Raw genomic sequence first — 288,358 nt, forward strand, 5'->3', positions numbered from 1 at the left:
CTATGTCTTTTGTTGGAGAGTTTAACCAATTTATATTTAAAGTAATTACTGAAAAAGTGCACTTACTTTTGACATTTTTTCATTTCTTTTTCATATGTCTTAAAGAGGTTTTTGTCTCTTGTTTCCTGTATTACTATTTTTTTGCTTATTTAATTTTTATGGTGACATATTCTAATTACCTTCTTATTTCATTTGTGTATACTCTACAGATATTTTCTTTTTGGTTACCATGGGGATTACATTGGCCTCCTGAAGTTCTAATAATCTATCTTAAATGAATAGCAACTTAATTTCAATTGCATACAAAAACGCTACTCCTTTGTAGCTCTGCCCCCTTTATGTTATTTATATCATAAATTACATCTTTATATATGTGTGACTGTTAACAGAGTTACAATCAATTTTATGCATTTGTTTTTTAAACCTTATCTAAAACAAAAGATTGCATTACAAGCCAAAATTACAATAACAGTTTAAAAAATGTCTTTGCACTTACTTTTATGAGAGAACTCTATAGTTTTGTATGGCTTTGCGTTACTATCCAGCATCCCTTTATTTCAACTTGAAGGACTACATTTGGAAATTTTGTAGAGCAGATTCAGTGGTTATGAACTTTCACAGATTTTGTTCATCTGAGAAAGTCTCCATTTCTCCCTGTTTTTTGAAGGACGGTTTTACCAGATATGAAATTCTGTTTGATGGTTTTGTTTTATTTATTTTTTTCAGTTTGTATATATATTATCCCACTGACTTCTGGCCTTCAATATTTCTTCTGAGAAATTCACTGATAATATGGGGACGAACTGATAATATTAGGGAGTCCTGTGATTTCACCATGACATAAATAGTCATTCTGCTGTTGTTCTTTTCAAGATTCTTTCTTTGTCTTTGACTTAGCAATTTGATTATAAGGTGTCTCATTGTAAGTCTCTTCAAGTTTGTAGATCATTGAGCTTCTTACACGTGTAGATTTGTGCCTATCCTCAAATTTTGAATGTTTACAGAAATTATTTTTCTCAAATAATCTCTCTACCCTTTTCTGTCTTTCTGCTCCTTCTGAACTCATGTAATGTATGTGTTTGTTTAATGGTGCCTCATAAATTCCTAAGGTTCTGTCCACTTTTCTTAATTCTTTTTGCTCCTCAGACTAGATAATTTCAAATGTCCTGTTTTCAAATTTTCTGATTCTTTCTTTGGTCTATTTGACTCTCTTGTTATTTTCCTGTAATAAGAGTTTTTATTCAAAGATTATGTATTTCAGCTTAGGCACTTCCGTTCGGTTCTTTTTATTAAATAACTTCTAGCTTTTTGTTACTATTCTCATAGTGTTCACTTACTACTTTCCTAATGTCTTTAGTTATCTGTCACATTTTTATTTAGCTCTGGAAAGAGTTAAGACAGTTATTTTAAAGTATTTTTTCTAGTAAACATGATGCCTGTGTTTCTTTAGGGATAATTTCTGGATATTTATTTTCTTCCTTTGAATGCGCCGTGATTATTTATATGACAAATATGAGAAAATGTTCCAATTGTTTCATTTAGGTAGAGAATCTATGGGTAGTAATTATACTTTTCTACCTGTTTTGAAAGATATTTGAAACTATTAAAAATAAAATGCTCAAAATTTAAGAGGTCTAAATAGAGTAGAACAGGATTAAACCACTTACAAGAGCAGAAATTTGTGGTGGAAACAAACAGGGGCTGAAAGTAGCTAAACACAGTTCACAGTGGTTGGGATACTCCTCGGTCCCATTAATTCTTCCCTCACTCATATTGCTCTAGTATGTATGTGTCAGGCAATAATAAGCTGTGCATGCTTGTACCTGTAGATCTCATATGAAGTTGATGCTTTCTTTCTCCATAGATTACAGGCAACATAAATATAGAAACAGTATTTTTTGTTCCTTTTGTCACACCTTATAGCATCTACCTTTACAGACACTGCAATGGTTATAAATGACTAAGAGACTTATGAAAATTTTAAGAGGGGAGTGGCAGATTATAAAAATTGTCATAATTTTCCATTTCAACCTTTGTCCTTTGTCCATATTTCTGTGCAATGTGACTTTACAGCACTTCCAATCAAAAAGTGGAATCTATCCCTTAATTCTTTGCTTCTGGGCTGTGACTTGCTTTGACCAATAGAATGAAGCAGAAATGATATTTGTACCAGTTGCAAACCTACTCTTCAGGAGGCCTTACATGCCTTCACTCTCTCTCTCAGAGCCCTCCTAGCCACCATGTGAACCAACAGGCTAGCCTGTTGTGTATTAAAATATACTTGCTCTGTTCTCCCCAATACCCCAGCTAACAGACAGCCAACCTGGCTGACCATAAGCTGACCACAGATGCATAACTGACAATAGAACAGAATTAACTGGACAGCTGAGCCTAGCCCAACTTGCTGACTCACAGAACTGTAAGCCAAAAAGAAAAGAATTGTTATCTTTTAAGAGATAGAGGCTTGCTATGTTGCCCAGGCTGGCTACAAACTTCTGTTCTCAAGCAATCCTCCCATCTCAGCCTCCCAGGAAAGATACATGCTGACATGCTGGAGCAAATGTCTCAAGTGGTTGTTGTTTTAAGACATTCAATTCGAGGTGGTGCTTTGCATAGAGAAAGATAGATGTGCTAAAGATGAAGGGGAATGATTTTAAAAGGAAAGAGAGAAGAAAGGAAAATAAGTAAGAGAGCTCCTGGACATATATATGACTTCTTTTCATGGATCTCGTAAAAACTGTGATTTTATTTAATCATAGTTTCTGTTGCATTGCTAGCATTCAGCAAAAACACGAAAGTTATGTTGCATTACTTCTTTTTCTCATGCATGGGATTTGCAATATTTTTACAGATAAAAGAATTTATTATAATTCAGGAGAGTTTATCTCATTTGTCATTAGTTCATATCTACAGAAACAGCATCCATCTTCCAGCAATGGGTGGCTACTGAGTCTCACCTAGCAGTTTCTCCTTTGATTAATCTCACATACCAGAATATTGTTGTTTTCCTGTGTCTGATACGTCTTTACTTTTTTAGCTGCTTTACTTTTTTAAAGCTGTTAATAGAGTGCTGAGTGAGGTGACAGCACAAACATTGACTAGATTCCAGAAGCCACAAGAATTCTGGTCCCCAATTTGAAGCTCCTAATTTCTTCCTCTATCTCCACTATATACCACCTCTGAGTATAAGACAATATACCAAGAAAGACATGATGATTCTTATCCAGTAAAAAATACTGACAAGGACCTTAAAAATGATCAGTAGCAAAGTCTACACTAAAGGTATTTATTTGAAATATTTATTCACAATCACAATATCAGTGTGCTGTCTTGATACTGTGTAAGGACCTCAAATAATATCTGTGGACAGAGGAGGTTAAAGAAAAGGTAGAAGAAGTAAATTTAGAGAAATATCAAACTAAGGCATCTCTCAAGAGCCTGACCTTCTCCCTCCTCCTCACCTTTTCCCCTGCCCCACCAAAGGTTTTGAAAAATTGTAAGAAGTCTGGGAAATTCAGAGGCTGAGCAGGGGCAGAGAGGCTTATGTCCATCAGAGAATAAGTTGGAATAAAAAAGGAGAAGCAGAAGAGACATCTGATCTGATTCTGCTTCTGTAATATTGGCTTCAGCTACCTTTCTCTTGGGTCCTGATCTTCTCATTCAGTGAGATGCTCTGACAGATTGAAACAGAATGATTAATGCCAATAAATTTAATTAATGGACCTGTCAAGCAGTTCACCTACAGTAGCTAATGTACTTCTGTGGCCCTCTCATCCCTCCCTAGGGTGAGAAGGACATGGAACCAGTGGCTCCTAACAGGCAATGCAAGAGAATTGCCCAGATATTTTAACTGAGAAGGTAGACAAGGCTCCATCCCTGACCCACACTGAAATCACCATATTTAAGGATGGGAATCTAGTAATTCAAATTCAGAAAACTATCTCAATTAATTTTCCTGCAGCCATTCTGACACTAGTTCACAGATAAAATTTTGGAAATCACTGGAGAAGATGAAGTTAAGATCAAGATTTTATGATGTAATATTTGTAGATGTTTGCATAGAGTTTTTTGAATTCTATATAATTAGTTTGGTCACTTCCATAAATATACTATTTGAGTGAGACTCTAAATCAGACGACACAAATATAAATACCTACAGAATAAACAGGCAAGTAGGAAGTGCCAAAAACTGGAGACAAAAGGCCGCTCTTAAAGTCACAGCCCATGACTGCCATTTAGATATGAGGGCACAGTGTGATTGTTCAAATACATACAAACATTTAGCTATTTTAAAGTAAAATTTCTTTATTTTAAAATTGTAACAACTTCGTTTCAAAAACTTAAAATCCTGTCCTAATTCCTAACTAGATGTTTCTATGGCTCTGAATGTGATTGCTCTGGGAGCTCCTTTTAGGTATCTGCAAATAAATTGTTACCTTTGTAAAATTTCAATCTAAAATAAACATTCTGAAGTATTCCAAGTATCAAAAAAATTTTAAGCACAACAAAAAAAATTAACCTAGATTGAGTAATAACTAATCTTTACCAAATATAAGTTTTTCACTTGATATGCATTAGGGTAGTATAGACCCCATTCTAAACACAAACTCACATGGGGCTCAGCAACACCCCCTCCCCAAACACAAATTTGAACACATATAGATATTATCTTTCAGGGTCTATCTGTATGATGTTACATATACTAGCTATTTGTTTTAGGCTGGAGGAGAGCACCTTATTCGGGGATACTTGGGATCATGAGATAATGAAACAACTACCACTGCTGTCAGCAGTTCCTGAGCTGTGATTTTTGACTCCTTGTGGAGAAAGGTATTAAAACCAGAGGATAAAAGAGCTGTTTCCTTGAGTCCTTATGGGACTCTAAGTACAAGTACTTCTTAGGGGCCTGGGGCGAGAGAGTCAACACAAGCCAGGAAATTGGTATTCTCTATTTCTTTCTGGTTACTCTAAAGCTCCAGCACTTAGAGTGCTGAAAGAGAATATAGCTTCGTTTGGTTTCACTGGGATGCTGGAGCTTTTATGGGGCTTCAGCATCATATGAAGAGGCAGCCCTGACAGTGCCAAATTATCAACTTTGAGTCACTTGTGAGCAGGAACCACCTACAAAGAGATCATAGTTGATATAAGCCCATTTCTTCCTATATCTCAATGAAATTCTGCAGAAGACTCCCAGAGCATTGATGCCTCCCCACCACATATCTACCACTGTTATCATCCATGCCCTACTGAATGCCTTGTTCACCCTAAAGCTTTCTGTTAAGAATAGACCTAAGACAATTTAGCCATTCAGAGTCATCAGGTTCTCCTTGGTAAATATTGGTTGCCTCCAGTGACTAGTGATGACTGGAGCAAGTTTTCTCTACAATGTTACTGACAGACGCTATGTTAAAAAACAATATTAATTCTGAAACAAGTACCAATATTTATTAATGAGCAGGCATTAAAACATGCAAACATAATGAGGTCTTGCAAACTTGAGGAACTGCTAGCTCTCCACCCTTCCCACTCTTCTCTTTTGCACTCCTCAAGGGCACTAAATAGCTCACACTGAGACAACCCTACAAATATTCTGATGGCAGAAAAGCGATGTTTCTGGTCTCATAAAGCAAATAATTCTCTGTCAGGGGAGGAAGTTAGGAATAAGTGCAGTTTTGGAGTCGAGGTGCTAGTCAAAAAATATTAGCCTTCTGGGATCATAGAGGATTGATTGTGCAAGAGTAAATTTTTCTAAACAAATCTTTCCAGCCAACATCTATGGAATTCTATTTATTTCTCCAACAACATATTTTTAATATTCCTTATGTCAGTTATAAACCCTCCACTACTGAATCAGACTGTGATATGTGAAATGCATTCTGTGTAGCTACTTCTGTGAAGTGTAAACTGTGGGATAAAGTTTTCTAAATTCCAAACATCCACCTCTGAAGCATCCTGAAGTGGAAATTACTGGGTAGCATTCTTAATTGATGTGATCATCCCTGCAGTATAGGTTCATATTAACTTGCACACACACTTACACACCTCACACTCTACAGATACATTTTAGATAATAGAATAATACCGCACAGAACACTATTTTTGCACCAGGAGCTTACTTTACAGTGAATTAACATTACAGTGAAGATCAAGCTCGTGGGTTTCACTGATCTTATCTCTATTCAATTATCTAGAAGCAGCTGGCTCTGTAAAATACAATGGTATGTGAAGACTCTGGCACAATGTTCGTTAGGAGAAAATACCAAATGAGACAAAGGTATTTCTCATAGGTTTGGTATCCACGCTAAACAGCAACCAGCAAGGGGTTCTTTCCCCCTGAATGTACATGCACAGAATTCAACAGGTTGAAGTAAAAAGGAGTTCCTCTTATTTTTGTATATATAATGGTCTTCTCACAAAATCCTACCTTGTGCAGCGGCAAATATATCTCTCCTTGATAATTAAGATCAATTTTATTGACCAATATTATGAACCTCCTTTCCCTCTGTTATAATCAGTGGTGGGAGAAGCCCAAATTTATCAAGTGGATGTCTCAGCTTCATATTCAATGGAACCATTGCTCATTCTCCTGCTGGAAGCACCAATATTCTCCTGAAATATTAAAACCTTGAAATCATGGGAGCCTGAGGTTTATCTTGTATTGGGCAACAAAAAGAGTGGTATATGGCAGTAATAACACTTGTTGCCTGACCATTTGGTATGATTTGGCTGTGTCCCCAACCAAATCTCATATGGAATTGTAGCTCCCATAATTTCCATGGGTTGTGGGTGGGGCCTGGTTGGAGATAATTGAATCATGGAGGTGGTTTTTCCCATACTGTTCTTGAGGTAGTGAATAAGTCTCAACGAGATCTGATGATTTTATAAAGGGTTTCCCTTTCACTTTTCTCTCTCATTCTGTCTTGTCTGCTGCCATGTAAGATGTGCCTCTCCTCCACTATGATTGTGAGGTCTCCCCAGCCACATGGAACTGTGAGTCCATTAAACCTTTTTCTTTATAAATAACTCAGTCTCAGGTATGTCTTTATCAACAGTGTGAAAATACCATTATTTGAATCTTCTTTCACTACTTGGGGAATTGTTAATGAAAAGCACAGCATACCCCTGACTATAGAAGCTCATTATTCCAGCTGACCACATTCCAAGCTGCTTTTGTAGTTAGTGCATGGCACATGGTCTAACTATGACATAGCTAATAACAAGCACTCATTCTATAAGTTGAGTAAGAAACTGATGAAACAAAGAATCAAGATAGGAGGAAATTTCTCTGCAAGCAGATGAGACGTACGTCTAGCTTCCAAGGGCACCAACCTATGAAATGCCAGCAACTGCATCCAGTGACAAGTGTCACGATGAGCCTCATACCCACTGTGGTGCTCAGGGATCATATTAATTTTCTGTTGCTGTATAACAAATTATCACCATCTTAGCCCTAAAAACAATGCACATTTATTTTCTCACCATTCTGTATGGCAGAAGTCCAGGTAGGTAAGACTGATTTCTCCATTGCAGGTTTCAGAAGGAAGAAATCAAGGTAGTGGCCAGCCTGAGCTCCTATCTAGAGGTTTGGGAGAGAATCTGTGCAGAAGAGTTGGTCTTCCATGGTTTCCTGGTGACTTTGCATGTATTTACTTAGGCCATTCATGCAAAGGCTTCAACCACAGCTTACCTGAGCCTTAGAAGAATGCTTTGTAATCATTTCAGAATTAGAGAGGCTAGGAGGAAGATGGGGAGCTTCTGTGAGGCCATTTCCCACTGGAACTCTCTCTCCCAAGAGGCTTTCACAGATGATATGGTTTCTCGTGGCTTCCCAGGTTGTGGTGAGGGGTGGGAATGTCTTCTCTGCTCCCCAGAAAATGGAGCTGTAGGATACAAAGCTGCTTAGCTGTAGGCTAGAATTAGCTCCTCAGCAACATCATAGCCCATAATCCATATTACAGCCCCCTTTTGTTGCTGTGTCATTCTTTCTGGTGTGAGGGATGAGGACCAGTGGGAGCTGCAGCCCTTGGCTAATCTCCTGCTTGCTGTCTATGTAAGTAAATCAACTGTTTGAATCTGAAAGTGGCTTATTGTATTTTTACTAGTTTAAACAGTAAATCATCCTTGCCTTATCTTGGGTGTGCTTGGCGACTTGCTTCCAAGCTCATCCAAGTTGTTGGCAGAATTTAGTTTTTTGTTGATGCGGGCTGAATCTCCCATTTTTGCTGACTGTCTACTGGGAATGTCTCTCATCTCTTTTAGACTACAGAAAACCCTCACAACGTTGCCACCTCCATCTTCACACCAGCAATGGTGCAGTTTTCCTCATGCTTCAAATCTCTTCGACTTCTCCACCTGATCTCTTCTTTCTCCTTTCAGAAAAAGTTCTATGTTTTAAGGCTCATATTAAAACATGGGCCCACCTGGGTAATATGGGATAGTCTCCCAATTTTTAGGCTCATAAACTTAATTACATTTGCAAAGTCCCTCCTGTCATGTAAAGTAACATAGTCACAGGCTCTGGAATTACAGTGTGGGTATCTTCTGGGATACATTCAGCCAAGTGAAATTAAAAAATATGTTGGCATCGCATCAGACCAGATTTGTGGCACAATTTTGACTTTTTCTGTGCCTAGATGGTTTTCAGGCTTGGTTCTACAGCACTTGTAGCTACTCAAGCTACTGTGAGCTCTGAGTTACTCAGTGTTCCTCTACAAATTCCTCTCCTGCTTGTCAGAGTCACCTTTTATTCCTTGCAAGTAAAACTCTAACTGATACAGATCCACATCATTTTTTAGCACTGTTGACAAACATTAGATGACATTTCTTGGGGCCTAAAAATTTTGCCAGATGACCATAGCCCATAGACTGGCATACAAATATATTCTTCACAGCTTTCTAGTAACAATGACATCTTGGCGTAAAAAGCTTCCTTTTCTTTGTTGAGACAGTTCCCTCTGGGACTTGTGATATCAATGTCTGTGACTGTCTTATGAAATAATTCCTTATTCTCAAATGACCATTATAACAGAAAACAATTGAGAAAGTAATCACCCGAAGACCAACACCTTACCTCTCACTTCCAGTGAGAATCTTCCATCCTACTCTCCCCTCCCTCAGTCTTATTCTCAGTCAAGGCTGTTATACAAACATCATCTGGAATTGCAGACGAACCAATCATTCTATATCATTTAACTTCTTGCAACTGTACTTTGAACTAATTGTTCCCCTTCCTCCAGGAGCCATCAGAGGTAACAATGGCTTGCATCCCTGCTGACCGTAGGTACCACCTGCACTCTTGTCCCCTTCCTGCTTGGGACCCTTCATAGTCTGGTCTGTTGTTGCCTTCCCCTTCCTGCCCCTGCAAAGCCTATAGTGTGTATGTTAGGTGCCCTCACCTGGAAACAGCAAGTCCTTCTTCAACACTTGCTGACTTTGCCTTAAAAATGAAAGCTGGCTTTCTCCATTTCTCCAAAACTCCCTGAGTTGGAGGCCTTTTATCTCCCTCTCATTTCCCCACACTGCAGGGCCATGACGCAGTATGAGTGTTCTGCATGCTCCTTCTTGCCTCTTCAAGCTCTTGCTCCTTTCTCCTACAATATCCCAGCTCCTCCAATACTCAAGCCAGCAGAAAATACCAGAGATGCTGCTCCTTCCATGCTATCATCTGCAGACATCTCATTCTTTCCTCTCTCTTAACTGAAGAGGTTATCAAGCAAAATGGCTTGCTCCTAGATGCACAGGAAGCCAATATTATAACCCTGGGTTTTTGGGGAAAGGAAAAGCATTTTTTGTTGCAAGTTAGCCAACAAGGAGACTGGAGCTCCCTGTACCGGCTCCAAGGCAGTCATTTTATTAGAAAATGTTTAGGGGGTAGATTCTGAGATTAGTTGGTGATTGGTGGGAGGAAAAAGAACTAAGTGTTCTCAAGCATGTGCAGGTATCTCTCTATTGCTTTCTCACGAGTCAGTCACATGGTCACATGTGAACCTTTGACGGGAGTTAGTATGAAACATGCGCTGGAAATTTGGGCTGTGACATCAGCAAGCCCATTCTGCACAGACTCCAGTTGGCCATGTTGGTTCCAATCGATTTTAATCAATTTTTGGAAGTCTTTTACATCTCATAAATTGGGGGAGCTTCAGCATTTCAGCAAGCCTTTTGTCTTGTTGTGGTTTAACCTGCCATTCTAAAAACTCATGAATATCTTTTAGTCATTAGTTTCTTTAACTATTTTGGGCATAGTTTTAATTTGATATGGTTTGGCTGTGTCCCTTCTAACTCTCATCTTGAATTGTAGCTCCCATAACCCCCACAGGTTGTGGGAGGAATCCAGTAGGAAATAATTGAATCATGAGGGCAGTTCCCCCCACTGCTGTGGTAGTGAATAAGTCTTGTGGCAGAGAATAAGTCTCACAAGATCTGATGGTTTTATAAGAAGTTTCCCTTTTCACTTGCCTCGCATTCTCCTATCTGCTGCCATGTAAGGAATGACTTTGCTCCTCCTTTGCCTTATGCCATGATTCTGAGGCCTCCCCAGCCATGTGGAACTGTGAGTCCACTAAAGCTCTTTTTCTTCTAAATTACCCAATGTCAGGTACATCTTCATCAGCAGCATAAGAACAGACTAATATACAATGCTTGTGGTCTCTGCTCAGATTCCACTTCTTAAAGGAGCCTTCCATGCCACCCCATCAGAAGGCACTTGACCTCCACCCCATTTCTTCTCTAGCCCAACATCCTGTTCATTTCCTTCATAGCATGTGTGTTCTGAAGCTTTTAAAAATTACTTTATTCATTGTTTTGTGTATGTTTATCCTCACTAGAATAAGCAAGGTCCTCATCTTTCTATTTCACAGATATAACCTCAGCACCTAGAATAGTGTCCAACATTTTAAGAAAAATTCTGATTTGAAATTAAGTTAAAATAACTGTATACCTAATTCACGGTTTCATAAAGTTCTGCCTTAATGTTTCGCCCAAATAGTCAATTTTCCTACTGCTATTGATAGAATAGTAAGCTTCCTTCCTGCTAACATGCAATGTTTTATGATATATGACATTGTGATATCAGTGTTATGATTTTCCACTCTGTCACTTGGATGCATTTGATTGTTCTGGCACGGCCAATCTGTTTTTATTACTGTGACTTGATAAACTTGGTAATAACTAGCAGGACAAGTTTCTTTTCCCTTTTTAAGCTTTTTAGAGGATGTCTCTTTTATATGGACCTTAGAGTTCCACCTATTAGGGCACTTTCAATGTACAATGACAATGGAGTAAATCATGAGTGAAAAAAACTATATTTCATTATATAAAAACATGAACACTTTGGGAGGCTGAGGTGAGTGTATCACCTGAAGTTGAGGGTTTGAGACCAGCCTGGCCAACACATCTCTACTAAAAATACAAAAATCAGCTGAGTGTCGTGGCGCACATCCATAGTCCCAGCTACTCAGAAGGCTGAAATAGGAGAATCACTTAAATCTGGGAGGTGGAGGTTGCGGTGAGCCAAGATTGCACCACTGCACTCCAGCCTGGGTGAGACAGTAAGACTCCGTCTCAAAAAAAAAAAAGAACTTTCGTATTTTGCAAAGCACCAGAACCAAACTTGGGAACAGTTGAACAATATGTAGCAGTATTTGTGTTGGGATCTGACAGAGGTTCTTAAGGAATCAGGTCAAACCGTCCTTGGGACCAGCCTGTACCTGCCATCAAGCTCCCAAAGGCCCCACTACCACAGAATGCCCAGGAACAGGGCAGGGATGCTGCACACAGCCTGTCACTTGGAAATATCTGGGGGCCAGTGTGAAAGAGAGGACAGCAACCCGGAGCACAATCAGGATTTGAATGCATCCACAGATCTGACGGATGGACTGGACAGAAAGCAGGAAATGGAGGAATGTGTCTGGAAGACGGGCTTGCTGCTTGATGCACTAGAAGCCTTGGGTTTTTGAGCCAAGAAATGCTTTTTATTGCAGAGCAACCAACAAAGAGAGTGGCGTCAAGCTCAAATCTCTCTCCCAGTGCTGGCCTGTTATTTTTATGAGAAAAGACTTAGGGGTAGATTTTGGGATTAGTGGGTGACTGGTGATATGAAAGGGGAGGGCTGGAAAGTCCTCGGACATGTGTAGTTGCCTCTTCATGCCTCCTCCTGGGTTGTATGTGTAAATTCACAGGGAGTTAGTATGAAGCATGCAGCAAACATTTGAACAAGCTTGTCCTGTGCAAACTTCAGTTGGCTGTATTGGTTCTAACCAATTTCAGCCGATCTTGTTATTTTATAAGCAGAGGAAGTTTTAGTGTTTCCGCAAGCTGGTTTTATTTTTTATAATGTCATCATGTAAACTCAAGAATTGATCACTGGTTTCTTGAACTGTTTGGGGCACAGTTTCAAAAGGGTCAGAGCCTAAAGATCAGCGGAAAGGCTTCTCAAGAACTGTGTGAAGCTGGCCTGGCCATGCCTGTCGCAGCCCCTGTATTCTTGGAGCCCTCTGCTGTCTGAGGAGAGACCTAAGGCAGGAAGGAGCAGAAGGAATTCTGCTTCCAAGAACCCAGTGGACTGGAGTGGAAAGCGCCTTCCGAAGAGCTGGTCCTGCCAATAAGTCACAGAGAAGATCTCCTTGTTGGTTCAGGAGTGTGGAGAACAGCATCAGGCTGATGACCAAACACGATGAGACAGAAGGAGCAGCCGTCAGAGAAAGGTATAGATGCCTGGTTTTCTTGCCAGTTCCTCCCTGCTTCTAACCAAGTTCCTAGAGAAGAGTGGGGTGAGGGGAACCCCAACAGAGTTTGATCAGGAGATGGAGACTCTAATTTGGGGAATCTGGAATTGCTAAATATTTGTAATCACTGGTAGGTGAGTTCAAGACACCTGTGAGCTAGAAATAAGAGAATCAAAGAGTTAATAGTATCCTCAATGGAAAAGAGGTTCTTAAATAAGGGACTGGCTTTCCAATGGTAAAACAAGTCAAAGGATATCAACAGATAATTTACTAGGGAATAATTTACTAGTGTGACTAGTATTTATTAGTGTGACTAGTAATTACTAGAATCTACTAGTGTGACATACATGCGCAAGTACAAATATGCAATTTGAAAATAAAAATTAAATTGATAAAAGACATGAAATGATCAACCGAGCTAATACATTTTTAAGTGTTAAATATAGTAGCGTGGGTGAAATGGAGAAGACCTAGGAGTTCCAATAGGCATAAAAATATTTCAAGCTTTCTAAGAATAGCTTTGGCAACAAATATCAAACACTTTAAAAGAGCTCATCGTCGTTGACATAGTAATTTTATTTTTAGGACTCAGTCCAAGGAGCTCACTGAAGATGGAGACAAATATTTACAACGATGCTTATGCAGCATTTTTATAATAAAAACATTGAAAACACTCTAAATATGTAGGAGATGGCTAAATAATTAAGATAATGTAATAAGCATTATGCAGTCATTTAAACAATGTCTTCAAGTAATGTTAGTGACATGGAAAATATTCAATATGTAATGTTCAATAGAAGGAAAAAAAGATGCAAATAATATAGCGTGATTACCTACAAGCCATAAAATCACTGAACTGTACCTCAAGCATTACCCAGGCCCCTGCAATCATTTTATGGATGAAGAAATTAAGGTTCATAAAAAAAAATTAAAGATGAGAGAGGATAAATGACTTCCTCAAAGTCACAGAGTTAGTTTGGATCAGAACTGGGACTAGAATTCTGAAGTCCATCAACTCTCCACTGAATGTTTCTGAAACTGTCTCACAATAATTTTCCTTAACCATAATATGCATTGATGCGTTTTTAGGGGCTTCCATCCTCCTACCTATATCACGACATTTATCTCTTTCTTTCTCTCTGTCTTCCCCCTCCTCCTTTTTTTTCCAATTATTATCACCCTTATCAACCTATTATGACTCTGGCTAAAACTGCCTTATCTCCAAATCCTTATTCTGACCAGGTAAAGGGAATTCTACTAAGCTCAGAAAACTGGGACTCATAAAATAATTCTTTTATGTTCTTTTCATCTGTATCAGATCATTAACACTTTAAGAAATATACATTCATGTCTATGGCCATACCAGACAGAACACGCCTGATCTCAACTGATTTCAGAAGAGAAGCAGGGTCAGGCCTGGATATTACATGGATGGGAGAAATACACATTCATGAGAGGACTGTCCCGAGGCCTTCTCAAGTTCGCAAATCTGAAAATACCCCTATTGCATATCATTTATTCCATAAAATGCTATAAAAAGTATAACTTAAAATTTTAAGTGACCCCCTTAGACAATTAATGACTCTATAAATCCAGTGCTAACGGCTTTTACACAGCTATTAAAATTAACTCCGGCAGAAATAGTTGCTGAAATAGTTTCACAGATGGTTCACTCTTGTTTCTCTGTAACGTGCATGATAATTCTGAGTTAAGTCATGATTTGACTCTAATTTTTTTTCTTTTCTGTCAGAGAAGTATAACCTTTGGAACCACTTAACTTTTTATCCCAAACTTAGTTACTGACTTTCTTTTCATGGTCATTTTTCCAAAAGAAATAAACGTGCATTTTGGTGTTTTGTTGTTGTTTTGTTTAACTCAGTCACTACCCATAGCAAAGAGACAGTGCTGAGCAGAGAACAGAGTTGTGCCTAGATTTAGAGACGGGAAAGCCAATTGCATACTCACCTATGAAGATCACTAAAATACTCAGTTCGAATTCATGATGCTGCTGCGGCGGTGGGCACCTGTAATCCCAGCTACTATGGAGGCTGAGGCAGGGAGAATTTCTTGAACCCGGGAGGTGAAGGTTGCAATAAGCTGAGATGAAGCCACTCTGTCTCAAAAAAAAAAAAAGAAAAGAAATTCATGATGCCCGCAAAATTGTTAATCACTGTGTTCCAAAATAATTGAAATTGTAAATGTTATCCCCAAATGCCAAGTTTTGTTTTCTTATAGGTGTTTCTTTCCTAGTAAGACACTTTACTATCCAGAGTCTATTTTTTTAAATATTTTCCTGCGCCTGCCTATCCCACTTCCAATTAGCTGAGATGGCTATTGTGTGTTCCTAACCTCGTCTCTAGCCCAATGACAAACACGTTACCAGTTGCTCAGTCCTTACCTGTTTGTCTGACAAAAGATCTGCAAACATTTCAGGCCCAGATTGTTAGAGGGATGGAAGGAGGAAAAGTCTAAAATGTATGCTCTTGAGATACCCCTGTGGTCTTATATAACCCAGTCTTTGATTTTCTACATTATCCCAAAGCAAATGCGTTGCTCTATTATAAGAGAGTGAAATGTACCGGGATCTATCAGGTCTTTTTTTAAATACCTATATTCTCACACTAAAAGATAGCAAATGACCCTGTATGACAATTCCTTCTGTTTTTTTTCTAATCATACATATTTCAACATTATAGGGATAATAATGTACATTTAATGTTGCTACTTTAAAAAGTTAATATTCTTTCATAATTTTCCATTACTATAAAAGGCAATATAATCCACCAATCAACATCTATTCATTTAATTATTAAGTACTTTCCATTATTTTTCCACTAAAAACATAAGTTCTTCTTTTGAAGTGTTTTCTGAAGTTCTAATTGCTTCCTAAGGACAGATACCTTAAAATGAGTTACTGAGTCAGGCACCACGGCTCTCGCCTGTAATCCCAATACTTTGGGAGGCAAGGTGGGTGGATCATTTAAGGTCAGGAATTCGAGACCAGACTGCAGAACATGGTAAAACCCTATGTCTACTAAAAATACAAAAAATTAGCCAGCCATGGTGGTGCACACCTGTAATCCCAGCTTCTCAGAAGGCTGAGACAGGAGAATCACTTGAACCTAGGAGGCAGAGGTTGCTGTGAGCAGAGATCATGCCACTGCACTCCGGCCGGGACAACAGAGTGAGACTCTGCCTCAAAAATTAAAATAAAATTAAAATTAAAAAATAACATGAATGACTGAGTTAACAAAATAAATATTTTGATACTTCTGCAATATTTACATTTTTAACAGCTGAATATGAGGCAACATTTTTGCACTCATGACAAAGAAAACTTTCTTTGAGTTTTCAGACTGTTTTCAAATGTTAGCTGTTGTCTTTTTCACTGAATGTTCATATTTCTTTCCATTTTTCGGATAGTGCTCAGCATTGCTTAAAATTGTATGACTTACTTGTAAGAGGTACCAAATTTTGTACCAATTATTTGTTGTAAAAACATATTGCTTGGTTTTAATTTTATGATGTTTATGAACTATAAAGAATTCGTCATATAAGCAAAGAAATCTATTTTTTGGATTTTTTTTTCATTCTTTTTATGCTTAGAAAGTTTTTTCCCCTATCATATCATATAAATAGTAACTAAATTTTTTTTCTGGTTTTAATTTTTTCTGCTTGAAATACATTTATTAGTAAATCACACTCTAAAATTAAGAGGAGACATGGTATGCTTTGGGATCAAAAGATTGGGCCTTCTATTCCTAATTAAGTCTGTGATCTTAGACACATCAATTCACATCCTAGAGTTAATTGGGCATCATAGCACTCATTATCGAGGGCTGTTATTGTAAAGGAACTCGAAAATGGCTAGATCTCAAAAATGTTATCTCTCCTCCTTCTTTCTTCCCTTTTCACATATGTTTATTCTTAATTTTATGACACTTTCTCATTTGGAATGACTCTGTCTTCTTTATTCTCTGAACTTTACCTGGTCATTGTTACTCTCTCTTCCTTAAAAACAGTACCTGACCTCACATCCCCACTTTGGGTTACACTCTTGAGGTTATAATTAAGTATTAGATTTTTTTCATCGTTTTTCATTTTGTGTGTGTGTTTGCTCTCCTCACATAGCTATCTCTTCCAGTAAACTCGTTGTTTAAAATATGAACAGATTTTGCAAGATGTTGTGGAGGATGCAAAAGAAGATCTGAAATTCTCAGCTTCCTACCCTACCCAAACCAAGGAGATAGTACTTTAAAAAGATCAAGGGAAGGAACTACCTAATCTCAGACATGTGCACCAAGCAAGGAATGTCAAACGACGTCTTATAGGTTATAGCCTCTTCCTGATGCATTTCAGAACTCTGGCGCTGTTCCCAGGTTCTCAGCACAGTCTCCAGAGTTCAGACCTCAAACCTGAAATACTTCCAGATGACCTTGGCTCCACCTGCTAGAGCCCACTTCTTCCTTCTTCCAGGGGACAACAGTTCCTGCAAAGAACTACCCCCTCCTAATCTGGCTGCTCCTCAGGAGAGCTTGTCTGTGTAGGCTGCAAAATGCAGCTAATTAGGTGTGGTGACTGGCTTCAGCCTTTCCAGTACTCTTCCCTTTTCTCCCACTGCCACCCCCTTTTCTTTCTCGTTAGACTGAAGAGGTCCCCTTAGATACAGCATGATTTCCAAATCAGAGTGGTGGAGGCAATCAGGAGCGTCACATCAAGCCATTAAAGATCCTTCATTAACATGGAGTGCCCCTTTGTAATGAACCATGTGGTCAGAAAGAGGAAGGAGGTTTAACCTCTCTGCAGAGAAGCAACCTCAGATGCTGAAGGTTTCGACGTCCAAGATAAAGGCAGCAGCTTGCAACAGATCCGTCTGTAAAGCTTAATAGTGAGAGCAATGATTCTGGAGCCTGCAAGACTGAGCTGTGAGTCAAAATCACAAAATCATTTATTGGCTCAAAGACGATGGGCAAACCACTGAATGTCTCTGCCTCTGAAATTTTTAATCTCTAAAGTGGATCAATTTATATCTACGGTGAACCCCAAATATCTAAGTCAGGTCTCAGTCAATTTAGGAAGTTTATTTTGCCAAAATTACAGGCACACATCTGTGACACAGCCTCAGGAGGTCCTGAAGGCATGTGCCCAAGGTGGCCGGGGTGCATCTTGCTTTTAAACATTTTAGGGAGATATGAGACGCCAATCAATATATAAAGACGTACATTGGTTTGGTCCAGAAACGCGGGATAACTCGATGCAGAGAAGGGGATGCAGGGAACAGGTAAATATAAGAGACAAAAGGTTGCGTTCTTCTGGTTTCTGATTAGCCTTTCCAAAGGAGGCAATGAGATATGCATTTATCTCCTTCGAATAAAACGGGAGGCCAGTTTGCCCCAAGCAGTTCCCAGCTTGATATTTTCCTTTAACTTAGTGATTTTGGGGTCCCAAGATTTGTTTTTCCTTTCATGCTACTATGCGTTCACTGTTGAGATGATTTAGTGAGGCAGTCTGCAGAGTGTTTAATATAGAACTCTATGCTCAATAAATGACAGCTATTATTACAGTGGTTCCCCCTTATCCACAGGGCATATGTTCCAAGACTCTGAGTGGATGTCTGAAACCTCGTCCATGCATACAGTACTCTGATTTCTCCTACACATGCATAGCTACAATAAAATGTAATTTATCAGTTAAGCACACTAAGATATTAATGACAATAACTCATATCAATATAGAACAATTGCAACAATATGTTGTTCACAGTATCACAGATAGATTTGCTCTTACTGTATCTCAGCAACCTCAGCATACAATTTCTTTTCTTTCTTTATGAAGAACTTTCACCTTTTCACTTAAAAAAGCATTTGATGGCTTCTCTTTGGCAGATCTGAATTGCCAGCATCACTAAGGTTGCATTTGGGGGCCATTATAAGTGAAGCCGCGTCATTCATCTCGGGTAATACCCGAGGTTTGTTGTCCCACGGCCATGGAAAACTAGGATTTAGATACACCAGGGTGAGGCTCAGAGCAGTTTAATTAGCAAAAGAAGGAAAAGCTCTCTTTCTGCAGAGAGGGGACTCCGAGGAAACGAGTTGCCAGTTTCTTGGTGAAATGCGCAGGGTTTTAGACTAGCTTGAGGAGGTGGTGCCTGATTTACATAGGAGACGAATAATTGGTTGGACCAGATGTACCATTCACATAGTGTGCAAAGAGGCTGGCCACCCCACTCTAATGTTATCATGCAGACAGGTTATCTATCTGGCTGGGGCCATGTTGCCTGCTTCTTTACTGTACACGTGACAACAAAGAAAAGGGAAGTTGGAGCCTCCGTGTTAAGCATGCCTGGCTTCCAAGCAGCCCCTGTCTATGGCACAGCTGCTGGCACTCACCTGTGCAATCTTCCAGCTTGCTTATCTGTATCTGCAGCTCCATTTTTTTTTAGGCTGCTCTTTTTTAGGAAAGAAATAATTTGGGAACTGCTTTTTATTAAAAGAAAAATTCTACCGAGGATTCTCTTACCTTCACTATCTGCCTAAATAGTTTCTTTTTAGCGCCTGTATCATTAAGGGGACTTGAACCCAAGCGCTACGATACCACAACAGTCGGTCTAATAACCAAGAGGGCTACTAAGTGACTAGTGGGCGGGGAGTAGAGATAGCGTGGGTCCCCTGTATAAAAGGATTCATGTCCTTGGTAGGGGTGGAGAAGGATGATGCAAAATTTTGTCGCACTACTCAGAATGGTGTGCAATTTAAAACGCAGGCATTTTTTATTTCTGAAATTTCCTACTTAATATTTTCAGATTACAGTGCTGAAAGCACGGAAAGTGAAGCTGTGGATGACGGGACTTGCTGTATTGAGTGTCTGAGTGCTGTCGAACTTGAGGGCTTGATACTTCAAATTTTGAAAGTGCTTTACTCATAGTACCTAACTTGATCCTATACTATGAGGCTTCACTGTAGGTATTTTATCTCCATGGATTCTGCAGGGTTTTTTTGTCTTTTTTTGTTTGTTTTTTTTTCCGAATCTGGTAAGTTGCAAAGCCAGGACTCAAAGCCCTCGCTGGAGGATCCAGGGCACTTTTCCCCTGACCACAGGCCCTCTTGCCTTTCCAGTGGAGGAGCTCCAATTCATGGAGGCTGTGATTTCCCTGTGAATAATGAGCTTCTCAACAATGGACAGTGGTTTGTTTGGGTTGTTTTCATTCTATCCACTGGAATCCGCCAGGTAGTATTGAAGCCCAGAAGCCTCGCTACTGTGTGCTATCAATTTGTTCAATGATTTTTCAAGGAGCAGGTGATTTCCATTAGATTGCCCATTAAATGGGAATGTTTGTTTTTCAAACTAGAAACTCTCAGCAAACAGAGAAGAGGAGCTGGCTGGTCTGCCACCCCTCCTCACCCAGGAGCCGCTGCCCCCAGGCCCGCCTTGGGTGGGAAGGGTAACAATGCAGTTATCTGAGTGTTGTGTGGTTAAGCCAGGGCACTAGACTCTGAACATGGCCACTGCCAACTGTTACCTTACTCCAGCGGTGAGAAGGATATGAGATGGGTCCTGTCGGGGGGGGGGAGATGACAACCAATGTGTGACAGAGAGGTTTAGAGGAAGACTCCAGAAACCAAAATTGCTCCCAGACGCTTATTTTCTAGCTGGAGAAGGGGTTAGAGAGAACTCACAAAGCCAAGAAAGAACGTCCTGGATGATCCTTCTAACATCACCATAGTCTTTCTGGGGAAAATGAGTTAATTTCCTTCTGCCTTTCTGTGTTTTGTTTTGTATGGGCACATTAAATGGGGAAAAGGTTAAGACTCTCCCACCTATGTCCTGATTTCTGTTACATCTTAATGATCTATGATTGAGATCATCTAGCAACATGGTCTTTGCTGCAAGAAAAAAAAGCCCATGCTCATGAAGACATTTTGAGGGGAGATGCAATAAACGAGTTTATTTTTTAGTTCTTTCACTAAGTTTACTAATCCAAGGATGGTGATCCAGGACAAGGATGAACTTTGCAAATCTAAATCCTCTCTGGATTTTCACACATTACCTGTGTTGCACGTAACAACCCTACCTAGTCATACTAATGAGATTCACATGCACAGACCCAAGCCTGTGTCCTTCCAGCTTCATTCAGGTGAGCACCAAGGTAATTGCCAGGAAAGTCATCAAGGGCTCTCCTGTATCTCATTGTTAATCAGGACTGCATTTCTTTCCCCCGACTCTGATGAGTGACTGCAAAGATGTGATTTCTGAAGGGTTTATTGGGTATACCCCAGGGCAGAGAAAAAAACAAAAACCTTTTCCTTAAAAAGGGAGTGGAACGTGAAGAGGGGGTTGGCGGGGGTAGTCCCTAAGAGCAAAAGTTAGACAATGTTGCCCCCTAGTGGCAGAATTTCCCAAGAACAACCTTTGCTTTGGAGAAACTGCGATGACACTGGCTTATCAAGGACTGGACACAAGGTGCTCCGCACACACACACACCCGGAGAGGAAGGAGTCATTTGCTCAGAGATGGCCATTCCATAGAATTTTGCTATCTTGACAAACAAATACAATCTTGTCACCAAATTGCCGTGCTTTCTTCTTTCACTCTCTTTCCACACCACAAAGGATTTGATCTTTATCTTATCTATTGTAGTACTCTCTTTTCTCCCATTAGTTCAATGCTTGTTAGAAATAAGATTAGAAGATATTTTACAACACACAGGATTTGGCAAATTAAAGGTTTTGCCAAATAAGCTTGCCTTAGTCCTTATGGCTGCTTGTCATCATAGGATTTTCTTTTTTTCTCCAAAATACTATGCGTTTGGATGAATTGGCATAGCTCTGCTTTTGCAGTTTGAAGAACAAATTCTGCCTGGGTCTCAGTTTTCTCCTTTTAAAAAAATAATAAACAGGACTAAGTGCTAAACAGATTTACTGCCCAGTGATTCTTGAACCCCAATACTTATCTATATGATTTTTGCATTTTAGATTCCAAAGACCCATACTTCAAGGACATGCCGAAAAAGAAAATAAGTGTATTGATGCAAACAGCTCCACATCAAGGGCATTGCATAAAAAGGCAGTTTTTAGACAAATGCAATTAAAATCAAAATACTGATGAAGAAAGTCTGAAATACCAATAAGGAGGGCAACATTACCCTTTGATGGGAGAAGAAAAAAGCTAAGTGAATAAGTAAAGCTCTGCATGAGAATATGTTAATCAGTTTCAGGGTAGTTCATTCGCCTTGTGCATGCACCTTATAGCATTTGTTTGAATTTTCTTGTAAATATATGAATTAAAATAAATTATATTATGAGGAGTTATTTTATCTATGGCTTTTTAGTTTCTCTCTTAATTGAAGAACTACAGGGCTTTCCTCAAACCAAAGATGGACCTAACGGCCAGTCCTTTTAACTCCTGCCAGAGCTCACAAGGAGACGGGGGTTTGTGGTGAGGAGAGTTTGCATGAACATGCGAATTCAACGGGCACTGATACAGAAGAGATGGCTTTCATCTCCTATGCTGGTGGTGACAACCGTTTTTTAACCCAAGCCTCATGTTGGGACTCAAACAAATGCACAGTTCAGTGTAATTAGGATTTTGGAAACACGTTCACACAGCACCCACAGAAACAATGCAACCAGCCATGGGCCAATGCTTGGTGATTTGCTTTAGTCTTTTAATGATAGACCACTAATTCCAAACAGGAGCAGTAGAGAGGATGGGGAAAGGGCTGGCGTTGGAAGCTTGGTCAGAACTGCCAACAGTGAGCCTCCACTGTTGTCTCCTTCACTCTGCTTTGTGGTGGACATTAAGCATTCCAATAAAATCACCAGCTTGATGCTCAGCTGGTCTGATTGCAGAAGAGACTGATTGCATTATTCATTCTCATGAAAAGATTTTTAGGACTCTCAAGGATCTATAGAGATTATATTTTTTAAAAAGCTCCAGAGTTATCAACAGTTTAATTTATCCTTCTATTCTCTCAAAAGGAACAAAATCACAGAAGACAATAGACAGAGCCTAAACGGAAAACAGGATTTTGCTGGGGTTGAACGAGTTTGGAAGCCCTGCATGTTATGGGATTGGTGTGCCCCTCTTAGTCTCTTGTTTTCTCTTATTCATTCCCCTCTCCACTTTTTTTTTCCAGACAGCCTCCTCCATCTTCTTTAAAAAATAAATAAATGAAAAATAAACAACACCCTCCCCACCAAAAAAAGAGCACCGAAACAGCAAACACTTGCTGCTTCTGATTCCCTATAAAATACTTCCATCTACTGGCTGAATGGAGAAGACTCATTGCTTAACATTTGTTGTTGAATTTGTACCACAATCTATGAACACCACTCTTCAAGCGTTTAATACAAAAAAAAAAAAAATTGGAATCACAAGTCAGAAAATTAAAGAAATTGAGAAATGTTTTAGTTTATATTTAGCAATTAACTCAAGTAATGCCCCCATATATTTGATATAGACATGAACATACAAATGCACTTTGCAAACACCCAGAATGAGGCACAGGTCTGTAGGACTGCAGAAAGCAAATTAGTGAGAAAAAAGGAATTGAGAGACTAGGGGGAGCAATGATAAGAGATGATTTTTCTGTCAAGGCCGTCAGGATATTTTAAATCAGACCACATAGGGAACAAGGCTGTGGCGTTAGAGATGAAATCAGAGACAGTGACCAAGGTAACCACATTCTCTCTATGAAGAAAAGTAATTCCATGAGATCTAAAAAGGAACCAAATTGGATTTCAAGTTATGTTATTAAAGGGGATGCCTTCAATAAAAAGCCATTCAGAAATGGTGCTTCTTTCTTTGTGTTCATTTTTTAAAAGAGTCCATTTGGAGAATAAAGTTAGATTCTAGAAATACGGTTAGGTGTTTACAATCTATTACAGAAATGATCTAAGATTACAGAATAAAAGATTGGTAGTATGTCAGTGCCAGAAGGGATCTCAGAGATCAGTCTAGACTCTTCTTTACACTGATGAGAAAACTATGCTTCAGGGAGAAGAAGAAACTTCTTCTGAATCTTATATTTTAGAAGTATATTAACAAATTCAACAAAAAACACAAATAAAACTCAAGGTTTCCATATGGAGTTTAAATGCAATTACATTGTTCATAATATTCTTTCCAGAGTTGTTAGTTTCTAAAAGCAGATCCATATGCACACCAGAGCGTCACAGGCATCCTGCTATTGGGTTAATCTTCATATCACAGTGGAATGTCTTGCAGTGTGTCCAGTAAGAATAAACAGGGAGCAACAGACTGCAGAGAAAGCACAGTGCCTTTTTCAAAGGTTGAGTCTCAGTAGGTCATAGGGATAAATAAAATATGGATTGAATTATGTTCCCTCACTAGCTGGTCATGGTGGTGCGTACCTGTAGTCCCAGCTACTTAAGAGGCTGAGACAGGAGAATCACTTGACCCTGGGAGGCGGAGGTTGCAGTGAACAGAGATCACACCACTGCACTCCAACCTGGGTGACAGAGTGAGATCTGCAGGAAAAAAAAAAATTGCCCTCAAAAGTAGGCTTCTCTAAAAGTAACTAATATGTACCCTATTGGTGACACTTAAAAAGAAGAGTTAAACCAGAAATGAATCCTTAAGGAGGTCTAGGGTAAAGACTTGGTGACTTAAATAACTCCATGTACATACCTTGAGAAACTGAAGCTCTAATCTTTAAGTCATTTTCTGTAGCGATAGATACAAGAATGCAGCAAAAAGAGATTTACCTGGAAGCAGCTGGCTGGGATGGGCTTTCACCATGACTCTAGGGCTCTGTGGCGTTACAGCCATTTCCAGCCCCAATTTCAGACCTGCTTCTGCCATTGACTGGCTGCATGAATTGAGGATTCAGGCTTAGCATTTCTCAACAGTGCAATTGCCCAATGGTATGAATGGGCTCTAAGGATATAAAATAAACCTCTGCTTATAGAAATAGAGAAACATGGGGTTACGTGCAATGGATGGATTTAGGCATTTAAAAGGCAACATTACAATATAATTTATTGCTTCCAGAAGCATTGCAAACACACACACACACACATTCATGAGTGCTGCTATCTACACTTAAAAATGTAATTCTTACTTTCCTTTCCCGGATATGGCATGTTTCTTGAAGAGAGTAAATTTTAAAAATTAAACATTTATTCAATCCCATTATAAAGTATAATTTTCCAGAATATTTGAGTGCCCAGAGGTAAATTACAGAAATGTGTACAAAGTGAAGCAATTTTTCTAATCAAATCAGATGTGTTGAAAAATTCATCTGAACTGAAAAAAAAAGGAAAGAAAAAGAAATATTCTGTAGTACAGCCTTCATTTCTTAGATTTACTACTAAAGACACAGCAGTGAAAATTTCCGGGAACCACCAGGAGATATCACTCAGAGACCCAGGGTCAGCTTTGATGCTTCTGGCCCCCTCGTCCCAAATGCTGGCTTTTCTCCCAGACATCATTCACACCTGCCCACTTGTATCTCTTCCCACTCGCCCCGTCCCATCAGGACTAGTGTCCTGTCATTGTAGAGACCAGCTGTCTCTGCATGGAAACCAGTGTGATCCTTTTACAATGGAAATGCAATCACTTACCTCTCTTCTTTAGAACCGATCAAATATTTCCTCTTGACCATAGAATAAAGTTGTTCTTGGTTTTTAGCCTAAGCTGGAACAGAAAACCTTGCATAATCTGGTTCCCTTTGAGACAGCCAGGTGGAACGGGTCCCTGGAAAAACTCCAACCAGCCTATGCACTAGGAGGAATGTGCACTGAAGTGGAGACACAGAAGTTCATGCCATTTGCCACAGGAAGGAGCACGGCCCCTCCTCTTTCAGTGTGGCACCTGGGATTCAAGCTGCAGGTGGGAAGCTCCTTAGCAGGGACTCTGATCGCAGAGTCCCTGTTCCCCACCTTTTCTTCCTCTTCACCCAATAAAACTCCTATTCTGTCACCATTCAAACCATCTGCAGGCCTAAATTTTCATGGACATGGGACAAAGATCCCATCTTTAGCCGAACTAAGGAAAAGACCTGCAACACCTTTATCCAGGCCCAGCCTTCTCTTGGGTCATTGCTTTCCATCTGGCCAATGAAATGCCCTTCAAAAGTTCATTCTCCTTCCCACATATTTTCTCTGCCTGATCATGCTTACCCCGGCCTCCTTTATCCCTTAGTGGTCCTGCCCTGGGAAGCTTCCCATCCTTCAGACCTCAGCTTCAAACATGACGTACTTGAGGTAGCTTTCTTGACCTCTCTCCTCACTAGATTAGTTTATATTCTAAACACTTTTTGCAGTTTGTCATTGTAAACATCTTCCTCAGTTAACTCTATCCTCTATGACGGAATGAACTAGATTTGTTCTGGTGACCCTGTGCTCCCAGTGCTTGGTGTAAGGTAGTTGTTCAACACACACACACACACACACACACACACACGACAAAGATTCTAGCTTGCAGTTGGTAGTCAAAAAAAATAGTTATTATTTTTTATTTTTCTCAAATCTCAAGGGCAAGGAGAATACTACCTTTATTGCTGTCAAGGGTATTATTGCTTCCCAGTTCTGAATACTGAACTACCACCAAGCTACAAAGATCTGTGCCTAGTCACATGTCACCCATCACCAAATAACTCACTAACCGAAAATAATTACCAAATTTTTTTTGAGATGGAGTCTTGCTCTGTAGCCCAGGCTAGAGTGCAGTGGCGTGATCTCAGCTCACTGCAACCTCCACCTCCCGAGTTGAAGCAATTCTCCTGTCTCAGCCTCCTGAGTAGCTGGGATTACAGGCACCCACCACCACATCTGGCTAATTTTTTTGTATTTTTAGTAGAGAGGAGGTTTCACCATGTTGGCCATGCTGGTCTCAAACTCCTGACCTCAGGTGATCCACTCGCCTTGGCCTCCTGAAGTGCTGGGATTACAGGTATGTGCCACTGCACCTGGCCATAAATTTGCAAAGATGGGGACACTTTTTCCAAATCAGGTGCCCTTTTCAAGACACACACACACACTTATGCACACATATGCACATGCACACACACTATGAACCATGCATTATACACTATGGATGGTGCTTTTGTCACAAGAACAGTTTGCTATCAGAGATAAGAAATATGCAGCAGAGAAGTCTGGATAACTTGAGTTAAGGTTCATGCAGATTTAGTATTTCATTCACCTTAACAAATATTTTTGAAGATCAACAATGTATTCATTCAATCACCAAATATTTATAAAGTCTATGCACATTCCCAGGCATGTACCAGGTACAATACTAGACACAGAGTAGTCGGTGACGAGTAAAGCAGCGATGATATCCTGTGCTTGTGGAGCTTCCAGTCTTGTGAAAGGAGACAGAAAACAAACCAGGCAACAAGTAAATCACATAACAACAAATCTTGAGTACTATGAAGTGCTATAAAAGAAAGGGTCAGAATGCCATACGAGAGACCAAGAGAGAACTGAAGGACAGCAAAATAGCAACCACTACTGAAGTAAGTGCTCTGGGCAGAGGGAACAGAGGCACTGTGTTGCAAGGGCCTGGGGAAGGAAAAGGTTTGCATGTCCTCATGGCTAAGAGGAGGCAGTATAATTAGAGCACAGCATAGATGATGTGTCGTGGAATGCAGGTGACCAGTCGCTGCAGTTTGCCAGGACTGGGCAGTTTCTCAAGGCACTGGACGTTCAGTTTTGAACTTGGAATAGTTCTGAACAGAGACTGTTGGTCATGCTAGGTTCAAGATGGGTTTGAAGAGACTGACTTTGAAACCACCTACACAGTTTTCAACTCACTTGCAGACACTGGTATTATTATTACGATAACAGAATATTAGAGAGACAAACTACCTGCCTGTTTGAATTGAATGGAATCCCTTTTATGGATTCATAGAGCGATATCTGCAAAAAGGGAAGAGATGCCCAGGATGCATCATAATACAGCAGAATCAAAATACATTGAAAATGGTGTTAGCCCAACCAGCACCATCCTGTAAACCCCTGCCATTTTGCACACCATGATTAGGGTGGAAATTCCACAGGAGGGGCTTGGGCCATGAGAAACATTCTGGCAGGTCACAAGCCTAACCATCTGACTGCAAGAAATTCCTCCCTTATTATATCCTGCAGTTCAGCTACCCATACTGCCCACCTCCCCTGTCCAGACCTACAACTGCTCCAGTCTGTAAGCAGGGCTTGGACTCCAGCGCTGGCTGGTGTTCTCCCTCTGCAAGTCTTTGTTCAATGAGCCTGTGTTGCTGTTGAGCTGACCCACCACCACCTGATCTCTGTATCTTTTCTCCATCCCAAGAAATAGTAAATAGCAAAAGTGAAGAAAATGAGAAAATTAAAGTGAATAATGACAGCTTAATCATCACTTAAGAGGGAAAATACTAAGCAAAGGATGTGGATGAATTTTGGCTTGGAAACTCTGATCTTGTCCAAATAGCTATAAGAGTGTGTGTGTGTGTGTGTGTGTGTGTGTGTGTGTGTGCGCGCGCGCGCGCGCGCACACACACACACGTGAGAGAGATTAACAAGTGATTTCTCCCCTTCCCTTACTTCCTCCCTCCCTCCTTCCCTTTCTTCCTTTCTTCATTCCTCTTTCCCTTCCTCCCTCCCTCCCTTTACTTTCTTCCTTCTCCTTTTTTTTTTAAATAATTAATGTCATTCAAAAAAGGAGCAGAAATGGCTAATGGCATCTTATATTGAGTTTTATGCTTTTCAAAATATGTTCACACTACTTTTTTGAATCCCCATGATAACTATCAAGTAGGTATTATCTTCCACATAAAATCAAAAGACTACAAAAATGTAAATGACTTGTTAGACATCACACAGTAACTTAACAGAAGGACTGGGCTGGAATGCAGGGCTCCTAACTCCTAGACCAGTGTCCTTTTAAATGCCACTCAATGACAGGATTTTGTAGAAATGATAGGTAAGCTTAAAGGAAGGAAAGGTAACTTTGGCAGCCGTCCTAGGAAATGCTACAGTTATCTTCTGAAACAGCCTGCCCAACAGCGCAGAATCCTGGTGGGCTCCCGAGGACAGCTTGGCAATTTCTCTTGGGTCTCTTCACCTGGTGTCAGGTCATCTTCGTAATAACTGGGGTGAACGAGGCCCTCCACTGGGTTCTGACATTTCGCCTGCCACTCGTGAACACTGAAAGGTGTGACATTTCTTATACCTTTGAAAACATCAGGGAAAATCAAAGAAATTTCTCTCATTCTGTACTTTACCTCTGTTGGGCCAAAAGTTTTGCTGCCAGGGCAGTAACAAAAGCAAGAAAAGGGAGGTTTCCATAAAGAAGAGATAAGTGGAACAGATTTATGGGCTGAAATAACAATCAACCAATGACCACACTAGTTAAACTGCCTTTTCAATACCAGCATCTCTACATTATGCCTTTCTTATGTAAAGAATAAACAAAACCCTTTTTTTCTGTTTCAAGGTAATCTAGATTTTTATTGTGTGTAATTAGGGAGTACAACATGATATTTTTTGGATTAATGCATCATCGATACACATATTTTCAAGGCACATGTGATAATGTAATACATTCACCTAATTTGTACAGAGCAAGTCAGTATACTTGGGATATCAATCAACTTAAATATTTGTATATTCTTTATGCTAGAAATATTAAAATTATTCTCTCCTAGCTATTTTGAAATGTACAATAGATTATTATAAACTATAGTCACCTCACTGATCTATAGAACAGTAGATGTTATTTCTTCTATCAAATCAAATATTTATACCCATTAATCAACTTCTCTTTATCCCAATTCTTTCTTCTGCCATCTTTCCCAGCCTCTGATACCCATGAATCTACTGTCTGTCTTTATGAGATCCACTGTTTTAGCTCCCATATATGAGTACAAATGAAAAATACTCCTTCAATATGCTTACACATAGTGAAACAGCGACGACAGTCCAGCAAAATCGCATATCTATCGTCTCACATGGTTCATCTTTTGTGTGCATATGTGTCAAGAGCCCTTAAAATCTACTTTCAGCAAAAATCATGAATACAAAATAATTTCATTAATTTTATTCTTTGTTCTGTGCACTAGATCTTCTAGACTTATTTATCCTGCATATCTGCGCCTGTATTTGTTGTTGTTGTTGTTTGTTTGTGTGTTTGTTTGTTTGTTTGTTTTTGAGATGGAGTTTCGCTCTTGTTACCCAGGCTGGAGTGCAATGGCGCGATCTCGGCTCACAGCAACCTCCGCCTCCCAGGTTCAGGCAATTCTCCTGCCTCAGCCTTCTGAGTAGCTGGGATTATAGGCACGCGCCACCATGCCCAGCTAATTTTTTGTATGTTTAGTAGAGACGGGGTTTCACCATATTGACCAGGATGGTCTCGATCTGTTGACCTCGCAATCCACCCGCCTCGGCCTCCCAAAGTGCTGGGATTACAGGCGTGAGCCGCCGCGCCCAGCTTCTGCTCCTTTGTTTAAAGGATAAACAGAAACCTTGAAGTACTTCTCTCTTCTGTCCTTCCAAGCTTACTAAGAACATGGCATCCTCCCAGATGGAGAAGCAACTCATTCACACACATAGTTGGCTGTCGTTTCACTCAGAAGAAGTTTATTTGAAATTATTTCTCTGCATTGACAGATAACCAGCTGATCATTGCTACAGAGAATCGGATTTCCTCAAGGCATGGAGAAGGTAACACTCAGATCTAGAATTCTGATTTTTTTACCACTCATATTGTAGGCCCCAGCCATCTCCAGTTGTGTATTCATTCACAACCCACAAGCTGGCACCCAGGGGTTGGCAGACCCTTATTTCTGGAACCTCTCACTGGTTATCAGACCTCGCGTTGGAACACTGTGCCACAGTGAACTCTGACTCCCGGAATTGTTACCCGGTGACCACTGTGACATCAAACGGCCCAGCAATTCTGTCTACTGATGTCTTGAACATGTTTCAGACATGTTCAGACTAAGTTCAGATTTAGTTCGGACTAAGCTAAAAGAAGAAAATGGGAAAGATGTGGCAAAAGTTTCCTGTGAAACTGAGATCCAATTGGCATTCCTTCTCTCCTCCTTTTTAATCTTCCTCAGTGGACTCATCATCCTGTTGATCTTCAGGCTGATCCGAGGAGCTGTTAAAAAATGGCAAATCATCAGAGGAACAGGAATTATCTTGGTCAGTTTTCTTATTCTGGATCCCTGTGTGTGAAGTCAGAGACGGGTTTGGGGTAGGTTTGTGTTTAGCAAAAGATCTAGGCTTCATTCAGTGTTTCAGGCTAACAGACTCAGCATCTGTGGCCTGCTGCCTCAGAAAGGGTAGTAAGCCAGACCCCAGGCCACGTTCTGAAGCCTGCAGAGACAGGGCCAGGTCTCTTCTTTTTCCCATCACTGAAAAAAGCAGTGTCTTATGTGGATGATGATTAGTGTTAGCCCTGGAAACAGAGGTCATTGTTCTGAAAAAAAGGTTCATAAACATTATGTCCATGCGTCTATCTTGAATCTTAACAAGACAACTGTGCTAGGTCGTAGAGAGGAGGTGAAAAGGAACAAGACATCAACGTCAACCCCGCTTTCATAAATCGTTTGTGCATAATGCATATGTACTGACATGCATACATTGCCTTTTGTATACCATGTAAAGACAACACATTGAGTTGCATATACACACAGAAGCCCATGCACACACCCATGCACCATCCAGCCATAAATGCAAGGACACTTCTTATACCCAAACAATCTTAGCAGGAGTTGATGTTGTTGAATAACAGCTGGCAAACAATGATGATGAGAATAAATAATGTATTACACAGATAAGGCATTGCTTAAGAGCTTGAAATAAAGCTCTCAAATGCTGTGTAATGGATGTTCTATTACCAGAGGCCAAAGGCGAAGAGTTTTATCCACTCTGTGTAGTTTGTTTCCATGTTTGCTTCCCAAACTTTCTTTCTCTAATAGATTATACCAATTTCCATAACAGAACACATTTCACCTGTGCATGATAATATTGAAAATTTACTTAAAACATTTATTTTAGTGCTAAAAATCTACATAAAATATAATGTATAAATTGATACATTTTTAAGGTTATTGGTAATACGGAATTTTGATTTCTGTATTTGAAAGTTAGCCAGTATTGAAGCTTATAGATTTTGCTCCCAAACAAGTTTGCTCGATTGATTATTTCTACATTAAGGACGTTGAGTAGTGGTATAACAACCGTAGAAAGAACTGTAGGATACTGACTCATGGGTAAATAGCTATCATGAACCTGCCTCCTGGTTTCTACCTTGTTTTGTTGTTTTTAATGCACAATTCAATTTGTAGTATTTTTAAATCTTCTTAGTCTTATGCTCCAGGCAATGTTCTTCTCTATCATGTTCTTTTTTGTGTGATTACAAAAATATGAGAGTACATTTTTCAATTTCCTGTATTTTTTATCGCTTACTTTGGGTGTAACTTATGTCTATACTTCAATCCAGGTGTACCCTTTACTTACAGATCTTTAGCAAATGTTACAAAATGTTAAGAAGTGAGCCTGAGTAACCAGAATGCTGTACTATTCTGCTTGTGAATCATGAGGAAAGAGTTTGATCAAAGTTGAGTTACTTTTCAATGAGTTGTTTTGTTTCATTAAATTGAGAGGGCCCTGTTTTTCTCTAAGCCTTTGGAGAAGTTGGACAAATGTAAAATCAAAACCAAAAAAAGTCAGAAATCTAGGTGTACCGTGAAGAGCTATTCAAAAAAGTATTTGGAGAGTTATAATTTCTCTCCTTAAATGTGCATTTTAAAACATTTATTACATGTATGAGTATGATTTTATTATATCTTAGGACCAATTTGTTTTTCCACAGAAGGTAGCTCCAATTTGATGATGGAATTCAAATGAGTGTTCTGTACTAATGTCATACCTAGTGTTTTTTAAGATTAGTTCTCAGACAGCATTTAGGAACACACATTAGTCACTGAGTATTGGAGGACAAATCATTGATCAGGATGTGAACTTCATCAAAGTGTTTTTTTAATGAGACTTCCCTTCCATCATTCAGAAAATATGAGTAGAAAAATTAAGTGATTTTGAAATCCTGGCTTTATATAAAATGAGCTTTTTTGAAAGTTGGAGAGACTCAGTCAGCTTGGTATGGCTAGTCTTAGTTGGTTCAGATATTTCTTTGTGGTGAGTACAGACTATTATCAACAAACAAAGGATGCTAGCTCAGGCTCCAGCCTTTCCTCCTTGCCCAATATTAGGAAAGTCATTCAATTTCTCCATATCCTGGTTTTCATAGCAATATAAAATTGATTAAATCATGCCTAACTTTATCATATGGGATTACTATAACATTTAAATATAATCAGTAAAGACATTCTATAAATGTGAGGAAGGATTACAATTTCGGAATATAACACCAGGCAAAAAACTAAAAGCAACACAAAAATGCTGAAAACCTCCCCCTTCTCTCACAAAATGTGGACACTTAAGTAATCACCTAAAAATCCATTTGTAATCTTTTTTCTCTTTGTCCACATATCTCAATGGAAACTGTTACACTTATACCCAGAGCATAGAGAAGCATGCTGCTCCTAATTCTGATCCTTGCAGTGATGTCAGTTTGAAGGGTGTGGGACTGAGTATATGTGGGAAAGACATGGAGGAAGACTACAGAATTCAGTATAAAAAAGCTGTGCAGAAAACCAGGAAAATGCAAATCCAGTAAAATCTGTATTATGAAATATTGAATAAGCAACTTCAGGGTTCCCTGGTTTAGACAAGGGAGAATGATTTCCAAGTGATACCATCACAAGAGGCTCTATCAACATAAGCCAAACAGATTTCTTTCTCTGAGATGCAACTCACATCTTCAATTTCTTTCTCTCCATTGTAGGAACTGCTCACATCAGGTAGCATTGGTAAGGACCCTGTAAGAAGCCTCCGCTTCCAGGGACAATTTCGTGATTGTATACAAATGTTGCTTTCGGCCCAGACCTTTGTAGGGCAAGTGTTGGTAAGTACACTTTCAATGTTAGCTTGCTAACAAACTGTAGCCATAGGTGTGCTTATAGTCAGTATAAATCGATTCTCCAGGTAAACCTCTGATGTTCTCTTGGTCGTCTTGTCTAAAATATCACCACCACACCCTCTACCGTTTTTTACTCATTATCTTGCTTTGTTTATCTCTGGAGTGAATATAATTGCTAATAGTTATATTGTATTGTTATAATAATTTTATAATAATACAAAATCGTATTATATATTATTATATAACTAATAATATATAATACTTTATATAATAATATGTAATTATATAATATATGTAATAATTATATTATTAGTAACTATATTCTTACTAATTATAGTTAATTACTAATTAGATAAGTATACATTTATAATTATAGTGATTATATAATGTTTACTAATTATTTTATATTTATAATTATGTAATTACTAACTGTGCATTATAATTATATTTTATATTTATTATCAGTCTCTCTCCACTAGGAAGAAAGTTTTGTTAGGGCAATGGTTGTGAGCATTTGGTTCTCCTTATATATGCAGATGGATATGAGCATAGATATTTTCAAAAAATGTTTAGTAAACTAATCAGCCCTGAAATGTATAGCTACTTTCCTCTCCTTTGATTCCAATAGATCTCTTTATTTCACTAGCAAACTAGTCTTTAGTGCCCCTCTATGATATTTATTACTCTACTTCCTATTTTAATCTCAGTAATTTGAGCATATTAAATCCCACTTCAGCGTTATCTCCTAGGGACATCCTAACCTTACCTCTTTATTGGGCTAAGAGCTCCTCCTCTAGCTTCTTGAATTTCACTTAGCATTGCTATTAAAATTATCTGTGCTCATGCCTGTATCTCTCAGAATACAGTGAGCTCCTGAGGATAACACACTATGTCACTAAAATGTTTATTTCCCATTGTCTGGAAATAGCAGATGCCCTATAAATGAAGATTGCAGTGATCATTATTTCAGGAGTGTAGTTTGATCTAAAACATGAAAAGATGAATTTCGTTATTAGGGGTATGCTGCCATCAGATGATTTTATGGTGGAAGTAGGTTCATGTGAGCTAGAGATTATCATCTGCTGTTTATAATTAGCAAAAGCATGGCTCTTTTCCAGTTACTGCTTAATTTCTATGTAAGTCATTGCTAAAACTTGCTTGGAAGTATATAAGTAAAACTGCTTTCATAAAAGCTCCAGGGAATGTTGAAATCATCTGGAAATGTGCCTCCCCATTTTCTGTCTTCTAAAGTTTTTGATCTCTTTTCCTGAAATCTCTGTGGGTATGACCCATTGCAGAAAGATTTTGTAATTCTCTCTGATGATATGAGGAATTTCTTGGTTAGGATCTCTTCAAATGTTGAAGTCATGTTTGTGTGAGAATAACTTTGGGAATTATGTCTTAAAGGTCACTGGGATGAGGGAGAAGAGAACTTATAACATCCATTATATGGGAAGTGGGTGGAAAAGGAATGATTACAGATTACATACCAACAAAAATTACTTATTTAATCAAGGGAAACTGTATTATTTTAACCTATAATAGCTGGTGATTATGTGGAACAGCAGGAGGTATGGAGTAAAATTAGACTAGAATGAATACCCTAGGCCACATGCGGTGGTCATGCCATTAGCACTTTGAGAGGCAGAGGCAAGAGGGTCGCTTGAGCCCAGAAGATCAAGACCAGCCTGAGCAACATAGCAAGACCTCATCTTTACAGAGAATTATAAATTAACTCAGCATGTTGGCCTGCACCTGTGGTCACAGCTACTCAGGAGGCTGAGATGGGAGGATCGTTTGATCCTGGGTGGTCAAGGCTGCAGTGCTACAGTGAGCTGTGATCACGCCACTGCATTCCAGCCTGTGCAACAGAGAGTGAACTTATCTAAAAAATTACTTGAGCTTTGAAAGGCATAACTGAGCCCCAGAGAGATCTCAAGTACGGTTTTAAGAAAATAAAATGGCTGATAGTTCCTTCTTTCTATCCTTTCCTTCCTTTGGAATTATTTTACTTCTTTCAACAAATATTTATTGTTTGCCAAGTATATGCTAGGCAGACACTCTAGATATAGTGGAAAATGCAGGCAAGAGTCTTGCATTTAAGAAATTTAAATTCTAGTGGAGATAGATATGAAAAATGCATACATATACATAAGATAAATTCAGATGACGAGAAATATGAGTGAAGTGTTTGTGAGGTTTGGTGGTTTGGAGTTGGATCACAGTGATCAGAGGAAAAAAACAAACTTCTAAAAAGGTAATATTTGAGCTAAAGCATGATGACAAAGAATAAAGGAATCGAAGAATTAAGAAAATGAGGTTCCAGATTGAGAGAATAGAATTGTGGAGGCAAAGAGCATCAACAGAGTTTACTGCAAGCACCAGAAGGAGACTCCTATGCTAGGGACATGTAGGTCAGGGGATGGCGTGGTCTGAGAAGAGACTGGAAAATGGCTGTGTCTTAAGATTCATAGATAGGGGCTAAAGGACTCAAAGGGAATCACTCAATTCTAAGGCAAAGGGAAGTCTGAGATCTTAAAGCATGAGTTGACATGGTCCAATTATACTTAAGGTTCAAGAGGCACTAAAGGCTGAAAATAAAGGAATTGTCAAAGGTATGCCAGGAAAATGGTGGTAGAAATTAGAAGTACAAGTTTAATATCACGTAAGTTTGAATTCAACACAATTCAACCATAACCTTTGAAATGATAAATGTAACAAATCACAAAGAAGATATAACATCATTAATATCACTACACAAAAAATACAACCTCAAAATACATAAAACATTAAGAACAATTTTGATAAATGAAAAATAAAATAAGTGAACTAAGTATCAGCTCAAAAAGTTAGAGAATGAAAACATTAAATCTAAGCAGAATAAATTTAAAAGATAGTTAGAAATTAGTGAATTGTAAAATAGCTGATTACTTCAGACAATGAAATAGACAAATCAATAGCTAGTCTATAAACAAGGAAAAAGTACAAATATATGAAATAAGACATTTAAATGAGAAAATACACATTAAAAGGAAATTGAAAAACTATATATGCAATTAATTTTGAAAACTAAATGATTTCTTAGGATAATATGAATTACCAAAAGTGTCCATAACATGAGAAATTTAAACAGACCAAATATCTGGAAAAAATAAAGTTGTCAAAGACCCATAATCATCATCACCTCCCTCCCTTTCTGCCCCTTTGATGAGAGACTTGGATGATTTCAAGGACCTGTCTCTAAAATCGTCAAGGAATAGATATCCCTAATGCCAATTAAACAGTTCCAGGTCATGGAAAAGAAATCATTACGTGTTCTTTTCCAATGAAGACAAAGTATCTATATGAAAATCCTCCAGAACAGCAAATTTTTATATACCCTATAAACGAATGCCCTTAATACTTTGAGGGAGAATACATGGGCAACCACCCAAAAGAAGAATAAGGAAAGGAAAAAGGAGGGAGAGGAAAACAGGAAGATGGAATAAAAAGTAAAAGAAGAAAGAGGAAAAGAGAAAGAAGGAAAGTGAGAAGGGAATTCCAACAGTCAAATAAAAAGATTCCCTTCAAAAAAGGGTGCCTTCTAGAGGCCTTCCTATGTTATTAATATGAATAGAATAAGACAAGGTATTGATCAACTCTGTAGCACCTATGGGTTTGGTGTGTTAAATCAACTATAACTACGGAAAAATGTTCTTCTGAATTTAGTTCCAAATATGACCCTATTCTCAAACAATTATTCTACTCCTACTTGAGATTTTTATTAATTATGTAATTGATTGTGTTTCTCCATTGCTTTGTGGCTAGAAAATGTAAAACCAAAATTATGCCTTATTAGCAAGTGTATCTATTTTTAGCACCCTCCTAAGCACTATTGTATGTTTACATTCTGTTTCTCTGGCTTCTCTGGCTTCTTTTTTTTTTTTTTCAGGTAATCTAGCATTTTGTGTTTTTGTATTCTGCCTTAAATACTTTCTGTAAATGCATAATCTTTTCTCTGAAAGTGTAATCCTCTCTGTAGATAAATTAAGCCCCTGGCAACAACAGTTGTCAACCTTAGTATACAAAAACAACTAAATGCACAAATAAAGCCTCATAATTCATTTGGAAATGGGAAAGAATATTTCAAAAATGGTGCTTGGAGTGATTAAATAACTTCCTTTGCTGGTTTTTTTTTTTCTCATTTTTCGAATGTAATCCAAACTCTAGGGAAAATAAAAGAAAAACATAAAACATAGTGAAAAAGATTGGCCTCTTCATACCTTACATGCATTGTTTATGTGAAAATGAAATAAACCTTTTCCACCATCTTGAGATGAGTTGTATCTTTATCTTTGTTTTTTTTCTCATTTCCTTTCCTTATTCCATATTTTATATTGAATGCATATATGCATGAAGCATCAAGAATTTATTTTGGTATATAGCATGAGAATACAGTTTAGAGGTCTTTATCATATGAACAAAGAAGACACTGGCAGGAAACACTACATTACGTTCCTAAAATTATTTTTTTGCAGGTAATTACCTTATTTTTTTTCTGCACTAATCATTTATGGATATTACTATTTAGCTTTTCATGCATGCAATACAATACCTTAAAAGTACAAAGCAAAAACTAAATTTCTTTCTTACCCCATCCCCAGAAGGAAATTCTTCCTTCAAACCTCTGCAAATTCTCAGCAACATTTTCCGATTCTTCTTATTTAGGTGTTCAGGCCACTTAGGATACCCTTCTCCTCCCATAATTGTATCTATAAATATAAATTTTGAAATAATATGTTACTTCTTGTGGCACTTCTTTATGGAGAGTAGTAAAGTGAATGGCTAGTGAAGCCAGTGGAGGTAAAATTAGATCTGAATTCAGGTTAGTCCATAGATCCTGTCTTCAAATAGGGATACACCCCACGAGAAAGGGAGGGATGTCAACAGATTTCTGAAGAGTCAGCAGGTGCAAAAAGTTCTCCAACTTTCCTAGGTTCTACTTCCTAACATTGATGAAGCTGAGAGCCCCACATGCCTGTTTTCCTTTTCTCTACTACTATTTCACAATCCGTTTTTATTTCAAGAGAGGCACCATCATTACATCCTTCTTAAATTAGGAAACTGACACATATCTCATAGAAATATAATGTAAAAATTATAAAGTGGAGATGAAAATACTATCTATGGATTTTGATAAATGAGCTCTAAGAATGAGTTAACATTGTAATCATTATTGTAGTGTCGTCATTATTACATGAGTTAATAAGTATGAATATATAGAGCTTGTGCATATAATAAACGTGTTATTAATATTTTTAAGAACATTATCTCATGACATATCTACTAACATAAACAATGACTAATATTGATGTTGAACCCTGTCTCATTCTAACAATAAGTGATATCTATAAATACTATATTAATTTTAAAAATCCATCTCACGGATGAATTTTTTTTTAATTTTATGTTTTATAATGATTAGATTATAATATATTTATGTTGTTTAATAAAAATTATAAGGATAATTCAATCCAGAAAAAATACATAAAATTGTATTTTGAGACAGGTGTCAGGAAATTTAGATTCCCTTTTGGTTTCTTGCACCTATCTTGAGATTTCGAACCTGCTCCCCCATTTTTCCATTGTTTATTATTGGAAACAGTATGTGTTAGAGGCACTAACCAACGTGACATTTGATGTTGTAACTAGGATGATCATAAACGCAGCTTTCTGCTAGCTGTCTCAGAGTAATTGTTAATAGAGTCTCTTTTATTTTTTAAAGTCTGTATGTTTGGACAACAAATAATATAGTCACCTCTATTTTAAATGAATACAAGCCACAGGTCATTTTCCAAGGAGGAGGAGCCAACAGAGAGAGGACAACTTTGTCTCTCCTTGACTGCCCCACAGATTAAATTCTGGCTTTCGTTAGAGAGAACCTTTTTGGTTTCTGTTTTTGTTTGGTATGCCTCCCTTTCTCTAATTTGCACCCTTCTTCCCCTTTCCTCATGAGTCATGTTCCTTCCTTTTGGTCTCATTTAGCCTTTTTGGAGATACGTTTCATTAGCCTCATAAAAAAATAGCTTTATTTATTAATTCTACATACACAAATATATAGATACCTCAGTGTGTGGAGAATTTACACATGCACATATGTATAATTAATATCTTCTTTAGCCTTCTTAATTTTAGTATTTTTCTTAATTTTCCTTTTCTGCCTCGCTAGGCAATTGGCTTAATTTTCTTAATTTTTCTTAATTTTCCTTTTCTCCCCCTCTAGTCAGGTATAATGAATGTATCACATGCTACATCACAAGTTCAGGATGAGAATTTTCTCATAAACCTTTTCTGATACCCAAACTGTTTCCTCTTTCCATCCAAAAGTCCATCCTGGCAAGACGCAGTGGCTCATCCCAGTAATCCCAGGGCTTTGGGAGGCTGAGGCAGGAGAATCACTTAAGCCCAGGAGTTTGAGACCAGCCTAGAAACATAGTGATTTCTACAAAATAATAACAACACAAATACCCAGGTGTGGTGATGCACACCTGTGGTCCCAGCTTCTTGAGAGGCTGAGGTGGGAGGATCGTCTGAGCCCAGGAGACTGAGGCTGCAGTGAGCTGAGATCACACCAGCCACTCCAGTCTGGGCAACAAAGCAAAGCCCTGTCTCAACAAAATAATTAAAAAAATAATAAAACAATAAAAAATAATAAAAAAATAAAAGTCCATCCTAAGCTGAGGAAAGAGAAGTCTGGTTGGGTCCTAAGTCTCTTGGGAGGAAACCCTAAATCCGTATTTCCTCTTTGCAAGGAGGTGGGGCAGAGAGAGCTAATTCTAGCCTCCAGGGCAAAAAGGATTAATGGGTAATACACATATTGCTCAATGGTTCTTGTGAAGCTTGCCCTTTACAAAGAACATCCTTAGCACAGGTGTTTTCAGCAGCAGTGGCTCACACTGCTAGCTATGCCAAAGGGGTCTGGGCTTCTTCCCCCGGAGCCTCTACCTGCCTCTGTCACCAGCAGTGACTAGTCTTGGACGTCTCGTGCACTTGGCACTTTCTCCTAATCACTGGCCCTGATTGCAGAAACCCAGCAGCTCTATCAGTACCCCACCTCACATCTGGCATCCACATCCATGCCTTGTCCAGGCTCTGAGTAATCATCCACTTCTAGGCCAGATCAACAAGAGGCACAGGGACTTGGTAGAAATGGTCCCCTAGAGGATGGGTACCTGAACTATCCCAGGCTGGCACCCCAGGAAACTTGCTCAGTGGCTAGTGGAAGGTGGTGTGGGGTTGGGCTGGACACTTGCCCCTTCCTTTGCAGAAGCAGCTTGGTAATTTCCAAACTTCTCCTGTCCATAGTTCTCGGTGTCCTGAAGGATCTGGCAGTAATTGACTTCCTCCTTTCAACATTGTGTTGGTGAATTCACTAGACCACTGGATCTTTCAACACGGAGCTTGTGTTCTTGGCTGGGGCGGCTTCTATGAGTGTCTTTCTGAGATCCAGCTCATCCTTTGCCCTCTGGGTCAGCTTGGCCATTGGATCGGGTAATATTTGTTGTCAGGCTGGATAACCTTGTATTCAGGACCAGAGTTTCATCACCTCACTCGACTTAGCCCAGATACAGAAGACAACACCACAAGCCCAGGCTAGGTCTCACCATCTTGCACAGCCTTCACAGTGGAAATAGACATCTGGGTTGCCTGAATTTTCCAGTTTCTTGAATTGAATTGAATTTTATCAGAATTTTTCCTCAGAGTAGTTCTTTGGCTATATCTCAGAGACTATGGCAAGTAATGCTCTTAGTTTTAGTGATGCAGAATTCATCTTTTAAGTTGTTTAATTTTTTGTTTTAAGATGGAGTCTCACTCTTGTCACCCAGGCTGGAGTGCAGTGGCACCATCTTCGCTCACTGTAACCTCCACCTCCTGGTGTCAAGCGACTCTCCAGCCTCTGCCTCCCCAGTAGCTGAAATTACAGGCATGCACCATCATGCCCAGCTAATTTTTGTATTTTTAATGGAAACGGGGCTTCACTATGGTGGCCAGACTGGTCTTGAACTCCTGACCTCAGGTGATCCACCCACCTTGGCCTCCCAAATTGCTGGAACTACAGGCATGAGCCACCATGCCTGGCCCAAGTTGTTTAAATTTTAATTTTGATTTCTTGTTTGATTCATGATCCATTTAGAGAAATGCATGCTTTCACTTTCCTTGGACAGACGAGTTTTTGACTGTGGATAGAGTGGCTATCTTTTCTACTTTGGTAGAAATTTATGGTCTGAGAATGTCAAAGCTTTTATAATTTCATACTTCACGGAATTTATGGAGAAATTCTTTGTTGCCTAGTACATAATCAATTTTTACTACTATGTAATGGAATTTTTAAAGACTATGTATTATCTATTTGATGTATAAGCAATACTAATTATGTTATATGTGTTTTCCATATCCTTAATTATTTGCTGAATGATTGAAAGGAACATGTCAGAAAGCTTCATTCATAATTTTTTAGTTTTATTGACTGCCATGTATTTCCAGCAGACTTTGAATGATATATTCTTATATGATATCCATTGATAGACAAAGTCATTTTTATATCTTCTTGGCTGATATCAATATGAATCTTCTTGGCCTTTTATCAATATGAAATATTCATTTTTGCCAAACTTTGTATTGTTTTTGGTTTTGTTTTGCTTTTGCTGCAATATTTTAGAATGCAACATTAATATGTAACATTAATCTTTCTGTTTTCATTTTATTTCTACTTGACTGAGATATCTTTGCTTAGCTCTCTTTCAATCTTTCTTATTTCCTCTTAAGTGTGTCTTTTGTAAGTGTCATGTAGTTGGATTTTTGTTCTTGTGTTGATTTAAAAATGCATTTATTTTTTAATATGCCAGGGGAATGTAATCATTTTCCTTTATGGTGATATATTTTGTTGGTTTTTATATTATAATGTTTAGAGATTAAATTTACTGCAAAACAGAATATCTAAATATTGGCTTAAACAAAGAAATGGGAGATGTGTTAGTAAAGAAAGAGAGAACAGATATTGGACACACACTAGGAGCTCTGCCAGGGTCTGAATTTCATGTCTCAGCGGAGAGGCTGAACTACATGCTTGTGAATTTCAGGAGATTTGGGTTCCAACACTCACTCCTCCACTTCCTACTATGTAATCTTGAGTGAGTTAATTTTTCTAAATTGAAGTTAATTCACATAATATGAATATAAAGGAGGTTATAATAACACCCATTAGAGTGTTGCAGGGAGAATTCTATCATAATACATGTAAACCACTCAAGGCAGAGTAAGCACTGACCATTGGCTGATATTTACATTTCTACTTTATTTTTTTATTACTTTAATTTATTTTTTGGCATCCTCTAATGTGGATAATTTAATTTTAATAGACTGTTATAAGCATTATGTAAATCAAATGCAGAACAAACTATCTGCCCTATATTTCTTTGTGTGTTTTTTATATGTATATGCTCCTTTTGCATGAGAATAATTGCCGGGGATTGAGTAACACTTTCTGAATCTTTAATAGTCAAAAAATGTTTTTTCCTGCTCTTACGAGAAAACAACAACGTGGTTGACTTTGAATTCTTGGCTTGCAATCTGTTTTCCCTAAAACTCTGTAAAAGCTGCTCCAGCATTTTCTAGAACTTAGGGCCACATGCCAGGTACAAAGCTATTGTCTAGCAGCTCCCAATGTAGTCTCTCTCCTCTGTTTTATGAGGTGGGGCCAGAACTTAGTTAAGTATGTCTCTTCTGTAAGCTTGCTCCTAGACTCTGCCAATAGGGAGTACGAGATGAGGCAGGAAGCCTAGAGGTCAGAAAGAGAACTGTTTGTTGCTTCTGTGATTTTGTATCTGTTCCTTTCAGTCTCACCTAGTCAATAACAGATTTGTAGTCCAGTTGTACTTAGTTCTTGTTTCCTTTTTTTTTTTTCCAACACTGCCAGGAGCAGCTCACAGTGTCTCCGTGGAGGCACAATTAGCATCTGTGCCAGGATTCTTTCTCTTAAGTCCTGAGGAGTAAGCTCTGATATTTTTTATCTTGTCCAAATTCCTGTCTAAGGGATCTGGGGAATCATGCCCTACAAACCATAAATTCTCATCAGATTGGTTTTATTTAACCCTAAAGATTGTGACTTAACTTTCCAATCTGACTGGCATAATATTATGCCAGAAGAAGAAAGTCAAAAGATTTTACCCCAAAACATGTTTCTTTGCCATATATTGAAACAGCCTTGCCTTTGCTGTCCTTTATGGGGGAATATGTGCCTCTGTAAAGAATCTCTGATAACATAGCTAGATCTTTTTCTTCCAGGCCCTCCCAATCCAAAAGAGATTAATTAAGAGTCTAGCACCTTTTAAAGATCTGGATAGGAAACACTTGTCATGTATTGTCTCTAAGGGCAGCTACCATAAGACTTCAAAGAACCTTGGTCTCCACAATCTTTTACCTTAATCAGAACATTTCTATCAATCCCAGGTCTTTAGACAAAACTCAACCAATTGTCAACCAGAAAATGTTTAAATTTATCTATAGCTTGGAAGCCCACCCCACCACTGCTCTGAGTCCTGCCTTTCTAGACCAAACCAATGTATTTCTTAAATGTATTTGATTGATGTCCCATGCCTTCCTAAATGTTTGAAACCAAGCTGCACACTGACCACCTTGGGCACATGTTCTCAGGACCTCCTGACAGCTAGGTCATGGTCATTCATATTTGGTCCAGAATAAATCTCTACAAATATTTTACAGAGCTTGACTCTTTTTATCGAAAGTCTGAATCCCAACCCCAAAGAGCACCTCTTTAAAAATACTAAATTTTGAGAATTCCAACCTCTTTCTTGTTGTTCCCCCAGCCACTGGGGTGCAGAAGCTCCGAAGCTCACTGTTATTTATGCCCAAATTCCTCTTCTTGCCTTTCTGCTACTCCAGTTCTACTTAATAAGTTTTTAAAATTCAATTCTCTTAAAATGAATGGTATGATTTCTGCTTTCCCTGCTGGATCCCAACTGATACAGATTAGAAAGGAGAACTACAAAGTCAGTCTTATTTTCGCCATGATGTGGCTATATGTGTGTCTTCTTTCAATGTTTTCTCCCTGACAAGCCTTAGTGGGCCTTTTCAATCTAGACTCAGGTCAATTTTCAGTTCAGGGAATCACCTTTAGCTTTTTTCTTTAGCTTCCTTTTTTTTTTTTTTTTTTTGGTAAAAGTGTTTGTCTTATTCTTTTCGAATGCCCATTATAGTGGTTTGCTTTGCATATACCCTGCTCTTTTCATTATAATTTTTATCTTGGATTTTTTGCTTGGTGGTCTTAGAGAATTCCTTTATTCTAGTTCACTTTCATCAGTATCCATTCTGCTATTCAGTAGCTGTATTGAGATTTTTATTTTGTCAATCACATTCCCTCTAGCCCCAAGAAGTCTCTTACTCAATTATTGTTCCTTCTGATAGTAGGCTGCATTTATTTTCTCAGTGTAATATCCTCTCAAATCTCACTAGAAACTCTAATTGTAATTTTAGAATGTTGAATCTTAACAGATTCTGAGTTAATACTTCTATGAAAGTCATTCTGTGTACCTTCTTTGCCTGATCCTCCTGTTTTCCTATACTTCTGATAAAAAGGCACTTTTCCATGGTCAGCTAATATCCCCAAAGGTTTAGAGTACTCAGGGTAACGTTTTAGATGCATTGGATTTCATTTCTTATCTGAAGACCCCCACAACTATCCACTAGCTAAATGGATTTTTAGATCCTGTTGTGAAAATAAAAGTCACAGGTTTCTATGTGTTTTCTCATAAAGAAAAGGATGGGGAATAAGGCTGGGGCCAGCAACTCTACAGACAAGGCTCTGTCTGGTTGGGGTCTCCACTCTTTTAGTTACTTTTTCTTTCGCTTCTTTCTAATGTGCCTCCTAGAAAAATGACTGTTGCCACTAGCCAAGAGGTTCCTCCTCTGGGACTACGAAGCCTCGGAGTGTCTCCTCTTGGCCACTTTTGGCTGAATGGCCCCATCTCCAATCCATGGCTTCCATGGCTCAGGTACAGGGCTTCTATCCAACTCTGAATAGCCAGCTCTTCCAGATTTTGCTCCTCCAATCCAAGAAAAATATACAGCTCTTCTCAGAATTATTTCTCATTTCTACCCGGATTACTGAATGGTGTCTGTTGGGCGACGTGGCAGAGCCCTGGCATCAGAAAGTAATCATCTTGAGAGTTGATAAGAATGACTGACAACACCATAGGTTTGAGAAAGGGAAGTGTTATTGGAATGAAGGAAAACTGCAGTAGAGTTCAGCAAGTGCTTCAGCAAAACAGGACTGAGTGTGCTGAGATGGACTTTTCCTTAGGGGTATCTCCGGACCTTAAAGCAGGAGCTTAAGGGTAATTTGGACCATATTAGCCACATAGGTCAGAATAAATGATTACATTTGTAGATGTTGTGGGTCCTGATGTCAACAAGGGTTGCACAATGAGTTTCAACATGCATGCATTCTGGAGACGTATAGAAATTCTAGTTACTTATAAATTTGGGGGAAAGAAATCTGGAACCAGATGCCTGATTTAGATAATAGGAAAGTCCAATGACTTCTAAATTCCTCAGGTAAGGAGTTTTGTCTCAGGATGGTGTGCTTGCTGGGCACCAGGTGATCTTTTCTCTTTTTAGTGTCTGCAAAGCTGTCTTCTCCCAGTGCCTTCTTTTGGTTATAATATACATTTTTCTGTCTGTTCCCTATGATTTCTGGATAATATTCTTTGGTTTGTGGTATGCAGTTCTTAATTTTGATAATTTTTTTTCTTTTTAAATTTACTTATGTGTTTTTGTTCATTTCCATGGTTTAGGGGGGTTGTCAACATGGCATGTATGCCATCATCTTTCCAGAAATCTGTCAATATATGATTTTTGCATGAACCTTTTATGGGATTTCATGAGAGAAACAATGTACATAATCATATATAGAGAAAAGCAAAAGTATTTCACTAAAAGTAGTAATTACCAATATGCTGCTATTAAAAGATGTTTGAAGTGGAGGGGTGTGTGTGTGTGTGTGTGTGTATGTGTGTGTGTGTGTGTGTGTGTGTGTATCTCCACTCCCAACATCTTTTCTGAGCTTCAGATCACACTTGTAAATTAATATCTGCATGAGATCCTCAAACTTAGTACTATCTTCATCAATACTTAACCTAGATTTTTTAAATGTAACTTACAATAAGAGCTGAGACCCTGACCCTACCACTTACAAAGCAGTTGAAAGAAAACCAGTTGAAGCTCCCAGCCTCTTACCCAATCACATGTAAACTAGGGTGAATTAAAAATAGAAGAGCATTTTTTGGAAGGAGCTTTGCTGTTGCAGAAATATGGGGGTGCTTTCCTCTCATCTCAAACTTAGGACAGGAAGCTGAAGAGGGACCACTCAGAAATCTCAATTTGCCTCCTTTGGAACTTTGGGAGCACGGAGGACAGGTCTGTGGCTCCTTTGTGGCTTACTGTTGGGCTTGCTTTGTGTCAGATGAGATGCCACCCAGGGCATAATCTGTCCCTTCCAGTGTTTGTGGGAGCAAAGAAACTTTAAGAGTTTCCATGGGCCTGACGTGGATCACATGGGCGAGACTTCTATAACCATATGAATGGAGAATCTGGGAGGATAAGGTTCCAGCAGAAAACAAAAGAGAGAGAGAAAACAGTTGCAGTGAAAGAACTCGCTTCACTGAAATCAAGGGAACCAAAAACGGAATGCTCAGCCACTAAATATCAAAACGACTGTCTTCCTCTTCCCCTTCCCCTTCCTCTTGCATTTATCCCCTTTATTTTGCTTCACTTTATGTTCATAGCATTTAGCCTCTAACATTTCAGATAATTTGCATATTAATTATCTTCATTTGTCATCCTGGCTGTGGAGGGCAGGGATCTTTGCGTATACTGCTCACTGCTAAACAGAAGAGTACTTGGGTCATAAGAGGAGCTAGAGAAATATTTCTGGAATTTGAATATGAATTAAGTTGGAATCTCCAAAGAGCAATGAGACCACCCATGAAAGTAAACGTTAAAGATCTTTCATACCCAGAGAGCCCCAGGGTGTAAGCATCATTATCTAATACCAGTGCAGCAAGACAGTTTCTTGTCTTATCTCTCCTTTCTGTTCCATCCCCACACGGAGCTACAATTCTGGAGAGGTCAGAGGTAGCCTAGTCAGCAGAAACTAGGAATAAAAACCTAAAAAGAGTTAATAGAGGTGAAACTGAGTCCTTTCCTAATATACTTAGCCCACCCAAGGAACATCTGAGCTAAAATAAAGAGAAGATTTGGCTGGGCACAGTGGTTCACACCTGTAATCCCAGCACTTTGGGAGGCTGAGGTAGGCAGATCATGAGGTCAAGAGATCATCCCGGCCAACATGGTGAAACCCTGTCTCTACTAAAAATCCAAAAATTAGCTGGGCATGGGATGGTGCACATCTGTAGTCCCAGCTAATTGGGAGGATTAGGCAAGAGAATCACTTGGACCCAGGAGACAGAGGTTGCAGTGAGCTGAGATCATGCCACTGCACTCCAGCCTGGGGATAGAGCAAGACTCCATCTCAAAATAAATAAGTAAATATAAATAAACAAATAAATAAAAGATTTAATCATAAATAAAATTCAGAGTTTTATTGTTAGAATTACACTCAACTAAACATGCTCAAAAGCTGGATGGTTTGGAGACTATAAATAATTGGAGGAATGCTAAATTACCTAAAATTAACCTGAAATGTCACAAAGGCTGCAAAAGATTTTATCCAAACACATCCAGGGCTTTGAATGGACAGTTTCTAATTGCATTCCCCAAGTTCCCCCTGTTTTACAGACCAGAGGCATTGGCATGGTAAAATCTCACCTTCTTCTCATTGTAGCATTTTCCCTACTGTGAAAATTCTGGCTATCCTTTAGGGAGCACATGTCTGGACTTATTTCTTCTATCATAACACCAAAGATTCAGATCCAGGGTCTATTTCCAGTAGCTCCTTCTTTTCTAGCATGTTATAAATTGCATAATGCCTATTAAGCACGTAATAGATGTTTGATGGGTGAATACATGATAGTATATCTTGAGATCAAAGATTAAAAGTCTCTAGAAACAGCAAGAAGAACAAACTCTGTATTCTGAAATGTGTGTGCAAGTTAAAATTTGGTAAGTAAAATGGGTACATGTTCTTTTTTTTAATACTCAGAAAAGGTCTAATCAAGTTTTCTTGAATGGATAAATGGATGAATTAATGAATGCTAACATAAATTATATGTGAATAAATGGCTGCATGTACATAGGTATGATAAAAAGAGACACACACTTTTGTTAATTTTTTTAATGTCAATGAAATAGATTAAGACATGTGTCCCTGTTTTTTATTTTCAGATGATCCTTGTCTTTGTGCTGAGCATCGGGTCTCTTATAATCTATTTAATCAAATCTACTGAGTGAGTACAAGGTCCAGTCATGCTTGTCTGCTGTATCTGTATGTTGCTCAGCTAATTTATAATTTTCTCCTCAGGAATAATGCTTAATATACTTTCACACACACACATGCACACACACATACACACTTATAAAAAAGAATGATGTGTTTAGCTTCCCCCACTAAGCACTAAGCTCAGCTCTGTACAATATACAAGCGTTTCCTTGTATCCTGTCACCTTCCACTGCTAGGGGTCAGGGTGTTGTACAACCCCCACCCCTGATTTGCTCTGGAGTCTCTAGAATGCCAGCCTTCAGCTTTCTTTCCCTCACTTAGGCCACTCATGAAGGTTTCATATGCCTTTAGTTTCCTTGGGTGCTGGAGTAGAAACTCTGTTGTAGTTTCAGGGTTTCTCATAGGTTTCAAGCAACTTTGGATGGGACTGAGAAAGGAAAATGCCAGCCCTCACCTGTGACAAGGAAGCAAATTGTTGACTGCTGTCTTCTGAAAGCATTCCTTTCGTATTTCTCACAGTTAGGGCAGCTATTCTGGACAAAGCCCAATCTAATCTGAATTCCATGTCAATCACCTGGGAATTATATTGGATTTTTAGCTAAAATGGAATGGGGATTGCATGGCCACAAAAACCAGGCAACTATAGAGAACCTAGGGAAACTGGTTGTTTGCATTGTAAATTCCTAAGAGATATTTTAGGAGATTTTCTTTGAATTTGGTTCAAATCAATCCATTTGACCTAGAGTATCTCTATATCAGAAGAGAACAAATGTTGAAATATCCTGACTGGATAGATGTTCTTGCAAACCAAGAAGAGCCCCATAATCTCTCTGGCTCTGAATCCCCATTGTTAAAATGGAAATAAAATCAATACATCCTATGAAAGAAATTGTGGGTAATTTTCCTGTTATTTCTAGCTCCATGGGCAGTCCGCTGGTTTTGTTCATGCATTCCTCTACTCCCAAGAGAAAAGCAATTTCCTTGAGATCTGAACTTAAGTGTCTGAAATCATGGTGAATAATGAAAAAATTTCCTGTTCTTTTCCTTTAGTTAGTGTTATATAGACAGTACTTTTAAAATGTTCATCTTTGCAAACCGTCCTTATTTCTTTTCCAGCCCTGTTAGAAGCTGTTTGTCATATGAAGACAAAACCATCCCTATTGATTTGGCTTTCAATGCTTTCTTCAGTTTCTATTTTGGATTGAGAGTAAGTACCTATCAAAAGTGGGAGTGAAATCCAAACACCACAGGCACAACATGCAGAGAACTAACTGTGCCTCAGTTGGTCCTACATACTGCCCGAGTTTTCAAACTCTAAAGATAGGTGGTCTGTGCCCTAACTTGTTAAATATATACTGATACCTAATAACTCTCTCTCCTGCACTTGAAACAATAAACCAGGTTAAAGGTTTCAATAAAAAATGAAAATGCAGCTGAAAAACACAATGCGAGAACTTCATGAAGCATACACAAGTTTCTATAGCCAAATCGACCAAGCAGAAGAAAGGATATCAGAGATTGAAGATCAACTCAATGAAATAAAATGAGAAGGAAAGATTAGAGAAAAAAAGAGTAAAAATAAATTTTAAAAGTCTCCAAAAATATGGGATTATGTAAAAAGACCTAATTTATGTTTGATAGCTCTGTACATTCTCCTGAATGTGATGGACAGAATGAATCCAAGCTGGAAACCACTCTTCAGGACATTAACCAGGAGAACTTCCCCAACATAGCAAGGCAGGCCAATATTCAAATCCAGGAAATACAGAGAACACCACAAAAATATTCCTCAAGAAAAGCAGCCCTAAGGAACATAAATGGCAGATTCACCAGGGTTGAAATGAAGGAAAAAATGCTAAGCACAGCCAGAGAGAAAAGTGGGGATACCCAGAGAGGAAAGCCCATCAGACTCACAGCCTATCTCAGCAGAAATCTTACAAGCCAGAAGAAAGTGGGGGCCAATATTCAACATCCTTAAAGAAAAGAACTTTCAACCCAGAATTTCATATCTAGCCAAACTAAGCTTCACACACAAAGAAGAAATAAAATCTTTTATGAACAAGCAATTGCTCAGAGATTTCATCCCTACCAGTACTGCCCTAGAAGAGCTCCTAAAAGAAGCACAAAACCTAGAAAGGAAGAACCAGTACCAGCCTCTCCAAAATGTACCAAATGGTAAAGGGCATGGACACAATGAAGAAACTGTATCAACTAATGAGCAAAACAACCAGCTAGCATCAAAATGGCAGGATCAAATTCACACATAATAATATTAACCTTAAATGTAAATGGGCTAAATGCCCCAATCAAAAGACACAGATTGGCAAATTGGATAAAAAGTCAAAACCATTGGTGTGCTCTATCCAGGAAACCCATCTCACATGCCAATGTCTTAGTTTGGCTAGATATGAAATTCAAAATAAAGGGATGGAGGAAGATTTACCAAGCAAATTGAGAGCAAAAAAAAAGCAGAAGATTTAATCCTAGTCTCTGATAAAATAGACTTTAAACCAACAAAGATCAAAAGAGACAAAGAAGGAAATTACATAATGGGAAAAGGATCGATGCAACAAGAAGAACTAACGATCCTAAGTATATGCACACCCAATACAGGAGCACCCAGATACATTCAGCAAGTTCTTAACAACCTACAAAGATACTTAGACTCCCACACAATAATAGTAGGAGACTTTAACATTCCACTGTCAATATCAGATGGATCAACAAGACAGAAAATTAACAAGCATATCCAGGACTTAAACTTGGATCTGGACCAAGAAAACCTGTTAGACATTTACAGAACACTGCACCCCAAATCCACATAATGTACATTCTTCTCAGCACCACATCACACCTACTCTAAAATTGACCACATAATTGGAAGTAAATCACTAATCAGCAAATGCAAAAGAACGGAAATCATCACAAACAGTCTCAGACAACAGTGCAATCAAATTAGAACTCAGGATTAAGAAACTAACTCAGAACCACACAATGTCATGGAAACTGAACAACTGGCTCTTGAATGTTGACTGGATAAACAATAAAATGAAGGCAGAAATAAAGATGTTCTTCAAAACCAACGAGAATGAAGACACAATGTACCAGAATCTCCAGGACACAGTTAAAGCAGTGTCTAGAGGGAAATTTATAGCACTAAATATGTCCACATGAGAAGCAAGGAAAGGTCTAAAATTGACACCCTATCATCAAAATTGAAAGAGCTAGAGGAGCAAGATCAAAAGAACTCAAAAGCTAGCAGAAGACAAGAAATAACTAAGATCAGAGCAGAACTGAAGGAGATAGAGACACAAAAAACACTTCGAAAAATTAGTCAATCCAGGAGCTGGTTTTAGACACACCACTAGTCATATTAATAATAAAAAGAGAGAAGAATCAAATAGATACAATAAAAAATGATAAAGGGGATATTACCACAGATTCCATAGAAATACAAATTACAATCAGAGACTACTACAAACAACTCTCTGCACATAAACCAGTAAACCTGGAAGAAATGGATAAATTCCTGGACACTTGCACCCTCCTAAGCCTAAACCAGGAAGAAGTTGAAACCCTGAATAGACCAATAACAGGGGCTGAAGTGGAGGCAGCAATTAATAGCCTATCAACCAAAAAAAGCCCAGGTCCAGATGGGTTCACAGCCGAATTCTACCAGACATAAAAATAGGAGTTTGTACCACTCCTTCTGAAACTATTCCAAACAATCCAAAAAGAGGAAATTTTTCCCAGATCATTTGATAAGACCAACATCATCCTGATACCAAAACCCAGCAGAGACTCAACAAGAAAAGAAAACTTCAGGCCAATGTTCATGATGAACAGATATGCAAAAATCTTCAATAAAATACTGGCAGACCAATTACAACAGCACATCAACAAGCTTATCCATCATGATCAAGTAGGCTTCATCCTGAAGACACAAGTACAGTTTAACATACACAAGTCTATAAACGTAATCCACCACGTTTATAGACTTGTGTATGTTGAACTGTACTTGTGTCTTCCATAAACAGAACAAAAGACAAAAAGCACATGATTATCTAAATAGATGCAGAGAAGGCCTTTGAAAAATTCAACAGCCCTTTCTGCTAAAAACTCTCAATAAACTAGGTATCAGTGGAATGTATCTCAAAACAATAAAAGCTATTTAAAACAAACCCACTTCCAATATCATACTGAATGGGCAAAAACTGGAAGCATTCCCTTTGAAATCTAGCACTAGAGAAGGATGCCCTCTCTCACCACTCCTATTCAATGTAGTATTGGAAGCTCTAGCCAGAGCAATCAGGCAAGAAAAAGAAATAAAGAGTATTCAATTAGGAAAGGAGGAAGTCAAATTGTCTCTATTTCTCGTTGATATGATTGTATATTTAGAAGACCCCATCCTCTAAGCCCAAAATCTCCTGAAACTGATAAGCAACTTCAGCAAAGTCTCAGGATACAAAATCAATGTGCAGAAATCACAAGCATTCCTATACACCAATAATAGACTTTAAAGATTCAAATCAAGAATGAACTGCCATTCGCAACTGCTACAAAGAGAACAAAATAGCTAGGAATACAGCTAACAAGGGATATAAAGGACCTCTTCAAGGAGAACTACAAACCACTGCTCAAGGAAATAAGAGAGGACACAGATGGAGTAACATTACATGCTCATGCTTAGGAAGAATCAATAATATGAAAATGGCCGTACTGCCTAAAGTAATTTATAGATTCAACACTATCCCCATCAAACTTCCTATGACCTTCTTCACAGAACTGGAAAAAAACACCTTAAACTTCATATGGAACCAAAAGTTAGCCCTCATAGACAAGTCAATTCTAACCAAAAAGAACAAAGCTGGAGGCATCACACTACCTGACTTCAAACTGTACAGCAAGGCAACAGTAATAAAAAACAGCATGATACTGGTGCAAAACAGAGATATAGACCAATGGAACAGAACAGAGGCCTTGGAGGCAAAGCCACACATCTACAACCATCTGATCTTTGACAAACCTGACAAAAACAAGCATGGGGAAAGGATTCCCTGTTTAATAAATGGTGCTGGGAAAACTGGCTAGTCATGTGCAGAAGGCTGAAACTGTACCCCTTCCGTATACCTTATACAGAAATTAACTCCAGATGGATTTAAAGATTTAAACATAAAACCCAACAGCATAAAAACCCTAGAAGAAAACCTAGGCAAAACCATTAAGGACATAGGCATAGGCAAGGACTTCCTAACTAAAACACCAAAAGCATTGGCAGCAGAAGCCAAAATAGACAAACAGAATCTAATTAAACTCCAGAGCTTCTGCACAGCAAAAGAAACAATCATTAGAGTGAACCAGCAACCAACAGAATAGGAAAAAAATTTTGCAATCTATCCAACTGACAAAGGGCTAATATCCAGAATCTACAAAGAACTAAAACAGATTTACAAGAAAAAAAAACAAACAAATCCATTCAAAAGTGGGCAAAGGATATGAACAGACACTTCTCAAAGGAAGACATATATGAGACCAAAAAACATATGAAAAAAATGCTCATCATCATTGATCATTAGAGAAATACAGATCAAAACCAAATTGAGATACCATCTCACGCCAGTTAGAATAGCACTCATTAAAAAATCTGGAGACAACAGATGCTGAAGAGGATGTGGAGAAATAGGAACACTTTTACACTGTTGGTAGGAGTGTAAATTAGTTCGTCCATTGTGGAAGACAGTGCGGTGATTCCCCATAGACTTAGAAATAGAAATTCCATTTGACCCAGCAATCCCATTATTGGGTGTATATCCAAAGGATTATAAATTGTTCTGTTATAAAGACACATGCACATGTATGCTCATTGCGGCACTGTTTACAATAGCAAAGACCTGGAACCATTCCAAATGCCCATTGATGATAGACTAGACAAGGAAAATGTGGCACATATACACCATGGAGTGCTATGCAGCCATAAAAATGATGAGTTTGTGTCCTTTATAGGGACATGGATGAACCTGGAAACCATAATTCTCAGCAAACTGACACAAGAACAGAAAATCAAACACTGCATGTTCTCACTCATAGGTGGGTGTTGAACAATGAGAACACATGGACACAGGGAAGGGAGCATCACACACTGGGGTCTGTTGGGGGGAACTAGGAAAGGGACAGTGGGGCACAGGGAGTTGGGGAGGAATAACATGAAGAGAAATGCCAGATATAGGTGACGAGGATAGAGGCAGCAAGCCACATTGCCATGTATGTACCTATGCAACAATCCTGCATGTTCTGCACATGTACCCCAGAACCTAAAGTGCAATAACATATATGTGTATATACATACACACACACACACACACACACACACACACACACACATATATATACATATAAATGAAAATGATTCTTTTGTTAAATGCCATCATCATGTTGCCATGACCTCCTTACTGGATTCCCATGTTTACTAATAATGACAAGCTAGCAGAACTTAGTACTGAGTCTCTGGGGATGTCCTTGGTTCCACCTGTGGCATGCATGCAACACAAATATGGAAAACAATTTTGTATCTGTTTTATTTTGTTACACTAATTTATTAAATATCTAATTCTAGAAGCATTTGTTAAGACCTGTTCTAGATCTAGATTTAAATGTCATTATTCATTCCATGTTTGCAGGAGACTGTGTATATATAAAATATACACATACATGTATGTATATATAGGCATGCTCTATATAAAAACATATTTTTTTTTTTGAAGAAAGGGTCTTGCTTTGCCACCTAGGCTGGAGTACAGTGGGATGTTCTCAGCTCACTGCAACCTCTACCTCCCAGATTCAAGTGGTTCTCCTGCTTCAGCCTGCCAGGTAGCTAGGATGACAGGCACCTGTGATTACAGGCACCTCCAACTACGACCAGCTAATTTTTGTATTTTTGGTAGAGACAAAGTTTTGCCATGTTGTTTAGGCTGGTCTCAACTCCTGACCTCAAGCTATCAGCCTGCCTTGGCCTCCCGAAGCATCTACATATCATATAAATATTTGTGTCTGTAAATATGTAAAATAGGAGATCAGGGCTCCAGTTGATAAGTAAAATGTAGCTGGATAATGGTATATCTTGTGTTCTCTTTTAAATACTTAAGGGTAATAGAATTTGTGTTATTCTGTTTCCATTTCATAGTTTATGGCAGCTGATGACAAGATCAAGTTCTGGCTGGAGATGAATTCCATTGTAGACATCTTTACTATCCCACCAACCTTTATTTCTTATTATTTGAAGAGCAATTGGCTAGGTACGTGTGCTGTGGGTATTGGGAGCAATATCTATGAAAAAATAAAAACTCAGCATTCATTTATAAATATCTATTTTTCATTTTTCCTTAATGCCTGGCTGTCATTTTAAAAACCTCTCACCTTAATAGTATGGTATTGTAATACACTTGCAGAAACCATTTTTTTTTACTTCAACACTTAGCAGTGCAGCAGGCACACAGTAGGTGTTCAATAGTTGTTGATGGAATTGGCTGCATTTGTGAGGTGAGATGCAAACCTCCAACATCCCATTCCCCTCATAGCACCTTTATGCTGGGATCCCACAGGAACAGGGGGAGATGAAAATCCTCCCTTTGTCTTTAAAAGCTAGTCATCATCTCCATATGTGCTATGACATTTTAATTGTTTAATTAGGTGTTTTGTCTTTAAGGCAGATGTGTTGACAGTGCATGAATATTATGTAGCTTTTATCAGTTTCAGGTAATTTTATATTATAATTTATTATCTATAAACTACATATGAATTCTATTCCTTGCTAATATTATCATGCCACCTAAAGAAAAACATCATACAAACATTGTGAAGCATATCATAGAGATTGTATAGTCAGGAGTTTAAGTGGTTAAGGGTAAATTTGCTCTCCAGTCTAAAGAAGAGTTAAATAGAGTAAAATGAATAGTCTCCATAACATGTGAGGCATGCTTCTACATGCTTGATATGGATGCAACAACTCTGTGAGGTTGGTACTATTATAATAGCACTGTTCTACGTTTTACATTCCCATCTCACAGATAAGGAACTAGAGAAGTCGAGGGGATTGCCTTAGGTTGCAACAGTGTCAGGGCTAGTATTTGAACTGCAGGTTATGCTGTTAAACCTATAACATGAGAATAAATTTGGAACATGTCAGGGAGAAAAAGAATGCAAGCAATTCCAATGGCATTATAAGGTCAGCTCCCTCTAAGGTGACCCTCTGGTTTTGGCAGCTTTCTTCTTTCCATTGGTTTGTAGGTTTAAGGTTCCTAAGAGCATTGCGGCTGCTAGAACTCCCTCAAATCTTGCAAATTCTACAAGTCACCAAGACCAGGTAAGTAGTCCTGACCAAAGTACTGCTTACATACTAGTTTGGATTAGAAAATAAATGTATTAACTGGACCTTAAACTCAATACATGTCTTATCAGAATTTCAGTGCAAAGATCATGAAATGTCTCAGCTGCCAAGATAATATTTGTTCACATTCTCCCATTATATTATATCTTACATTAGCTGAAAACTTTGCAATCATTTTAAAGAGCTGGTTTAGTCTTTGTTTTGTAAAGCTATGGTATATAAGTTGATTTAGGTTTTAATTCTAGGTCCCTCCCCCCACCAAAAAAAAAAAAAAGTCAAAGCAATTCAGAGGCATTGGTTCTACATATTTGACTCATGTGTCTCCTGGCTAGGTTAAAACAAAAAAAGAAACAATTTTTCAAGCTTTGGAGTATAACACAATTCCTTAAAGCATAAGTTACCCAGTAGCAGCAGTGAACTATTGCTTACGGAAAAATAGCCACCTAAGTATTTCCAGACAACAACAAGAACATAATCCAAACTACCTTTGAGCATCAATACTTGTAAAATTTTCAGCAGTTTGGTCTGTTACCCACTCAAAATCTCCATACCTTAACAGTAAAATTAGAAGCATCACATATTGGAGGCCATAGTGGATTTCACTGCTATGTGTTTATGAATTCTGGAGAAGCTGGAGGAGGAAAGACTGTTCCTGTGTGACAGGTGGTCCTGCCTGAAAACCATGGAGATCTTAGCTAAACTCCAGGGCTCTACTTAGCTGACAAGCACTCCTCTAGTCCTTCTTCTCTTAAAGACCCGGTTATCAGTTCAGCAGTCTGAGTGACTAGATTTTTGGGTTCTGCTCAGAATTTTATTTTGCAAATCTGCTCCCTGGATTTCTAGTCCTTAGATTCCTGGCATAATGCATTGTATATTATTATGTTGGACAATGTAACAATCTCTATGATCCACATGTAGTATATTTTTAAAAGTGATGTGAGGCTAGTGGCTATCACAGAAAAATTCGAATTTTCCAAACAAGCATATGGGACTAGGCAAGTTTCAGAGCTGTGTTTCTCAACCTCTAACATGTATATGAATCAGGCAAAGAATCTTGTACGAATGCAGATTGGGAGATCAGGGTAGTGCCTTGGATGCCACATTTCAAATATATTCTCGGGTAACACCATTCCGTCTGATCCATAAGCCACACTTTGTGTAGAAACATCTTAGAGGATGAGGTGTTTATGTTGTTCTGGACTCTGTTAGAGAGACCCAACCACTCTTTGTCTCTCTTCCTCTAGTGACTCAGTGAAGTTTTCCAAACTGTTGTCAGTAACTCTCAGTACCTGGTTCACAGCAGCAGGAGTCATTCACCTGGTAAGTATTTCATCATAATCCCTAGTGGTGTCTATTGTTACCAGCATCCTTTTATTGAAAAATGGAAGGGAACCTGCTGAGCCCCTGTCTCCATCACTGTAAGCCAGTGAGAGGTGTGTCTTTTCACTTCCCTTTTTCAGGTTTTCTTTACCTAATATTCTCACAAATACTCATCTCCTACAATCAAGGTATCTCTCCTCCCCCTTCCAACTTTCAAAACCTACTCTTAGGAAAAGACCTAGTAAGCTCCAAAGGTATCAGCAATAGGTAAAATGTAGCACTATTTCTTCATAAGCTTAGAGTCCCGGGCCAACCAGGGGAGCAGCAGCTGTCAGTGTCCCTCTAGAGACATCCTGGTCACCAAAGGATGCCAAAGGAAAAGCCATTAGGACTTTTTTCTTTTTCCTTTAATAGCTGTTTCAATGAGAGGTGCTAAGGCTAAATGTGGCCTACAACTACAAGCATATTATTATAATTGACCTAATTATGTTTGTATTTTTTGTTTACTATTTTTTGTCACTTGCTGACTTTTATAAAGAGCTCACATAAAAATCAAATTTCTTAATTCTTTGGGAAAATATAATGTTCTAATTATCCCACTCTCCCAAGGCCACCCACAGCCATAGATGAAGAATAGTTTCTCCCTATATACAGCAGGTGCTTATGGGTATTACACAGGCTCTGCCAGGCCTACTTAAATCCTTATATTCTTGCTCCAGTCCTCCAAGAATGTGAGCATGTTTCCCTGCTGGACATCTGATCTCCCAGGAAAGGAGACCTCCAGCAAGGATGTAAGCACAGAAAAAAGGAGAAGCAATCAGATGGCTTGTGAATTAAATGGTGCCACTTTGAACCGTACCAGTTTCTAGAACATTAAAAAACTAAAAGAGCTATATCCCAGAGCAAATACAATAGCAGATTTTATTGAGAGGATATTTGAAATGGCAAGCCAAAATAAGAGCTATGGTTGTCCTAATCACCATCTTCCCATTCTCACACTATCCTTCAGCTAAAAGATGATATTATTCAAAGATGAGTTTTAACTAGAAAGGAATCAATATGGCACCTGCGCCTAAATCCTGCTAAAAGTAACTAGAAGGTGTTTTGGAGCAGAGCAACATTAGTAAAATAGAAGTTACAAAATAAAACAGTTATGAAAGCAACAATTAAGATAATTTGTCCAAGAGAACAAAGAAAAAGTTAAGAGAAAAAAAAATACAAATAAGCTTTATAGAAAAATACAAATAAGCTTTATATTTAAAAAATACAAATAAGCTTTTTAGAAAAACTAAAAATGATCCTTTATATAATATTTATAAGGTTTTAACTAAGGGATTATTAAACAATAGAAGGAATTGAAAGTGGGCCAAAATGCATCGGAGAAAAATAAGAAGAGTATTACAGAGCTAAAAACCACATTAGAGGGAAGTAAAATGTAGCAAATTTGACAAAAACACATTCAGAAACATGATGGACAGGACTGGAGCAAAAATTTTGACATGGAAAATAACAAATATACTCAAATGTAAGGAAGAAGAAACATCAAAGGGGGCAGTATTGATTCAACCTAATGGAAATATCATTAGTGTCTTATAGAAAATAACAGAGCAAATTGTACCAGAAAAGTGTTTTAAAATAAGGTGTCAAACTTGTAAAGGATAGACTGTATTCCAGGAGAGATGATTCTAAATTATCAATTCCAATCATATCTTGGAGCAGTTACTGATGTTCAGGGATAAAAAGATAATCCAAGCAGAGCAAAGCAAGGTCTATACAGGGGGAAATCAAGGAGACTAACTTCAGATTTCCTGGCAATGTTGTTCAATACAGAAGATGATACAGCAGTGTCTATAAAGTTTGCATAAAAGAAAGTGTAACCTGTCCTGTCATTTAAAGCATGCAAGCTGAAATGCACCAGCAAGCTTCTTTTGAATCTGTATTAAAACTTAATGATACAATTCAGTCACATAGAAAATCAGTGAAAAGAGAATTGAAGAATGGGGAAGCCATGATAAGAAGTAGTGGTAGTGGTCGGGTGCAGTGGCTCACATCTGTAATCCTAGCACTTTGGAAGGGAAAGGTGGGCACATCATTGGAGGTCAAGGGCTGGAGACCAGCCTGGCTAACATGGCAAAACCTCATCTCTACTAAATATACAAAAATTAGCCAGGTGTGGTGGCAGGTGCCTATAATCTCAGCTACTTGTGAAGCACATCACTGGAGGTCAGGAGTTTGAGACCAGCCTGGCTAACATGGTGAAACCTTGTCTTTACTAAAAATACAAAAAATTAGCCAGGCATGGTGGCACACACCCGTAATCCCAGCTACTCGAGAGACTGAGGCAGGAGAATTGCTTTAACTTGAGAGGTAGAGGTGGCAGTGAGATGAGATTGCACCACTGCCCTCCAGCCTTGGTAACAGGATAAGACTCCATCTAAAAAAAAAAAAAAAAACCCTGATATTTTGGCCAGAACTGGTGGCTTGTGCCTGTAATTCCAGTGCTTTGGGATGCCAAGGTAGGTGGATCACCTGAGGTTGGGAGTTTGAGACCAGTCTGGGAAATCCCGTCTATACTAAAAATACAAAAACTAGTCACACATGGTGGCAGGCACCTGTAATCCCAGCTACTCAGGAGGAGAATTACTTGAGCCCAGGAGGTGGAGGTTTCATTGAGCCAAGATCATGCCACTGCATTCCAGCTTGAGTGACAGACAGAGACTCCATCAAAAAAAAGAAGAAGAAGAAGTACAGTAGTAGTAGTGATTACTGAATGGATGTAAAATAGAGCTAAGACATAACCAAGGTAATTATCATTACAGACTAGAATGTAGATTCACAATGTGAAAGTAATATAGCTAATATAAATGTTGATGGGCAGGTAAAAGGAGTTGAAAGAGTGCCCTCATATTCTTCTTCTTCATAGTGTGTCTTATCTAAAATTGAAACAAAGTTTAAAATAATAAAAATTCAGTTTTTAAATGTGGAGTTAAAATAGATAATATTTCAGTCCCTTAACATTAGTCCATAATACTTTATCTTAACTGTATTTCCCACCTTGGACTGATGGGTCAATGCTGATATGGTTAAGAAGAACAGTATAAATAAGTAGACCCACAGAAGCCTGCCAGCTCCCTTCCTCCATAAACTAAAGAAATACTAAGGAAGTGGAAAAGGATTTGAAACACCAAATTAGTTAAATTTTAAAGCATTCTTTAAATTACTGTAAAGGGTACTGTATTTTCAGGTTAAAATAAATTTAGTTTTACTTTGTACCTGTTGTGTAGGGATAATATCGAATCCCTGTATTACGATGTTGTAAAAAACAATATGGGATTTTAGCTTAAAGGGAACCGTGCCAATAAGTACGAGTGATTTAAATCCGTGTGACTTAAATTTGTTTTTTTTTGTGTGATGTACTAGTCTTGGAAAATAGTGAAGACTCCAGAAGTCAGTGACTTTGCAACAATATCCACTATTGGCCATGAGAGTTAGAACAGAAATATAATCCCTTTCCTACTTCTGAGTGGAATATTATAGTAGTCCACACTCTTAACATACTCATTAAACTTAAGAAAGGGTCAGTGCTTGGCACGTCTCTTTTGAAAGGGAACAAATATCTGAGCAAACCACAGGGTTTCTAATTTCCATCCCGGTTCTTAACAACAAAACAAAAAACCTACTTCCCCTAGTCAGATATCTCCAAGATATTATCATCTTTTGTGCTAAATGGAAATGGAAAATATCTAGAAAATATGTGAGATGAAGAGGAAAAAAAGGTCTAAAAAGAGAAAACAAAAAAATAAATATTTTATTATAAACTATGTACATATATAAATGTATGTTATGTATAATTTATACTATATTATGTTATGTAATATTTTACATACATTTATAAGAAAATTACATATGATATAAATGTCTAAGTTACTTCATTTATCTAATATAAAGGGATAATCTGATAAATTTAGTTTTCTTGAAAGGTGAAGGCCCAAAGGAAAAATCAGAGGAAAATATTTTTAAATTTTTTTTAAATCACTGAAAGGACCATTATGCAAAGAAGGAAATTACCTGGAAAACCTGTTTATTTTTCCTTAGATACTAGCATTCTATGTGCTTAAGCTCACTGAAATGAAGTGCACATTTAAGTGCTTCTTTCCTTAATGGTAACCCTAATCTGGTTTAAAAGTGAGAATAGGTCATAATTGCTAAGTCTGAGATGACAGCCTTTGGAGTCCCCTGGCTCCTGGATACAATGCTTGTGCCCACTTGAAAAGAGAGCACAGGGGCATCTGTCCCCTGTGGAGCTTTTCAAATGCTGAGCTGGAGCCATAAGGCCCCTCAGATTTTGGCAGTGATCACAACTAAGGAAATCAAGACTTTACAGTTACTACCCATAATTTACAAACTCTTCCATTTATGGAAACTTTTCATAGCAACCTGAAAACCACCTTTCCTGATTCTCCTCTGTTTGGACAGGTGGAAAATTCTGGTGATCCCTGGCTCGAAGGTAGAAATTCACAGACTATATCATATTTTGAGTCAATTTACCTGGTCGTGATAACAGCATCAACTGTTGGCTTTGGAGATGTGGTACCCAAGACATACTTAGGACGGATCTGCATGATGATCTTTACCCTGGGGAGTTTGGTGAATAATATTTTTAATATATTTTGAATATAGCTTCATAAACCAGAAAACATTTGGTTAATGATAATCAATGAAGCAGTATAGGTTTAAGAGTGAAAGTTGCATTACTTTGGGAGAGTGTCAAGGGCAAATAAAAACATGCATAGATCCAAACTGCATCTCCTGGAACTCAGGATAAAATCGCTTGGTTGTCAAGGATGAAGGATGGTAGACAAAAGAAGCAGACTTTCCTTATTAGGCTCTACATTGATTTGAGCAAACCTATCTTCCTTCATAGTTTGCCCATAAAATTAGTCTTTCTTCAAAAAGGAAGGATACTTGAGATTTGATCTGAAGAAAATTCCATTTCTCTCGGCCCAAATGAGTAACCTTTCATCAAAACAGCATTTAACTTTAGAGATGTGAACATCTGTGCCTGACTTATGAATGTAGCAAAGGCAAAAGCCTCCTTTTCTTTTAGTGACTTTCATTTCAATTTCTTAAAAACTACAACAGAGGTCTCCACTTTTTTGATATCTACCCATCCACCGTCTCACATCTCTTCATTTTAGTCATTGTCTCTTAACCTTCCTCTGTCTCATATGCTCTAATTTTTCCAAGCCCCAGATAGAATAAAGTCAGAGGGAGAAGGGAAGTTAAAAGTGGTAAAAGGAGGGCCAAGTGTGATGGCTTGTGCCTGTAATCCCAGCATTTTGGGAGGCCAAGGCAGGTGGATCACCTGAGATCAGGAGTTCGAGACCAGCCTGGTCAACATGGATGAACCCTATCTCTACTAAAAATACAAAAATCAGCTGGGCATGGTGGTGGACACTTGTAGTCCTAGGCACTTGGGAGTCTGAGGCAGGAGAATCACTTGAACCTGGGAGGCTGAGTTTGCAGTGAGCCCAGATCTTGCTACTATGCTCCAGCCTGGGAGACAGACTGAGACACTGCTTCAAAAATGAAAACAAAAAAAAAGTGACAAAAGGATAAGACATGTGGGGAAGTCATCTTGCCACTTTTCTTTGCTTTCATCATTTTGAATGTAGAAAAGCCTTATATTAAATTTTAACAAAATCCAAAGGCTGATATAAGGAAGAAAAACAGGGTGAATGCTAACATGGTTAACATGCTATTATGTGCTCTTAGATGACAGAAAGTTTTATATACCCTCTTTGTCCTTTTTAATCTTGAAATTTTTGGAGTATCCATCAAAATAATGAGACCTAAGATTTTATTTATTGATCAATTTTAGATATTATTTGCAAACTTTATGCCTGAAATGGTGGAACTGTTTGCCAATAAGAGGAAATACACCAGTTCCTATAAAGCACTCAAAGGAAACAAGTAAGTCGTGTTTTAAGTGAAACTTCTACAGTTTGAGAAATTCTGTTAGCCACATATCTCGTTCTAGACATCTATTATCTGGCTTAGCTGTAGAACCCAAGTTAAATATACCAGTAACATCCTTCATTCACTAAAAAGAACTATGCTCAACTAAATACCATAAGAAAATGATGTTTGCTATTTGATACAAACCACTACATAGATGCTCATAAGAACACTAAGTCAACTAAAATTACAGATAATGCTGTAATTCGCTGTTAATAAATATTATTGACTATGGCACTATTTGTACATTCCTTATCACTAATGCTTCCCCTACAGCCATTACCAATTGTCTTACTTATTTTCCTCGTATGGGTAAGTTACAGGTAACTTTTTTTTTTCAGTTTTAACATTTTATTGGGTAAGTGATTTTAAAGGTAACAAAAATAGTGTCAAAACTACTACAGTACCTTTCCACAGCTATACCTTACAGACCCACATAAACCTTAACTTTACATCAGACTAAAGCCATGATTCCAATTTAAAATAATTAATTTAATTCCATTTTCTTAGCCAAAGCTCCACTGAACCATCTGGGGCTCATTTATAGATAAGAATGTGCCAGCATGATTAGAAGTTTCTACCCTCTCTCCTATAGCACCTCTTAGATGACTGATGTTTGTTTTCTTCTCCATGCCACAGCCATGTGTTCTCAGGAGGAAGATGGAATGGAGTTGTTTTTATAATATTTATTTTGTGGATTTATGTTACCTTAGTTTCCATTTGGCTTTGTTCCCATCTAAGACAAAAAGAATGAAATGGAGATCTTAAATTAGATGTGATCCTTTTTGAATTTTCGTTCCTGTCTGCTGTAATGAAAGAGGCATCATGGAGACAGACTCCTTTGAAGCAGCCTCTTATTACAGTTGGATGAAAACTATAACTGATCTAGGACTATAAAGGGAAAAAGAAAAATATGAGGAAATGAACAAAAATTAAATAATAAGAAGCAATGAATTTACCTAGATAAGCCAAAATCTGCCTTCATTTGCCTCAGGAAAGGCCTACGGGGCACATAGTAAACCAGGCAACAAGGTTTTGGAACTTTAACATTAAGTTAGGCTAAAGTCATGTTTTCAGTTTTCTTCAATGATTAATAGGAGAAAAATAGCTCCTTTAAATGCACTAAGCCTAAGAAAATTTTTCATGACAAAAACGATGTGCATAGAGTTCTGCACCTGACTTCAATATCTCTCCACTGGGCTCAAATTTTTGTAACTACTAGGTATTTGTACATGTGGAAAATAAGCTGAAACCACCCGGAATGTGTTGCTTTCTCAGCCATGGTACTTGGCTGTGGAAAAAATGATGAACTTTGCTGCTTCTCAAGAAAACAAACAACAGCAACAAAAACTCCATATCAGACAACCAAGAATCAAATGAAAAATGGAATGAAAAGTCTATTATAAGCTATAAATAAATGTGAAATATCTAGCAATAATGATAGTTACTCTTGCATTCTTAAAAAGCTAAGTGCAATTTAAATGTTTGGAGTCATATTCTACTTGAGATGAGATAAAAGACTATGGATATCTGATGTTTCTTTTGTATTGGAAATTCAGTCTTGGGCCAGGCGCGGTGGCTCACGCCTGTAATCCCAGCACTTTGGGAGGCCGAAGCGGGAGGATCACGAGGTCAAGAGAACGAGACCATCCTGGTCAACATGGTGAAACCCTGTCTCTACTAAAAATACAAAAAAAAAAAAAATAGCTGGGCATGGTGGCGCATGCCTGTAATCCCAGCTACTCAGGAGGCTGAGGCAGGAGAATTGCCTGAACCCAGGAGGTGGAGGTTGCGGTGAGCCAAGATCGTGCCATTGCACTCCAGCCTGGGTAACAAGAGCGAAACTCCATCTCAAAAAAAAAAAGAAAAAGAAAAAGAAAAGGAAATTCAGTCCTTAGTGTTTCTATGTTTAAAATATGGGTGATGCAGATACCACATTTACTGAAAACCAAGTTTCAGCTAATTGTCCAGCTCTAAGTGCTGACAGGAAAGTGTTTGTGTTTCTCAGATGATCCACCTCACCTGTTCTTGCTGTCTAGGTTCATTGTGGTCTGTGGAAACATCACTGTGGAAAGTGTGACCGCTTTCCTGAGGAATTTCCTCCAACTCAAGTCAGGAGAAATCAACACCGAAATTGTTTTCCTGGGAGAGTAAGTATATCTGTATGGCTCATGGTTCTAAATTAATACTTAAAATATATGTGAATATTTTTATTGCAAGAAAACTACCTTCACAATATTTATAGAACATTTAGGAATGAATCATAAACAAAAGGAAAAGGAATATCATGACCACAGCTAATCTCTGCAAATATTTTGCAATATATTTTGTCAGATGTTTTTCTGCATAGGTACTAGTATAATTTAAGTGATTATTATTTGGCATTTAGGTTACTCTACACATTATTATCAGACATGACTTCAATCTTCTGCAAAAGCCTGGTGCACTATAATTATTATTCTCTTAATTCTCAGAATTAGAAATGTGAAGCTCAAAGCAATGCAGAAATGATTGTTCTTGATGGCGTTTTTGTTCTAGTCAGTCTGTCTTTCCACTAGCAGAGTCTAAGTCAAATATTTTGTCAAGCACTGGGAAATACATGTTTAATAAAGAAAGATTGTAGGTACAGTTTAAGTATATAAAATGATTTCTTATGTTTTCATTTTATAATTTTCAATTTGGTGACATGGACTAATTTATGTTTTGACTGTTGGCTTTTCTTTTTGAAATTTCCCTTTTTTTCTTTCATCCCCTCCTTTTAGGTGAATTACCTGTTGCTTTATTGACTTTTCTACTCAATATATGTTGATGCTAGTCCTTTTGTGTTATATGTTACGCATGTTATTCTTTTTGCTTTTGCCTTTTATTTTTTATGCTTTTATTTTCTTACAGAAGTGTTTGGTTTGCAGCACTCCAGTCAGCTCATTCTTTTTGGCTCCTTGCTTTTAGGAAATTCTCTGTTTTAGAATTAAGTGCACATTCCTCTACCACTTTTGTGTTCCTAGTTGGTAATTTTTGGAATTTAAGATCCATGGAATTGCTTTTGCCTGAAGTGTAGAGAATTAACTTCTTTATTTTTCTCAAATTATTAATCATTTACCCAAATATCATTCACTAAGCCAGCCAGATTTGAAATGATATTTTAATCTTATGCAGGTTTGTATATGGATGGCCTCCATCTTCATGCAGTGTGTAGTTGGGCACTCTACTTTCACGTTATGACATGTTCAATTCACCATAAATTTGAGCCTTCATGTATGTAATAACCAATAGCAGTTTGAACCACTCTATGATGTTACTGCAAGCCAAGAATTCTGTTTAAGTAGCATCACTGTGCCCACCTTTCTAGCAATTTGTACATTATTTGAATTTTTTTGTTAGCAAACAGTAAAAACAAAAAGTGCTAAAACTAGGGATAAGAAACTAATTATTATAATCCAATTGAGATAGAGAGGAAATTATTAGATATGTGAGATGTTTTATCCACCTTTGCATTTTTATGGACTAACATGCATTATTGTATTTACTTAACCAAGATAATGAATAAAACATTTTAATGGTGAAAATGTAGAAAGTATCTATCTAGAATTTGTTAATTTCATCTATACTCTGATAACTCTGAAAATTTACATCCTTTATTAGGCATTCTTTGTGGCTTCTTGTATGTATACAACTAATTACCTTCTGGATATTTTAACTGTAGTATTATGAAGGCCCATCAAGCTCAACATTCTCAAAAGTGCACTCATAATCTTGTGTTCCCCTTTCCATCTCAAAGGCAAGTGAACAAAAATAAAAGAAGGAAGGCAAACAACATTTTCTATCCTAGTAAATTAGACTTGATTAATATATTTCCTTAAAACAGAAAACTGAGTGTCTCTGATACTCCTGTCTCCCTCAAACCTTATGTACAATTTCATCAATATCATTAATTTTGTTTCATATGTAAATCTTAATTCTATTTCTACCATTTTTTCTCCACTCTCACAACCCTATTCAGAGTGAAATCTTGTCCTCTCAAAATTTCTCTAAAGGTCACTTTATTGGTTTGTTCTTTGTGCTCTAAAGCTCTTCTTCTCCCTTGATGTGACCAGTTATTCCCATTCTTCGGCAGAGAGACATTCCCTATGCATTCTATCTAAAATGGTGTTCTCTAATTTCCTTCTAACTCATTACTCTGTTTTATTTCCTTTGAAGAAGTTATCACAATCTATAACTGTGGTAGAGTTTCCTTCAATGCAGCTGTTAACATGCCCTCCTTTTACTATATACTCATGCCCCTTCTCCCATTTAAATGTGAAGTCTCTTCTGCCTTTGAATCTGGGCTGACCTGTGGCTTGATTTGATAAACACAACACAGAAGATGAGATACTTTGCTACTTCAGGTCTAGCATTTAGGAGGATTAACAGTTCCAGCTTCCACTTAGAGCCCTGAGTCATCATGTAAAAAGCCATACTACTCTGCTGGAGAGAAGGCCCAGTCAACTGTCAGCTACTCTTCTCATATAGCTGAAGCAACAATTGTGTGTATAGCCACTTTGGACATTCCAGCTTCCTGTCAAGCTCCTGGATGAATGTTCCTATGTGGATGGCACTAGTCAACAATATATGGAACAGAAGAACAACCTGGCTGAGACCAGCCAACCTATAAAATCGTGAATATAGGATGTTATTGCTGCATAAGATCAATAATTTCTAGGATGATGTGTTTTGCAGAAATGGACAATTGATACAGCAAGTGGTACTAGAAGTGGGGTGCTACCACACCAAGAGCCAAAATGTGGACTTTTCCTTGAAACTGGTGGAGATAGAGACCAGAAGAATTGCATGGAGACTCAGTAAAGGCTGGAAAAGCAATGAGGAAATTACTGTTGGGTACTGGAGGAAGAGCAGCCCATGCATGGTATCATGGCAGAATGAAAAAAATGTCAAGAGGAAAAATGACCTCAGAGAGAAAAAAGTCAAATTTAGGGTGCAATTTATAACATTTGATTTCAAGGTCAAATTCAAGGATTCAAGCTGTAAGATCATTTGTTAAGACCTCAAAAAGATTTAAGGTGGTGACTTATAGAGGCTCTCAGTCAAGCAAAGGGGCAGCAAAGAAGCTTAAAGATGTTCTTCCCAGAAGCCTTACATCATCAAAGTGAAGAGAGATCTGTCTCCAAGGCATCATGGATCTGACTTTTAAAGCATGACATGAACCTGAATTAGGTTTATAGAATATTCTCAGTGCTTTAAACAAAAATTTTCTGATAGCAGTCCTACCAACTTGAAGTAAAGGGAAAGAAAGAGTTCAAAATGAAGAAAAAAAAGAGTTTCTGAGCCCAATTTAGCACACACAGGAATCAGGCAGAGAAAGCTACTCAAGCATAAACATAGGCCTTTGATTAAAAAAAGGAAAGGATGATGACTCAGGATCAGAGGACAGAGAAAAGGATTATGGACAATAGATTAACTCAGGAACACAGAACTGGGCCATAATTGCGAAACATTCTCTACCTCTAATAACATATGCTCAGATTTCAGAATTTCTGTGGACCCGTGATTTCTTGGTGCCCTCTATTACAACCCCCACTGCTTTTGATGGAGCTTGTCTATTACAATTTTCCTATCCTTGTTAGTGTCATCATGGTGTGTTGGCTGTTGTAGTGGGGGTAATCACTTATCCATTCAGTTCACAGGTCTTCACATCAGGACCAGGTGTGTTAAGGAGTTCCCATCCAGGTCTAGGTCTAATTTAGATGACAAGATCCTCTAGAGTTGATTCTCTAAAGACCTCAGAATACAGAGTAATCAAATTAGAACACAGGATTACTCACTTAAAACCACACAACTACATGGAAACTGAGCAAACTGCTCCTGAATGACTACTGGATAAATAGTGAAGTGAAGGCAGAAATAAAGGTGTTCTTTGAAACCAATGAAAATGAAGACACAATGTACCAGAATCTCTGGGACACATTTAAAGCAGTGTCAAGGGGGAAATTTATAGTACTAAATGCCCACATGAGAAGCAAGGAAAGATCTAAAATCGACACCTTAATATCACAATGAAAAGAACTAGAGGAGCAAGATCAAACAAACTCAAAAGCTAGCAGAAGACAAGATATAACTAAGATCAGAGCAGAACTGAAGAATGATAGAGACCCAAAAAGCCCTTCAAAAAATCAACAAATCCTGGAGATGGTTTTTTGAAAAGATCAACAAAATAGATAGACCACTAGAAGAGAAAGAAGAATCAAATAGATCAAATAAAAAATGATAAAGGGATATTACCACCAATTCCACAGAAATAAACTACCATCAGAAATTACTACAAACACCTCTATGCACATAAACCAGTAAATCTAGATGAATAAACTCCTGGACACTTACACCCTCCCAAGACTAAACCAGTAAGAAGCTGAATCCCTGAATAGATCAATAACAAGGTCTGAAGTTGAGGCAGCAATAAGTAGCCTACCAACCAAAAAAAAGTCCAGGACCAGATGGGTTCACAGCCGAATTCTACCAGAGGTACAAAGAGGAGCTGGTACCATTCCTTCTGAAACTATTTCAAACAATACAAAAAGAGGGAATCCTCACTAACTCATTTTATGAGAACATCATCATCTTGATATCAAAACCTGGCAGAGGTACAACTAAAAATGAAAATTTCAGGCCAATATCCATCATGAACATTGATGCAAAAATCTTCAATAAAATACTGGCAAACCGAATCCAACAGCATATCAAAAAGTTTATCCATCACGATCAACTTGGCTTCATCCCTGGGATGCAAGGCTGGTTCAACATGTGCAATTCTATAAACATAATTGATCACATAAACAGACAAAAACCACATGATTATCTCAATAGATGCAGAGAAGGCCTTTGACAAAAATCCAACAGCCCTTTATGCTAAAAACCCTCGATAAACTAGGTATCCATGTAACGTATCTCAAAATAATCATATGAAATGGTTATCCATTTATCATGATCATTTTTATGCTGAATCGTTAGTCCTTTTTTATCTGAATACAATATGATGTGATTCATGTGATTTGAACCTTTGTAAGGCATGTACAAGATTAAGTTTATTTCAGGTTAAAAAATCTACCAACTCAAAGTTAATGCCAAATTTTATTAAATTTACCTTAACAGTTAGCATTTTGTTCTATTTATCTCTTGCACCTCTGCTCTTCCTTCCTATTGCAAAGATTTTCTTCATGACAAAAAGCAAAAATGTTTTGGTATAAGTTTAAGGGGTACAAGTGCAGTTTTGTTACATGGAAACATGGTGCAGTGGTGAAGTCTTGGGTTTTAGTGTAAACATCACCTGAATAATGTACATTGTACCCATTGAGTAATTTCTTGTCTCCCACCCCCAAAATCTTAAAATTTCCCTTAAGTGCAGATCTACCAGTGACTAACTCTGTTGGGTGTTGCTTTTCCAAATGTAAAGATGCCTTTTGTTTTTTTTAATTCTTGAAGGACAATTTCACTGATACAGAGTTACAAGTTGGCAGTTTATTTACTTAAAAACCATGAAATATTATTCCATTTATTTCTGATTTCTGTTGTTGCTGTTAAGAAGTCTGTTGAATTACCTTGTTAAAAGAGCTATCTGTTTTAAAGATCATACATTTGACTTAAAATGGATATGTGTTATACTTTTCCTATATGTGTATAGGTTTGAATTTCTATTAATTTATCACAGTTAGGATGCATAAACCTCCCTGAGTCTCTGTATTGGTGTGTTTGATCATTTCTCGAGGATTCTCAATTATTTTAATTATTTCTTCAAATATTGCTTGTGTCACCTTTTTGTTTCTCCTTTTCTCCTGGGATTCCAATTCCAGGTTAATGCTGCTAGTCTTTTTCTTTTTTATTGTTCCAGTTATATATCCTGAATTTTTTTTTCTTTATTTTATTTTAAGACAAGGTCTCACTCTGTCACCCAGGCTGGAGTGCACTGGCATGATCTCGGCTCACTGCAATCTCCACCTCCCAGTTTCAAGTAACTTTCCTGCCTCAGCCTCCCTAGTAACTGGGATTAGAGACGCCTGCCACTAAGCCCTGCCAATTTTTGCATTTTTAGTAGACACAGGGTTTCACCTTGTTGGCCAGGCTGGTCTCAAACTTCTGACCTGAAGTGATCCACCCGCCTCGGCCTCCTGAAGTGCTGGGATTACAGGTGTGAGCCGCCGCACCCGGCCAAATGTCATGAATTTCTTACCCTCTCTTTTGAACTTATCTTCTCTCTTTTTATATCTCTGTGTTGCATTCTGGACAATTTATTTTGACCTGGATTCCAGAACCTTAGCTCTTTTTATGTATTTAATCTACATATAAACCCATCTATTACATTTTCAACTTCAGTTATTATATTATTTAATTCTAGAATTTACATTTGATTCTTTTTCAAAAAAATTAACTTTTATTTTGATCTCAGGGGTACAGGTGCAGGTTTGTTATGTAGGTAAACTTGTGTCATAGGGTTTGTTGTACAGATTATTTCATCACCCAGGTATTAACCTCAGTACCCAGTAGTTATTTTTAATTCTTTATCTAACTCGCTTGTTTTTATTTATTTATTTATTGCATTTCTATACTTACCATTTGTTTATTTCAACAAAATAAGCATAATTATACTGTAGCTAGTGTCCATAATTAAATGGCTCATGCTGGATGTTACACATACCATCTTGTTTTCTTTGTGTGCCTATTGTCTTACATTATGCACACTGATTCCTGTATTGCACAATTATACATGGAAACACTGTGAACTTAGAAAGATGATGTTACCTTCTTCCAGAGAGAGTATTTTTTTACTTTTGTGAAGTAAAACAGGGTAATTCTGCCTCAGGACCATCTTAATCAAGCACAATGCTTGAAACTCTCTTTACTTCCCGGGTGACAAACTTAGAATGACAGCCATTTAAGAGCTAGAGTATTCCATTTTACCATTCTTCTTTGCTTCTACGCTTTTGTTATGGCAGCTTATATTTTGGAAGAGATATCAAACCCTTCATTTTGTATGTCAGGGGAACTGCACTTTTTTGTCTTTTGACGTGTGTAACCAACAAACGTTATCTCAGTTTGGTAGCTGTGTCTTCTGAATTATGAAATGTCTTCATGCGAAGAAAATTGGTCTTCACTCGATTTCTCTCAGACTTTGGCCTGATAATTCTTCATTGTCTGCTTATATCATGGATGATTTCTTAGGAGACATTTTTAATATTTCATTCAGCTTTTTAATATATCCTCAGTTGGGAGTTGGCTTAAGTTACCTAATTTATTATTTTTGAAAGTATAAACTCTCGGTCTGTTAATATTTTGTGTATGCAAACATGCACAGAGCTCTCACTTGTCCACATATGCTGACGGTCCTACATCACATACTGAATGCAAAGTGTTCTAAGGAAAAAGAGGAAGTTTCACTCCAAAGGATTGATAACTTCAGAGTATTTGAAAATATTGCAGTTGGTAGTGGACCATATGATAAACGTGTCTTGAGTCCGTTGTAGAGACTTGACTTTAAGAAAGGTAATTTTCTCTGTGTCAGTTCTGATTGTTGGAGTACTGTGAGTAGAGGGATGACATGATTCTTCATCAGTAATGAGAATTGCAAATCTCTTCTTCCTGTTGATAATTTATTTGCCTTTTTACTGAATATTGCAGGTTTTTGTGATATTTAAAAGTTTCTGATATTATTACAATCAAATATTGAACATTTTCTATTATATTAAATCACTTCTTGTTTTTTGTTTAGAAAATATTTCCCTATCCCAGTGTAAAATATGTTGGACTACATTTCCTACTAAGATTTAGTTTTCTTCTTTAATTGGTTTACACATAAGCACATTTTGGTTATTTATGTTACTACTTATTTTTAATAATGTAAGCACCAATGCATAAACTCACCACCAAGATGAAATTTAGGACAATAACCCATATCTAACTGTATGATCCTCTCCATATTTCAACCTACTGTCAATTTTTTTAATATCACTACCATTCTTTCTTACTCCTATGTTTTATTAAATCTATATACACATCCAAAATGTGCGTATTACTTTAGACATGTTAAACTTTATAGAGGGAATACCATACCAGTGTAATATTTGGGGGTTAGGTTTTATTCACTTTATATTATATTAGTAAGATGCTTTCATATTTTTGAGTGTTGCTGTAGTTAATTAGTTTTTCTTGTTAGTAATATTCATTTTCCTCAGTTCCACACTTCTTTTGTGTGATTGGGTTTATCTCTAAATTTTGCAGTTAAAAATAATTTTGTTATCAACGTGCTTGTACGTGTGTGTGCTTAATAGTGTTAAGTATGTGAATGTTCGCTTTTAGGCATTTTTTCCAAGTCATTGCACCATTTGCAAGCCTTTCAGAAATGTGTAAGAGACTTCACATATCTATATATCTACATTCTTTCTAAAAATTGGTATGGTTTTTTTTTTTTAATCTTTGCAATAAAATCAATGTAAAATGGAACCTTCTTGTGGTTTTGATTTCTATGCCCTTTATCACTACAGATGTAGAGCTTCACCACATTTATTAGTCATACATCTTTTCTCTTTCCATGACATACTAATTCATGTGTTTTGCCTATTTATTTTTTTACTTAACTATTTAGTGTGGTTTTTGTTATTTAATTTCAGGAATGTGTAATATGTTATTTACACCAATTCTTAGTCAGTTGTGGGAATTGCAATTTCTTCTTCCAGTTTATAATTTGCCTTTTTACTGACTACGTCTTTTGATACTATTATTATAGCCAAATATTGAATATTTTCTATTATATTAAAGCACTTCTTGTCTTTGTTTAGAAACTCTTTCCCCATTCCATTGTTTAAAATATGTTGAACTACATTTCCTACCAATAATTTTAAATTATTGTTTTTGTCATTTAAATCTCTAATTCATTTAGAATTTTTTGTAGAGTAAGATACATTTCTAAAGTTTTTACATTATTCAATACAAATATAATTATTTTGTCAATGTCAGTTATTGAAAAACCTTTCTCTCTCCTCACTAATCTGGCATGCCACCACTATGAATAGTGTACTTTCTATTTTATATAGAAATTGTACATATTAATCTTGTAATTAATTTTGTATATTGATCTTTTTTCTAACCACATAAACTTTATCTTTTTGTAGTAATATTAAGGGTTTCCATGTAAATCATTATATTTATAATTAATTGTACGATTATTTATATTTGGGTTATTATAATTATTTACATTACATTAATTTAGGTTTTTTATTATCTTTATAATAAATATAAATCAAGATGTACAACTCTGTGTAAACCTTCATCAATTTCTCTATACCTGTATTAGTGCTATAGTCTTTTAATTACTTTATAGTTAGTCCTATATATCTACAGGGCAAGTCTTTTTAACTTTCATTTTGTTTTTTGATGGTTGATAAGCTCTCCTTGGCCCTTTATATTTTATATAAATTTTTAAATTATTTTATCATGCATATTATTTTATTATGGAAAACTGCAGAAATTTAATGAAAATCTAATCAAAACTTTAGATGCAGCATTGATTACTTTAGGCTACTAACTCTTTCCAACTTTTACTATACTGGAGTTATTCATTTCTTTAGTTCTAATTTAGTACCCCTTAAAAATCTGGTATAATTTCTCAAATAGAGAGCTTACTAAATTTTATTTCTAGGTACTTGATATTTTCTGATATTAGTGAAAGTAATATCTTCCAGTTGGGTTTACTAGTTTTTATACAGGAAAACTACAACTTTTATACAGGAAAAACACAACTAAATTTTGCATATTAGTTTTTATATCTAACCACATAAATTTTATTTTTTTCTGTAGTAATATTAGGGGTTTCCATGTAAATAATTATATTTATATTATTTTTATAATTATATTTGGATAATTATTCTTATAATTATGTACATTGAAAATTTATTTTTATTTTATCTTTAAAGTAAAATAAAATAAATCTTTATAAATCAAGATTTACAATCTTTATAAATCAATCTTTAAAATAAAATAAAGAACATTATACACATATGGATTGGAAAGAAGGAAATAAACTATCTTTATCTGAAATAATATGATTGCTGAGACATGAAATATAATGTTGAAATAAAACAGTGATGATATCTTTTCTTCTCATTTAAAAAACCTTTAATTCTTTTATTAAAGATAAGTTTTTATTTTAAAGATATTTGTTGGGTTCAAATTTTTTTTTTCTTTTTTCTTCTTTTCTTTATTTTTTTATTGCATTTTAGGTTTGGGGGTACATGTGAAGAACATGCAAGATAGTTGCATTGGTACACACACGGCAGTGTGATTTGCTGCCTTCCTCCCCTTCACCTATATCTGGCATTTCTCCCCATGCTATCTCTCCCCAACTCCCCACCCCCCGCTGTCCCTCCCCTATTGCCCCCCAACTGACCCCAGTGTGTAGTGCTCCTCTCCCTGTGTCCATGTGTTATCATTGTTCAACTCCTGCCTATAAGTGAGAACATGCAGTATTTCATTTTCTCTTCTTGTGTCAGTTTGCTGAGAGTGATGTTCTCCAGGTTCATCCATGTCCCTACAAAGGACATGAACTCATCATTTTTGATTGCTGCATAATATTCCATGGTATATATGTGCCACATTTTCCCAGTCCAGTCTATCATCGATGGGCATTTGGGTTGATTCCAGGTCTTTGCTATTGTAAACAGTGCTGCAATGAACATTTGTGTGCATGTGTCCTTATAGTAGAACGATTTATAGTCCTTTGGATATATACCCAGTAATGGGATTGCTGGGTCAAATGGAATTTCTATTTCTAGGTTCTTGAGGAATTGCCACACTGTTTCCCTCAGTGGTTGAACTAATATACACTCCCACCAGCAGTGTAAAAGTGTTCCTATTTCTCCACATCCTCTCCAGCATCTGCTGTCTCCACGTTTTAATGATTGCCATTCTAACTGGCGTGAGATGGTATCTCAATGTGGTTTTGATTTGCATTTCTTTAATGATCAGTGATGATGAGCATTTTTTCATATGTTTGTTGGCCTCATGTAGGTCTTCTTTTGTAAAGTGTCTGTTCATATCCTTTGCCCACTTTTGAATGGGCTTGTTTGTTTTTTTCCTGTAAATCTGCTTGAGTTCTTTGTAAATTCTGTATATCAGCCCTTTGTCAGATGGGTAAACTGCAAAAATTTTTTCCCATTCTATTGGTTGCCGATTCACTCTAATGACTGTTTCTTTTGCCATGCAGAAGCTGTGGAGTTTGATTAGGTCCCATTTGTCTATTTTGGCTTTTGTTGCCAATGCTTTTGGTGTTTTGGTCATGAAGTCCTTGCCTACTCCTATGTCCTGAATGGTTTTGCCTAGATTTTCTTCTAGAGTTTTCATGGTGTTAGGTCTTATGTGTAAGTCTTTAATCCATCTTGAGTTAATTTTAATGTAAGGTGTCAGGAAGGGGTCCAGTTTCTGCTTTCTGCACATAGCTAGCCAGTTTTCCCAACACCATTTACTAATCCTTTCCCCATTGCTTGTTTTTGACAGTTTTGCCAAAAATCAGATGGTTGCAGATATGTTGTGTTGCCTCCGAAGCCTCTGTTCTGTTCCATTGGTCTATATCTCTGTTTTGGTACCAGTACCATGCTGTTTTGATTATTGTAGTCTTGTAGTATAGTTTGAAGTCCGGTAGTGTGATGCCTCCCGCTGTGTTCTTTTTACTTAGAATTGACTTGGTTATGCAGGGTCTCTTTTAGTTCTGTATGAAGTTTAAGGTGTTTGTTTTTTTTTTTTTCCAGTTCTGTGAAGAAGGTCATTGGTAGCTTGATGGGGATAGCATTGAATCTGTAAATTACTTTGGGCAGTATGGCCATTTTCATGATATTGATTCTTCCTAATCACGAACATGGAATGTTTCTCCATCTGTTTGTGTTCTCTCTTACTTCGTTGAGCAGTGGTTTGTAGTTCTCCTTGAAGAGGTCCTTTACGTTCCTTGTTAATTGTATTCCTAGGTATTTTATTCTCTTTGTAGCAATTGTGAATGACAATTCGTTCTTGATTTGGCTCTCTTTAAGTCTGTTATTCATGTATAGGAATGCTTGTGATTTTTGCACATTGATTTTGTATCCTGAGACTTTGCTGAAGTTGATTATCAGTTTCAGGAGATTTTGGGCTGAGATGATAAGGTCTTCTAGATATACTATCATGTCATATGCAAATAGAGACAATTTGGCTTCCTCCTTTCCTATTCGAACACCCTTTATTTCTTTTTCTTGCCTGATTGCTCTGACTAGAACTTCCAGTACTATATTGAATAGGAGTGGTGATAAAGGGCATCCTTGTCTAGTGCCGGATTTCAAAGGAAATGCTTCCAGTTTTTGCCCATTCAGTATGATATTTGCTGTCAGTTTGTCATAAATAGCTTTTATTATTTTGATGTACGTTCCATCAATACTGAGTTTGTTGAGGGTTTTTAGCATAAAGGGCTGTTGAATTTTGTCAAATGCCTTCTCTGCATCAATTGAGATAATCATGTGTTTTTTGTTTTCGGTTCTGTTTATGTGGTGAATTACATTTATAGACTTGTGTATGTTGAACCAGCCTTGCATCCCTGGGATGAATCCTATTTGATCATGGTGGATAAGCTTTTGATGTGCTGTTGCAATCGACTTGCCAGTATTTTATTGAAGATTATTGCATCTATGTTCATCATGGATATTGGCCTGAAGTTTTCTTTTCTTGTTGAGTCTCTGCCAGGTTTTGGTATCAGGATGATGTTGGTTTCATAAAATGATTTGGAAAGGATTCCCTCTTTTTGGATTATTTGGAATAGTTTCAGAAGGAATGATAACAGTTCTTCTTTGTGTGTCTGATAGAATTCGGCTGTGAACCCATCTGGACCTGGGCTTTTTTTGTATGTTAGGCTCTTAATTGCTGCCTCAACCTCAGGTCTTGTTATTAGTCTATTCATGGTTTTAATTTCTTCCCAGTTTAGGCTTGGGAGGACACAAGTGTCCAGGAATGTATCCATTTCTTCCAGGTTTACTAGTTTATGTGCATAGAGTTGTTTGTGATATTCTCTGATGATGGTTTGAGTTTCTGTGGGATCTGTGTTGATTTCCCCTTTATTGTTTTTTATTGCATCTATTTGGTTATTCTCTCTTTTCTTTTTTATTAATCTGGCTAGTGGTCTGTCTATTTTGTTGATCTTTTTGAAAAACCAGCTCCTGCATTTATTGATTTTTGAAGGGTTTTTTATGTCTCTATCTCCTTCAGTTCTGCTCTGATCTTAGTTATTTCTTGTCTTCTGCTAGGTTTTGAGTTTTTTTGATCTTGCTCCTCTAGTCTTTCAATTTTGATGATAGGGTGTCAATTTTGGATCTCTCCTTGCTTCTCATATGGGCACTTATTGCTATATATTTTCCTCTAGAGACTGCTTTAAATGTGTCCCAGAGATTCTGGTATGTTGTGTCTTCGTTCTCATTGGTTTTGAAGAAATTCTTTATTTCTGCCTTCATTTCATTGTTTATCCAGTCAACATTCAAGAGCCAGTTGTTCAGTTTCCATGAAGCTGTGTGGTTCTGAGTTGGTTTCTCAATTCTGAGTTGTAACTTGATTGCACTATGGTCTGAGAGACTGTTTGTGATGATTTCCATTCTGTTGCATTTGCTGAGGAGTGATTTACTTCCAATTATGTGGTCAATTTTCAAGTAGGTGTGATGTGGTGCTGAGAAGAATGTATATTCTGTGGATTTGGGGTGGAGAGTTCTGTAAATGTCTATCAGGTTTGCTTGTTCCAGGTCTGAGTTCAAGTTCTGGATATGCTTGTTAATTTTCTGTCTGGTTGATCTGTCTAATATTGACAGTGGAGGGTTAAAGTCTCCCACTATTATTGTGTGGGAGTCTAAGTCTCTTCGTAAGTCATTAAGAACTTGCCTTATATGCCTGGGTGCCCCTGTATTAGGTCCATATATATTTAGGATCATTAGCTCTTGTTGTATCGATCCTTTACCATTATGTAATGTCTTTCTTTGTCTCTTCTCATCTTTGTTGCTTTAAAGTCTATTTTATCAGAGATGAGAATTGAAACTCCTGTGTTGTTTTTTTTTTTCTCTCTCTCCATTTGCTTGGTAAATCTTCCTCCATCCCTTTATTTTGAGCCTTTGTGTATCCTAGCATGTGAGATGGGTTTCCTGGATACAGCACACCAATGGGTTTTGGCTTTGTATCCAATTTGTCAGTCTATGTCTTTTGATTGGTGCATTTAGCCCACTACATTTAGGGTTAATATTGTTATGTGTGAATTTGATACTGCCATGTTGATGCTAGCTGGCTGTTTTGCCCATTAGTTGATGCAGATTCTTCCTTGTTGATGCTACTTACCATTTGGTTTGTTTTTGGAGTGGCTGGTACTGGTTGTTCCTTTCTATGTGTAGTGCCTCTTTCAGGAGCTCTTGTAAAGCAGGCCTGGTGGTGACAGAATCTCTGAATACTTGCTTGTTCGCAAAAGATTTTATTTTTCCTTCACTTATGAAGCTTAGTTTGGCTGGATATGAAATTCCGTGTTGAAAGTTCTTTTCTTTGAGGATGTGGAATATTGGCCCCCACTCTCTTCTGGCTAAGAGATCTGCTGTGAATCTGATGGGCTTCCCTTTGTGGGTGACCCGACCTTTCTCTCTGACTGTCCTTAGCATTTTCTCCTTCTTTCAACCCTGGTGAATCTGACGATTATATGCCTTGTGGTTGCTCTTCTTGAGAAATATCTTTGTGGTGTTCTCTGTATTTCCTGGACTTGAATATTGGCCTGCCTTGCTAGGTTGGGGAAGTTTTCCTGGATAATATCCTGAAGTGTATTTTCCAGCTTGGATTCATTCTCTTCGTCACATTCTGGTACACCTATCAAATGTAGATTAGGTCTCTTCACATAGTCCCACATTTCTTGGAGACTTTGTTCATTCCTTTTAGTGCTTTTTTTCTCTAATCTTTCATTCTCATTTTATTTCATTGAGTTGATCTTCGACCTCTCATATGCTTTCTTCTGCTTGGTCAATTCAGCAGTTGAAACTTGTGCACGCTTCGTGAAGTTCTCTTGTTGTGTTTTTCAGCTCCATCAATTCACTCATATTCCTAAGTTGTCCATTCTTGTTATCATTTTGTCAAATCTTTTTTCAAGGTTCTTAGTTTCTTTGCACTGAGTTAGAACATGTTCTTTTAGCTCACGGAAGTTTCTCATTACCAACCTTCCAAAGTCTGATTCTGTCATTTCATCACACTCATTCTCCGTCCAGCTTTGTTTCCTTGCTGGTGAGAAGTTGTGATCCCTCGTAGGAGGAGAGGTGTTCTGGTTTCAGGTGTCTTCCTCCTTTTGTGCTGGTTTGTTCCCATCTTTGTGGATTTATCCACCTGTCATCTTTGTAGTTGCTGATTTTCAGATTGGGTCTCTGAGTGGATGGCCAGATTGTTAATGATGAAGTTATTTCTGTTTCTTAGTTTTTCTTCTAACAGTCTGGCCCCTCTGTTGTAGGACTGCTGAGGTCCACTCCAGGCCCTGCTTGCCTGGGGATCACCTGCAGAAGCTGCAGAACAGTAAGGGTTGCTACCAGTTTCTTCTTCTGCTATCTTTGTCCCAGAATGATGCCCGCCAAATGTCAGTCTGATCAGTCCTTTGTGAGGTGACTCTTTGGATATATGGGGGTCAGGGAGCTACTTGAGGAGACAGTCTGTTCTTTATAGGAGCTCAAGTGCTGAGCTGTGAGCTCCATTTTTCATTCAGAGCTACTAGGCGGGTATGTTTAGGTCTGCTGCAGCAGAACACATAAACCCCCCTTTTTTTTCCCAGGTGCTCTCTCTCGGGGTGTTAGGGCTTTATTTATGAGTATCCATTGTGCTGCTGTCTTTTTTTTTTTTTTCAGGGATGCCCTGCCCAGCAAGGAGGCAGCTTAGTCACTGTCTGCCTGCAGAGGCTTTGCTGAGCTGCTGTGGGCTCCGCCCTGCTGCAGTGTGAACTTCCCTGCAGTCCTGTTTATATGGGTGTGGTTAGAACTGCCTCAGCAATAGTGGCGGACTCTCTCTGTTATGGCAGGTTCCCTCAGCAATGGCAGGGTGCCTCAGAAATGGTGGACTACCTCTGTAGGGGTGGATTGCCTCAGTAATAGTGGATGCCCCTCCCACACAGACCTGGGCTGTCCTGAGTTCAGCTGTGCTTGCCCTGAAACTCTCAACCCCAAGCGTTTCCAATTACCTTTTTTGTTTTTGTGGGGGTTGGACCCACTGAGCCTGATCACCTGGCTCCCTGCCTCAGAGCCTTTTTTTTTAAAGTTGAACAGTTGACTCTCTCCCAAGTGTTCCAGTCGCCTGCTGAAAGGGTGCCAGGATCTGTGTGATTTTCCATACAGTGACCACTGTGCCGGCTGAAACAATGGTACTGCCTGAGAATCTCCTGGCCTGGCTCCCTGTTTCAGACCCCTGTTTAATCAGATGAATGGGTGAATCTGCCTTCTCAGATTTCCAATTGCCAGCTTAAAAGGGCAACCAGACCAACATATTTTGTATGGAAAACCACCGTGCCAGGGTGCCGGCAAAACAGCCACATCGGCCAAAACAGCTGCACTGGCCAAAACAGCTGTGCTGGCGACCCGTGGGGCTCCTTCACTTGGGAATCTCCTGGTCTGTGGGCAATAAAGATCTGTCTGGAAATGCAGTGTCCACTCACCCTCTGGACTTTCACTGGGTGCTGCAATCCTAAGCTGCTCCTAAAGGGCCATCTTGGATCTTCCTCTCCTGGTTAAAAATATTATCTTCCATTTCTAATATACCATGAGTTGTATTTCTTAACTGTGAAGAAATATTTCTATCAGTTTATCTCTGTGTGTGAGATGATTATATAATTGTTGTTTATAAATTTGTTAATGTGATAAATCACATTGACATTTTTGATAACATGATTATTTTGTCATTTTTAGTATTGGTTAGGAACTATTTCATATTTTTAATGTCTTTGAAAGGCTTTGTATAAAAATGGCGTATGTGCTACTTTAAAGTATGGTAGAAGTTGAATCTGAAACCATGTAGAACTAGTAGTTTTCTATATTTTATTGATGGGGAGTGTGTTTGGTTGTGTAGGTTTGTGTATGTGTTTGTCTATGTTGTGTTTTGAGAGATTTTAAACTACAGCTTCAATTTATTTAACAGTTCTAGGGCTCTTTAGGCTTTTTGTTTCTTCTAGAGTTAGTTCTGGTAAGATATATTTTTAAGTAATTTGTTCATTTTGTCTAAGTTTTCAGAGCTATTGACATTTAGTTATTTGCTGTCTACTTTTATTATTTTTTATATCTACTTTGACTTTATATGTATTATATTTTCTTTATTCAATATTTACATCATTTTTGTTTTTTATTTTTTTGCCATTAACTTTACCAAACTGTTGCCTAGCTAGGTTATTTTTCAAAGAACTCACTTTTCATGTGTTTATCTTCTCTGTTTTATCTTTTTATCCCTTTTTCATTGTTTCTTATTCTTGTTTTTATTATTTATTTTCTTCTTATTTCCTTAATCTTATTCTAATATGTTTCTAAAGCTATAAATTACTCCTAAGGCACTTCTGTTATTGTATCTGAAAACTACATGTTTAATATTTTCAACATAATTTATTTCTGAGAATAATTATAAAGAATTGTTGTAATTTCTTCTTAGCCCATAGATTTCTAGCAATCTATTTTTTTTTAATTTCTAAATATGAAAATTATTTTTGTTTGTGTTTTGGTTAACTTCTAAGTTAATTATATATAGTGATCAGAGATCACTATATATAACTATGTTTTGTAATCAGAGATCACTATATATAATAACTATGTTTTGTAATGTGTTGAGGCTTTCATTATCTGTCAAGTAAGGTACCATTTTAATAAATATTTGTGTATTCTTTATAAAAATTAGTTTCTCTAAATGTTCTTTGCAGAATTTATAAATATCAAACACGTGTGTTCAAAATCCATGATGATTGTTTTCTGCTTGTTCTATCAATAGTTTAAAAAGATATGTCAAAATATCTCATGACAGTGTCAGATTCATCAATTTCTCGATCTAGGTTTTTTTTGTTTGTTTGTTTCTGCTTATTATATTTAAAAACCATTTTGTTAAATTTATAGCTATTTTAAAATATTATTCCTGTTTTAGTAACTCAGTTTTTTAAACTAAATAGTGAACCTGTTCATCATTAGTAATTACATTTAAAAAAAATTAACTTGATTATTTTTCATATTACTATGAGGGATTCTACTAAATGCACTGTGTAAGTTATAAAAACCTCTAAACCTAGAGTCAATCAACTTTTTTTCCTCATTGCTGCCACGTTCTTTTTTGTCCAGGACCCCTCCTTCTTTGGAACTTGAAACCATATTTAAATGCTACTTGGCCTACACAACATTCATTTCTGGATCTGCAGTAAAGCAGGAGGATCTGAGGCGTGTTACGGTAAGATCTAGTTGTTTTTGTTCCTTGTAGTTTTCCAAAGCTGCAACAATTAAAATGATAGGATATATCGTTTTTTGAAAAGGTATTATGTCAGCTTCTTTAACTGGTGGAAAATATGATTTCCTCAACTTTAAAAACAATCATAAAGGAAGTGTAGTAATTGACCTCCAAATCTGATTGGACAAATGTCAAGCAGACCTCACTGTTTGCCATCACTTATGTTTAAATAATTTATTTCACAAAATACTCAATCTAAATCAGTTTTATTTTATCAGCCTAAGAGATCTGAAAAAGGTGTGGATAGTAAGGTGTGTTTGGGCTTACCACACAAATAGAATTCTTACCAGAAGGCAGATCTCTGAGTCTGTCGGCTTTAATCAACTTCTCCTCCCAAATGCATGAATATGCTTTCCAATAGGAAAAACATAAAGGAAAATAGTAGAAATCCTATTAAATTTGGGACTAAAAATAATGAGCAACAGCCAACCCCCTAAACAGGTTTGGCTTAAGATCAAATGCAGCTTCCTGTCATGTTCTCAGACTTGGAGAATCAACAAACAGAAACATTTCTGTTTAAAACCTAGATGTATACAGTAAACATGAAGAACTGAAGCAGAAAATGACTGACCCAGAAAAATCTTTCTTATTCCTGCAATTTAGTACTGTAAGAGCCCCTTCAATAATTTTCTAGAACTTTGAAATTCACACTCCACCAATATTTAATAACTGCTTACTGTGAGCCAAGTAGACTCCCAGTTCCTCTGTTCTTTACTGCCCTGAAAGACAAGTAAATACATAGGCAATTGCTTATAAAGGTCTTGTGGCTTATCACTAGGCATCAAACAATGGTTATGGATGGTAGGAAAAATATAACTCTGTATTTTATCCATTTGAAAGCAATCTTTCACCTGTGTCACAGACCCTGTGCCCTGGCCCATCAGCTGCAGCCCTTGCCCTTTGCAGCATTTGCAGGACAACAATCGTAAAGACAGCCGAATTACAACTCATTTCGAAGTGTGTCCTCTTTTTTGTTAGCAATTTTATTACAAAATTCTAAGAAAACCCAAAAGGGGAAGACCAGAGCATGTCCCATGTAATTAACAAGATGGCTGTTGTCTGATCTTGAATGGTAGGTGGAATCTGCAGAGGCATGCCTGATCATAGCCAACCCTTTGTGCAGTGATTCCCATGCTGAAGATATTTCCAACATTATGAGGTAAGAAGCTAGTATTGTATTTTGTATACTATAATGATTATTTTTTTCTATCTCTTTTAAAATAATGCCCAGTATATAAGAATAAACAGGAGAAAATGCCATCTATTATATCACTAAGTTCATTATATTCCAAGGTTCTGCCTTTTTGCCCTCTCCCCAAGACTCTGCAAACAGATGCAAAAGGAAATAAAAATAGAGCACCTGAGAGTATATGTGCTTCTTTATATAATTCCATGAAGTTTCATATGTGTACTAGCTACCTGAATTTAAAAAGCAAGCATACAAATAAGTGATTATTATTCAGATTGCACCATTATAACTAATATCCTCTCCTCAAAAATAAAGATGCAATTGTATGAACTCTATTGGTACACTTTATTTATTGAGATTTTTCTCCAGTAGTTGTGGTGAAAGATTATGCATGGTGTGGAATGATGTGCTTTTGAGCATTTGAGCATCAGTAAGTATTTTCAAGATGGCTAGTGACTTTGTTATGACATTAAACTATGAATTCTTTGAGCAGGAATCTGACTTGTGGTGACAAAGATCCAACTGTGATTATGATGTCAATGGCATTTTGTCTAATCCAGATGAACTTCCAATCTCCAGAGTAAAATAAATACATGCAGCTGAAGGTGACATTACATATAGCAAGAAACAGCTGAAAATTTGTACCATACACTATACAGTAAATCTGAGATAGATCTTAGTTTCTTAATTTGTAAAATGAAGTAGTTGAATTAGACAGTCTATGAGCTATTTCAAGCTACAGACACCCCATCAAATTTCCATTTTTACCTGTAATTATTAGGTTTGGATTTGAAGGCTAAAACATGAATCTGTTGATTTCCTCCTCAAGAATTCATCTCAGAAGAGCACAGTCTTCTAATACCAAAAGATAATCATTCCATAGATTTGGTTTGCAAAGTCATGAAAACAATTATGCTCTTCTGTGTATGCTACTAAAAACGTTTTTAGAATATAACATAACAACAAAATTTATTATATGCCAAGTTTTTCTACAGTCACCTACATATTAATTTAACTCTGAACTGAATTACATTACAAAACCCTTTGGATATGACACATCATTAATGCGAGTGTTTGGGATTTATATAGGGTGCTCTCTATCAAGAACTATTTCCCTACCAGCAGAGTCATCATACAAATACTTCAATCCCATAACAAGGTATTGTAACGTTCTAGCATATTCAGTCTCCCCCTCTTTTTATTTGTATAGCTAGTTGAACGTTTTTGTTTCTAATGGATGTGTAAATAAAAAGTTTTTGCTAATCCTGGGTAAAATTTGGAGTCTCATTAAGATGGATAATCACTTAAGAATGTAAATTGGGGACAGAATTCGAGGCCATTTGACCTGATTTTGCAACTCTAGCTATTTTTGCTGCAGAACATGAGAGTCATTGACCACTAACCACTTTCAAATGCTGAATTTGTTCTTATCATTTTCATTGACCTGGGCACCACTTTTATGTGCAAGAATGAAAAATAAATGATTTCAAGTAAATTAAAGAATGCAAGACATTCATCCAAAAGAGCTTTCTTGAGGTGTCTTTATTCCTAATGCTTGACCTGCTTTGTACCATGGAACAGATCTATCTGCCACAGATTCCCAGCTGGAACTGGAACACTGGCGACAACATCATCTGCTTTGCTGAATTAAAGCTTGGATTCATCGCCCAAGGCTGTTTGGTGCCAGGCTTGTGTACCCTCCTTACATCTCTATTTGTGGAGCAAAACAAAAAGGTAACTTTGTAAATTAATGTCCATTCTTGGTTCTGTCCCATGTCCTACATATTAATATCAGAAGTAGAAAAAAATTTTTGAGAGAAGCATGAAGGGCCCAAGAAATGAGCTTTGACTTCTGCTTGAGCTGAAAGGAATGAGAAGATCTGTATTTAAAAGTCCTAGGTACCACACTGACCTTGAAGAAATCATTTATCTTATTCCTGCCTTAGAGTATTTATCTACAAAACAGAAAAATTATAACTCAGCTTTCTAACTACAGTCCAGGATGTTATAAATCAAAGTAAATTCATCAAGGTAGAAGCATTGAGTTATTGAAAGTGAAAATATAAATAAAGGTTATATTATTAATGAAGAATTCATATATTTCAAAACAAATTAAATACAAAATAATAATTGGTATAATAATATTACATTCATCAAATGGAAATAATGATACAAATAATAATTAAAATCTAATTTTTCCAGGTTGTTTTAGGGAGAATTCCATGCTGGAATAATAACAGTGACCACATAATGTGTGCCTACTGTCTTGTACTTCCCCTAAGTAATATTTTGTTTCCCAGCAGTGAATTGGTGAAACTAACTAGTTTGATCACAGCGTAAGCTGGTGAGCTGCAGAGCTAGAACTGCCTGGTCCACGTGTTGTTCCCACAGTGCCCTATGCCTCTGCTATTATCTCCACACACTGTCTCACATCAAGATTTTTGATACCTTTGTCTGAGACAAAGTAAGGGGCTAAACGTGACTCTTGGGATAAAATTGTGTAGCATAAAAGGTGGTCTTCCAAATACCATTTTCATGAAGTGCTTCAGGCAAGGTGTTCTAACCCTTGGCTGGTCCTGGTCTTCCTTTTCTAAAGCCCTTGTAGAGAATGACCTTACTTTCCATTTATTCTGAGTCCATGCTTGCCTTTTATACACTTGACTTCCTCTTGACCTCTCTTTGCTCACTCTTTCCTTGGTTCTCTCTTTCCTCTGTTCAGTACAAATGTTTGCATCTTTCTCTGTTTCTTCCCTTGTTGTATTTAAGAAAAAGCAAAAGAGATGAGAAGTACTCTGGCCAGTTATATGCTAACTGCAACAAATGAAATGCTTCTGTGATTCTTTCTGCAAATGTAAGGAGATACAACATACAGATTTTTTAAAATTACAGTCAGGGTGTGGGGAATGAGCCTTCATGCAGCAACAACACATGAGCTTTTACTTTCATTTAGTGGTTACTGCACAAAGCCTAGAAAATGGTCTATAAGGACATTGTCTTTGTGTTGTGTATTTGGAAAGTGGCAGAAAACATCAATATTTCTTGAGATTATTGTGATTTCAATCTCCACGGCTGGAGAAAATAAATGAAAATAAATGGAATGAGAACTCTATATGAAGACTTAGCCTCCTTCATGAAACTATAAAAGATAGAGATGTAAAACCATCTTATTGTGTTTCTTTAAAAAAAAAAAAGCTAGAGTTGTTTTCGGGAACAGTGGCTTATGCTCGTAAATCCCAATACTTTGTGAGGCTGAGGCTGGCGGATCACTTGAACTCAGCAGTTTGAGACCAGCCTGGCCAACATGGTGAAACTCTGTCTCTACTAAAAATACAAAAAAAATAGCCAGGCATGGTGGCATGCACCTGTAGTTCCAGTACCTGGGGAGGCTGAGGCAGGAGAATCACTGGAACCCAGGAGGTGGAGGTTGCAGTGAGCCGAGATCATGCCAGTGCACTCCAGCCTGGGCAACAAAGTGAGACTGTGTCTTAGTAAATACAATAAAAATAAGATCTAGAGTTTTAACCTCCTCACTAAGGATGATCACCTGTCATTATTTATACAAGATGGATTTTAGCTTACAGGAGTTGAGAGATATTTGTGGTCTCCATAATTTTATTTTTCTTGAGTGAAGTCTGAAACCTGCTTTCAGGAATCCTAAACTGAACAGAATCGGACAAGATGTGTGAAAACTGAATTCTTCTCTGGTGCTTTAGATTCTGTAACACACTATAGACTTTGCTTTAGTGGCCGGGACTCCAGAGTTTAATGCTCCATTTCTCTCAGAGGAGGCCCTTACTTTCCCTGACTGTCAATTTCTCTACCTATAAAATTAAAGTTATTAATCTCAGAACCAGCTTTTTCCAAGTATTGAGTTAATATTTGTAAAACTTCTGAGAACTCAGATTAAAAGGCCTTGAATCAATGCAATGTGTTTTAATTATATTGATCATATTGTGAGAAATTGTAGCTTGAAGAACATTTCCAGTTGGTTCTCGGTTCAGAGCATTGCCTTAAACTTAAATTTAGATTAGATCTGATCCAACAGGCTTACTTGAGCACCCAGACTCTACTATCCAAATTCCCCCTATTTTCTTTTCTGATCTTTTTAAAACTATCTCAGGAAGTCTTCTCCATCCCCAGGTTATTATTTTTTATCTTCTTTCAAAAATTGAAACATTTATAAATAAGCCAATTTCTTTAGTTATTAGAAATTAAATAGTGGTATGAACCACCCAGTGATCAGAGTCCTCCTCATGAGAGGACTTTAAGAAAGTGAGAAAAGGAAGAAGATTCATTGAGCTGAATCTTGGTGGTGGAAGCAGGCACTGGATTGCCCGAAATAGTCTGTCTTTTTTGGTAGGGCAGAATCCTTTGTCTGTGTGTTTGTTTTTGTCTTACTTTTCCCATGCAGCATCATGACCATCTGAAGAGAATTTCTGAACCAGCCTTATCTCTACACAGCACAGTGCTCCTAAAGGTTTAGAAATTCAAGATTTTCAGCTGAGAGTGGTGGCTCACACCTGTAATCGCAGCACTTTGGGAGGCCAAGGCGGGCAGGTCACAAGGTCAACAGATGGAGACCATCCTGGCCAACATGGTGAAACCCTGTCTCTACTAAAAATAAAAAATATTAACTGGGCATGGTAGCACACACTTGTAGTCCTAGCTACCAGGAAGGCTGAGGCAGGAGATTTGCTTGAACCCGGGAGGCAGAGGTTGCCATGAGCCAAGATCACACCACTGCACTCCAGCCTGGCAACAGAGCAAGAGTCCATCTCAAAAAAAGGAAAAAAAATGGAATTTCAGATTTTCATCTGAGATTCTGGGCTTTAAGAAGCCTGTCTTGCTATATCAGAGCAGTATGGTGGTGATTCTCATGACAGTAGGTGAAGAAGGGTGAGGAAAGGATCTTAGACAAAACGTCAGCCATGAGTTCCTAACAGCCTTTCTGTTAGGTTCAGTGCATTTAGCCTTTATGAGATATCTTTCTCCTTTCGCATCTCCCATTTCTCTAGAAATATACTGTTTGCCTTGATTTCTACATTCTCTCTCTTCCGTGTATCAGGATAGCCCTTCAAGTTCATTTGAACTTGTGAAGGGTTCTGATACTGGGCAGAAGTCTGAGTATTTGCTTCTTTGAGGTACATGGTTAGAAGAAAGCTAAAATGTTTTAAACCAATTTTGAATAGTCATATCCAGAAAGAGGTAATTTAGATTCCACGTTAGCCTTACCATCTGATTTTTACTAACTCAAAACCTGAAATCAGGAGTGGGCAATGGAGAATTCTCACTGCCAGCAAGGAAACTTGAATGCCATCTGGGAAGAAAATAAGTCATAATGTGTCTGCCTCATCCTGAACTCTGGTGAAAATAGTTGAGATGGAGGATGGAGTTAACTTTTTAATTATTCCTTTAACATGTCTCTAGTTAGGCACTAAGATAAATCTCCTTTTAATAAATCGTTTGCTGCTTAACAGAATATGCAGTGTGAATTCTAACATTCCACCTTCCTTGTCATTTTGCTTCATGTGGCATGACTGTGTATTCCAGGTTTCTCCCAAACAGACCTGGCGGAAAGATTTCTTGAATGGCATGAAGAACAAAATTCTGACCCAACGTCTTTCTGATGACTTTGCTGGAATGAGTTTTCCTGAAGTTGCCAGGTAAGTGAAGTGAAATACTTACCTCATTTTTCAGGCAACATTCTTTCAACAAGGTTCATTGAGGGCTTACTGTAGGCCAGGCTCCATTACACACTGAACATCTAAGAATGGATTGCCCAGGGTCCCTGCCACTTAGAAGTTTACGGCTGGGGTGGGGCAATTTCATCTCTTTCCTGGTTGGCACATTGACTCTTGGTTACTTCAGGTGTATTCCCTTACAAGGAATGATTCCATATTGGGAGATGTTGGTTTCCTCCTAGGCACAGGACACAGAGTGTTAGTTATTTTCTTGTTCACTGGTGCCCTTATGTTCTCCCTCTCCTTACGACTCCTCTTCTTTCTTCCCAGGCTCTGCTTTCTGAAGATGCACCTCCTGTTGATAGCCATTGAATACAAGTCCCTCTTCAAAGATGGTTTCTGGTACCAATAAGTCTGCTCATCTTTTCAGTTCTTTTTTTTTTTTCTGGAGAATCTTTGTGATTAAGCCTTTTTCCAAAGATGCAGCCATAACTAAGCTTTTTTTCCATTTGTGGGTTTGTTGAGAGGCAGCCTCTGGGGCTCCTTGGCTCCCTTGCTGTGGGTCATACAGTGCAGTCTGATGGCTGAGGCTAGGGTGGTAACCCTTGTAGGTAAACACTTCCCCTTTGTTCCTCAGACCCTGCCCCAGTTCTCTCTCAGGAGCAAAGAGAAGAAGAAATGGTCACCTATTCAGATCTGTTTTCCTCAATAATATTACCAGATCTTGACCATGAAATAATACTACAAAATTGAATTATTTGTGATAAAAATGTTCCCACAAACACTGGCCATGGAAAGTAAAGACAAGGCCAGGCATAGTGGCTCATGCCTGTAATTCCAGCACTTTGAGAGGCTGAGGCAGGCAGATCACTTCAGGCCAGGAGTTTGAGAGCAGCCTGGCCAACATGGTGAAACCCCATCTCTACTAAAAATACAAAAATCAGTGGGGCATGGTGGTGCACCTTGCCCTGTAATCTCAGCTTCTTGGGAAGCTGAGGCATGAGAATTGCTTGAACCTGGGAGGCAGAGGTTGCAGTGAGCTGAGATCACACCACTGCACTTTAGCCTAGGTCACAGACCAAGGCTCTCTCTACAAAAAATAATTTTTAAGAAAAGTAAATGATAAAATATGGCAAAATGGAAATCTGACTAGCCTACTGGACAAAGGCTATTATTGATAGAGTGGATAAAGGAGAGGTAACATCAGCAGACATCAGCATTTCCCGAGAACCCATAAGTAAATAAATATGAGAGTAAGAGAAGTCATCACATAATGCAAAATAAAATTCAGAACAAATGAAATGTACATTAACCTAAATGGGAGAAAAGGGGGGTAAAGAAAGACAAACAGATACCATAATATAGAGAAAAAAGATGCATAAAGAAAAGGGACTTAAATGGGATGAGGGCAAGAAATACTGTATGTTGGCTCATGTGTCCATTTTAGTGAAAAATTAACTTGTGCTAAATAGGAGTTAACAGACTAGATTTTGATCCTGACTATTTTGCTGGCTCTGTGATTGTGAAGGATTCATCTTTTGTAGAATGAGGAAATAGAGTTAATGACTTTCTCACACACCTTCCAGTAGAGTTCATGAGTTTCTCACACACCTTCCAGTTCTAAAATTGACACTACCAGAAATTCTAAAATTTTAGGAAAACATTCAAAATGCAATAATTTGAAATTATATCAGATGAACTATAAAGGAATTATTATATGTGGAAGGTTGAAAAGAAGAAAAGATCTGAGTTAAGAGGATGTAGAAGGCATCTGGGCAGAAGACATCAGTGGGATATTGTAAAAAGGAGGTCACAAAGAAGAGAATAACAAGCAATACGTCTGGCTGGCTAAGTTCTGTTTAAAAATCCCGCCATGCTCAAGAAAATCTCAAAATCAAAACCTCTGAATGTAAATTTCTGCATAAATGGGCCTCCTACTAGAAACAGGTCATAGTAAAAAGGGTAGACCTGGAATCATAAGCGAGGTAGTTTGGGTTTCAGACTGGCCTAAAATTTTTATCAAGTTTTAGTAACAACTTTGGCTTTCAACCACCTGGGCTATGTGTCAGAATTATTTACCAAATTTTAAAAGACTTACAGATTCCAAAACCCCACTTCTGACTGTGCAAAATCAAAATCTTCAGGGGTGAACCTGAGAATTCTTTCTCAAGTCTCCATGATATAATTTGTTCATTCACTGGAATTTGGAAACTACAACCACATGCCCTTAAGATCCTTTCCACCTCTTAACAATCTAGATTTCTGTAAACTTTATTAAGATGACTGTTAGGAAATCACAGACAAAAAACATGAATATTTATTTAGCAACTAATCCCACGTAGGTTTAAGAAGTCCTGTTTACCTCTCAGCCCACATGTGCCCCGATGAAAGGGGGAGCTGCTGAAACAGGGTTATAACTTTGGCTTCTCACTGGGAAGTCTGGTGAATAAGAGGAATTAACTTCTGATTTGGTAAATGTATTGATAATAACATTCTTTTACATGATCGATACTTTGTGACCAACACTACTATAGACACATTACATATGTTAACTCTTGAATAATCCTCACAACTGTGCTGTAAGATGTTATTATTAGTCTAGTTTTACAGAGGAGGAAGCTCAACCCCAGAAAGTTAAATCGTTTTCCCAACCTCACACAACTCCCAAGTGCCAGAGCCAGGAGCTGAACTCAGGTACTCTGGCTCCAGCGCTGCGCTTCTGTCACCATCCTGTAGTAAATTCACTGCTGCCATTATTGGTAGAAAGAAGACTGCACGTTTAAATATCTGGGCTTTAAGCAAATACATTGAAATTCTGGGGAAAACCTATCTTTTCTCACCTTTTAATTCCTCTTCTAATTGGAAAGCTTGAAGAGATCCTAAAACTCGCAAAAGGCTTGGACAATTTTATAAGAGTTTTTCTTAGGGATTTGACCCCAGTCACATAGTGTAATGATTTCATTCCAGGAATGAACATTCTCTGACACAGCAACCGGGCAAATCATAAAGAGGGAATCACGAATAATACCACTTTAGGAAAATCCTTAAGAGAGGCTCACCTCTTTTCTCAAATACAATTGAATATATATTTTATTGTGAGAGTATCTTCATAGCTAGATATTTAATATGAGTTCAGAGAAAATTCTCACCTTTAAAAAAAAAAAAAAAAGGAGGAGTGGCTGGGCCCGGTGGCTTACACCTGTAATCTCAGCACTTTGGGTGGCTGAGGCGGTGGATCACCTGAGGTCAGGAGTTTGAGACCAGCCTGGCCAACATGGTGAAACTCCATCTCTACTAAAAATACAAAAAGTTAGCTGGACGTGGTAGCACGTGCCTAGAATCCCAGCTTCTCAGGAGGTTGAGACAGGAGAATCGCTTGAACCTGGAAGGCAGAGTTGCAGTGAGCCGAGATGGCACCATTGCACTCCAGCCTGGGCAACAAGAGTGAAACTCTGTCTAAAAAAAAAAAAAAAAAGAGACACAACTGAGACACAGCTAAGCATGTATCTGCTAGTTAGTGAGCATCTGCCGATAATATTTAAGGGGTCACAGCTGTATTTTCTTTTCCTTCCAAAGTTAAAACCAGTTATTACACTCATTAATATAAGTCAGCAAATACTCAGAAAAGGCCATCCATTGTTTCAGGTAGTAATCTTCCTGAACACAGCTATACAGCCTGGGTCTATTCTTGGCATAGGGCTGTGCAAGCCCATTTATTTTTGTGAGGGTTCTCTAACACTTGCAAGATGTGAGTATCCCAACAACAGAATAAGCTTTGCCAGAATTAAAACTTCACCTCATTTCAATGTGAATACAAGATGAGGGATGATTTTTAAAAGAGGAAATAACTTCCATTCTGCAAAAAAGAAATAAGGAGAATTATAGGATTGTAAGACGTCACTATATTAGACATCTGAATTGAAGGAAATAAAGGCAGGAGATCATGATAAACAGGAAGAAATGTGGGTAATTCTAAAAACCATAGCAGAGTAATGCATCAAAGAGTATCATGGACAGAAAATAATAACACAGTATTCTCAAACACATAAACCACAAGGAAACAGAAAATCAAATGGTTCAAATAATATAATAATAGAAATAATTCACGTGGTTTCTGTTCTCAAAAATCTTGCAGTCAACATAAACAAAAGTGAAGTCAAAAGAAATGCACAACCTCAAAAACTGCATAGGTGAATACAAGGAACTTTTGAATCCAGCTGGTTAATTCAATATTAATTTTAAATGACAAGTGGTCTAAGGAAGAACACTACTAGGCTGATGCTAGGCCTGGCAACTTCATGGTCTTGGCGTATTTGTCATTTGGTAGCTTAAATCAGCTAGGTGTCATGCACATGAGTTGGTTGGACCATCTCAGATGCATGACACAATCCGGAAGGAGCATCACTGCACAGATCCGCTGCGTGTTCAGCTCACTGATCAGATTGTTCCCTGGCTCCCCTTTGCATAGTTAGCCACAATCAAACAAAGGATTACAAATGTCAAATTCACATTCACCAGCAGTAAGAGGAGATTGAATCTGATTAACTTAGCAACTTAGAATCCATTCATCATAACAGAAAGAAGCACCAACTGCCACTGAAATCAGAGGGAAACATTACCGTGTGTTTGTTTTCGTTTCCAGTGGTCTGATACTAAATCCACCTGAACAAGTTAAGATACATAGGAACACATTAGGGTTCTTTATTGCTGAAACTCCAAAGGAAGTCAAAAGGTAATTTTTTTATTACTTTATGGGGGTAAAGCACTAAAGTAAAAACAGCTTAATGGGAGTCCTACTGAGTCAGCACCACGCCTCCTTGTTGTTAAGACTCACATAAGTCATTCTTGCTTTTCTTTCCTTGTCCAGAGCCTTGTTTTACTGTGCGAACTGTCACAATAATGTGTCTATTCCTGAGCTAATTACAAACTGTGGCTGCAAAAGCAGAAACCGACAGCACTCAGGTAATTGCACTTTATATCTGGCTGTCCTTAGCTCAGCCTCTAGGGAACTACCTGGGGAAAAAGAAGAGGGTTCCATCTCTTAAAAGGCAATGTCCATTTGAACTTAGCCAGGAAATGGAGGCACTTCCTCACCGGCCACCTGAGACATGAGAATCAGTGTTTTGGAGCTGGAAGAAACCTGACTAATTATCTAATTCAATTCCTTTAAAGGGAGGCAAATGAATTTTAAGACATCCAGGTCATTGTCCAAAGTCACATAGCCAGTTAGTGGCATCACCATACTCAATCCCAGGCATGCTGACTTTCAGCCCATTGCTTTTTCATGATTTCACAGTTTTTCACAACTTTGGACTGAAAACTCAACCTATTACTCGACTGTTTTGTTGGCCATGAGGATGCTACCTCATGAATATACCTGAGTACTCTGTTTCCTTAATGGATGGCAAGAAGTTTGAAGTTTACTCATCCTGACTTGCTGCTGAGGGAATGTAATTTTCTCTAACTGAACTCAGCAGTTTACCAGCAACCCTTTCCACTTAATAACAGAAAAGGAAAAATTAACTAAAGCATCACTTAGTTCCTTCTGGTTTAAACCTTAGCCTCATCCAAGTACATTCAGACTCTTAGTGTAAAACCCCAGTGTTTCAGAGTTTAAGTTTAGTCAATTCAAAATATGAATTTTCTATCAGGACTATTTTCATTCCTAAGGTTCTTATTCTCTCCTTCTTTCCAGAATGTTATTTAAATGCAAGAGTAAGCCAACTTAGCATCATGAGTGTTCTTACAGTGAGCCGCAAGTCTTCACTGATTTCTCCTGAGGTGTCTAATTAACTTTGGTCTGTAGTTGTCTCCTTCCGTCACTTCTGCATCAACGACCAGTGAATCGGCTCCTCTTGGCTTTGGGTCAGGCTCTATCACTTGTTACTGAAATCCATTCTCCTAGGCTTGAAATCTGCAAAACCTTTTCAGTATTCCTTGTCCTTTCATTTCTTTTAAAAATTTTTTCCTATTACTTTTAGTTCATGTGTAATAATTACATAGATTTTTGAAATACAGAGTGATATTTTGATATGGATATACAGTATATAATGATCAAATCAGGGTAATTAGTATATCCATCTGTCACCTCAAACTTTTGTCACTTTGTGTTGTGAATTTTAAACCCTTCTAGTCTCTTGAAAATATGCCTTAAATTATAGTTAATTATGAAGAACACTAGAAATTATTCCTCCTGTCCTGCTGTAACATTGCATCCTCTAACCAATCTCCCCCCTTCTTTCCATCTCTCTCCCCTTCTCATTCTTTAATAACCATAATTTGACTCTCTACTTCCATTAACTCAGTTGTCTTTTAGCTCCCATGTATGGGTGAACATGTGGCGAACCTAATGTCCTCCAGCCTCATCCACCTTGCTGCGAATGACAGGATTTCATCCTTTTTAATGACTGCATAGTATTTCATTGTTTATATATATATATATATATATATAACATTTTCTTTATCTATTTATCTTTTGAGGAACATTTACGTTGCTTCCATAACTTAGTTATTGTGTATAGACCTACAATAAACATGGAAGTGCACATATCTTTTTGATACACTGCTTCTTCTTCTTTCCCTTCTTCTCGTCCTCCTCCTCCTCTTCCTCCTCCTCCTTCTCTTTCTGATAGATATCCAGTAGTAGAAATGCTGGATTATATGGTAGTTCTACTTTTAGTTTTTTGATGAATTCCTATATGTTTTCCATAGCAGCTATACTAATTCACACTTCTACCAAGAGAGTGTAAGAGTTTCCTGTTCTCCAAACCCTTGTCAGCAACTATTGTTGTGTTTTGTTTTGTTTTGTCATTTTGATAATAGTCATTGTAACTGGAGTAACATGACAGCTCATTGTAGTTTTGATTTGCATTTCTCTGATAATTAATGATGTTAAACATTTTTATATACCACTTGTATGTCTTCTTTTGCAAAATGTTTATTCAGGTCATTTTCCTCTTTTTAATCAGATTATTTGTTTTTGTTTTTGTTTTTTTGGCTATTGAGTTCCTCGTATACTCTGGATATTAGTCTCGTCACATAAATGGTTTGCAGATACTTTCTTCAGTTCTAAAGATGTCTCTTCAGCTTGTTGATTGCTTTCTTTGCTGTGTGGGTTTTGGGTTAATACAGCGCCAACTGTCTATTTTGGGTTTTGTTCCCTGTGATTTTGAAGTCTTAGTTTAACATCTTGAACCATTATTTTCTTCTAGTTGTTTTGTAGTTTTGGGTATTTCATTTAAGTCTCTAATCCATTTCAAGTTCGTTTTTGTATGGGGCAAAAGAAAAGGATCTAGTTTCATTCTTCTGTATATGGACATTCAGTTTTCCTGGCACCATCACTAAAGAGGATCCATTTCTCACTTAGTGTGTTTGTGGCACCTTCGTTGACCTAATGTCATTTTAGTGTCTCTGCTGTTTGGGATTTTGAACTCTCCTCCTGTATATGCATTTGTATGTCAGGATGTGGGAACCTTGGTGGGTTTCTCTCCTCATTTCTCCCTGTTTACAGACACTGTCATGTTTCTTCTGTGATCATCTTGCATTGTTGCTAGACGCACTTTAAATAGCACCCCACTGAGAATCCATATGAAGAGTGAAGCATCTCTCTAATTTTTCCTTGAATGTCATACAAATATCATATTTTCATTGGCTAGTCACCCCTTACTAACCTGAAGCACTGCATATATGCAGGGGGAGGTGGAGAACTGGGTTCTTTCTCAGAGATCCAGGTTCTGTCCTATCTTTAGAACATCTTTATTCAGATATAATTTAAATACCATGAAATAAGTATATATCCCATTTAAAGTGTACAATTCAATGAGTTTATTTATACAAACACAGTTGTGTAGTCATCACTACAATTTTAGAACATTTCCTCACCTCAAAAGAAAACCCCCATACCCAATAGAAGTCACTCCTCCAACTAAACCCACAGCGGGTGGAAACCACTAGTCTACTTTCTGTCACTGTAGATGTACCTATTCTGGTCATTTCATTAAAAAAAAAAAATCCTATAGTTTGTGGTTTATTGTATCTGGCTCCTTTTATTCAGCCATGCTGTAACACGTATCAATATCTTATTTCAACTGCCACAGCGGCTCACGCCTGTAATCCCAGCACTTTGGGAGGCCAAGGTGGGCGAATCACTTGAGGTCATGATTTCAAGACCAGCCTCACCAATGTGGTGAAACCCTGTCTCTACCAAAAATATAAAAATTAGCTGGGCATGGTGGCACGTGCCTGTAATCCCAGCTACTTGGTAGATTGAGGCAGGAGAGTAGCTTGAACCTGGAAGCAGAGGTTGCAGAGAGCCGTGATTGAGCCATTGCACTCTAGCCTGGGTAACAGAGCGAGATCTCGTCACAAAAAACAAACAATCTCATTTCTTTTTCTTGCTGAATATTTTTCTGTTGTATTTTTCTTGCTGAATAACATTCTGTTGTATAGATCTATACCTCATTTTCTTATACATGACCTGTTGATGGATATTTGGGTGGTTTCCACCCTTTACATACTGTGTATCATGCTGCTATGCACTTTGGGGCACAAATATCTGTTCAAGTTCCTGCTTTTGATGCTTTTATCTATACACCCAGAAATAGAATGGCTAAATCAAATGCAGATTCTGTTTCATTATTTGAGGAATCACCACACCATTTCCTTCAGCAGCTACACCATTTTATATTCCCATTGGAAATGCAGAAAAGTTCCAATTTTTCTACATTCTCGCCTATACTTATTCTTCATTTTTAAAAATAATGGTCATCCTAATGGTTGTAAAGTGGTATTTAAGAGGGTTTTGACCAACCTAAGGTGAGGAAGATTTACTGCAAAACTTTATTCTAAAAATTCTGCATTTTTGACTCTTACATTTAGATCTGTGATCTTTTTTCTTTTTTCTTCTTCTTTTCTTTCTTTTTTTTTTTTTTTTTAAGGTAGGGTCTCACTCCATCACCCAGGCTGGAGTGCTGTGGCACAGTCATGGCTCACTGCAGCCTTTATCTCCTGGGTTCAGGAGATCCTTCTGCCTAGCTTCCAATGTAGCTGGGACCACAGGAGCACACCACCACGCCCAGCTAATTCCTGTTTTTTTTTTTTGTAGAAATTGGATTTTATTATACTGTCCAGGCTGGTCTCAAGCTCCTAGGCTTAAGTGAGCCACCTGCCTCAGTCTCTGAAAGTGCTGGTATTGCAGGCATGAGCCAATGTGCCCAACCTCTATGATGTATTCTGAGTTGATTTTTGTGAATTGTGTAAGAAAAGGATTCAACTTTACTCTTTTTATTGTGGCTATCATTTATTCAAAGACTATTCTTGTCAAAAAAAAAACAATTGACTGTAAATGTCCGGTTTTATTTCTGGGTCTCAATTGTATTCAATTAGTCTACATGTCTAACCTTATGCTAGTACCACACTGTCTTGATTACTATAATTTTGTAGTAAGTTTGACACTGGGAACAATAAGTCCTCTGACTTTGTTATTCTTTTTCAAGATTATTTTGTTTAATCTGTGTGTCAGCATTTTCATGTGGATTAAGATCAGTGTGTTAATTTCTGAAAGAAAACTAGCTGGGATTTTAACTGTGAGTGTATTGAATCTATAGATGAATTTTGGAAATATTTTAATTGCATCAAATCTTCTGATCTGTTGATATGGTTTTGCTCTGTGTCCCCACCCAAATCTCATCTTAAATTGTAATCCCCATGAGTCAAGGGAGGAATCTGGTGGGAGGTGATTGAATATGGGGGCAGTTTTCCCCATGCTGTTCTTGTGATAGTGAGTTCTTACGAGATCTGATGGTTTACATAGATTCTCTTTAATTTGTTTCAACAATGTTTCATAATGTGTAGATCATAGGTTTTGTCCTACTTTTGTCAATTTGATTACTAAGTATTTTATTTTTATTGCTATTGTAAATGAAATTGTTTTCTTAGCTTTATTTTCAGATGGTTCATTTGTAGTACACAGAGACAATTAATTTTTGTATATTGATCTTATATTCTGCAACCTTACTGAATATGTTTATTAGTTCTAATAGTTTTTTGATTGTCTCTTATTTCATTTGTAGCCTAATTGCCCTGGAAGAACCATCAGTACATTGTTGAATAGAAGTGGTGAGAGCTTATATTTTGTTCCTGACCATAGAGGGAAGGCATTCAGTCTTTCACCATTAGTTATGATGTTGGCTGTGAACTTTTCATAGATGCTCTTTATCTGGTTATGGAAGTTCTCTTCTATTCCTAAATTGTTGAGGTTTTTCTCATGAAGGACTTTGCTATTTCTCTTTTTTTTTCTCATGAAGGACTTTGCTATTTCTCATTTTTTTCTTTTGCTTTATTCAGATAATTATGTGTTTTTTGTATTTCATTCTATTATGGCATGTTGCATTAATTGATATCCAAATGTTAAAGTCATCTTGTGTTTCTGAAAGAAATCTCACTTTGTCATAGTACAGAATCCATTTTGACACATTTTGAGTTTGTTTGCTAGCATTTTGTTGAGGAATTTTTAATCTGTATTCAATACAAATGTTGGTCTTTACTTTCCTTTACTTGTAGGTCTTTGTTTGTTTTTGCCATCATGTTAAAACTGACCCCATAGAATGAATTGGAAATTCCCTACTCTTTTAGTCTTGGGAGGGTTTGTGAAGGGTTAGCATTAATTCTTCTTTAAGCATCTAATATAATTTTACTTGTCAAGCAATTGGGGCCTAACTGCACATTTTTTATTATTAATCAACATCTTTACATGTGATAAGTTTTTCAGGTTTTCAATTTCTTCCTAAGACAGTTTTGGTAGTTCTATCTGTCTAGGCATTTGTTCATTTAATATACATTATCAAATTTATTGACCTGTATCTACTCTTATGAGTATCCATCTACTCATATAAGTATACATGTTGCATACTTACGTGTACATGTTATATACATAAATATTGCTTTAATTTCTTTTTTTTCAGACCAGTATTTATAATCTTTCTTTCATTTTTTTTATTTTGGTAACATGAATGTGCTTTTCAAAAATAACAGCTTTCTTAATGGATTATTTCTAATCTTTTTCTATTCTATAATTGACTTATTTTCATTCTACTTTTTATTGTTTCCTTCTTTCTTGTAGATTTGGGTTAACTTGTCTTCCTTTGTTCAGTATCACCTAAGAAGAAACATTAAGTAAAGTACTGATTTCAGATTTTGTCTTTTTTAAAAGAAGAAATAAACGAAGCAGCCAGATGCGGTGGTTCACACCTGTAGTGCCAGCATTATGGGTGGCCGAAGGTGGTGGATCACCTGAGGTCAGGAGTCTCTTACCAAACTGGCCAACATGGCAAACCCCGTCTCTACTAAATATACAAAAATTAGCTAGGTGTGCTACTCGGGAGGCTGAGGCAAGAGAGTCATTGAGCCCAGGAGGTGGAGGCTGCAGTAAGTCAAAATCATGCCACTGTACTCCAAGCTGGGTGACAGAGCAAGAATTCTCTCAAAAAAATACATAAATAAATAAGCATTTATATCTAAAAATATTCCTCTAAGTACCTTTAAGAGCATGGTGTATTTTTGATGTGTTATATTTTCATTTACATTAATTTAAAATACTTTATAATTTCCCTTGTGTTTTCCATTTTCTTTTTCTGCATGTTTTTGACCCATTATTTAGAAAACTGTTGTTTTTACTTTCACATATTTGTGAATTTTCCTAATTTTCTCTTTTATTGTATTCTTATTTAATTCCGTTGTAGTTGGAAAGCATACTTTGTATGACAAATTCTTACCATTTTTTTAAGACTTGCTCTATTGTCTAATACATGGTCTATCGTGGCGACTATTCAAAGTATACTTGGGAAGATCGTGTATTATTCTGTTGTTGGATGGAATGTTATATGGATGTCTGCTAAGTGTAGTTGGTTTATAGGGTCAGTTAAGTATAGGCTGGTATATGTATATATGATTTCTTATTTCTTCATGTGGATTTGAATTACTGCCTAATGTCCTTTTATTTCAACCTCAAGGAATCCCATTACTATTTATCGTAGGCTTTGTCATGTATCAACAAGACCTAAGTTCTTGTTAACCTTTAAAATGCCTTAATGTATCTTTTCTATTTGGAGGATAGTTTTGCTGTTAGATTCTTTGTTGGCAGTTGTTTCTCGTTCAGTACTTTAAACATTTCATCCTACCTCTTTCTGGCCTCTATTGTTTCTGATTAGAAATAGCTTTCAATTTGATTGGTCATCCTTTGTACATGATGAATCACTTTTGTCTTGCTGATTTGAAGATTATCGATCTTTGAGTTTCACATATTTGATTATGATGTGTCTCGATGTATGGATCTCTCTGAATTTATCCTACTTGGAGTTTATTGAGCTTTTTAGTTATATAGATGAATATTTTTCAACCAATTTGAGAAATTATTGGCCATTATTTTTTCAAATATTTACTCTACCCTTTCTTTACTCTCCTTCTGAAACTTTGATTAAATCTTTTGGTACACTTGATAATGACCCAGCAGTTCCTTAGGCTGTCTTCATTTTCCTTAATTCCTAAGACAATTTCAAGCATGGTAAAAAACTGTCCCTATGTAATATTCTGAAATACCTATCATCTATATGGTAATTCAACTGAATGCTTGAGTCTAAAGAATATTGTTTCTTAAAATGTCTTCAAGACTTTATTTTGGGACTGGAAATTTAAACATGAACCCTTTCCATTCAATAAAAATGTGAATGTAAGGGATGAGTCTGACTAAATAGAAAGAGAGTCCCATTAAAAGAAGGGCCTCTAAAAAAGAACAAGATAATACACCAAAAAGTATAATCTCACTGCACATATCATCCTATTATATGTAAATTTGGTATAGTTTCATGCAGTATACATATGCCTGTAGACACAGTGTACAAAACAAACTTTCTGTAAATAAATTACACTTACAAGGACACACATGCATATACTTCTGTCCTGCAAACTAAAATGCTTTATAAACATAAACAATCATCCCTATTTATCTGACTTTTGTGACTTTACTATAAATACTTTCTGTATAAAAAGGAAAATTCTGCCTTCATATTTGTAGACATGCCAAATTTTACCCACTTCTATGACATGTATCTTATGTTACCTAGGGGATACATTAATGAGACTTTCAATTTACAATCTAATTTCTTAGCTTCAATGTGGTCACGATACTCTTCAGAATCTTTCATAACTCTTATAATAGAATTATTTATTTTTCCTACCCTATACTGATCCTGAATCACGACTATTACCAAGTCTATTTCAGTCCAGCCAGAATTCTATTCATCTGGTGCTGAGATTCTAAAGTAACAAGCAACAAGCGAGCAATTGTTACTGACTTCAGTTTACCAGATGATGGCAGCAGAGTACCGTGAGATGCTCACAGATCCAGCCACTAGGGAATGGATTGGTGCGTGAAGTTGAATCCGGAGATCCTGGTTCTAACCAAAATGTACATTATTTTAGAAGGGTGCTGCTTAGCCACATAGGTTTAAATGTCATAATAATATTTGGATATTCTCCTAGAGAATTCACTTTCAAAAAGGACTTAGGAACTTATCCATAAATGACAACATAGAAAACTTACAATGATTGAATTAGTACAAATATCAGGTTGAATATTTTATGGTTTTAGGGCCAGTTAAGAGTATCCTCAGTCCACCTCCTTCAAATATTTATCTCTCTAATGAGTTCGTTAAATTTCCTTGGTCCCATCTCTTTCTCCCTTCTACTATATTCAGTGAGAACTCAGAAGACTTGAGTTGTGATCACAGTTATCCCACTAATTACTGTGGTTGGGGACAGGCATGTTAGCTTTTGGAGTCTCAGTGAAATCATCTCCAAAGAGGGGAATCCTCGTTGTCTCTGTGGCCCTTTTCCATTCTGATGCTCTACAATTCTGAATCGCTCTCTTTTTATTACTTCAGTTTTGGTAAACTAGAACCACAGTAGAGATTCTCCACTTAAATTCATAATAAAATACTTTACAGAGACAGCATAGAGTGGTGGTTAAGAACATGAATTCTGCATTTGTCACTTACTAACTGTGACTTCAGGCAAATTATTGAAATTTTCGAGGTGCTTCAGATTTTTTTTTTTTTTTTTTTTTTTTTTTTGAGACAAAATCTCTCTCTGTTGCCCAGGCTGGAGTGCAGTGACACAATCTCAATTCACTGTAACCTCCATCTCCTGGGTTCAAGCAATTCTCTTGCCTCAGCCTCCTGAGTAGCTGGGACTACAGGTGTGTGCCACCATACCCGGATAACTTTTTGTATTTTTAGTGGAGATGGTTTCACTGTGTTAGCCAGGATGGTCTCTATCTTCCGCCCTCATGATCCGCCTGCCTCAGCCTCCCAAAGTGCTGGGATTACAGGTGTGAACCACCATGCCTAGCCCATTCCCTGAAGATTTTTGTGTTCAGAGCATAAACACCACTAGGGCTAAGCCTTCCGAGTAGGAGGAATAATTGTCTTTCTGACCTTCTGCTTAACGGAATTAGGTAAGGTATTGGGCATAAAGTTTTCCAGCTTTAACTCTCCAGTTCACTACCTGCTATTTCTTTATTGCAGTTTCTAACACCTAGAATTTAAGAACAGTAGTATTTAACCAGGGCAAGGAGGGGTGCATAAGAATCTTTACATGTGATAGAGCAGAGGGAATGGGCAATTTGAAAGTAGCCCTTAGGAAAGTTGTGTCCAAATTTTCCAATCCCTGCCCCTTGAGAACTGTTTCAGAATCTGCATTAAAATGCTAATAGGGCCAGGCACGGTGGCTCACGCCTGTAATCCCAGCACTTTGGGAGGCCGAGGCGGGTGGATCACGAGGTCAAGAGATCGAGACCATCCTGGTCAACATGGTGAAACCCTGTCTCTACTAAAAATACAAAAAAAAAAATTAGCTGGGCATGGTGGCGCGTGCCTGTAATCACGGCTACTCAGGAGGCTGAGGCAGGAGAATTACCTGAACCCAAAGGCGGAGGTTGCGGTGAGCCGAGATCGTGCCATTGCACTCCAGCCTGGGTAACAAGAGCGAAACTCCGTCTCAAGAAAACAACAACAACAACAACAAAGCTAATATTCTGCACTAGAGTCAAATCTAATGGAAAGCAGAAATCCGAAAAGGAAATTGGAAAGAGGATGCAAAAGAAGTTAGGGACAGGAAAAGAATGATAAGAAATGGGTTGAGTAGGTTGTCCAAATATGGATTTATTCTACTTTACAGTTTTATGTAGATTTGGCCATGGGTTACTTTTTTCATAAACATTTCAGACTATTAATTGACCTTTTCAAGAAGGAATTACCTCAACCAACGTTTCTTAGGGAGGAGAACTCCAAATGCGTCAAGTAGAATGTAGCTACCCTCATAAATCTACCAGCTCATCTTTCCAGCTTGGCTTATTTAAGCAGCAATGAAGAACAGTCAGAAGTCCCAATGGCCTTAGGTCAGGTAGGAGAAAGAACAGAAGATGGTTCCTGCATGACTCTTTTTCTTCTCCAAGAGTTCAGGGATCACGTCACCAAATTTCAATAAAAAGAAAAGCAGCTTGGTAACAAGTCTACAAAGACCCTACACAGACATATTGCACTCCTATATATTTGAGTCAGTTGCAATTACTCTTCTAATGGTACAGTTGACTATGGCTTTTCATGATTTCCAGTTTAGAAATATCTCTGCCCCAGCTCAGGTCTTCTTCCTCATCCTAGTGATTATAATAGCTTTCTACCTGCCATCCCTGGCTCTGGTCTTCTTTCATGCTAATCCATGCCGTTTTTCATAGCCATAATAATCTTTATGATATTCTGATCATGAATGGATACATAAATAAATAAGGAATAGATGGGTGACTGCTACCCCATTTCTGCAAGACTAATGCATGGGCTTTCTCTGTTGCTCTGTTGCGTTTTCAGCTTCTAAAAGTAGTGGGTTTTATCTAGAATATGTAATGTCACTTTTTAGAATATGTAATGTCACAATGAGTGGTAAAGTACTACATTTTATAAATAATTGTAACAATTTAGCTATTTTGTAAATTGGAGAAGATTGGGGATAATTTGAATAATATAGGCATTATTTTCACTCATTTGAACTATGATAAAACTTCTTGAGAGAGATAGAAATAAGTAGAATTATTGCTATCTATATGGAAATCACATATGAGGCATTTCTTAAGAAGCAGTCCTATCATGTATTCCAGAAAAGGAAAGATTTGCTTGTTGCTCTCAAGGAAATCACTTCTTGAAAGAGAAAGATAGCCAAAAAGTTGGCCATGTATGTAGAAGAACTTTCTCTTTTTTTCTAGTCATTTACAGGTCTCAGATTCCATGTCTTTTTTGGTATTCAATGCTTTATCTATAAGGTATCCATAGGGAAGTTATGGTAAGTAATGACAAGACATTAACAGTCCAGCTAAAGTGTTAGGAAAAATTCATTTCAATTTTTCTTGCCTAAAATATATTTTAAAAATTATTTGCACACTGTCAGCTATAGGTAGGTAGGTAGATACATAGATAGATGATAGATTGATAGATACATAGAATATAAATAAATAAAATGATTAAACAAAATGAAATCAGAGAAATTTCACTGCTTATCTACTGCCTTCAAAAGGGAGTCTTCTTTTTTTTTTCTTAAGTTTTTTCCTCAAATACTTGAGGCAATATTGAAACTGGGGATAAACTGTTGCAACGTCTTTATCTGCCTTATCTTGCAACCTGGTAAATAAACAATTTTCAACTTTCTTTTGAAAGCCATTAGAATTACAAAACTTAGAGCTGGAAGGAATCAGAAGAAATCACTTGGGCCAGTTTGTCCTTGACCTGGTCAACACCAACCAGAAATGTCAGCAATCCCTATACAAGCTGTTCTGTCCACCCCCAACACATGCACGTTCTTCCATAATTATGAAAGCTTCAGAAGTTATAAAAATCATTAATGTGTTTTCAGGTGAGGTTTTAAGAGTGATTCAAGGGAAGATTCAAAGCTTTAGTAAAAATTTTGAGATTCACAGAAAGTGGGATAGACTCACCTATCCCACTGATAAGTGGGATACTTCCCCCAACCCTCATTTTTTTAAACAGCTGACAAATGTTGTTGGCTGGAGAGCTAGGCTTTGAGAAAAGGAGAGACCAATTTGGACATGTTGTCTTAGACATCTCCTAATTCAGTTTCCATCACAAGCAGCCAGCCTGTTGGTAACACAGCTAGGCCTTGCGCAGATTTCACTTTGGGTGTTCCCTTCCCAAGCCATTCCCCCTAGGGCAAAAGGTAACCTCGAAATAAGGAAGTATCAGTCAAGTGAAGGCTTCTGAGGATCACAGGTAGAGTAAACTTATTCCAAATCCATCTCTTCACACACCTGAGTGATGCCGTCACCGCCAATTTAAGCTGAGAAGTCACATATCCAAAGGATGTCCTTCTTCTTCCAGGGTATGTTATGACTCAGTTAAGGTTTATGGATTAGAATGCTTCAGAAAAAGTTACATCAAAAGAAGGAGGGATACCAAGACATTTTTGTGTCTTTTTCCGTCTGCCACTGATCAAAATGGGGTGATATGTGGGATTAGGGGCTTGTCTTACATGAACGTCCCACCGTGGCTAGTCTAAATACAGAAATAATGCTTATGTTGAGACAGTAGGAAAGGTCATGTCTCCTTTCTCCACTTGGGCGGGCAGGGGAAGAGGAGTATCAGTGATGACTGCCTCTTGATGTGGTCCATCTCCTTGGGAACCTCTGCTCAGACACTCTCATCTCTGATCAGCAAGCAATCAGGTTCTGGCAAGCATATTGCACAGGGTCTTTAAAAACCAAAGAGAAGCATTTAGCTTGCAAAGCATTATTTAAAATGTGGTTTTAAAAAATCACAACAGCAAGTGCAAATTCTTATTGTCTGACAATGCCTATCTAGCCCGGTGGGTTAAAAATGATTATGGGGCTGAATCTGGGTTCGAGAATAGGAACTGCATGATTACATATCAACATACAGGTTCAGGAAGACGTAATGGCTCACCTGTCACATTTCCATATTAAAGTGGCTTCATGGTACACATTGAATCTATTAATTTCAAACATTCTTGCATGTATCCTTATAATCACCCTTCAAAGTCATGGTATCCCCTTTGCAGCAGAGAAAATTATTTGCTATTATTTCCAGATTTGGAAATACACAAAGGCTTCAATATGCATCTACTGTAAGATCAAGATTCCTCAAAAGTCAAAATTAATAATAAACCCTCGAAGAAAACATAAAGCAAAAGGAGGTGATATGTGAGCAGAATGAATTGCAAGCTTGGGCAGTGTCTGCAGGAAGGAGATAGGATTTTTGTAGAGTGATGCTTTCTTAGAGTCTTAAGGCTCCTCTAGACATGCTGTAGCAAGAAGATTCCTCAAACACACTTGGGTGAAGTGGGAGGGGCCATGGATTAGAAAGGTACAGCAGCTACTCAGTAGGTACTTATTTTAAACACACCATATGAAATTGAAATCCTCTTGTACTCTCGAATTCTGTAGAAGGAAACCAAAGACTTTGCTACAATTCATCCTCTTAGAATAAGGCTGTAGCTGAGACTCCCCAGCCTTTCCCCAGTCAAAGGGTTATAAATGGCTCCAACAAGGGGAATAGTCCAAAAATCCCTTGTGAATAGATGTGCCAACTCACTGAGGTTTCTATGCTATTGCAGTGCCATCGATAAAGTTAGCGGAACATTGCATCATGGGATTCTCCTCTCGTATAGCAGCACAGGATTCTCCTCCAAGGGAAGATGCAAAAACTACGAACACACCAAGCATCACTGCCAGGTAAGAGCTGCAGAGAATTCTGGCCTCCTATCGTTTTTTGAGAATCTGTGGGCCATATATATTGTATTTAAACCAGAATATTTGCTTTATAAACTTCTATACTGACCAGTGGAATTGTTCCACCCCAAAATGAAATCATCTCCACCTCCCCCATATCACTAAGCTAAGCAAATATACCTCTTCCTTCCATTGCTCAAATTATCTGTACCCATAATAACCCAAAAGTTAGATATGCAACTTTCTTTCAGACCACCTTTCCGGCACTTTAGAAATGTAAGTTAGAGTCAAATGATAGCAACTCCAAATAGCTTTTCTACTGTTAATTCATCCCCTATTTCCAGTACCTTCAAGATGCTATTGCCTGAGTTTTTGCATCTGCAAAACATGGGCATCAAATCCCTCCTTCTTGCCCTTTTCCTTACAGCTTTTTAGTACACTAAAACCTCCATTAACCAGAAAGTAGAGTTGGAGGAGGGTGACGTGCTTAGTTGATTTTAATTAGAGGGGCAATCCAAAAGTTCTATCATTCCAAACTTTAATGAAAATAACTCTGTAATATGTTGACAACATTTCAGTTTAGTAGGTATAATATACCAGGAAGATATTTAATGATTAAAAATTGTGATTATCTAATTGTGATATTATCAAAGAGCCATTATAACCTAGCATTGCATAATGCTATAAATATTTTGTAGGGTTTTTATGGTGATTAAAAGAGATTAGGTATTTAAAGCACTTTGCTGCTCCAGCCAGTATGAAAAACAATATGTAATTTCTTCAAAAAATTAAGAAGGAAACTACTATATGATCCGGCAATCCTATTTCTGGGCATTCATTCAAAGAAAACAAAATCAGTATTTCAAAGACAATTCTGCGCTCCCATGTTCATTGTAGCACTAGTCACAATAGCCACGTCATGGAAGCAACCTAAGTACTAGTCAGAAAATGAGTGGAATAGGGCTAGGCATGGCAAATCATGGCTAAAATTCCAGTGCTTTAAGAGGCTGAGCTGGGAGGATTGCTTGAGCCCGGGAGTTCAAGACCAGCCTGGGGCAATATAGAAAGACCCCATCTCTGCAAAAATTAAAAAAAAAAATATGGGCCAGTCATGGTGGTACACAGTTGTAATCCTATCTACTTGGGCTACTGAGGTGAGAAGATTGTTTGAGCCCAGGAGTTTGAGGTTATAGTAGGCTGTGTTTATGCCACTGCAATCCAGCCTGTGTGACAGAGTGAGAGCATGTCAAAAAAAGAATGGATAAAAAGAAATGTCTCACACACACACACACACACACACACACACACAGAATATTATTCACTCTTAAAAAGAGAGGAAATTCTTCCATTTGCATTAACACGGAGGAACCTAAAGCACATTATGCTGAGTGAAGTAAGCCAGACACAGAAAAAGAAGTACTGCATGATCTCGCTTATATGTGGACTCTAAAATAGCCAGACTCATAGGCACAGAGTGGAATGGTGGTTTTCAGAAGTTGGGAGTGGGGGAAATAGGGAGTTTTTGGTCAAAGGGTACCATGGAATTACTTTGCTTGATTCCCAGTTGCTAGTATGTCCTCATGAAATGTTTCTTATCTATTGCAATGACCAATTCTTATAGCCAGGAAGGTGTTTACAGTTGGGCCAAATGTATAATAAATGCAGAGCCTTCCAATAATGTAGATTTTGCAATAAATATTTAACTTGTACTTGGTTTTGATGCAATTTACCTGTTTCTTTTAACACACAGAGTCCTGTTCTGTTTACCTGAGGATTCTGGATTGGTGGGTCTGGTTAATGGAAAATTTTCTGTACCCTCCCAAAGGTGTGCAGGAGTCAAATCTCTGAGCCACCAAAAGCGCCCTCCCTTCTATGCACTTTCTAATAGCAATATAAAAGTCCTGAAGATTACAGTTTGTGTTCTTCCTGCCTTCCAGTCCCAGATTTTATAAAGTGGGATGAGATAGCCTATGGGAAAGCACTGGGAACTAGTTGAGGGAAAGGTCTTGGGACATTTCAGGGACCAGATTTTACCTAGCTGTTTCCAACAACAAAACAGTCACAGATGAGCACTGGGATCTGACGACGTTTTTTCTCCAAAAATGGTTGGTAAATAGACATACATTGAATAGACTGTACGGGCTAAGTAGGCACCATGCTTGATGCTTTTGTAAATATAGAAATCATGTTTCAACTTCTGTGCTGTCTAAATGGGTAAACAAGGTAGATTCACATAAAATGAGTCAGAGGCCAAAGAAGGAATAAGTGCTAGCTTTTGACAGCACAGTAAAGTGACTATAGTCAACAACAATATTGCATATTTCAAAATTGCTGGGAGAGGAGACGTGAAATGCTCCCAATGCAAAGAAAGGGTGCACAGGTGAGTCGATGGGTATTCTAAATGCCCTGACTTGATCATTATACATCTACACATGTATCAAAATATCACGTGTACCCCATAATATGTACAAATATTATGCATCAGTACAAATATAGAGAAAAGAGAGGTTAATTTTCTTCTCTAGAAAGTACAGGTGAAAGAAGTTGGAAAACTTTCACAATAGAAAGTTTTTGCAGCTCAAAACAAACACATATGAAAGTCAATCAATCAATCAGCGACCAATAGACCTTCCGCCAGAACCATCTATGTAGCACTTGAAAGTGGTACTCTTTCAGGTGTCTCATGGATGGTTCTGGAAGAAGGTCAGAGGAGATAGGTCAATGAGGGCTCGAAAGATTGTTCTAGAAAGCTTCCTGTGGGAAGTGGGATTTGGAAAGGTGGGAGACAGTGGGAATCTCAACTCCTGTGAACAGTGTGACATGGATAAAGCCCGGGGGGAATGTGGCATTTTCCAGATAGCCGCTTGCCAGCCTGACGAAAGGAGAGAATGCATGGTAGAGTGGCATGGGAAAGTCTCAAATTTCTCAAGAACAGTCTTGGATTTTGCTATTGCGCATGTGTGCATGTGTGTGTACACTATATTTATGTTAATGCAAAGTTGTTATAAAAACATGATTCGAATTTGAAAATTGTTTGTGAAGACATAAAGACAACATATGTGATAACACAGAAAATGCTCCAATCGTGTTTATGCTTTTGTTTATTCTCTCCCGTGTCTTCTCTGTGATGGTAAAGGGTTGGCAAGCCATGGATAATCAAAAGCCACAGAAAATTCTCAAATGTAATTTTACCCATTCAGTTTCACACTTGCTTTTCTTTTCTTCTTTAGCCTAGCTGTAAAAACAAAGTAATTTAACATATTGGTATTTTTTCCTTTGGTTTTAATTCCCATTGTCTATAATAAACAACAAAATGGTTTAAAGCAGGCATCTAAAAGGAGAATTGATCCAGATAACCTGGTTCATCTGCAGACCTGGTCTATCAGCCCTATTTCTGGTTGGGGATCCCAAAATATGCTTTGGACCCTCAGTAGACCAGAGATTGTGATCACAACCCATGCAGATGATTGCTAAAGCTTTTGATTAATTCCCTTGCACTTCTTAATTCAAATTCAAGGTATATTTGCATGGACTAAAGAGCTTTACAGAAATAAACAAGGGCCACACTGCAGAATCTTTTAGATGGTGGTATATCCTTGAACATATATATTCCATTTGAGGATGAGTCTCTGTGACATTTCATCAATGGGTTGGTTACTCAGGTGACTTACATACATTGTTAATGGGTCAGTGGTAGAGTACCCCCACTTAGTACCATAGAAAATAGTTTGCGTTCATTTGTTTAGTGTTTGTGTTGTAGAACAAAGGGCGTTACAGCTCAAAAATTGGCAACATATGTTTAGAGGATCTATGTTTGCTATACAACAATGAGTGATAAAATAAACTGGATGGCTTCATAGAGACTAGTAGGCATTATTGGAAAAAATGTTAAGTGTGCAGTATGTGCTATTTGTGATCCATTTTAGATGCGTTAATAGTCTTAAATTCAAAAACCAAAAGCAACATATTATTATCTACAGTTTTTCTGACAATGAGCTTGCAGTTTTTAAAAATGTAATCTTCAGGCCACCAGTGGGTTTTCTAGTAAGTTTAGAAACTGCTATCTTCTATTCTTAGTACCTAAAGCACTACAGACAGCCCTAACTTATACAAAAGTTATAGTCTGATATTTCGTTGTATTCCTGGTGTCTTTCTTTTTCTATAAACTAAGCAATGTTATAAATAGCAGCTATGCTGTCAGACTAGCACACAAAAGACTCTTTAATAGATGGTAGTTAAATAAATATTTGTTGAATGAATAAGTAAACAAACATTAGCTCTCTTTGCTTGAATTTTGTGTCCTTAAATCAAAGGATCATGTGATATAAGAGAGAGGAAGTATTTCCTCTTACTGTTCAGGGAGATAAGTTAGCCCTGTGCAGTGCTTCATAGTAAGTGAACACGAATCTCATTCATTTCTGGAGCTCCCTGCTCCTAGCTTCCAATTTCTTTACTTTGCCCATTCCACTTTGGATGAGTTAGGACTATTTTGCCTATTGTACCTGTTACACAATTACTTACTATTCTCTACTTCTTCTCAATCAAAAGTCTCTTCTTTAGTAAAACTGATTTTAATTAGATATTAGAAAGGAAAGTTTTAGATACAACTGATTTGTATGATGTTGTGACTGACGAATAACAGCATAACCACACTAAATTATCCAACTTTTTAAAAAGTAGGTGTGAATAAACTCAAGTAAATACTGAAAGATGTTTAATCAGTGAAACAAGGCAGAAATTTCCAAGCATTATATAACAGACCTGGGTCAGGAGAGGAAACTGTCTTTAATGGAATTGCTTGTTTTATTTGGGCCTATCAGTCATTTCCTGGAAGTTCTCCTCTGGGTCTGCTTAAGTCAACCTATGGCCCATATTGAAATCTAAATATTTTTTCATTTAACATCCCTTCCCGCCATGTCTTAGTGGGGATCTCATCTATGAATGAGATCACATCTATAATACCAACTTCATCGCCATCCTTTCTTTCTTCTTTTACAGATACCAGGGACTCTAAATGTCATTTTTTTCTCTCTTTGCCAATGTCCAACCCAGACTTAATTCTTTCAAGAACAAGTGGTCCACTAATATTAGCTCTGAGCAATAGCACCTACGGCAGACCTGAGCTCCAGATCGCCATCCTCCTAGCCTGGAAGCTTCAGTTTTCTCATCCGTCAAATGAGATGATATTAGAATCTAAGTAATTGAAATGTTGTGAGGATTGGATGAGACAGGAGTGATTAAATTCTTAAGTAGTGCCTAATAGACATAGTGAAAATACAAGTGAAAATGGTTCATGCTATTGTCATTGTATTTCTTGTCACCCTCTGCCATCGTGTCTCTGGTTCTTAGACTTCTACGTTTTTGATACCACTTTCTTTCACATTTGAGAGGATAGGGTACACAGTTCAAGACGTCCCAGGATTTCATTCACTGTCTACAACCACCATCTATAGACCATCAGTCCGATGAGCCTATCAGCAGGGTTTTCAGTGAAGATCTATGATGCAGTAGTTCCCATTGGCAAGGTCACTTTGCCATGTCCAAGTCTGCCGGTAGCTTGCCATTCTCTCTCCAGAACATTCTTTTCCATGGCAATTCCAGCTCCTCCCTTGGCTATTTTCCAGTGCCTTCCAGTCATTGATCTTATGGCAGTCTTTCTTTTCTGAGCAAACTGTAGTCTGTCCAGAAGGACTGCTGGGATAGCCTTTGCCAAGCTGGAATTTGCTAGTAAGTAGTGCACTGGCCATAAGGATGTAGGAGGATCCCTCCAATGGGAAGAAGTTGTTTGTTTCTTTTCTGGCACATCTATTTCCAGCCCTACATAATTTATGCCCAGGCATGACTCCTGAGACACCTGTCCCTCTGACCCCTCACTTTCATGCCTCTTCTGCAATACATATCCTGTTTTCTCAGGAAAAGAAGCCGAGCTCTTCCTCCCTTTTTACTCTCAGATCTATACACTTTATTGAATTCTTGTCCCAAATTATTTAGGCAAGAGAATCCCCATCTTTTAGCCTCCATGATGTCTGAACTCCTACTGATAGCTCTCTGAGTCCACCTAGGGGGCAGAAGATCGTATACAAATCACCGTACATGGCTCTTTTCATGTCATATCTGAGCTTTCTACAGAAACTCATCAGATGAAATTATCTGAGCAATTCCTTTTATCCCTTCTTTTTTTCATTTTAAGCTTTTAAAACTACTTTCCCTCCAGACAAGCATAGACTTTCCTATTTGAGTGTAATGTAGCACATAACTAGTAAATCAAAAGCATTCTCTGGTTCTTTCATTCATATATGCTTATTGAGTGATGCCTTTACTGTCATATTTCAAATCATGTTCTGGAAATCTACATTCACTTAACACTGCATAGCAAGTATTTCATCTTGCAGAGTTACCTTTCCCCAAGAGTCCAGTCGGCACTTACGTTTCCTATTCTATGGTTTCCACCTGAGATTCTAGAACCTCTACAATATGCTTTCTCTTATTTTAATTGATGGTGTAATTTGGGACTACCAGAATCCCTAACAGGACTATGGGTCTGCAATGATTTTTAATAAATATCTTCATTAAGTCTCAATACCAAGACCAAAGAAGACAGCAGGACAAAATATATCCACATGTAATTATAAGGATAGTCTAGTGATAGGGTTGGAAATAAACATACACATATACATATAGAAACTATACTGTTAATCCCAATGAGCCTGAGTTCCAAAGACAGACGAAAGACTGGCAGGGAGTATAAGAATAAGAATTTTGAAAGGATGACTAAGCATTTTCCTTTAGACCCTCTAAATATCTCTTTTCTAGTTCTTATTTTGTATTCATAGGCAAAAATCCCATTTCTGAGAAGCAATGTGCCACAACCCTAACAAAGTACTATATAGAGAGCAATAATTCATCAAGTATGTATTGAATAAATTGATTCTTTGAATTAACAAACAATGTTTTATTGTTATTGCTTAAAAATGGCAGAAAAAACAGCTTCAGCCTTCATAAAAGCATCAGAATAGTACCTTAGAAAACTCAGCATATCTCTTCTATTACTCTCATCTTCCTCATCCTGTCTAGTTTAACAGACTACACTGAAGGAGGGACAAGGCATTTTGTGAATATTGTTGTGGATCTGTGGACAGGTCTTTTGAAAAAATGAAAACAAATTCTCCTAGGAATTGTGGGTATGGAAATTTCCATTGATTTGGCTTGGTACTAAGATGAGGAAGTGGCCTTCAGAACATTGGGATAAAAATTACAGTGATAATTTACTGAGTGCATATATCTATTTGCATTAATTAACTAGTATTTGCATGCTTTTATTCTTCATCTTATTTATAATCTTCTAAAAGGCAGGAATGAGACCTTGTCTGTTTAGGGTCATATATAAGAGACCAACTCTATAAGACAAGGTGAAGGTTATGCGAAGCTTAGTCACTGTTTCTAAGTAAAATTCTCTTCAAGGCCTTGAGACATGACTTGCATAGTTTCTAAGAAAAAAATGTGAAGTAGGCAAATGGTACTGATTTTCACTTTGTGTTATTTGCCCTCTGAGTAACACTTCACCATCATCTTTCTCAGGGGTTCACAGTCCCCAGCCACTTAAATGTTCTCATCTACATCTATTATCTAAAACTTCATTTGTGTAAACAGAAGAATAAAAATATTAACCCTTCTGGGGCAGCTTCCCTTTCATCATGGATCAGGGACTTCAGCTAAGGAACAAAGCACCATCTAACAAATTTCAGGTATCAGCATAAAGGGGAGGTATAATCTTAGGTGACATCCAATACAAGTCTTCTGTGTATATCCAATGCCACATTTTGAAGACTATTGCATGCTATGGTATGGTGGCTTTTCGGTTTCAGAAAGAGAGATAAAGGAAGATGTGACCCAGTACTGTAACTATGATAGAGGCTACAGCAGTAAACTCTCGAGTGTCAGATCTCAGCTCTGTGATCCTCAAGCTCTGTGACTAATGATCAAGTCACCTACTATCCTGTGGCTCAGATCCCTACCCAATAAAAGAACTAATACCAATTTCATTGAGATAATGAGAAGATTAAGTGTAAGACTTTGAGAGAAGTTCCCAGCATTGAGTAAGTGCTCAATAAATGCTAGCAATCATCACTACACATGAGGCAGGAGGGTCCCACAAAATAATCGAACCGAAGGTCTAGAGAGTCACCGTAAAGCATCTTTCTGCTTAAATTATATTAAAATTCTGCATTCATGCCAACACCAACAGTTTGAGTAAGTGAGAGAGGACTTAGAGATAAATGTCATTTCAATTTACATCTTGGGTTGGGCATGGTGGCTCAAGCCTGTAATCCCAGCACTTTGAGAGGCCAAGGCAGGTGGATAACCCGAGGTCAAGAGTTCGAGACCAGCCTGGTCAACATGGTGAAACCCGGTCTCTACTAAAAATACAAAAAATTAGCCAGGTGTGGTGGCAGGTATCTGTAATCCTAGCTACCTGGGAGGCTGAGGTGGAGAATCACTTGAACCGGGAAGGTGGAGGTTGCAGGGAGCCAAGACGGCACCATTGAACTCTAGCCTGGGTGACAAGAGTGAAACTCATCTCAAAACCAACAGCAACAACAAGAATTTAAATCTTTGTGGGTGGCAAAGTGGCAGCAGAACTCACCTTTTAAAATGAGATAGGTAGACCCTCTCTCATTATCCCCAAAAAGCAATGTAGTCCTTCCCCCCTGCCACCCCTTTCTTTAAAGACCTGAGAATGTGAGAAATCTCCACCTATATTAGACCCATGCCTGACTCCTAAAGACCACACCAGCTTTGATAGTGAAAGTCAAGGACACAACCATAATTGTCCTTCTCTACTTAGCATCAAATGTAAAGGCTGTTTACACAAAGCTATAGATTATTGGCTTACCCAACACAATATATGATTGACTTTTGTACAATCATTTATACCTTTTAAAATAAACACCATGAACAAGTGAGTGTGGAATCTGTAACAGTCCCAATTTAATCGGTAAAATCTTTCTGATGGAGAGAGGATTAAGGAAAGGCACCTTGAACAAATTCTGCTCCTTGAACGCCCCTTTCCCTCCCTGCCCTCTGTTCCACAGCTGGCTGATGATTGCCAGCACCACCAGCAGGCAGAACTTGAGGGTTGCTGGGCAGCTTTACAACTCAGCAGCTGTCCAGCACATGCGCAACGATCAGGACGATAAAATATTGTTCATTGCTTCTACCCCACAACCAATTAAGTCAGCTGTAAATATTGGAATTGCTTGGTAAACATGCTGGAAGATTGTGCTGACTTGTTAATATAAGTGAAAATGTAATTAGATTTATAACACTTTTTTTTCCAAGCCATAATTTACAGCAACAACAACAGGAGAAAAAAAAATTCTCTTGCAACCTGCTGAAATATCATTATTAAAATGCACATGAAAAGTTAATTATGCCAGAGGGAGGTATTTAAGAGAAGTGAGTTTCCATACCCTGGGATTACACCATGGGGATTACATATTTCTTATTTATTTTTTCCCTGGATCTTTTTTTGCTGCCAAATGAAAAGGAACAGATATTTTACTTATTTCACTCTGAAATATTGCTGCAGATAGTGCTAAGAAGTAAACCAAATAACCTGACTCCCTGGAAACCTACTAAATTCTCTTCAAAGCCCCAGGAAAAGCCGAGTAGTCGCCATTCTTTTTTATTTATAAGCCCATCTCGCTTTAAGCAATAGTCATGTCCCTTAAAACATGTGGAAATTTTTTTTTCTAAATGCTATTCTGTTTTACACTCTATATGATAGATTATTAAATAGAATTCTGTGGTGGCAGTCCTTACATAAAGATAAAAAATAAGCCCTCATTTTCATTTTAAAATTTGGAGTTTCCTCTACTCACAGGATCATAGTGGGAGCGCCACTCTACCCTCACACAAGGATGGTACAGAGTGGCAGGACATTCATGTGATATCTCAGGCACAGGTGCCACCTCATCCTCACCCAGGCAGGAGATCTTGGTAACATCATCCCTGAGCTGGGTTTCATCCCATGAAGGGGGTTGGGGGCTCTGTGTGCCAGGTGAGGACAATTGTCCTCCTCAACTTAGCATCAAATATAGAGGCTGTTTACACAACGCTATAGATTATTAGCTTACCCAGCACAATATATTACTGGCTTTCATGCAATTATTTATATCTTTTAAAATAAACACCAAGAAAAAGTGAGTGTGGCGTCTCTAACAGCCCCCATTTAATTGGAAAAATCTTTCTTGCTGAAAGAAGGTTAAGAAAAGGCACCTTGAACAAATTCTTCTCCTTGAACGTCCCTTTCCTTCCCTGCCCTCTGTTCCACCAGAGGGGTTCTGTTCCTTTCTCCCTGAGAACACCTCTGTTTCTCCCAGAGGGATTCTAAGCCCAGTTCCAATCATAACCCACAGGTTGCTGCCCCTTTGCTTCCTGGTTTCCTCCTAATGAATGTAGGAGGTATTATATCTCATCTGCATTTAAGGTACCAGTGGGGAAAAAGCTAGTTAAAAAAAAATCATAAAGCATGTGTAAGTGTGAAAGAAGCTGCCATTTTCTGTCTGCCTAAGAATTCTAAAATGTTCTGTTTAGATAATGGAAGAAATTTTCTAATGCCTTTTTTTTTTTAGAATTGCTAGTGCATATGTTGCAGATAAACTACTTTTTACGGCAAGATTTTGGTGTTGCCACATAAGAATCAACCAAAATAAATCACATATATAAGTCATACATGCATATGTATGACTTATTTATACATACCAGCATATACATTCATTACAGAAACATATATACATATATACACACATATATACATATATATACAGATACATATGAATGACTTATTTATACATACCAATATATACATACATTACAGAATGTGTCTGTATACACATACACACACAGATATATGTGTGTGTATGTATATATATATACATACACATGAAGATCAAGAAGAGTCAAAAATAAGCAGTGGCAAAGTTTACAGATTTTGATTCAAAGTAGCCTTTTAATCCAGTGATATGGCTTTGTAATTGACAACAATGCAAATGACCTTCCAAAAGAAAAATGTCCAGTTTTTATGTATTTATTGCATGTAATAATGATTAACACATTTATATTAGCATGTTATTACAAGTAAAGAGCACATTAAAATTTCTGGTTCATAAAGTAATATTTTATGAAAAATATTTTCATCCAGATTAGCTAGATTTGCTTCAACTGAAATACGGTTTGATTTTATACTCAGTCAAGCCTGATGCCTGGATTTTACACGGTTTAGGTGTAAATATAAGTATCCAGAGGCCTTCTTTCTAAAATTCCTAGTTTCAGCGGTTGCCCACAGCATAGGTATGCGCTGCCAGGACCATGGGCAACATGCTTTCTTTGTTCTCACTTGACTTTTGTTTTATTCCTTTGAGACATTCAGCCTTGGAAGCCAGTTATAAGATACTTAGAGATAGTTCAGAGGCAAAAGACAACTGGAAGAGATTTTCAGGGCCAGGTCAAGTATCCACTTGGCTTGTGCGTTTAGTCTTCCGGGAACGGTTCTCAGTATCTCCTGCCCACAGCCCCACAGGTCCCACTCAAATTTCCATGATGCATCCCCTAGACTCACCCAGGACAAGTTCTGAGCTGGGCAAAAATATATAAACATGTAAAGATAAAAAAATCTGTGAACCCAGTGGTAGAATGCTTTAACTTCTCTATATGGTTTCTATCTGGGTTCCTTTACAGCTAATCTATGAAGATTTGGGTGAATGTATTAAAATAGAAAATAGACAAGGAACTGTCCCGAGCAACTTCTACATTTTTTTTTCTCTGTTTTTCAAAGTCAAAGAGCTACGTCAGAGAACTCTGAATCTTTAGGGAACCAGGAACAAGATCATAGAAGAAACATGTTTGTATAACTACACAAGTGGATCATCTCTGTCAATCCTGACTCTTTCCCTCCTTCCAACAATCTTTCAGGGTCCTCCTTCCCACCTAGAACCATCTTCTTTTTGGAGGCAGGGAAGGGTAAAGGCATTCCTAATGAGGTACTCTGTCACCAGACATTCTTACACCTATCCCGGGATCTGCAGAGCTGCCTCAAGTTCTCTTCCTCCTTTCCCTTCTTCCTTCTTTCTTCTCCTTCAATTTACTGTTGCAGCCACTACATTTGATCCTAGTATTTTTTCAAGCCAATAAGAGTAGAGAAGAGATGAAGCAGTACTTTCCAAGGTGGGTGTGTATGTAGGTGTAGGTATGGGTATAAAAATTTCAGGGGATAGGAGGCTTCTTCAAACCCTTGTCTAATAACACACCCCCTGGCTGGCATGTTTCCACCCTGAGAATCACAGCACATACAAAAGGCCAGATGTTGGTGATGGGAGCGCTGAAGCAGAAAGGAGGTAAGGAGACAGAAGAAACAGAGAAGTAGGAAGAGCAACTGGATTCTGGAAAAATAATTTACTACACCAAATTAGGGAATAAAATTATAAAATCAAAACTTTTCCCAAGCACCTGATTTCTAACTGTCTATTACCTGCACACAGAAACACACTCTAAAGTAAGAAAAATGAAAGGTGTAGCAGACAACAGCAAACCTAGCAGGGGCTGCAGATTGCTAACACCTGGGCTAGCAGTCTGGGTAAGGGTTCATAGAATCAAGTGAGGAAGATGTGAGAGGGGTTTCTCCCCTCAGTTCAGTCAATCCTCTTGCTTCCTCTATTTTATTCCTAAGAATTTCTTAGAAGTGCAGACATGGACTTGGAAGAAACTCCAAAGGATTTACTCCAAATAAACACAAGAACAATAGTCATAGTACAAAAATACTTTTAAGCATCCTCCTATCAATTGGGGCATATGTGTATATTATATAACATGGAAATATACATACACATATGTGTATATTATATATATAGTATAATTATATATACTATTATATATATAATATACACATATATTATATATTATATATTATATAATACACACACATATATGCCTTAATTGATATGATAATGCTTTAAATTATTTACATATTTTATATAAAATATGTATTTATGTTTTATATGTAGATAAATATATAATACATTTTTATATAGTATATATGTTTTATATATTTTACATATAGTATATATTAAATATTTTATATATAGAAAAATGCAGACTGGGTTTCCTTTGGGTGAAATTTACCTAGGAACTCTCTAGTTTTTCCTTTTTCTTGAGACGAAGTTTCACTCTTGTTGCCCAGGCTGGAGAGCAATGGTGAGGTCTGGGCTCACTGCAACCTTCGCCTCCTGGGTTCAAGTGATCCTTGTGCCTCAGCCTCCTAAGTAGCTGGGATTACAGGCACCCACCACCACACTCAGTTAATTTTTGTGTTTTTAGTAGACACAGGGGTTTCACCATGTTGGCCAGGCTGGTCTCGAACTCCTGACCTCAGGTTATCCTCCAGCTTCGTCCTTTTAAAGTGCTGGGATTACAGGCATGAGCCACCACGTCTGGCCTAGTTTTTCCATTTTTAATTCTAATTTCAAACCAAGATACCGTCTTCTCTTCCTAGACAAACACTGAAATATCCTCAGATATGGTCTTCCCACATCTATACTTGTCCCTTCTCCATTTTTATATCACAGTTTGAGGGATGCATGAAAAATGAAAATGTGAAATACTGCTTCCCTGGAATGGTTTTTCCATGTCCTTAAGAATGAGATCAAAATCCTTAACGATGCCTTTATCAGATAGCTCCTGCCTCTCAAAAGCCCTCTAAACTCAACCTACATTCTAAACCCTCACTTGTCCAAATACGCATTGTACTTCTCAACTTGCCTTAGTCCTATGATTATGCATAGAATGTACTCTGTCTTCCCACCGGTGCCTAGTAAATTCTCACTGCATTCCAAGGATATTCAAAAACTCAACTCTAAATACCCTGTATTACAAAGATAAAAAGGAATTTGTATTTTATTAATATCCCAAAAATGTCTATCTTCTCATTATAAGGAATGATCTCTTTTCAAAAAAAAAATACATCTCTCTTGTAGTCTTTTAAAATGCTGATTTCACAATAAAATATAGTTTAAATAATGCTCAATTAGTTGCAAGTAAGAGAAACCAATTAAAAGTAAAGACAAGAAAATTTCTGATAAGGAATTTCAGATCAGAAAAACTCCAAGGGAGAAATGATGCTGGCTTTCAGGTGAGACTGGAACCAGAAATGGGAAATCTGTGTGCCCCACTCAGGGAGGCTGCTCTCTCAGCTGCACTCTGCCACGAGTCCATGTGACCTGTGGTGTAGACCTCACACTCTTCACAGAGGCTCTCTTTCTTCTGTAAAGCAACCGTTGGTTATCCCTGTCCTGAAGTCATGTCCCTGCTCACACACTAAGTGACTAGCTTCTCAGTTTCCCAGTTTCTCATTACAGAAAGAGAGTATCCAATTGACTCAGCTCAAGTCAGCTTTCTCTGTTATATCAAGAAGTGGAGACACTGGGAACAAACTTGACCATTGGGTGGGGGATGAAATAGTCCTCAAAGAAGTAAAGAAGTGCAGACATGGGCTTGGAAGAAACTCCAAAGGAGTTACTCCAAATAAACACAAGAACAATAGTCATAGTACACAAATACTTTTAAGCAGTCTCCTATCAATTAGGGCGTATGTATATATTATACACATATAAAATAGAAATATACATACATATATGTATATATGATACATGTATCATATATACATACATATGCCTTAATTGATAGGATAATGCTTAAAAGTATTTACATATTTTATATAAATATATATATTTATATATGTAGATAAATATATAATACATTTTTATATAGTATATGTTTTATATACTTTACATATACTATATATTAACAATTTTATATATAGAAAAATGCAGATTGGCTTTTCCTCAGGTGAAATTTACCTAGGAACTATAATAGTAAATCATTGAGACTTTGCTCAAGTCACTTTCTCAGATCTTCTAGAAGGCCTGCCTTGAATGGGCACCGTAAAAATCAGTTTATGGCTTGGGCTATTGGTTGGATTTTAATAAGGCTTGGAAGCTTCAATGTTATTCACTGCAGCTGTCAATCAAATACTTGTGCAGTTAGGGCATATGCATATATATATTTATATCTGATATATCAAATACATTTTTATGTTTTATATATATGCATATATGCCATAATTTTATACATATATACATATATGTGAAATTACATGTTTGCTACACCTACTAGGTACACAGTGGTATAGCAAACATTTGTGGTATAAATCTAACCTTAAGAAGTATGTGTCTGGTATGCAAAAAGAATTAGCCATCAATTAATTGCAGAATCGGTTGAATTAATTAATGCAGAGCATATTTCCATCTAATATTTGGTGAGTGCCTTTGATATGCATTGTGCTTTTATGAATTCATTGATGAGAAAGTTCTGTTGAGGGATGGGTCAGGTATTGCACTAGAGATCAGAAAATTAGTGAAATTAATAAGGAAGGCTTCCTGCAGGAGGCAGGTCTTGAGCTGCATTTGAAATGCCAAATGCTTTGACAGCTGGCATACTGTAATCTGCAGGAATAAGAAAAAATTAGCACAAAGCAAAGCAAACCTGATTGAAGGAAAATGCAGATTGGCTTTCCCTCAGGTGAAATGTACCTGGCAACTACAATAGTAAATCACTGGGACTTTGCTCAAGTCACTTTCTCAGATCTTCTGGAAGGCCTGCCTCGAGTGGGCACTGTAAAAGATTGGTTTATGGTTCAGGTATTTGTTACATTTTAATAAGGTTTGGAAACTTAGATGTTATTCACTGCAGTCGCCAATCAAGTACTTGTGTAAAAGCAAGACAAACATAACAATAAATGCTAAGCACTCCAGTGTGGAGCAACTCTGGCAGGATGTACTGCGAGCTTTATGAACGTATGAGAGTGAATACACAGAAGCTTGGGAAAAGGTCACTGGTATTTTTGGAGCAATAAATCAAGTATGGAAAGATTTGCATTTTGGCTGTATAACATGCAGGACTGGATTAGAGGGAGAGAATACTTTGAAGTAATATTTCTCTGCTGACTTGTTTTATTAGCTTCTTTTAAACACGTTACATTATTGCTTATAGAATTTCATTTACTCGGATTGGCAGCTTGATAAATACGTCTATTGGCGATGATTTGGATTGCTCTGGGCATTAATATTATTAAAACCTGTCACAAGGAAATGTCTGAAAGATGACTTACTGTAAAGATTGCAGCATGAAATAAATCATCCAGTGGTATTTGTTACCATTTATGGCCTCTTGGAGCTGAGTCAATCCCTTTTTATGTTGCATTATTTTTCAAGTTTTTATAGCCTTACATTATATATTGCTGTCAGAAATGAACAGATGGGGTGTCGAACACAGGCTTTCTGAATAATTCCCACCCTCCAGTTATTGGTATGAAGGACAAGTGCAAAACTGCGTGTTCTCAAGCAAAAGGGAGCGAGAAAGAGGTGGGGAAGCTGCAGTTGAGGAAAGGGATCCCTTTGTCAGATGGTTTAGGCCAATCCCACCAGCTAGTTGGAATCCCTGACAGCAGTCACCCTGTTGGGTTTCAAGCAAGAGATAAGGTGGCTGTATCTGACACCAGCAGCCAAAAATTGCAGTTTTCAAATGCATTTTTCCCTGAGTGCTGAGATATCCACTTCCACATTTGGAGGTAAATGTGTGTCATATCACTTTCTCCTAAAAAGCTGAGAAATATCAAAAACAAAACAAAACCCAGTAGAACAAAAAGAAAGATGCATAGAAAGAATCAAATACTCTTTGAGTGAGTCACTAATACTGCAAACATCCTGTTGTGGGGCAGGAAGGCAGGAAGGATTCTGAGCACTCCGGATCGCTTTGCAGGGCCCTGGGCATCAATATGAAAAATAAAATACAATTAAAGGAGCACCCTGGAAGTTCTCAACATCTCCTAGAGGAGGCAGGAACACAGCGCTCCCAGACTTCCTACACACTGAAGGGCAATGTGCCCTTAGGGGTCATTAGCTGCCCCCTCTGACAGGGCCAGGCCACTTGGTAGCCTCTTTCTCACACTTAGCAGGAGCCCTTCTGCAAAGCTCTGAGGCTTTGCAACCATTGGAGGAGGAGAGAAAGTTAACACTAAAAGGCCAGCCAACTGGCTTTTTGTTTGTTTGTTTTTGTTTTTGTTTTTGAGACAGGGTCCTGCTCTGTCATCTGGGCTGGGGTGCAGTGGCATTCTCATAGCAGGCTCAAGCAATCCTCACACCTCAGCCTCCGGAGTAACTGGTACGACAGTCATCAGCCACCATGCCCAGTAAAAATTTTGGTAGGAATAAGGTCTCACTGTGTTGCCCAGTCTGGTCTCAAACTCGTGGCTTCAAGTGATCCTCCCACCTTGACTTCTCAAAGCACAGGAGTTACAGACCTGAGCCACTGCATCTGGCCAAGCCAACCAACTTTTTAAGAGGAGGGGGGAAACATGAAATTTTCCTCACCTAGTCTCCACACCCACTACTACGTTCATTCTGAGTAGTTGTACAAAGTACCAGCATATTGCAGAGGAACAGATAATAGACACAAAGCCTGAGTGTCTGGAACTCAAATTCATTGCTCATCATCTTGGGACTTTGAGTGAGTCACTTAATTTCTCTTTATCATAAAAAGTGGATAATAATATTTTTTCCTGCCTACCTCATGGTGTTTTTGTGAAAAGTCAAATCTCTCTCTCTTTCTCCCTCTCTCACACACACACATTCAAGTTTACTGGTATTTGATAGGTATTTGAGTCACCATGTTACAGCCAGATTCGTACTTCCTCTCCTGTAAAGCTCTGCATCTTCAAGCGTTTATCAATCTCTGTTACTCATCTCCTCATCCCCAGAACCCTAAGTGTTCAGCCTTTTCTCCACCATCTCTTAAAAATGCTACCTTCCTAGGAGTGATTTGCAGTCAGTCAGCTATAGCCTCCCCCAAAAAAGAGACCCATTCTCTCTTACCACACCTCTTGATTCCCTTGTCTCAATCACTTCTTCTTTTATGTCTTTTCCAAAAGGGCCTTACATATGAGTTTCTATTTGTCTCATTCGTGTGAGGATATCATTTGTATAAGCCCATTTAAAAGTCCATATTTATCAGTCACACCTAAAACAGGCAGTGCTATAGAGGACTGTTTCCTTCCAGGTGAAGTTCACAGCATTGTTCCTTTTCATCTGAGATCTCATTCTTGAGTAGAATAGAAAGTTTTCTGTCCTTAACCCAGTGTGTAAAAGGGTGAATTTCAGATAAGTTCATAAAGGCAGCCAATTAGTTATGTATGCCTAGCTAGAATTTCTGTATTCCTGTGAGAGACATTTCTTGCCCCTTCTCTGCCTCTTTTTTCCCATTGCCTCTCCTAAGGGGCATTTGTATAAACCCCACTGTCCCCACCAAATTGGCAGCACTGGGCCCCCATAGGCTGATACATAAACGTGTAACTCTTAAATGTTGCATCAATCTATAAAATATGCATATATCTTTTTTCTTTCTTCGACTTCCCTTTTTTCTATCCATCTCTTTTCTCTCTTCCTTATCTTTTGCATTTTATTTACTTTTAAATGTATCTCTTTTATCCAGAGATACATTGAATGAGTCATCAAAGTTCTTAGCATCTTCTGAATAGCATCATGATGTCTGTGTTTCTGCTTAGTAATTCTCTTGTCTCATGAGAGGTTATAATTCACCAAGCTGAACAATCAGTAAATTACCTTTTCTTTTCCCTGGATACTTAGTGTGAACCAGCCATCAATGTTCTCTCACCATTCCCATGCTGAGAAAGTTGATGCTCACCAATTTCCTTATCAGTTGGTGGCTTATCATGCTTTAAGAAGAGACACGTGGCATTAGGCTTTATGTATGGCTCTCTTATTAATTGGCAGCCACATATTATCTCCAGGCTAACTTTCCTATCTGTGAAATTAGAGAGAAGATGAGACATAATCATCTAAAGCTTTGAGCTTTATCAGTTTCTCCTGTTCCAGCTGCCATATCCAAAACAACTTCAGCGTAACTAATTTCTTCTTGTGCTTTGCCTTTTCTGGAAGGAAAGACTTCCACTGGCCAAGCACCATGGCTCATACCTATAATCCCAGCACTTGAGAAGGCAGAAGTGGGAGGATCACTTGAGCCCAGGAGTTCAAGACCAGCCTGGGCAACATGGAGAAACCCTGCCTCTACAAAAAATATAAAAATTAACCAGGTGTGGTGGCACATGCCTGTAGTCCCAGCTACTTGGGAGGCAGAGGTGGGAGGATCATTTGAGCCCAGAAGGTCGAGGCAGCAGTGAGCTGAGATGATGTCACTGCACTCCAGCCTGAATGGCAGAGAGCCAAACCCTGTCAAAAAAATTTTTTAAAGACTTCTGCTGATCATAATTGCCAAATATCTGTGTCCAACCAGTTCCAAAATACTACCTCATACAGAGTTCATAAATCCTTTTCCTTCTCCTGGTTTAGCTCTCATTTTAAAAAGTTATCATAAATTCATTAAAACTATTAAACCACGTATTAAACTATCTTAAAGGTAGGGATGCATCTTCAGCGTGTCGGGTGTGGGGTTGGGAAGACATGCAACTTTGACCCAGAGTGACCTGACATAATGAAGTTTCATAGTAATGGCTGATTACTGCTACCTACCCCTTTATTATTAATTCCTCAATTCCAGCACATAAAATAACTTCATCATTTTCAGAATTTGCATGACTAATGGAGTGCGTTCTGATAGAATAAGGATAAGCTTCATAATTAGGTTTTGCTGGGAACTTGTGCAAACCAGTCTATTTATAATTTGGTCAGCTCCTGATTTTTAATGAGTACATTGAGAGGGACTGAAGCCTCTGGCAGCATTCACTTCATATTTTAATTACCCACAGTAATTCTGACAATTACACATGTGTCATAAATCACATCATAATGACCCGTGAAGAAAGTGTATTTAATTACTGAAAGGGGAGTTCTCAGGTTAAATGGGTGGCTGAGATCTGCCATGATGTGAACCACATTTGAAAACCAACAGTTGGGTGCAGTGGCTCACACCTCTAATCCCAGCACTTTGAGAGACTGAGGCCGGCATGTCACCTCAGGTGAGGCGTTCTAAACGAGTCTGGCTAACATGGTGAAATCATGTCTCTACTAACAGTACAAAATTAGCCAGGTGTGTGGTCCACACCTGTACTCCCAGCTACTCTGGAGGCTAAGGCAGGAGAATTGCTTGAACCCGGGAGGTGGAGGTTGCAGTGAGCCAAAATCATGCCACTGCACTCCAGCCAGGGCAACAGAGTGAGACTCCATCTCAAGAAAAGAAAAGAAAAAGAAAACCAAGCCTCCAGTTTCTGTGGCCTAGGACAACCAGTCTCTGAAATCTGTTTTAGTGAATAAGGAAAGCTGTGGTTGAATTTCCAGTTTCCACTCTGACTTGTAAAGATCGTTAAAGTCATCACTCCTGTCCTTAAAATAATAAAAAAAAAACTAAGCAAACTGAAAATTAGAGACTTTTCTTGGCCCAACAGTAAAACTGAGGTTATAGGGAAAACCATCATCCAGAAATGTGGAGAATCACAGCTGAGATCTGCTCACTGGGGGAAGCACTGAAGCTGTAAACTAGTAGGAACATTTACATGGTAACTGGGATACATTACTAGAGGCTGAGTTTAGATAAGTATGGAATGAGAAGCTCTGGGGGTGGGGGACACACTTTGGAGGATTTTGCCTTCTGGAATCATACCAGGTTCCAAGATTTTTCAAGTGAAAAACCTAGAAAAGTTCCTTCAGAGGCTCTGGCAGGGCGTGAGAAAGGGTAACCATTGTGAAATACAACCAGAGGCCGGGTGCAGTCATTCACGCCTGTAATCCTAGTAGTTTGGGAGGTCAAGAGGAGTGGATCACCTGAGGTCAGGAGTTGGAGAACAGCCTGGCCAATATGATGAAACCCATCTCTACTAAAAATGCAAAATTTAGCTGAGCGAGGTGGTGGGTGCTCGTGATCCCAGCTACTCAGGAGGATGAGGCAGGAGAATCACTTGAACCCAGGAGGCAGAGGTTGCAGTGTGCCGAGATCGCACCACTGTACTCCAGGCTGGGCGACAGAACGGAACTCCATCTCAAAAAAAACACATCCTGTAAGTTAGGAGTTCAAGACCAGCCTGGCCAACATGGCGAAATCCCAACTCTACTAAAAATACAAAATTAGCTGGGTGTGGTGGTGGACACCTGTAATCCCAGCTACTCAGGAGGCTGAGGCAGGAGGATTGCTTAAACCTGGGAGCCAGCGGAGGTTGCAGTGAGCCTAGATAATGCCATCTGCATTCCAACTCAGGTGACAGAGCATGATTCAGTCTCAAAAGAAATACAACTAGAGCATTCTCCATGACAAGGGCCTGCTCTCCAGGGAAAAAAAACTTCCCAGGGCTTTGTCTCAGCTGAAGGAATGGCATGCACCCCACTCTAGCCCTGTATCAAGAAAACGGAGGAATATGGGGAGTTAAGATCCATGTTGCTGTGGTCACAGCCTCAAAAAGAAGACCCACTAGTGTCATTGCTTTTGTCTACTTTATTGTCTTTGAGTTTCCGTAAGAAATGCTTCTTCAGTAATCTGTTCCTTGCACCTATTTCAACTGTAATTCACTTTTGTAATACTGAATCCCTATTGGTGTGTATTAATGTGTGGGATACAGGAAGATTATGTAATTGTGTGATGAAGTCTCGGATGGCCTTAAATTCTGCTTATAATTTCATATGTGCTGGGATTACAGGTATGAGCCACCACACCTGGCCCTCTGTAGACTTCTAATTCTTCAGCTTTTTCTTTTGAAGATTTTTATGAGTCTTTTTTTGCCACGTTGTTATCTATATCTCAAGTATTTGCAATTTTAAAATATTACTACTGATTTTTTTTTAATTGCCTCAAGAAAAATTCCACTGAGGAAGCTCTCAGGCCAAATACAGATAAGACCTTTGAGTGGGCATTTCCAGAGAGCTGCTAGAAAGCTCAAATATTAACGTATTAATATTTGAATGAGGGTTTTTAACAACTTCCTATCTATTATTTTCTCTCTAGCAGCTGCTAGACTGCTGGTTTTCACAAGTATGGTGACTGTAAGTCTTCTGATCTTGAAGACTGCTCTTGAGTTAAGGAAAGCAGAATGAAAATAGCACATCTCAGAATGCCATGAAGCTTATTGTTCTTACCAAGATCTCACCATTTTTCTTAAATAAATACTTCACATTACTTCAGGTCTCTGGTTTCTTTCTAGAACACTGAAGATTTTGATTTTGATCATTTTTGTCAATATTTTCCTTGCTTATTTAGAATAGTGAATATTCAGAGGCTCTTACTCTGCCATTCTGGAAGAACATCCCTTGTAGTTATTTTTATAGTTTAGTTTTCATCTTTCTATTACATTTGTAATGCGTCATTAAGCTGGTTTAAGACCGTCTCTTTGCAGCAATGCCTTTCATCTCGAACTTCATACTTTTAATCTGCAAGCCAAAAATCCAAAAATGTTAGAAATATAGATAATTCAGGCAAAAAATTTCCATTAACAAATGCCACTATGTTTTTGTGATATCTTTGGTCCATGTAAATGCTATTTTAAAATGTGGTCAGGCTGCTTTCTAGTTTAGAAGTGAAAATCCACGTCACTACATGTTTTTGTATGGTTGGCCATACAAGAGCATTGTGTTTAATTTGCAACGAAAGTATAGCTGAAGTAAATGAATACAATATACGTTGATATTTTCAAACTTGGCACTTATCAAGATATTCTCAATTCACAGGTAAGCCATGGTTAGAAAAATTATAACATTTTGAAAGAATATCTTAGCACAGCAGAATTTGCAACCAAAGTTTGTTTATGAGTGACTCATTTGTTAGCCAAACAAGAGAAGTCATTTACTGATGGTGAATCAATTAAGTTGTGACTGCAGCAGGCAAAAAAAATGTATCCAGACAAAATAAACCATTAATCTTTCAGCAAAAATCATTACTGGAAGAACTGAAGACATTAGAAGCAATATCTATCAGAAGTCACTTAAAAATAAGGAAAATAATTGTGCATGGTTTCCCTCAGCTTTTAATGTATTAACATACATTACTGATACAACTTAGTTATTGTTTATTCAAGGAGTCAATGCAGAGTTTGAAGTGCCTAAATGGCCTCTGGGAATAGTCTGCATGGCACAACTACATGTGAAGATATATTCAAGGAAGTTCAGAAAACACCAATTCAGTACAATCTGAAGAGGAATCTGCTAGGATGTATTACAACTGATACCAAAATGCATGTGGAGCAGAAACAGTCCTAGATAGACAAATTTACAAAGTTAGTAAAATGTAAAATGCATAAAGACTATACTTCCTTATTGTGTTATTCATCAGAAAGTATCCAGTGAAAAATGTATTATTTAACCAGAAGTGTCAAAGGTGAATTTCATTAGCTTTCCTGAACTTCATCATTGTTAGTCCCATAAAATTTTTAAAGAAATAAAAGCTGAATACCCTGACTTACCCTACCACATATCAGTTTAAGAACTTACAGTAGTGAAGTTTTCTCTTATTTTTATTTGTTTTTGGTTTTTTTGAGACAGAGTCTTGCTCTGTCACTCAGGCTGGAGTGCAGTGGCACAATCTCAGCTTACTGCAATCTCTGCCCTGTCAGTTGAAATGACTCTCCTCTCTTCTGCCTCAGCCTTCCAAGTAGCTGGGATTACAGGCATTGACCATCACACCCAGCTAATTTTTATATTTTTAGTAGAAATGTGGTTTCACCATGTTGGCCAGGTTGGTCTTGAACTCATGGCCTCAAGTAATCTGCCTGTCTCAGCCTTCCAAAGTGCTAGGATTACAGGCGTGACCCACTCCACTGTCCCTGGTCTTTTGTGTTATTTTTTAAATCTGGATAAAGATTAAAAGGTTTCTGAATAAGAAGAACTGTGCTTTCAACCACTGTTTTGGAACATTAAATGACTTCAAAACTAATCATTCAGTGCAGGTTTCATCATCTCTATTAACAAATTTAAAATGAAAGTCGCCTGTAATCTCAGCACTTTGGAAGGCCGAGACGGGTGGATCACAAGGTCAAGAGATCGAGACCATTCTGGTCAACATGGTGAAACCCCATCTCTATTAAAAATACAAAAAATTAGCTGGGCACGGTGGCGCGTGCCAGTAATCCCAGCTACTCAGGAGGCTGAGGCAGGAGAATTGCCTGAACCCAGGAGGCGGAGGTTGCGGTGAGCCGAGATCGCACCATTGCACTCCAGCCTGGGTAACAAGAGCGAAACTCCGTCTCAAATAAATAAATAAATAAATAAATAAAATTGAAAGTCAAAGTAGAGCTTAATATGTGAAACTTATTGGTGATAATTACAGTGACAATTATCAATCTTTGAATCACAAGTAATGTCATGCTTCTTTATATACTTCCTATGCTGTTAAAAGCTAAAATAAGAAAAGAGATCACTACTTCCACACAAATTTTCTGTAGTTACATCTCTGATCTCAGTTCCAGCATTGTCTTTTTAGACCTCTATGGAAGTACTAAGGAAATTTCTATATTTCAAAGTTTATTTAACAATGAAGTTGAGAAATTTCTACCTAAACTTTTATTGCAAGTTATTAATCTGTAATATAATGACATGCTAAAAGGCAAATATTAAAAGAGGAATCTAATAAAATTTTATAACTCTCTTCAAAGCAATAAATATGCTCAATTATTATAGAATCATATGCTCTTGGAGCACTATCAGTATTTGGTAGTACCTATCTGTGTGAAAAGATATTTAAAAATTTAAAATATGTTAAATTTTATTAGAGGTCAACATTAACATATAAACATTTGCAATTAATTTTGATTATAAAGAATATTAATTACGAATGTCAATTTTGAAAAATCTCTTAGAAATTATTTTCTTTCATTAGTAAACCTATAATTTAAGAAATTTAAACTACTAAACTATTATAGTTTAAATATCAAGTACCTACACAGTATCAATTTAGTCTCTTGGCCTGCAGAGCTTAAAATATTTATTATCTAGCTCTTTACAAAATAAAATGTATCAGTTCTGTTCTATAGTTAAGATGACCAGTATCACATCAGATGTCTGGAAGCAATAGTTGAAGATTAGATTTATGATAATTTGACAAGGGCAATGATTTTCATTCCAAACTGTTAATAAATATTTTGAATTTAGATTAATGGGTTGTTCGAAAATTGGGAAAAGTAGGGGTAAATAATACTTTTAAAGAGAAATTGACTCAATTACATAATTTCAATTTTCCACAGAAACAAAAAATAATAGTACAGTAGATAAAGTAATCAAAGAATAGAATGCAATGATCATCAAGACACCTAGAATTTGGTGTAGTTACTGCTTTTCTTTTACCCTGGAACCCTGAGAAAGAAGGTCAGCTCCTTTAAGGTCAAACAGAAGGGGATGGAAGAAGATTTCAGAGAACATGCATTTTATTTATTTTTTTTTTTTCACACAGTAAAAAGAGCTTAGACATGATTGGAAATCTATTTCAATGGAGCTTTTGATATGAAAAAGAAATATATTGGCCGGGCCCAGTGGCTCGCACCTATGATCCCAGCACTTTGGGAGGCCGAGGCGGGTGGATCACGAGGTCAATAAACCCCATCTCTACTAAAAATACAAAAATTAGCTGGGCGTGGTGGTGCACGCCTCTAGTCCCAGCTACTCGGGAGGCTGAGGCAGGAGAATTGCTTGAACCCAGAAGGCGGAGGTTGCGGTGAGCCAAGATCATGCCATTGCACACCAGTCTGGGTAACAACAGCGAAACTCCGTCTCAAAAAAAAATAAAAGAAAAAGGAATATATTACAGTAAAACATTTTTTCTTGAAAAATAATCAAGAAACTGATCACCAGGAAGGGAAATATTATTTATATTTGTATTAAGATAATTTCAAACAGATACCAATTGATCCTAGTCTATAAAAGCCAAGGCTGCTTACCTAAAAAAACCTTTGACAGTACACAATTTTGCTTCTTCATTTATTCCACCAGAGCAGTAAAGAGAGAGAGGCACATGCTGCCTGAGTTATAACTAGTGGCAAAGCACGGGGAGATTTTGTTCTTGCTGTGAGACAATAGCAAAACGAGTCTGAATAGAAACTCACCTATCGGCATGCGCAGTGGTTCCATTGTACAGACATTTGGTTAGATATAAACAAAATTTATTGCCAAATGCTTGTGTGTATGTATATGTTCGGTGGTGATTTTTAAATTGTAGAAAAATTTCCACAAAGTTTATAGAATTTTTTCTTTCTCTCTCTGTCTTTTTCTCTCCCCCCATAAATGGCTGCAACTAAGTAAAAAACATTAACAAGGAAATAAATGACTTCTAGTATTTCCCTCTGAAACCTTAGGAAAAGAAGTGGAATATCCGTATAGTTTCTTGGTGCAACAGGTCTTAGCTTCAAGGAATCCAGATATGAATGTCACCAAGAGTCACACACCAGGAAAACCTAGGACTTAATGACCTTTAAAAACTTCATTTCAAATTCTAGGTAAACAGAGCAGGGTGAATATCCTCCTTCTTACCCCCTTGCATTCTCATTCACTTTAATTTAAGAAACTAAAGCATAGAAAACATCAAATATGAGTGCCCCCACCTTACTGAGGCTATCTCACCCTGCACCTCTTCTACGGTCCACTAAAAACTCCTGGCACTTACCCTCCAACCCTAGTCACAACCCCACACTAATCACGTCTTCTTGTTAAAGAACAGTATCCACAACCTTTTCCCTCCCACAAGAGACTCCTAATGCTAACTTTTCATCTTTAATCAAGGCATGTCCCTTTTAAAAAATAGCCATTGTGTAACATACAGACTGGGAGGACTCCATGTCACGAGTGATCCCAAATGGCCTCCACCTCCATTATCTCCATTGCTTCTTGACAGGTTGCTGGTGCAAGTAAATAGTCATAACACTCAGGATGCCTGCATTCACAGGCTTTCCTCCAGTGATGGCTTCCAGATGTAAGGAAATTTTTAATGTCTGTGGCCCTCAACACATCATTGAATCCGTCCAATGTTTTCAAAAGTCTGTAATCACCAGCACACTATGTTGACTCCATTTCAACATTCAGCCACAGGGATTTCAGAGAAACAAAGCAATATGAATAAGAAGACTTCACAAATGCCTTCCGATTTCTAGAGAAAAGGCAGTCATAGTATCCACGTACCCTGTAATTATTTTAGTTTCCTCTGCAGAGTGTGATGCCTACCGCCTCTATCCCTCTCTGACACACACAAACACATTTGCACCTCACAGCAGTAACATTTTGAGGGGTGCTATTGTTTCTTGTCCCAGTTCCTTTGGGGAAATATTAATGTTGATGATTTTCCAAGCCAAGCCTCCTAATCCACTGCATAAGGAAAGCATTTATGTCATGTTAAACTATGACCTGAGCTCAACCCCTTAAAACCTTAAGAAGTGGATCAATACAATAAAAAGAGAGGTAGTTTTCAGATACCTCATGTTTCTACTCCTCATAGCCATACCTCATCAAAAGGAGAAAAAGTAAAAAACAGTCTTGTGTCTGAAATTTGCATTTGTTTCAGTAATGCGTTTTAAGATTGGAAGCGTCAGAGTAACTGACTTCAGTGTTCAGTTCCTTGTCCAATACACAAAGAAAACTATCCCACAGCTGTCTATGAGAGGGAAGTATCTTTTTTTAAGATCAATATCTATGCTTACTATGCCAGTTGATATTTAGAAAGTGTTGGAGAGTGTGGGAAAGAGCACCTAAAACTACAACTGTATGCTGAAAAAAATTGGCTGAGGACATTACTCCCATGAGGGTTGAGACTTGCCCTGAGCCCCAGGCTTTTCTGCACAGGGCACAGACTCTGACTTTTATTAAAGGTACCTGCTGCTCTGGGTCATGTCTCATTTGTCCTCACATTGTAGAAAATCCCAAATGCAATATCCATGAAATATAAAGGAATTTAAATGAGGGTTCATCTGCAGAATGGGTGAGAAAGAGGGAAACTGTCTTTTTATCTTTCTCTTTTCATCTGGTAATAATTTATACTCAAAGATACCTACACGAATGTTTTCACAGAAAAGACTCTGCAGAAAAGCTGTCAGTTTTAACTCATCAGAAATAAAGCAAAGCTTAACAGAGAGTTGCTAAAATATGTGCTCAGATGTGGGCTTATCTAATAGAAACTCTATCCTAGTCTTGCCTCACCTGGGCTGGGGCCAGTCTGACCTTGGATCTAACTTCTAAGCTAGGAGATAGAAAAAAATGCCTTTGTGGAGATTTTAGATTGTAAATATTGCAAACAGAGGCCATGAGTTTGATGGAGCCCATCTGTAAAGCAGCATTTAAAGGCAAACAGAACACTCTACTCACAGCTGATCGAGTTTACCTTATAACACAGTTTACATTCTCCTATATAGACTGAAATAAGATTATACTGAATACAATTATACCCTGAATTTTCATGTACTTCCTTTAAAAATACCATTTATAGATATTTTTAAAATCATACCTACTATCCCTACTATTAAAGTTTATAATTTTATAATGACTTCATGAAGAATCTGCATGTGCAAAGAATCAAGAGTGACCAGGAAGCAGAGAGAGGTTAAAGAATATGGAACCTGTTTATCTTAAGACATTTCAGGGATATTGGCCACCTAGATGTCTTCTCTTCCATTAAACATCAGTAGAACTCATCAATAAACACTGAAGTGTAGAAAGTTTTCTGCACAAACATGGAAGGCTTTCTAGGCATAGTATTTCAAGTGTTTTGTTCTTTCTTTCTTCCTCTTCCTCCCAGGGAGCTTTTCAAAAAAGTATCCCCATTTTGGCAACAGTGACCAGTTTTAGCCCTGAAAGTCTCCATGTCCTGGGACACCCAAGCAAAGCAGAATGGCTGGTAGACAGTAGGTTTATTTTCCTCTTCCCAATTGATTTCTTAACGTTTTTTCAGATGGCAACCAAAGAGGCTTGGTTGTCAATGTAACGAGGCTGTTGTCAATGTATGTCACATCCAGTGAGATTTCATGGCAGGTCTTTTTAAAATTTTACCTAGTAAAGGAGTAGCAGCAAGGATTAATTGGCCAAGCTAGATGCAAGACACAGAGCTTGGTGCCTGTTGCACTCCTCATGGAAAAGGAAGGGATCACAGAGGCCTTTCTAACAGGGCAGGTGAATTATGTCCCCAGTTGCTTGGTCCTGAAAGTGTCTTGGTGCTCACAGGATCTCTTTTCAGCTTGGCCATACACAGGTTCTTGGGGAAATGAACTATATAAAATTGTCAATGTTTTTAAACCTCAAATTTCCCTCCAAGGTAAAATAAAATGCCTCGTAATGAATAAACAGCAACTAAATGAAATCCAGAAAAATTAAATCATAATGTGACCATAAAGATTAGGCTCAGATTCTAATATTTGACTACAGTTTATGTATAAGTGTGGGAGGGGATATGTGAATAGAATCGCACTGATTATGTAACGGGCCCTTACATTTTCCAATTTTAGGTGATTTTTTTCCCCATAACATACAGAAGTCATCAGAATTAACATAAGTGAGTCTTTCCAAGTCAGGTATAAACTGAATATAAAGTCATTGAAGAGAGGGCAGATGTAGCCCTTCAATATACAGAAATCTCAGAACCATCAAAGACATCCTGGGACACAGGATTTTTTTCTCAGTTTTTGGTTAAAACTTGACTATTTTGTTCAAAACGCAGTTACAATGGAGTTTTCAAAAGATTGAACCAAGAAAGCTACTCAAACTGCTGGACACACAAATGCTCTTCCCTCCTTCTCTCTATGCTAGAACTTCAGGAAAGTTGTTATTTTTGTAAAACTCAAATCTCGCCCCAAAAATATATTGCTCTGCATCCAGGCCCGAAAACTCTCTCTTAAGAATCTACAAGCCAACTGTGGGGTTTTAAGGAAATTTCAAGTAGAATGGTCATCAGCAAGGATTTTCTAACACAGCCGAAAATGAGGCCTACGAGAGAAAAAGAAAAAGAATCATAGAGGCTTTTTGAACTTCCTAGGAAATATTGTGAACAGTGGAAGATCTCATTTTTTGGCAGATCACTTTTAAGAACCATCTGAGTCAAATCTGTAAGTTGGAGAAAATAATGATGACGAATTTACCTTCTTGGAAACTATGCCTCCTGACCTGGCAAAGTGAAACCTAGTCCACCATCTTAATACAAGTTTTCTTACATGCTTTGGTCTCTCTCTCATCAGGTGCTACCACTGGCAACCAGAGGCACAGGGTTTATTTATTTTTCCTTTAACTGATGGGATTTATACAGGATAAGTTGCTGGAAAAATGGGAGAATAGAAGTTCTATTCAGAATGGTCGCAGAAAACAGAGCTGCCTTTCCCTGCTGGAACACATTCAAGCATGCACTCATGAAACACAGTCTTCATGCATATCAAAGCAACCCAAAGAAAAGCAGTCATCAGAAAGGAACGCTGATCTGCATGCTGCTCTACACAGCCACACGTGGACAGGCTGCAAAAATTGTTCTTATCCAGCAGCTTCCAAAGGTGGAAGATGGACATAGGACTCTGAGAACATTTCAAGGTTCATTGCTTCCTGCCTGGTCCCAGGAAGCAATGACCCTTGGGCAGTTCACTGTTGGGCAGTAAGAAGCAAAACTTATGACCAGGGAACCAACTCCATCCTCATCCCAAACACATCCTGCTGAAGGGCACTCCATGTAACTCCCAGTGTGTTTCTTGCCAGACTCTCCTATACACAAAGCCCCTCCTTCCACCTTGGTCAGGCTTCAACAGCTGTTTTTTGAACTGAATGGTACCCCATGGCTACCTTTCCCTATTCCTTGCTTCCATGTTCTAAGACTGCTAGTGCTGAACATTCCCATAGATGATTTATTAGTCTCTTTAGGAGAGTGTGTTTCCATGAGGATCATGTCATTTGCAAAGCATATGGCAGAAGGGAGCTTTAGTTAAGTGATGGCGATGTAAATTGCATTCGGTTTTGCTTTGGCAAGGACACCAGATGGATGCCTTTATGATGAAGTGGGTTTCCTCCAACATTTTTTAAAATATCGGTCTCCAACAGGTGTTTCCTTTAAGGCATATCTGTTTTTCATAACATTAGAATGAAGAAAAATGTTGTCTGTGACAGCTTGTATTCATATATCACGCTTTTATTATGATAAAAATGTACAGTGATTGATTCACTATTCTGAGTCATGTTAAAATGTGCTTGGGAGAAGATCATCTTAAATTTGCCAAAAGGGCATTTAATTACCAGACCAAAGACTCTTCATTTATTATCAGGGTGGAGAGGGTGGAGAAGGAGGGGAAGTGGGAAAAGGCTGAACAAAGTGACCAGAAGGAAAGTAGTAGTAGCAGCCGCAGACTTGAGTGCTGAGGGCAGACAGCAGGGAACCACCTCCTAGAAAGTGACATAGCTATTTCCAAATTGTTCTTAAAGAGTTCCTGAAAGACAATCACTACCAACTTGATTATGGCATGGAAACATATGTTCTGAGAAATCCTAGGGAGAGTGTCTAGGAAGCAACTCATGGAGAGAAAGAGGTTCTATGAATGAATAATATCATTCATCAGTTCTCCAAATCCTGATGAAAATCAAGACCAGACTCAGGTATTAGGTGTGTTTGTTGGTGAGTCCCATTAACAAGCTTGGTATAAGGCTATCACCAGGGTCCTGTCTGGTACAATTAAGAGAGTCTGTAGGACTTTTGGAATTCAATGTTGGAGAAACACCATGAGTTAGAACTCATGACTTATAGATATGTAAATTGCCAAAAGACATGTTAATTTGAATGAACAGGGTAACCCATTTTGGTCAAGCTGACCTTGAAGTGTATATGTTACGTTGTCTAGCTAGGCAAATGATTAGAATTTACTAAACCCACTAAGTTTATAGGTAGTTCTTAAGTGCAAGCGGAGATTAATGATTGCATCAAGACAGCTTTTATTAAGAATTACTGTCTCCGCCTTTCCAAATCCATTTCTAATGTCCCATTTCTCCTACACTGGCTTCTCTGCCTAGGCTCTCCGTCCTATTACTTTAAGTTTGACATACCAATCTCAGTTGGAATAAATTCTTTTGTCTGAAAAAAAATAGGATTTAAGATAGCAATTTAGAAGCTAGCCTGTTTGAGGAAAGCAAAATTGCTCATCATTATGTTGAGGTCTGAGTTCGGGGGCCAGGTGTTGAATAATAAGCTATATTAATTCACAAGGAAACCCCTTAACCCTGAAGCATGAAGGGGAATAGGTTGTATTTCTCCAAAAATGTAGAGTAAAATCTCATGGGACAGCATTGTTATCAGTTACATCTGAAATGAGCAGGACTGAATCTGTAGTGTGACACAGAGGACAGTGTATTCCAAAAGGTTTTAGGGGATAATAACAGATACTTTAAATAGATAAATAAAATAAGTAAGTATGTAAGTAAACAGTAAAAGCTTCTGTGGTCAGATAAGTTGTGAAACACTCGATTATCCAAATTTTAAAGGATTTCTATATTGCAGAAATCCTTTTATATTCTACTGTCAGAACCTTTTACAGGCCAAAGAGCACTGTGACTATATTAGTCCATTACCACACTGCTAATAAAAAGATACTTGAGACTGGGTAATTTCTAAAGTAAAGAGGTTCAATTGACTCACAGTTCAGCATGGCTGGGGAGGCCTCAGTAAACTTACAGTCATGACAGAAGAAGCAGCAAACAAGTCCTTCTTCACATGGTGGCAGGAAGGGGAAGGGCAAAGAGAATGGGGGGAAAGCCCCTTATAAAACCATCAGCTCTCCTGAGAACTCACTATCACAGGAACAGCATAAGGGTAATCATCATGACTCAATTACATCCCACTGGATCCCTCCCATGACACATGAGGATTATGGGAACTACCATTTAAGATGATATTTGGGTGGGGACACAGCCAGACCATATCAGTGACTCTCAAAGAGGGGCCATTCCTCTCAAACTTTGGTTACTCTAGGACATCTCCAGTTACGATTATACCATGGAACATGTGTTTTGCAAAAGGAATTGGTTTTAGAATAGGATGGACTTATGCCCTGGTAACAGCTATGAAAGCTCAGTGGCTGAGCACATGAAAGGTTTATTTCTTGTTCACATTACATGTCCAGCACAGACTAAGTAGGCCATGGCACTCAGTTCAAGGTGCCCACTGGAGCAGCCAGGTTGCTCATCTCCATAGCAGGCTAGGAGAGAAAATTTACCTAAGAGCTTCTCACTGCCTGACCCATCTCTTCTCACATTTTATTAGACAGAGCCAATCACATGGCCCCACCTCCCTGTCCCTACACTCAGAAAAGAAAGCAGAACTGAATATGGCGAGGTTGGTAACATCAAGCTCAGTACTCTATTCAAATGCCAGCTTTGCACTTTGTTAGATCTTTGACTTTTATTCATAAAATAAGGGAAGGTAGTCTTTAAGCTCTCTGGCAGAGACAGAAATGCTCACCAAACATTTCAAGTTACTTCCCATGTTCCCCAGGCCTCTTAAAGTCAGCAGGAGCCACGGGACTACTGAGATGAGAGCAAAAATAAAGCAAGTCACCCTGGGCCAAGGCACTTAGAGACCTAGGCTTGGTTCTCCAGTTCCTTTCTTCTTTCCTGCCTGATGACTGAGAAGGATGCATCTTTCAGATGTTGAGGCCATAAGATGGTAGAGCCTCTATTCCTCAGGCTCTAAATGGCCGTGTGGAGCAGTGACACCTTTTTGCCTGAGTGAAATATATAGCATAGATGAGCTGTGTTGTGTTAGGCCCTGGGAACATTGAGGTTTTTTCTGCAGTGTAAGCCTAGATTTTCCTGAATTACATAAGTCTTTCTAACCCTTGATTTTCTGTAATTTGACAAGGGTTTTCTTATTCTCTGACAGCAAATATGCATTCCTTAGGATGAGAGTGGGATTTTTCAAAAGATCATCCAACCCTGTCAAAGATTGAATATATTATGAAACAAGCATGTGTCTAACTCCAGTGTGGGATGACCACGTGGACAGCATTGCCAAGACTTAGATCAAGATCAGAGCAAGGTCTAGGCAAAGGCAGACCAGTGATGAAAGCTTTAAATCATGCAAAAAGTATTTACTAAATAAGGATGTTTCAACAGGGACTCATTTGGGAAAATATATGGAAAGGAGAGGTGAGGAAAACAGGCTAACAAGAGAAATGTCAACCATGATTGAATCTCTCACAGCTATTTTAATTCTATATTAAGGTGCCAAAAACACTGCTCATTATATCTGTCAATGAATAACAGTATCAAAATTAAAAGCAGAAACAACTACCTTCAAGATATGTATAATCCAAGGCCAAAAAGAAAAAAAAAATCTTGATGTGGCTTTTGCCCAAAATGCTTAGTGTGTCTTCAGCTGTGATACAAGCTGGACTCTTTGTGTTCTTCAGATATGAGCCTTTATTATAGAGTCTTCCAGACCTGATATCATTCTACTTATGTTATTCTCCTCTTTGAGTTCAAGGTTCTAAAGAGTTTCACATCTCGGCTTTGTTGCAGTGAAGCTCTAAATAGTCCCAGACTAACTCTCCATTATTCCCATTTAGGACCCTTCTACAAGAAGCAGAACAAGATTCTGACCAGCTGGATAGCAGTGGCATGTTTCACTGGTGCAAAACAACCCCTTTGGACAGCGTGATTCTGGTAAGTGATCTTGCATCATCATATCTCAAACAAGATAAAGCATTTCTTAGGGTACATGATGTTCTTATAGTAGTCATAAGCACCTGTCACTTCACTTTGTAAGCTGTAAATTTGTCAAAAAGAAAAGAAACATACCCCAACAGCTAGATGAATAATACGCAAAGTCACGGGAGGCATTTGACAAAGCCTATGTGAGTAGTATGCTGGAATTTCAAACAATTACATGTCTTCTACTGTTTCCTCTCTCCTTCAACAGTTTAGCTGACTCAGTTATTCAGAATAATGTTCTCCTGAAGTTTTGCTATTTTCCTTGCAAATCTAATTAATTTAAATGCACCAGGGAAACCTACTGTTTACAAGTAATCTGCAGTCTTTTTTTCTTAAGTAAATAAGCATTTTTCCAATGTGTTTGTTTTGAAATTTGGATTTTCTGTAGTAGTTTTTTCTTAAAGTGACTCTACTTAGACTTAACCCATTAGCCATAAATATGCCTCCTAAATGCTCAACCAGGGTAAATCTTTGTAGGTATTACAGTCATGTCCTTCTCTCTCTTCTCAAGGAGACAAACTAACTCAGCTCACAAAATGCCTGCAACTAAGATGTAAAACGTATTGTATCCTAATCCACGGTCTGACACTTGCTTCCTAGATGACCACCTACTGTAATTTTCTGGAACTGGAAACTCAATTATAACCTTAGTGATTTATCTTAAAAGTAGTAGCTGATAAATTTAACTAATAAAAATGATTGCGTCCGGGCACAGTGTCTCAAGCCTGTAATCCCAGCACTTTGGGAGGCCGAGGTGGGCAGATCAAGAGGTCAGGAGTTCAAGACCAGCCTGGCCAATATGGTTAAACCCCACCTCTACTAAAAAATATAAAAATTAGCCAGGCATGATGGCACATGCCTGTAGTCCAGCTACTCAGGAGGCTGAGGCAGGAGAATCACTGGAACCCAGGAGGTGGAGGTTGCAGGGAGCCCAGATTGCGCCACTGCACTCCAGCCTGAGCGGCAGAATGAAACTCCATCTCAAAGAGAAAAAAAAATGATTGCTTGCATGCTGTATGAAACCTATATATTTTTTCATATATGACTAATTGATACATATATATACATATACACACACACATATATATGTATCTATCTATATAATTAGATATATTCTTCCTTTTCAAAAGTAGTTTGTTTAGTTCACTTTTTTTTGATAGAGGCACACATGCACGCACACACATCTTTGTGGCTCAGCGCCAGTGTCCTCACAGAATATATTCCAACTTTTGTAAAACCGTGATCAATCATTTGATCAGAAACGCAAAACTGTCAGAGATGTCATACCAACTGAAAGACTGTTAGGGTTGCTGAAATTCACCATTTTAGCAATTATGTCTTATTCTGAACTATACAAAATAAACATCCGTTGAGCAGGAAACCAAACATATTTTCAGTAGGAGGCAAATCTTTAGAAAGGTCAGGAAGTTGGTTGCAGATTGAGACATTTGAGACCAAAGGATGGAAATAGCAGAAGTTTTATTAGATCATATTTATTAGGAATGCAGACAGGTTGCCATGATTGATATTTCCCTTATGATGGTCTTTTGTTAAGTTTAGGATGCCTTCTAGTTTTAAAAATGCTAAAGAATTTGAAATATGTGCCTCTAGGAAAGAAGTATCTGGATTGCAAAATTCGGGAAGGCTTTAAACTTGGTTTTGTTTGCAAAGGGGTCAAGTAGAAGTGGTCAGTTTAAGTTACTTTGAACAAATAGGACATCCTCCCTTCCTCCAATAGCCACCATCTTTCTTAATCCAGAGACAGTGTTGTGCCACAGTTTCTTAGAGAAATTGCCTCTCTAGCTGTGCCCATTAATGCATTCTGCCATGTATCCTTGTTTCTAATTGTTTAGTTCTATTCAGAAGAGCAATTGTTGGACTTTAGACATGTTACATTAAATACCGTTAGAGCCTTCATTATTCAAGTTAAAACTAATCAGATTAGCTAGAGACAATTATTTAATAGATTTGGTTAAGATTTATATCACTCTAGAAAGGCTCTCCAGACAAGTAGCTTTATTTTCCCTTTCAGGGAAATCCCTCTTGGAAGGAGAGTACAGTATAGTATTTCCCAGTATATGCTAATTTGGTAAACTCTAATTGTTGAAATGTCAGATGTTACTTATTTATCCTGTTAGATTTCATCAATGCCTGTTTCATAGAAGCTTTCCATTTAACCCAGCAGAGGACTGGCAAAAGGAAGAATGATATATCTATTTGAAGTATGCTGAGTCTTTGTTTGTCTCGGAATGTAGGAAACGCTCATGCTGAAATTTGAGTACATTTAACTTATTCTATACCAGATTCTAGGTGTCCTCCTTTGAAAATGTAGAAATTTAATAACTTTTAGATTTCATCAGTAGTTATTGAACAACTTTTAGTGAGTAAGAAATATATTTTTTCAATATATTGCATCCTACAACAAAATTAACTTTTTTTTTTTTTTTTTTTTTGACACGGAGTTTCGCTGTTGTTACCCAGACTGGAGTGCAATGGCACAATCTCGGTCACCGCAACCTCCGCCTTCTGGGTTCAAGCAATTCTTCTGCCTCAGCCTCCCAAGTAGCTGGAACTACAGGTGCACGCCACCATGCCCAGCTAATTTTTTTGTATTTTTAGTAGAGACAGGGTTTCACCTTGTTGACCAGAATGGTCTCGATCTCTTGACCTCGTGATCCACCCACCTCAGCCTCCCAAAGTGCTGGGATTATAGGCATGAGCCACCGCGCCTGGCCAAAATTAACTTTTTTTTTCCATTTTAAACACAAAGAAATTAAAAACGAGAGAGGTTAAGTAATTTGCTCAGTCATATAGCTAACAATAGAACCAGAATGCAAAATCATGTCTTCTGACTCCAAGTCCAGGGTTCTTTCTGACACATCCCAGTCCCGTTAAGAGGAGACGTTAGCCATACTCTGAAAGAAACCACACATAGGATAAAGATAAGTTTTCTACAGAAATATCATTCTTTAAAGGTAACATTTATTGTTTTCATGAGTCTCTATGAATGTGGGAGAAACGTACATATGTGTCATGTATATTATTTTGTTTTCAACTTAGAGACACAGAGGTGAGTTAACAATTGGCAATGCTGATAGTAGTATGATACCTATTCAAATGTTTGAGATCAAATGAAGTCTTTATAGCATTTCCATTTCTTTTATGCACTTTGCATGATGAATTTCCTTGATGCAGGAAAGAGTCTACAGAATCAGTTCAGTGTATTCAATTGAACTATATAAAATTGCCATTGTTCAACCATTTTTGACCCATAATAAGGTAAATTCATATGGTTCAAACTGATGAATGAAATTCAATGAATGCTGCAATATGTTATACATCTTGCTGTAATTTTCAGGACTCACTAGAAGATATGATTTAGCAATGAATTTGGAATGTCTTAGGTTTTCACCAAATTTTACTATGGCGCATACAAGGCTAAAAATATGTAATAAAAATCAATAAATACTTTTCCCATTTGGTCCAATGATTTCACACCCTGAGGATGATGCTGATCTGAGTTTTAGTTGATGACTCCAGGCTAATAGTACACTAAAAAGAAAGTGAAATAAGAAGAAATTCCACAAAAAAGTAAAAAGTGGAATTGTGCCACCTGTGCATGAGTTCTGTGTTTTACAAACAATTTGCAAAATTCTATTCACCTTATGAAAGTAGGGCTGTGGATGTACCTAGATGAGTTGGGAGGAGGAGAGGGAGCCCAGTTGGAGGGATCCTCATCTTGTTTACAAAAATGACCAGACTCTGGCATGCTTGTCCTTAGAAACGAACTGACAAGTTGAAACACAAGTTTCAGAACCACATTGTAGCATGTGTATTTGGAGACGCTCATTCAGCCCTGGTGGGGCTTCGGAACTTTGTAATGCCCTTGAGAGCCAGCAACTACACCCAGCAGGAGCTGAAGGACATAGTGTTCATTGGGCCTCTGGACTATCTACAGAGAGAATGGCAATTTCTCCAGAATTTTCCCCGGATATATATTCTGCCTGTAAGTATCATATAAGGAATAGTGAATATTTATAAGTATTATAACATTAATCAGACTAGAATTAATAATGATAATAATCACTTGCAGTTCTACAGTGCTTACCAGATGCTAGAAACTGTTCTTAGATACTTTACTTATATTAACTCATTTAATTCTCAAAACTATCCTATGGGGTAGATATTAAATTTGTTGAACTTTAAGCATGGAAAGAGAAAATAACTTGACTAAGATTGCACAGCCTGTAAGTAACAAAGTTAGGATTTAAATCCAGATGTTGTGGCTCTTGAGTTAATGCTCGAATCACCATGTTTTATGATCTTTGTACAAATAAGAGTTTCTCTGCATTTCTGAGTCTGATTGTAATTCAATGGTTATACCTAAGCTAATACTGGTCAGCCTTTGGTGCTCTAATTTTCCATCTTTTCTGGAGACATTTTATATGGACCATATAATGCCACATGGCCCCTGAAAGCTGTATGAAGAGGAGGGATTTTGCTTGTGTGGTATTGTGGTTGCAATTATATTTTGCCTGAAGTTACATAGATCTATCTCCCACTCTATACCACCATTTCCCTGTTGACAAATCCATTATTTGCACTGGGAAATGCACCAAAGCATTTGAATTTTCATCAGATAATACTGCCAATATATCAGCTTAGTGCAAAAGGAACCACGATTTTTGCCATTTAAAGTAATGGCAAAAACCGTGGTTCCTTTGCACTAACCTAATATAATAAATTTTTCAAATTTCAAAAATAATTCTCTCAAGAAGCAAATTGCATTTGCTTTTTTGAAAAGCCACTGTAAGATTCCCTGTAGTACCTCTCTTGCTTAAATTCACTGAAAGAAATTTAAAAAAAAAAAAGATCAGATCTCCTGATCCAGCTAGTATTAGGAATTTTCACTATATTAGACTCCAACCTACCTGAAGACAGAACCAGATCGATCTCTGTTTTACCATCAAAGAAAGAAGCAACTTCCACTTTGCTAGTTAACTCAGAGTGCAAGTTGGGTTACCTGCTTGTATTAGCAACATTGTGAGGATGCACATTTTGCCTCTAGATCCATACCCTCTCTTTTCTTTGAATGTTTTTCCTCATCACTGTTACCCTGACCCTGCTCTCTTCTTCCACCTGAGTCAGTGGCAAGGATTTGTGTTCCTCCCTCCCCACTCTCCTCTGTCTCATCCAAACTTGCTTTCAGGAAAGAATCTAGGAAATTTATTCACACTAAAATATTAATGACTGATAAGTGAAATTTATGAGATATGAGGTAACTGTTTTAACATGAACTCAGTGAAGGCTGGAGCTCAAAGCTCAAAAATTGCATCACTCGCAAAGAGCCACCACCATGAGCCATGATATAACATCCCTCCATCAGACAAGTGCCTCCTCTGTCTATTTTCCTTTCATTAGGGATCCGTACTTTATCCTGGAGACTTCCACGCGGCCAACATAGAGCAATGTTCCATGTGCGTTGTCTTGTCCCCTCCATCCAAGTCATCAAGCAGCCAGACTCTGGTAGACACGGAAGCGATCATGGCAACCCTCATCATCAGATCCTTGCGAACTGACTCCTCCTCCGACCCGTCATTTGCAATGCCAGGTGAGAATAGCACCCCTGGCAGGAAGAAGCTAGGAAGTATGGAAAAAGAAAAGAGAGTTAACTCCTCTTTGAAGTATTTTAATTATGGGGAGCAGGAGGGTGGACCAGATGTCCTCTGAGGTCCCTTCCAACCCTGAGAATCCTATAGTAGAAATAGCCCACAATTCAGTGCTCTGGAATTCTAAGTCAAATGGAAAATGATATGCATCTTTTAAATGAAATGCACATAAGACTGTTTTTTTCATTTTGAAGGAAAAAAACACAATTTTGAAGTGCTATTATTTTTATCAGTGAACATAGCAAGTGGTACGTTATTTTAATTAATTAGGTACTATTATAGTTATGATTATTATTAAGAAATTCTCATTGGATCTTATAGATCTAATGCAATCAAGTTAAAATTCTTAGTTTTGTGGTTGAGAGAATGAACCATGATTCTCTTTTACTTTTTGAGATGATTTCAATACATGAAGTTTAGAAGACTAACATCTTTTCTAACATCTATAGATTAAAAATGTCATCTTTAACTTCAGACTAGAAAGAGATGGTGAGAGAGAGATGCAAGGGTCTTTCCAGGATGGGGATCATGTTTTTTTTCCCCTTTGTATTTCTTTCAGCTCCTATTGGAATTACTGTCATTTAGTTAATGTTTAACAAATACTTGTTTAATTGCAGCAAATGAGCTGTGAGCCAGACACCTGAGGAGCTTCCACACATTTCACTGTGCCCAAAATGAGGTCAATCCTCATGACAAAATTGTGATTTTTCTTCTTTCCTAAAATGAGAAAAAGTGTATACATTAGTCTGTTTCTAAAAATTGGCCACCATCCCCTCAACCTAATCTGAAAGTACTATTACTGAAGAATTTTCTGTTTCTAAAACAGACTTCCAATTCAAGAAATAAAAGTAAGTCATGATTGGAATCCCCTAGATCCAACCATGTTACTTGGGGATGATTGATTCTCTGTATCAAGATCAGATACTCAATCTTTGGCTCATGCAGCCTCTGACCACAGCTGTCCCACTTTGCGTGGCACCTGAGGAGGTTAGCATTGAAGGCATTGCAAGGCTTTCCATGATAATGGCTGTGGATAAAAATGTTCATGATTCAAACTGGGAAACTAGAAAACTCTCTCTGACTCCTAGACACTGTTGCTATGCAAGAAAATATAAGGTTATTGAAACAAAGGAAAAAACAGTAATCTAATCTTTGGTGGGCAAACTGAGTCAGCTGTTAGACCTTGACTAAGCAACCAGTGCTGACCCAGCAACCAGGATCTCAGGGTGTTTTGCAAAGCAGAATTAATAACAAGGCACTTCGTGAATATCAAAGTGCCAGGAGCAGCCACACTCAGGAGGGGTAAGCCATACCTCTGCTGAGCAAATCTGAAGATCCATAAAAGTGCTATTGTATTCTGCCATAGGAATCCTTAACTTAGCAATTAGGGTCACTCCGTGGATTCACTTGTCGTGTGTGTGTGTGTGTGTGTGTGTGTGTGTGTGTGTACATGCTTGTAACTGACCATAATTGGACAGAGAAGAAGTATTCACTTTAAAAGCAGTATAAATTCACATACAAATGAAAATGCATGCACAATATAAGCCCAAGATAAACTGACAACACCATAAGTCATTTAGTTGATGGTCTAGGCGAATAGTTCTTCCTATGACTACTATTATTAAAATTTCACCTTCAATATGGACTAGAAAAACAAAAAAACCTATGATTTGAATTTTAGTTTCCTTTATATCTAGTGATTTTAATAGTGTATTCATTCAATCAACAAAAAATATTGTATGATATACCAGGTACTCTGTTACCAAGAAGGTGGCCCTTAAAAGGGGAGCTGACTGGTTTTGGGGGAAGGAGATTGAGGAAAGAAGGAAAAAGAATTGGAAAGACGAAGAGAAAAGGAAGGAATGTTAAAGTATTGAATCATTATGAATGTGCTTATCTGAAAAGATGAAAAGCAAAGGTTAGAGAAGAATGTGCTAAGTTGGGCTCGTTTAGATGGGATCATACCCATTTGTGTGACAGGGAAACATATATCCAGATGGACTCTAAGGACCCACATAATGAAGGCATCAGGTCTGCTTATCTGGCACTGTCACATCAGTGAAGTCACATTTTAAGAACATTTCGAGGCCAGGCATGGTGGCTTACGCCTGTAATTCCAACACTTTGGGAGGCAGAGGCAGGTGGATCATGAAGTCAGGGTGACCAGCATGGTGAAACCCCATCTCTAATTTTAAAAAAGATTTGTAAATTAGCTGAGTGTGGTGGCATATGCCTGTAACCCCAGCTACTCAGGAGGCTGAAGCAGGAGAATCGCTTGAACTGAGAGGTGGAGGTTGCAGTGAGCCAAGATCTTGCCACGTCACTCCAATCTGGGTGACAGAGCGAAACTCTGTCTCTAAAATTAAAAAAAAAAAAAAAAATTTTAAAAAGCGCATTTGGAGACAACCTATGAATAGCAAAGGGCCATTACCCAGAATTCTCCCCAATGACTCTGGCATCGTAAGTCTCTGTCTGGAGTTCATATTAATAATATAGATGTTCCCAATTTTCACAGAAGCGTGTTTGGCCTTCTTAATCATTCTCCCCATTTCTTAATAATACTCCTCTTGCACCATACATGAGAGGTAGAACCAGGAATACCCAGCCCCAAGAGCTGAAATTAGGAAAGATTGTGAGATTCTACCAGGAGGCAGAAAGCATGGTCCACAACGAGCACTAAAATAAGATTTGTTGGTAGGCAGTTTCTATCCCTTTCACTAGGGGATAGAGTGGTTCTCAACCAGTGACAACTGGTCCCCTGAGGTCACCTTACAATGGCTGGAAACAGTTTTAGTTGTCACCACTGTGGGGATGCTATCCCCATCTAGTGGGTAGAAGTCAAAGATGCTGCTCAACATCTTTCAATACACAGGATGGCCTCACAAAGTTAGAAAATGTCAACAGCAGCAAGGTGGAGAAACTCTGCCCTAACCTATCTGGAGAGCCCTTTGAGGGATCAGTGGGTTTTTCCGCATGTTCATAGTCAAGATAAACGTAAACGTGAAGCCAAGCTAAGACCACCAAGGCTATTCCCAGCAGAAATTCACCAAGGGACATTGGATGGGGTGGGGGTAGGGGGAGCAGCAGAGTGAGTACTCTCTGAAGGATCAGTGGGAATGCCGGCCCTCCTGGACAGCTCCATGGGAAATTTTAGTTTTTTTCTGTAATACTCTAATTACTGCCCTGTCACATCACAAGGAGAACAGGTTGGCAAACCTAGGTACTGAACTAAATAATCTGTGGCATGATCTAAACATATAATGGTAATTAAGCCTGACAACTTAATATGCTACTGAAATTTAAATGTACAGAAGTAATCTGCAATTAAGCAATCTTCTGTAATAGCACCCTGCCAGGCTGGAAGATTTCAGGTATAATACTATGTACTATTAGGTAGCAAAAATATTGACATCAGTAAAATGTACCCAGGCTATGATCTGACACATTCAAATTAACCATTGCTCTAAAAGGGATGGAGTTAATGTGGAAATTCAGTTGCTCTCCTTCAGCCAGCATCGGAAGCAGATTTTCATGTAGTTGCTTCAGCTGATGTGAATGTGTCTATACCCAATTAGAACACCAGACTCTAAAAGTCAGTCTCAAGTCCTTTATTAGCAGATAACTAGAGTCAGAAGGTGGGGTTCAAAAAAGGATTTTCCCATAGAGAGGTTTCTCCTTTGTAGGAAATTGATTTCAATACTTTACTGAAAATTCCAGTCAAACTGTATATATTTTAATAGGGCTACAAAGTAGGTACCCTGAAAAGGGCATGGGTTTTGAAGTTGGTGCTGATCAGGCTGTGAAGCCTCATCCATTATTTACAAGCCATGTGATCTCGAGCATGGTATGTAAATTGTGGCTGCAGTTTTCTCATCGGCAAAGGTGATCTCACTATGATTAACTCACAGATAAGATAACATGTAAGAGTTATCTTATCTCTTTACAGCATCCACTGCTCTCAGCAGCCAGAGATCGTTTATACATATTCATCGGATAATCTCATTTCCTTACTTTAAACCCTATGATGTTGACCCATGGCAATTAAAGGAAAAACTCGGATCTTGCAAGCCAGCAGGAAGCTTGGATTCTCTGCTCCTTCATCCTGTTCACACTGGCTATTTCCTGCCACGGGTTCTTTATCACATCCCTCTGCCAGATGGCTTTTCTGTATTTCTCAGACTCTGTCCCAAGGTCAGAGATGTCCCTCTTGGGACCTTATCTAAAGTCACATCTTCAACTTCAATCACTAGCCTCTAAAGTTTGGGGTTTATTCATTCTCATCAATATCCAAAAATATTTTGTGTTTGCAACATGTGATATGTAACTGGGGCAAGAATGAACATAATTCTAGCATGGAGTAGATACTTTAAAAATATTTATGGAAAGAAGAAAGGGAAGGAAGAAAAGGAAAGAAGGAAAGAAAAGAGAAAGGAAGGAAGGAAAAAGAAAGGAAGGAAGAAAGGGAAGAAAGAAGAAAGGACAGGAGGAGAGGAAAGGAGGGAGGGAAGGAGGGAAAGAAGGAAGGAGGAAAAGAAGGGAATGAAGGAGGAGGGAGGGAAAGGAAGGAAGGAATGAAGGAAGGAAGGAAGAAAGGAAGGAAGGAAGGAAGGAAGGAAGGGTAGGAGGGAGGGAGGGAAAGAGGAAGGGGAGAAAGGAAGGAAGAAAAGAAGGAAAGAAAAGAAATTAGAAAGGAAAAGGGGGATGGAAAGGAGGGAAAGGAAGAAAAGGGAGAAGAAAATGAGGGAAAGAGGGCACGTGAAACAAATAAGGCATCTTAATCTGAGAATAAAATAGAACTTTAATTCCCTCAAGTCTTCCTGCATTATGCAAATCTCAGAGGTTTTTTTTTTAAGGAAAAATAATTTAAGGTATTTAGATTTCATCAAGAATAAGAACTATCAGTGAATCAGGATCTCTAGTCATCCTTGTGCCCTTCCCCTTTAATAGCTGTGCAAATCCAGTTAGCCCTCTGGCCTTCCATTTCCACCAAAAACTGAAGGATTTTGTGAAATTCCTAAGGTCACTGACAGTTCTAGACATAAACAAAATGTGTTGGACTCTTCAGCTTTTATCCTGCATTCATTACTCAGAAATTTAGTTGAAACCAGAAATATATTCAGCTGTACTCTGCATTAACAGGAAGTGGCTCTTTTCCATCTCGGTGGCAAGACGGAAGAGGTGTGAAATATCGTAGTACATAGCATTCCTTCTGGAAACCCATCTCTCTTTGGTTTTCCCCTTTTCCTGGTCTCCACCTCAGTGGCTCCATTCCCTGTCATCTTCTCATTGTCTGCTTCTCAGGGGGCCTTAGCACAGAGCTCACCTCCATTCATTCCCCTTCTCACCCCTACCAATTACCTCACTGAGGAAACAAAGGACCTTCCAAAGATTCCACTCTCTTCTAAGCAGCAGGGAATCTTAATTACAAGTACATCTTAACGGTTTACAATATTTTTTTCTCTTATATAGTATCCTCAGAAAACTTTAAGAAAGTAACCAACAATTGTAAGCACAACTTATAATGCCATTACGGCACTTAAAAAAAAATGGCACCATATTTTTCTGTTTCTCTCTCCCACCAACTTCTTTTTTTTGAGATAGGATCTCTGTCTGTCACCCAGGTTGGAGTGCAGTAGTGTGATGATGTCTCACTGTAAGCTCTGAACTCCTGGGCTCAAGCTCCCCTCTCACCTCAGCTTCCTGAGATTTCAGCTGTGCACTACTACACTCAGCTAATTTTTTTTTAATTTTTGTAGAGAACGGGTCTATTTGCCCAGGATTGTCCTGTACTCCTAGGCTCAAGTGATCCTCACATATGAGCCTCCCAAAGTGTTGTGATTATAGGTATCAGCCACTGCACCCAACCTTCTATTCTGTTTATTTCCCTTACGTTTTTAGTTTAAGTTGGAGACTAAACCTCTGAGGGCATGCTTCTTTTGAAATTCACCGTAGTTCAGTACATGATAAAGCTGTTTCAGGCCAGTGCCACCCAGCCCCTGTTTGCCTTTTCATAAGTCATTTAAAGTGCCATTTAGATAGAACAGACATAGCCAGGCATGATGGCTTAGGTCTGTAATCCTAGCACTCCAGGAAGCCAAGAAAGGAGGATTACTTGAGGCTGGGAATTTGAGACCAGCCTGGGCAACATCGTTAAGACCCTATCCCTGCAAAAATAAAAATAAATTAGCTGAGTATGGTGGCATGTGCTGGAAGTTCTAGCTAATCAGGAGGCAGAGGCAAGGGGATAGCTTGAGCTCAGGAATGAAGGCTGCAGTGAGCTCTGGTGGCACTACTGTACTCCAGTCTTGGAGATGAAGCAAGACCTTGTCTCAAAAAAAGAAAAAAAGAAAGAAACACACACACACACACACACACACACACACACACACACTCCCCTTCCCACATTTATCAAAAGGAGATGCTGAGGAGACCCAAATAATAATTCTTTTTTTTTTTTTTTTTTTTTGAGACGGATTTTTGCTCTTGTTACCCAGGCTGGAGTGCAATGGCACGATCTCGGCTCACCACAACCTCCGCCTCCTGGGTTCAGGCAATTCTCCTGGCTTAGCCTCCTGAGTAGCTGGGATTACAGGCACGCGCCACCATGCCCAGCTAATTTTTTGTATTTTAAGTAGAGATGGGGTTTTACCATGTTGACCAGGATGGTCTCAATCTCTTGACCTCGTGATCCACCCGCCTTGGCCTCTCAGTGCTGGGATTACAGGCTTAAGCTATGGCGCCTGGACTTTTTTTTATTGCATTTTAGGTTTTGGGGTACGTGTGAAGAACATGCAAGATAGTCACATAGGTACACACATAGCAGTGTGATTTGCTGCCTTCCTCCCCTTCGGCTATATCTGGCATTTCTCCCCATGCTATCTCTCCCCAGCTTCCCACCCCCCACTGTCCCTCCTCTATTCCCCCCAACAGACCCCAGTGTGTAGTGCTCCCCTCCCTGTATCCATGTGTTCTCATTGTTCAACACCTGCCTATGAGCGAGAACATGTGGTATTTCATCTTCTGTTCTTGTGTCAGTTTGCTGAGAATGATGTTCTCCAGGATCATCCATGTCCCTACAAAGGACACGAACTCATCATTTTTTATTGCTGCATAATATTCCATGGTGCATATGTGCCACATTTTCCCTGTCCAGTCTATCATCAATGGGCATTTGGGTTGATTCCAGGTCTTTGCTATTTTTTGTCTAAGCATAGTAAAGGATTTGAGATGTGCACATGAGAGTAACTTTGCTAAGATAAAGTACCAAGTTACATGATGTTCTTCTACGTTTTGACAAGTTTTGTAAGGCATTGTGTTTGCCTTTATCACCTCCTTTCTTCTTTGCAGAGAATACTCCAAGTTACACAAGTGGACCAAATGAGAAAGAAAACTGCCAAAGAGTCCCTATCCTCACTGAATTGAGTAAGTTGTGTTTCAAGGGCAAAATCGAATGGAGAAATTTCTGTGATATATAACTGATGTTCCAAGGTTCTTTTTGGAATGCACAAAGGACTCAGGAACCAGAATGAGGCTCAGAGCTTTAAGTGCTTGCCTGGATGTTACATTGGGCTTTGATCCAACTGGGAACGTCAGTATATCTGATATCAGGGTGCAGAAATGACATCTGCCTTCTCCACTCTTCCAGTTACCAGGAGAGGAAGGGGGACCAGCAACTGGCATAGTCTTATTCAGAGGGAGGGACCACAGATTGGAAAACCGTTAGAAAGAATCTCCCTGTACTGACTAGTCAACCCCATCATAGGACTTTTGGTCCTGACTATGAAGATGTGGAGAAGCCCACTGACCCCTCAAAGGGCTCACCAGATAGGTTAGGGCAGAGTTTCTCCACCTTGCTGCTGTTGACATTTTCTAACTTTGTGAGGCCATCCTGTGTATTGAAAGATCTTGAGCAGCATCTTTGACTTCTACCCACTAGATGGGGATAGCATCCCCACAGTGGTGACAACTAAAACTGTTTCCAGCCATTATAAGGTGACCTCAGGGGACAAATTGCCACTGGTGAGAACCACTCTATCCCCTGGTGAAAGAGATAGAAAACTGCTTACCAGCAAGTCTTATTTTAGTGCTCATTGTGAACAATGCTTTCTTCCTCCTGGTAGAATCTCACAATCTATAATGCCTTCCTTTCTAGCAGTGACACCAGGGCTGGGGCCAGGATAAGGCAGGAGAGGCATGAAGGGTACAGACTCAGACGAAGCACTCACCCTTGGTGTCCCCAAATTTTGTGTCCCATGTATTTTCCCAACATCACATTAATCCTAGCCCTTAGTGATACTTCCTTAAAACAGACCAAAAAAACTTTCAAAGAATCAAGAGAATATGCTGTTATCTCTCAGCAACACCAAACAAAGCAAGACACTTCCCTAGGCATGGGGAGCTCTGGGAGCAGAAGACAAGGGAGGGGAGAGTGCCCAAGTGCATTTGGCGGGGTGCATTACTGGGGCACCAGGGAACACACTGGGATTTACTACTGAGTATCATTGAAGAGAAAAGGAGAAAATCCCAGAGAAGAGGTGAATGGTGCCATTAGCACAGATTGAACCAATTCAGAGATGATCTCTAAAAACTGGTCCTGACTGTGATTTTACTAAACAGAAAAGTGCATTATGGGCATTTTGTGAGCTAGATTACCTAAACCACTGGGATTTATCCAAAATTAGATGAACATGTAGACCTCTTATCCTACAAACAAAGCAGGGAATCTTAGAGAGGAATCAGCAGATGTCACCACCACATGAGCTGGGAGTGACAGTGTAGCAGGTGAGAAGTGAGGCACTGTCTCGTTGTTGCCTAGCTTTTCTGGCCATTTTCTGGAGCAGAGGCTCTTGAAATTCAGCTTTGAACATCCCAGACCCCTGGATCCTAGTACCTGCCTGCCTACTTGCAACCACCTTGAAGCAGTTTTTAATTACATGTTTTTCCCTCCACTTTGAACTGTCTTTAACTCCTGAGCTGTATACAGTTGGCTGTCTGTATCTGTGAAGCACTGGTTCCATAACTCACTCACCCCCCACTCCTCCCCTGGCCCTACTTCCCAAAGACACCAAAATCCATGATGTTCAAGCCCTTTATGTAAAATGGTATAGTACCATCAACCCTCTGTATCCATGGGTTTCATCTGTGGTTAGTTGAATCCTTGAATGCAAAACCTGTGGAAATGGAGGGTCAACTGTGTATATCAAATGCATTAATTCAAAGAAGACTGTAAGATAGAGTGGTTGGGAAGAAATCATCCAGTTTCTCACTGACCCAGAGGTGCATCTGGTCACCCTCCAGAGGTTTTGTTTCTGGTGCCAGGTGGTGCTTGTCAAGTTAGCCTAACACACCACCTGCCAGCTCACACAGGTTCTTGTTGTCTGGCTGGCTGGAAAGGGTCACGGTGACATGGGAATTGCAGGTCTGATGTTCTGTACCACTTTGGTGCAGAATGCATGGGGGTCTGCAGAGAAATAGCCAGGAAAGCTGAGGCCATTAATTTAGGGAGATACAGTGGGATTTGGACAAAGGCTCATGGAATATTTGTGTGTGTGTGTGTGTGGTTCACAATGCAAGGAGAGGAATGTAGATGTGCACAAGAGATGTGGGTTGATATTAGTCATCCTTTCTCATCTTTTATAAAAATAATGCTGTTCTTGGAATAAAATGATTAATTAATATCACTTCCTTCATTAATGTCACTTCCCCCAAACGTACTGAGGAATAATTTAAGGCCCTAGGGGATAATCCAGTCATAGCAAGCAATGGATTCTGAGTTGCATGTCCAGCAGATTTGTTTGGATTGGTCATTTACATTAACTGTAGTACTACTTGCAAAGCAACAAGTTCACCTGCCCCAGTCTCATGGATGCTGGCAGAAGATATAAGACTCCTGGATCAGAGACCAAAACAAAACAAAACAAAGCCAATCAGTTTATTACTCAGAGTAACAGCAGCCAGAGTATTCTCACTTTTGTGTTAGTTGCCCAAGCCCTGCTTTCCACAGGTGGCATGAAGAGGCCCAAATGACACCTGTACCCATAGTAGATTGCTCTTTAGGATAGGAACCTAAGCTCAGGAGACCAGAGTCTTTTATAACACGCAGTAAGCATGCCTTCCCTTTGCTCCCATGGGAGACAGCATCTCTATCTTCCAATGCCGTTCTTGAGACAAACACACTTTGGGAGGCTGAGGCAGGTGGATCATTTGAAGTCAAGAGTTTGAAACCAGCCTGGCCAACATGGTGAAACCCTGTCTCTATTTACAATACAAAAATTAGCCAGACATGGTGGTACACACCTGTAATTCCAGCTAGTTGGGAGGCTGAGGCATGAGAATTGCTTGAATCTGGAAGGCAGAGGTTGCAGTGATTGCACCACTACATTCCAGCCTGGACGATGGAATGAGACTGTCTCAAAAAAAAAAAGAAAAGAAAAGTCTAGGAACAAAGGCAGCATTGTCTCCTAGAGGAGGGCAGTGCCTCTCCTCTCACGCTCCACAAAGACCAGCTATATTCACCTCAGAGGCTGCCTACAGGGGTCTGGGGCCAGTATAGACATGCTGATGGAGCCTGTGCCAGTAAAGACACGCTGATGGATAATATGGCTACTGCTATACTGGCCTCAGTTAGGATGATTCCCTAAGCCCTTGCCACACAGAGTGTGATTCAGGAATCGGCAACCTCAGCAGCATCTGGGAGCTGGCTAGGCATGTAGACTCTCAGCCCACACCCTAGACCCAGTGAATCAGAATCTGCTTTGCAACCAGATCCCCAAGTGATTCCTATGCACATTAAATTTTGAGAGGCAAAGGGCTTACATGACTTTAGGAAGCCAAGTGAATGCCAAGTCACCCATTGCATAGTATTCTGAGAAATAAAAGATTTTAACTGGGGTGACCACATGTTCCTATTTATTCCTATGATTCCAGGGCAATTTTTGAGCATGTTCTCTTTTGCTCCCCAAAATATCCTGGTTGGAAGGATAAATTTTACAAGGATGGCAATAAGAACACTTCTTGAGAAACTAAGCCTGTGCTCCAGGAATGTCCCCTTGAAGGTGAAGGTACCCAACAGATCTTTGTGTCTTTTGTGGGAAGGAAGACAATTAGAAAGAAAAAAAAATGTACTGGAACAGTGGTAGATCCCACAGAGACCCCAAAGTAGACATTAGATCTTTTGATCAAATGGTCACCCCTTGGCCTGCATGGATGGCACTTATGTTCTTAACCCGGTCTGCCTGTCTTTCCTTTTTGCCTCTTGCCTTGCAGAAAATCCTTCCAACATTCACTTTATTGAACAGCTTGGTGGACTGGAAGGGTCTCTCCGAAAAACAAACCTGCATCTCAGCACTGCCTTTTCTACAGGTGCTGTTTTTTCCGGCAGCTTCTTGGATTCTCTCCTGGCCACGGTAAGAACAGCTAAGCAACGGAACCCCCAAAACCAAGTCCCCTGCAGAGAAGTGAGCAGGTAGAGTAGGGCTGCATAGATGATAACACAGTTCTACATTCTCTTTGATTTTCAAAAAGAAACTTGTTTCCGCACATTAATTTATCTTTTCTCATAACTACTTGGTATGGGAAGCAACATTTTCACATTTTCAAGATTGAAAACTTGAGACCCTTGGAGCCAGAACCTCTGATGCCAGGAACAGTGAGTGCTTCAAAGGCATCTCTGCAGACCAGGCCCCTTGGTGTCAGAGCTCAGTAGATACTGCTTTCCCCTCTCTCTAAAATCCTCCCAACCAGTCACATGGAAATAGGCCATAAAGGGATCCAGGAAGAGTTTCAGGCCATAAAGGTTTCAAGGAAGCAGCTCTGCCCTCTGCTGGTGTGAGTTTTCTTCGGAGCTAAGTCAAATCTCCCTCCACGTTGCTCTTCTCATGGGGCGGATTGTTGACTACATGGTTGTTCTTTAGTTTTCAGCACCTCTTTAGCCACCTGGCAGATCTTCTCCATCCATTAGGATTCCCCTGAGTGGAATTAATTCACCCTACAAATGCCCACTGAACACCTACTCTGTGCAGGGCACTGTTCGGGTGCTGGGGAATCAGCAGTGTGAGAATGACAGAAGCCCCACCCACATGGAGCCTGCTGAGTGGAGGAGATTGGCATAAGTAACACAGAGGAATGCCAGTTACAAGGACTAAGGAGGTGTGAGGTAGGAAATGTGAAATTTAGGGAAGGAGTTGCAAGATTCAGTAATGTCGCCTTCTCAGGGAAGGCAGTGCTGAGAAGGTGGCAGGTGAGCCCACCACTGGAGGAGAGGAGAGAACACAGCATTCAGAGGCAGTGATGTGGGAGCATACCCCAAGGTGTTCAGAGGACTGAATTCAAGGAATTTCAAGTTGACAGAGACTCACAAGATCAGTGTGTAGCCATTTGTGAATGACTTGCAAGAATTCTTCCAAAGGAAAGCCACATAACCACTACCTCACACACTCCTCCTATCCAGGATTTTCAGGGGAAGAGCTGCAAAATGGCTGGATGTCAATATTCAGATGCTGAAATTCAGGAGAGTCTGAGCAGTTGATGAACTTGCAGCCTTCTGAAAGTGAACTCGGAGAGGCATCATTCCTGAATTTCAGGAATGCCTCAAGGCACAGTTTGCAAGTTTAAGGGATTGGGGCTGGGCATATGCATCCCCTTCCTGACATCAGTGCCATTCAGCATGGAAGGGATTGTGTTGCCCTGGGCTCTGCCTCTCTAAGCCATGGTAGGGGGTCTCATACACCCCATCAAGCTCTTAGAGAGATAATACCACTTCAGCAGTACTTTAACATTACACGAATTGGTAGAGGGCATGGCTTCTAAAGAGTTAAGCAGCTCAGCCTTTGCTGAGCCAGGGAGGCACTGGAGAAAGTCAAGTCAGGTTACTTGTCCAAGAAGGTGGTTGTGTCAGAGAAAATGTTATACCACTGTCTGTCACTGAGATGTCAATTAACTCGCCTGGAATTAATGACTGGAGTGTCAGGCAGGAGGTGACTTTCGATGAACTTGACCTGTCTGCAGATTCATTTCAGATGGGTTTCAGGTCCCAGTTTTCTTCAGAGATCCTTAGATGGCAGCTTTAAATTTAAAGCAGCTTCATGCTTTAAATTAAACTCGAGACTTAATTAAACACCACCAGCTCACACAGGCAAGAACAGAGCCACAGATTCTATTTAGAGTTGGTCAGAAGGGCAGGATGGACAGAGAAGGGCTGGAAGAGTAGGGACAGCAACAAATGAACACACAACAAAAGTCAGCATGAGGAACATAGACTTGGTCATAAGAATCCTGATGCCTCCCACCATTCAGCAACTGAGCGTGACATTGGCCTTGGGTGGTCTAAAGAGTGTGGCTTCTTCCCAGGCTGCCTTCAGATATTTGGTCAGTGGGCTTCACTCAGTGGAAGAGGAAGACTCTTGCTGGAAAACAAAATGTGCTACATAGAAAAAAAAGGCCACACAATGTGACCTGTTATTGGAGTTGTCACATGAGGTCACACCCACAGCAGATCATCAGCTTTGCCTTAAGAACTCTAGATAAGTACTTATTTTAGGACTGGCACTTGCTCAGCTGAATTTGGGTAGGGATGGCAATGGAGCACAGAGAAGAAGGCGTCTTCTCTGTCAAGGGTGCTGAGTGAATCTTGAACCTCTAACTCTCTACCTAGCAGTCTTCTGCTCCAGCTCTTGAATCTTTCTGGCACAGCAAAATGAACATACTGTAACACTATTTCATGATGAGCTGAACTAGGCCATTGAAAATAATTGTGAATGCTGCTTATTTTTGTTTTCCTTCTTGTTTCCCTTATCCCTACACCTGATTCTACTGCTTTTATGTGCTTCCTTATAAGTGTGAGGTGACTTCTTATCACCAAAGAAAGACCCAAGGGTCAAGCCTGAGCCTTCAATCCCATCGTCTTCTTTCTTCTGGGGACCATTGATCTTGGGTGGACTCTGGATCTTACCACCTGGTCACATGGAAATACCCTTGGAGAGGAAGAGAACATTTATCACCTTTCAATAAAAACATCTGGAGTCACTACAGAGGCTCCTGAATATGTTCTCAAACGCTTCAGATATTCTCCATATGTGCTGGAGCATCTCCTGGCTGAGGGTTGGTAGGAAGGCAAAGACCTTGATCTCCCCATTAAGTTAGAAAGGCAGGTATGGGTCCTGGAGGTCTGATCCCTCACAGAACCCCAAGGTAAACATTACTGAAGATCACAGTATTTGTCCCCCAGATCATACCTTTCCCTACATAGGTCCCTAAGCATCTCATTTTGATGAGTTTTCTTGTTGAGATAGTATCAAGAATAATAGCTATCGATCCTAAGAAGAGTAACCTTTCTCAAGCACTTACCCAGAGCCAAGGAGTTCACTAAGTGCATTACCTCCATTACCCGGTTTAATTCTCCTGTCAAATACGGAAGCTTAGCTGGGTAAATAATCTGCCAAAGGTTGCATCATTTACAAGTAACGAGTTAGTTTTCAGATCCAAGTGTATGTGATCCCAGAGTCATTCCTTGCTGCCACAATCAACTGACCCTCCAGAAATCTATTTCTGTGATGATCAATGTCCTTGCCACACAGGGATTTTCAAGTAGAGGTAAGAGGGCTTCTTCCCTGAGAATGCAGAAAGGAGGAGATGTGCCCACCTGCCTTGCTCACTCATACCTCTTCCCTCCATCAGAGCAACTCTACTTTCATCTGTGGCATATTAGAGGCGCCTGCATAAGATTCGATTGCATAAGAGACGTCTGTTGTTAAGAAGATTTTGGAACTCATTCCCTTGAAGTTAGGATACAGGACCAAGAGAGAGGCATAATATAAACAGAATCCTGTTCTCCTCTATTCTGAGACAGGGTTCCAATTTCCAGCCAGAAGTCCTGTGCAGGAGGCAGGAGTCACATTTTGCCCCATTTTTCATGTCCCTTTTGTCTCATAATATTCCTCCCCGAAAACTGTCTTCTGGGTTTGACACTTTCAACCTGCAGCCCAGCTTAATGCACCAAGAGATTGCAACACAGAGGTTACAGAGGTTACAATTAGACTCTACCCACACTACACAGAAGGTCAAGGCTAAGAGCAGATGCATTCAGGACAGGCTCCCTGAATGCATAAGCTAATGCTTCAGCAGTTTCTGAAGCAAGATGAAAACACTAGCCATTACTTCCGTCCTGGTGAACTACATTTTCAACATGATATTAAGGGCCCTCTTCCTTCCCATGTGTACTCAGACACCTTCATAGTGCTCTTCCACCTTTCTCTCTCCATCGCCCCTAATAAACACCAAGAATAAATGTGTAAGTCCCAAGAAGGCCACAAAGCCCACAGTAATGTGCTGTGAACTTGTCACTGCTTAGAAATACTAAGGGTTTGTTTAAATTTTCATGCAATTTTAAAAATTCTATCCCTTGATAGATAGGCCTGTGCTATTTTTTTCAATGTAAAATAATGGGTTTTCCCTACAAACTTTATGACACAGTTAACATTAGAATGGCTTCAACTACCCCTGGTATACCACCCTAAACTGACCCAGCTGAAGAAATATCCTACAGGATACAATTCAGATTTGGTTTTAATCTTCTATCAGTTCAGTGCTATCAAAATTAAAATATGGTGGGGCAGCCAGGCTCATATGCAGGATTCCTATCTGGTTCTACAACAAAAGACTTTCAAAACTAGATGTGAACTTGGCGAGCACCTTCCTTTACCCCTAAGGAAAGTCAAGCCAACAGAAGTTACGTGATTTTTCTTAAGGTCACTTGGCTTGTTAGTTGCAGTTTTCCTACCCTATTATCTCACTCTGAGATTAGAAGTATTTCTGGAAAAATGTTTCATCTTAAGGCTTTTGAGGATTCTCAGAGTGCAAAGCAGCATTTGGCTAGGATGTTGGCATCTATACTATTAGGTAATATTCTAGGTTATGACAGGGACCACAACATTCACAGTAGCTAAAAGTTAAAATATTATGAACAGCAACATTTTCTAACATTCAAAGTCCAAGTTCAGTAAATAAGATGATATTAGAAACATTGACCAAGTTTGAAAATCTGAAATATTCCAAGTGCTCTTCAACTTGCAGATTTTCTTGTGAAAGACAAAAGGGATGGAGAGAGAGAACAAGAAGGAGGGAGGAAGGGAGAGAGGGAAGAAGAGAGAAAGGGAAGAAGGGAGGGAGGAAGGAACAAAGGAAGGAAGGAAGGAAGGAAGGGAGGGAGGGAGGGAGGGAGGAAGGAAGGAAGGAAGGAAGGAAGGAAGGAAGGAAGGAAGGAAGGAAGGAAGGAAAGGGAAGGGAAGGGAAGGGAAGGGATATTGAGAAAGGTCAGTGTCAGAGAACCCCAAATAATAATAGGAGATGAGCTCACAGAATATAGGTGACATGTAAATCCCATTATTTTTCTCAATATAGAATTATAATCCTTTTGATGTCAGAACTGAAGAAATGATATATTCAAAGGCTAAGCCTCTTTCAGTTAAATATGTAAAGCACATTTTTCCCTAGAGCCATTGACACCAGGATAACCCTAGAATGTGCACCTTTTCTTTAATCAGTGGAGAATTATTCTAACAGCATTATGTTTAATCACTGTACACTATGGCCACATGTTCTTAAATGGATTGTAATTCAACCTGGATTTATGTCCTTCACTCCCCCACCGGATATTGGGGACTTTATTCCATAAGCACCTTTCCAGGTGGTAGTGGAATGCAACAAAGAAGAAACACAAGGAGGAAGACATCACTCAGGAGATTCTTTTAGTCTCAGGACTAAAGTGAAGTCATCTTTTAACCTAAAAAATGCCGGAAAAGTTATTTTTAGTATCTTCTTATTCATATAGATTATATCATTTCTTAAATCAGCTTGTCCCAATCACATTTACATTTTACCAGAATATTTGTTTATTTGTTAAAATTACCTATCCGTTGAAGTCAATATTCTTACAGCTTTCAAACACCTGCCTTGTTCAATGCACTATGGAGGATGTGATGTTAGGTAGACATAGTCTATGTTCTGAAGGAGCACATCATCTTCAGGAAGTATTGCTCAGTCTGATCTGAGGACTACCAGTGTCAGAACCCCTCAGGGTGCTCTTTAAATCCCAATTCCCACTCCCGTCCATATATTCTGATCAAGGAGATCTGGGATCCCAGAAATCTACACTCATTAATATCACTTCAGATGATCCAGATACATGAGAAACAATGATAAAGAAAACAGAATTTAGCAATGTGTGCAGTTTATTTTATTTAATCCTACAACCAATGCTGGAAGGTAAGTGTTACCATGTCAGCTTTAAAGATTATAAAACTGTTGCTGAAAAAAACAACCAGACACGGTGGCTCATGCCTGTAATCCCAGCATCTTGGAAGGCCAAGGCAGGCGGATCACTTGAGGTCAGGAGTTAGAGACCAGCCTGGCCAACATGGCAAACCATGTTTCTACTAAAAATACAAAACAATTAGCCAGGCGTGGTGGTGCACACCTGTAATCCTAGCTGTATGGGAGGCTGAGGCATGAGAATTGCTCAAACCCAGGAGGCAGAGGTTGCAGTAAGCTGAGATTGCATCACTGCACCCCAACCTGGGTAGCAGAGTGAGACCCTGTCTCAAAAAAAAAAAAAAAATTATGAATTGCCCAAAGCACTCAGCTAGGATATGACCATCCAAGATTCAAACTCAAGTGCGTTCCATACAAGAAACTAACTGTAAAATATGGAAGAATGAAATAAAGTAAAAGGAAGTGCCCATGAAATCCCAAAGAAAAAGAAATTTCCTTCTACTGAGAAGACCCAGGAAAGAGTCACCAAGCTGATGAACCAGAGGTTCGAAAGCAAATGCATGAAGTGGTAAAAGAACCATGTGAGCACCTGTAGATAGACTAGCATGCCCCAGAGGGAACAGGTCATGGAGGAGACAAGCCTGACAAGGGAGACTGCATCGGATCCCAGGGGTTTTGAGGCCATGGTGGAGAGAGAGGGCCTGGTTTTATGTCAGGACACTAAAAGGTTGAGGAGATGGAGATCATGATCTGATTTGTGTTTCTGGAAATTGCTGGGAAAGCACTATAAACAATGGGGTGCAGATGAACAGAAAATCAAGACAGAGCAAGAAGTAAAGAGGTTCCTATGATAATCCAGGTTTCAGAAGATGGATCCCGGAATTTGAAAGTAGAGAAAATAAATGGTAAATGTTTTAGAACAATAACAATTGAAGTTCTTCCTGCCATTTATTATAAAAACAAAATGATTGCTTTTAGGTAATATATAAAAATAGAAATTCTCATTTCTAATAAAGCCAAAGTCTAATTTAAATACAATGGAGGATAGAAAATTTAAAAATATTGTATATTCAATAAATTTGAGAAAATCTAGTGGGTAATACATTCCAATGGCCTTTCCACGTGTGTTAATGCCTGGCCCACACTGAATGTGGTAGCAGTCCTGGAGAGAGAGAGTTGATTAAAATGGCTGGGATTATTCAAACTCAAGCTCATTCAAAATAAGAAGTTTGCCACATCTTCCTCTAGTTTCATTTGGATGCCAAAGATTCAGAAACCCTATTTACTTAATTATTAAACACCTATAATTTCTAAAGTATAATGAGAGCTATGGGAAATCCAAATACTAATAAGACCTAAGTCAATATCTGTCCCTAAATAAGTCACAAACAAAAGGATTATAAGTAAATTCACATCCAAAAGGCTGAAGTATAGATGACAATAATATCAGCAGTTCCCTACTGGAAAATCTATAGAAAGTCTCAGAAAATATATATATTTTTAAATATACATTGATGATGGTTAGGGTATCTGTGGCCTGACATATATACCTCCTCTGGTCATTTTGGGAAGAGGGGAATCCCCGGTGTCAGTATCATTATCCAGTTTCTTCTTCATCGGCAGTGTAATCTCCAAGGAAGAAGAAGTGGGTTAGTGTTCCTTTCTCTGCACTTGGCCTGACCTAGCACAGTACCCAAACTGTAATTCTTCCGTTTCATTAGATAATTATAATGAGAAACACTGTTCTACACCACCAGGTCCATGTTAAACAGCAATGCCCTCTAAAACTCCAAAACTATATTTCTCCACTGTTCACATATTAGCTCTTCTGACTTTGCTTGTGGCTTGTCTTTATTTTCTAGGCCTTCTACAATTATCATGTCCTGGAATTGCTTCAGATGCTGGTGACGGGAGGAATCAGTTCTCAGCTGGAACAGCATTTAGATAAGGACAAGGTCTACGACCTGTCAGATAGCTGCACGTCGCTCTTGTCTGGCAGAAAGCGGTGTAAGCTGGGGCTTCTGTCTTTACATGAAACCATTTTGTCAGACGTCAAAGTGAGTCCACTCTTCTCTGAACTCAGTTTTTCACTTCCTCACCTCTCTGAGCTTCTGAAAATTGTCCAGGCTATTTGGGTTCATAGATATCCCATAGCACAGAAATGATAACAGTAAAAATAACAAAAAAAAAGAATAGAACTTTATATTCTTAGAGTATTACATTGTGTTCATATGTTATATTTATTTTTTATAATAATTATGGGATGTAGATAAAGCAGTTGTTATTATCCTCATCTTTCAGATAAATAACCCGAATCTACAGGGAGCATCAGAGAGGCCCTGCAACTTTGCACCTTGACAAGAGTATTCATAATAATTATAACAGCTAATGTTTATTGAGTATTTTGTCTGTGCTTGTCTACTTTAGTATTTTTTCCACTTAATCTGTTCATGGATTTATATGGTAGGCATTATTATTAATTCTATTTAACAGATCAAGAAACTGGAGCTCAGAGAGGCAAGGACTTGCCGGGGACCACATTGTCAATCAGTGTCAGAGCAGGGACCGAGCTACAGCAATTTGACCCCAGGCCTGCCCACTCTCCCTATACTTAAAATGCTAAAGAAATCTGATAAGGTCAGCTGAAATCAGCCAGAAGCCTTCTGTACTTGGGTCTACGAATCTGGCTGAACTAGCCAGTGAAAAATGCTTGAGTTTTCTTAGCCAAGGGAGCTGGTAAACAGTAGATTACAGCAAGGGAGAAGATAATGATTCTGGAAAATTCCAGTGGCTCATCCAGGCATTTGGAAACCAGAGTAGAGTCTAGCCAAGAAATGAAAAATCGACTTGTCAATGTGGTGCCTTCTGGTTTGGTTTTAATTGGCATTGCATTCAGGTGTCCAGTGTTATTGCTAGGGGTAGGCTTTTCCAATAAAACATCTTTTGTTGATTCAGAGGACATTAGCAAACCCCCTGGGTAGAACACTATACCCAGTGCATGTCGATGTGTGCTGCCAAAAGGGGCAAATCCCATATTCTGTGCATTAGCGTTCCAGGTGTAAACCATATTCCAGAAGCTCCCTCAGTGTAATTTGGCTCTTTGCATTTCTGTGGTACTGGGTTCCTCACCTACAGGTGGACTTGTGAGTGTATATAAGCCCAGGAAACTGCTGCAAGCAACTTCCTGTTGGCATCAGAGAGGACGGTAGACTTGTCCCCACTCCTCTCCCTCCTCTCTACATTTATGTCATGTCTTCCCTTTGTTCTTATCCTGAGGAATTACAGAACTGAATGGATGGATCTCTGTTGATCATGCTGAGCCTATTTGCTGCTGCAGGGGCTTGAAACTGTTGTCTATTCATGTGATCTTGTTGGCTATAGCCCAAGAACAAGGTCAAGATGAGTATTTGGGACTGTGATCTGTTTTACAGCAGGATAAGATGATTCTCAAAATGTTATTTAACATCCTAACTCAGTATATATCTCAAAAGCTGCATTTTCCAACCTGTTGCTCATTGGTAATTCATAGTGGTTGCCAGAATGGCAATGGTAATAAGGACAAACACAACAATATGTCACACCACACCCACCAGAAGCTCTTGAAAGAGCCAGAATGGTAAAAACAATCACTGGGATTAGAGTTTCAGAACTAAACGTACACTTAATTACCTATCCACCTGACACTGCCACCACAAAGATATTGCGAAGTGGCTTACCAAGCTTCTACTACCAGGAAAAACACTCCAGTGAGTGCTTATAATTGCTTAATCAAAGTGCCCAGCAGACATATGTTTGTCTCTTCTCTCCCCAGCCAAGAAACACCTTTGAACAACTGTTCTGTGGGTCGTTAGATCTTTTTGGAATCCTGTGTGTTGGCTTATACAGAGTAATAGATGAAGAGGACAACAACCTGGAAAACAAAAGGGGAGTGTGCTAGATTGGAAAGCACCATCCACCCATCCAAGCATGAGAACCAAGGCTACTTTATACAATGTGAAAGAGAATTCCAGAGCTCAGGGTCCACAGTGGCAAGGAAGGGTGCATGGAAAATAAAGAACTATGTAAGAATAAGGAGGGCTGGGTATAAACAAGAGGGACCTGAATAATTAGGGTGCAATTAATATTGGCCATGTAAAGAGAATGGAGTTTCGGTCCCCCAATGAAAATTGAAATGGGGAGCTAGATTTTAAATCAGCTCCCCATTTCAATTTTGTAACTTACTCCTCATCCATGTCTGTACAGCTTTCTAAAGCTGAATGCCACTATCCACATTAGAAAGATGTACTTGTTTTCTGCTGGACTCATTGGGTAAATATTGATTGAGATCTTCTTTTCTAGCCTGGTACTTTTTATATATAAATCATGGGGATGATATGTTCGGCTTTCAGTTTAAAGAAAGACCACTCTGACAGCCCCAAGGAAGACAGAAATGTGGGTGGAGGGCAAAGGGAAAGGAAGAGTTACGGTCTGGAGACAACACAATTGTGTATGTCCAGACTAAGATCCCCACCATGAGCGTGGACGGGATTCAGTAGGAAAGAAGAAATTGAAAGGAATAGAGTGGAAATAGATTGATGGGACCTGTTCCAGGAGAAAGGAGAAGGAAGCCAAATTACTCAAAGTGGAGCGGTCTTGAATAGAAAATAACAACAACGAGGAGAAAAGGAGGAAAAAAAAAGAGATGCCAAGGCAGATCTAGCTCTAGGCAAGGGCTAGGCTTCCAGGAATTTTTATCTCACACTAGGATTTCTCAGGGCACGTGCAGTCATTGCTGAGAGAACGATCGAAGAAACATTATCAGGAGTCGAGAAAGGAGTCAACGTTTAGATTAGCTATTGAGAGGAGTGGAAGAGGAGGCTTATCGTGAATTTGTGCAGAAATACTAGACCATATAGTGAAAGAACAAAGATTTGAAATCCCAGTGACATTGAATAGTAGATGTACTCCGAGTTAAGGGAGTGAGAGAGAAAGTATGATGAGAAGCTGTAGTCAGCAGTGATTTATTGAAACTTAAGATTTTAAAGGTGGAAGAACTTTAGGAATTAGAACATCTAGGACATGGCCGGAAAAGTGGTTTGGAGGTAAAGCTCATTGGGTACTGGAAGTCATAGCAATGTGTCTGAATGCTGGAGTTGTAAACCACATAGACACTGCAGGCATATAAAAGAATGGCTGCACTAGAGTTTGAAAGGAAGAGCATGTCAAGTGCCAAAGGCCAACATAGGAGTGGAGGTCTATAGATGATTCTGATGGATATGGAAAGAAGGCGCTTTATAGCACCCACCACCAAGACAATAGGGGAGGAGTGATGTTCTGGAAATGGCTCTCTCTCTCTCCCTCTCTGCCTGAACTCCACTCCTCCCCAAACACCTCTGTACAGCCCTTGCAACATGGTAACTGGGAGAATATATAGCTTATATTAACACTTGAGGGGACCAGGGTGCGGAGGTGTGGAATTGTTACTTTTGTTTTAAACAGACTATGTGATTTTGTTCCGGAGATTATTTTAAGAATAGAATTGAGGTTATAGAGGACTCCGTGGGAAAGGTAAAACTGGGTAGGTTACTTGGTGAAGGAAGTTCAATGGTGCCTTGAGATCGATGCTAAGAAAGAGGTGATCATTTGAGGCACTAGTAAGGCAATGCAGGATGAAAGTCATACAAGGTTACCCCGCCTCAATATTCCCACATAGGCACTGTTGCCCTCACACATTGGGCATTTGCTATGTACCTGATGCTGTGTTAAGGCTTCTGGGTATTCTTTCGAGTTCACTGACATTTGTTATTTGCTTGCCAGTCAGAGTTTCAAATAGAGCATTTTAAAAATGCGTTCCTCTATTGGCCAGGCTACATTCTGTGTGAAAGTTGGTGGCATAAGTATTAGGTTAGAGCAGGTCTAAGCCAGGATGAAAATACCTGAAATAATGTCATCTTCCTGTTGACAAAGCTTGGCTAAGTGGTCAATATTGTGGCAGTTGAATTCATGAGTATAGTGTCTATTAAAAGCAAACAGACCTGGAGTGGGGCCATTAGACATCAGCCAATCCAAACCACAGTCTTCCCCCGTCCCACTTGAACAAAAAATAAGGGCAGCAAGGCATTTCTACTTTAGAACCTCTCCTCTTGCACTGTGCTTCAAGAGTGAGTAGTACATAGATATTTACTATTAATCAGAAACCCAAGAAGCAAAGAAAAACAAAAACATTTTCTCTTTGGGCCCAGCAAGATGACTTCTTTATTTGGGCCAATGCCTGTCGCCACACTGGCCAGCTGCAGAGGCTCATCGTTTATCTTTGACTTGTCTTACAGGTTTGTGATCACCCGGCCAGCCAATGACTTCAACTTGCTGCCCTCAGATCTTGTGTTTTGTGCCATACCCTTCAGCACTGCTTGTTACAAAAGGAATGAAGAGACTTTACTGCAAAAGTCAATGAAATTGTAAATAATGCACCACAGACAACAGAGAAATATTCAGACACAAATTTTCCTCCTACCATTGTTCCAGGTGATGAGACATCGTATTCACCTGTCTATCCTTACAAGTCTAGAAGTAACTCTCCTTTTGCTAAGCAAACATCTTGGCATCAGAATAGAACACACAGTGTTACATCATCCTCAATACTTTCAGTTGAAAATGCAAAAGAAAATGGAAAGCAAACCTGAGACAAGGAGGTTTATGATGGGGACTCTTTTGCATATTCAAAGCCACACTAGATCTGCCCATATTCTTCATGTGCTCTTCACTTGCTCCTTACAAGTCATCTCCCGAGATGGTAACTTTGAACAAACAAAATAAAAATGGAAGCATGCCATTTTTGTGCCCATTGCTTAGTAGTTCGTGAAGGTCACACTGTTTCAAATGAGACAAAAGTCTAATCCTACTGGATCTTGTGTGATAAAGATATGCTAAATGCCTCTGTAGGGAAAGTTCATTCCTCCGTTGCCTTTGAGCAGAAATCATGTAAATTTGAGCTGTGTTTAAGAAGTCCTCCAGTACTTGCTGGATTTCCCAGGTCAGGAAATACAAGTAATCAAGATGAAAATGAGAATTACTCAGACATAGGAAAGAAGAAGTAAACAGCCACCCAACCCCAATCAACAATCTTACATTTTTTAATCCCAGAACAGGCAAATAGTAAATGTATATATTTCCCTCTTTCCCTCCCCATCATACTTTTTGTTACTTCATTGTATTTTTATTTAATTTCATTTTTACAGGAGGTGAGAAGCACCAGATTAGGAGATGTGATTGGAATTGGAAAACAATTTAACTGTAAGACTTCCCCTGGAAGTCTTATAGGCATATGCCTGAAACACAGTGGAGGTTTCATAAAAAATGAATGTTAGCGTATCCTGGGATGGGGTGCCTAAGTAAAATAAGATAGATTAAAGCATGTAACTTTCCAAATTCTCTAATTCAAGAATAGAGATATCATTGCATAAAAGGTCTGAAACATTTCCCCATTCCATGTTCCAAAGCAAACCAATCCACTGCTCTATAAACCTTATCTTACAATTAAGTCATTTCACCTAGAGGTTGCTCTGTTTACATTGTAAACAAAAGTTCAGCACATCTAGGATGTATCTGCTCTCAATCGGTTGTCTTATAATAATGAACTTTGTAAACATGCTCCTTGCATTATCGATACAACACAGATAGGAGGACAGTGGGGATGGGGGGAAAGAAAGAAAATAATTAACCATTTCTCATAAATTGTTTTATATAACATTTATTATATCCTTGACATTTTAAACAATAGCTTTGCCTATTTGGTATTATTGCTTCTGTTTTACAAAGCAAGAACCTATGACATAAATAGTGTTGCCAGATGAAATAAGCACACCAAGTCAAATATGAATTTCCAATCAAAGAACAAATAATTTTTTTACTCTAAGTATGTCCAAATTATTCCATTCAGCTAGTAAGTGATTGAATCAACATCCAAACCTGGTTTATTTCACTCCAGAACTTGTAGGCATTATACTTTGAAATATACTAATAAAGGAAATAAAACAATCTAAAGAAACACAAAATATCCATCCACAGAAAATGCAATTTTGCATCAGTTAAGCTTTGGTTGTAAAGAAATCTACTCCATCTATGTGGAAAATAGAGTAATTGTAAGGAAATTTGTCAGGAACCAAGGAAATTTAAAAAAGATTTAAAGACTACCAAAGTCATCTTCATCCTTCCCTTTTTTCAGATGGACTTTCTTTGCTTTTCCATTTATATGGCAAGACACATCTTCCTGCAATTCCAAATTTATAGGTAGAGTTATAGGCATATCAAAGCTTTAACTGACTGTCTCTAAATCTCAATCCTAATTTTTTAAAGTATGTGATGGGCTCAGCTTTGGCCACTCCATTCCAACTATTAAGGGCCGAGGATCAGGGTGACTTGGAATGAAGGACTGTGCTCAGGGAAAGTAGGAAGGTCCATGCCCTGGGATGAAGTGGCACCAAAGTCTATTTCAAAGACAGTATTGGTTCCTTTTCCCCATCCCCCCAGCCAGTCTGTACACATAGCAGGTTTAGTACAGACAGAATTTATGGATTGGCCCTATGGATATTCACAATCTAGTATTTTAGGGAAATAAGTACCTGAAAATCTGGCTAAAGAAATATCTTGTCATATATATCTACAGCCAGTGTGTGAACATTCATGTTGTCAGTTTTGATAAAGTTGGCGGAGAATCCCTAAATTTATATACCAGTTAATTCTATAGCTCCAGAACCCAACTCTTCACCTCTAAGTGACAATATTTTAATAATGCAAGTCATAAACACCAGGACCTTTGGCAATATGGTGAATATTTAGTTCATAATAACTGTTCTATTCTTGTTAATAGAAGACAAGGGAAGCATACAAGCAACTTAGTTCACAAACAATATGTGGGCCAGAAGTTCTGACGTTTTTTGATGTTTTAATACTTTCAAAATTGGATGAAAGCCACAGACTTCCTCCCCGGAAAATTTTGTATATGCATATACTTCACAAAATTCATCATGTAAGTGGGAAGGAGGACATGTGTTGCCCTATAGTCTATTTATTATCCTTCAAAATCCCTGATACAGACTTCTTATAACCAGCAGAGTGGTCACCAGATAGAATGTAGGAGAGGAGAGTCAAGAGACCTGAGTACATGTTTTGACTATCTCATTAAAGATTTTGTTTTGTTTTGTTTTTAATATTGGGCAAGGTCTTAAACTTTCCTCAGCTCATTTCACTGTCTGCAAAAAGATAAAGTTGAACTAGAAGATGTTGAGCGTCTCTTCCATCTTCGTTTATTTAACGCATTTTTTCACTTCCTAGTACGTATCAGGCACTGTGCTAGATGTCTAGGATAGAGCAAGTAACCACGATGGTAACCAGTAACCAAGTGACCAAGAAGAAGTTGCTTTCTCCATGAAACATACATTCTAGTTGAAGAAGGCAGGAAATGAGAAAGAAATCTAGCATCATTAAAGCATACTAAAAAAAAAAAAACAGAGGAAAAGTTATATGAGATGAGGTTGGAAAGATAGGCAGTACCTAATTAACAAAGACTCTATAGACAAAAAGATTACATTCGATTCTAAGTGTGATGAGAGGCTCTTTAACAATTTTAAATACTAGAGTGAGTGATGTGATTTACAGCTGGTCCATGACCAACACGAGTTCAAGCTGCATGGGTCCATTGTATACAGCTATTCATTCTCTCTTGTGACCGCAAGACCAACCCCTCCTTTTTTGACTCCTCCTCAACTGACTCAACGTGAAGATGACAAGGAACAGACCTTTATGATGATCTGCTCCCACTCAATAGTAAATGTATTTTCTCTTCTTCATGATTTTCTTAATAACATTTTCTTGGCCGGGTGTGGTAGCTCATGCCTGTAATCCCAGCGCACTTTGGGAGGCCGAGGTGCGCAGATCATGAGGTCAGGAGTTTGAGACCAGCCTGACCAATATGGCGAAATGCTGTCTCTACTAAAAATACAAAAATTAGCCAGGCATGGTAGCACACATCTGTAGTCACAGATACTTGGGAGGATGAGGCAGAAGAATTACTTGAACCCAGGAGGCAGAGGTTGTAGTGAGCCAAGATTGCACCACTGCACCTCAGCCTGAGTGACAGAGAGAGATTTCATCTCAAAAAATTGTTCTTTGCTCTAGCTTACTTTATTGTAAGAATACCATATAAAAAAGATATAACATACAAAAATGTGTGTTAATCAATTGTTTACATTATCTTCCAGTCCTGAGTAGGCTATCAGTAGTTAAATTTGAAGGGAGTCAGAATTTATATGTGAAGTTTTGACTGTGTGGTTGGTTAGAGCCCCCAACCCCTGTATTGTTCAAAGGTCAACTGTACAGTTTTCAAAGATCAGTCTGGCACTTAGGGTTTCAGAAGTATAACTAACTGAATTCAAATGGATTTTCTCTCTGCTATAAATACTCAGAAATGCTAGGTAAACTATACTAATTTTCAAATATATATAGCAGTTCCCTTTTTTTCTTTGAGATGGCATCTCGTTCTGTCACCCAGGTTGGAGTGCAGTGGTACAGTCTCGGCTCACTGCAAACTCTGCCTAAAAATTTTAAGCAATATTCCTGCCTCAGCCTCCTGAGTAGCTAAGACTACAGGCACATGCCACCACACCCAGTTAATTTTTGAATTTTTAATAGAGATGGTGTTTCACTATGTTGGCCAGGCTGGTCTCGAACTCTGGACCTTAAGTGATCTGCCCACCTCAGCCTCCCAAAGTGCTGAAATTACAGGTGTGAGCCACCATACGTGGCCTATAGCAGTTCTTTAAATAGAAAGAAAACTCCCAGGCAAAAGCGAGAGGGAAGTGATAGCCAGAGAGGGTGTCTGTGAGAGATACAGGACTAACATGTGGAACTGCTTAGCCAGTGGCTGAGATGATGTCATGGGGGAGCCATAAGATGAAATGGGAACTGAGAACCAATATAACTTTGATCTGGGAAGGAACAGCCCATCTGAGCATGAAGCAACAGACAGCCTCCATCCACTGGCCAAAAGAAGAGCAAAAACATTTATCTTTGTTTAGGAATCTGGGTGTGAAAAACGCTTACCACAAGAAGTTGAAGCCCCAAGCTCAAATAATGTGCAATGTAATGATCAAATTTATGCCATGTGTAGCAGAAATTTGAAACTGAAAATGTAGTAAAGAAAAACCTGGTTCCAAATGAGTACCACTCCTGAGATAATGTGAAAAAGCAAGGAAACATGACACTACCAAGGAAACAAAATAATTCTCCAGTAACAGATCACAAATGAAAGGAAATTCACAAAATGCTACAAAAGGAAATCAAAATAATAATCTTAAAGACATGCAGTGAAATACAAGAGCATAAAGACAGACAATTCGATGAATCAGGAAAAAGGTTCATGATCTAAATGAGAAACTCAACAGGGATAAATACCATAAGAAAGAACCAAACAGAAATCTTAGTGCAGAAGAACTTAATGAATAAATAAAAATGTCTGGATCTTGTATAAAATACTAGACTAAGGAAGAGAAAGAATTCCTGACCTGGAAGACAGAACTTTTGAAATAACCCAGGCAGATGAAAAAGAAAAAAGAACTGAAAAGAATGAAGAAAGTTATCGGCTGGGTGTGATGGCTCATGCCTATAATCCCAGCACTTTGGGAGGCCAAGGCGGGTGGATCACCTGAGATCAGTTGTTCAAGACCAGTCTAGGAACATAGTAAAACCCCATCTCTACTAAATACACAAAAATTAGGCAGGCATGGTGATGAGCACCTACAATCACAGATTTTCAGGAGGTAATGCAGGAGAATTGCTTTAACCCAGGAGGCAAAGGTTGCGGTGAGCCAAGATCATGCCACTGCACTCCAGCCTGGGTGACAGAGCAAGACTCCATTTCAGGAAAGAAAAAAAAAAAAACAGTAGAAGAAAGCATATAGGATTTATGGGGCTCAAATAAACAAACAAATATTCACATTATATGAGTCTCAGAAGGAGAATAGACAGGAAAAGATATAGAAAACATAAATAATGAAATAATAGCGGAAAAATTGCCAACTCTAGGAAAAGAGATGGACATCTGTTCGAGAAACAACAGAAATCCCCAGATACTTTCAACTCACACTGATCCTCTCTGAGGCATGTTATAGTCAAATTTTCAAAAGTCAAAGAATTCTAAAAATGTCAAGTAACATGTAAAAGAATCTCCATCAGACTAGTGCAGATTTCTCATCAGAAATCTTACAGGTCAAAAAAGAATGGGATAATACAGTCAAAGTGCTGGAAGAAAATAAATCTGCCAACCAAAAACACTGTACCCAGCAAATCTATTCTTCAGAAATGAAGAAGTTAAGTGTTTCCCAGAGAGGCAAAAACTAAGGGAATTTATCATACTGGACCAATCTTACAAGAATTATTTAAGATAATCCTACATTTGGAACTAAAAAAGCAATAACAATCATCATGAAAACACAAAAATATTCTAAAACTCACCTGTAAAGCAGATACAGAAAGAAAAAAAAATCAAAGCTTATTGTGACACAAAAACAACCAAACCATAATTATAAACAATAATAGAGGTGGAAATTTTAAAAGGATATACAAAACAACCAGAAAACAATAAAATGACTGGAGTAAGTTTTCCCCTATCAATAATTTTGATGTAAATTGATTTCCCAATTAAAATACATAGACTGGCCAAATGGATTTAAAAAAAATAAACACACATATCTATACACTGCCTATAAGAATTTAATTCACCTGAACAGACACAAATAGACTGAAAGTGGAGTGATGGAAAAAGATATTCCTTGGAATATCAAATGGTTACCAAAAGCAAGCAGGAGTAGTTACATATCTATCAAATAAAAGAGACTTTACATCAAAAGCTGTAAAAAGAGACAAAGAAGAACATTATTTAACAAAAAAGGGATTGATTCAGTGAGAGTATATAACAAATGAAAACATACAAGTATTAACACCAGAGCACCCAGATATGTAAAGCAAATATTATTAGATCTAAAGAGAGAGAGATTCCAGAATAATAATAGTTAGGGACTTCAACATCCCACTCTCAGTATTGTACAGACCATCCAAACAGAAAATGAACAAAGAAACACCAAACTTAAGGTGTACCATGGACAAAATTGACCTAACACATTTATAGAGCTTTTCGCCTAATAGCTGCAAAATACACATTCTATTTATCAGCAATGGAATAGTCTCCTAAATTAACCATTTGTTAGGACACAAAACAAGTCTCAAAAATTTTTTTTAATTTAAATCATACCATGTATTTTTTTTCTGACCACAAGAAGAATATTCAAAAATATACAAATACATAAAAAATCAACACCATATTTCTGAGTGACCAATGAGTCAAGGAGGAAATTTAGAAGAAAATTTAAAATTTCTAGAAACAAATTACCATAGAAAAACAACATACAAAAAGCTATGGGACACAAAAAAGGAGTATTAAGAGACAAGTTTATAGTGATAAATGCCTATATCAAAAAGTAGAAGTATTTCAAATAAACAACTTGAGAAGGCACTTCAAGGAACTACAAAACAGTAACAAACCAAACCCAAAATTAGAGAAGGAAAGAAACAATAAAGATCACAGGAGAAATAAACAAAACTGAGAATATCACATCACATAAAACTAAAAATAGAAGCCACATGACCATCTCAATAGATGCAGAAAAGACCTCCAATAAACTTTAACATCCATTCATGTTAAAAACATGAAGCTAAACATGGAGTACCCATGGACATAAAGACAGGAACAACAGACACCAGGGCCTGCTTGAGTGGAGAGAGTGGAAGGAAGATGAGGGTGGAAAAACTACCTATTGGGTACTGCGTTCACTACTGGATGACAAAATCATTGGTACACCCAACCCCAGTGACATGCAAGTCACTTGTATAGCAAACCTGCACATATACCCGCTGAACTTAAAATAAAAGTTTAAAACAATAATAATTTTTTGAAAAATTATTTTTTAATGAAAAATCTTTAGCTATACTAAGAAAAAAGAGAAAATTCAAATTGATAAAATCAGAAATAAAGAAAAATGTTACAACTGATACCAACAGAAATAAAATCACTAGAAGCTACTACCAACAACTATAGACCAACAAATTTGAAAATCTAGAGGAAATGGATAAATTCTCATATACATACAACCTACCAAGATTGAACCAAGAAGAAATAGAAAACTGAGCAGACCAATAATGAGTAACAAGGTTGAATCAGTAATAAAAATTCCCAAAACAAGAAAACCCCGGACCAATGGCTTCACTGCTGAGCTCTATCAAACTTTTCTTTAAAACCTAATACTAATTCTTCTGAAATTATTCAAAAAAATTGAAGGGAGGCTAATTCTTCCAAATGCATTCTGCAAGATGACTTTAACCCTGATACTAACACCAGATAATGACAGAACAAAACTACAGGCCAATATTTCTGAGGAATATAGATGCAAAAAATATCAAAAAAAAACCTAGCAGATTGAATTCCAGAGCATGTCAAAAAGATTGTACATGATAATCAAGTGCAATTTATCTCAGAGATGCAAGAATGGCTCAACATATGCAAATCAATGAATGTTATATAACCCATCAACAAAACGAAGAACAAAAACAATACAATCATTTCAATAGATGTGGAAAATAATTGACATAATTCAGCATCCTTTCATGATAAAAAAAAAACTCCCAATAAATTAGGTATAGGAAAAATGTCCCTCAACACAATGAGGGACATTTTTGCCATATATGGCAAACCCGCAGCTAACATTATGTTTAATGGGGAAAAGATAAAAGATTTTTCTCTAAAAACCAGGACAAGACAAGGATGTTCACTCTCACCATTCTAATTAAACATAGTACTAAAGGTTCTAGCCAGAGCGATTGGGCAAGAGAAATAAAGAGCATCCAAACTGAAAAAAGAGAAAACCAAATTGTTCTTGTTTGCAGATAACAAATAATATATATAGAAAAACCTAAAGACTCCACCAAAATACTCTTAGAACTGATATTCAGTAAATTTACAGGACACAGAACAACATTAACAGTCAGTAGTGTTTTTCTACACCAACAAACTAGCTGAAAAAAATATAAAAAGCAATCCCATTTACAATAGCTTAAAAAAAAAAAAAAAAAAAGAAACCTAGGAATAAGTTTAACCAAGAGGTGAAGGGTGTCTACCAGGAAAACTTTAAGACAGTGATAATAGAAACTGAAGATGAAATTTCCATCTTCCAGTTCATGAAAGGGAAATCTCACGTTCATGAACTGGAAGAATTTATTTTCTTAAAATGACCCTACTGCCCAAAACCATCTATGGATTTAATTCAGTCTCTATTAAAATACCAATGATATTTTTCAAAGAAATAGAAAAAATAATTTTAAAATTTGTATGAAACTGTGAGACTGGGCTCTGGGACCCAGGGAAGGCTTAGGTCGCTCCCTGGTGGGTGGTATTCTTCCGATTCTTGGTTCTTCGCTCACCCAAGAATGGGAGAGAGGACCAGTGCACCCGTAAGTAAATATCGGACCCCAAAGAGTTTTTTCAGAAAGTGATTTATTTAGGCAGAGAGAGAGGAAAAGGAGAAAGAGAAAGAGCTTCCATGAGGTCATGGAAGGGGATCCAGATATAGTCAGCCCAGATATGGGGGATAGGGACTTTTAACCTGGGAGAAATTCCCACCCCTTTTAAGTTTCCGAGCCTATGAAAGGAGTTCCCTTAAACTTCTGCTGGAGTGATTGATCTTTGATTATTTCCAGCATACAAGAAAGTTTAAACAACAACCTTTAAGCCCTGGGATGGAGGGGCGGGTATGGCACTGGAAGTTTTTGCCTTTGAAACTACGCCCCCTTGTGGACTTGGGAAGATAATACATTCCCTCAGAACCACCAAAGTTCCCAGTCAAAGCAATATACTACAAATCTTTGTATGATAAACAAAAGGGCATCATATTGGTATCAAGTGGATATACAGATCAGTGGAATAAAATAGAGAACCCAGAAATAAATACATATACTTACAGCTAACTTATTCTTGACAACAGCACTAAGAACATGCATTAGGGAAAGGACAGTCTCTTTAATAAGTAGTGCTGAGAAAACTGGATATCTATATGCATAAGAATGAAACCAGACTCCTATCTCTTACCTTATGCAAAAATCAACTCAAAGTGGAGTAAAGACTTAAATGTAAGACCCAAAATTGTAAAACAACTAATAAAATAATAAATAATAAACGCTTCAGGACATTGGTATGAAAAAAGGATTATATAAATAAGACCTCAAAGGCACAGGCAACAAAAGCAAAAATAAACAAATGAGATTATATCTAACTTAAAAGTGTCTGCACAGCAATGGAAACAATAGACACAGTGAAAAGATAGCCCACAGAACAGGAGAAAATATTTGCAAACTATTGATTTGACATGAGATTCATATCCAGAATATATAAGAAACTCAAGAGCAAAAAAAAAAAGAAAAAAATCATCAGGTTAAAAATATAGGAAATAGACAGTTCATAAAAGAAGACATGCAAATGGCCAACAAATATATGAAAAAATGTTCAGTATCACTAATTACCAGTAAATGCAAAATAAAACCACAATGATATATCATCTCAGCCCACGTAGAATGGCTATTATCAAAAAGACAAAACAAGTGCTGGAGAGTGTGGGGAGAAAGGAACCTCTTACACACTGTTTGTGGGAGTATAAACTGCTAGACCTATTATGTAGAACAGTAAGGGGATTCCAGTCCAGCTATAGTCCATAATAGGTATGCCAGTCCAGCAATCCCACTGCTGGTTACATATCCAAAGGAAAGGAAATCACCATGTTGAAGAGACGGCTCCACTCCCATGTTTATTGCAGCACTGTTCACAAAAGTCAAGATATGGAATCAACCTAAGTGTCCATCAACAGATGAACAGTTAAAGAAAATGTGATAAATATACACAATGAAGTACTATTCTGCCATTAAAAAAATAAAATCCTGTGATTTATGGCAACATGACTGAGCTTGGAGGACATTATTTTAAGTGAAATAAGCCAGGAGCAAAATAAATAAATACTGCATGTTCTCACTTATATGCAGAAGCTAAACAAGTTGATTTCATGAAAGTAGACGGTAGAAGAGAAGTTACCAGAGGGTGAGAAAAGGAGGGGGTGGGAGAAAAAAATGGTTAAAGAATGCAAAATAGCAGCTAGATAGGAAGAGTGAGTTACACTGTTCTATAACACTGTAGGATGACTACAGTTAACAGTATGTTATTATATACTTTCAAATAGCTGTAAGAGAGGATTTTAAATGTTCCCAACACCAAAAAAAAGATAAATGTTTGAGATAATGGATAGGCTAATTACCCTAATTTAATCATTGCAAGACCCTGTCTCTACAAAACAAGTAACAAAAATTAGTCAGGCATGGTGGTGTGCAACCGTGGTCTCAGCTACTTGGGAGGCTGAGGTGGGAGGATTGCTTGAGCCCAGATCAAGGCGGCAGTGAGCTATGATTGCACCACTGCATTCCAGCCTGGACAACAGAGTGAGACTCTGTCTTTAAAAAGTCAAGCAAATAACAACAAACAGAAAATAACAAGTGCTGGCAAGGACATGGAGGAATTGGAACCCTTGTGTACTGTTAGTGGCAACGTGAAATGTTGTAGCCACTGTGGAAAACAGTATGGAGGTTCTTCAAAAAGTTAAAAATTGAATTACCATATAATCCAGTAGACCACTTCTGATTATCCAAAAATAAAAACAGTATCTAGAAGGAATATTCCATGTGCCCATGTTTATTGTGGCATTATTCACAATAGCCAACAGGTAAAAGCAACTTAAATGTTCGTCAACAGATGAATGGATAAAGAAAATGTGGAATAGCCGTACAATGAAATATTTAACCTTAATAAGAAAGAAAATATTGTATCCATGCTACCACACAGATAAACCTTGAGGACAGTAAGTGGAATAAACCAGCTACAAAAAGACAAATGCTGCATGATGCCACTTACATATGGTATCAAAAGTCAAACTCTTAGAGTGTAGAATGGTGGTTGCGAGTGGCTGGGGGAAAGGGTAAAGGGGAATTATTTAATAGGTATGGAGTTTTCGTTATTTAATGGGTATAGAGTTTTCGTTTTGCAAGATGAAAAAGTTTCCGATATCTGTTGCACAACGTGCATATAGTTAATACTTTACTGTAAACTTAAAAATGGTTAAAGGGGTAAATTTTATGTAATGTGTTTTTAACCACTATAAAACAAATGGTTGTATACATATAAATTAGTACAAAGAAGCAAATTTGTAACTTTATATGCATATGTAGGAATAGATGATTTCTGAAACAGTTAATTGTTCAATTTGTTATAGTAAATTAGAGAAAGGATGATGAAGTAAACTGACGTGAGTCTAAAGGAATGTTGCATGTCTTCATATTTCCCAACATACTTGGCTGGAACAGGAAACCAGAACACAAATCAGGACTCCGCTTTACTCGATAGCTAACCATTTGTTATTTTGAGAAACAGAGAAAACATCCTCTATCAAATGAATTGTTTTATTTAAGTAGCCTGAAGAAATACTGGCGCAACATCTGAACAGAACTGAAGAGTAGGGCAACTAGGGTAAGATGAGGAAGGTTGAGGCAATACATGAAAATCTCTTTAAGACGTGCTGTTCAAAATACGGTCCCCAACCGGCAACATCTATATTACCTGAAAGCAGGCCCCAGGCCTACTGAATTAGAATCTGAATTTTAACAAGATTTATAAATGATTCATACATTAAAGTTTGGAAAGCAATATTTTCAAGGGATATATACATGTGAATGTAGATATGCAACATATATGTATCATATAGTACGCATGCACACATACATATACTAGTAAACATACATGAGTATGCATACACATATAAACACATACACAGTGGTTTCTGAAAAATTAAAAAGATATAGTTTCAATTAAAGCTACCTCATCGGAAAATATACATGTGCATATGTATATGCAATATATATGTGTCATATAGTACACATATACACATACATATACATATATATATACACACAAATATGCAAACATATATAAATACAGACACACACACACACACATACACACAGAGGTTTCTGAAAAAATTTTAAAGATCTGGAGGTTTGGTTTTAATGAAACTACCTCCACCAACATTCTGCTATTTGGCATGTTAACTTCTATTTAAGACATATCATATCTTCCAACACCTCTAATTAATTATAAAATTCTCAAGCTGCATACCTTCAAACCATAAAGGAGCTAAGGGAGGTTAAACTTCAATGAGGATGATGTATTTTTTCCTGGAGAACAAACAACTTCAAGCTCAAAACTTAAGAGTTGTTTCTTCCAGGCCACCTAAAAGTCATCTCAAGTCGGTGCCTTGATTTGCATGCACAGGGAGCTCTGAACAGTGAGAAGGAAGGGAGGCAGTGAGAAGAATGAAGCGCTGCTGGGGACGGGAGGGAGCCAGGGAGGAAAGGCCCTAACACTAATTAGGTTTGAAAGGCTACAGGATGAAGCCAGCCATGGCATGCTGAGAAGAAACGAACCTAAGCAGCTGATGCTAAGTTCAGACTAAACTAGCTGCAAGTCCCCTGGGGACGTCCCAAGGTAAACCTGATCGTCTCTGTCATTTACAATCATTATCAGGCAGGCTGCGTCTGTAATTTTACTGAGGAGCCAATTAACAGATCCCTGACGCTAGCGGGGGAAATGTCCCAGCCCTCCTCTTGTTTTTGTAAAGAAAAAATAAGGCAGCCCCTGTGCTGCTGTCTTCTGAGTGCTGCTTTTTCTAAAGGCAGGAAAGACAACTTCATACAATACAGATACAGTGACTCCTCAGGTCAGGCAGATGGTGGGAGTCAGTCTTTTTTCTGACTTAATTTACTCTTTCCTCTAGCAACCTAAATTAGCCTCCAGATAGCCCAGCAAGCCTTGCTTCCTCCTTTTCTGAGACATGGAAATGCTGACCAGCTCTTTTACTCTTCTTTGCCTTCAAGAAAATGTCTTTGCAGCATTTCATCTGGCATGAAAGTGGGAAAGGCCAGCTAATGTGCCAAGGAAGACCACTCTTCTTTTATCGCTCAACTGCACATATTTTTTCTTCTGCCCCCATCCTTTCTCTTTCCTTCTTGTCACAAACTTGGTAACTAGTTGTCTATATTCACTACTTTATTTCAGCATCTCTGATTCACTACACAAACCACGCAACCTGCCTATAAATCTTCTAAGAATGTTTTTCCTAAGATCATCAATGACATTTATGTCACTCAGGATACTAGAATATTTAGCGCTAGCCTGACTCGAAGCCTTAGCAGGACTCAGTACAGTTGATCCTCCTCCGTCCTGAGACACTGTCTTCCCTTGACTTCCATGATATAACGATCTTCTAGTTTTTCTTTACTTCTTTGGCTATGCATTCTCACATTACTTTTGATTCTCCTTTTCTACAACACAATTATGTATCAGAATCACTCAAAGCTTAATCATGGACCCTCTTCTTTTTTCACTGTCAGGGATCCTTTAGTTAGGCAGACACAAAGAAAAAACCCCACTGGAAAGCATATAACTGAAATGAAAAGGATGGGGACTATTTGCCTCTAGCCACTGCTGTCATGCAAGAATGTGGGCTCAATGATGCTAGATTTTTTTTTTAATTTCTAAGAGAAACTGACAATTCTGATTCTTATATGAGGACATTATCCTTTTAAATTTTGGTTTATGGCTGTGATAGAGTAGCTGTAGCAGACCAACCCTCACGCCAAGAAAAAAATTAGAACTAGATAAACATTTAAAAAATTATCTATTTGAAATAAGTAGAGAGCTGCAAAGTCGGTAAGACCTTGAAAGGTTATGTATGATCCAAGAAAAAGGAAAAACTTTGAGGCGAGGTCACCATTCTCTGCTGCTCTTTCCTTAAGGCATCTGGCAATTAGTACGTGGCCTTGGACAAGCGATCAGGTTGAATGTAAGGCTCATGGTTTTCAGCAGATCCACGGGCCTAGGAGAAATAAAACAACTGGACGGGGCTTTCAGGGTGGCCAGGTTTTGTTTGAGAGGACTGGGTTTAAGAGAAGAGAATTGAAAAGCAGTCAGCATAACTTCCCATGCTGCTTATCTCCTTGAAAAATTTATTTATTCCTAATATTTTCAGCTTGAGACTGAGCAGCTAAGAAGAAAGCATTCGCTAAAAAGCTAGAAAGCTAAGCAGAGCTTTTGTCCTTCTCATAATGCTAGAAATATAATAATTGGCATTCAAGTCCTGGAAAGGAGAATCGACCCCAAAAACCATCTCATGCTTTCACTGCAGTCCTTGAAAGGCCCTACTTTAGGGTTACCTCAAACTAGGAATGGAGCAGTTCTCTCAACATCTGAAATCCAGTTCAATGCCTCCCACTCCCTCACCATGTAAAGGTGATAAATCCCTACTCTAACCGCCTATGAGGAAAAACAACACATAAATAGTCTCTGCTAGAAGTTAACATTATTCAGAGCTTTTCTACACTCTTTTTATACACAGTATCAAGCCCTCAATAAAAATGGTTAGATTCAGTCTTATCTCTGCCTTTATTTACTCTTTAGGTAGGGCAGCAAACTTTGGTTTCTTCTTTTCTGAGTTATAAAAATGTTGATCATCTGTTATTCCTTTTTTACCTCTGAAAGAAATAAATAAGTAAATAATTATCCTAAATAGCAGCAACAGAGAAAGTTTAAAAAGGTAATAATAAACTAAAAGCCAAGAAAAAGTAGATAATGGAGATGGCCCCCAGTGATATGGATATCACACATCAGACATGGACTTTTAAATAACTCTACTATGTTCAAGACATTGGGTGACAAGATGGAGAAATTTACTAGAAAATGATAATTTACCCAAAAATTATTTTTAAAATACAAGAAGTAAAATTATAAAGGTAAGAAATAGGTTTAACAGTTGTTTGGGTAAAAAAGAAGGTAAAATTAGAGAATTGGAAAAAATGTTAGCAAAATAAAATCAGAGTAAAGAATGGAGAAAAAAGAAAACATGCATAAATGTGTGTAAGAGACATGGTAATAATATCTAAGATGAATTAGAGCCCAGAAAAACAGAAAAGAGACAGCAAGTGGAATAGAATTTTATGGAACTACTAACCAAGAATTACTCTAAACTGAAGACACTGACCTACACATTCAAGAATCTTTTTGTACCTCAAACACAAAAAATAAAAAGAACTCCGAAACACATCATGGTGAACTTTCTTTGTATTAAACTAAAATAGAACATCTTAAAGACCTCCAGACCAAAAAAAAAAAAAAAAAGGACATATCATCTTCAAAGAAGCTGCGATAAAATATAGCTGACTTTTAAATTGAAACAATGAAAGTCATAGGTCAGTGGAATAAAACATTTAAAGGTTTGTAGAAGAGATGAAAACTGACTTCCCAGCATCCTATACCCAGTGAAAATATCCTTTATAAATAAGGGCAAAATACAAACATTGCCAGAAATACAGAAAGTGAAATAATTTATCATCGTCAGATTTACACTGTAAGAGATACCAAAGGGAATTATATAATTAAAAGAAGAGACGATAATTGGTAATACAGAAATACAGTACCGAATAAAAAGTAAAAAAATTAAAAACCTGATAAATATATGGATAAATACAAACTAATGCTGTCCAAGGTAAATGATAGTAATTATCTTGTAAAATTTAAAATAAAAAAATTATGGGTTACCAAGTGGAGTGAAAGATATCTAAAGTTTGTACATTGCTGGAAAATGGTTAAAACATTGGTGAAAATACTAATTCATAGTAATTTTATTAAGCAAAAGATACTCATTATTATTTACCAAGTAAGAATTAAGAGAATAATAAAAGGAATGCATAATGAACCATAAAAAACAAAATGGAAAAAAACCGATTGGTCAAAAGAAGGCAAAAGACAAAAGGAAAAAAGAAAAAAAGCTACTAATAATCAAATAGCAAGATGATAGGTTTTAAAAATATAAACCATTAACTCAAAAAGTAAAAATTTTCAGATTGAATAAACAACAAACAAGGTATATAATGCCAATGAGACACAGCTTAAACATATGGCACAAAGAGATTGAAAAAAAAGCATAGAAAATTTTATACCATAAAAATAATGGGAAAAAATCTGGCATAACTGTACTAATAGCAAATAACACAAACTTGAAGCTAAGAAACATTAATAAAGATATTCAGGGACATTTTGTAATGCTAAATAAATTAATCTAATGAGAACGTTTAAAAATTCTAAGTTATATTTACAATAACATGTTCTTAAAATATTTAAAACAAAAAAATGACAGCAGAGACAGAAAAACTAAATAAATACACAAAGTGAAACTTTTTAACAAACATCTCCTGGTAACTGATAGATTTAAGAGAAAAAATCAGTAAGGATAAGATTTAAGTAGCAAAACAGAATCAACCTGATGAAAAAATGTAGAACATAATGTGCAACAACTGCTGAGTAAACCTTTTTCAAGGGCACATGGGACAGTTACCATCTGATCACATTTGGACCAAAGAACATCTCAAGGAATTTCTAAGGACGAAAATTAGTTGAAGCACATTTGCTGATCACAGTAAAATTAAATCAAAAATTAATGTTTAAAAAACTAGAAAGCCTCTCAAATAACTTGAAATCAAGCAATATGCTTCCAAAAAGATCCACAAATGCAAGGAAAAAAGAAAAAATTAGAACACATTGGGAATTGAATTACAATGAAAATATTATACACAAAATTTAAGAAATGTTGCTAAAGCTATACTTAGGAAATTGATCATTTTAAATAGCTACTTTCAAAAGAATGATTAAAAATTAAGAATCTATCTTTCCCAATAAACTATTAAAAGAAAAGGAGCAGCCAGGCACAGTGGCTCACGCCTGTAATCTCAGCACTTTGGGAGGCTGAGGGGGGCGGAACACAAGGTCAAGAGATCAAGACCATCCGGGCCAACATGGTGAAACCCAGTCTCTACTAAAAAAAATACAAAAATTAGCTGGGCTTGGTGGTGCGCGCCTGTAGTCCCAGCTACTTGGGAGGCTGAGGCAGGAGAGAATTGCTTGAACCCAGGAAGTGGAGGTTGCAGTGAGCCAAGATCCCACCACCGCACTCCAGCCTGGCGCCTGGCGACAGAGCAAGAGTTTGTCTCAAAATAAATAAATAAAAAGGAAAGGTATTCAAAACCAAAGAAACTGATAGTAAATAAATTATAAAGAACAGAAATTAATAAAATGAAGACAATACAACAAAGAAATGTTAAAAGCCAAAAATTATATCTTTGTTAATATTAATCAAATTGGTTTACTCTATCAAAACTGAGTAGGCCATAAATGATCAGTATTAGAATTTAGAAAGGATCTTACATGTTAAAAAGATAGGAACAAGTTTATATAATAAACTTGGCAACATGAATGAATTGGGAAAAAATTCCTGAAAAGTATAATTTATTAAAAATTATGCTTTCAATATAAGCAAAACATCTGGAGCCTTCTTGTATGAGTCAGAGTCCAGTCAGGAACTAAATCTCACTACTTAACTTAAAAAGCGATTTAATATAATAAATTATAAACTGATACCAAAGGGTTAACTGTTAAGAGGGGTAAAGAGAAGTCTGAAGAATAGAAGGACATATTTAGGAAGTAGTCGTTACCTATTTCCTAGGGCTGAGGAGAATTACACAAGACACCCCCCCTCACCACGACCACCACAAAGCTGAGCTGTGAGCATCATTGGGTGTGACTGCGGCCCACTGGGTGCCAGAGAAGTTGCTGAGGTGCCAAAGGGTGGAACTTCTGAGCAAAAACCACCTCCTTGAGTGCAGGTGAAAATCACCAGAAACAAACCTTCTTGTGTGAAGTGTGACTCTCTGGGAAGCCACACATTTTGGTGCCAGCACAACTCATTGGGATGCCACCTGCTAAGAAGCTGGCACAATTTCTAGGAAGCCACCCTTAGAGTTAAGTGGGAGTTAAATAGGTATCACTAACCTCTATTTCGTTCAAGCTTTTGATTGTGGCATTAACTTCTGCAGCTCACTCGCAGATGAGGTATTATTCCTGCTTTACTACCTTGCTAGGGAGGGGAAATTCCAGACACTTTCATTTAGCACTTTTTACCATAATAGCATTCATGCCCATGGGTCCAGAGTGCCATTGAGCAAGTCCTGTCAGTTCTCAAGTATGCTTGTCCCAACTACATGCACAGGAACATGTGGGGGTGAGTCAACATACCAACTGGAGCCAATGAGAGAGGGACCCTGGCTATTACTTTATCACGGCAAGCCTCCAGGTTGGCTAGGGGACCACAGTGGCATTTTGGGGCCGTGGGAATTAGGATCGAAGCAGGGGCAATGTCTAGTAATTTTTTAAAGGTTTGAGTATTTCCTTTTCCCAAAGGTACAATCATTTTAATAAATGGCCTGTTCCTGTCGAGAGTTAATGTTTGTTTAAAAAAATAGTGACATAAGCCTGCATATAAATGGAGACATTTGAAGATTTTTAAGAAATAATAATATTTAAAGGAATGCCCATGAAAGAGAGAAAGACAGAACAAAAATAATATAAAAGACTCCAGGCTTAGGAACCACACTTTGGGACTTCTATTTCCATAGAATCTTTAATTTATTATCATTTCAATTTTGAGGAATAAACTCTTAGAAATACTACAGAAAACATTTATATGTCCATCATTCGTAAGTGATTGTTATCAGCATTTTATTGTACTTCAATTTTTTAAATAAAAGAAAATATTACAGACAAAATTTTAAATTTTACTGGATCCTGAACCTAATCCCAGTCAATCTGTCCTCCTAATTGTTGTGTGTGAAGGTAACCATTACCATGAATTTAGTATATTCCCTTCTTATCTATTTTTAACTTTTGTACACATGCATGTATTTGTGAATTATGTATGCTTGTCAGTTTTTTTAATATGCAAAAATGGAATTTTACCATTTTTATTCAACATATAGATATATTCATTGAGGCATATACATTTAGTCAATTTCTCTACATTTTATCATTTATTAAACATTTAATACATTTAAAATATTATAAATAATATGAATATTATGAAACATAAAATATTGTCAGTGTCCTTGAACCTCTCAACCAACCCAAGAATTAGAAAATTTTTAATAACTTCCATCTATTTCTGCATACCTTTTATATGGTTTTATCACATTTAAATATGTATCTGAAATGGTTTTTAAAATTAGTTGAGGTGAGTTTTAAACTCTATTGTATTGTTTTAACACTTACCTTTTCCTCTCAACATTACGTTTCTAAAACTAATTCATGGCAATGGCTGGAAAGTATCCCACTGGGTAAATGTGTCACGATAAAACCGCTGCTTATGTCAATGGACATGTAAATTTTTGTTTTGTTTTATTCATCATTTTAAAAAACTCTGTACATTTTTACTGATGTGGTACACATGTGCAATAGTATCAAAATAATATATATTCAGGAATATAAAAACGTAATTGCTGGATTGTAAACTACGTGAATGGTCATCATTACACGATTTTTTTTCTTACATTCTCTTCCTCTCTGGCTGCTCTTCCTCTCTGGCTGCGAATATTTCCTATTCGCCACTGGTTTTGAATGATTTCATTATGAGGTGCCTTAATATAGCTTTCTTCCTGTATCTTGTAAATGATGACTCACTGAGTTTCTAGTATCTGTGAGTTTAGAGTTTTCTTCCAACTTTTAACCATTATTTTAACCATATTTCTTGACTTTCTTGTTCTCTACCTCCTTTCAGGGACTTTGTTGTATGTATAATTAAGCTTGCTGTGGTTTCATAGTCATGATATATTCCTTCATTTATTTAGCTCTTCATTTGTCTCAGCAATGTTTTGTGGTTTATAGAGCACAAATCATGCACATATGTATCCCCATGTATTTCATAATTTTTGATGTAATGGTAATTGGTACTTTTAACGTTTGAACTGTGCGTTTTCTGTTGCTAGCATATAGCACTACTGATTTTTGCATTATAACTTTGTGTCTGTGATGTTGTCAAACTCACTTTTTAGTTATATTAACATTTTCCAGATTCCTTGGATATTTTTACATCGATATTTATGGCATCTCTGAATGAAGTTCATTTTCCTTATTCCTCTCTAATGTTGATGACTTTTTTCCTTAAGGCACTCTCTGGGACATCCAATATAATATTGAAAAAGCAATAATGATGTTTATTTCTTTAATTTCAGTATTCTAAAGACATCGTCTTCAGAGTTTCATAGTTTCATATGAGAAGTCCGCTGTAATTTTTGTCTTTATTCCTTAGGATATGGAATTTCTTTATTCTCTGGCTGCTTTCATGATTTTCTCTTTATTTTTTAATTTTCAGCAGTTTATGATGTAGTTAGGTGTGTGTGGGTCTGTGTGTGTCTGTGTGTTTATGCTGCTTGTAGTTCTCTGAAGTTCATAGCTTTATGGTTCATTAAATTTGGGCAATTTCAGCCATTATCTCTTCAAATATTCCTTTTCCTTATTTGCTATCTTCCATTCAGTATCCAGTTACACGTATGTTACTTATCTAATATTATCCCTCAGATTTTGGATACTCTGCTCGGTTTTTATTTGTTTGTATTTTTTAAATTTAACTATTTTTCTACTTGTGTTTCAGTTCAAATCATCTCTTTGGTCTCTTTTTAAATTCCCTTATTCTTTCCACTCATGTATCAAACTTTTAATAAACCAATCATAGAGATTTTTTACCTTTCATATTGTGTTTTTTTAATTCTAGCATTTTTATTTCACTCCTTTCTTTAGCTTTCCTTTTTCTATTGACATTTTCTATTATTTGTGTACAATGTTAATCTTTTCCATGAGTTATTTTAACATATGTATTATTGTTATTTTGAAGTCCCCATCTGACAGTTCCAACATCTAGGCTACCCCAAATTGTTTTGACCGCTGTATCTTTTGATAATTAATTTTCTTTTGATTATTTTTTTCTCACAATTCTTGACTGAATGCCAGATATTTTGTGTAGAACAGCAGAGGCTGAGGCCTATGTGCTAATTTTGTGACAAAAATTATTTTCAAAAAATTTGTGTTGAAAATTAGCATATATCTTTTTCTTTTAGGTAAAGAGTTTGGGGTTTAGTTAATGATTGAACAGTATTTGGGTTTTGTTGTTGAAATAGTTACTTTGAAAGCCCTATGGCCCTGAAATTCCTCCAGCAGCAGATATTGCAACCTGTGGTCAACGTTGGGTGTGAAGTGTTGAAAGCTTTTCTCAATTTTTCTACTTCAATTTAAGTTTTCTGTAGGTCTTGTTTGCCTCTACTACATAGAATATTTCTCTTTGTGCTCTGTCCTTCCCCCAAGAAGTAGAATGCTACTACTAGTTCATAGGTATAAAATGTTTGGAAGGAGCAGAGATTTTGGATTCTCCTGGTTCAGCCTCAATTTTAGTCAGGTACTGCGTACTTTACATAATGGTTAGGGCTTTCTCAGTATTACTGCCCCTCCCTTCTATGGCAGCCATACTTTGCTAGGTACCTATGGGGAGATCTTGGGCAAGACAGCACTTCCTGCTCCTCCCAGTAGCTGCCAGGCTTTGCTTTGTAGCTGTGCAACATACTCAAACTCAGCAGGTTTTTCCCGTTCCCAGTGGAAAGAGTTCTTTCACTCTTCCCTCAACGCGTGTCCCTTTGCTTCTCACTGATTATTCCACGAGGACTGTGATTAAGGATATTTCCTACATCTCCCTTAGGAACATACAGGTTTGGATTCTATTTTTGTCTCAGCATCAGTTCACCTTTTCCTGGGACCCTGGGCAGGAAGGTGGCCTAACCCATTACCCAGAATCAGAAGGCTTTTTTCCCTCTGCTCTTACACGAGAAGAAGGAATCTTTGCTTAGGTCTTGTGGGAAAGAGGTTTTTCTGCTTTCGCTTAAGCAGTTAAAGGTTTGTATTTTGCATGAGAGAAGGGGACTGGGAATGAGGAGGGGTCTTATACCTGTGCACCACCAAGGAGTCTCTCAGGTCTCCTGCTCTGTCCACAATCTTTTGCACAAGCACCTGATGAAGGACCATAAAAAATAATTTTTTAGTGCATGTGGACTCCTTTTGTATCTGAGGTTCTCAGGAATTCTCAATGTTATGTCAGTCCCTCAGAATTAACAAAATGTGGATGTTTATTCTTACCTACTATTATGTAGGTCACTTCTTCTTTCTGTGTTCTGCAAAGATGAAAAGATCTGTGTGTCCTGTCTTTGCTGAGAGGGTCTTGTCAGATTTTGGAATTTAGGTCATCAAGTTGCCTTGCAAACTCTGCTCTCCACTGGGCTCTTGAAACGTGATTATTTTGTATATGATCTGGGGGTAGTTTGTGCATTGTTATTGGCTTGAAATTGATTTTTTTAATGGCTTTCTAAATTCTAAGGTAAATTCTAAGAAGAACTCCTAAAGTCTTTTTTTTATAAACATCTCAAATTAAACATCATCTTTATGATAATTCTATAAAGACAATGTTTATTAGGATTTACTAGAGATTTCACATTTTATGTTTGCATCATATTGTCTTTTTGATTATGGTAAGAATATTTAACATGAGGTCTGACCTCCTAACAAATTTTTAAAGGGACAATATGTTACTGTTAACCATAGACACAATGTTTTACAGAAGATCTGTAGAACTTAATCATCTTGCGTAACTGAAACTTTATACCCATTAAATAGCAAATCCCTGTTTCTCTGTTCCCTCAGCTCCTGGCAACCACTATAATACTTTAATTCTACATGTTTAAATATATTATATGCTTTATATAAATGGTATCAGCAATATTTGTCTTCTGTTACTAGATTATTTCACATAGCATAATGTCCTCAGGGTTTATCTGTCTTGTCACATATGGCAGGATTTCCTTCTTTTTTAAGGCTGGGAAATATTCTGCTGTACGAATATACCATATTTTCTTTATCCATTTATTTGTCAACTGACATTTAAATTGTTTCTACATCTTGGCTATTGTTAATAATGTTGCAATAAACATGAGAATGTCAATATCTCTTCAAGATTCTGTTTTCAATTCTTTTGAAATTGAAGTAGTAAGATTACTGTTCATATGGTAATTCTATTTTTAATTTTTTGAGAAGATACCACACAGTTTTTCCAAAGCAGCTGCACTATTTTATATCCCCATTGACAGTATACAAGGATTCCAATTTCTCTACATCCTTACCAGCATTTGCTATCTCTCTTTTTTTTTTGAATTTTTTTTATAATAGCCATCTTAAAAGAGGTGTGATGACAAATCATTTTATTTTGATTTGCATTTCCCTGATGATTAGTGATGTTGGACATCTTTTCATGTAACTGTTGGTCATTTACATGGTTTCTTTGAAGAAGGGTTTAGTCAAATCATTTACCCATTTTTAATTGGGTTATTTGGTTTTTTGTTATCAAATTGAAGGAGTTCCTTATATACTTTGGGCATTAACCTCTAATCAAATGTATGGTTTGCAAATATTTTCTGCCATTCAGTAGATTTTCTCTTCACTCTGTTTTAGTTTCCTTTACTGTGCAGAAGCTTTTAAATTTGATTTAGTCCAATTTGTTTATTGTTGCTTCTCTTCCCTGTGTTTTTGGTGTCATATTAAAGAAATCATTGCCAAATCTAATGCCATGAAGATTTTTCCCTATTTTTTTCCAAAGAGTTTTATAGTTTCAGGTTCTATGTTTAAGTTTTTAATTCATTTTGAGTTGATTTGTGTGTGTGATACAAAGTAAGGTCAAAATTTATTATTTTGTGGGTAGATATACACTTTTCCTAACACCATTTGTTGAAGAGACTATCTTCCCCCCTCCCCTATTTCATTGTGTATCCTTGACAGCCTTGTAAAAGATTAATTTCCCATATATGCATGGGTTTATTTTGAGGCTTTTTTTGCCATTCCATTGTTCTACATATCTGTTTTTGTTCAAGCAACATACTGCTTTAATACTGCAGCTTTGTAATATATTTTGAAATCAGGAAGTATGATATCTCCAGCTACATTTTTTTTTTTCAGGAACTTTTTTTCTATCTGAGTTTCTTTGTCATTTTCTCTAAACTTTGGGGTGTCTTTTTTGTGGTTTTGTAAAAAGCACCATTGGGATTTTGATTACGTTTTCATTGAATCTATAGATCATTTTGAATAGTAGATCCACTTTAACATTAACTTTTCAAATCCATGAATTCATGAACATGGGATATGTTTCCATTTATTTGTGTCTTCTTAAATTTATTTCATCAATATTTTAAAATTTTCAGGGTATAAGACTTTCACCTCCTACGTTCATTGTTAAGTATTTTAGTCTTTGTTATAATATTAATACTATAAATGAGATTATTTTCTTTCCTTTTTAAGACAAATTTATTATTGCTGTATAGAAATACAACAGATTTTTTTATATTGAGTTTGTATCTTGCAACTTTACTGAATTTATTTATTAGTTCAACAATTTGTGTGTGTGTGTGGAGTCTTTAGGGTTGTCTACATGTAAGAGCCTGTCATCTACAAACAGAGATAATTTCTTCTTTTCTAATTTGGATGATTTTCACTTATATGTTTTTATTATTATGTTTTTGTCTATTGCTCTGGCTTGGACTTTCAGTTGAGTAAAAGTGGTAAGAGTGGACAGTCTTGCCTTGTTCTGAATTTTATACAGAAAGCTTTCAGATTTTTACCATTGACTATAATGTCAATTATAAGCTTTTCATATATAGCCTGTCTAAGTTGAAGTAATTTCCTTCTATTTCTAGTTCGTTGAGAGAAATTTTTAAAATCATAAAAGGGTGTTCAATTTTACCAAGTACTTTTTCTGCATCTATTGAGATGATCATGTGATTTTTGTCTTTTGTTCCATTAATGCAGTGTATCCCATTGATTGATTGGTGTATGTTGAACCTAAGGATAAATCCTACCTTGCCACTGCATATGAATATTCAGTGCTGTTGATTTCAGTTTACTAGCATTTTGTTCAGTATTTTTCATGTCTATGTTCTTCAGGAATATTGCTTATGGTTTTCTTGTAGCATCCTTATCTGGTTTTGGTATCAGGGGAATGATGACCTCAAAAAACCAGTTTAGAAGTGTCTGTTCTCTTTAATTCTTTGAAAGTAATTAAAGAGTACTGGTATTAATTCTTCTTTAAATGTTTGGTAGAATTCACCAGTGAAGCTATGTGGTCCCACACTTTTTAAAAGTTTTTGATTACTGATTTATTCTCTCAAGTGGTTATAGGTCCATTCATAGTTTCTATTTCTTCATAATTCAGTTATTGTAAGTTGTACATTTCTAACAATTAATTCATTTCTTTTACTTTATTTGTACCACCTTACCTTGCACCTCAAAATGTTTTCCTGTGATAAGGTTTCTTCTTTCAAAATTGCTTAAGAAATTTTTGTAGCAATTGTCTGGTGATAAACTCTCTCCATTTTTATATCTTGTAAATATATATCTCATCCTCATTATTGAAGTGAATCTTTGTGATTATAAAATTCCTTGTCGATAGTTATTTTAGACAGCAAAGGCAAGTCACCTTAATAGTTTAACAATTCTCCTGAGTGGTCAATTGATTTTCTGCATGGATTTTACCTGTACTTGGTGCTTGAATCTGCTGTAAGAGCCTCCAAGTAAGGACATCAGTTAGAGTCAGGTGATAAGTCCAATCAGCACAATGGTACCTAGAGTCATGATTAAAATCTGCTTTCACCTGATGAGTATTCTATTGAAAAATGGGAATAGAATGAACAAATATTTGAGAGCTGTCGATATTTCTTGTGCAGTCACCCCCATTCTCATAAAATATAAAGCAGGCAACAACTGTCTCAGCTGACAGACTTCCTGAAATTGTGTTGTGGACTCCAAAATAGCCTTAAAATAAGTTCTACTTTGACAGTAAATCTACGAAATGAATGCTCAATAAGCCCTGGGCTTTTTCCAACGAACATCCATGATCATTGTCTCCTGAAAACTCCTGCTTCACGTCACTTTCATGATTCCTCACTTTTCTGGTTTCCAAACTTTTCTCACTGGTCACTTCTTCTCAGACATATTAGATAGATCCCATTATCTACACTCTAGAGTTGGAATGTTCCACAGATCAGATCGAGGCTGAGTCTTCTTCTCCATGTTTATTATCTTCCTTAGTGGTATCATCCAAGTCCGTAATTTTAAGTATCTTCTAAATGAAAATGGCTCTAAAATTTATATTTCAGTCCTTACATCTCCCACTGAGTTCCATGTTTCTATTAATGTCAACATCAACATCATAATATTGGATGCATCTGAAATTCAATATGGTCAAGAAGAAACAATGAATTCCTCCATTCCCTTGGCCCCAGGCTTCATCTTCTCTGTTACTCTGTATCTTTTTTTTTTTTTTTTTTTTTTTTGAGATGGAGTTTTCGCTCTTGTTACCCAGGCTGGATAACAATGGCGCAATCTCGGCTCACCGCAACCTCCGCCTCCTGGGTTCAGGCAATTCTCCTGCCTCAGCCTCCTGAGTAGCTGGGATTACAGGCAGGTGCCACCATGCCCAGCTAATTTTTTGTATTTTAAGTAGAGACGGGGTTTCACCATGTTGACCAGGATGGTCTCGATCTCTTGACCTTGTGATCCACCTGCTTCGGCCTCCCAAAGTGCTGGGATTACAGGCTTGAGCCACTGCGCCCGGCCTACTCTGTATCTTAGTTAACACCATCTTCAGGTACCCAATTGCTCAGGCCAAAGAAGAAAGGCCTTAGCCTCTTCTTTCCTCATGTCCGCATCCAATCTATTAGCAAATCTGTCACTCTACCTTTCAAATATATTCTGGTTCTGTCAACTCATTGCCTCTCTATTAAATTGCCACACTTAATTTACTCAAGTTCATCATTTTAAGTTTTAATTGAGTTTGTTTTAGGTGGGATTCTGTAAAAGACCCATTTGTCCCATTTGCTACTGTATTCTTGTTATTTAGAAAGTGCTTCGTACATACTAGATAATGAATTAAGTGTGAGGTTTCATACTGAAAGATCACTTTTCATAGTTTTACAAATTCTCACTTAATTCACCAATAAGTTCTTTGTCAGAACATGTGTCCTGAAGTTTTATACCACTGAAGACATGAACAAAAGCAATTCAGGATAATAGCGGCTCATTATTTTGTTGCTCAAAGATACTCTATTTGGGCATCTTCATGCATAGGGTTCTGATCCAAGACTCAGAGGAAATCTTACAAGCCTCATGCCAAGAAATTAGTACTCCATAAGCCTAAGAATAATTATTCTTTTGAAGACGTTCTTCAGAACGTATGCCCTTTATTAATCCATATGTTTAGATTATATTATTTATTTAATTATATATTTAATGTGTTCTAAACACATGGATTAATAAAGGGCATACAGTTAATAGAATATCCTACTTTCTTAAGTCATTCCAACAATTCTCAAACCTTCTCCTTGCTGTATAGCCATTTTATTATTATTTGTTAATAATCCCATAAAACACCATTATATGGGAATAACCTCATATAACACCATTAAGAAAACATCACATTCCTGTTGAGGTGATAAAAATCTGAGTACCAGAAATGGGTAAAATGGAAGATGTAGAAAAGACTCTGGTTTTAATGTCAGAGAGGCCTAGGCTCCAGGTTTGCTTCTGCTTCTTTGTGGGGCATGAATTTGAGGAGGTAGCCTACCCTCTGCCAATCTCATTTTTCCTACCTAAGAAAGGCTGTCAATATTTCCTCCCTTGCAAGGTGCTTGAAAAGTATAGGCATAATCTACCTGGCCGGGCATACAGAGGAAAAGTGCAGGCCCCATGCCTGGAGCTAGTTAGGTTTTTTTTCTTTTTAACAGAGTTTTGCTCTTGTTCCCCAGACTGGAGTGCAATGGCACAACCTTAGCTCACTGCAACCTCCACCTCCCAGGTTCAAGCAATTCTCCTGCCTCAGGTCCAGAGGAGCTGGGATTACAGATACGTGCCACCACGCCCCGCTAATTTTTTTGTGTTTTTAGTAGAGACAGGGTTTCACCATATTGGCCATGCTGGTCTTGAATTCCTGACCTCAGGTGATCCATCCACCTCAGCCTCCCAAAGTGCTAGGATTACAGGAGTGAGCCACTGCACCCAGCTAATGGTAAGCTCTTGAAAACTCTTCTGGGTCATCCCTCCAAGGGCTCTCTTTTGACCACTGTTGATCAGCTGTTACTGACTACTGTAACTAATAATTCCAGTGGCAGGGCCTACCTCTTCCCAAGATGCAGACAACTTGGGGAAAGTAAGTAGTGGGGAGTCCTGTGACAGTTGCCATAAGTCTCATTCATTAAATTAAATGTGGCTACCCAATCTGGCTACAGTCAAATGGGAGATGATCGATAAACATTTCAGAATGAATTAACAAATGAAGATGGAGGTTGTTCTTCATCAGTTACTCCCTAGATAAGTAGAGCCACATGTTTCATTGTTTTGTTGTACTTTGCAGGTCAGAAACCTTTGGACTTAGCAGATGGTACAAAAATGAGTGCTGCCGTGTCGAGGGACTCAGAAACAAGGAGAGTCAGGGGTTGGGGAATTATGAGTCAAGGGAGAGCAGACATTTGATTCTGAAGAGAAAATCCTTTACTGGGTCAAGGTCGCTTTTGCATAATTCTATTATTACCAAGAAGAAGAGAAATAATCATATTAGGTGTGTGCTATACTGCTTAACGTGGCTTGTCTTACCTTCGTTTTTGAAGTCATACAGGTTTAAGGGCTTTTTGTGAGTGAGTTGTTCAGAGGCACCCGATCAATAACGCATGTGCTGTCAGGGTAAAGCAGGGAAGGTTTTGATGTTGACAATGACATACATTCTTGTGCAGAAAGGAGTAATCCATTTGGTCACAGTAGTAAAAAAGTCGTACGTGTGTTGCTTTGGAGAATAGAGGTAGTGCCATCAGGCAACCAGGCCACAGAACATCAGCCTGCTGATGGGTCAGCCCATGAGCAAGAAGAGCCCTTCATCATGCCTCCCTGCCCTCTGTATGGAAAAATGGGCATTTGCACAAGCAATTGCATAGTGTTACCGATATCACTGGCTCCACCTCATCTTCTGATTATAGTCCCCGGGCATCTCATTAGTTAACATCAAGTTTCTGCCCAGCATTGCCTCTTCCCAAAGCCCAGCACAGTTCACAGCAATACCCGTGTCCATCCAGGCTCTGCTGGTTCCAGGTGGGGCTTGTCCAAAGCCTCCCCTACTTTGGACCGGAGGTGGCCAGGGAAACATTAGAGCTTCCATCTTTTCAGCCCGTAGCTCTTGTTCTCTTTCTTCAGATGAGGTATTTCCTTGGCAGTGGCCAGGTGAAAACAGATCAGAGACAGTCTAAAGAAGAGACCATCAAATAAGGAAGCTGTCAATCTTTTTAAAGATGTAAACACTCTCCATCGTTGAACAGTGTTGGCTTTGTAACAAAATGTCCTCCTTTCTAACTCCTCTATTCTATCTCAGCCTCTATGAATGATGCCAGGTTTGGCATAAGATGCTAACATGCTTGTTATAAAAAGGAAAAAAGCTATCTCGCCTCAAGTAGCTCCCAGCTCATAGTGGACAAGCAGTCTGCAAAAACAAGCACAATGAAAAGTGCCAGCTGTAGAAACGGGGGCTTCATTCTTCCAAATTCCACCTTCCATCTATTCACTGGGCATCCTTACCTACTTAGCCCTTCGGTACCCTCAGTTTTGTCATGTCACAACTCTATAATGAGGACAAAATTGATCATACATGTGATCCTTAGCATGATTTGGGCATTTGGTAATTTCTTAACAAATGTTAATACTTTAAATAATAATTACTACGGAGAAATCTCTGTACTGGGTTCTGCAGATGCACAAAGAAGAGAGGATCCAATTCTAATTGAGAGGATGGTAAAGAAAGGCTTCATGTAAGTGAATTCTGAAGGATGATAATGATTTTTATTGTGACAATTGTATTTTAAAGCAGTTACTGTGTCCTGGTCTCTGTGTTAACTACTTACAGGCAGTGTCTTCTATTTTCACAAAACAACCACAAAAATTAAGTAAATTGCCCTTACTCCCATTTTAGGGATGAATATAAGTAAGTATAGTTTGATTAAAAACAAATAATTTATGAATGCATAGAGAAAATAATGAAATACTATTCAGCTTTCAAAAGAAGAAAATCCTGTCATTTGCAACCACAACAATGAAACTAGAGGTGATTATTCTAAGTGAAATAAGTCAAGCAAAGAAAGATAAATACTGTATGATCTCACTTAAATGTGAAATCTAAAAAATTCATAGAAGCAAAGAGTAGGACCGTGGTTATTAGGTGGCAGGAGGTGGGGGAAGTCAGGGCATGTTGCTCAAAGAGTCTAAACTTTAAATTCTAAAATAAACAAGTTCAAGGAATCGAACATGTACACCATGCTGTACATGGGTGGTGAAGGATGTGTTAATTTGAGTGTAATAATTATTACACAATGGATATATATATATACACAATAATCACATTGTATGCCTTGGATATATGCATTCTTTGTCAGTTAAATATACTTCAAGGGGCCAGTAGAGCCTGTCTCGTCATGGCTCTTGATAAGAGCAGCCAGGTATTTGCCGGCCACTCGCATTTATGCAGATAATCCACAAGTCCTCCCAAATCACAGGGCATTTGCAATGAAGCTACTGAACTATTATAACACTGCATTCTCTTGCTTGAATGGTAAGAATTATAGGCTTCAACTAGTTTAGGCAAGAGTTTGGTGAGCAAAGGGAAAAGACCTTATTAAAAGCTACACTGGGGGGCCGTGGCCAGTTGTCCAGGCGCTTAAGGAGGCGAGGCCATGAGCTCAAGGCCAAACTGAGCAACACAACAAGCTCTCATTGATTAACAAAAAAAAAAAAAGCTAAACTGTTTAGAGCATCCAGATAACTCAAGAGATTTCTCTAGGGATCATTCCGGTAGGTATTCATACAGAAAGAACATGAAAGGGCACACCCAAAGCAGTGTTAGGAGGGTGAGAATAGTCACAGAACTGTGTGAAAGCATAGTGTGTATGCAGTGCTTATCAAGTTCTTCAGTATGAATAAGGCTTAGAGTGTTGGGGGAAGGTAGAAACAGTTAAGGCCAAAGAATTAGGCCTAGGCCAGTTACAGAGGACTTTGTATTTTAAATTAGTGAGCTCTGGCTTTGTTTTGTATGCTTTCAAAGTATTTTCTAGTTGCTTAATGAGTCTTGTATTCACATTAGCACTTACAGCAGCTAGAGTAAAAATATGTAGCATAGGCAACCAACTGCAGCTTTCCATGCCTATGGCAGACATTACTAATTGATCATAGCACTCTACTCCCTGAGCCTGGAGGCAATTTAAAAAATCCTTCATTGGAGCCCTCTAGACAGCTATTAACAATTGATCAGAGTTTTCATGACTTAAAACCTATTTTCATCCTCAGCTTATGAGGAAGCCAAGTGTGTATGTGATAGATATCGAGGTAGAGTCTTTCTGGCTGAGGCCCTGGGATGGTCAAGGAGGTGGAGATGGTGGTGCCCTAGGGCTGACTTCACATTTCTTCCAAAATCCAATGATGCTGGTAGATTGAAATTGACCACAGTGGGAGTATCTGTATCATACAAACTAGTCAAATCTACAAATAAGGATTTTGTGGGAGGTTTTTGTTTTTATTTTTTTGGAAGCTGGTTGTTAAACATTTTCCAGCACAATACTAAGCTAGGGGATGGGGGCAGAAAAAGGGTGTCTACACTTCAAAGCCCTTAATTGCCCTATCTACCCACCCTTCACTGTATCACTTGAGCGAACCTCTCCTTTAGGGTGCCAACCGTAGTAGAAAATGACTAGCCACAAAAGCTTTTGATGAGATTTGAACTCTAGAAAGGCAACCCTGGCACAATGCATTGGACCGACTGAAAGGGTGTAAAATCACAGATACTATCAGAGGCAAGAAAATCAGAAGGTAGTCTAATTGTCCTTGTCCAAACAAAGGATAATGAGTCCTGAACTAAGGCAGGAACAGAAAGAATAAAGAAGAGAGGACAAATATAATAGATGTTAGTGAAACAAAGATGATAGGACTTATCGGTTGATTGGGTGTCAAGGTGAAAAAAAAAACATTCAAATTTCAAGTGAGTTTGCTATTCACCATGACAGAGTACACAGAAGCAGCAGATTTTGATGGAAAAGTCATCACTTAGGTTTAAAGCAAGTTGAGATGCCTGCACAGTAGATACAGTAGGCTGAGGCTCAGAGGCACAGGATTAACCAAAATGCATTTTCGAAGTCAGAAGATGGTGGGAAATTGACACCAGATGATTAGAGGGAAACACTGGGGACAATATGAAGTGAAGGGAAGTCTAAAGAAGAAACATGGAAACATGATGTTTAGAGGACACACGAAGAAATGAGTCAGCAAAGGACAGAAGGATTGGCCAGTGGAAGAGAAGAAGAACTGGAAGATAAGCAGAGGGAGACAGAGGATTGGATAGCTACAGATGCAAAATGTCAGGTTGGGATCAAGGATGATGCAGTCCAATGAAGAGTGAGTGAATTTCGCTGTGAGAAGATCGTGAGGGCCTTTTGCCAGAGCAGTTTCTGTGGAGTGCAGGGAGAGAAGGAGCCAAACTGCAGTTTGTTCGAATGGGAGGTCAACAGATGGAAAAGAAGACAAGAAGCAAGAATTTGTAGGCTGGGATGGTAAGAAAAGGAAGGGAGGTGTAGGATCAGGGGAGGACCTTAAGATGGCCAACAGGCTTGATCGTAATTGCATAATGTGAAGAAGGAGCCAGTCCACATGGACTTGCCCATTTGGAAAGGAGAAAGGGGAGATGCTAGGGGCATTGTCAGTTAAGGGTACATCTGGAGGCAATGGCCTTAAACAAGAGAAATAACAGATCTTCCTACAAGACCTGAAAGAGGGCGAGACAATAAATGCAAATATGAATAGCTTTTAAATTGCTGGAGATTGAGGGTGCTTACACCTGATAACCTCAGCTGTCTCTTGAAGTCTGAAAAAGTTAAGTAGAGGGGTAGAAGTTTGAAATAAGTACTGTAGGGAATAGAACAGGGCATAACACTCTATTTTAACCTACATTACATTTTAATGGTATAATGCCCATACATGATTTTATTGTACTATTGTGTTTCGCCTATTTTGTACTGTCATAGTCATAATAGCATGGCTCACACAGCATTACTAGTGCTCATTTGCTTACCTGCTTTCCATCCAGCAATAACCCTAGATAGGGAAGGAATAGTGCATCTAGCCCAGCAAAGCACCTGAAATATAATGAATGCTTAACAAATGTTTGTTGAATGGATGAATAATTGAATAAGGAGTAGATGTCTGAATTAGTCCAGTCTTTCCGACTAAACTGTTAACTCCAGGGTGCGGATGGTGTCTTAAACTTGGTTGGATTGATCAGCATATTTGGTACAAAGAAACTACACAATAAGGAGACATTAAAATGAATAGAAGTTCATGTGCAGTGGCTCGCACCTGTAATCTCTGCATTTTGGGAGGCTGAGGTGGGAGGAGGATCATTTGAGCTCAGGAGTTTGAGGTCAGCATGAGCAACATGGCAAGACCCTTACCTCTACGGTTTTTTAAAAATTAGCCAGAAGTGTTGGTGCACAGCTGTGGTCCCAGCTGCTTAGGAGGCTGAAGTGGGAGGATCGCTTGAGCCAGGAAGTTTGAGGTAGCAGTGAGCTGTGATTACATCACTGCACTCCACTCTGGGCAACAGAGCGAGACCCTGTCTCTAAATAAATAAATAAATAAATAAATAAATAAATAAATAAATAAAATTGAGTTACATAAAGACCAAAGTATAGATGTGAGAAATCAAGAAGTGCCTTCCAAGGGAGGAGCTTGAGATGAGATGAAATGAGGGAGGAATGAAATTCAAAACTAGCTAAACCTTTAGAAGAAAATACAGTCTTCTTTCCAACAATTTTCTGTCATTACTATTTAAGTTCTAGGTAAAGGATCCTTTGAATGTCCCAGTGCCTGGTATTTTCCATTTCTAAGTAGAATGGTTCAATCATTACCAGAATCTCTCACCCAACCTGTTCTCTGGCTTCTCGGACCTTAATCCCCCTGGTCTAGAGACTGAGGTCCAAATGAAGTAGGCAATTAAGGTTGACTATTTCCCCGCTTTGTATTTTTTCTAGTTCTAAAACCTGGCTCCCAACTACCACCCTCTGTAACAATGAGAGAGAGAGAAGCCCTTCAGGCAGGCAATGAGAAGCAGCTTCTCTCTGCTTTGCTCTGAAACGTCCCATAGCAAATGACAGTGGCAGGGAAATGTCTTAATAGAGCGTGTTGTTTAGCATAATTGATGTTCAGATGCAGGGTTGGTAGAAACAAGCCCAGTTAATTGGTCTCTCAACCTACATTAGCTGTTGCATTGCAGCCAATTAGGCAGGGGCCAGAGGGCCCCCTGCTCAGTCATTAGAGCCCTGCATGCTGAGGCGGGGAAGGGCAGCAGTTAGGGAGCAGAGCTGGCATGAACGGCTTTGATGAGGCATGTGTGCAGCTGCACCATGGCCGGAGCCATCTGTCCATTTAGGAGTGTGAGACCCTCAACGGCCAATCTTAAAGGTGACAAAAGGAAGGTGACGTTCAGGAGAGGGAAATCTGGGCGCTGCCCAAGGGCTGAAGTGCTAGAGGAAACTTTGAAGATCATAGATTTGAAGAATGTTGCCCTACAGCAATATTTCTGATGAACGAAGAGCCTGTCTGTATTCTCTGAGCCTTGATGTTACAAGGAATGCTCTGGATATAGAAAGGAAGGACCAGGCTGGGCACAGTGGCTCATACCTGTAATCCCAGAACTTTGGGAAGTTGAGGCAGGAGGATCACCTGAGGTGAGGAGTTCGAGACCAGCCTGACCAACATGAAGAAAACCTGTCTCTACTAAAAATGCAAAATTAACTAGGTATGGTGGTGCATGCCTGAAATCCCAGCTACTGGGGAGGCTGAGGCAGGAAAACAGTTTGAACCCGGGAGGCGGAGGTTGTGATGAGCTGAGATCGTGCCATTGCACTTCAGCCTGGGCAATAAGAGCAAAACTCTGTCTCAAAAAAAAAAAAAAAAAAAAAAGGAAGGACCTATTTCAGGGAGCCACCCTACAGCCTTGCTTCTCAGAGCCAGGTCTGCGGATCAGTGGCACCACCATAATCTAGCAATGTCCCGGGTAGGCAGGCCCCAGGCTCACTCCCGACCTGCTGAATAGGAAGTACAGTTTAACAAGATCTCCAGGTGCTTCACATGCCCATTAAAGTCTGAGAAGCAGTGCCCTAGGCCAAGGGTCAGCAAACACTTTTCATTAGCACACAGCCGTCCATTCCTTTACCCATTTCTCATGGCTGCTTCCACACTTTCAAAGCAGAACAGAGAAGTTGCAACAGAGACCTAATGGCCCACAAGCCTAAAATATTTACTCTATGGCCCTGTTTTACAGAGAGAGTTCACCAGTCCCTACTCTAGGCCGCACTGACTGGGTGGCAGAAATCTCTATAATAAACCCATGTGACAGACATTTCTGTTCCTCCTCAGAAGGCACGCTAACCCAAGATATTTAATTTATTGTTTAAATAGAGTCATAGGGGCCCTGCGTGGTGGCTCATGCCTGTAATCCTAGCACTTTGGGAGGTTGAGTGGGTGGATCATTTAAGGTCGGGAGTTTGAGATGAGCCTGACTAACACAGTGAAACCCTATCTCTACCAAAAATACAAAAATTAGCCATAAATCACTTGAACCCAAGGGGCGGAGGTTGCAGTAAGCTGAGATTGTGCCACTGCACTCCAGTTTGTGCCACTGCAACAGAGAGAGACTATCTCAAAAAATAAAACCAAAAATGAATAAATAAATATGGTCATAGCTGTGTTGTGTCGAACCCCTATTAACCTCGGTAAGGAAGGCACCAGGTTTGAGAGGCTGAAGAAGAGACTCAGAGCAAGCAAATGAGACATGGAGCTTTATTAGGGGTTTATATACAGGGGAACGAGTCCAGGGGTGGCAGGATCTACATTCTACAGTCCAGGGACAGCAGGCTGAGCAGGAAAACCACAATCACCTGCAAACATCATGCAGTTTCTACGGTATTTTCACTTCACACCCTCGAGCCAAAGGCCTCTACCTGGCAATCTTCATTTAACACAAAACTGGGAACCTCAATTCCCTGTATGACTCTGTTCCCCAGGGCAGGCTTAGAGCTCAGATGCTTATCATAAATAAGGAACAAATCTCTGGGTTGGCCACGCCCAGATTTTCTAGCTTGGCACACATATTCAGGTGCATCTGCCCTACAGGGTTATTTTAAGGGTTTGCTTAAATCATCACTAGCAAGTACATTTACCTTATGGGGTCCTATGAACATGTAGAGGGATATATGTTAGGTAATACTAATTACGATTTCTAGAGCCTCAGAAGTTCAGGAAAAGTTGGCAAAAACTTTGAACTTCCTGCTACCATGACTGAGTCAAATGGTTTTCAGAATTCTTTTCTCCCTCTTTCACATAGAATAAAGAAAAAATGATAAACTAAAACTAGTAATAAAACAGTCACCATTTTTCTATATTGTATTCTTGAGACCATGTTTATTGTGACTACCAGGATCTGCACCTTTCCCAAATTTATCGAAAGGTGGCTTTGAGTTTATTGCTAGAGTTTGGTGATAATTTTACACCCAGTGAAGTACCCAAAGAGACCATTTTCTTCCATCTTGTTTTTCAGCAGTGTAAAATGTTACAGAGACAAGGACTCTTTCAATGTTTGAGGCAGGTGTGGTAGCACACACCTGTAGTCCCAGCTACTCTGGAGGCTGAGGCATGAGAATCCCTTGAACCCATATTCTAGTCTGTAGTGTGCAAGGATTGTGCCTGTGAATAGTCACTGCACTCCAGCCTGGGCAACATGCAAGACCCCATCTTTAAAAAAAAAATAGGCTTGGCTACTCTGCTTTATATATAGCAAAAGAATTGTTGGAAATATGTCTTCCTTAGTGTGTCTGCCCATAAAGAGAGCTAGACTCCACAATAACCAATGGTGAGGAAGAGGCCTCCTAACCAACATTTCTGAAATGGCTGAAATATTTTGATAGGAAATTCTGGCTCTTCGAGCTTCTAGAAGACATGCATCTACAAAAATATTAAAGAGATACCTTACTGTTTTCAAAACCCTTGGAGTTTTTCCAAGTTCTTGCTACCCAAGTCTGTCTCTGTCCCTCAGTCTCACACGCGTGCCCACATGCACACGCACACACACACAGCCAACAAAAGCCAGGCTGCAGCCCCAGACTCCAGACGCATGCATCAATCATGACTGCAGCACCCCCGGCAGTCATGTGACTGCTTAAAGACCTCAACAGCCTTCTGGCACTTAAAGGGAAAAAAAAAAATCTAATTAATCACAGGTGAAACAGCTTGGACTGTCTCCAAAAGCCCCTGAATTTACTGCCAAGCTTTGATGCTAATTTTCTTTCTAAGTAACCCCCTAAAGAAATTTACGATTAGGTAATTAAAGTAATGAATAAAGAGATACTTAGGTGGAGGGAAATTAGGAGAGGGAAAAAGTCTGTATTTCCATCCTGCAATAAACACCTCTGGGTATGCATCATTTGTGAACCCCAACTTAAAGGTTCCCAAGTGGCTTTCTCCTGAAGAATATTTTACAAATCAATATTTGAAAGACCAAAATGAGGCACATAAATGAAGTCAGGAACAGGTCATTCACTAGGGCCTGTTAGGGAGGGAAAGCTGTCTTCTGCCAGATACTTAACTCTTGACTTAAAAAAAAAAAATTAATGTCATAGCTTGTATCCTCTGGGAAGGTTGGTAGTGGTTTCTCTCTGTGAGCTGATTGGATAACATAACATCACTGGGTTTGATTTAGAGATCTCATCTTCCTCCTATTTCCCATGTCCCTGCTGGGATGGACTCTAGATTGCTGGTTTTAATTGGTTGAAAGGCAATTACTCCAGCCCTTTGTCCTTAAAATTGGAAATGTCCAAGGGAGGGCTTTGGATTTTATTATTCCAACCCTGATCCTTCCCTCGATCTCTGACACTTACTATTGGAACACTCCAGGAATGGGGGAATTTTACTTAATTGGTTCCTTTAGATTACAGAATTGAACAGAAATGCTCATGTTTAAATAATTCATCAGACAAGTTTCTGCTAAACTCCTAAACACATAGAGTTTCAACTCCTGCTGAAAAATCTTGGTAGCAACTATTTTTCTGACTTAATAAATATGGCATAATAAGCATAATGCTTTTTTAATAATTCAGAATCTTGAATTTTTGATTGAAAAGCTCTTTGCTCTGATTTATGTATACCCTTCAGGATCATTTACAAGCTTCTTCAAGGAGAGATCAAAGCAGGTCCCCATGTTGTCTCTTTCCCATGTCTAGCAGTGCATGAGTGCCTATTATTTATTACTGCTCGATTGTATTCCAGTTTATGCAAAGAGGGTATGAGAGTTTTTAACTAAATAAACACTGACTGAAAGTGTAATTGCCTGAAAATTTAGGGTTTTTTTACACTAAGTTACCATATGAACTTACATAGTTTTGTTCCCCTCCGGAAAAGAGAAGCATGAAATAGTAGATTTAGAATTTTGACTTGGAAGTGAGGTTGGCGATTTTATAATTTGAAGCTTCATTTCTGAGCTGAGGACACAGAGGCTCCGAGAGGTAAGATGATTTGGCAAAGACACACAGCCACCTAAGGGGTTGTGAAGATCATACACTCTGAAGCTGGATGAATCTGCATATTGTAAAGCTCTTCTGCTACTTACCAGCTATGGACCTGGAGAAACTACATGCCTTCTGAGTTTCTTTTTCTGACCCGTACAATGAAAACAATAATATTCTGAAGATTAAATGAGCTAATATAAGAAAGATGCTTAGCATCATGACTACGATGTGATAAACACGAAAAAATACTTTAGCTCTTATTGGTTTTATTTATTCATTATTTATAGGGATCTTGTATTAAATGATAATTTTATATTTATTTAACAAATTTATTTTCATTATTCACAACCCCTTATGTCATTTATGGCGATGTAGGTGAATTATTTTCATCATTTGCAGTCCAAAGAAGGTGGGGTCTTAGTCAAAAGTGGTCCTTTGGTTGCTCACAGCCAGATGGGTGTAGAAATTCCCGTTTGCAGGAGCTGGACCAGAGCTCCAGTGCTCTGCATAAGAAAAAGCTACCCATTTTCAGGCAGGCATGCTGGCTCACACCTGTAATCCCAACATTTTGAGATGCTGAGGGGAGCAGATTACTTGAGGCCAGAAGTTTATGACCAGCCTGGCCAACATGTTGAAACCCAGTCTCTACTAAAAATGCAAAAATTAGCCGGGCGTGGTGGTGCTCACCTGTAGTCCCAGCTACTCAGCACACTGAGGCAGGAGAACCGCTTGAACCTGTGAGCCGAAGGTTGCAGTGAGCTGAGAGAGCACCACTGCACTCCAGCCTGGGCGACAAAATGAGTGAGACTCTGTCTCCGAAAGAAAAGAAAAGAAAAGCTACACATTTTAGAGGTTTCAAATTCAGTGCTCAGGTCTCAAATTCCTAATGTAGATAGAATTCCTAATGTTACCAATGTAGAACAATATGAGATTTGAAACTTATTCTTAATTGAGGATTAAAAAATCTTGTCCCCACATTTCAGAACTTGGTGGAAGGTAGAGGCAGGGGTCATTTGAGGATGTGGGTACCTCCCCACTCCTCCCGAATCAGCCAGAGTTGATGGCCACCATCCATGCTGCCCAATCTCTCTGCTCTACTTCCCAATCCTAAGAGCCTTAGGTCCTGGCTCTCCTCTGAGTCTTTATCTGAAAGGCTAGAGAAGTTGGAGAATCCTGCCCAGTAGGAATTAAAAATGACAAAACAGCCGATTAGATCTGAGGTGACAAGAATGAGAAATAAAAGCCATTACAGCCCATTTGCAATGTACCCTCAGTGAGTCAAGTTTCAAGGTGTTCCTCTAAAGATTATTAATGGCGTGACAATGTTTTCTGGGCTGGAATCTGATACGTGAAATAACACCGGTGTACACACGCTGCATTCTCGATGGTAAGAGGGGCCTGCCCTCATTTATTTAGTTTCACATTTTTAAAGAGATGCCCTAATTCAGCTGTCAGGGTGAGGGTCAGTGTGAGCACCCAGCACTTGAAGAAACAGATTTCCATGGTAAATAGTTTTCCTGTATAGCAGGGGTCGGCCACCATGGCCCAGGGGCAAACCTGGCCAGTTGCCTAATTTTTGTACAGCCAATGTGCATAGAGTGTTTTTGCACTTTAAAATGGTTGGTAGAAAAATCAAAACAAAACTATGTCATGACCCATGGAAATGTGAAATGTATGCCAGTCTTTATAAAGTTTTATTGGAATACAGTCTCCCTCATGTGTTTCTGCATTGTCTATGGATGCTTTTGGACCACAACAGCAGAGTCCAGTGGTTGTGACAGAGATGATGGGCCTGGAAAGCTTAAATTATTTACTATGTGGATCCTTACAGAAAAAGTTTGCCAACCTGCCTTGTGTAGGGTAGCTTGGCCATGTTATTAACATTGCTTTTGCAAAAAGAAAAGTTGGCACAACACAGAAAAAAACTAGAAGGGTTTCCTGTAGCAGACTATAGCCTCTATTTAGAATCACAGCATGGCAATCAATTTATCCACACTGTCCAGGGACAAGCCACTTAATCCCAAAAGCAGCAAGTTCCAGATTTTGTGAGAAGTCACTGGAGTTAAGGTCCTCCAGGTCCCAGGTGGCCATTCAGTCCTAAGGAAAGCCAACAGCTCGGAATGGCATTGTAAACATCTTATTCTTTCAGAAGTCACCTCAGGCTAGTAATTAAATATCCTGTGTAGTCCGTTACCTTACAAATTACTTGCATTAATAGGGATAGGTGAGAGCTTCAGAGAAGGCATCAATCCTAATTATTTTCATCTCCACCTCTGCCTCATCATGCATCCCAATTTAATTTTTATTCCTAGACTTTTTTTTGCAAGAATTAATAAAAATGGGATTTTATTTCTTTCTACATAATTCCCCCCGCCACACAAAAAAATAGCTGTGGCCCTCAACTAGTACTACCAATTGTATCCAAGATACTTGTTATCCTAGAGTGATGTATTGCTTACAAATTCACTTTCTGATAAATTTATTATTCTACTTTTATAAACAGGAGCAATGTGGTAATCCTGAGATGAAGAAAAATGTTGCTGTTGTTTGGACAACCCCAGGGAGGATTGACAGGGAAGAACCACACTCACCCTGGATGCCTTAAATGCCAGTCTCCATGAAACCAGTCATGAAAACTCTCCCTCCCCGACATGCTCAGAGGGCATTAGGAGCCAGTGTCTGGCAGCTTCTTATCCAGCAGGACAGATGCAGCCACGTGTTCACAAACAACACAGAGGAGAAGGTAGTTCAGGTCCAAGAGGAGGGACTCATGACAAACAAATGGAGAGGCCTTCTAGGAAAAGGGCACAGTGGGTGGCAACTTAACAAAAGAAGGAGAGTTGGAATTGAGTGGCAGAGAGGGGCAGATTGCACCAGTTGGGGGGAAATTAATAAAGATTTTGAAATGAGAAAACTCTTAAACACTGAGCCATTTAAGATCTTCATTATAGTGATGGCTCTATCCAGTAGGGCTGCTATAACAAAATACATTAGACTGGGTAATTTGTAAACAACAGAAATGTATTTCTGACATTCCAAGAGGCTGAGAAGTCCAAGATCAAGGTGCTGGCAGCTGCAGTGTCAATGAAGACCCACCTGTCAGTCAGTGCTTTCCCATAGCATTTTCATTGGGTGGAAGAAGCAAACTTGCCCCCTCAAACTCTTGTAGAAGGCATCAGTTCCACCCATGAATCTGGAACCCTCAGAGCCTAATTATTTCCTAAAGGCCCCACCTTTTAATGCTATCACATTTGTGGTTAGGTTCAACATAGAAATTTGGGGGGGACACATTCAAATCATAGCAAGCCAGCTGGTCACAAAGCCAGTGTCTTCATTTTTTTAATTGAATGCTCTTTCAAAAAAGTGTGCACAAAGAACCTTTAACCAGTGTCTCAATTGCTAGAGGTAGGAAGCATTGTAGTACGTGATCTTTCAAACATAAAATGCTTCTTGGGTAGTCCTATCTTTGGTGAGGTGTAGGAAGAAAAAGTAATTCAAAATCCCGGCAGATTTTGAATCCTGCTTTTTTATAACAGCATGAGACAAAGTTTGAGCACTCTCACCCCTTGACTAACGGAAGCTTCAGTTTGGGGGGGCTCCCCTGCAGGATAAATAATCTATAAATTGAATTGTGGAATGCAGCTCAAGGGCCACCAAAAAGAATTCTGAACCAAGTGCAGGACCAAATCATAGAAATGACATTTCTTCTCCTTCAGTCTTTAATTGTTCTTTCTCATAGGTCTTTGAGGTATTTCCCTTCTTTTTTATAGTGTAGAATCTCTTATTTGTGAATATTAAGAGATTTCAATCAAATGTGGAAAAAAACTTATTTGGGATTGTGATCTCACAAAGGTATAGATGAGAGGGGAAGTGTGGGGTTAATTTAAATGACTTCAAAGGGTCTTTTTTGTTTTCTCTAAATGTTTCTCTTTTAAAAATGCATCCCTGAGTTATAAGCAGGGAGTCACATCAAACTGGATAGGAATTGTGAGAAACTCAAGTTAATGGTCTTGCAAAAGTGTAGGTCATAGGGAAATCTGACAGAAATTGTGTCCGAAAGTGGGAACTTTGACATAATACCCAATTCACAAATAATATCACAATCACTTCAGAGCATCATAAGAAAACAGATATCCTATGAACAAGAGGCTCCATTTCAGCACTGCCCCCTGTGGCCTCCTCCTGAGGGTTGTCAATAGTTAAATTATAGAAGGTTGATTTTTTTTTTTTTTTTTTTTTTTTGAGACGGAGTTTTGCTCTTGTTACCCAGGCTGGAGTGCAATGGCACTATCTCGGCCCACCGCAACCTCCGCCTCCTGGGTTCAGGCAATTCTCCTGCCTCAGCCTCCTGAGTAGCTGGGATTACAGGCACACGCCACCATGCCCAGCTAATTTTTTGTATTTTTTTAGTAGAGACGGGGTTTCACCATGTTGATCAGGATGGTCTCGATCTCTTGACCTTGTGATCCACCCGCCTAGAAGGTTGAAATTTTATGTGACCCAAGTCCCTGCCCCAGATGTCTGTACAGCTTTGCATATGCCATCAAGTTCCTGTCCTTTGGGAAATGCAGAGGAATGTTATTGTCATTGGGATTATGCCCAGTGCTTCAGAGTAAATTTCCTAATAATTGAGACCCCTGCCAGGCCTCCCACCTGGTCATTTAGCTAATAGAAGGGCAACCTCGCTGGAGAGGTTGGCAGTGAAAACCTTGTTCTGCTCATTGCCTTCCAAATAGCTGGTATAAATCTTCTAAGAGGCCTGAGACCACCTCTAGCCCAGAAAATATCAACAGGGAACTGAAGGTGAAAACAATTGCTCCATTTAGGCAGAAATGTGTATTTCTATATATAGAAGGCAAGATACTCCTCTCTCTTCATACAGCCATGAATACGTATGTGCTGTGTAGGGGAAGTATTTCTTTAGGGGGGAAACCCCACTAATCGGCAGTACGCTATTATTATAATTAAAAGCCTCTTTAACTAGAACAAAGTTTATTCCTGCAGAAACTCAGAAGAGGGCGAGGTGGTTGCAAGTTCCACCCACAAATGTCAGCAGGCCTGAACTTGCCTTCCTCCTCTCCTCTCCTCTCCTCTGACAGTCACAGGAAGCCTGAAACCCTTTGACACCTCAGCGATGACAGATCCTCCCTGAAGGCTTGACAACCGGCAAACAAATGCATTGTTCTCCTTGTCAACTCGCTATTGAAAGGTGATCCACAGCGAGCTGCAATTGGCCTCATTTGTTAGTGTTAGCAAGTGTTGGGCTGAAAGCTCATTACCCTGAAAAAAGAGAAAGCAGAACAAGTTCCTGAAATCAGGCTACAGAATCAGATACCTGTCAGCGAGGCCTGAGCAAAGGAAGGCACCACCTCCAATGGGTGAAGAAGCCTGGCTTGTCCCACCCTCTGCTGGCCCCATCCCCACCTCGAACATCTCCAGAAAATGGAATCACAGGGCTATTCTACACCAGGAATGTGAATTTCAGTTTTCTTGTCCAGTTTTCTTTCAATCACTACACAGGGCCTCCCTATGGAGTGAGAGAACCAACAGACTAGGATTCTCAGGAGCACTTGGAACCTGTGGCCTTCTATGGCAGGCGTGATTGCTCCACCATTGGGGTCCCCATAAATCTTGAGCCCTTACTCATTTCAGCATCACACATTGAACTGCATTGTGCAATGTGTATGGCTGCTTAGACGTTTATGTGTCAGGCTATCTTTATGAAACTGAATTCCTTTAAAAAAGGGGGGGGGGAGTGCCAGGTGTGGTGGCATGTGCCTGTAGTCCCAGGTACTCAGGAGGCTGAGGCTGGAGGATCGCTTGAGTCCAGGAGTTCTGGGCTGTAGTGTGCTATGCCGATCAGGTGTCCACACTAAGTTCGGCATCAATATGGTGACCTCCTTTTGAGCAGGGACCACCAAGTTGCCTAAGGAGGGGTGAACTGGCCCAGGTCAGAAACGGAGCAGGCCAAAACTCCCATGCTGATCAGTAGTGGGATCACGCCTGTAAATAGCCACTGCACTCCAGCCTGGGCAACATAGCGAGACCCCATCTCTAAAAAATACATTAAATAAATAAATAAATAAATAAAAGGGCATTTGGGGCCTGTCGCAGTGGCTCATGTCTGTAATCCCAGTACTTTAGTAGGCTGAAGCAGGCGGATCACTTGAGGTCAGAGTTTGGGACCAGCCTCGCCAACATGGTGAAACCCTACTAAAAGTACAAAACTTAGACAGGCGTGATGGTATGTGCCTGTAATCCGAAATTCTCAGGAGTCTGAGGCACAAGAATCTCTTGAGCCCAGGAGGTAAAGACTACAGTGAGCCAAGATTATAACACTGTACTCCAGCCTGAGCAACAGAGCAAGACTCTGTCTCAAAAACAAATAATAATAAATAAAATAAAGTCAGGGGTTTTGAAGACAGGGATGGGAGCATGGGCTTTGGCCTGGTTCAAAAACTAGCTGTACCATATCCTCAGGGTTAACTCTCAAATCTTTCCAAGGTTCAATTTTCTACCTACACAATAAAGAAAAGAAGGTAGAGGGTGTTATGGGCTGAATTGTGTCCTTCACCTAAAATTCATATGTTGAAGCCCTCACCTGCAGTATCTCCGAATGTGACTTTATTTGGATATAGGGCCTTCAGAACATTGTTCAGGTTAAATGAGGTCATCAGGCCACCCTGATGCCTTAATCTGATATGACGTCCTTACAACAAGAGGAAATTAGGAACTGGACATGCACAGCAGGAGGACTATGTGAAGATACAGGGGGAAGAGGGCCAGCTGCAAGCCAAGGAGAGGGGCCTCCCCTTTCCAGACCTTGATCTTGAATTTGTAGCCTCCTGAATGGTAAGAAAATGAGTTTCTGTTCTTTAACCCATTCAAAGTGCAGGACTTGGTTATGGCATCCCTGGTCAGTGAATACAGGGCGTCATGAGCTACATTTGGCCCTAACAATCCAGGCTTTTTGTTTGTAACTTTGAGGATCACACACCCCTTTGAGAAGGTGCTGGAGGCTACTAGGGACCCTCTGGGAAAATGCATATAGGCATAGAAGTTTGCAAACCATTCAAAACCTCAGTGATCTAATTATGGTTCTTAATGCCCTAAGGCCTCTGGAAACTTGATTGGCAATCGAGAAGGAGAAAGGGAATTCCTAGGTGATAATGAGATGTTTCTGAAGGGGTAGGACACGGTCAGGTGAAAGAGTTAAAATCTGGGGGGAAAAATAATGCAACTCTCACTTCAACTCTTATTCCCTGAAAGGTACTTGAGTCCTTTATTTTAGGGGAGAAAAAAATTGATTCTCAGATTCCTCCGATTTTTTTGTTTGTTTGTTTATTATTATTATCTTTGGAGACTTCCGAGAGAAGAGCTCCTCAGGGCATTTTTCTTACTTTATCAGCTTTGCTTAAAAGCACAAATAAACCCGCCAAACTTCATGCGCTATGATATTCAGGGACATGAGGGACATTTTTCTTTTCTGCCCACATCTAAAGAATGAAAGCATTTAGGCATCTCACTTTGTACGAAGTAAAATGGTATGAGATGGGCAAGGAAATGATGTGACTTACATTACAATTCTAAAAATCTTTCGCCTTTTCAAAGTCACTGCAGTTTCACAGAGATTTAAAGACCCAGACTTTCACTAGAAAACTCTAAGTAAGACTTGACATGTTTCTTCTTTGCCTTCCCACCCTGGTCACCCACCAACGATCTAAAACTTAGCATCACCACCTGTACTGGATATTACTGTATTCTCCTTTCTCCAGCCCCCCTTCCCCCATTTCTTATTATGTAAAATCAGCAGGTTGAAAAGATCTCTATGGCCCCTTTGAACTAAAGCAAAATTCTATGATTTTATGATTCTCTGAATCCCAGTGCTGCGGTAGCTCTAATTTCAGGCTTGTCTTTAATTCTTTGCTTTGCTTCACAGAGCAGGAGAATAGCTTGTGTTGCAAAATGCATCCCAGAGAGTAGCGCCCCAGAGACCAAGAACAGGGCAAATGCAGGCCTAGCTAACACAGCACTGCAGCCTGACAGGCTGGAGAAGGGAGGGAGTCTTGTATGTGAAAAGCTTTGCTTGGCAATTTGGCTATGCTGGTAATTATGGGAGGGAGGGTGACAGGGAGTTAAGTGATGGTGAAGATTTCTGTTAACAGAGCTCTTCCAGAGGCTTCTCCCTAACTTAGCTCTGTGGGAGAATTGGGAGAGCTGGCACAGCCAAGGATAAACTTTGCAGGGAGTAATTCAGGTTTTTTACCTGCCTAGTCTTAGGAGGTAACTCATGATTTCTGAGCACATTGCCTTTTTTCTCCTTCTTTCTTTTCTTTCTATCTTTTCTTTTTTTTTTTTTTTTTTTTTTTTTTTTTGGTTTGTTTGTTTTTTTACAATACTGGAGGAGACCTTTCCATGAAATGGAAGGTTATTGACTCGCCCTTAACCCTTCTTGTAACATGTCTTCTTAAACAATCCAATCGGACGGAACCCAGGATAAGTCATGCATAATTTAAAGAACTTCCATAGGAATTAAATGAGATAACATAGGTGAATGTGATTTAAAAGTTGTCTTGTGTTAATCCATGAGGCAGTGGGTAGCAGAAGCAGCATTGGATCTGTAGACAGAACTGACTAAGACCTGGCTTTGGGCTTAGCACTTAGTAAGACCTTGCAACCAGTCTTCCTTATGTCATACTTTCCCCAACTTTAAAGCAGTGTAAAAGTTGTTATTACAATAACAACTACAGGGTGACTCAGGGGTGGTATGAGTAATAGGAGTAGTAGTCATAATGATTCCCCTTCAAAAGGAAAATTAGCCACACTCTCCAGAAACTTCATCTTTATCCTTGGCGCTGGTGGATTTTCTCCTTGAAGGCCTCTCTCCATGGAGTTGGCTGGGTCAAGAGTGTTCTGGTCACGATGGCTGCAAATGACATCTTCTAAATTTCCAATACCAAACCCTGTTGCCACAGTTAAAATCGTCCATATGAGGAATCGCCTACCCTGAGCCACTAAGGAGTGATTTACCTTTTCTTATGGCTCCAGAGGGCATCAAAGAGGTAGTGAAAAAACTGGTCAGACTTTTGTGAGGCTGCCACAAAAATAATCTCAACTCTAGCAGAGTATAAATATTATATTGACAACTGTTATGGACATATATGAATCTATGTTATAAAGGCACAGCAGGTATCTCTGGGTGATGGAGTTTTGGATGATTTTTGGCATCTTTCCTATCTTTTTCCTTATTTTTCACTTCAGTGAGCATACATTTTTCTTTGGAAGGGACTGGCAAGATGTAAGGGCAAAGTATTTTATCTTCCTTATTTAAGAAAATACAGAAGACTCAAGAAGCAGCATGTGTGCACACACACACACATACCCAGGCATGCACTCATGCACACAAATTGAAACACATACATCTGACTGAGGAAACTTGTTCCTTATGCCTAATTTCTTAACTTTTTTTCAGGAGGCAGAGGAAAGCTAGTGCCTCAACCTTTCAGGCAGCTAATGGCCTTTTAAAAAAATTCCACGCTTTTCCAGTGATGCTATTTTTTCTTTGGGTTAAGAAAAGAGAGACAAATAGAAAGAAGGAAAAGCTCATAACAATGCCAGGCCTGCTTCAAGGGGCAAGTGGACCCTCACCGTTAACAGAGGAAGTGCCTGTGCGTCCAATTCTCCCTGAAAGCCAGCCCTGTTTTCTGTGCCTCATGGCAGACACATGAGTGATTTATTGCTCCTAACATCGCTTAGTTTGTAATAAAGTTTTCAGCAGCTCCTTTTAGCTGCTGCAACCTCTGCCCCTGCAAACACTCTCTCTTTCTCTTTTTCTCTCTCGTTCTCTCTCTCTCTCTCTCTCTCTCTCTCTCTCTCTGTCTCACACACACACACACACACATTCTGACTTTACTTTGTTCTTTTTTCACATAATGTCAACTCATAAAGCTTTCATCAAGTCAACCAGGTGGAAAAATGTCTTTTGCTGAAAGAAGCCTTCATTCAGGTCTGGGTGGTGGAGGAGAGTCACTGCGCAGGGCGATCAGCAGACCAGGTGGGGAAGAGAAGAAAGTGTGCTGCTGATGGGAAAAGTTTTATGTGTCGGGAGGTGAGTGCGAGCTTCACAGGGTGTGCCCTCTTGATGAAAGGGCTCCTCTCCTCCGCTTTCCCTGGTTGCCAACATCCACATAAGCGGACAAATCTGTCATTGCAGGAATGGGGGATGGAATTCATAATATACAAATTAAAAGAAGTAGATATTTGGACCTAATACCTAATGATCATAAGATGGCTTCAGCAAAGTCAAGAACTCTTCCCTTGCATTACAGACCAGGCTCTTGTGAGGAGGCTGGTTTCCCCTTCCTTTCTCCCACGATCCACTCACCCCCTGATTTCCATCTTCAGCCCTGCTACATCCTGCCAAGTTCACCCCTACCACCAGCCCCATCCTGCTCCTTAGAGCCTTCTCAGCCCACTCATTTCATATTGGCTCCTAACTACTCTAGAGCCATGTGGGAAGGAAACATGTTGCTAGAAGAATAATATACTTGGAGAAGGAAAGAGTCAGAAGATCAAGACTACAAGGAAAGGTAGAGTAAGATGTGTGACGTCCTTTTTTGCTCAAGGGCCAGTGTCAATACCTAAAAGTGTAAGATCTGGGGAAAGGTTGAGTATGACCAGAGCCCAGATCTCCTGGTTTTCCTTACCAGAGGTTAATTTTGCAGATACTCCCTGAATTCCTACAATTCTTATGAAAGCTCCTTGGTGTTTTACACATTGAGGGCTTTCAGTGCTCCTGTGAAGCACCTGAACATTAACTTGACCCTTCCGGAGATTGGATGAAGAAAACTCTATACTCTGAGCTCTGATTTTCCCCTCCCTTGCTAATGGTACTTAATAAGAGCACAGAATACCCACTGCTATGTAGCAAATTAACTTTTCCCCCAAATCAGATGGTAAACAGAAAGCAAGAAGCAGCGAAGGGAATGCATGCACATACCAAGGGACGCAGCTTTCATTAACGTGCTGTGAAATTCCATGTTCTCTCTCCCCTCTCCTCAAGTCCAATACCACAGCGAGATTTCCAAACACTGATGTACACAGCCAAACCAACAGCTTCTACTTGTGTAGGTATTTTCTCCTTTTCTTTGATTTCAGCAGTTTCAATATAATGTGTGCTAATTTTGTGGGGGAGTGGGACATTTTTCTTTATTCTGCTTGGGGTTCATTGAGCTTCCTGATCTATAAATTTATGTTCTCCATCAAATTTAGCAATCTATTTTTTTCCCCTCCAGAGGGAGTCTTTCTCTGTCACTTAGGTTGGAATGCAGTGGCGCCATCTAGTCTCACTGCAGCCTCTGCCTCCCAGGCTCAAGTGATTCTTCTGCCTCAGCCTCCCATTTTATAGGCGCTACCACGCCCACCTAACTTTTTGTGTTTTTAGCAAAGAGGGGGTTTCACGGCGTTGGCCAGCCTGGTCTTCACTCCTCACTTGGGTGATCTGACTTCTTCCACCTCCCAAAATGCTGGGATAACATGTGAGCCACTGTGCCCAGGCAAATCTGGCAAGTTTTTAAATCTGCTCCATTCTCTCTCTCCTCTCCTTTCGATACGTTGTTTTTGCTTAGACCTTTTGATATCAGTTTATTTTCTTCAAGATTTAATGAAAGCCTATATATAAGATTAATTTATTCTTGCAGCTTTCCAATTGTTTCTCCCTCGCATTTGCCCATTTCCTTTCCTTTTTGGTGAGATTTGACTTTCTGTTCAAGGATCTTTTCCCAGTCTTTGGCCAGTTTTAGCTTAGTGATGAAATGTCCCTGGGGTGGAGGCCTACATTGACAGTTGAGCCATCAGCCTTTTCCCACCACATCCCTTCAGTGTAGATGAGATATTTCTTCCTGTAAACCTGGACTATTTTGCCCATTTGCTGGCCTTTATAGTGTCTTGGTACAACCTGAGCTTCATCATCCTTTTAAATGGGCGTGGATCAAATGTTGCACTTCTGTCTCCGCTCTTTGGAAAGAGGGAAGACACAATCTTCCTGTGAATGTGAGAAGGTGCATTGAAATGCCTTTGGTAGTTCTTACGTTGGTCAGAAGTAGCAAAAGGATTGAACTTCATTTTGGCTTTTCCCAATTTGGTGATGGCCGCAAAAAGAAAGAGAGCTACACGCTGTGTCTGGTTCTATGCGTTTATGAAAGATCTCAATTTGGGGAATTTTTTTAAACTTTGTTCTTCAGATTGTATATTTCCTACTGATCAGTCTTCAAATTCACTGACACTTTTGTCATCTCCAATTTGTTCTTCAGCCTTTCCAGTGATCTTTTTAAATAAACATTTTTATTTTGGAATAATTTTACATTAACAGAAAAGTTAGAAAAATAGTACAGAGGCTTTCCCTGTGTGCTATCACCTTCCACCCAATTTCTCTCAATGTTAATATCTTTCATTACCATGGTACGTTTGTCAAAACTAAGAAACTGACACTGATACATTACTATTAACCAAACTCTAGACTTTGTTTGCTTTAACACCTTTTCCACTGGTGTCCACTTTCTGTTCCACACCCTCGGGCACTACGTGACATTTGGCTGTCATGTCTCCCCAGTCTTCTCTGATCCATGATAGTGTTTCAGTTGTTTTTTTGTTTTTGATGACCTTGACAATCTTGAGGAGTACTGGCCAGTTAGACCATAGAATGCCCTAATCTAGGCTTGTCTAGTATTTTCTTATCATTAGAACGGGCTTTAGGGTTTGGAGCAAGAATACAACAGAGAAGAAATATTCTCCTTGCTGCATCACACCCGAGGGTACATGATATGTACGCGACACCACTGGTGTTTAATCCTCACCCCAGCTGTTGATGTCCTGTTTGACAGGTTTCTCCACCTTAAAGTTACTACGTTTTGCTTTCCCTATTATATTATATCCTTTCAAAGAGAGTGACTAAATCTAGCCCACCCTTGGGGATGTAAGAAGGAGTAAGCTCCACCTCTTGAAAGAGAGATTTTCCACATGTATTGTTTGAAATTATTACGTAAGTATGATTTGTCTCTTCTCCTCTGTGCATTTTTTAATTCAATCATCCATTTATATAAGTACAAACTCATGGATATTTATTCTGAATGTTAGGTGATAATTCAATACTACTTTCGTATTTCATTGCTTAAATTGTTACTATTTGGCCAGTAGATGCCCTTTCAGTGGGCTCCTTCCTGTGTCCTTTTGAAAATCTGCGTGTGTGTGTGTGTGTGTGTGTGTGTGTGTGTGTGCGTGCACTTTTTTACTTTCTGGTATACAAAATGCTCCAGGCTCACATTATATTTTCTCTGTCCTAGCACTAGAATCAGCCATTTCTCCAAAGAACCCTGGGTTTATGTTTATTTATTCATTCATTTTGGAAGAATTATACTTCCAAACCAAGATCTGAGTGCTCTGTGTACTTATTGCTCTCCAGTTAATTTTTATTTTTATTTCAGGTGTTTATTCTTTAATTTTAGAATCTCATTTGTTTCTTTTTATAGTTTCTATTTCTCTGCTGATATTTCCTATTTGTTCATTTATCACAAGCATATTTTCCCTTACATCCCTAAGCATAGCTGCTTTAAAATCCTGTTCTGCTAATTCCCCATTTGGTAATATCAAGGTTGGTCTCTATTGATTGCTCCTTTTCCCCTGTTCAGTATGGGCCATGTTTCCCTATCTTTATATGTTTAGTAATTTTGGATTCTATTCTGAACATCGTAAATGATATATTATAGGGATTGTGGAACTTTTATAATTTTATATTCCTTGAAAGAGTCTTGATTTTTTTTTTATCCTAGCAGGCAGATAACCTGACAGGACTTAAGCTTCAATATTCTGTTTTCTCTATAGTAGAAAGCACCTGATATCTCTGTTTAATTTTTTTTAGATTTAGATGCTCAAAGTTTGCCCTGCACTTATGTAGCTCAGTGATAAACCACGTATTTGGGTTATTTTTGCATAGAATTCAAATATTTTCTCTCTAAAATATACCCCCTTGCTCTCCAGTTGCTGCGGTCATTCCTCTGGTTCTTCAGTCAGCAAAACTGCAAGTTTCTAACAGAGTTTTAGCCACTCCACATGAGGACAAACTAAACCCTGCACCTAGTTAAAGAGCCATAAAAATCAGGAAATGCACCCAATGCCGTTTCCCTCTGCCAAATGTTGCTATGCACTCTAGTTTCTATGTTTGGGGTCATTCTTAAGTGCTTTTAGGTGGCTTTTTTTTTTTTTGGTATTATGTCCAGAATCAGTAGTTGTTATTTGTGAAAGAATTGGTCCAATAGAACCTTCTCTGCTATTACTAGAAGCAAAACCTTGCTACTAATTTTTAATACTAGGTTCAATGTCCACTGACTCTGCTATTATTACACTTTGGTTGTCTAGAAACAGTTTTAAAACTTTAAAAAGAAAATTCTATACTCTGTTTTCAGTGAAACACAAAATTTAATCAAGAACTTATTTTCAACATTTATAAATTTCACAGGAAACACATTGTACATATGGACTGGAACTCTCCATCTCCCTTCAGGAGAATACAGTTCAATCAGAGGAATAACTTGGCCACAACGTATAAATAGCAGCATGCAGCAGCATAAATAAATACTAACCAAGTGATGTGATAATAAATACTGAGCAGGAAGAGGTCTGACTGGGCTGATTTAGATCAGGAAGTCTTTCTAGAGAGGGTAAAAATTGAGCTGATATTGAAGAGGAAAGACTTAAATAAATGGATAAGTAATAGCACTTTCTATGAAGAGAATGAAAATATGAACAAAAGGCATAGTCTGATTTAGGGACAACAAGAAGATCAATTAGGCTGAAACAGAGAGTTCAAATAAGGAAATAATGTGTTATAAGGTTAGAACAGGTGATAGAAGACCAAGACTCTACAGCAAAGGTTCTTGGATCCTATTATCTTAGGGATAGAACTAAAATTCATTTCATACAGATTATGCATCTAGAGAGCTCAGGACGAGATGTAATAGATGTAACCTGCAGTTTATGTTGGCTGTGTTCTAATGTAACAATTGTAAACTATCAAGAGTAGCCTACATCCCTTTGGCTGAGGGTGGGATCTCTACTTGAAGTGAGTAGACCTCCTTAATGTCAAGTATCCGTGGAAGAATTGAGTTTTAGGAAGGAATCTGGAATGAGCCTGAAATTACCCAGGGAGAAAATCACCCTTCCTGAGTCCTCACTCTCTTAAGTCTCTACTTTTCCTATGTTCCTGGGAGGTGAGGGAAAGATGATCCCTACCACAAAGAACAGGTTGGAATTGAATCAAGGAGATGCTCTAATTGTAAGCTCCATGAGATCAGAAACAAACGGATTCACATTTCTCAACACCGAAGACTTGCAGTGTCTAGCAACCAGTGTACACTGAGTAAGATCAGTCATATGAGTGCAGATGAATGAGCTAGACCTTACAAGTGGATTGCATTCTACTCTTCTTGTCTACTTCCCCTACCCCTCTCCTTTTTGTGGGGTTATTTATAAGTATTTTAGCCTATGAGTCTAGACTTAAGCCTTAATTAAATGTGAACAATTGTCAAGGGGATCCAAGATGGCTGAGTAGGAACAGCTCTGGAGTGCAATTCTGAGCCACGACAATGCAGAGGGTGAGTGATCACCACATCTCCAAATGAGTTATTACTACCCACAGACCAGGAGATTCCTGAACTGAAAAGTGTCATGAGTTTCCAGCATGGCTGTTTCAGCCAGTGCAGTGGGTCTCCATACAAAAACTTACACAAAAGCCATTTCAATTTGCTCCTGGAATGCTGGGAGACAGAGCTGAACATTCAACTGAAAAAAGGGGGCTGAAACAGGGAGAAGAATCATATAGATGTAGTAAAAAATGATCAAGGGGATATCACCACTGACTCCACAGAAATACAAACTACAATCAGAGACTACTACAAACAGCTCTATGCACATAAACCAGTACACCTGGAAGAAATGGATAAATTCCTGGACACTTGCACTCTCCCAAGCCTAAGCCAGGAAGAAGTTGAAACCCTGAATAGACCAATAACAAGGGCTGAAGTTGAGGCAGCAATTAATAGTTTTTCAACCAAAAAAAGCCCAGGTTCAGATGTGTTCACAGCTGAATTCTACCAGACATACAAAGAGGAGCTGGTACCACACCTTGTGAAACCATTTGAAACAATCCAAAAAGAGGGAATCCTTCCCAAATCATTTTATGAGATCAACATCATCCTGACACCAAAACCCGGCAGAGACTCAACAAAAAAGAAACTTCAGACCAATATCCATGGCGAACATAGATGCAAAAAATCTTCAATAAAATACTGGCAAACCGATTGCAACAGCACATTAAAAAGCTTATCCCTCACGATCAAGTAGGCTTCATCCTGGGGATGCAAGGCTGGTTCAACATACACAAGTCTATAAACTTAATCCACCACATAAACAGAACCAAAGACAAAAACCACATGATTATCTTAATAGATGCAGAGAAGGCCTTTGGCAAAATTTAACAGCCCTTTTTGCTAAAAACTCTTAATAAACTATGTATCAATGGAACGTATCTCAAAATTATAAAAGCTATTTATGACAAATCCACAGCCAATATCATACCAAATGGGCAAAAACTGGAAGCATTCCCTTTGAAATCTGGCACTAGACAAGGATGCCCTCTCTCACCACTCCTATTCAATTTAGTATTGGGAGCTCTAGCCAGAGCAATCAGGCAAGAAAAAGAAATAAAGGGTATTCAATTAGGAAAGGAGAAAGTCAAATTGTCTCTATTTGCAGACAACATGATTTATATATAAAAGACCCTATCATCTCAGCCCAAAATCTCCTGAAACTGATAAACAATTTCAGCAAAGTCTCAGGATACAAAAGCAATGTGCAGAAATCACAAGCATTCCTATACACCAATAACAAACTTAAAGAGAGCCAAATCAAGAATGAACTTTCATTCACAATTGCTACAAAGAGAATAAAATACCTAGGAATACAACTAACAAAGAACGTAAAGGACCTCTTCAAGGAGAACTACAAACCACTGCTCAAGGAAATAAGAGAGGACACAAACAGATGGAAAAACATTCCATGCTCGTGGTTAGGAAGAAACAATATTGTGAAAAATGGCCATACTGCCCAAAGTAATTTATAGAATCAATGCTATCCCCATCAAGCTACCTATGACTTCACAGAACTGGAAAAAACCACCTTAAACTTCATACGGAACCAAAAGAGAGCCTGCATAGCCAAGTCAATCCTAAGCAAAAAGAACAAAGCTGGAGGCATCACGCTATCTAACTTCAAACTCTACTACAAGCCTACTACAAAACAGCATGGTACTGATACCAAAACAGAGATATAGACCAATGGAACAGAACAGAGGCCTCGGAGGCAATGCCACACATCTACAACCATCTGATCTTTGACAAACCTGGCAAAAACAAGCAATAGGGAAAGGATTCCCTGTTTAATAAAGGGTTTTGGGGAAACTGGCTAGCCATGTTCAGAAAGCAGAAACTGGACCCCTTCCTGACACCTTACACTAAAATTAACTCCAGATGGATTAAAGACTTAAACAGAAGACCTAACACCATAAAAACCCTAGGAGAAAACTTAGGCAAAACCATTCAGGACATAGGCATAGCCAAAATAGACAAATGGGATCTAATTAAACTCCAGAGCTTCTGTACAGCAAAAGAAACAATCAGAGTGAACCAGCAACCAACAGAATAGGAAAAAATGTTTGCAATCTACCCATCTGACAAAGGGCTAATAACCAGAATCTACAAGGAACTAAAACAGATCTACTAGAAAAAAACAAACAAACCCATTCAAAAGTGGGTGAAGGACATGAACAGAAACTTTTTGAAAGAAAACATATATGAGGCCAATAAATGTATGAAAAAATGCTCATGATCACTAGTCATTAGAGAAATGCAAATGAAAACCACATTGAGATACCATCTCACTTCAGTTAGAATGGCAATCATTAAAAAATCTGGAGACAGATGGTGGAGAGGATGTGGAGAAATAGGAACACTTTTACACTGTTGATGGGAGTGTAAATTGGTTCAACCATTGTGGAAGACAGTGTGGCTATTCCTCAAGGACCTAGAAATAGAAATTACATTTGACCCAGCAATCCTATTACTGGTTATATATCCAAAGGATTATAAATTGTTCTATTATAAAGACACATGCACACATATGTTCACTGAGGCACTGTTTACAATAACAAAGACCTGGAACCAACCCAGACTGGACAAGGAAAATATGGCACATATACACCATGGAATACTATGCAGCCATGAAAAATGATGAGTTTGTGTACTTTGTAGGGACATTCATGAATCTGGAGACCATCACTCTCAGCAAACTGACACAAGAACAGAAAATCAAACACCACATTTTCTCACTCACAGTCAGATGTTGAACAATGAGAACACATGGCAACAGGGAGGGGAGCATCACACACTGGGGGGGAATAGGAGGGGGACAGAGAGGGGGTAGGGAGGTTGGGGAGGGATAACATGGGGAGAAATGCCACATATAGGTGACAGGGGGATGGAGGCAGCAAACCACATTGCCATGTATGTACCTATGCAACCATCCTGCATGTTCTGCACATGTACCCCAGAACCTAAAGTGCAATAAAATATGTATGTTTTTAAAAAGTGAACAATGGCTGTGGGATTACAAATTAGTAATAAATCCTTACAGAAAAGGTAAATAAATCTTCAGAGACACAAATTTGAACCCCAGTGAAGTCTTCTTCCCAAAGAATATTATTATTGTAAAATATGGAGTATCTGGGTTTGCTTGCATTAAGAAAGGTGGAAAATAACCCAATGGGTAATTAAAACAATTTTTAAAATTTTATTATTACACTGTCCCTGTAAAGGCAATAGTATTTGCATATTAAATATGAGAAGCATGAGATCCAGAGAAGTTAAATACCTTATCCAAATAAATACAGCTTAGTAGGTAACAAAGCTAGCAATTAAAACCAGTTACCTTTAAATGAGACATCAATTAGCACTAAGGACTTGGGTTAATAATCTGGTTGTGGTGTCATGTTAAGATACAGTCTACAAATGAAGAGAAATCTGAAGTAATGATGGGAGGAATAGGCTCATGATATAGCCCTATGGTGGAGCGGACTTGGGTTAAAGATGAGATTAATAGCATCAAATCTTTCCCCTCTTGACACAGCCCACAATAAACAGTCAGAGAGCAGAATATGACTAAACCAATGAAATTCAGACCAACTTTTCCTTAATCATCTTGATTATCAGAGCTTACCATGAGCAAAATTAGGACTATAAAAGATCTTCAACTGTCATGATAAAAAAAAATTACTGCATCTTACTGTTTGGAAATTCTATATTCCCTTCTATTCCTTTCTCCATAGCCCTCCCCAAGTGCCCCAAATCAAAATTAAGGCTAAAACTCAGTCCAGAAAATCACAGAAGACCCAGAAATCATCTCCACTTGATTCATTTCACTAAAATAGATCAATTGAGGGAGGAGGCTGCTGAATTTAGTCCTAGTTCTCTTTCATTTAATTACATATTCGACAAAATTTATTGAAGACTTGGCTATATTCCACACATGTTTATAGTCATGCAGGACATAGATATCAATAAGACACAGTTCTTACCCTCAAGGAGCTCATGGTACAATTACATGATCTAAAACCAAAGTGACTTTACTGTCCTTAGGCTCAATTTACTCATCTATAAAACAAATAGGACAACTGTCAACCTTTTTCTGAGATGCTAAATATTTCTGTAGGTGTTAATGTGGTCCGTGCTGCATTGCGGTGTGAAAAGTAACCTATGAGAAAATTATTTTTATCTTTACACATTGCTTCACTTAACAGCCAAGAAGCAAAATCTAAACCATGTGGATGAATTAGGCAATTTTCGACCAAATGCTCTGAATTCCTATGAGACCACTAGCAGAGTCATATAAAATCACCTCCTATTCTCAAGGATTGAGGAAGTAAAGAAAAAGAAGGGGTATTGTTTTGCAGATTCAGTAAGGATTATCTTATTTAGGATTATGTTTGTCTGTAAGTAACAGGGATCCAGAAAAGGGTCATCCAAATTAGGTAGAGGTTTATGTCTCTCTCTCATAAGAGAATTTGGAAATAGATAACTCCAAGACTTATATAGTTTTAACATTGACAGGATGAAATCAGCTTCTTCCTGCTTTTGACTGCACTAGACCCAAGGTCTATAGTCTTTGTTCATTTGGTTCAAAGCCATTGCCATAATTGCAGCTGTCACATTCTTTTCCAAGTAGCAAGACGTGTAAAGAAAGGTGACTGAGCATGCTCCCTGCTAAGCAATCCATTTTCATCCCCATGCTTCACATAGCCATGCTTCACTGCAAGGGAGGCCAAGAAATTTAGTCTTTAGCCAGGGGACAATATGCCTACCTAAAAGTAAAACTTCCTTTGAGGGAGAAAAATGGAATATTTTTAAGGGAACTTAGCAGTCTCTGGAAGCATCAGAAATATATTGATAAATATTCATTAACAACTCCTGCAGGCCTAACTTATTTTTTGCGAGCTGCCACCTACTATTTAGGTTAACCTTAATTTTTAGCCAATGATTTTCAAACCTTAGCATGCAACAGAATCACACGGGGCACTTGTTAAAACACACATTGCTGAGCCCCAGCTATAGAGTTGCTTGTTCAGTAGGTCTAGGGTGGGGCCAGATAATTTGCATTTTAGTAAGTTTCCAGGGGATGGTGATGCTGCTGGTCTGGGAACAGCACCTGAGAATTACTTCTCTAAGCAAATCAACAAGACAGTAACAAAAGGAAAAAGAAAGAAAAAGGTCATGAGTATTGTAAGGTTTGAATGAGGCAACTGAGGCGAGTTATTGAAATAAAGAAATTTAATTGGCTCCTGGGCGACATTCTATGGTCTGGGAAAAGGGGGCCAGAGAAGTTGCGCTGACTTCCTGGGGCGTGGGGTTTTTATGGCTATGAGGAAAGAGCAACAGCTGGGTGCTCTGATTGGCTCCAAGGGAGGAGGATTGGGACGGGGCGGGCCGCTATTGGTTGGCAGGTTGTTGGGTAGGTTTTCTGGTGAGAGAGCCAGCCAGGGTAGCAGGAGCCTTCCAGGGTAGCCATGTGGCAAAGGTAGGTGCCCAGTGTAGAGCCTGGTGACAAGTGCAGAGTCAGGTGCTGAGTACAGAGGTGGGTGTGTCTGACCGCCCAGCGAGGCAACCCGCCTTACAAGTATTAATGATGAAATGGGCAATAGAGAGTAGAATTGATGGAAATAACAATAATTTCAAGCCATGAGATGGAAACATTTTAATTCAGGACCTCTAACCCACCTACTAGGCCTCAGAAGAGTTCTTCTAGCTTTCCAGTACATTCCAGCTCATAACATAATCCAGATGCTGTTGCTCAAGAGATCCTGGGTGTGACTGTGACCTGACCTGCTTGACATGGCTTTTTGGAATCAGCAGAGGCCACGCTTTATTGCTCCAATTTGCTGAAATCTGTTTTCTTCCTTACTTCTGACATATTGTCTATAGTCCCATTGGAATTGCTGGCCTATGACCTGCCTGGGATACTTAGCTCAGTTTTCCCTTGGGAGGGTAGAATGCTGACACCAAAGGGTCCATAATCAGCTTCCTCTCTCCCACAGTTTCATTAAATCAGTCACCTGGGAACTCCTGCTTTCCCTGTCATCTCTCCAGAGCCCCCTAATCATGACATCTTCCATTTGTGGGGCTTCCAGTAATGCTAAGTCAGAAAATTCTAACCACTGATCAAGAAAGACAACAACATTGTCTAGTTGGGGGGAGCATCTTACTTTATCATTGGGAGCTTGTTTCACCATGTGTTTTACATGTGTTCTTCCCCTGAAATATAAGTCTACTTACTGCTATGTGCATATGATTTTGATTGTACTCTTGTTAGTACATGCTATTGGTGTACTCTAGTTATTTGTGTATATTCTCTTTCCTACAGCTCATATGAGCATCTGAGGCATCCAGTGCCGTGCCTGACATCTAGGCTCTCAATAAGTACTGGATGGTTGACACCAAGCTTGGGGTTTTCCACATACACAGTTTGTCAACAGAGCTTGAGATTCTCTGCTAGCAGCCATGCCACAAGCTCCAGGCCTTACCTCTACCTGCAAGCACCACCAGCCACAGGATGTAGCCACTTTCTCATTGCCCCTTTCCTCATCTGAACTTAGATAGTGCTCTAAACACTGGACATACTACTTTTGGAAGAGTGCCAGACCCTAATGCAGGCCTTTGGCAGGAATAAACACAGATAAAAGGGGTAGAATATAAATTCCTAACGATTTTCTGTTCAGGGGGAATAGCAGGTACCTGAACTGTACCAAAGGAACCCCAAAGGCAGCAGCAATCACAGGGATTGATCCTGACCTAATAGGTCAGTGAATGCTCAGTGTGAAACAGACTTACCCTGTTGCCCTGTGTGTGTGTGGCAGACAGAGCACAGAATTTGACTCAACACTTTCATTCCCTCTCTGACTCATTTTGCAATAAATTCTCACCTTCTTTGCAAGGCTGCCCCATCACAGATCCTGTGGAAATGATTTACTGAGAGATCTCTGAGGGAAGTGAAAAGAATCAAGAAAATAGCAAGTCTCAAACAGCCGTGCTGCTACCTTTTCCTTCCTGTGATTCCTTCTGGCGTTAAAAACCTAAAGCTCAGCCAGAAAGCACAAACAAATGAAGTTTTAAAGTCACCCGTACCTCAAATGCCAGGCTGTCTATGGAAAAGAAAAGTGATCTGTTTTAAAGACTTCATTGGGCTTAAAAAGATAGTTCCCTGAACTCCGTTCATCTGCCCTAATCAGCTGCATTTTTTTTCCAGTCTCATTTCACTTTTCTTGCCACAGGGATAAAGTGAGTGAGAACAATAAAAAAGGGAGGGAATGAAGAAGAGATCCAAGGAATTAAAGGGCTCTGGAGTGAATAGGTAATTTGACTCACTGTTTACATTACTGGTGGAGATATTTAAACAGTTGGCCTACTGATGACCCTCTAAATTGAGATTTTAAAGAAATTTTTAAAACCAAATAAACTTTGGAGTAATGAAGACTATTTTGTAGATTCTAAACTAATCCAGGTGTTCAGACTAGGAAGGGGTTGGGCAGAGGTCATTACTGGGAAGAGAGGTGAAAAGATAGTTTTTCTTTTTCTTATTTAGAGCCAGTTGTTATAAACTATCAAAAATTTATGGCAATCTATTATGTGCAAAATCATATACTGGACAATTAAAATATAGGTGGGGGAAGATGGAGTATAGAAAACATAGAAAAATATTATATTTTTGTATGTTAAAATGATAAACACATATGTAATATGTTGGAGAGGAAGATATTACTATGAAGTGTGATGTTCAAAAAAGATTTCATGGACCAGTTAAGATTCTATCGGGGTCTTCCTGCATGATACATAAACTTCAAATAGACAGAGGGGAGGTAGTTACTGTTCTAGAAAAAAGATAAGGCATGAGATTAGATAAAAGGAGAGAAGGGGCACTAGAGATTACTCTGTTAATAGCTGCTTAGCAAAGTAATGAGCAGAATTTCATGGGGAATCTAGGGGTAAGATGGTAATGTTCAGTGAAGATTTATAAAGTCTCCTTCCTATGTACTGACCAAAAGAATGAAAAAGAAGCAACATAGAGAAAAATACACTATTACTGACTATTCTAGTTAATGATGACAGAGAATGATCTTCCTTTATGTCACAAACTCTGACAAATACATATAAGATGCAATTTGGTCCAAGTGGAAATGAGTCATCAAAGTCAACCAACACCCACTTTCCAAGAAGTCTATGCAGTGTTGTGGGAAGATAAAAAGAAATTCTATATAATGATTTTCACAAGACTCTAACCCCCAATTTATTAAAATGAAGACAGGGTATATGAAAAAGCTATAGGCAGAAAAGCAAACACCTTACCCTGGTTTTCTTTCTGCACTGAAGTCAAACATGCCTTATATACCCAACTTTTGGAACAGAAGTTCCAAATAGTCACACCACCAATTTTTTTGTCTAACATCACTTTCTAATGGTTGCACAGGCTGCCTCTGTAAGAAAGACAAACCCCTCCTAATATGTGGAAACATTATTTGAGGTAGAAACACCCCTAGTATAGGTATTTTCACTGAGATATGAAGTCTGAATTTGCACACTAAGTTCCTTAGCTGCCCATGGCTTGAGCTCCTCACCCATTGACTACTGAACAACTGAATTAATCATTCCAATCCCTCATCCAAGTCTCCAGATAAAATTTAAAGGGAGGATTAGAATAGTGAGCCAACAAACTAAAAATAGAAAAAAGAAGAGACTACTTCAGTCATGCAAATGTAAAGCCCAGAAAGAGGTTCTGTCATTAAAAGGTAATGAACAGGAAACAAATGAAACAAGCAAGCAAACACAGAGCCTATGCAAAAATTCTGCATGACAAATGTATACACAAAGCATGAAAATGAAGATAAATTGTAAGTTTTAGATGAAATTCATCCTCTGGAATGAGATTTAGTAAGAAAATATAAGGAAAATTTAGACAACATCATGCTTTTAAGGAAAATAAAGAAAATGGACTTTACAAAACAAATTGAAAGAGTGAGAAAATTAGTAGATTGAGTATTTAAAAGAGTTGCTAGAAATTAATAAACAATTTATTATGATAATGTTATTGCATTTAAGTGACAAAATTTAGCAAAGATCAGAATTAACAATACAATGATAGAATCAGGGACACAAATTGAGATTTTAGAGAAATTTTCAAAACCAAATAAAGTGTTTGCAGTATTAAGACTTTTCTGTGGATTCTAAACTAATTCAGGTTTTAAGACTAGTAAGGGGTTGGGCAGGGGTTATTTTTGGGGAAGAAGCAGTCTTATAGAAGAGGCATCTAGACTGTAGGGAAAAATAACAAAACAGTAAAAGTAGTAAGATATATGGAGAATAGGCAGAAAACAAGCATATGAGTCTGGGCTGGTGGCTCATGCCTATAATCCCAACACTTTGGGAAGCTAAGGTGGACAGATCACTTGAGGCCAGGAGTTCCAGACCAGCCTGGCCAACATGGCGAAATCCTGTCTTTACCAAAAATACAAAAATTAACTGGGTGTGGTGGTGTGCACCTGTAATTCCAGCTATTGAGAGGCTGAGGTACAAGAATCACTGAACACAGGAAGTAGAGATTGCAGTTAGCCAAGATTGCACCACTGCACTCCAGTCTGGGTGACAGAGAGAGAACCTGTCTCAAATAAATAAATAAATAAACAAACATGCATATGATTAATAAATGGGCTTTAACAAGAAAATAGAACAAATGGGACAGAAACAGTATACAAAGACACCACAGAAGAAAATGTTCCTAAAGTTAATGAAGATTTCAAACTGCTGGCTGAAAGAATTTGCCATAAATATCAAAATTACTAAAAACAATTAAATATATATCCTAAAAATTCCTGTGAATTTCAACATTTAAAAAATATGTTGCAGGCAGGGTGGCAAAAGTAACTTACAAAGGGAAGTAGTCAGGTTGACGTCAAAACAAATCTTTAAAAACAGTGTATTCCAGAAGGAAATGGCACAATATCTGTAGAGTTTTGAAGGAGAGGGGAAATGAGACATAAAATTTTGTATATCTGGCCAAATTCTATTTATGTGTATTGACAGTAGAAAAGCAAACTCAAAAGTTGATGCAAAGCATCCCCCAAGAAACCTATTTGAGGATAAAATCTAACCAAGTAAGAAAGTAATCAAAATAAGTCATGAATAAAGAATTATTTGAAAAATGTTATTTTGAACATTTCATCTATATAAACAGTGTTGGACCCAAGTGATTTTGTTAATTATATTATAAATATCAAATTATTCAGAGACAAAGTATGTCATATAGAAAATGCTGCCTGACATGTAATGTAGTAGTAATTTCACTAGGAAAGTGAATATAATAACAAAACTCAGTAAAGTCTTAATCACCTCATTTCTTCATCTTTAATAGAAATAATTAATACTATTTACCTTTTCAATTGTATTAAGTAGTAATTATGTTTTGGCAATTAAACACATCAATTATTCACAACCAGGTGAAAGTGTACAGTTCTCAAAAAACTGACCCAACAAGGAGCATAAACATAGCAAAAGATACACCTGTGAGTACAGACCATGTGGCAAAAATATATATGTAGTTAAAAGAAAAATAAGTAAAATGTGCAACATAAGGAGAAAGCGTAAAAGCAGAAAATAAAATAACGATATAAACCAAATATATATTTTATAAACATAAATATAATTGATAACTTACCAAGTCAAAAAAAAACTCTAGCATGAAGATATAACTTCAGGCTACAAAAAACACATAGCTATAAAGAAGATTTTTTTTTTTTTTTTTTTTTTTGAGACGGAGTTTCGCTCTTGTTACCCAGGCTGGAGTGCAATGGCCCGATCTCGGCTCACCGCAACCTCCGCCTCCTGGGTTCAGGCAATTCTCCTGCCTCAGCCTCCCGAGTAGCTGGGAGTACAGGCACGCGCCACCATGCCCAGCTAATTTTTTGTATTTTAAGTAGAGACGGGGTTTCACCATGTTGACCAGGATGGTCTCGATCTCTTGACCTCGTGATCTACCCGCCTCGGCCTCCCAAAGTGCTGGGATTACAGGCGTGAGCCACCACACCCGGCCTAAAGAAGATATTTATTAAGACTGAAACTAAAATGATAAGCAAATACATAACAGATAAATGAAAAGTAAAATAAAGCCACATCCAACGGAAACAGAGGAAACTAGAATTTCAATAGCTATGTCTTGCAATGTCAAATTCCAAATTAAAGAATTAAATGGGACAAAAAGAGTCCTATTTTATTGATGAAAATGTAACACTCAATGAATGTATAACTCTCCTCCACTCTATGCACCAAATAAAATTAAACTATGTAAAATAGAAATCTATTGAAAGTGAAGTGGAAATTTTACTGAAACACACCAGGTGGAGGAAACTTAAACACTGTTCAAATTCAAATATAAAATGCCCTTAATGTTTTAAACAGGTTATACCTGTTCTGAATGATATAACCAGTAAAGTTATGATATCTACTATATCATTTCCAACTCTATATATCTAAATCCTATAGGTGGTAAATAAAAAGATATCTGTTGTTTATGTACAAAATTTACATTTAAAAAAATGTTGATTATACAAAATGTGAAGGAAATTTAAGTAAATTTCTAAGATGATGCTTTTCTTTACCACAATACAACTAAATGAGAACTAAGTAACAGTAGTGCAAATAATTGAAAACTTAAATATTTTAAATTCTAAAAACCTCCAATCAATGAGAATGTCAAAATCATAATTAAAATATTAAATAACTTTATTATTTATTGAAAACACTCATAATTAAGCTTACTAAATGCAAACAAAATTGTTTTCAGTGGGAAATTCACAGCCTTAAACAACCTTATTACCAAACAAGAATTGGTAAAAATAGTATTAAACTCAATATTTGAAGAATATGTAAACAAATCTAAGGAAAACATACGAAATAAATTCACACTTATAAAAACTAAACTCAATCAATTAGCTCTTCATAAAATCCAAAGAATAAAACAGATAAATCCACTAGTTTTCAAGAAATAGAAAAGGAAAATGAAAATATTCAATGCTATAATTGATAAAGGGGATACAGTCACAGATTTAATAAAAATTAGATAACTTAAAAATAAAAACTTTGATAATATGCAAGTAAAATTGGGGGAAAAGTATAACAAGCATTTTATAGAAAAATTAAAATTACTCAATTTTTCTCGACAAAGGTAGAAACATTTAAACTGATTAATAACCACCAGGAAGAAAAATTAGAAATACTTCAAATAGACCAGGTGTGGTGGCTTGCTCCTGTAATCCCAACACTTTGGGAAGTCAAGGCAGGCAGATCCCTTGAGGTCAGGAGTTCCAGCCCAGCCTGGCTAAGATAGTGAAGCCCCATCTCTATAAGAATACAAAAATTAGCTGGGCATGGTGGTGGGCACCTGTAATCCCATCTACTCGGGAGGCTGAGGCAGGAGAATCGCTTGAACCCAGGGGGTGGAGGTTGCAGTGAGCAGAGATCATACCGCTGCACTCCAACCTGGGCAGCAAAGCGAGACTCCCTCTCAAAAAAAAAAAAAAGAAGAAGAAGAATACTTCAAACAAAAATAAGCCTCCTCCACCAAAAAGTAAAAATAAAAAACGAAGGACAGAACTCAAATGGTTCCAAACATAATTCATAGGGACTCAGGAGTTTTTGAATGAAATATCTAATTCAGAAAAATGAGGGTTCTTCCTCATACAGTCTTCCTGAGGCTGTAACCCTGGAAACAGCCTGGACTTATGGCCAGCTAAATCAGAAATAAATTTTAAAACCTTTATTTTTCTAGGCAAAATCGGGAGCCTGGAGAAAGTTGACAGTTAAATAAAACATCAGTTCACACCTATTAAAAGCAGGAGACGCAAAGTTCCTTGCCAAATTGGCTTGAAGCAATCGTGTGGCAGGTATGCTTTTAATGAAGATCATTTCTCCACCTTCCTGTTTTAATTTGATTTCTCTGGCAGAGCTGGGCTTCCTTGGCTTGGAGGAAATGTGCTTAACTGCTGCCATCTCAGCCCTCAACTGTGAACCAGACAGAACTGAATTCCTTCACCACGTGGGCAGCTTGGCATTTGACTTCCATTGAACAGCGTGGCCTCCACCAAAGTCCTGGAGAGTCTCCAGGAGGAAAGGAGGGGCTGCTGCGTTTGGCTGACACCGGTCACGTGACGTCAGTGTCAGCGGCTTAGCCCATTTTAAGCTAAATTATAAACTTTATTTTCTTCCTAGATATGAGGCAGCCAGCTAGCTGGCCTTTGTAAACAACTCCTCGCCACTGTGTAAGTGCTTCTCAAGCGAGAAGCATGACTGGGCCTACAGGCTCCGCTCAGTTCTAGAGTAGGCTGGGGCTGCATTCTTAGCTCATTTCTGGGGCTCTCCATATTTAACCACACTTTTTCTACAGATAAAATAAAAATGTACTGGCCTTTTAATGGTTTTCCAAATAGGTTTAAAATTATATCAGAATATGGAATGTCCCACAAGGGTTGAATCCAGGCAATCAAGGGTTTGCTAAGCATGTCTGCCTTCGTTTCCCATGGCAGCTGTAGCAAATCAAAATGAATGCCATAGTTTGAACCAACACATATTGTTTGCATCTTCCACTTTATGAGATGAGAAGTCCAAAACAGGTCTTGCCGGCTAAAATTAAGATGTTGGAAGAGCTGCGTTTCTTCCGGAGGTTCTAGAGGAGAATCTGTGTCCTGCCTTTTCCAGCTTCTAGAAGCCACTGGTGTGCACTGGGTCATGCCCCTTCTTCTATTGCTGAACCTCACTACTCCAGTGTCTGCTTCCACTGTTGCATCACTTCTTCTGACTTTGACCCTCTTGTCTCCCTCTTACAGGGACACTTGTGACTACTTTGGGTCCATCCAAATAATGTAGGATAATATTCTCTTCTCTAGGTGGTTAACTTAATCGCATCTGCAAAATCCCTTTTGCTATGTAACATAAAGTGTCCACAGGTAACAGCAGATAGGACCTGGACATTACTGGGAAGTGTTTTTCTGTCTACTACAGTGCCTTCTATGGAAAGCCCATGGTACCTGCCTACAAGGACTCACACCCTGGCAATATAATTCAACCAGGCAAGAGCTGCTACAAGGCGATGTGTGAGTAAGATCCAATGAAAAAATAAGAGGTGCAACAAGTGTTAGGAGGTTAAAGAAGACACAGGACAGCCGGGCATGGTGGCTCACGCCTGTAATATCAACACTTTGGGAGGCTGAGGCGGGTGGATCACAAAGTCAGGGGTTCGAGACCAGCCTGACCAACATGGTGAAACCCCATCTCTACTAAAAATACAGAAAAAAAAAAATTGGCAGGCATGGTGCCACACGCCTGTAATCCCAGCTACTTGGGAGGCTGAAGTAGGAGAATCGCTTGATCCTAGGAGGTGGAGGTTGCAGTGAGCCAAGAGGACACCACTGCACTCCAGCCTGGGCAACAGAGTGAGACTCCCTCTCAAAAAAAGAAAAAAAAAAGAGAGAGAGAGGACATCTTGTTTGGGAGTTGTCCACGGAGCTATCATGGAAGAGGGGCTAAGGAACTGAACTAGATCTTAAAGGATGAAGGAGACATTTGCTTCCCTGAGTCCCAAAGGAAGCTTTGATAAGCGGTGGTCGATTAAGGACATGAAATGGCAGCGCTTTCGTTACTCTCCATGTAGAGGCATTTTCAGACATACAAATACCAAACAAATGGCTTTTTAGAAAGAAAGAGGTCAGAGAATTTCGCTTTGGAGTGGGCCCTCACAATTCTAGCTATACCCACCTCCCTGTCCCATCAGTGCCAGAAAATCTCTCTTTTTTCTATTTCTTTTATTGATTTATTTATTTATTTTTGAGGTGGAGTCTGGCTCTGTCACCCAGGCTGGAGTACAGTGGCATGATCTCAGGCCACTGAAACCTCTGCCTCTGGATTCAAGTGATTCTCCTGCCTCAGCCTCCTGAGTAGCTGGGATTACAGGCGTCTGCCACCATGTCTGGCCAATTTTTGTATTTTAGTAGAGATGGGGTTCCACCATGTTAGACACAATGGTCTCAAATTCCTGACCTCAGGTGATCTGCTTGCCTCATCCTCCCAAAGTGCTGGGATTACAGACTTGAGAATCTGCACCCAGCTGAGAATCTATCTTTATCCTTCAGAATGAGCTAGGGTTAACTGGGTCAGGGATATGTCCAAATAGATCCTCTATTTTTATTTGCAAGGAACCTCTGCCAATTCCTCTATTCAATGAGGGAATATGTCCCGATTTCCTAAGTTGGAACTTCTCTCACTGAGAGAAGCAAACAGAAGCAATGTTTGTAAGGAATGTAAAGTGTCATTGGAACACACATAGATTCTTGGTTGGAAAGGCCTTCAGAAAGCATCTAGTCTTTGTTTGGCTCTTGATATCCTATTTATTTTTTAATTGTTATTTTCAGTTTAATCTGAGCCACTTGAACTCTGCCATTCTTTCAAGATAGATATTAAGGTGGGCACGCTCTTACTCACAAGTCTAAGAGGACATAGGAGGAATGTATTCCTTTCACTGATAAATGCAGCAAATAGATCAGATCCCATAGAAAGCTGGCCCCAACACAGTCTCCCTGCGGTAACTACACTACGACTCCTAATTTCTAGTCAATTCCCTTCTAGGTCATCATCTGACACATTAATTTCATCTCCCATAAAATTACCTTTCTCCAGACTGTAGACCAACACCTACCTCCATTCACTCTTCAACCTCAGCTCACCTCTTGTAAGTAGCTAAAGAGAAAGAGCAAGGTGTACCTGGACCACAGCCTTCTTGCTTTTAAGGACTAGCATGTCATGAGACCAGGGGTCTCATGCTGGTCTCATGGTAGGCTAGACATGTATTTACAGAAGAGAAAAAAATAAAGCATGGTCTCTTCCCTCATGGATCTTATGGGCCAGTTCAAGAAACAAATATTAAACAAGTGATCATGCAAAGGAACATATAGTAACCTCATATTCTGATAAGCATTACAGATAAAACTTATCTATATAATGAAGAAGAATGAGCAGAGGCAAGGTTTACATTGGGCTATCTGGAAAGGTAGCTGAGAAGTGAATGTTGGATAGGGCTTAGACAAAAATCAATTGGGAGAGCATTCCTGGAGCAGCACATGTAGCTGGAAAGAGCTAAGGTATTTAAATACATGAAGGACTGCTAGTGTCACCTCTGTCACTCATATGTCAATTCTCTCATATTTTGCTTCCAGCCGGAAGTGCATTTATTTTCTTCATGCCCACATGAAATATCTGTTTGCTATGGAGTTGTAAATAAACAGACTGATTGTATAAATATGTAATTGATCATGTCCTATAATCTGCTTTCCTATAATTAGGTCATAAACTCCTCGTGAACTTGCCTGCAGAGTTGAAAGATTTTTACCCATTAGCATAAAAGACAGACAACCACATCTTTCCTAACCCAGATTAGGGCTTCAACCCCATTCCATTAGAGAATACAATGCCAACCCTTACTTAGATGAAGTCTTTTATCACTCTGCCTCTAGACATTTTTCTTTATTCTTTGAAGACTGGGGACTAGGGGAAAAATCTTACAAGGCCCCAGGCACAGAGCTTGTGAGGAGAGCTGGTTCAGGGGCAGAGATAGCCAAGGCCAGGACAGGTAAGTCTCTACGAGAGGATGTGTAGGAAAAGGAAAAAAGAAAACCATACCAACGATGTATAAACCCCTTTACATCTTTGTATATTCCTAAACAATATACATAGACATTCTGGTCCTTGTTTTACAGATTTAAGAACCTACTAGTGAGTAAATGGGTACCATGTTCAAGCTCACAGTTACTAAATGCTGTGCTTTTGAACCCAGGCTGGATTCCAAATCTCTTGTTCTTTCTTTTATATTAAATACTGTGAATCTCATCCACACCAAGTCATCAAGCCTAAATGAGATTCATTTCTGCTCTCTAGAAATTCTTCTAATCAAGACTTATCTTTTTAGGTGAGAAGAGTGTATCATGATAGATGCTTCTAACTTTTGGTAAGTTTAGGTGTCAGGTCCATGCATCCAGGAAGAATTGTCCAAGCTAAGATGAGGTCCAGCCAGTGAATCATCAAAGTGGAATCTAACTCCTTGAAATCAGGGGAGCCAAGTTCTCTAGAAGAAAATGAAGTCCCTTGGATGAGCAGGCAGGCTCTATTTTCATCAGGAATCAAGATCCAATTAGAGTATTGACAGAGTGGTGATCAGAGAGGATATAACTCTATGCTCAACCTCTAAGGCCAGTTTCCCCAGGATGACACTAGCACTTTACCTGCAGGCAATTCCGAGACCTCCACTCTGGTAGAGGAGATACTCCCAGGACACAACTACATCTGGCTCTCACTGGCTCCAGAGAAAATCTGTATTCTGCCTGACAGCTGGGCAGGGCTAGACAGGCAACAACTCTAGCTGGGACTAGTCTGTATTTGGAATCAGGCATGTTCCTTTTGTTTTCATCATGAATAGTGTTCTATTTTCCCAGGTAGAGCAACTTGGAATTTTCAAGGATACTTCCTTCAGCAAAAAGAAACAGTGCGGGCGACACGGAACACCTGCCCAGGTATGCGAGAACAGGGCAAACTGAAAGTATTAGATTGATGCAAATGTAATTGTGGGTTTTGTCATTACTTTCAATAGCAAAAACCCCAATTACATTCACAGCAACCTAGTAGCATGCAGCAGGACCAGGGGTGGCACTGCAGAAATGCTGTCTAAAATATTCTCAAGTATCTTCAAAATATGAAGCCCATTTTATGTGACTTCTCTTTCTCTTTCCTTCAAATCTGAGGCACAAGTGTCCATTCTATCAAGGCTCTTTATTTTCTAGAACTGTCTATGTTGTGAAAATGTTCCATGTCTGTGCTGATGATGATGGTGACTCTTGGCCACATGTGGCTGCTGAACACTTGAAATGTGACTTGTGTGAATGAGGAAATGCATTTTTAATCTCATTTCATCTTAATTAATTTAAATGTAAATGCAAATAGCCATGTATGGCTAGTGGCCACTGTTCCGCACAGCACAGTTCTAGCTATTTAGACTGCATCAGCACAGCAGCTGTAATTTATTCAGCCTTGCATGCCAGTGCTATCACAGTGTCTGGCACATGCTTTGCCCTAAATAAATGTTTTCTACTTGATTGAAGAGAGGTAAGAGGGAATCATTAAATTTAAATGATCCTACTGTGCTAAAATGGAAAGAAGACAACAATTTCTTGCTTAAATTTTGTCTCTATCTTTTACTAGTTGCATAAATTTTGGTAAGCTATAATTTAAAATGATATAATAATAATAGTTGGTAACATTTATGAAATGCTCACTGAGTGAAATCTTCTGTAAACGTCAGTTGGTTTGATTCTTTCAGTTGAGCCCATTCTTCAGTTGAAAATAACTAAGACTAATGAAAGCTTAAGTTGGATTTTAAACTGAAGGTCATTGCCCATTACTGGATGGAAAATTAATTAAGTTGGTTCTATCAAACCTATATATATGTGCAACACATATAAATGCATATACATATAATGTATATTTGTAAGTACATATATACTGTTTATATATATACATATATAAGTACATGTATGTACAAGCACATATATACTGCATATGTATAAATACATATATACTGTATGTATAAGTACATATATACTGTATAGGTATTTATATATGGTGCATATATATATATATAGGTTGGATATGTACATGAAGTTGGTATGATTTTGGCTGTGTTACCACTCAAATTTCAACTTGAATTTATCTTCCAGAATTTCCATGTGTTGTGGAAGGGACCCAGAGATAATTTAATCATGGGAGCTGGTCTTTCCCATGCTATTCTCATGATAGTGAGTAAGTCTCACGAGATCTGATGGGTTTATCAGGAGTTTCTGCTTTTGCTTCTATCTCATTATCTCTTGCCACCACCATGTAAGAAGTGCCTTTTACCCTCTGCCATAATTGTGAGACCTTCCCCAGTCATGTGGAACTATAAGCCCAGTTAAACCTCTTTCCTTGGTAAATTGCCCAGTCTCAGATATGTCTTCAACAGCAGCATGAAAATGGACTAATACAGCAGTATACCTATATACACATATATGTATGTATATATTTGACATATTTGTATGCATATTCAAAAGTGTATGAAATTCACTATATTAACTAACTTTACAAGGCTATCTAACTACCTAATGGTGAGTTTAGATTTGTACCCAGGCCATCTGACTCTAAGAGTAATACCTTAACTGATGTATTCTATAGCTGCCTATGACTTTGTAAGACATGCATTTAAATTTTAAACAACCGACTTATACATAAATCTTAAGAACCTCACGCATCCATAAGGTATAGGATATGCCTGCACATGCATGCACTGTCTCTCTCTCTCTCTCTCTCTCTCTCTCTCTCTCATTCATTCTCTCTCTCTGAGTAATGTCTAATATCTTTTAGATTCAGTCTGTTGTTTCTGGCTGTAGACCAAAGAAAATCAATCCTAATTTAAATATCTCTAAATCAACCTAAAGGATTCCACTTTGGCACAGATTCCTAGTGCTCACAGATATGCATATCTTTCCTTTTCATATTAGGGACACTGCTAGGCTACATTTCCCATTTTCCTTAAAGTTAGGTGGGACCATTTATTAGGTTCTGGCCTTTGGGGCATATAGATAGAAGTTTGATACACTATTTCCAGGAACAGCCTTCAAAATTCCCCACATAGGCCTCCAAGGGTCTTTCCTTGTAATCATCAGCAGGCTGGATGGATAAATGAAGTGGAAGATTCTGAAGCTCAGGGGAGTGGCAGAGTCAAGAAACATTCCTGTTTGGTGATGCAAAGAAGTCTTATCCCTGAACGACTATGTGGATCTCAGGTCTCTACCTGTCCCCGACCATGCTTTGGACTGTGATGTAAGAAACAGTCTCTGCTTGTACAGTAGTTATCCCATCCCAACTAATATATCATGTTAGTTGGTGAAATGCACAAAATATAACAAATCTGAGATGTGTCTGTCTACTCTCATCACATCTCCACTGTCAGTCACACTGAGTAAAGGAAGACTGCAGTCCAGTTGTATTTGCTCCTGGGTTCAGGAATAAGTAAGAGGTCTGTGTATTATAGCTTGTCCTCGTTGTCTAGGCCTTTAGAGGATAAAGACAATGGGTATTCAATCATCTTCATAACGTGACCTTCAGTTTATATAGTACTGTGTAATTTCTTAAAGTGTTTCTTTAAATACATTATTTTGCCTAATTAAATTGAATAGGAACAAATATACCCATTCTATTTTTTTTTGTAACTTGAATAATTTTGTTAGAAATATTATTTCTTTTTTTTAAATTTTTTATTGCATCTTGGCTTTTGGGGTACATGTGCAGAACATGCAAGACAGTTGCATAGGTACACACATGGCAGTGTGTTTTGCTTCCTTTCTCCCCTTCACCCACATTTGGCATTTCTCCCCAGGATATCCCTCCCCACCTCCCCCTCCCACTGGCACTCCCCTTTTCCCCCCTATAGACCCCAGTGTTTAGTACTCCCCTCCCTGTGTCCATGTGTTCTCGTTTTTCATCACCCGCCTATGAGTGAGAATATGCGGTGCTTCATTTTCTGTTCTTGTGTCAGTTTGCTGAGAATGATGTTCTCCAGATTCATCCATGTCCCTACAAACGACACAAACTCATCATTTCTGATTGCTGCATAATATTCCATGGTGTATATGTGCCACATTTTCCCAATCCAGTCTATCATCGATGGGCATTTGGGTTGATTCCAGGTCTTTGCTATTGTAAACAGTGCTGCAATGAACATCCATGTGCATGTGTCCTTATAGTAGAATGATTTATAGTCCTTTGGATATATACCCAGTAATAGGATTGCTGGGTCAAATGGAATTTCTATTTCTAAGGCCTTGAGGAATTGCCACACTGTCTTCCACAATGGTTGAACTAATTACACTCCCACCAACAGTGTAAAAGTGTTCCTTTTTCTCCACATCCTCTCCAGCATCTGTTGTCTCCAGATTTTTTAATGATCGCCATTCTAACTAGCATGAGGTGGTATCTCAACGTGGTTTTGATTTGCATCTTTCTGATGACCAGTGACAATGAGCATTTTTTTATATGATTGTTGGCCTCATATATGTCTTCTTTCGTAAAGTGTCTGTTCATATCCTTTGCCCGATTTTGAATGGGCTTGTTTGTTTTTTTCCTGTAAATCTGTTTGAGTTCTTTGTAAATTCTGGATATCAGCCCTTTGTCAGATGGGTAAACTGCAAAAATTTTTTCCCATTCTGTTGGTTGCCGATCCACTCTAGTGACTGTTTCTTTTGCCGTGCAGAAGCTGTGGAGTTTCATTAGGTCCCATTTGTCTATTTTGGCTTTTGTTGCCAATGCTTTTGGTGTTTTGTTCATGAAGTCCTTGCCTACTCCTATGTCCTGGATGGTTTTGCCTAGATTTTCTTCTAGGGTTTTTATGGTGCCAGGTCTTATGTTTAAGTCTTTAATCCATCTGGAGTTAATTTCAGTGTAAGGTGTCAGGAAGGGGTCCAGTTTCTGCTTTCTGCACATGGCTAGCCAGTTTTCCCAACACCATTTGTTAAACAGGGAATCCTTTCCCCATTGCTTGTTTTTGTCAGGTTTATCAAAGATTTTATGGTTGTAGATATGTTGTGTTGCCTCCGATGCCTCTGTTTTGTTCCATTGGTCTATATCTCTGTTTTGGTACCAGTATCATGCTGTTTTGATTACTGTAGCCTTGCAGTATAGTTTGAAATCCAGTAGTGTGATGCCCCCCACTGTGTTCTTTTTGCTTAGAATTGACTTGGCTATGCAGGCTCTCTTTTGGTTCCATATGAAGTTCATGGTGGTTTTTTCCAGTTCTGTGAAGAAAGTCAATGGTAGCTTGATGGGGATAGCATTGATTCTGTAAATTACTTTGGGCATTATAGCCATTTTCACGATATTGATTCTTCCTAACCATGAACATGGAATGTTTCTCCATCTGTTTGTGTCCTCTCTGATTTCGTTGAACAGTGGTTTGTAGTTTTCCTTGAAGAGGTCCCTTATGTTCCTTGTGAGTTATATTCCAAGGTATTTTATTCTTTTTGTAGCAATTGTGAATGGCAGTTCGTTCTTGATTTGGCTTTCTTTAGTCTGTTATTGGTGTAGAGGAAGGCTTGTGATCTTTGCACATTGATTTTTTATCCTGAGACTTTGCTGAATTTGCTTATCAGTTTCAGGAGTTTTTGGGCTGAGGCAATGGGGTCTTCTAGGTATACTATCATGTCGTCTGCAAATAGAGACAATTTGGCTTCCACCTTTCCTATTTGAATACCCTTTATTTCTTTTTCTTGCCTGATTGCTATGGCTAAAACTTCCAGTACTATATTGAATAGGAGTGGTGAAAGAGGGCATCCTTGTCTAGTGCCAGATTTCAAAGGGAATGCTTCCAGTTTTTGCCCATTCAGTATGATATTGGCTGTTGGTTTGTCATAAATAGCTTTTATTACTTTGAGATATGTTCCATCGATCCCGAGTTTATTGAGGGTTTTTAGCAAAAAGGGCTGTTGAATTTTGTCAAATGTCTTCTCTGCATCAATTGAGATAATCATGTGGTTTTTGTTTTTGGTTCTGTTTATGTGGTGAATTAAGTTTATAGACTTGCGTATGTTGAACCAGCCTTGCATCCCCAGGATGAATCCTACTTGATCATGATGAATAAGTTTTTTGATTTGCTGTTGCAATCGGCTTGCCAATATTTTATTGAAGATTTTTGCATCTATGTTCATCATGGATATTGGCCTGAAGTTTTCTTTTCTTGTTGGGTCTCTGCCGGGTTTTGGTATCAGGATGATATTGGTCTCATAAAATGATTTGGGAAGGATTCCTTCTTTTTGGATTATTTGGAATAGTTTCAGGAGGAATGGTACCAGCTCCTCTTTGTGTGTCTGGTAGAATTCGGCTGTGAACCCGTCTGGACCTGGGCTTTTTTTGTGTGGTAGGCTCTTAATTGCTGCCTCGACTTCTGCCCTTGTTATTGGTCTATTCATAGTTTCAGCTTCCTCCTGGTTTAGGCTTGGGAGGACACAGGAGTCCAGGAATTTATCCATTTCTTCCAGGTTTACCAGTTTATGTGCATAGAGTTGTTTGTAATATTCTCTGATGATGGTTTGAATTTCTGTGGAATCTGTGGTGATTTCCCCTTTATCATTTTTTATTGCATCTCTTTGGTTGTTCTCTCTTTTCTTTTTAACCAATCTGGCTAGTGGTCTATTTTGTTGATCCTTTCAAAAAATCAGCTCTTGGATTTATTGATTTTTTGAAGGGTTTTTCGTGTCTCAATCTCCTTCATTTCAGCTCTGATCTTAGTTATTTCTTGTCTTCTGCTGGGTTTTGAGTTTTTTTGATCTTATACCCATTCTATTGACGAAGAAGATGAGACTTAAATATAGTAAGATTTACCTGAGACCTCAGATACACAAGATGAGCAAGAATATGATTTATGCCTGCAGATTCTAAATCCAGTGCTTTACTGAGGAGAAGGTGAAGACACATGAGGCATCCTGAAGCCAGAGTTGAGGTTAGTCTACATGAAGCAAGTTCAAGCTCCTGTCTAGTCACAAGAAGAAAGCCATAAGTCTTATGTGGTATTCTAAACCTTCCAAGTATTCTCATATCTGCCATCTTATTTGATCCTCATAGTAACCCTGTGAAGTAAGAAAAAACAATATTATCACCCCCATTTTACAGATGAGGAAACTGAGGTCCAAAAAGGTGAAGTGATTTTTCCTAGGAGCATAACTTGTTAGTGAGAAGATTAAGAGTCGAACCGAGGTCTCCTTACTCCCAGGTCCAATGGTTGTGGGTGGATTGTGGTTCTTCTCCATTCCTGATCTCAGAGAACGCCTTGCCTAGAATGATAGTTCCTCACCAGCCAAGGCTTTATTTTCTCAGACTCAATATATTTCCATGAACTGGACATTTTTCTCACTTTACTTCTAATGCATTTTAGCTCAGGGAAAATCAATGATTTTAAAGAAGATGGAAAGTTTCCTTAAGCTACTAGCTGCTTTTTTTTCTCTTATTCTTTCTTGATTTTTATTATCCAGGACCAAGATACATTCCTGTTTAGTGCTACAATATTTGATTTGACCAGATGGTGTTGCAGTGGGGAGTCACCATTGCTCTGGCAGGGTACAAGATGGGATGGATCAGGGAAGGGAGGACACAGGGCATCGCAGACGCTTGGATAAGGGATCGCCGGCTCTGAAACAGCTGACAAGAAAGAAAAGATAAAACAACAACAACAAACAAACTGAAGGTGGCCACGCTGTCAGGCACAAGTGTGCTCCATTGCCCCTGGCAGCTGAGAAGCCTGAAGACAATTTTGGGGAGAGAAGATCCTAAATCATTTCAGTGATTTGGCTTAAGAAGGAATGGGCATTCCCCACTACAAGGAATTATGGCAGGAGGTGTGGCAAAGGCAATACAGGCAGAGATAGCATAGGGGCTGAATGGTGGCTCCAGAACCCGTGAATATTATGGCATCTTATATGGCACAAGATGTGATTAAGTTCAGGATCTTGAAAGGAGGTGCTTTTTTCCTGCATTATTTGGGCGAGCCCTAGATGCAGTCACATGTGTCCTGATCACAGAGAGGCAGAGGCAGTTCAGAACAGATGCACAGAGGAGAAAGTGATGTGGAGATTCAGCAGGGAGAGACATAGCAAGACAAGGAATGACAGCAGCCACCAGGAGTTGGAAGAGGCAAGAAATTGAGTCTCCTCTAGATCTTCTGGAGGAAGAATCGCTCTTCTGACTAATTCACCTCAAACTTCTGGCCCTCAGAACTATGAGAGAATGAATTTCAGTTGTTTTAAGCCACTAACCTTATAGTCATTTGTATGATACCTCTAGAAAATTAAGACTGTTGGGTTACATCGGCATATGAGTCAACAACCAAAAGTCTGCACAGAGGCTTGTAACTCTTGCTGCGTGTGTCCAGAACATGGAGGTAACAAAGGCATCTGACAAACAAGATCACAGACACATCTGATTTATGCTGGTTGGCTTGGAACAAAATTCCAAATTGAGTTTTAATTTGAAACTACAATGGAAAGCAGAATGTGAGTATTCCAGGTTCCTTTGGAAGTTGAGACAATTAACAAGCCAATGAGTAACAACCTACATGGCTTTGTAGGTTATACACGTAATGTAATTATGATCTCTATACCTCCGCCAAAAATCTCTCCTGCATGCCCCTTGATCTCTCCTTCTGCACCCATGGATTTGGAAGAAGTCAGATTAGTGAAAAAGAAATTTGACATGTAATCCATAGTGTGTACGCATGATTTGCAGATAATTGTTCTTTTAACATAATAAGGTCAAATTTATATTAATAGGAACAAAAATACTGCTTTATGCAGACATAAGGCACAGTGAAGTTTTTTTTTAGTAAAAAACTCATTCTGAAAGGATGAGCTGTGACTACATCTTTTTAACTATTTGAAGAAAAAGGGAAAAGACCTTCTGTGTGTCACCCAGCCCCACCCTTACCTGACAAGGACACTTTTATTCATATTCCCCTTCTTGGAGCAACGAAAATAGGCAGAAGAAGAAAGACGTTGGAGTCACAACAAGCACCAAACAGGGAAATTTGCACATCAGATATTGGGACTTAATGGTTTCTGAAGGAGGCGTAGTATGTCAAAAAGTAGGGGGGAACAGAAAGGGTTTCAGGGCAGGCAAGATATAACAGACAAATACAGTCTCCTTAAGAAAGGAGGAAGCATTTGCTTGGAACACACTCTGGAAACTCAGGAATGGGACCCCTGATGATCTGCACAGGGAGATTCTGATGTTTCCTACACAGACGGGAACACAGCTCACTAGACCCTCAGCTTCTGGTCCAATTCCGATATACTCTGTGCAATCTGAACCACAGCCTCTGAGTGAAAAATTGCCTGAGGCTTCTTAGGTCATGTGTGATGTGTGTGTGTGTGTGTGTGTGTGTGTGTGTGCATGTTCCCCTTGCAGAAATGATGGCCAAGGCAGTACCTGAAATAGGGAGGATATTAACTCCTCCACAACTGATTAATTGAGGAGCTAGGTCGGCAGAGAGGAGTATGTACCCACAGTGGATAGTCCAGTTGCTGCTGCCAACTTTGTCACTCAGAAAATAAGCTAAAAGAGCAGTTACACAGATGACATACAAATCAGAGTATTTATTAAATACCACCACATTTTCCCATGCCCTTTAGGAATAATGGAAAAGGAACAAGCTCTGTAATCAGGCAAATTGAATCACAGTTCCAATACTTAGCTGTGTATCTTTAGGCAAGTGATTTAACCTCTCCGAGTCCCACTTCCCTTTCTCTGAGAAGGGCCAGTGTTACTTCCGACAATTGCAAAACTAAGTGAATGATGTATGTAATTATTCAAATATAGACACATAGTCAAAATTAAGTCCTCTTGAAAGCAATATTAGTTTCAATATTCTGCCAAATCCAACTGATCTGAGATGACCTTCTTTAAACAGGGAACTCAGAATTGACGCTTCTTTTTAATCAACACCACTTACTTCTTTCAAAACTCTTGCTCTTGATGCAAATCTTAACTTACCCATTCACCTCCTAAACTAGAACTCATGGAATATATTTTTTTCTAACTGCCAGGAAATCCTAAACTTAAAGCTGGACTTTCTATCCTTTCATTCGATGTCGCCATTAACATTTTACATTTGCAGAAACCCATTAAGTATTTATAGCCATTTGCTCTTATTACTGGGGGTAGGCACCAGACAGTCCTGTTTGGAAACTATCAGCAAATCAGAGAGAGGGAAAGCGGGAAACCTGGAGTCCGGCATTTGTTGCTTCTCTTTCGCCTCCCTCCAAGCTCTCTGGCAGCCAAGGGAACAGGGAGAGCTAACGGGCCACAGTGTGCCTCTGACCTCAGCTCTCTTCCCACAACACTATAAACACAACAAAATCGCTAGCTTTTGCACACTGTCCCTTTCCATTTCATTAGGTCAGTGAAAAGCAGAACCAGCAAAAAAACAATTTTTTTTAATTTTAATATTGTCAATTGTAATAAACTCAACTAAGTTCCACTAGCAAACTGCTTTCTGCTTGTTCAGGGAAATTAAGTTGTAGTCTTCAAATCCTGCTCTAACTAGATGTTTGGTTCTGGAATAAGGCTACAGCATCTCACGACACTAATGAATTCTGCTGGCTGCTAAGGATCTGGGGCCGATGCTGAGCTTGTGGGGTTATTTGATTCATTTAGCACTCGTGACTCGTTTAATACAGTGTGTAAACAAAAGGAGAAATACCTTCTGAGGCACTGGAAGTACTTCATCACATCTGACAAGGTAGTCATAGCAAGTGTGTTAACTCTTTTCTTCTTAGCCTCTCAATTAGATTTGCACATACATGCAGTTGAACCTTAAGAGTTATTGGAACAGTTGAGATGAATACAAGTGTATTATGTTGAGGCCAAGGATTGAGGGACTCTAGGCAGCTGAGTGTTAGGTGAAGGCAGGCAGACTCCAAGGAAGCAGTTTCTTGTTTCGGGGTCCCCCAGTGTGTTAGTCCATTCTTGCATTGCTATAAAGAAATAACTGAGACTAGGTAATTTATAAAGAAAAGAGGTTTAATTGGCTCACGGTTCTGTAGGCTGCACAGGAAGCATAGCAGTTTCTGCTTCTAGGGAGACCTCAAGAAGCTTCCAATCATGGCAGAGTGAAAAGGGGGAGCAACTGTCTCACGTGATGACAGTCATAGCAAGAGAAGCGGAGGACAAGGGGCTACGCACTTTTAAATGACCAGCTCTCACAAGAACCCACTCACTATTGTGAGAACAGTACCAAGAGGATGGTACTAAATGACTCATGAGAAATCCACCTCTGGTATGCTTTGGCTGTGTCCTTGCCCAAATCTCATCTTGAATTATAGTTCCCATAATCCCCACATGTCATGTGGGGATTATGGAAACTCAATGGTCAGTAGTTGAATCATGGGGGTGGTTATCTCCATGCTATTCTGGTGATAGTCAATGAGTTCTCATGAGATCTGTTGGTTTTACAAGGAGCTTTCCCTAACCTTCACTCTCATTCTTTTCCTTCCTGGTGCAATGTGAAGAAGGACATGCTTGCTTCCCCTTCCGCCATGATTGTGAGTTTCCTGAGACCTCCCCAGTACTGTGGAACTGTGAGTCAATTAAATCTCTTTTCTTTATAAGTTACCCAGTCTCAGGTGTGAAAATAAATCTTGGGTCCCAAAATCACTAAACTAAAGGGAAAATTCAAGCTGGGAACTGCTTAGGGTCAACCTGCCTCCCATTCAATTCAAAATCACCCCTCTGCTCACTGACCTAGATGCATATCTGATTGCCTCCTTTGGAGAGGCTAATCAGAAACTCAAAAGAATGCAACCTTTTGTCTCTTATCTACCTGTGACCTGGAAACCCCCTCTGCACTTCAAGTCTTCCTACCTTTGCTTCAAGTTGTCCTGCCTTTCCAGGATGAACCAATGCACTTCTTACATATATTAAATGATGTGTCATCTCCCTAAAATGTATAAAACTAAGCTGTGCCCCAACCACCTTGGGCATACGTCTTCAGGACGCCCTGAGGCTGCTTCATGGGTGAGTTTTCTCAATCTTGGCAAAATAAACTTTCAAAATTAACTGAGACCTGTCTCAAATTTTTGGCGTTGTATTAGTTTGTTCTCACGTTACTAATGAAGACAGGTATGTCTTCGTTACCCCACCAGAGGTAATTGAATTGAATCACCCCACCAGGCCCTACTTCTAACACTGGGGATGACAACTCCACATGATATTTGGGCGTGAACACAGATCCAAACTGTATCACCCCGTTTCTTCCCACGAGATGCTGAGCCAAGAGTGCTCTCCAGGCCTGGGGCCTCCTTGGACCAGCAGCCCTTGGTTGGTGTCCTGGTTGTGTCTGGGTCAGAGTGACAGCAGAAACACAGTCATTGTTGTCCACATTGCTCTTTTCCAGGCTGGGAGAACAGGTGAGTACATAGGAATCTGAACTCAAGCCAGGAAGCCATAAGCTTAGTGGAATATCTCCGATCCGAGAAAAATAGTGGGAACACCTTGGTAAGTAGGACTTTGCAGTTCTTCTCTGAAGTGAATTTCTGCCCCACACTTCCAGGTTAGAGAGCTTAAAGGGTGTCATCTGAGACAGAGATGCTGTCACATGCCTTCATCCAGCTGCCGATGAGGATGAGGATTAGCTTTCTGCTTGTTTCTACATTCTTGCTCTATTTCCAGTTCTATTCCAAACCTCTCCCAGCCACTGCAGCCCTGTGCTCTCCTTCTGAAGGATCTTGAATAGCTATCCTCTCTGCCAGAGTTTCCAGTGTCCTTCCCTTGAATAGCTTCTGTATGTCTGGGCTTCAGGGGTTTCCCCCCAACCCTCCTTCTTCTGCCCAAGTCTGAACGAAGTGCTATTCTCTCAGCAATTCCTTAATGCCTTCCATTGCTTGCTTTCTTGTCAGTATTCCCCCAATTCTGGTCTGAGTTTCATGGGGTGGAGGCCATGTCTACCTTGTCCACTACTGTTTCCTTGGCACCTATTTTCAGTCTGAATGGATAACAGAGACGTTTTGTGTCTACAAGCAGGCACATGTTTGAGGCCACTGGCAGGAGTTAGAAACGAAGAGAAGGAACTTCCACTAAAACGTTGGAGGTGTTCATTCCCTGAGCACTAGCCATCTCTCCCTTATCAGTAGGCAGTTGAACATGTGAGATGTAAAAGCTGAAACAGCTCTTGGTTTTTAACTATCCTCAAAAAACAACTCAGATCAGTATTCCTCCTGCCTCTATAAGTTCTTAAGTACTTAGGTGTTCCCGTTGCATCCCGTTATGGGTTCAGGGTATCCCGTATAACACACCGTCACAGCTCTCTTCTATGCTTGGGTTGCTTCCTGTGTCCAGTTAGCTTGATTCATTCATTAGGCTCAGCTCCTGAGTCTGGGACCTGAGCACTATTCTTTGGCCTGGGCTAAACATGCAAGATTTTCCCTTCATCAGGCTAATGAAGTAAGAGTCTTATGTCATCATTAGTGCTGGTGTTAATCCAAGCAGAACTAATATTGGTGTTGTTCCAAGTAGAATTAACCAAGCCCAGCCCCCAACAAGCCAGATGTTAGTCAGGCATTTCTTATTGATGTTAATGAATAACTCTCTTGGGTTCCACAAACAGCTGAGTCCACCAAATGAACTTCAGGGACCCAGAAGCAAACTGCCTGCCTAATAGACATTTGTCCTAGGAGGCTACTGAGGGCTTGAGGCTTCTGAGCTGAAAGCAAGAGAGTTCCTTTCTCTGGATTGCAGATGACTCCTCTGCTCTTAGTTCTCCAAAGAACTGGCCACGTGGAGTCATCTGACAGGCCCAAGACAGTTCCTAAGTATTGCATCTTTGCAGATCCCTCTCTTCCTCTGTGCCTATCTCAATAACTGGGGTTATGTGTTTGTGTGTTTATTTCCTGCACTGGTGATGAGGGCAAGGACTGTGTCTTTCCCGCTCTGTGTCTCTGGCATCTGATAGAGAGATCATTCCACTGTAGTCTGGAAATAACTGATGATGGAATGTCTTCCTGAAGAGGTTTGCTTCATCTTCCAGTTCCACATGGCTTTTCTCTCCCTCTCGATCAAGTGATGTATCACGCTAGACCTGTCATTTGTGCTTGATCACTGCTCTCATAGGAATGTGAGAATATGAATAGAAACCATTTATAGCAAGGACCAGACACTGTGCTAAGAAATTTGCATTCAGTTTTCAACAACCTGTGAAAGCAGGACATTGAGATTTTTAAATGCATGACCAAGGATTGGGGATGGATGGGGAAGGGGTTTAAGTAATTTGCTTGAGATGGTAGGACTGGCCCAGAGAAGCTCCAGAATGGGAATCAGAGACAAGCTGATGAAAGTCTGTCCATTCCACCAGCAATCAGGTCACCTGTTCAGCAGGAAGTCACCCACATACCCCACTAGGAAAAAAAAAGGGTCAAATGTTTGTAGTATTTCCTACCTAAGCCAATGGGAAGGAGTTCTTCCCGTAATAGAAGAATTTGTAAATGAAAGCTCAAAATATTTTGAGAAAAACAGAATAGGAGAAATAGGAGGATGAAAGGAAGCCATTAAGAGTGAAATTTAGGTTTGCTAAAATTACTGAAGAGACTATCAAAAAGCAATTTGCAGATGTTTAATTATTACTATTGACTATCACTGATTTCCATGTACTCTACTCCTTCCCACCATACTAGAATGCTTTCAGGTTCTCCCATTCTTCTCAGATACAGCGAAGGATGCATGGAAATGTCTTCTAATTAGTAGCAGAAATAATGTGGATACCCAGAGAATTTCCTTCCTATGGCTGCTCTGTCTAGGTGTTCAGAATCTTGTCTATGATCACTCAGAGTCATGAGCTCCCTCCTCCTGGGCCCCTCTCCTCTCCAAGGTCCCACCACAGACCTGAAGAAGTGGAACTTGGAGTCCTGCACTGGAAAATGTGAGGCTTTATCAACCAAACTTTCCCACCCACCATTATTACCAATGCTGGAGCCTTCCTCCACCCTTGATGATAATGTCGCACAAGAGTACAGCAGAACCTTCCAGCCCCGCTGCCCATTGCCCTCATCAAGCCTCAGCCCCCACCTTGCTACAAACACAATAATGTGTCCTAAAGCCAAGTTCAGTTTGTCTCCAATCCCTTTTCCTCTCTTAAAGCAGCACTGGAGAAATCTCTATGCCTACTCTTTCATCTCTTCCACTTTATGCTCTTTTTCTTTTCCCAACCTGAAATTTCCTGTTTTCTAATTATCTTTGCTAACAGTGACTAAAACTTTCAGCTACTACTCAAACCAAAATAGTTAGAAGAAAAGAATACGCGGTAAGCCCATTTTTTACTAAGCTTTTCTTAAAGGGCATTTGTGGCTTGGTGAGTTACTACATATATATTCTTTCCCTGGGTCAATGCCCAGTCCATTTGTGCAAACCTGTTTTCTGAGTGCCAGACGATGACAATAATAATAGAATAATATCAAACGCCCAACTCTATGCTCCAAGCGCTATGCTGGGCTGGGCACTTCCCATACAATATCTGTAATGTAATGACCCTCTAGAGAAAAAACAATCATCTCCATAACACCAACGAAGAAATTGAGGCCTATCAATGAGCTGACTTAAAGTCGCTTCATTGGAGATGAGCTCATGTCTCTTCACTTTGTTTATGAAACAACTGTTAATACCAGAGAGGCAGAGGCAGAGGCATGCTAGGTGCCTGGAACAGCTAGCCACAACTCCTGCAGGAAACTCCTGAGGGTAGCCTTTCTCCTGGGAGAAGCAAGACTTCCCACCCCAGGCAGGGCCACTGAGGGAAGTGTCAGCCCTGCTCTGTATGAGCTCAAGTACCACAAGACCAGATGTGTTCTGGCAGAGAAAATGCCATATTTAGAAAGCCTCCATTGCGTATTTGGTTTTTATAATTAGCAACACCTCACTAGATCCTCTGCTCTTCCAATTCTTGATCTCCTAGTTTTGAATTGAGACAAAGTCCATAATACTATAGTATATGACACTGTATTATGATAAATGAAAGCTCAAGGAATTCTTTCAAAGTAATGGTTTCCCAGTCAGGCATAGGAAACTAAAATTATTGTTGAAACTCCTGGAAGGAAACTGAGTTCCTTTTGAGGTCATGGATCCTTTAATTTTGAGATGTTCCATCATTTTTGTAATATAACTTACATGTGTTATCATATTTTAGCTTCACTATTCAAAGATGTAATCATAATTATCCTATTTTATTGATAAGACACTGAGAGTCGAAAGGCTAAAAATGATGGGAGCAACAGTAGAACCTGCTACCATCTCACAGCAAGACCAGTACAGGTTGAGTGTCTCTAATGTGAAAATCTAAAAATCTAAAATGCTTCAAAAGTTAAAACTTTTTGACCACTAACATAACACCCCAAGTGGAAAATTTCACACAGAAGCACTTAACACAAACTTTGTTTTATGCACAAAATTATTTAAAATATCATATAAAATTACCTTCAGGCTATGTGTATAAGGTATATAATGAAACATAAATACATTTTGTGTTTAGACTTGGCTCCCAGGCCCAAGATATTTTATTACGTATACACAAATATTACAACATCTAAAATAATTCCAAATATGAAACACTTTTGGACCCAAGAATTTCAAATAAGGGTATTCAGCCTGTATATGGGGTATGATGACTCAGAGTCATGAGCTCTCATCAGGAGTCCTAAACTCCAACTACTCCTCCCAAGAGGATTCTTTGATTGTCATATTCGTTCCACTTAGCTTGATAGTTGATATCAACTTACTGACCAGCCAACTGTTGGTCTAATGCCTGTTAATCTCAACACTGAAGTTTCTTGTCTCTGATCAACCTGTTCATGCAAATTAGGAGCATATGGCCCCATCCTAAATGACAAAAGTTGTTATTATAATACAGTTGTTACTGCTAGACCCTTATCCTGTTCTAAGCCCTCTAGTTAAGACTAAATCTATCCTAACTTGATATGGTCTACCTTTCAGAATATTATGCCCTATACTACCATGTCGTCTATATATTATTAGGTTTTATTAGAGATTTTCTAACCTCATGATACTCCAGGGTCAAGACCCAGAGCTGGTAACACATAGGGAGTTTCTGGCAAAAGCGGGGCTAATGAGTAGGCCCCCTATATACTTTTTCCAGGGAAAGAGGAAGACTCAGGGAAAGGAAGAGTAGCTGATGGTTGGGCTGGAGGTTGATGCTGGGCCCACTGAGCTGCAGGCTTTGTCCTCTCCATGATTCATGAACATGCAGCTGGGCTTTGGTGCCTTGTCAAAGCTTATCAGCAATGTGTGGGACTCGCACATCCTAAGGGTCCCACACATGACATCATCAGTGTGTGGAACCCTCAGGGTAGGAAGGCGTCGGCAGGGCCAGGATAGAAAAGGAGGACAAGCCAAGGAGTGGAGGTTTTCTACATTATTAATTTAAAGCAAATGATGCATTCTGGCTGCTGGGTTCAAAAATAGATGTCCGTGGAAGTGCAAGTTCATTCAAGAGCATAGAGTTATAAATGAAGTTTATAAATATGCATTGCTCTAATCTCTTAGTTATATCCTTTATTCTCCCTCCTGCATATCACTCCAGGTCACAGGGATGACAGAGTGTAAGAAATTTGTGCTACAGAATTGTTTATCCCCTATGCATCTCAATGCCTTTCTCCACTCTGCCCAACACTCATACACATGCATAGACCTACCACGACGGTTTAATCAATAAGATTAGGTAAATTATGTGTCCTTGTTATCCAATACTTGATATGCACTAGGTAACAGAAGTGCCCGTTATATTTATGAAGTTCCAATTTCAGGCAATGTTCCAGTTGTGAAAATAACCATTTAAAGTGTCTCCACTTATATGCACAACATACATTCCCAAACACTCAAGTATATTTTCCATTTGCATCTTTTCTCAGCAAAAACCAAAACATTCATCTCAATAAAATGATTACCACATGCTGAATTTAATTTCAAAGCTCCAGAGACCCGTAGCCTACCCAGATATGTGAGAGCTGCAACACGCCACACACACCTACTCACACCGCCACTTCTACCACCCACCTCTGTCCAGCAAATCATCGCACTCAGATGCCCTCACTTCCCTCTCTTCCCTTTGCAGACTGTCAACTCACCAGCCTCCTCTGATCTCTGCCCTCCTTTTCCTCCAAATTAAATTTCAACTTTTTGTAAACCTCTCTGAAAATGACAAGCCAGTGCCAGAGCTGTCTTTTAATACACAAAAGCATAAATAATGCCATCCATCAGGACTGTCACTCAGAAAGATAGATTGCTAGTTGTCCAGACCCCTGAATGACACCAAAGCCAAAGTTAGAAAGTGTCTCCTTTCTTTTCTTTAGTCTCTCTCTCTCACGCACACATGCTTGCTCACTCTCTCTCTTTTTTATTTGCCGGACTGCTTGATTCTGATTAATGGTCCTGTCAGGGTGGGATTCCACTTGCTCGGATAATGAGTCAAGAATGTATTCCCTGTCACAGGCGCAGCAGATGTCAGGGGCAGAAGGGCTCAGGGATGCCAGAAACAATATACAGTTTCTTCCTAGTCCCCTGACAGGCCAATATGCTGCACAAGGTCTAATTTATGTAGACAAAATGCAGGCGGGGCTGTGGAAACTGGAAAACTGCCCCAGAAAACCCCAGCTACAATGCAGCTTGCAAGAGGGGTCTGTGGGCTGGGGCAGCCAGCAGCAGGCTGGTAATGAACATCAGCAGCAGACTCAATAGTGCTGCCTCCAAAGGCCTGGACACACCGAGAAGCCCAGGACCTCTTTGACTTCATTAAACTGTACTTTATATCATTATGGGAAGAAATCAAACAGGGCAGAGGGCTTCTGTTTCCTTTAATGGCTTGATTAGGTTATTCACTGCTGGGCTCAGCCATTATCATACTGGAGCTGCTGAAAGCTGCTGAGAATTGTCAGCCTACACAGTTGCTCCAGCCAGACAGACGCCCTCTTTGCTTTGACTGGACTAATTTGATCTCAGAAGTTTGTGCACGGACAGGGACTGTCAGAACTCGCCGTCATTCCACCAGTGCTCCAGGAAACAGAGCTGCTCCTTGCTCTTTGGCCAAAACATAGATGCTTGGTCTCAGCCCAAAGATGGACACGCTTGTGTATAATCAACTCACCCACATAGATCTTGCACATATGCATTTTTTTTTTTTTGAGAAAAATCTCTCAGGCTGTTTCGGGTGTTATGACATTAAAGCAATCTATATTTCCCTGAGGAATTAAAATGGGACCACATTCCCTTGACAAACAACTCAGGCGGTTAAATGCTAAGGACACACTGGAATCAGATAAATCAAAATCAGGCAGCGGGGACTGTCAAATCACTCAGACTGGGAAGATAAAATTCCTGTTTTTACCAGCCTGCATTTTAATCTTAACCATGTCATAAGAATCTTCCACTAAAGGAAAAAAAGAAAAACTTCAAAGAGATGCTAAAACTCATTTTAAAAGGCTCTCTGCTTGCCTTTTAGACCTCATTTCTGTAGGCACAGTGGATTATTGGGATAAGGTCTCTGGCTTCATGTCTTGGGTCGTGGGTCCCATTAAAAGGTGGCAAGCAGCATGATTGAGCTTCAAAGCCTAGTCAAAATGTTATAGGCTTAGCTGACTTCTCTTTCTTATAATGTTTTTTCTATTTTATTAACTTGCTTTTCTCCTTCCCTATTTTTTTTAATTTAAAAAGAATGTTGCCATATGTGAGCCAATGTGATGTGGTGGAAAGAATATGGACTTTAGAGATGGTCAAGTTGACATCTGAGGGAGGCTAAGCCTGGCACTAGGGTCGAGGATTTGGGCAAATGCTTACCCTCTGAACCTCGTTTCTTTTAACTGTAAAATGTGGCTAACACGATCTACCAGGTGTCATCTGAGATCATGCATACACAGTGGAAGGTCATGTGTTAGGCCTTGTTTGAGCATTTTCTAAAAGCCAGCTGGCAAAAATATGGTAGCAATTATTATTATATATTTTGTCCCACTGCCTAACATTGGATGGTACAGAAGCTACTACCATGCCACTATGATTACACAGATACAGAAATTAAAATGGGTTCCCTGTAGTCATCACCCACTTAAATGGAGTTCACATACAACAGTCTTGGGTATATATGTACCCAGTCTTATCCTTACCTCGAGTTCCCAAAGCCCATCTCAGTGGCAAGCACCTTCCCCAAATTCTGTCTCTTTGCCTGCCCATTTAACCCTGTTCCTTCCAAATCCTGAGTGTTCATTGGGTCTCACATCTACACATATTTCTCCACTAAGTAGCCACTTAAGATTTTCACAAGTGGTAGCAATGGGAAGAGAAAACAGACAACTGCCTCAAGTAGTTTGCCTCCTTAAAGATGTAAAAAAATGTACTGTCCAATGGTTAAAAAAAAAAGTAAGTTGCAAAGAGTATATGTAATAAAATCCAACTTATATTAAATATGTGTGTTTTAAGAATTCATTTATATAATGTTTGGAAAGATACATAAAAAATTTAGCAGAGATACCTCTGGGTGGTTATCTCTAAGGGGTTGGATTTTTTTTTTTTTTTTTTTGAGATGGAGTTTCGCTCTTGTTACCCAGGCTGGAGTGCAATGGCGTGATCTCGGCTCACCAGCAATTCTGCCTCCTGGGTTCAGGCAATTCTCCTGCCTCAGCCTCCTGAGTAGCTGGGATTACAGGCACGCACCACCATGCCCAGCTAATTTTTTGTATTTTTAGTAGAGACGGGGTTTCACCATGTTGACCGAGATGGTCTCGATCTCTTGACCTCGTGATCCACCCGCCTCAGCCTCCCAAAGTGCTGAGATTACAGGCGTGAGCCACCGCGCCCGGCCTAGGGTTGGATTTTTTTATCATGACTAAGTGTTACTTTTATATTAAAAACCAATTTTTAAATAAAGTAAAGGAGAAGTGGAGAGGCCAACTTAAACAACCTATTTCCCGAATTCCCCCTGACTTAAAACACTGACCTCTCTAATGGTCTATAATTTACTGGGAAATCATCAGGCCAAAGCAAACATCACAATATAAATGAGCCCCACTTTCTGAAAATTCAGTGGGCAAAAACCCAAACATCAGAAGAAACTGCAGCATAGAACCTGGCTCTGCTCTGGCAATAAAGGAAGGTCAGATGGTGGGAGCAGTTGACAGTGGACAAAGGCAGTCATTGGCCCACAGTGCTGAGTGCTAAGGAGGGGTCACAAAACAGAGGAGAGTATGAGATGTTTTGCAGTTATAAGATTTTCGTGCTACAAGTGATGCAATGGTAACCCCCTGAAATTTGTTTAGACATTCGTGTATAAACCAAAAGGCTAGAGCAGGGCAGGAAAATTAACATTTGCAAGTTTTAGGGGCCATCTGACCACATGATGAACAATTGGATAGGGAGGTTAGCAGAGAATGCTCACTTCCTCTGAAATAATAAGCCAAGAAAAGCAGTCTATACACAACTCATGGGAAACAACTTATTGTGTAAAATGAGCTACGTTTGCACCAATTTGACCTTGGAGCATGCCTGTTTTGATTTGTCTGAGTGGAGGTCATTCGTCACAGACTACAAAATCCCAGAGCTGATGCACTAAGCAAGGTCACCCAAAAGATGCCAGGGTGAGCACATTGGAATAAAAACTGAGAAGAACGGTGGAATGGAAAATTAATTTTAAATCCGACTTACTGAACTGTTTCCAGAGGCCTGGCTGTTCCAGGGTGCAGAGAAGTGTGGTGTGGAAACTGGCCCTGCCTGATTTTACACCCCTGTCTGGAGTAGGTTGGATGCCCTGGCCTTGGTCATGTGTGCGGGAATTGTATCATTGTTGGAAACAGTGACTTCATTGGCTGCAAAGGGTTAAGAACTGAAAGATGAAGGACATTACTGTTAGTACGCCATTTTTCTCCAGGCATTCCCTGAAGTGTTCCTATACAGTCCTAGTGAAAGAAAAGCCAGAAATAAGAGCCAGTTACATTTCTGGCCTCACACACATCTGGAGTTTTCTGCCTCTGTTCCTCTTTAGCACTTAACTTTTCCCCCTTGCCTGAGGTCAATTTTCCCTATCACCTTAGTCAATCACCCATCCTGCCTTTCAGGCCAGATGCGATGCATCCTTCTCTGACTTTCTTGTTGTAAGCTGCCTTAAATATTTTCTAGGAGGCAGGTTCCTGGATGTGAAATATAACGTCGTGTCAGGAGCCTTCCCTTGCTGTCCCTGCTGTCCCTGGAGATACTCTCTCTAGGGACATGTGTTGGAGGGAAAAGTTGAATGATTGGCCTTGCTCTTTACCCAGTTAAAGAATACAGGTGCTGTTTAGCAGATGCCTAAGTCCTCAGCAAGTCTGCTCTCTACTGATGATACTGGTGTTCGGTGGGGGAGGTCGGGATTGTGAGCCCAAACCTGGAAGTTACTGTCATAATTATTTGCCCATACCAAAAACACATGGGGTCATGATGACAGCTGAAGCAGGTTTCTGTTGGAGAGGCTGGCGATTATGCCAGTGCACGTATCTTCTCTTAAGTCAAAGTCATTCCCTCCCACATACTACTCACTATATTGCTTTCCCTGTTTTTTTATTTTTGTTTTTGTCTTCATTAAGCTTATCTTAAAGTTTGTGTTTCCTCAAAAGCAGAAACCAAGGCAAGGACTTGGGTATAGAAAGTCTTCTTGGCAAGTGATGTCAGAAAGCAGAAGTGAGGGAGGAAGGGGAAAAAGAGGAGAAGCCAGTATGCACATGCGTATCACAGTCTCTGCTGCAGGCAATGGGGCTTATCTCCACTCAGGCTCCTGAGAAGATGAGAAGACCTCAGAACACAGTCCAGCACTGTTCACCTAAAAGATCGGGAGACTGGAGCGTCTATGCACCAGTTCCCAGTTCTCCCTGTTAGTGGAAAGTTTCTCTGGGAAGCATATTCGCCCCTCACTGCTGGCCTGCTACTGGTCAAAAGGCTCCCAAAAGGCAATTGAAAAAGGCTTGGGGCAGAAGGCAGGAGACACAGGGTGAGGGCTGGATGTGGGACACTCCCGGCTTCAGGAGAGTCCACACTCATGGAATTGTCCATCTCGGTTACAATCTCAGTGGGGCCGAAGGGATTGACAAGGGCACCAAAGGTGTCTCTGCAGCACTGTGGAATTCTTATTTATGAGATGTTCACTTGTTTAATGTCTCTCTCACCCCCACTTGAGAGCAGAGACTCTTCCAGGAGAGGAGAGTCTTCCATCTGCACAGCCTCCAGGGAATCATAAGAAATATTTGTGAGAACTAGAAAATGGCCCCACTCCCACCCCACCTAGGTGGTCACTGCCTTCACTGCCCTCAGGTCCAGGACTCAGCAAGTAGACTTCAGGTTAAATGTAGTTCCCCTCTGAGCCCCTCAGCTGGATGCTCCTGTGCAAGGCAAAACCTGGGCAGCCATAGGAGAGCCTTGAACATTCCTTCTGCCTGATTTGCTGGAGCATCCCCTGCACCTAGAATAAGAACTGCCACTATGCATGCTCAGCTGATTTTGTTGGATTAGAGTTCAAGTCGTCTTGGTCAATCCCTTTAGGTGAATCATAAGCTCCATAACCTTTTGCATCCTTTGAACACGAGAAGTAGTTCCCTCTTCTGGACTTGAGTAGCCACGTGGAAAGGAGCACTGCTTTATAATCTCAGTGTCTGCTGCCTCTGCTAGGGCTCAGGAGGAGGATGAGGTCTGCCCATGAGTGGCTCATGCATCCATAAGCTTCCACTTCAGTGTGAAGTTGGGTGTTTTTTGCCTAAAAAATCTGAATGAGGCAGGAGAATCACTTGAACCTGGGAGGCAGAAGTTGCAGTGAGCTGCGATGACACCACTGCACTCCAGACTGATGACAGAGCAAGACTCCACCTCAAAAAAAAAAAAATCTGAATGTAAATACATTTCCAAAATACCCAGTCTCTCACACACACACACATACACACACACACACACACATACATCCTTACTCCCTTTGACTTCTAGTTTAGAAATCTATGCCCTTTTCACATTTAAACAACTTTGATAATATAGTTTACCATGTGTTACAGCAATTTTGACTGTTACTATAACTTTCTTTTGCTTTTCTGACACAGGGTCTTACTGTGTTGCCCATGTTGGAGTGCAGTAATGCAATCATCGCTCACTGTGTCTCCACTGTGGTCATAGTTCACCATAGCTCACTACGGTCTCCAATTCCTGGACTCAAGTGATCCTCCCACCTCAGTCTCCCAAGTAGCTGTGACTACAGGCATGCACCACTACACCCAGATAGTTTATTTTTTCTTTTCTTTCTCTTTTGTACAGATAGGGTCTCACTATGTCATACAGACTGGTCTTGAACTCCTGGCTTCAAGCAATCATCCTGCCTTGGCCTCCCAAAGTGCTGGGATTACCAGCATGGGCCACTGTGCCAGGCTAATTTTGTTTTATTTTTGTAGAGATGGAGTCTTGTTATATTGACCAGGCTTATTATAACTTTTAATGGCCTCTGTAATTTATCTCTTCATAGCTCCTGGGTGGTTGTGAAACTTCCCAGCTTACAGCCCTTCCTATTCCTAGCTTCCTGTTACCCATGGGTAGGATCAAGACTGTACTTCTCAACATAGTGCACTAGGACTTCCAAGATCCTACTTCAATCCACCCTTTTTGTATTACCATGTACCCTCACTACATAGAATCCTCTCAAATTCAATCCAATGCAATTAGATATTTTGGTTTTTTCCTAAGGGTTTAACATTTTCTCCTGCTTAAAATGTGTTTCTTCATCTTCACTATGAACTTGCTTGCGCTCATTCTTTGAGGTCCAGCACAAATATTACCTTCTTTGTAAAGACTTCCATTCAGCTGTGGTAGAATGAAGTTTATGCTCTCCTGTATTCCCATAAAACTTCAGAAGCAGCACCCGCCACTCCATGTTGTAGTTGTCTGGCTATGGAACAGTCTAGCCCAACAGATTCTATGTCCCGTTGAGGTTGGAGGTGGGACTCAACTCTGGAGGTGTAGCTTGGACTCCAGACCTAACTGAGGATTAGCTAAAACAGGGAGGGGGTGAAAGCACCTTCCCATTGGACATGCCCACCAATGTGCCATGTCGTTTTACCATTGCCATGGCAATGCCTGAAAGTTGATGCCCTTTATCTAGATAGTTCCACATATCCAACCCTTAATTTGCATATAACTAAAATTGGGTGTGAATGTGACTACAGAACTGCCTCTGAGCTGCTATCATGGGCTCACTGCCTATGGGTTAGCCCTGCTCTGCAAGGAGCAGCCCCTCTGCTGTGGCTGTGGACGGTTGCTTTAATAAAAGGTGCTGTCTAACACTATCACTCACACTTGAAATCTTTCCGGAGTGAAGCCAAGAACGCTCTTGGACAAAGCCCCAATTTGGGGGCTTTCCTGCCTGCATCACCATGAAGGCCTTACTCAACTGCAGTATCTCAGCCTCTGTCATCAAGTCTAAAATAAAAATAATTCTCAATAAATGTTGAAAAAAAAGGATGGATGCATGGATGAGAATAACATATACCAGGCATTGCACTTTCCCCAATGATCCCCACAAGTTGCCCATAAGTCCTCCTTTAAGCATCATTTCCCAAACCGACAAGAGAAATTCACCTAATTCTCAGATACCACTGCCCTCTCCTTCTCTATGCCTCTGCACAAGGCTCTCATCAAGTTCAGGGTTGGCTTCAGTCTAGAAAAATAAATAGGCCTCTCCATAGACACAATACAGACAGCTAATTTATATGAGGAGGCGACTTCAGGCCCCCTGCTTCTTGGACTAAGCAGAGAGAACAAGATGAGGAACTCCAACGTGAGTTATGGCCTCATTCAGACAGGCCTCTCTCTAGCACCAGGGCCTTCTGCTCTTTTGAGAGATGTTTATGTTCTAAGTCATTAAGGTTTTCTGCCAAAACACAACGTGTTTCTCTTTAAAGGCCCTTGTTCCCACTCAGAAGTGTCTTAATCAGAAACAGTGACTGTTAAACTCAAAATAAAGGAAATAAAATTAAATATCCCAATTGCTTTTTGCTCGTTTGGGCTTTGGTTTCATTTTATTATTTTCTTTACAAGCCTTAGGCTTATGGGGGAACTCCCCAATGCCCACCTTCCCACTCTGTGGTGGAAGGAGAGAGGTGTGATGCCCATCATGATGTTTGAGTTACAGTTTCTCTAAACCACATGCAAGCATTGATGAATTTAGGATGTTAAGCACCAGTGTTTCAAACTAGCATGTCTGGACTATGGTTGAGAGACTGCTATGATCTCCTACCTACATAGGAGCTGGGCATTTTTTGAACCAGAGAGACAATGACTCAGGAGGGAAGAAGAGGATGCTCCTAGCTTATACTTTTTTGAATAGATTCCACCTGCCCTTCCTACTCATAAAAGGCCATTGTAGCAGTCTGCCTCTTTGATCCAACCATGGAAACATCTGGTATAAAGCCATTCAGGTACAACTTAGAGAAATGTCCAGAAAAGAGAGAGAAAAGCACAACGAGAAGGAAATGATAAGAATTGGAAGAACTGGGTAGAGAGACTTCGAATTGTTGAGTTAGACCTAGAAATCATCTGGTTCATTATACAGATTGTACAAAGCAGAAGAGTGGGACCCAGAGAGACCTTGACTTGCAAAGGGCGAGAAAAATTGTTCAGTGCCCTCAGTTTGAGGTCAAGCACAAGTATTACTTCCTTTGGAAAGACTTCCATTGCCTAGTCTTCACCTCAGCTGTGGCAAAATGAAGTGTATGCTCTCCTTTATTCTCATAAAACTTCAAAAGCAGCACCTACCACACCGTGTTGCGGTTGCCTAGCTATGGAACAGTCTACCCCCACAGACTATGTCCTACTGAGGTAGGAGGTGGGACTTGACTCAGGAGGTGGAACTCAACTCGAGGTGTATCTCAGACATCAGACCTAATTGAGGACTAGCTAAAACAAGGACAGGGTGAAAGCACCTCCCCTTACTGGATGAGAGAAAGCATGAAGGAACAGGTAGGGCAAAACTTAAAACTTAGCACCTTTCCTGGCACAAAGTAGAAAATAAACACCTGATAAAATAATGTTAAGTAAGAGTTCACATAGGGAATAATATAACCCAAGATTTGCACTGCCCCTGGGCAACTTTGCACAAAAAAAAGTCTGGATATATTAATATTTTTTAACTTTATTTGGAAAGAATTCCAAATTTACAGAAGGTGTAAGAATAATACAAAAAGTCTCCATATGCCCTTTACCCAGATTCGTCAATTTGTAATGTTTGCCACATTTCTGCTCTATATCTGCATATATGCACACATGTACTCTTCCTGAACCATTTGTGAGTAGGTTTCTGTGTATTGGTTTCCCCTTATTCCTTCAGTGTGTATTTGCTAAGAACAAGGATATTCTTTCATAGATATCAAACCAAGGAATTTCAACATTCATATAATACTTTTATTTAATCAATTTTCAACTTTTACCAGTTGTCTTAATGATGTCCTTTATGGCATCTTCGCCGTAGAGTGGGAGTCCCCAGTTCCTGGGCCACGCCCTGTTAGAAAACAGGGTGCACAGCGGGAGGTAAGCGGCAGACCAGTGAGCATTACCGCCTGAGCTCCACATCCTATCATATCAGTGGCAGCATCATATTCTCACAAAAGCGTGAACCCGGATGTGAACTGCACAAGCAAGGGATCTAGGCTGCATGCTCCTTTTGAGAATCTAATGCCTGATGATCTGAGATGGAACAGTTTCATTCCAAAACCATCACCTCACTTCCATGGGAAAATTGTCTTCCACGAAACTAATCCCTTGTGTCAAAAAATTTGGGGACCACTGTCATAGAGGACCCAATTCAGGATCACATCTTTGCACTTAATCATCACATCTTACTAACTACCTGGATCTGCCCAGTTCCTCAGCCTCTCTTTGTCTTTTGTGAAATTGACATTGTCAAAGAGTGCAGGTCGTTTCTCTTATAGAAGGACCCTCATTTTGGATTTGCCTGATGGTTCCACATGATTAGATTCAGACCGTGCCCTTTTGGCTGAATCACAACATGAGTGATGCTGTGTTTTTCTCAGGTTATAGGAGACACAACTATGAAAAGTCCTAGCCTACTTTTTAATTAGCCTCCTGCTAGCCTACTCCTTAACCAGACACAACTATGAAAAATCCTACCCTACTCCTCAATTGCTCACATAGACTGAATAATCACAGTATTAGCATATAATCCAAACATTCTGGAGGCACACTGGGTCTTCTTGCCCCTTATCCATTATGCTAATCGTGATCAGTAACTTCTCTGCTGTACAGTTACTATTTTCTTATTGTAATTAATAAGCAATTTGCAAAGAATGTTTTGAGGGCATGTCAATGGCCTGTTCTTCATCAATCCCCACAATGAACTAAGCAACCAGTGAACTTTTTGTCTTTTATCCATTGGGTTGTAGAGTTGTCTCACAGTGAGCATTCCTTTGTCCTTTTGGCATGTGCTCTTATTTATTTATTTGAGATTTTCTTATTTTTTGACAATACCAGATGTTGTGGGATTCTTTGTGTTTTCCCTGCCCTATCCATGGCATCAGCCTTTCTTCAAGGATTCCTAATTCCTGTAAGTGAAAAACAGCATTTAGGAACCAATATCCAGCATTTTATGGGGATATTGACAGATAGAATTGGTAAATATACATTTTTTAACTTATCTGCCTATATTGACATCTCCAATACAAACCAACTTTTCAGTGTTATTTCTTGTCTTTCTCTATTTTACATTTTTATCTACTTACTTCACAGCGAGAATCCTGGCTCATGAAACAAACAAAAAAATGTTTATTTATTTGCTTAATCCTACAAGACACAAAAGCAAAATGGTTTTAAAATGGTGGCATCCATACCATTACACAAAATGACTAAGAAAAGTTCAAGATATGTTTATATCGTTTTCTTCAGATGAAGATATATATAGTCAAGGTGCTGTGTTGAAGTTACTTGGAATAATTTTTATTTTTCTCTTTGGTGTTATATCATTTCATTGAAATAAAGTTAGGTCTATTTATTTCTGTTTCCTAGCAGTTTTAGGGCTTTCTCCCCATTTAAATTTAATGTTCAAATTTGTAGAAAAATATATGATTTCACAAATCAAAACTATATGGAAAGGTATACCCAAAGAAGTCTTTCTCCTCATCCTATCCCAACCATTCTGTTTTCCCCTACTTGCACTTCTAGTAGATTACCAGTTCCATTAGTCTCTGGTTGATACTTTCTGAATATCCTTTCTCCAAAACAAACAGAAAAAGTATAAATTATTTCCAAAAAGTTTAAAAAACAGATATTTGTAATTATCCTATTTTCCTTATTATCCCAAGTAGCATACGATCTATGTGTTATTTTGAATTTTCTTTTTTCACTTAACATATCTTGAAATTTATTTTATAATGACTCATAGAAATCTTAATTCTTCTTTTTCTTAGTCTTCCAAATATACCAGTGTATTAAATCAATTTCCTACATTTGAACATTTATGTAATTTCTAATATTGTGCAATTGAAAATAATGCTGCCATGAATAACCTTGTGGTGTATTCTTGTGTTTTTGGAGGTGTATCTTCAGGATAAATTGTTAGGTCAAAGGGCAAGTGCATATGTAGTTTTGTTAGGTATTTCTATAGGGGTGACACCCTTTGCATTCTCACTAACAATCTGTGTGTATTTCCCCCACAGTCTTGCCAACAGAGTGCATTAGTGTACTTCACTATAGTTTTGTAAGTGAAGGTGCATATCTTTGCATATGTTTAATCTCTCTGTGTGTGTGTGTGTGTGTGTGTGTGTGTGTGTGTGTGTGTGTGTGTTGTATTCTTTTTAATTTTTAGTTTTTGGTCACATGGAATAGTTCTTTAGTGGAGATTTCTGAGATTTTGATCCACGCATCACCCAAGCAGTTCCACTGTACCCATGTGTTATCTTTTATTCCTCATCCCTCTCCCAACAGTTCCACCAAAGAGTCCCCAAAGTCCATTATATCATTCTTATGCCTTTGCATCCTCATAGTTTAACTCCCACTTATAAGTGAGAACAGGATATTTGGTTTTCTACTCCTGAGTTACTTCACTTAAAATGATGGTCTCCAACTCCATCCAAGTTGCTGCAAATGCCATTGTTTGGTTTCTTTTTATGGCTAAGTAATATTCCATGGTGTATATATACCACATTGTCTTTATCAACTCATTGCATGATGGGTATTTAGATTGATTATATATGTTTACAATTGCAAATTGTGCTGCCATAAACAAGTGTCTTCAAGTATCTTTTTCATATAATAACTTATTTTCTTTTAGGTGGATACCCAGTAGTGGGATTGCTGGATGGAATGTTAGCTCTACTTTTAGTTCTTTAAGAAATCTCCATACTGTTTCCCATAGTGGTTGTACTAGTTTACATTCCCACCAACAGTGTAAAAGTGTTCCCTTTTCACCAGAACTATGCCAATATCAATAATTTCTTTATTTTAAAATCATGGCCATTCTTGCAAGAGTAAGATGATATGGCATTGTGGTTTTAATTTGCATTTCTCCGATAGTGATGTTGAGCATTTTATATATGTTTATTGGCCATTTTATATCTTCTTTTGATAATGTCTATTCATGTCCTTTGCCCACCTTCTGATGGGGCTGTTTTTTCTTGCTAATTAGTTTGACCTCTTTGTAGAATCTGGATGCAGTTTGTGAATATTTTCTCCTACCCTGTGAGTCGTCTATTTACTCTGCTGATTCCTTTTTTTTTTTTTTTTGCTGCAGAAGCTTTTTAGTTTAATTGGGTCACATGTATTTGTTGACTTATTTATTTATTTAGTTTTGTTGCATTTGCTTTGGGGCTGTTGGTCATTAGCACTTTACCTAAGCCAATGTCTAGAAGAGTTTTTCCAGTGTTATCTTCTACAATTGTTTTAGTTTCAGGTTTTAGATTTAAGTCTTTGATTTATCTTGAGTTCTCTTTTTTCTTTCATAAGGTGAGAGATGAGGACTCAGTTTCATTCTTCTACATGTGGCTTGCAAATTATCCCAGCACCATTTGTTGTACAGGGTGTCCTTTCTTCACTTTATGTTTTGTATGTTGTCAAAGATCAGTTGGCTGTAGGTATTCGGCTCTATTTCTGGGTTCTGTATTCTGTTCCATTGGTCTGCATGCCTATCTTTATCCCAGTACCACGCCATCTTGGTAACTATAGCCTTGCAGTATAGCTTGCAGTCAGGTGTCGTGATGTCTCCAGATTTGTCCTTTTTCTTAGTCTTGCTTTGGGTTTGTGGGCTCTTTATTGGTTCCATATGAACTTTAGGATTGTTTTCTCTAGTGCTGTGGAGAATAATGATGGTATTTTGTGTGTATTTTATTCGTACACCTTGCTCTTTTTTCAATATAATTTTGGTCTTTTTTTTTTCAATTTTAAGAGTTTCTTGTTGATTAGTCCATTATTTCTTGTATATGTTCCAAATATTTTCTGCCAATTCACTTACCTTTGACTTTTCTGTTGTTTTCTGTCATGCATTGTTTTAATGTAGACAATTTTATTAAAGTTTTTTACATCTTGATTTTGAATTACTATATAAAGCCTTTCCCTACAACCCGGTAAAAGAGAAATCAACCCATTAAAAATACCTATATAATTAAATGTTTACATTTATGTTTCTAAAATTGATTTATTTTATCTTTGTCTAAATGGCTATTCAGTTATCATGACATCAATTATTAAAAAGTTCATATTAGCTCTAATGATTTGAGATGCCACCTTTATCATCGTCTGAATTTCCAGATGTACTCGGGTTTACTCATTTTTTAACTATCTTTTGCATTCTACTTTTCTTTTTGTCTATTTCCATGCTAGTTCTACGGTATATTAATTACAGAGATTTTACAATATCTTTCAATATCTGGAGTCATCCTCGGAGATGTTACTTCTATTGTTTTTCTCAGTATTATGGCATGCTTTTTTCTATACAAATTTTAGTACTAACCTCTCTAGCTCCAGAAAAACAATGGTAATATTTTAATTGGGAGAACTACTCTCTTGATGATATTGAACTATTCTATCCAAAAACAATAAATATCTTTTCATATGTTTAATTTTTTAAAGTGTTAATTCAGTGTGTGTGTGTGTGTGTGTGTGTACATTTTTTCTCTTTTTTAAACCATTTCATGTTAAAATAAAATCTTACTAAACAAACGTAAAACTTAAGGAATTATAAGACAAATAGTCTTGTATTCAAGTTAATAAATGGAACTTGGTCAGCCACACCAAGAACCCCTCCATGTGCTCCATCCCAATCACAGCTCCAGTATCTTGAAATCCATAGTGATCAACTCCTTGCTTTTCTTTTTGTTCAAACACTGTGTGTCCATCTTTTGACACTAAAGTTTAATCTCTCCAGTGAAAACAAGTTTTTGATATGTGTCTTAAATCTCACTTAATCTACAGATTTCTTCTTCATCGTTTCATTTTCTATATAGTTCATCTACCAAAGAACCTGGGCTATTAGACCCGTAGAGTTTTTGCAGTTTGGATTTTGCAAATTCAAGATGCAGTTTATTATATTTCTCCTTGAAATTTGTATTTCCTATAAATTGGCAGCGGGATCAAAAGGATTAATCAGACTCTGGTTCGGTCCTTTGGGTAATCTTACAGTACTGTTGTTGCATTATTTCATCAGGGAACAGAGAATATTAGGCGTTCACTTTTTTTGATATTAACAATCATTGATGCGAAATGCCTCCAGTCTCTTTCTTTTCAATATCTCTCTAATCATTTTGTGTGTCTGAAACTCACTGATATACCATTGATATCAATATTCCTTTGGAAGATAGAAAGCCTAGATTTTTACATGCCGTTTTTACATCCTTTGTATGAATCAGAAGTCAGTTCTGCTCCCTCCCCTTCATACTTACCCTCTTCTCCTCCCATTCACACATAAAAAGGAGGTGACTTTCACTATCTTGGTGGCAGGAAATAAGCACTGGGTATAAGAGCTCTTGGGAGGGGAAAGTGTATTATAGCCAATGTCACCAAAGAGCACCATCGTCACCTAATGAACTCTAAAGGTTAAAGAGCCTTACATGTCTGGAGTAGACACATAGTTTGTGTTTGTTTTCATTTGCTAATATGTATTAAAAGACAGAGGAATGCTTAGCCCTGAGGAAAAAAAGTCATCCCTAGGTGCATTTATTGCTCCAAAAGATATGGTAGTACTGAAGGATTCCTTTCATATAAGCTACTCTGAACACCTCCTTGCCCCAGAAAGAATCTTATCTAGAGGTGAGTTCTTTAAGGATGCTTGGCTGGTTACTGGTGTGAGCAGGGCTGAAACCCAAGCCCGCAGCCGCCTAGCTCATCCTGCTGCAGAGGAGCACAGCCTCTACTTGGATCCCTCCCTTCCTTCCCTCCTCTCTCACCAAGAGTAGAAAACCAGGCTACACTATGTCTCATAGTCACTAGGAAATGCTCTTAGATCAGCATTTTAAACAGGTGCTTTGTTTACTCATTAGTTATTTTTATTAAGATTTTTATTAAGCACCTACTATGTGCCAGGCAACTGCTTGGTACCACTATCCAGTGATGAAAAAAACAGATGAGGTCTTGCCCTCATGGAGTTTATTATAGTCCACAGAGGAAGATGAGCAATAAGCCAGGAGGCAGCTATGTAAACACGATTACAGACGATGCTAAATGCCACATAGAAAAAAAGAGAGAGAGACCAAAATACTACAGGATAGGAGTTCTTCAGAATGGATGATGAAAGGCCTCTCTGAGGGGTTGCTGTTTATATGGAGATTGGAAGATACAGTGGTTCAAGGGCAAAAGCAGGCTCCTTACACTACCCAATGTCACTCCTTTCTTTCTTTCATAAACTTTCATTAAATACTTTCTTATGTGCAAATCACTGTGCTAGCTGCTAAGGGTATACAAGTTAAAATGACGTGCCTTTATCCTAGGCAGAGTTTATAGACCGGTATTATAGAAATACATAAATATAAAGACAACAAAGAAAATAAATATAAAGCAACGAGGGAGAGGACTGAGTTCTGGCTGAGGCTGGAGATGACTGGTCCCAAGGTACTAGATTAATGCTCTGGAGGCAGTGATGTTTAAAATTCCATTCCGGTACCATCACTGGTGTTGGGGCTCAGGGAGTGATACCCCAAAGAATAGAGCTTGGTCATGCTGAGCACTTTTGAATTAAAGAAACTGGAAGGCTTAAGATACCTCTGAATCAAGGACTTTCTCACCTTCTCCAGCTCCTCTCCACCCACCTCCAAAGCACAGGAAGGGGCTCTCTCTGGAATTTTTCTTAGCTGACTGAGAGAAGTTTCTTTCCAATTATCTTAAAACTCCCTCCCTATAAATTTCATCGAACAACCAGGAAAGATTAACCACTGAAGAAGAAAAGAAGACTAAAAATCATCACCAACCGTGCCCAGACCTACTTTTTACTTATTCTTCTGAAGGCAGCTCCAAGAGGTTCCCTGGGAGGCTTTTTATCTACATAATAAGACAACGCTTTTCACAGTGAAGTTCCACCCCTCAGCTTCCCATAACTTGTCATTACCACTTCCAGAGCTCAGAGGAACTTTGTCTCAAACTCTTGCCTGCTCTTTGGGCCCATTCAATTCTCCTAAAATTCACTTACTATTCATGTTCCCCCATATCCCTCTCCCATACATAGAACAGCATAGAAGATTCTGAGTTTTGGCCAGGCACAGTGGCTCAAGCCTGTAATGCCAGCACTTTGGGAGGCTGAGGTGGGTGGATCGAAGAAACTGGAAGAAGCTCTACTCTTTGGGGTATCAGTCCCTGAGCCCCAACACCAATGATGTTACTGGAGGTCAAGAGTTCAAGACCAGCCTGGCCAATGTGGTGAAACCCCATCTCTACCAAAAATACAAAAATTAGCTGGGCATGGTGGTGCACACCTGTAATCCCAGCTACTTGGGTAGTTGAGGCAGAAGAATCACTTGAACCTGGGAGAGAGAAGTTGAAGTGAGTCAAGATCGCCCCACTGCACTCCAATCTGGGTGACAGAGCTGGACTCTGTCTCAAAAAATTAAATAAATAAATAAAGAGATTCTGAGCCTCATTGATTTGTGGAATATTCACTCACTTCTGACTTCCCCCCATGCATGTTGATAAACGTGTATACCTTTTCTTCTGTTAATCTATTGTCATCTTATTTTAGCAAACCTCTAGCAGGTAGAAAAAAGATTTCCTTTCACCCCTATATTGGTAAACAAAAAAACAACAAAACAAAACAAAACCCATTAAGCTCTAGGATCTGCAAATAGTTCCATCAGAAATGTCATCTCAGCAGCATAATTGATTAGAGAGATCTAAATGCTATGCCTTAGTTCACTTTAGATAGAATAAGGGGCACTCATTCCATTATCAATGAAACAGCAGGTGGAACGGAGATAAGGTGAAGCAGAGTTTTCTGGTCTAACAAGCCAGTTCTCATACTGCAAATAAAATCTGGTGTGTGCTAGTCTACAGTCTTTTCTTTTCTTCTTTTCTTTTCCTTTTCCTCTCCTCCCCTCTCTCCTCCCCTCCCCTTTCCTCCCCTCCCTTCTTTTCTTTTCTTTTCCTTTTCTTTTGAGATGGAGTTTTGTTCTTGTTGCCCAGGTTGGAGTGCAGTGGTGCTATCTCTGGTCACAGCAACTTCCACCTCCCAGGTTCAAGCAATTCTCCTGCTTCAACCTCCTGAGTAGCTGGGATTACAGGCATCCACCACCACGCCCAGATAATTTTTGAATTTTTAGTAGAGATGGGGTTTCACCATGTTGGCCAGGATGGTCTCAAACTCCTGACCTCAGGTGATCTGCCCACCTTGGCCTCCCAAAGTGCTGGGATTACAGACATGAGCCACTGTGCCTAGCCACAGTCTTTCTTTACTTATTCATCTTTGGGTTCAAAATAATTTGGAAAACATCTTGCTGCATATTCAAAATAACTAAAGTTACCTAAAAACAACAAGAATGGATCCTAGCAATATGCATCTCCCCCACTGTATAGCATGAAGTTGCCAAGAGAGAAAGAGATTCCACCTGCACAGGCTTACCTCTTCACTGTAAGACACTGCCTTTGGGTGAGGCCTGACAGTTCTTACCCATCTTCATCTTCTTCCCTTTGGCCTCACCAAGTAGCCCAGGTTTGCTCATTAGTCCTGGGGAGTATGAACACATTCTCTTCTCTTCCACACCATGGGCTGTTTAACCCACACATCTGGGAAAGACGAAGCTGACCTTGCCAACATCCACAAACCATCCAGAATTGCTTGGGCCTTTTTAACTACTACATTCCCTGCCCAGGGTGTTCCTGGTAGAACTGTGGAAGCAGCATGGGTTAAAAAAAGAAGCTTTTCTCCTTCCATCCTCCCTGCCTATATCTACCTTTATTGACTACTAGAACGGCAGGGTAGATAAAAAATAAGATGTGAAATTAAGAATTCAGTGTTGAAGGGGGCAGAATTTTATTCACCAAGTGTTGTGTTCAGTGTTTGCTATTTATAATTTCCTGTAATTTTGAAAGAAATTAAGCTGACATTTTATTTTTATTTTATAGATGAAGAAATGGAGGCTGAAAGTGTTCGTCTGAATGCCTAGATTTAAATGGTCTCAGGTCTTCTAAATAAATAGTACGTGCTCTTTTAATGGAACCAGGCTGTCTGCAAGCAACACACTCAGGATGGTCCCCTGTAGTCACTGTTTTTTGAAATCATAACACTAACTTAGCAGGGCTCATTGAAAGCACATTGCCTTGTCCAAGTGCCATTAGATCCATTGTGAGATTCCCTGAAGTTCTGAGCTTAAGGCCAGAGCTCATCTTCACTGCCAAAAGATGTATCCGAGACTGATGAAAAAATTAGGTTTGACTCAGCCTGGCCCAGGCTCCTAGGAAACCATGATTGTGTGTATGAGTCTGAGTGAGCCGGAACAGCATATTGTCAAGATCAACCCCATCCCAACTTGTGTGCAAATCAAAAATGCCAGAGAATTTTTCCATCGTCTTCCATAATGTTCATTATAAAAGAGTCCCCAGATGGCAGATGGCTATTAGCTCACCGTGACCTATATAAATGTCAAATGTAAAACTATTGCCCCAGCAAAAAAAAAATCTCAAAATAAATAACAACAGGAGGGATGAGATTCTGTTGTCATCAGTATTTACAGTTGATGCATTTGGGCTCTTCTGTTCTCAGGCCAGCACAGAAATGCTTTCATCCCACTAGGGAATTCAATTAACAAGAGAATAATACAGGAAGAGGAGTCCCACAAGAATAACTTACACAGATGAAGAATGGCTACCCTTACAAGACTGGGAAGCAGGGGATGGCTTTGGGATATTGCTTAGCCCACATTTTAAAGGTTTCTCTCCAGATCTGTGTCCCCATGACCAGATTTACTAAGCCAAAAGAAAGGTCAGCTTGTCTAGCTTCACACCTGGATAACCTAAAATAGGAGCAAGAAATAGAGAACAAGTTATTTTTGTATAGGACTTAGAGAATCAATTTATAGCTTATTTGAAATTCACAGACTACTGCCTGACAACTGTCAGCCCTACAGAGAACTGCTTTCCACCATGATATGTGTGTGTAAATGCGTGGTGTGTATACACACAATTTAAATATACACACACACACACACATATATACATACTCAAAAAAGATATATGTATATATCTTTTATACCATATCAATGTTTCTAACACAACACAATTTAAATCTGGTTCTCCAGATGAACAACTGGAAAAATTTTCAGTCAATCTGTTCAGTGAACTAAAATCAGCTTACATGGTTTTGCTGACTTTATGGTATAATGATTCAGTTTGGATTTTTCTCCTACATTTCTAAAGATCTATTGGTTCTAGGAGCTGAGAAGCAAAGGAGGAAAAATTACCCCTAGAGCTTGGGCAAAGGATTCACCATGAAGCAGCTGAGTAAGTGATATGATCTGCAAGTTCAAAGAGAGGGTGACCATATAATTTACCTTCCAGACTGGGAAATTCTGAGAGTGGATGGCGGTGCTATTAATAATTTCACCAAGGCAACAGGCATAAACCAGGGGTATGCAGGCCAAACCTAGACATCAGGTCACCTTACTCAAAGATGATTTACAGACACCACCAAAAGAGCTTATTTAAACAGTGCATGTGTCTGTGGAATAAAAGGTTTCATTATGAGAAATAACCAAGGCAGGAAGGCAGCAGTGTGTAATTGAAAGAACTTTGTAATTTGACAGCACTCTGTTTTAAAACTGGCTCTCTTTCCCAACTAGCTATGTGACCTTAAGCCTTTACTTTCTCACTGGAAAAGTGAGAATAAATTACCTCAAAAAGCTGTTGCCAGAATTAAATGAGATAAAACATGTGAAGTGTCAGACACATTGCCTGGGAAGAATCGGTATATCATAATTTTTCTTTCCCATTCTCAGGAACACCCAGATGCTCCAGCTCACATCTGTGATATGACATTATTCTTTGGTTTTAAATCAACAACTACCACAAATGCCCTTGAAAATTAATTTGGAACTGAGCTTTTGCTAACAATGGACAGTTGGCAGATTACGGTATGGCTTTACATATATTTTTGCGAGCTCTGTTGCAGGAGTATTTGATCCTGGGCCGGGTGTGGTAACTCATGCCTGTAATCCCAGCACTTTGGGAGGCTGAGGTGGGCGGATCACCTGAGGTCAGGGGTTGGGGACCAGCCTGGTCAACACAGCAAAACCCCATCTCTACTAAAAATACAGCAATTAGTGGGGCATAGTGGTGCATGCCTGTAATCCCAGCTATTCGGGAGGTCGAGGTGGGAGAATCGCTTGAACACGGGAGGTGGAGGTTGCAGTGAGCCAAGATCACACCATTGCAATCCAGCCTGGGCAACAAGAGCAAAACTCAATCTCAAAATAATAATAATAAGAAGAAGAAGTCTTTGATCCTACTGTTTTTGTTTTACTTTTGAAAAGACAAATGATTATAGAAATCACACCTCAGCTATGGTGTAAAGCCAAGGTTTGCCCTGGAAGTACAGGTCTCCCTTCCTAAAGAAAACTCCCAGTTTAGGAAAAGTGTCCAGTGTATAAATCATAGGCCATGAGTCTCATCATGCATCTATTAATACTAGGTAATTTCTGGTATGCTGAGACTGTCAGGTGTCCTATATATACTTCTCATATACTGTAGAATTTAAAGGTTTTATAGCAAAAAGTCAATTTATACTATTTCATTTAACTTCAAGAAAGCTCGCAAAATGGCCTAGGGGTCCCAAACAGCAGATGGCCCATCATTCATTCCATGTGATGCTTCTTCTGGCTCCTGTTCTCCCAACTCAGGGTACTCACTGGTGGATACTTTATATGCAAATCACTTATAAAAGCCAAGTTTATTCCATTGGAGTCACATTCCAAAATTTCACTCTCACTATGGAAAAACTTAGAGAAAAATTTAGCCCTGAGGGTCTTATTACTAAAATTGGACTCACTATCTAAGTACCACTAACATTCTGAAATGGGTTTTGAAGTTGAAACTCATTTATCTGCTGTTTGATAGGTGTTTGTAAAACATTACATACCAGCGTCATAGTAACAAGCTGAAACGACTCAGGGCTGGCATTCAAGAAGCTCAACACTTAAGTGAGGAAGGAACAATGAGATACTACACACCAAGTAGGTGTATTAATGGAGTTAAGGACAAGTTAAATGGAGGCATAAAGAAGCATCTAGTCAGACCCAGGGAAAAGAGGTTACAAAGAAGGAGAGGCATTTGCGCTGGGATTTAAAGGTAGAGTTTGAAAAGGGTTCAAGATCTAGGAAGAGGGAGCAGCCTCTTCCTAGGAGGCTGGGAGAAGGGCTGGGAAGAGGGGCCTGGGCTTTGCCTGTCACAAGCACAAGGGCAGCACATGGTGTGCAGAGGCTAGGAAAGCCCGCAGAATGAACACGTGCAGAGGACTTGGTCTTGAAGGACATCTCCGCTTTGTAAAGGTGTGCGGAGGTTTATCTCACATACCATCAGTCTTAAAACTATGCTTTGGATCTGCTCCACAACTCCGTTAGAAACCCCTGTCTGCTCTATGCTGAGAGTCTATCCTACATCTGACCCCTCCTGGTCATGCCAACATCTCTCTCCTGCTGTTTGGGAACAGCCTGTCCTAAATGATTTCGTGTGTCTGTTAAACTTTGTTTAGTTTATTCTTAACTGTTCCTTCTACGTCTACCATGGCTAGAATGCAAGATCTGTGAAAGAGGTGCTTAGGTTTATCTCAGCTCACTGGTTTATTCCCAGTTCCTTGAACAGTGCTCACACAGACTTGGCATTCAATAAATATGTACAAAGCATGAGTGAATGAGTCCATCAGGGAAGAAGGGGAAGGCCAAACAGAAAGCCATCTGTCCCTCCTTCTCTGGCCTTTATTTGTTTTACATATCGGTGTTCCTTATAAGTTGTAAATGCAAATCAGATTCCAATGCTTAAACAATCATAGAAGGAAACAATTATGATGGCCTCTAAGAATTCTAAGCACTGTGATATGATCCAACTTGACAGTTGAAGAGATCCTCCAAATAGTGGGAATGATACTTCCCACTATTGAGATACTTCCCATTTGAATGATACGAATTCAAATAGGAGACAGTGTAAAGAACTTAGAAAATATGAAGCATTTAATAAATCTGAGCTGTCAGCAATACTATCTGTTATAATCATATCAGGTAAAATGATGCCAAATAAATTAACACTTAATAGGAAGAACAGAGTCGCCAACCTAAAGAAGAAGAGCGTTTCGGAAAAGGAGTGAGTGGTCAGCAGTGCGAAGTATTGCTGACAAAACAGGCAACATTTCTGAAATGCCAGTCAAGTCTGCAGCTGAGGTTTTTGATGACTGTGCTAAAAGCAGAGCAAAGGGAGTGGTGAGTACAGAAGCCAAATGGAGTTGAATGGGATGAGAACTCAAGGAAATGAGCTTTAAATCAAACTCAGCCTCCCTCTAGCTCTGTGATCTTGGAACAATTACTTAGCCTCACTGTGAGTTGTAGTTTGAATAGTTGTCCCTTCCAAAACTCATGTTGAATCCCCAGTATGGCTTATTGAGAGGTGGAGACTTTAAGAGGTGATTGTGTCAGGAGGTCTCTGATGTTATGAATGTATTAATTCATGCATGGGTTAGTGGATTGATGCATTGATTAATGGGCTATCATGGGAGTGTAACTGGTGGTTTGATAAGAAGAAGAAGAGAGACCTGAACTTGTACACTCAACCTTCTCACCACATGATGCCCAGTGCCACCTGGGGACTTTGCAGAGAGTCCTCACCAAGAAGGTCCTTGCCAGATGTGTCCCCTCAACCTTGGACTTCTTAGCCTCAAGAACCGTAAGAGATAAATTCCTTTTCTTTATAAATTACACAGTTTTACAGAGTCTGTTCTAAGCAATAGAAAACAGAATAAGACATTGTGTCTCAATGCCCTCATTATAAAATGGAAATAATAAAATGCT

General features: G+C 38.8%; 1 protein-coding gene and 1 long non-coding RNA gene across 4 annotated transcripts; both read left to right on the forward strand.

The window, feature by feature from the left end:
* Window positions 1-30,622: 30,622 nt before the first annotated feature.
* On the forward strand, window positions 30,623-175,576 carry KCNU1 (potassium calcium-activated channel subfamily U member 1). Of its 3 annotated transcripts, none has more exons than XR_008475938.2 (27): window positions 30,623-30,868; window positions 33,576-33,695; window positions 49,110-49,171; window positions 50,281-50,371; window positions 56,345-56,456; window positions 57,448-57,523; window positions 58,792-58,867; window positions 63,344-63,514; window positions 64,749-64,840; window positions 66,925-67,035; window positions 85,237-85,342; window positions 86,476-86,558; window positions 87,678-87,747; window positions 88,170-88,322; window positions 92,139-92,251; window positions 92,600-92,671; window positions 96,912-97,001; window positions 97,137-97,231; window positions 110,957-111,074; window positions 145,687-145,783; window positions 149,613-149,837; window positions 151,253-151,442; window positions 158,848-158,922; window positions 162,766-162,905; window positions 170,628-170,772; window positions 172,577-172,687; window positions 175,072-175,207. XR_008475938.2 is itself a non-coding variant. In XM_054243837.2 (27 exons), exons 1-27 carry the CDS (start codon window positions 30,653-30,655, stop codon window positions 175,204-175,206), a joined length of 3,195 nt encoding a protein of 1,064 aa, XP_054099812.1. In that variant the 5' UTR covers window positions 30,623-30,652; the 3' UTR covers window positions 175,207-175,348. The 3 variants fall into 3 exon arrangements, 2 of the variants coding, with proteins under 2 accessions (XP_054099812.1, XP_035126152.1); XM_054243837.2 differs by having other exon boundaries at window positions 170,628-170,822; window positions 175,072-175,348; XM_035270261.3 differs by lacking the exon at window positions 172,577-172,687 and having other exon boundaries at window positions 170,628-170,822; window positions 175,074-175,576.
* A 21,839-nt stretch (window positions 175,577-197,415) lies between these two features.
* On the forward strand, window positions 197,416-217,458 carry LOC108587947 (uncharacterized). Its single transcript, XR_001906726.4, has 2 exons — window positions 197,416-197,574; window positions 217,040-217,458. It is a non-coding gene; the product is annotated as an uncharacterized LOC108587947 (long non-coding RNA).
* The last annotated feature ends 70,900 nt before the right edge of the window (window positions 217,459-288,358 follow it).

Source organism: Callithrix jacchus, chromosome 13 (assembly GCF_049354715.1).
Source record: "Callithrix jacchus isolate 240 chromosome 13, calJac240_pri, whole genome shotgun sequence".
Taxonomy (NCBI): Eukaryota; Metazoa; Chordata; class Mammalia; order Primates; family Cebidae; genus Callithrix; species Callithrix jacchus.

Coding starts and splice junctions, on each gene's coding strand:
- KCNU1 (XM_054243837.2), top strand. CDS start 30,653: ATGTTCAGACTAAGTTCAGATTTAGTTCGGACTAAGCTAAAAGAAGAA. Junction 86,559..87,677: donor GATATTTCCAACATTATGAG/GTAAGAAGCTAG, acceptor GGATTTATATAG/GGTGCTCTCTATCAAGAACT. Junction 145,784..149,612: donor CTTTGGACAGCGTGATTCTG/GTAAGTGATCTT, acceptor GCTTGTCCTTAG/AAACGAACTGACAAGTTGAA.